The sequence below is a fragment of the Haematobia irritans genome, chromosome 2 (genome assembly GCF_050003625.1).
Source record: "Haematobia irritans isolate KBUSLIRL chromosome 2, ASM5000362v1, whole genome shotgun sequence".
Lineage (NCBI taxonomy): Eukaryota > Metazoa > Arthropoda > Insecta > Diptera > Muscidae > Haematobia > Haematobia irritans.
The window spans coordinates 229,573,524-229,815,744 of NC_134398.1; the positions used below are offsets into that span (position 1 = coordinate 229,573,524).

General features: G+C 33.9%; 10 protein-coding genes across 10 annotated transcripts; 4 read left to right on the top strand and 6 right to left on the bottom strand.

Moving 5' to 3' along the window:
- The first annotated feature begins 2,327 nt into the window (after positions 1-2,327).
- LOC142227312 (uncharacterized) lies at positions 2,328-3,264 on the top strand. Its single transcript, XM_075297776.1, has 2 exons — positions 2,328-2,565; positions 2,637-3,264. Exons 1-2 carry the CDS (start codon positions 2,454-2,456, stop codon positions 3,122-3,124), a joined length of 600 nt encoding a protein of 199 aa, XP_075153891.1. The 5' UTR covers positions 2,328-2,453; the 3' UTR covers positions 3,125-3,264.
- Positions 3,265-8,465: 5,201 nt separating this feature from the next.
- On the top strand, positions 8,466-11,787 carry LOC142225369 (uncharacterized). Its single transcript, XM_075295132.1, has 2 exons — positions 8,466-8,724; positions 11,294-11,787. The coding sequence occupies exons 1-2, from the start codon at positions 8,574-8,576 to the stop codon at positions 11,587-11,589; spliced, it is 447 nt and encodes a 148-aa protein (XP_075151247.1). The 5' UTR covers positions 8,466-8,573; the 3' UTR covers positions 11,590-11,787.
- A 313-nt stretch (positions 11,788-12,100) lies between these two features.
- Positions 12,101-12,645, bottom strand: LOC142225370 (kunitz-type serine protease inhibitor IX-like). The gene is made up of 2 exons (XM_075295133.1): positions 12,487-12,645; positions 12,101-12,396 (listed from the first exon to the last, which is right to left on the bottom strand). The coding sequence occupies exons 1-2, from the start codon at positions 12,551-12,553 to the stop codon at positions 12,194-12,196; spliced, it is 270 nt and encodes an 89-aa protein (XP_075151248.1). The 5' UTR covers positions 12,554-12,645; the 3' UTR covers positions 12,101-12,193.
- Positions 12,646-21,428: 8,783 nt separating this feature from the next.
- Positions 21,429-22,056, top strand: LOC142225371 (male accessory gland serine protease inhibitor-like). Its single transcript, XM_075295134.1, has 2 exons — positions 21,429-21,569; positions 21,635-22,056. The coding sequence occupies exons 1-2, from the start codon at positions 21,503-21,505 to the stop codon at positions 21,814-21,816; spliced, it is 249 nt and encodes an 82-aa protein (XP_075151249.1). The 5' UTR covers positions 21,429-21,502; the 3' UTR covers positions 21,817-22,056.
- A 2,964-nt stretch (positions 22,057-25,020) lies between these two features.
- On the bottom strand, positions 25,021-25,475 carry LOC142227320 (male accessory gland serine protease inhibitor-like). Its single transcript, XM_075297788.1, has 2 exons — positions 25,315-25,475; positions 25,021-25,254 (listed from the first exon to the last, which is right to left on the bottom strand). The coding sequence occupies exons 1-2, from the start codon at positions 25,382-25,384 to the stop codon at positions 25,073-25,075; spliced, it is 252 nt and encodes an 83-aa protein (XP_075153903.1). The 5' UTR covers positions 25,385-25,475; the 3' UTR covers positions 25,021-25,072.
- Positions 25,476-35,353: 9,878 nt separating this feature from the next.
- LOC142225372 (male accessory gland serine protease inhibitor-like) lies at positions 35,354-35,804 on the top strand. The gene is made up of 2 exons (XM_075295135.1): positions 35,354-35,488; positions 35,548-35,804. The coding sequence occupies exons 1-2, from the start codon at positions 35,422-35,424 to the stop codon at positions 35,727-35,729; spliced, it is 249 nt and encodes an 82-aa protein (XP_075151250.1). The 5' UTR covers positions 35,354-35,421; the 3' UTR covers positions 35,730-35,804.
- Positions 35,805-50,279: 14,475 nt separating this feature from the next.
- On the bottom strand, positions 50,280-52,058 carry LOC142225322 (uncharacterized). The gene has a single exon (XM_075295096.1). The coding sequence runs from the start codon at positions 52,056-52,058 to the stop codon at positions 50,280-50,282; it is 1,779 nt and encodes a 592-aa protein (XP_075151211.1).
- A 6,470-nt stretch (positions 52,059-58,528) lies between these two features.
- LOC142225323 (uncharacterized) lies at positions 58,529-60,313 on the bottom strand. Its single transcript, XM_075295097.1, has one exon. It carries the CDS (start codon positions 60,311-60,313, stop codon positions 58,529-58,531), a length of 1,785 nt encoding a protein of 594 aa, XP_075151212.1.
- Positions 60,314-73,511: 13,198 nt separating this feature from the next.
- Positions 73,512-73,993, bottom strand: LOC142225373 (kappaPI-actitoxin-Avd3b-like). The gene is made up of 2 exons (XM_075295136.1): positions 73,835-73,993; positions 73,512-73,752 (listed from the first exon to the last, which is right to left on the bottom strand). The coding sequence occupies exons 1-2, from the start codon at positions 73,899-73,901 to the stop codon at positions 73,583-73,585; spliced, it is 237 nt and encodes a 78-aa protein (XP_075151251.1). The 5' UTR covers positions 73,902-73,993; the 3' UTR covers positions 73,512-73,582.
- A 13,861-nt stretch (positions 73,994-87,854) lies between these two features.
- On the bottom strand, positions 87,855-219,274 carry Drgx (Dorsal root ganglia homeobox). The gene is made up of 8 exons (XM_075297779.1): positions 218,327-219,274; positions 180,752-180,875; positions 150,652-150,743; positions 150,414-150,515; positions 119,428-119,532; positions 116,653-117,134; positions 89,906-90,087; positions 87,855-89,137 (listed from the first exon to the last, which is right to left on the bottom strand). The coding sequence occupies exons 2-8, from the start codon at positions 180,846-180,848 to the stop codon at positions 88,440-88,442; spliced, it is 1,758 nt and encodes a 585-aa protein (XP_075153894.1). The 5' UTR covers positions 180,849-180,875; positions 218,327-219,274; the 3' UTR covers positions 87,855-88,439.
- Positions 219,275-242,221: the final 22,947 nt, after the last annotated feature.

Here is a 242,221-nt window from a genome sequence, read left to right on the forward strand (position 1 = left end):
ACAAATACCATTGGAGGTAATTACTTCTTTTTAGAAATATCGATAGTAAGCTGTAAGTACAAGGAAACAAAATCAAAAAAAAATAAGAATGAAGGGAAGTGTCGACTACTGCTATCCTAAAAGAATACCTTGTACCCGTTTATAAAGCGACCAGCTAATAATTAGGGAAATTGGAATGTATGAAAATCGAGCTATATATGTATACACTGTTAGAAAAATATGTTTTTCATATGTTCCGATATAAACAAAATGTGTTTCGGGCACAATTTTTAAACACAATACATTTAAGTACAAACATGTAATGTTCCTAAACTAACACAAAATGTTTGGGTTACATATGTTAATATGTTAGAATATATTATGTTTGGGGCATGAATATTTCATAAAAATAATATATGTGAATGTAAACATATATAAATTTACAAATTTCGAGTAAACATATATATGTTGGGATACTTTATTCAGAGAGCGACAGAGAGAGAGAGTTAGTATAGAAAAAGAAATAGAGATGGAAACCGGGAGGGTTGAATAAAAAGATATCAACATAACAGAGCGAGAGAATGAAATGAGAGCAATTTCTGGGAAACCGCTTGTTTGTTGTTTCGGAAAACTGTTTCATGATAAGGCCAAAAATTTAATATGCTTAAGTCTAAATATTATTTAATTTGAATATTAGAATGAATATTCGGAACCAAGAGAATAGACATTTGAAAAAAAAAACAGCATATTTGTATTACAGAAAAAGATGCGAAGAACTCAAAAATTTCGTGGAAGTGAAAATTACGTGAGGGAATGAGCACAATCTTCTTTGGGGAATTCTTCCAAGCATAAACTATTTTTGGACTCAAAATGCTTCCAAACATATAATATGCTCACATAAAACGAACATATTAATGTTTCGGCAGTATCCAATAATATATGTGCTTCCTGCAAAATATGTTTGGAACATATGTTAGAGAAGCGATTTTTTTTGAGGGTGTAGGTGTCAAGGATATACTAGAGTTAAACGAAGAGAACCATGAAAAAAGCTTACCCGGTTCCAACGATTTTTTCTTTACAATAATTATTTTGGTATTGATTACGAGCCAAAATGGAGAATTGCATTGAGAACCGATTCAAGACCCAATTAACTTTTAAATTTGAATACTAGATACTACGGAATACATTTGAATTTGTTGTTTTTTCTGTTTTTCTCTTCATGTGGAATGAAACCAAAATCCAAATTAACTCGATTTCGTGTACAAATAAAATGCACCTTTAAAATAATGTCTTGAAAGACATATCTTATTTCTAACTTTATATATAACTTAAAGAAATTTAGGATAATTTCAATATTCATTTGATGATTTGTTTCTAATTAACCTCAGTTCTATAAAATTTTCGTTTTAAGTCGAGTCTCCTCTCTGTAAGAACAGACAGGCTTAATTAACCCTTTCACTACCGATGTCCACTTAGAAGGACATTCGAAAAGGACACCAAATTCTATTTTCCCACTTAGTTTCGATTTATTTCTCGATGTTATTTTAAAGTAGACGCTTTAATCTAAATAAGCTATGTTATAAATATTTTCTATATTGGTGAGCACTAAAATACATTTTTATAAACTTCTTTAACAATGAACGAAAAATACGAACATTTGAGAAACATTTGCTACTATATGTTTCTAGTAAATGGTCATTCATACCAAAACTATAGCTGATATTGTTTCGCGTTCTTTTTTGTATTTTTGCTCACTCTTTGAAAGATATTATAGGTCAAATAGGCCATTTGGCCACAATTCAAGAAACAAGTTTTCAGAACAAGCTCATATAGCTCTTGAAGTAATTGAGGTAGGTTCTCAAAATGACAATTTTTGTTTTACATGCTGTTAGTGCAAGTAAAAACAGAAGAAAAATTAAAGTTTTTAACATTAGGTTTATTTCGGTAGTGAAAGGGTTAAAAACTATATCGATTTTTGGTTAAGGAGGAAAAAATTTTATATCAGAGAAAAGCTAAAAAAATTCGCATTCGTATATGAAGGACAAGAGAACTTTGTAAATACGATTTTGTTTTTACTGCGTGTAGAAGAAGACAAACAGATTTTTTTCCAGTGTAAATTAATATTTTGTTGTATGCCTCATATTTTTTTGTTGTCGTTTGCCCTTTTTGTGATTGTTTCCAGTACCTTTTTCCCAAAAATATATAATATATTTCCTAAAATTGTTAATATACCCCACATTATCAGTATACTAACACATGTAAATTAAATTTCATATTTTTGTGTTATCATCATGCTCATCATCTCATTCAGCCCACGTACCAATGGAATTGAGACACTTCTCCATTCTAATATGTGGCAGCAGTTAGTAGCTGTGATTACGAAAAGATTAGACAAACAATTCTGAGCGGAAGAAAAAATATTCGAGTGTTCTATAAAATATTTTGGAATATCTTGCGCAGTAGAATTCATTAGAATGTTTTCATCCAAAGGCTTGGTAATTTTCTTGATTGGCTGTATTTTCGGGCTTATGGCTATGGTCAGGGCTGATACCAAGGTTTTGCCGACCACCACAAAATTAGGCAAAGGTATGGGAACACCGTCTATTTTGAAAAATAATAAAAGTGGAGCTAAATTTTTCGTTGTTTTTTGTTTTCAGATCCCAAATGCCTTTTACCTATGGAACCTGGTCCTTGTCGTATGCGTTTGGCCCGTTTTTATTATAATGCTGAAACAGATAAATGTGAAGAGTTTATATTTGGTGGATGCCAGGGTAATGCAAATGCTTTTGGATTTGTGAAAACCTGTGAAGATGCCTGTAAGAATAAGAACACGGCCCAAATGGATGATGTAGTGCTAACAAAAAAACAATTAAAGCCATCTACCCTGAAATCATTGACTTCTGATTCTGGTATTACGGATAAGCCCGAGGTAACAACAAGTAAATCTATTGGAAATGCTGAAAAGATAATAGTTTCGACGGTGACAACTCCCAAGCCAGCTCAAAAGGCAGTAGTATCTTCCGTTACAACTCCTAAGCCTGCTCAAAAGGCAGTGCTGTCTTCTGTTATCACTCCCAAACCCGCTCAAAAGACAATGGTATCAACTGCTACAACTTCCAAGCCACAGGTTGCCGCAAAACACTAAATCGAAGTGAAGTTTTCATCATAAGTTGGACATATCAAACTGACATCAGTCTATTAGCCAAACAAACGAAAACAAAAAATGGGGGAAAAATGAAACTCACCGTGTTTTTATTTAAATAATAAAAATAAACAATTTTGTTATTTTATTTGTTTGCCATTCCCGAAAGCATCACCAAACCCATTATGAATCATAATTGTTTACTTTTTTCTCTCTGTCTCTCTCCACTGATTATTGCTTAACCAGGCAATATACCTGTCATGGGCTATGTTTGCGTATCTGGAATCACTAGAACTGGCGTGCGAATATTAACTCACGCTCAAGCCGAACTACGAAAAGTTGAGTGAACCAACGTAGGTTTTTTAGGTTGCCGGCATTGAATTGTTAATTTGTGGAGCGAAATTACTTATTTAAATAAAAGTGTAATCGACGATTATGGGTGACAGTGGCTTAGCCATAAAATGTTATATTTCACATAGTGTAGAGCGAAATCGATCGATAGTATCACCATTGATGAGAAAAGGCATTTTGTAAAGTGAATATAGTTTCTTAGATTATGGTTAAAACAGTTTCAAGCTGTGAGGAAATCACTCTCGAAAAAGTTTACTTCGAAAGATTTTGATTTTCCCACAAGGATTTTGTTATGGATCCAAAGATGTGGTTTATTTAAAATAAATACATATTTTGGACGCTAGGCCCTTTGAAATTAAAATTATGATATAGATCTCATTTATGGAAATTTTTTTCAGGTGCAAATACATATCAGCTTAAAAACCCTAATTATATCAGATACTTCAAAGTAATTTTTTTCACAAAAAAAAAAAAAAATTTAAAGCAATGATGCAACAACCTCAAAAGCCCACATGCAATAAATTATCCTTCGCTCTCAAACGAAATTTTAGACAAACAAATATCGTTTCTCATTTGCTTTCGCCGATATTTGTTTGGATGAAAAGTAAATACTTTTTGCCATAAATGGTTATACTTTTACAGAAAATAAAAACAATTTCATAAAGAATAACTGAAAAAATCTTTTCTAGCTAATTGCATCTTCCCTCACATCTTTTCCACTTCCACGAGGTTTTTTAGTTCTTAGCACCTTTTTCTGAAATACAAACAATGTAGAAGAAATTATTATATTTTATAGATTTTTTAAATTTTAACTTTCGCCAGGAAGGAGAATCTAACCGCGGACCATACAGTTTGTAAGCCAACACACTATCCACTGGGCTACGTAGCTGTTATTGTCATAAACAGACAACTAACATATTACTATAGCCATCAACCCACAAGAAGCCATCAACTCACCCACGAGTACACGGACGAAAAAGACTATTTTTTATATGTTTGGGTGTAAAAATTATATGTTTGGAACTCAAATTGTCTAACACAATATTTTTAAGTGCATATTTTTAAGCATATAATGTTCATAAGCTAGCATAACATGTTTGGGACATATATATTAATATGTTAGAACATATTATGTTTCGGACATAAAATGTTTGTAAATATAATATGCTTAGATGCATATATGTTTGCAATTTGGAAATAGCCTATAAACATATATGTGTTTAGAAAGAGAGACCTAGAGAGTATGCCGCAAGTAAAATAATGGAAGTAACCAATTGGCACCTATATCCATACAAAGAAAATTTCATTAAAATTTTTTACTACCAGTGTATGTCTTAATGTGAAGCATAATATATTTCATTAATACTAACAATATTTTGTTTGGGCCAATCCTGAAAGTATATATGCTTGAAGCAAAATGTGTTTGGGACTATATGTTACAGAAGCGATTTTTTTGAGGGTATAGGTGTAAACAAACTTTATTTGACAGAAACATACATACAGTTGGCCAACGTGGAGCAATGGTTAGTATGTCCGTCTTGCATACAAAGGGTCGTAGGAAAGGCAATATCGAACAAATTGGAATTAAAAGCAAAAATCCTACATTGCTTTGCACGGCAGTGGTCGGACCCATAATTTTGATGTTGAATTCCGGTGACCAGCACCAGCCCCTTACTGGGCGATAATAGAGTATTTCAGGTATTTACTAAGACATGTACGAATATTTTTTCTTAACGCTATTTTACATTTATTGGCGTTATATAAATTCGCCAAACAGTCAACTGCAAAAAGTAGCTATGTGAACTTTGCCCACGGAAATAATGCGTTAAGGTTAAAGTGGCAGGCCGATTTATTGTCAGGCTCCCTTAGACTATTCAGTCCATTGTGATACGTTGGTAATGCGTTGGTGCCAAAGACTCTTGTAATGTCCAGAAATTTTAAACACTAATCCCCATTTTCATAAAGCTCCGTTAGTATTCCGTTAACTAACCAACTTTTAAACCATATTCTAGACGAAGCTGTCATCCTGCCTTAATATTCTATAGGCCAGTTAGGAACTTAACTGACGAAAAAATTTCAGTTAAAGTTAACCGGAGAGAAGATATTTGCAATTTACTTTCTGTTAACTGGCAGTTAAAGCTACATGAAAATGGCCGTAAATCGATGTCTACTTAAAAGATTTAAATCATAACATCGTACAAAGTGTTCAATGTAGTGCTTTTTCAGACAAAAATATTAGAAATAAAGAGATGTCAAAATCTCTGAGATGTAATGGACCAAAAAATGCTCGCATTTGGATAGCCAACCTGTAATTAAGTCAATGGGGCCTAAGTTTCTCAATTCCAAAACCGGCATAAATAGCATACCTGAGCAGTGCAATTTCGATCTAATGTTGGTACTTGCATGAAAAGGCTACCATAATGGGGGAATGACTGACGAAATGATTACAGAGGGAGATATCACGGTATGGAGGGAAATAAGGACCTTTTTGGCAGTATTATGCTGTAGGACCCGGAAATTAGTTATGGATTTGGAGCAGTAAACTGAAAACTTGCCCTAACGAAATTTTGAAAGAACAACGAACACTACAGCACTGGGCCATGAAGCTCTTATTATCATCAACACTCAATTATCGCTATAACCATCAACGCATGCTGTCAAGCAGTTCTATTTATAGATCACATTTTTGGACACACACAAAGCGATGTAAAGAAACTTAACTTAAGGAAAACCAACCATTTTAGTAGGTCTCTTTCTAACAAACGATATACCAAATACAACGTTTGGAAATAATATAACTTAATATATCGATGTCCACATTCCAAAGTGCGCTAAGTCTAAAAAGTGAATTTTACAGGAAACAAGTTTTGTTTTTAGAAATTTCTCAAAACCCGTATAAAGGTAGGTACTATGTTCGGTTTTCGAGTTGAAAATCACTTTATTTTCGCGATTACTTTTCCAGAAATATTCAAAATTATAAATGAAAACAAGCATATTCCTATAAAGTCTTGTCGAAATCTAGAGGAACAAGGAACTGCATATCAATTGAGTTAATTTATCTGCTTTATATTGAACTGTTTTAATAAAGTAACCGCGAAAATTTCAACGCGAAAAGCGAACATAGTACTTACCTTAATATAGAAATTTTCTTACTTTGTTATATTTCATATTTTTTATATTTTTTTTAGTATGTACGAACTCAAAATAGTGAAAATAGAACATGGCTAAAAATGACTTAGACCACTTTAGCTTTTTTGCCCTTTTTGGGATTGGACATTTTTTAAAATTTTAAATACATGCTAAATACAATATTAACCATAACTTTTTATAGCAATGTCCAATAAATTCGAACTTTTGACAGGATGCAATTCACATCAATCCGAATAAAAAACAGCGAACTCCATCAAAACATGCTAAGTCGACTTAGCGTACTCTGGAATGAGGGCATCGATATGGTACATAAATAGTAAATTTTTTAACTATTATCCTTTTGACAGCACATCTGCAGTACGTTTCGTTTCACTGTCAAATATCTTAAGTCTATAATTTAACCATGAACTGTCTTACAAACGAAACAAATTATTGAATTTTAATTTTGATAATAAAATTCTATAATTGTGCTTTGTTAAGTTCAATTCAAAAGTGGCACAGTGTCACAAATAATCGCAGCAGTAAATATTTGTTTACTTACTGGAACATTTCATACATTAAAAATGCAAGATTTCACTTCTTTTCTGTGATTGTTTTTAAACAGATGATGACAGTGTTGCATAGTTTTGGAAATGTCCTGGATAAATGAGGACTCTGTTTTCTTTTAGTCCTTCACGGCTTAGGGTATCCAGTGCTAAAAGAAAACAGCCCTAATGAAGAGACAAGATCGGTAAACATTTTATTTCACGTTCGGCTTCGTTCAATTGTCCTCCTAGATTGTGCTATTTAACGCCTTCAGAGTTTTTTATGGGGCTATGTTGAAGCTCATGTCTACACAGAAAAGCCCGCTTCAAATGACGCATAGGAAAACAACAATGAAGCATTTATTCATGAGATGCCGGCCGAAATGTTGGAAAGAGTATGTAAAATTGGAGTAAGCGGATGGAATATTTAAGGCGCAGTCGCGGTCACACGCAAGTTTTTTTGGAAAGGGAAAATGTAATGTTTTTTGCAGCAAAAATGTTGTCTTCACGTCAAAAATAAAATGGTTGTCGAAATCAAATACATAATGTCCGAGAAAATAACAGGTTGCCACAAACATGTTACATGCTCACCGTTCAAAAACAACATTTTGCTTTAGGAAGTGATTGTATTCCTTTCTGGGTGCAACATTTGTATCGATTGAAATAAGTTTTTTTAATTTCTATATCTCGTAACAAACCACCCTTTATAATTTTTCCTTTTGACTTTGCCATGTATCTGTTCATCATCCCTTCCCTTTTTAGGGAGATTTCTTTTACGTTACGTACCATAGATAAAGTTTGACATTAGTACATTTGGAAGAATAATATTAAGGGGGTATTGAATTCTAAATTTACCCCCTTCAGGAAGTCAACTACGTCTCTGACTAGACAAATATCGTCTGTTTATCTTCTATCAAATATTAAAATCACAGAGAGTTGCCATTTGTTTTTAGCAAACTTAATTAAAAAAACTATTTCCACATATTAAAATTCTAATCACATTACTTCCCGTTTATGATGATTGGCTTCATTCACAATTCTATGTTGAACGTGATCAATATATATGTAGAATTGTGGGGGTTTCTCTAGGGGATTGCTTTTGTGTTTTTTTTTGTTTGTTAAGTTTGCCAACTAGAAATTATGCAAATTTTGCTCTCTTCAAAATTTGAATGATAAACAAATTAATCTCCCTACAAAATTATAAAGAAAAATCCCAAAAACCCATGAAGCTCGAGTATGAGAATGCTCATTGGCGATATCGATATCAACTCATTGGTGTTTGCTTAGTTCATTAACAATTTCTGACGATTTTAGTTCGATGCGAGTTAAATGGCTATTTATTCTGGCTTAAATAGCCCAATTGTACACACTTTACGTTAAACATTCAAAAGTGAAACTTCTCTTCCAAAAAAAAAAATCGGATAATAATGAAATCACATATTTGCGTTGTGTTGATAGCATGTTTTGTGGTCACTCTCCATGCGGCTGCTGTGGAACCCGTGGTGGAGGAAGTGAAAAGTGATATGAAGCCATCTAGTGATGCATCAACTTCAGACTCGGAATTAATTACCAATGAAGGTAAGTTGTCGAAAACGAGGGTTCTTATAATTGACGGAAAGGAATGAATAAAGTTGAGCGGGTGGGTCGTGTATTACTATATATGGACAAACACTCTCGTTTAATAAGCGATGCCATCCAAAGACTGTTAAATCTAAACTGACTTCGTCATATTTCAATCAATCTCTTCCCTCGATCCATAAAAACTTCTTCAAGTACATTAGAGTAAAATTGTGAAGTTGACTTATATTTATAATTTACCACAAAGGATAGATGTCGGCTAACTTCGAATGGCTCAGCACTTCACCCAGCTCCTGGATTTTTAAGGTTATAGTTGCGATTGCAGATCCATTTAGAAGAATGTATAACATACACGCAGAGGATTTTTTTTGATGGGAAACATGGAACGTTTGTGCCGTAAAAAGTTTGTTTTCATGCCAAACATAAAATGGTTGTCGAAATCAGATACATAATGTCCACACGTTCACCGTCAAAAAATAACATTTTGCTCTTGCTAAATTTAATAAATGGAACCATGGAAATGGTGGCAACCGGATCTACCCAATACAGTGACCTAAACTCTGACGAAATAAACCTTTAGTTATTTAGCTCATACTATGTCTTAAATTGTTAAGGACATATTTTTGGTGTAATGATTAGTATTCCAGCGTTTTATACAAAGCATCCTGTGTCTAATCCCAGTATCGGACACCAAAAAATTCTTCATTATTAAAAGGTTGGCTGATAAGTCCCCTAACAAAGAAAAACACATTTTTTTGTCAAAATTCGTTTTTATTATTCAACATAGTTCCCTTCAATAGTGATACAACGATTATAACGACCTTCCAATTTTTTGATACCATTTTGGTAGTACTCCTTCGGTTTTGCCTCAAAATAGGCCTCAGTTTCGGAGATCACCTCTTCATTGCAGCCAAATTTTTTCCCTGCGAGCATCCTTTTGAGGTCTGAGAACAAGAAAAAGTCACTGGGGGTCAGATCTGGAGAATACGTTGGGTGGGAAAGCAATTCAATGACTTGTGGCACGGTGCGTTGTCTTGGTGGAACAACACTTTTTTCTTCTTCATATGGGGCCGTTTTGCCGTGATTTCGACCTTCAAACGCTCCAATAACGCCATATAATAGTCACTGTTGATGGTTTTCCCCTTCTCAAGATAATTGATAAAAATTATTCCATGCGCATCCCAAAAAACAGAGGCCATTACTTTGCCAGCGGACTTTTGAGTCCTTCCACGCTTTGGAGACGATTCACCGGTCGCTGTCCACTCAGCCGACTGTCGATTGGACTCAGGAGTGTAGTGATGGAGCCATGTTTCATCGATTGTCACATATTGACGGAAAAACTCGGGTGTATTACGAGTTAACAGCTGCAAACACCGCTCAGAATCATCAACACGTTGTTTTTGGTCAAATGTGAGCTCGCGCGGCACCCATTTTGCACAGAGCTTCCGCATATCCAAATATTGATGAATGATATGACCAACACGTTCCTTTGATATTTTTAAGGCCTCTGCTATCTCGATCAACTTCATTTTACGGTCATTCAAAATCATTTTGTGGATTTTTTTATGTTTTCGTCGGTAACCACATCTTTCGGGCGTCCACTGCGTTCACCGTCCTCCGTGCTCATTTCACCACGCTTGAATTTTGCATACCAATCAATTATTGTTGATTTCCCTGGGGCAGAGCCCGGGAACTCATTATCAAGCCAAGTTTTTGCTTCCACCGTATTTTTCCCCTTCAGAAAACAGTATTTTATCAAAATACGAAATTTCTTTTTTTCCATTTTTTTAACAATAACAAAAGTTTCTTCACAAAAGACGCTCTTTCTCACAAACAATTGACTTATGGTGTTTTCTTTTCTGAAAAAAGTGCTTTGCCTTCATTTTGTCTGTACAGAATGCGCATTTTTAAAATGTTACCAGAAACCTAAAAAAATGCTATCATTTCAGCGGGCAGAAAAGAATTCAAAGAAGGAAACAGGGCAATCGCAGCACTCTCGTTTGTTGGCAGTGCTGAAAATGCCCGTAATTTGCCTCTATGCGTGGCGCTATTTTCACAACAGAATTCGAAGCCTTTTCGCCCTTTTGCCTGTTTTTTTAGAAAAGAACCTAAAGAGTACATTTTCCGGGCAAAATGCAAAAAAAGTGTGCATTTTTTACAAGAAAAGAAAACGCCATTACAGACCTCAAATTTTGACACGAATCATTTGAATGTTGGTACTATATAAAAATAATATGCATTTAATACTAACGATGCCATCTATGTGTCAGACCGGGGACTTATCAGGCAACCTGTTATTATCTCTTCTTAGTAATGGTGATGACATTTCCGAGTGTTTCAAACTGCTCTAAATGGTTTCACCGTAACGTGAAACGCCATTCGGACTCGGCTATAAAAAGCAGGTCACTTGTCAGTGACAAGAGAGAAGTTCGCCACTGTTGTATCGCAATGGACTGAATAGTCTAAGTGAGCCTGAAATAATGTGCAGCTCTATTCCTAACACACATATTTTGGAAATTTTCATAAATTAAACATTCTAAAACAATGTTTTCATTTTAATCGTTTGCAGATTGTCATCAACCTAAAGAAACTGGCCGTTGTTTCGCCTTATTCTATCGTTATGCCTTCGATGTGGAAAAACGCGAGTGTGTTGAATTCATCTATGGTGGTTGTGCTGGTAATTCCAATAATTTTGAATCCAAAGAAGATTGTGAAGTCAAATGCATGAAGAAATCTGATGGTATGGATATTGCTTCCGCTGACTCAAGTACCACTGTTATGCCAGCTATGACTGAAGAAGATGCAAAAGTTAGCTCTACAGTACAACCTTCGACAATCAGCGAAATGATGGAAGATTCTTCATAATATTCATTGTTAGCAGAAAGAATTACGTAGAAAGTATTAAATGGGTTGATGAAAACCGGGAATACTCCATAATGGAATACTATCCTGTTACTCAGTGTTCATCTTTATTGTTGTTTTTATTTTTTACAAAACGAAAATATTATTTTATAAGAATATAATCCATAAGAAAATATATGTATGTACCAATTGAAAATTTAACCACACAAAAAATTTTTTTTTTATTCAATCACGAAATTAATTGATCCAATTAATTTCTAATTGAAATGTCTTCAATCACAGAAATGATAGTATCAATTAAAAAGTTAACTGATCCAATTAAAAAATTAATTGATACTATTATTTTTGTGATTGATTTTTGTTTCAATTAAAAAATTTGTTGAATCAATTAAATTTTTAATTGAATATTTTTTAAAACTCAATTAAAATTTTAATTGGAAAAATTTTCGTGAAATTTTTTTGTGTGCAGAAACTTGTTTATTTTTTTATTGTACAACAAATCAAGAAAGGAAGGTTGTTGAAAATGTCTTCATATATTTCCATAAGTAGTTTGTTTATTTTTTGTTAGAGAATAAAGTAAAATTAGTCAGTTTATACACATATGTTACTAGTATCTAGAACGTCTATAATAATTTGATATAGGGTTTATTTTGCTACAGGTTTCTTTACACGATGTTTCAGTATTGAAGTTATTTCCGTTGCCACCACAACCTCCGTAGTTGAATAAAACACATTTTCTTTGAGTGACATCAAACCCATATCTGGGTATTAAAGCCTCGCATGGACCAGTTTCCAGAGATAGATTACAAACTATAATCAATATAATAGAAATATGTATTTAAATTAATTGCATATTGTCCTTTCCTGTAAAAAAAAACACATTGTATTGATTTAACTTACCACTTCTGATAAAGGCGTTAATGCCAACAACTAGACTCAAAATTAAAGAAATTGATAGTAACCTCATTTTGCAAGATAAGTTTGCTTTCCAATATTCAATGAAGTAAACTATACAAATTTTGTAAATCTTATTTTTCGCCTAGCTTATATATGTCCCTCTATATCTAAGTGTTCTAAGCTATTCTATCTTCATCACGTACTGTAAGTATATTCGTACCACAATATCACGTTCCTTAGAAATTTTTCTACTAATATCCGAGTTAATGTATCAAGCATTTGTTGTTGAAATTTGATTGTACAAAGGTTATATAAACATTTTTATTGATTTAAAACAAAATTAAGAGCACTATCGTAGCATTTGAGAATATTGGATGTACAAAGTAATAAAGCAGGATTGACAAGAGATGGCGTAGTTCGGAATATTAGCATCAGACAATACTGAAACTATATTCATGTTCCGATATTCGGAATTGCAAATCACAAGTATTCACTTTTCTTAAAGCTACAAAATTAAGATACTCGCGGACTATAATCTAATTCTACTTTTATCTTCTAATTACAGAGAACTATATTGCCAAATTGTAAGTTTATAAGTTTTAGTATTAAGAAAAATAGCCAAATGATAACTTTACGATTTGCGATTCCGAATATCGGAACATGGGGGTATATTCATGTCATTACATTATTCCATTGCTTTCGTTTTTAGTACACGCAAAGAAAAAAAACGTTTGGAAAACGTGTACCGAAAACGTTTTTCTTTTGTTAGAGTTTTTTGAATTTCTTGGAAAAATATACACCAAAAAAATTCATTTGTTACAAAAGGTTTATTTTTTTAATAAAAAAAGTTATTTTTGAACCAACAACACAGTCCATTTCCTTTATATCAAACACTGTTCTTTTCTGACTTTAGGTTTTAAATAAGACACATTTTACAGTTCATAGTAAAAATTTAATATAGTAGAATGTAATGTTGAACATTTTTTTGGAATCTTCGGTCCATATCTGGAATATATGTAAAAAAAAAAAAAAAACTTTGGTCGAAGCAGGGATCGAACCCACGACCCTTGGCATGCAAGTCGGACGTAGCAACCACTGCTTCACGGTCCCAACTAAATGTTTTTTTCTGTTAAATAAACTTTGTTTAATCGGCTCGTGGGCGCCGCAAGCTATGCTATATAAATATAACTTATATGGATAGTTAGCTATTGATGACAATAACGGCTACATAGCTCAGTGGATAGTGTGTTGGCTTACAAATTGCATGGTCCGCGGTTCGATTCTCCGTCCAGGCGAAAGGTAAAAAAAAAAAATTTTAATTTATAAAATCGTATAATTTCTTCTACATTGTTTGTATTACAAAAAAAGGTGTTAAGAAATAAAAATCTTCGTGGAAGTCAGAAAGATGTGAGGGAAAATGCAATTAGCCAGAGAAAAATTTTTTTGAAGTTAGTCTTTATGAAATTGTTTTTACATCCTGGAAAAGAATAAACATTTATCACAAAAAGTATATACTTTTCTTCCAAATACACTTCCTTTCAACGAAAAGCAAATGAGAAACGAACTTTGTTCGTCTAAAATTTCGTTTGTGAGGAAAGAATTATTTTTTTGCGTGTATGTGTCATGTCAGCGTTACCGTTGGCCGGTAGCATTTAACGAACTTTATGGCTCCATGCTACATTATAAAATATCCAAAATGTGGAAGTGTACGACAGGGTTGATAAAGTTGACACTGTTGTACTTTTTTTGATGCATTTCGATTGCCAAAAGCACCGTGGCACGACCGCGAGCCATTTGGTACTTTTTCATAAAATTTACTCTATATAAAGTTATTCTGCCCAAAATGTGAACGTTTCTCAGTTATAAACTCAACTCTAAAAATTATAAAAAGCGGACATTGAAGAAATAAGCATATTCCCAAATGAGGATATTTTAGTTTTTATTACAGGATCTCAACATTTTTTAGAGGAATATTGTATATATAACATTCTTTTGGTAGATTTTGCAAAGAGGTACTTCTTCATAAATTTTTTATTGAAATAAACTTTTGACAAAATTTTGTATAGAAATAAAATTTTGACGTTATTTTCTATGGAAATAAAATTTTGACAAAATTTTCTATAGAAATAAAATTTTGGCAAAATTTTCTATAGAAATAAAATTTTTGACAAAATCTTCTATGGAAATAAAATTTTGACAAAATTTTCTATGGAAATAAAATGTCGACAAAATCTTCTATAGAAATAAAATGTTGACAAAATGTTCGCAGAAATAAAATTTTGACAAAATTTTCGATAGAAATAAAATTTTGGCTAAATTTACTATAGAAATAATATTTTGAAAAAATGTCCTATTTTTTGTCAAATATTCTATAGAAATAAAATGTTGACAAAATTTTCGCAGAAATAACATTTTGACAAAATTTTCTATAGAAATAAAATTTTGACAAAATTTTCTATAGAAATAAAATTTTGAGAAAAAGTTTTCTATAGAAACAATATTTTGAAAAATGTCCTATAGAAATAAAATTTTGGCAAAATTTACTATAGAAATAAAATTTTGACAAAATTTTCTGTAGAAACAATATTTTGAAAAAATGTCCTATAGAAATAAAATTTTGACAAAATTTTCTATATAAATACAATTTTGACAAAATTTTATTTCTATAGAAAAAAAATTTTGACAAAATTTTCTATAGAAATAAAATTTTGACAAAATTTTCTATAGAAATAATATTTTGAGAAAATGTCCTATAGAAATAAAATTTTGACAAAATTTTCTATAGAAATAAAATTTTGACAACATTTTCGCAGAAATAAAATTATGACAAAATTTTCTGCAGAAAAAAAATTTTGATCTTTCTGTAGAAATAAATCTTTCTATAGAAATAAAATTTTGACAAAATTTCCTATAGAAATAAAATTTTGACAAAATTTTCTATATAAATAAAATTTTGACAAAATTTTCTATAGAAATAAGATTTTGACAAAATTTTCTATAGATATAAAATTTTGACAAAATTTTCTGCAGAAAAAAAAATTTGAAAGAATTTTCTATAGAAATAAAATTTTGCAAAATAAGTTTTTTTTAGAAAAAATAAGAAAAAATTGTCCAAATCGAGCTAGATTTACAATAGCCTTTAAATTTGATAGTACCTGTCGGCTTCGAAAAGTCCATTTTTAATACATTTTTAGTACTTTTTCATCAACGTCATTTATCATCCCTGGTGTACGAATTTGAATCGTTTTTCTGCAAATGGGAATAGGCCGTGCCTCTTACGCGGTATTTAGTGTTGATTTGTTTTTGCATATCATTTCAATCACTGTCAGCTAATCAGTTGTTGTCAATAATTTTTTTACAATACAAAATTCTTCCTTGATCTGAGAGCAAATCTAAAGACGATATAACCATATGCGTCTGCCTGTCTGTCTGTTGTAATCATGCTACTGCCTTCAATATATCATCAAGAAATTTGACACAGATTCCCTTTTTATATGCAGGCAGGTCAAGTTCGAAAATGATCTCCCGATTTGAACTCTTAGGCCCCTAGAAACATCAAGTTTTATCCGATTTGGCTGCCTGAAATTGGAAATGTTAATTTAGAACCGCAAATAGGTGTGCCTACCGGTCCATGCGTACCGGTCCATGCCTTGGTGTAGCCCCTATATAGATCCCCCGATTTGACTTCATGGGCTTCTAGAAACCGCAGTTTTTATCCAATTTGCCTGAAATTGGAAATGTAGAGTTAGTTTAGGACCACAAATCGGTATGCGAATTTGTCGGTCCATGCTTTGGTATAGACCCCATACACACCGGTCTCCCAATTTAACTTCTTGAGGGGATAGCAGGTGCACTGATAGAAGTAAGATTTCCCGATTTTTCTTCTCGTGCTCATTCGAAATTACTTTTCAAACCTTATGAAAGGCGTTGTTTCATCGTTTAGGTGAGATGTTTAAGATTCTTTTAAAACTCAAACAAACATGTTTTGATGCAAAAGAAATGATGGAGAAACTTTAAATTTAATTTCAGAAAGTATACCATTTGAACCGATCTTCTTGGGACAATATTTATGATCAAATCAATCTAATATTCTATATTTCATCGCTTCAAACTACGAACACCATTTTTGCGTAGCATAGTAGACACATTTCTCTGATAAAAGTATTTTAGTTAGAAATTATTACAATATTTATTCAAGTTTATTGGGCAGGAAGATTAAGGGAATTGATCTTATTAAGTTACTGAAAAGAAAATACCTGATGCCCATCTCGCAAGCTGATTATACATATGTTTCAGTGTTGGCCACTACACATTTCCATAGTCTTTAGCGAGATCTGGCCGGGTGAGGTCTTTTATGTTAGTTCCTTTTGAATTTTACATACGAGAATTATTCTTCCCAAATTTATTCAAAAGAAAAAAATATTTTGATTTGAGCAGAAGTCTATATACTATCCATTAATAGCCCATTCACTTTACGCTGAAAAAAATTGTCGTGAGGCAAAAGATTCCATGTCCTTAAAATACGAATATGAATTTTGCTTAGCATACAAGACGCATTTCTCTGATATAAAGTTTTTTCCTTGCCCAAAAGTCGATACATTTTTCAATCAAGTTGTTTTGTCCTTATAGTTAAGTGATTCGACTTGAAAATTGGTATCTTGAAACGAAAGAAAATATTGTTAAACTAAGGTCAACTTGGATTTAAAAATTCTTCAAAATTAATGAAATCGTCTTTAATTTGTTGACGTTCAGAAATAGGATATGTTTTTCAATCTTTTATTTTAAAGACTTTTTTACTTGATGTTCTGCTTGAAGTCGAGTCTGAATTTGGACTTTTAACGTTACTTAACTTTGATAGCATATGAAAAAAGCCTGAAAGATCCAATAATGTGTTTCCTAGAGTCGAGTACGCAAAACTCTAATTTAAAAGAGAATTGTGTCTCAAAATTATCCTTACTTGAATTCTCTTATTCGCTTCTTTGGCTCGCATTCAATACCCAAATTATTAGTGCACAGAAAAAAAACTACATTATGGAAAAAATGAACTATGTCGTGCGAAAATTTAACTAAATTGCATTCCAAATTTTGAGATTCATTAAATTAACAAAAATTTTCCGACATTTTTGGATTTTTAATTACTATTTACGAAATGCATCTTTCTCGAAAAGAAACAATGAACTAAAAATAAAGAAAAAATCTTAGGCGCTAGATCATTCCCATTTTAACCACGCTGTAGTTCATTCTTACTATTTTTGAGAAGTGTACGAAAAATTTCTTCTGTTTTAGTTAGAATTGAACCAATTTGTATGTCATTGAAATTTTACTGCCATTTAGTTCATAAAATTTTTGAGACATATTTGGAATAAAGAAAAAATCGTTGGACTGGGGGATATTACAAAATTTTAAAAATAAACTGAAACAAAATAATTAAAAATAAACTGAAACAATAAATATTAGTTCATTTTAGCATCAGTTGTACAACAGACTTTTTTTCTGTGTGCACCGACTAAATCTTTAAAACTGGACATACTTTTATTCTGTGTAGGCTCTACTAAAAAGAAATGTGTAACAGGCCAATACAACATCATACACATCATTTCATTTGTATATTACTTTTTCGTATTTATTCATTTTGCATCTACCAATTTATGTTAATTTGTTTCTAATGCTAAATTCCAATAACAGAGATCATTCATGTTAATAAAATAACTCATAACAGCGTTAAGTAGTCATTGCTATGCTAGTGATAAGTTACAACAACAAAAACATTAACTCTTGCTCTCATTAGTAATGTTATATCGCTTGTGGTAATCATTCATACAAATTATAACTGTTTTTCTTATTCTCAATTATATTTTTATATCACTCTCAAATACTCAGCTCATTTGACCAATCACTATGCAAGATACATTGAGTGATCCTTACATTAAAATACTCTAGATAAGATCAGGGCTGCCAATAAAATTTCAAGAAAAATCGTCACTTTTTTCCGAAAAAATCGTCATAATCGTCACTTCCATTTTAAAAATCGTCAAAAAATCTGCAGTGTAAATAATATTCAATCTAAACAATTTTTTTTGGTTAAAAACAAAAGTATTTATTTCATATAAAGAACAGAAAATTAATATATCCCACTATGCATTTCAACAACAACAATGAATTCGTCTTTGTATAAAAATAACTTAAAAAATGTATGCAATGCTATGCAATTAAAAAATAATATAATTTTTTTTTTTTTAAATATAATTACAAATTCAGTAAGATTTTTATTAAAAAATTTTCCACAATTTGAACATAAATCTCCAATTAAGAGGTACAATATTCTATTGAAATAAAATTTTAACAAAATCTTCTAAAGAAATAAAATTTTGACGAAATAGAAATAAAATTTTGCAAGAATTTACTATAGACAAAAAATTGCCAAAAATGTTCTATAGAAATAAATTTTTCAAGAACGTCCTATAAAAATATGCAAAAATTCTTTACAGATATAAGTACTCAGAAATTTTTCTATAGAAATAACATTTTTGACAAAAATTTCTATATAAATATAATTTTGACGACATTTTCTATAGAAATAAAATTTTGACAAAATTTTCTATAGAACTAAAATTTTGACAAAATTTTATATAAAAATAAAACTTGACAAAATTTTCTATAGAAATAAAATTTTGACAAAATTATCTATAGAAATATAATTTTGACAATATTTTCTATAAAACCAAAATTTTGACAAAATTTTATATAGAAATAAAATTTTGACGAACTTTTCTATAGAAATTAAATTTTGGCTACTTTTTCTGTAGAAATAAAATTTGGACAACGTTTTCTGTAAAAAATAATATTTTCTATCAATTCAATATAAAACATTTCTTTCGAATAAAAAAATTTTTTACCACAAAAATTTGATCAACAACTTAATTTTTTTTATTTGGTAGATTTTTGGTAAACATTTCTTCAAATTTTGGTGGAGTATTTTTGGCACGAGTGGCAACCGTGATACTAATACTGTAGGTGTAAAATGAGGTATAGCTCCAACATGTATGAAATTTCTAGCAAAAAATCGCAATTTCTCTAGCTGGCAACTGTCAAATGTATTCTTTCTTTTGTTGGCTCTGAGCGTGTAAACGAACAGCTTCTAGTCAAAATGTTTGAACTAATATCGTCATTTGAGCTAATATCGTCATTTTTGGGGCAAAAATCGGAAAATCGGCATTGGCTATTTTTTGAGTAAAAAATCGTCAAAATGCCGATAAATCGGCAAAATTGGCAGCCCTGGATAAGATACATAATTTGGAGAAAAGCTTAGTGGTAAGATGTAAACAAAATGTAAATTCATTCTGATCGAGAAAAAACAGAATAAAGACGCATTCAAAATGAAAGCGCTGAGTTTCATTTAAGAAGAAAAAATAAAAGCATTATTAAAATTTATAATAACGCTAAGACTCAGGAAGTTTAGCTACTGTAGCAAGCGATTCCTTAGACGGATACCGAGCCTTGTCGCCTTATCCCTGTCTAGGAAATAAAATACAAAATTGAATAAATATAAATAAAAAAAGGTGAAACCCTCTATAAGGATCTAGAGGATTTCTTCCTTACAAATGCATTTTTGAATATACATAAAATGGATTTTGGTAATGTAATGTGTCCTTAGTGTTAGGTGATTCGACTTTAAAATGGTTATCTTTAAACAAACGAAAATAGAATCAAGTGATTAAATAGGCCCTTCAATGCCACACATATTTATATTGTCCCACTTAACCCTTGTGTATGTGATAACACTGGAAGCGATACCAGCGTGATGAGGTCCGGTGGGACCTACAATAAAAAAGGATGGTAGAGAGGTTATCCCTACGATATTTTTCGATTATTTACTGTAGGTGGACTCTTCTATAATGCACAAATTGCATATATAAACATTTGGTTGTAAATATAGGGTTTTATTTAATTTTTAATAGGATACAGATAATGTTAAAATTTTTGATTAGTATACTAGTGGCACTGATGTTTGACGCAGGCGTGGTACCTATAAGTATCCTTATACGTACCAAGCAACAATATATTGTTTTTGTAGTTGAATGTTCTTAACAAATTGGATTTTTGAAGGAAAAAAATACGATTTTTTTAGTGGCGTTCGTTTTGCTCGCAGTATTATGTGCACAGTGGTTGTTTCAAGCTTGGTCCAAATTGAGGCACATCTTGCCAAATTCCAGGAGCCGATAGGTCTGGAAAATGTATAGAAATATAAAAACTTATTTCGACCACGATTTCCATGACGTTCAAATAACTTTTTTTGCACTTTTACTCTCACTATATTGGATATATCAACGGAAGACATAAAATTATGTACTACCAAGCAACGAAACCAATGGAAACTTCAAAAATGACAAATTCTTCCAAATAACGGTATTTTCTGAAAGGATGTTAGTGTTATTAATTGTTCCAAATACGAAAATCGCAATATCTTTACACTGCTTTTTAAACTGTGCTAAACCCACTAATGTAATTAATAATAGGTCCCATTGGACCTCATCACGCAGAATCGCACTAAACTTTTTCAAATACCTATAAAAACCGATTTAATGATTCAATCACATAAAAATTTTAAGTTTTCAACTTAAAACACTTCAGTACAAGAAGTCATAATCATCAAGCTGAAATTCATATAAAAGATAAAGTTATGTATGAATAAAAATCAAAAAGGTCCAGCGGGACCTCATCACGCACAGAAGGGTTAAACATAATGCCACTCAATCTAATTTACATTTTATTGCAATACTTATTTCATGTGCGTATTTTTTTTTGTTTGAATATTCTAATTTACCCCTACATTAAATATGATCTTGCTTATCGCTTTCAAATAATTGTGAACAAAAAAATAACATGAATTTAAATACTAAAACATATTCTTATACTTTGTATACAATTTTGTCTTATGTCTAAAATCAGTTCAAATTTCAACTTCACTAGAATAAGTTGTTTTAGATTTTCCGAAAGTTCATAAAAAAATAAAATAAAAATGAAATTATTTGCTTTTGTCTTGGCTATTTTTGCCGTAGTTTCCTATTGTGTGGCATTCAAAGATGGTAAATATGAATTAAATGAAAAAAATAAACCAAAAAAAAAAAAAATAATTTAATTGTTTTCGCAGAGGTTTGTGGTTTACCTCATTCCAAGAATGGCAATGGTGTTGTTTCATGTCTGGCCTATATTCCCGCATGGTCTTATAACGCTGAAGCAAATGAGTGCGTTGATTTCGTTTATGGTGGTTGTATGGGCAACGATAATCGTTTCCCTTCCAAGGAGGCATGTGAAGAGAAATGCAAGGAATAAAATTGTCCACATACGCTTTGAAATATATTCTCTAAATTAATTTAAGCAGTTATGTTAAATGAGTGGTCACAAAAGCACAACATATTTTTGCAATAACAAGAGAAATTCTCCCTGATCTATATAAATGAACTTAAAATATAAATAATGTCTTGTTACATTTAGAGCCCGACTGATTGCAACTATCCTTGTTTGTAGCCATGGCTGAATAAAGAGGTTGAATCACGATTACAAAAACAAAAATTTCAATATGTTGTTTACAATTTTAAGAAGTCAAAGTCAGCTGATAAAAGAATCGTATGGCATTGGTAAAAGTGGCAATTATTCATTCTTTCAAGTGTCCTGAAAAAAATAATTCAAATCCAGAGAAAAGTGAAGGTTCAAATTTAATTGCGTCACCTATGAGTGATTGTGAAGTGGATAATTCATCCGAGGAACGCCGATATGAGATAAATAAGAGTATAATATCCACCAAAGTTCAGAATGGAAGTCAGTCAAATGGCTCTTCGCCAACTATTAACAAAAACAGTTTATGATACAGTCTAAAACTAATGTGCGTAGTATTTTGGGACTGGAATAAGTTATCAAGTAGAGGTCTGCATCGAATAACTTTTCACTACATATATGAGATTCGCTGTCGAATATTGTACTTACACTGTCTTTCTCTCAGAGCTCAAGTAGTGAAGTGAAGAGAACACTTGCTTGTCAAATATCACCAAGTACATATCCGAAACAATATGTGTTCCGACAAAAAAGGAACAATAAAAATGTAAGTACTTGAGAAAAAGTACAACATGGATTTTCTTCACTTCACGTGGTACCACAAGTATTTCTCAGTTATGTGCGAAGCAAAACTTTCTATTATTATTAATCATAGATACGTATGTATGTCATATATTTCATATATTTATGTATGTCACACACTTACCTTAACGTTTGCCGTTCTTTAAAACAAACCGAAAACATATATTATGGAGAATAACTGTTTTTTTTGTATTTCTGAAACTACACGTGGTACATGGAGTACTCTATGAAGTTTTTTTCTCGCAACATACTCGACGTGATCACTCTGAGTACACTTCAATAAGAGAGAAAGAGGAATATGTGTTTGTTGGTAGTGAAGACATCAGAGTAACAACAAGAAGTTACTCGTGGCTTTTGGGTTCATCGAAATGTGTACCAATTGTTTTGCGACTCTCTCAAATCGATGTACTCATGTAGCAAGTACACGTGTACTCTGCATTTACAAATGGAATTGTGCAGATCTCTATTATCAAGATACTAAAGTCATCTTCGAATAATTCTCCAGCTATGAATGCGTGAGTTGGTTTTAGATGCATTTGCTATGCAGTGTCATTTGGAAAGCTGCAACCACCAAAATATATGATTTCGACATCTTAAAATTTTGTCGAAATAAAAAAAATGTAATCATATGGGCCCATGATTTAACTTTCTTGTTCAGCCATGTTTGTAGCTGAATTTATACTGAATAAGAGGTCGTATCCGAATTTGAAAATATTGCTATTTCCGATTTCTCTCAACTGACAAACTTACTACAGAAAATCTTAAAAAATTAACTAACTTTAACTAAGATTATGTTAAACTTCTTCGACGATTCAGGTTGCACGAGAAATTAAGACCAACATTCCAATAGCAGTTATATGAAAGTTTATTTTTATATTATCCATCTTAAGGATATGACATTACCCGAATTGTGCATTAATTATTTTTGTTCGAATTTTGAAATGTCGGTGGTATTTTTATCAGCGATCAAGATGAGAAGATTTAGTGAAGGTCTAACATAGTGTAATTTCTACTTGTAGCCGAGTTCGTTTGTTGTAAACATGATTTTAGAGGACTCTGATAGCACATGAAGAAAAAAACTGAAAAAATAAATAATTTTTTTTGTACCAAAATGTGTGCAATGATTTTTTTGTAAAGTCTAACACAATTAGGAATTAAATTCTTATAATAGTGGTGTTAGTGGTTCAATTAAAATTAGTGGTTTATTTAACATTTTTTTAATTAAAAATAAATTAAACTTTAATTTACAATTAATTATTATTCGAGCTTTATGGACAAAGAATATTAAAGAACTTGCTCAATAGAGTCATTGCATTACTGTAGTAACAAAAACGAAATTAAAATAAGATTAAGGGATTTTGAGCTATAACAGGTTGGCTGATAAGTCCCCGGTCTGACACATAGATGGCGTCGCTAGTATTAAATGCATATTATTTTTATATAGTACCAACCTTCAAATGATTCGTGTCAAAATTTGACGTCTGTAAGTCAATTAGTTTGTGAGATAGAGCGTCTTTTGTGAAGCAACTTTTGTTATTGTGAAAAAAATGGAAAAAAAGGAATTTTGTGTTTTGATAAAATACTATTTTCTGAAGGGGAAAAATACGGTGGAAGCAAAAACTTGGCTTGATAATGAGTTTCCGGACTCTGCCCCCAGGGAAATCAACAATAATTGATTGGTATGCAAAATTCAAGCATGGTGAAATGCCCGAAAGAGGTGGTTACCGACGAAAACATCAAAAAATCCACAAAATGATTTTGAATGACCGTAAAATGAAGTTGATCGAGATAGCAGAGGCCTTAAAGATATCAAAGGAACGTGTTGGTCATATCATTCATCAATATTTGGATATGCGGAAGCTCTGTGCAAAATGGGTGCTGCACGAGCTCACATTTGACCAAAAACAACAACGTGTTGATGATTCTGAGCGGTGTTTGCAGCTGTTAACTCGTAATACACCCGAGTTTTTCCGTCGATATGTGACAATGGATGAAACATTGTCACATATCGAGTTCAATCGACAGTCGGCTGAGTGGACAGCGACCGGTGAACCGTCTCCGAAGTGTGGAAAGACTCAAAAGTCCGCTGGCAAAGTCGGACCACTTAACTATAAGGACAAAACAACTTCATTGAAAAGTTTAACCTTTATATCGGAGAAATGCGTCTTCTATGTTAAGGAAAATTCGCATTCGTATTTTAAGGACACGAAATCTTTTTGGTTTGGCCGGAGCCTCCGACAGAAACTTCATGTTTTTCTTCGTAACATTATCCTCCCATTTATGATCATTAATACCCGTCGTGTGATTGCATTTCAATTCTTTAAATCAAGTTTTGAAGGTAGGACCGCATGTACTTACGACATTATTTTTCACTCTATTATGTAGAAAAAATATTCACTCGCATTTATTTTAATGCATCTTTATTTAGTACCATGATTATTTCCAATCCATTTCTCTACTCTTTGCATTTTTCTTCGCATTCCTCTTTGGTGCCGAAACGATTTGCATTTCCTCCGCAACCGCCATAAACAAAATCGACACATTCATTGGTATCAGCTTTATAGGACCAAGAGGGGAAAAACGCTAAGCATTTGGTCTGTCCTTCGCCATCCTTAGAGTGTTGCAAACCACAATCCTCTAAAAAGGGGAAATTAATCAATACAGAAGGGGAAGACTGATTATTAGCCTTGAACTTACCATGCTTCAAAGCCAAGGAGGAAGAGATAAGGGCAAATAAAGCCATAAGCAAAAAAGCAACGAATTTCATTGTGCTATTTTTAATTTTTCAATAGAATTTCAAATCACTGTAGACAAAGTTCCAACTTAAACTGAAATGAAAGTGAACAAATTGTTGTCTTTTATATATTAGATTACGAATTTTGTTGACATTTTCAGATTTGAATTTGAGATAACTGCTCTGTTGTTTTTAACAGATGCATGTTAGACTTGTCGATCCGACTCAAACCTGGTATGAGTTGCAATTTTTGCTGAAATTAATAGCTCAGCGCGTTAATGATTTAATCAAATTTTCACACAATAACTAATGGGGGATTCCAGGTAGATATTTTCCTTCTTTCCCTTTCACACTGGCGGTAATTAGAAATTGCAACAAAATCACTTCAGATGCTAAATGCAACCAACAACATTAATGAAATTACACAAAACTACAGAAGACGCTGAATACGGAGGATGTAGATCTAGGGTCATATTGGTCTTGTCCTTCTTATGTCTCCATTTGTAATAATCAAAAAATCCTTGATTATCTTAGAGTTAAAACTCCAGAACAGTTTCGTTTTATTTTCGTATTATATTCGAATGTAGTACCTCGAATTTGAAGTTTGGCAGTTAAATCGATTTAATACAAATTTCATTCCCAATAGAACAAAATTCAAATTAATTAAATTAAGTTAAATTAAAATTGATTTATTTATTTCTTTTATTTAATTATTTACTTGATCCTCCTGATACAAAACGATATATATCTTAACTACACTTCATAAAATGAATTGAAATTAATTCGAATAAAATGATGATAAATGAATGAAGATAAATTATTATTAAAATTTTAATTATTAAATTTAATATAATTGAACTAATATAAGGAAAACTAACTGAAGTCAAACTATTGTAAAACTGTGTGCTATTTAAATAATGCATACAATATTTCAGAATAAACAAACATAGGTGCGAAGGTAAAACAAACAACTTTACTATTCTAATATGTTAAGTAAATATATTTGCACTGTTTTTAATAAAACGGCGAGATTTTTAATGGTTGAGTAAGCTTAGTTAAAATGTCATAAAAAATTAAACCTTAAGCTTATGAGACCAAAATAAAGTTTTAGAAATTTTGAAAATTCAACATTGTAATACACAGCTAAAATGAACTAATATTTAAAAAAATTATTTTACTTTAGTTTATTTTTTTAAATGTTGTAAAAAATTTCACCCAGCCCAACGATTTTTTTCTTTATTCCAAATATGTCTCAAAAATTTTATGAACTAAATGTCAGTAAAATTTCAATGACATACAAATTAGTTCAATTCTAACTAAAACAGAATAGAAATAATGAACTACAGCGTTGTTAAAATGGGAATAATCTGGCACCTAAGATTTTTATTTTTAGCTCATTTTTACATTTCGTAAATAGTAGTTAAAAATCCAAAGGTGTCGGAAAAATTTCGTTAATTCAATGAATCTCAAAATTTGGAATACAATTTAGTACAATTATCGCACGAGATAGTTCATTGTTATCATAATGTAGTTTACTTTTTTTCTGTGTAGGTACGAAATTTTCTTAAATATCCCAGCAAAAAAAATTGGAAGTACTTCTTAGTGCACAACTTTAAAAGCACTTCCAAAACATGTCCTCCAAAGATGTTTTTTATTTTAACTACACAAAAAACAGTGAACAAACCAGGAAGAAAACTTTGGGTTAATTTTAGAAAATTTTGAATATTTGTAGAAAATTTTAACTAAACAGTATTACAAACGTTGGCATCACGTCGAAATCATACAAATAAGTAAATATTTGTCGACAAATTCAAGAAAATTTATTAGACATAACTAAGTTTTTTCACTTGTTAAGGAAAATTTTGTAGTTTGAAGGAAAAACGTGGAGTTCAAAATTGCAAGAATGTCTTTAGTGACATACGAAGTTCATGATGGACGCATTTTTGGTAAAGTTTACAAATTTAAAGAAATTCTGAACTATTTTGTGGAAGACAGGAATTTAGTTAATCGTTATGCTTTATTTGAGTATATTTTTTTCCTCGGTTATAGTTAATTTAACTAACGTGCACAAAAAATTATTAGAGTAAAGGAAACTTCCTCCAAACATAATAATTCCATGAACTAAAATAAAGTTAAATTGGCTTTAGTGAAATAGAGAGTTCACTTTTTTTGAGTGTACTCAGGAAGTTCTCTTAATTCAATTCACTTCACTTTTTTTTGAGTGTACTCAGGAAGTTCTCTTAATTCAATTTTGTATAACTCGTTTTTTTTCTTATTTGTATACCCTCCACCATGGGATGGGGGTATATTAACTTTGTCATTCCGTTTGTAACACATCGAAATATTGCTCTAAGACCCCATAAAGTATATATATTCTGGGTCGTGGTGAAATTCTCATGTCCGTCCGTCCGTCCGTCTGTTGAAATCACGCTAACTTCCGAACGAAACAAGCTATCGACTTGAAACTTGGCACAAGTAGTTGTTATTGATGTAGGTCGGATGGTATTGCAAATGGGCCATAAACGGACCCCCAAATTTGGCTTGCGAGACCTCTAAGAGAAGCAAATTTCATCCGATCCGGCTGAAATTTGGTACATGGTGTTAGTATATAGTCTCTAACAACCATGCAAAAATTGGTCCCCATGGATCCATTATTATATATAGCCCCCATATAAACCGATCACCCGCTTTGGCTTGCGAGGCCTCTAAGAGAAGCAAATTTCATCCGATCCGGCTGAAATTTGGTACGTGGTGTTAGTATATGGTCTCTAACAACCATGCTAAAATTGGTCCACATCGGTCCATAATTATATATAGGCCCCATATAAACTGATCACCAGATTTGACCTCCGGAGCCTCTTGGAAGACCAAAATTCATCTGATTCAGTTGAAATTTGGTACGTGGTGTTAATATATGGCCTCGAACTCCCATGCAAAAATTGGTCGAAATCGGCCCATAATCATATATAGGCCCCATATAAACCGATCCTCAGATTTGACCTCCAGAGCCCCTTGGAAGAGCAAAATTCTTCCCATTCGGTTGAAATTTGGTACGTGATATTAGTATATGGTATCCAACAACCATGCAGGAATTGGTTCCTATCAGCTCATAATTATATATAGCTCCCATATAAACCGATCCCCAGATTAGACCTCCGGTGCCTTTTGGAGAAGCAAAATTCATCCGATCTGCTTGAAATTTGGTACGTGGTGATCGTATATGGTATTTAACAACCATGCCGAAAGTGGTCCATATCAGTCCATAATCATATATAGCCCCATATAAACCGATCCCGAGATTTGGTTTTGGAGCCTCTTGGAGGAGCAAATTTCATCCGAGTGAGTTGAAATTGGGAACATTGTGCTAGTATATGGTCGTTAACAACCATGCCTAACTAGGTCCATATCGGTCTACAGTTATATATATATATATATATCCCTCAGATAAATCGATTTCCAATCACACAAAAATTGGTCCATATCAAGTTCATAATTCTATATAGCCCCGATATAAGCGACCCCCATATTTCAATTCTGGCTCTCTACGTACCGTGCAAAAGTCAACTGTCGATTCGTAATCATTTGTAGACTTACCTATACATAACTTTTTTGTCTAATACACTCAGAGAAGGAATATGATCACCTCAAACATATTCCAAGAGCAAAATGTTATTTTTGGATGGTGACAATGTAACATTTTTGTCGCAACCATGTTATTTTCTCGAAAATTATGTATCTGTTTTCGCAAACCATTTTATGTTTGGCGAGAACACAACATTTTTGCGATAAACATGTTACGTGGTCACCATCCAAAAACAACATTTTGCTCTTGAAACATAGTTGAGGTGATCATATTCCTTCTCTGCGTGTATATACCACGTATGGACTAACTCACAATTTAGAAAACGATGTTAAGAAGTTTTAAGATACCACAACCCAAGTATTTCGATTGTGAATGACAGTCTTTCGCAGAAGTTTCTACGCAATCCATGGTGGAGGGTACATAAGATTCGGCCTGGCCGAACTTACGGCCGTATATACTTGTTTTTGTGTCAAATAGGTTAAAAACAGAGTAAGAATTAATAAAATGCTACAAATCATTTAAATTTTGTCAAAAAAAAAAAACTTGAACCCATTCTAGAAAAATTGCGAATTTTTGGATATATTTGATGTCAAAAGTTCCGAACAAAGGTTTGAATGCATTAACGGCCATTTTCATGTAGCTCCGTTAGGCTTTAACTGCCAGTTAACAGAAAATAAATTGCAAATATCTTCTCCCCAGTTAACTTTAACAGAAAAATTTTCGGCAGTTAAGTTCCAAAATGACATATCGAATATACAGGCAAGATGACAATTCGTTAGTAAACGGAACACTAACGGAGCTTCATGAAAATGGGCTTAAAAATCATAAAAAAAATATAAAAAATTATTTATGTGGCAAAATATCACATTTTTTTTTTAATTTACATCCAAAACACTGAATTTGCATCACACCTTGAAAAGTTAAGCAAATTCAGTGCAACGGCTGTGGAAATGGTGTACATCTGTCCTATGACAAGCCCATGCACAGAAAAAAATTCAATAGTTAAACTAACGCTAAATTTAACTTATTTTTATTCGAAAAAATGTATTTGCTTGTAGTTAAATTTTATCGAAATTTTCCACAGCTTAATGAAATCTTACTTTTTTTTTTAATTATGTCTCAAAAATTTTATGAACTAAACATGAGTATAACGTTCAATGACCGTACACATATGTTCAATATGAACTAAAGCAAAAGAAGATTTTCGTACGATTCCCAAAAATAGTAAGAATGAACTACTGTATGGTTAAAATGGTCATGATTTGGGGACAATGATTTTCTTTTTTACTTTTAGTTAATTTTTTCTTCTATGAGATGATGTAATTTCGTGAACTGCAGTTAAAAAGTACAACAGGGCATTAAAATTTCCTGGTTTTAACAACGCTTTGTGGAAATCTTAAAATGTGGGGTAAAATTTAGTTAAATTTTCGTGCGAGGTAGTTCATTCTTCCTATAAAACAGTTCACTTTTTTGCGGTGTGTTAAATTTATCGCTTCTGCGCCAATTTTGCACCACTTCCGGATCCAAAAAGCACATTTTCGCTACTTTTTCTTTCGGAGAGAATACATAATTGAATTAAATTAGAACTAAAGAAAACAGAGTACTCGTTTATCCAGGACATGCCCAAAAATGCACAACACTTGCATCACCTTTTAAAAAACACTCAAAGAAAACAATTGAAATCATATATTTTTAATTTATGAAGTGCTCAAATAGTAATAATCACAATAAATTGGAATTGTGCATCTAGGAAATTCCACTTTATCGAAATACAATCTGGCAACACAGACGTGATTGCACTCAGAGAGTATTAAGAAAACAAGAGAACGAAACTGTCAAGCGAAACTGCGACAGTAGGTGGTAGTCATGAGGAAATTAATCTAATGTCGGCGCTTCTCTCAAATATCGTACAGTTTGCGTCCGCGTCACCCAGTTCAGTTCTCAGCCGGCCTTATGAAACGTAAGAAAAATAGGATTTAGAAATTACTTTGTAGTAACAAATGTTCTTTTATATAAATCTTTTCATTCTATTAAATTTTTTGGCAGACAATTTGAAATTATTACTGCCGATGTCTTAATAAAGAATTTATCAAAACAGCGCTTCGACTCACGGATGAAAAAGACTGTTTTTCATATGTTTGGCTATAAACATTATATGTTTGGAACACAAATTTTTAAACACAATATTTTTGAGTGCAAGCATATAATGTTCATAAACTACCATAACATGTTTGGGACATATATGTTAATATGTTAGAACATATTATGTTTGGGACATAAAATGTTTGTAAATATAATATTCTTGGATGCAAACATATATTAATTTAGAAATAGCCTATAAACATATATGTGTTTAGTAGCTTGGAGCGCTATTTAACAGGGAGCGATATTGAATTAAGTTGGTGGTTGCTTGTTATTACAAAATTAACATTTTATTTTTCCTTGGGCAATTGATCAGTTACTTCTTTGATAACCTAACCTAACCTAACCTTCTTTGATCCTTACAAAACTGTGTGGTCCGCTGTTCGAATCCCCGTCCGGCAAAAGGTAAAATTAAAATAAAATAAAAATCATAAAATTGAATAATTTCTTCTACAATGTTTGTATTACAGAAAAAGGTGCTAAGGACTAAAAAATCTCGTGGAAGTGAGAAAGATGTGGGGGAATATACAATTAGGCAGAAACAAAATTTTGAGCATTCAGGTCAAAAACCTATGTTGTTAGCACCTATATTACCTGTTTATTTTCATAATTCATTATGATTGTAAATATATAAATAAATAAATAAAATTTTGAGCACAATATTGTTTGGGAGATTTTGTTAAGCATATAATATTTTTGGGTGCAAAATGCTTCCAAACATATTATATGTTCACATAATAACATATTGTTTTTTAGAAGACAACATTATTGAATTTGGATGCAAAAATACAAAATGTTTGGAACTTAGACTACCCAAACATATATTGTTTAGACCAATATGCGTTCAAACATATTATATATTGGAAGAGATCAAACATATAAATGTTTGGGCAATACCCAAAAATGTATATGCTTGAAGCAAAATATGTTTGGGAGTATATGTTACAGAAGCGATTTTTTGTGAGGGTGCTGCAACGTCGGTTATACCAAAGCTGCAGGCATTGTGCGACATCTATACGGTTGACATTTGTTGTTTTTGTAGAAGAGAAATGTTCGTCCTCTTGTTTTCTTAATACTCTCTGTTGTACTGATAATATGTTCTGGATTTTTCTGCAATCATTTCGGGAGGACGGTGGCCTAATTTTCTATTACTTGAGCACTAAAGGTCTGCACAAGCATATTTGAATTTTCAAATTTCAAAATGTTCTGCAACATGAATAGAACCTTCAAAACATAGCTATAAGCAAAACATTCAAACATCAAATAAAACAAATATCAGAACATGACCTACCCATATTTGGTTGCAAACGAACGATGTTTTGAAGGTTCTATTCGAAACCAAGCATCAAAGTTGCAAGCATTATAGAACCTGTATGCATGTTCTGAAGTGTTTGCAACATTTTGTTATGCTTGAAACATCTTCTAAAAGAGCTGAAAGCAAAAAAATTAAATGCTGGGACAGTTGGTGCGTAGTCATTGAACTGTGTGTGTGTGTGTGTGCAAGGAAAATTTTGCAAGCAATGGATTCCCCGAACGTAAGTTTTTTTTCATTAAAGGCGGTACTAAGTTTACCATTTATTTTGTGATGCCATTTTCTTTCAAGCTATATTATATTTTCCAAATAAGTTCGTAAGTTTATATTATTTTTGCAGTTTTATTTGTGGTTTTGTGAAACAGAAGCATAGTACCGCCTGTTTATATATAAAATAAATTAAATAGATTAAAATTGAAAGTCAACGTAATTTATTTTCATTTTTAATCCTAAAAGTTCGACTCTAGAAATAAACAAAATTAAATCACACCAATGTGCTGTGCTGCTTGAGGTTCTGTAGAACATGCATAACCCACGCAAAACATTTATAACCCATGTAGCAACATGTTCTATGCAACATGTATTTGATATTTGTTATGCTTGCTTTGGTTTCAATTGCCTTTTGTTGTGCTTGTGTTTTCAAGCCATGCTGCCGTCGAACGATGTATTTGTTCGGTTTGTTTTGCGAAGCGCTGATGTTTTGAATGTTCTATAAAAATTCAAGCCATTTGAAATCGCTTTCAAGCATACTTGTGCAGACCTTTATTGAGCACTTACATCGACGAAAGAGACTGTTTTTCATATGTTTGGGTGTAAAAATTATATGTTTGGAACTCAAAATTGTTAACACAATATTTTTAAGTGCAATCATATAATGTTCATAAACTATTATAACATGTTTCGGACATGGTTAGGTGGCCAGGGTTGGCCTGTCACAAACTGTGACTTTTGCGACATCCGTTTGCGACGGTATAATACGTATGTCGCAAAAGTCGTAAACCTACTGTAGAAAACCAAATTTTGAATAGAAGAAATCCTGAACATTTTTTAATTTAGTTTGACAGCATTTGCTGTGAGTTTCTGCAGAAATTTGTGAAAGTTTTCACATGGTCAAGCCTATTTTCTTAGGTGGTATCGAAATTCCCGTTAGTGTGTGTGTAAAATACCTTGGAGTTATATTGGACAGGAGACTGAACTTAAAGCTAAGAAAGGACGAGGAAATCCACGGTTACCCTGTACTCGTGCAAAAAGCAATAGGGAAAATGTGGGGACTAAAACCGAAAATTGTGAACATTCCTAAGAATTGAAACTTCTTTGCACCTACCATCGTCTTGGATATCATCGAATTCGCTGCCTAGCCGACGCGACTAAAGTATTTTCAGTTAGCGACTTTTGTTACTTTTTCTACATATACGACGCGTATGTGACGTTTACGACGTTTACAACTTTGCGACAGTCGCAAACCTAAAAAAGTTTGATACAGACCATCTCTGTAGGTGGCAGCCCTATGTATCAGGCTCACTTAGACTATTCAGTCCATTGTGATACCACATGGGTGAACATCTCTCTTATCACTGAGTGCTGTTCGATTCCATGTTAAGCTCAATGACAAGGGACCTCCTTTTTATAGCCGAGTCCGAACGGCGTTCCACATTGCAGTGAAACCACTTAGAGAGGCTTTGAAACCCTCAGAAATGTCACCAGCATGTTTGGGACATATATGTTAATATGTTTGAGACATAAAAATTTTGTAAATATAATATGCTTTGATGCAAATATATATTAATTTAGAAATAGCATATAAAAATATGTGTGTTTAGAAAGAGAGACCTAGAGAGTATGGTGCAAGTAAAAGAATGGATGGTACCAAGAAAATTTCATTAACATTTTTGTTGTGTTTAAATTGGAGTCATTGACACATATTGAAACATATGAAAAACACTCTTTTTTGTCTGTGTAGAAAGCACCAATCCAACTGTGTTGTGGATCCATTAAGTTTTTGACCTGATCAAGAATATCTACACTGAAAAAAATATTGACCTAATATGGAAGATTATGCAACTTAAATTTTATGACTCGAAATTTACGCAATGCTAAGGACAAAATTCTTAAAATAATGAAATTTTAATTAAAAGAAAGTTTATAATCCTTGCTTCAAAAATTATTTCATTAAATTTAGGACCCAAATCTTGAAATTTTGCGTCCCTCTGTTGAAGTTGTAGCTCTTTGAAGTAAGGCCAATATTCCTTAAAATAAAGAAAAACATTTTTAATTTAAAGAAATCGTCTTTAACTCAACTGACATATTGAATATTTAAATTTAAGATAAAAATGCTTCAAATGTAGGCTGAGACTTATTTTAAGGATTTGCATCTTTGGTTTAATGTTTTTTTAGCATTAAGAAATGAGTTTTTACTTTGAAGTACTTGGCATAATTTGGATTTTGCAACTGGAGTTTGTTTGTACATGAATACCTTTATTAATATATCGCAAACAGAGAATAAAAATTCGATGAATGAGATCTGTATCAAATTTTAATTTCATCGATCCTAGATTTAAAGCCAGGGAGATCCCTAAAATTGTCTTTATTTAAAGAAGCCGCATCTTTGGCTCGGAATCAATACCAAAATCCTTAAAGGAAGGTCAAAATTTTTGGATCCAAGTAAACTTTTTTTGAGTGTACCTAAAAATCAATATTTCATAACTAATTGATACACTTATTGGTGTCTGTTGATGGAGGGTGTAAAAATTGAAATACAAAAAGAGAGTAACCAGTTTCTCAAGTTATCAATTAAACAACAAATTAAAAAAATCTAGCATGGATCTGGCATATCATTAAGTTTTGATGGTCTTCAAGTATTTCTTTTTTTTTTTAAAAAAAGCTGTGGCTAATTACAAAATAAAACATAAAATAAATGATTGTGAACTCTAATTTCATTGCAGTTAATTTGCATTAGAATAAATATTAGACGATTGCTTTGAATTATTTCAGTTTGCATTAAAACTTGGTGACAATTGTACATTGCCTATCAAAATGAAATATTTGATTTTAATAATGGCCATATTTGTTATGGTTGGTTCTGTCTTGACATTGAAGGATCGTAAGAAGTTTTATGAATATTTCGAGAGATTTGAAAATTTTAAAATCTATTTCCTTTAGCTATTTGTGGTTTACCCCATTCCAAGGATGGTGATGGACTCAGACAATGTCGTGCTCTTATACCCTCGTGGTCTTATGATCAAGACTCCAAAGAGTGTTTGTCTTTTGCTTATGGCGGTTGTGGAGGCAATGATAATCGTTTCAACAGCAAGGAAGAATGTGAATCCAAGTGCAAAGAATAAAAATCCCTAGTTTTCCCTATGTAAAATTTGATGTTTTTATGTCATCCTATTAAAAATATGTACACACAAAGAAAATTTCATTAAAAGTTTTTTTTTTTTCCACCTGGGCCTAAGGTGAAACATAATATGTTTGAATAATACAAACAATATTTTGTTTGGATCAATCCTGAAAATATATATACATGAAGCAGAATTTGTTTGGGAGTATATGTTACAGAAGTAATTTTGTTGCATTTTTCATATTCCTTTAAGACTGCGTCATTTATTAATCAGTCAATTGTCGACGAAGAAATGGCAAATAATATGGCTTTTCTCCGATCTTTTTTTCTATTTTCTCTCGCTCTCTCTCTCTCTCTCTCTGACGTTTCTAAATACATATATGTTTATACCAAATTTCTAAAATAATATATATTTGAATCCAGAGACATAACAGGTTGGCTTATAAGTCCCCGGTCTAACAAAGAAAAACACATTTTTTTGTCAAAATTCGTTTTCCCTTCAAGAGCGATACAACGATTACACGACCTTCCAATTTTTTGATACCAGTTTGGTAGTACTGCTTCGGTTTTTCCTCAAAATAGGCCTCAGTTTCGGCGATCACCTCTTCATTGCAGCCAAATTCTTTCCCTGCGAGCATCCTTTTGAGGTCTGAGAACAAGAAAAAGTCGCTCTGGAGAATACGGTGGGTGGGGAAGCAATTCGAAGCCCAATTCATGAATCTTTGCCATCGTTATCAATGACTTGTGGCACGGTGCGTTGTCTTGGTGGAACAACACTTTTTTCTTCTTCATATGGGGCCGTTTTGCCGCGATTTCGACCTTCAAATGCTCTAATAACGCCATATAATAGTCACTGTTGATGGTTTTCCCTTCTCAAGATAATCGATAAAAATTATTCCATGCGCATCCCAAAAAACAGAGGCCATTACTTTGCCAGCGGTTCACCGGTTCACCGGTCGCTGTCCACTCAGCCGACTGTCGATTGGACTCAGGAGTGAAGTGATGGAGCCATGTTTCATCCATTGTCACATATCGACGGAAAAACTCGGGTGTATTACGAGTCAACAGCTGCAAACACCGCTCAGAATCATCAACACGTTGTTGTTTTTGGTCAAATGTGAGTTCGCGCGGCACCCATATTGAATGATATGACCAACACGTTCCTTTGATATCTTTAAGGCCTCTGCTATCTCGATCAACTTAATTTTACGGCCATTCAAAATCATTTTGTGGATTTTTTCGTCGGTAACCACCTCTTTCGGGCGTCCACTGCGTTCACCGTCCAACGTGCTCATTTCACCACGCTTGAATTTTGCATACCAATCAATTATTGTTGATTTCCCTGGGGCAGAGTCCGGAAACTTATTATCAAGCCAAGTTTCTGCTTCAACCGTATTTTTTCCCTTCAGACGTCAAATTTTGACACGAATCATTTGAAGGTTGGTACTATATAAAAATAATATGCATTTAATACTAGCGACGCCATCTATGTGTCAGACCGGGGACTTATCAGCCAACCTGTTAACATGTTCTTACATATTAACATATATGTCCCAAAGAAGTTATACTAGTTTATGAACATTATATGCTTGCACTTAAACATATGTAACACGGTCTTTTTCGTCCGTGCGGACATTAATAAATATATGTTAAGTAGGATATGAAAATCAGCCGTTTTTGTAAAGACACTAAGGAACACTTTTTTCGAATAATAGAATCCTAAAGTAGTAACTGGAAATTTTAAAAAGTAGATTTTTATTCTAATTTATTTTTCTATCAAGAATGTTTTGTAAGATTTCGAAAGACTCAAATTATGATGTGAGGCATTGCTTAGTGCTGAAGTAAATTTTTATTGCAAATAAAAAGGACGGTTAAAAATACAATTAGTTGTAATAATTTTCTTTTTTTAAGTTGGAAGTTTGTATTTTTCGGAGAAACACATTTTTTTGTTTTTTTTTTCTACTAGTATGCGTTGTAAAAAGAAGGAAAATGTGATGACCTGGTATTTTTTTAACAACACCCGTGGAAGAAATACTGTCTTCAGGAAAAAAATTAGATAAACGAAATTCCCATTTCTTATAAGTATTTTTTTTTGAGAAAATAAACCCGATTTTATGAATTCAAAGATTGTCTCTAAACTTTCTTATTTGCTTTTAAAGAAAAAAAAATTGTTTCAATGGAACACTTTGGTGATCAGAAATTTCTTTCCTTTCTTACCATTTAAGAAATTATATCTGTCTTACTGTTCTTGGAAATCGTATAAACATGTTCGTCTGCTTTATTCGTCTTCGTTTATATTGAAATTATTTGTATATTATACCCAGCACCACTTTGTAGATCTAAATTTTCGATACCATATCACATCCGTCAAATGTGTTGGGGCCTATATATAAAGGTTTGTCCAAAATACATACATTTAAATATCACTCGATCTGGACAGAATTTGATAGTCTTCTACAAAATCTATAGACTCAAAATTTAAGTATAATGCACTAGGGTGGAACACAATGTTAGTAAAAAAAGTAAGGAAAGTCTAAAGTCGGGCGGGGCCGACTATATTATACCCTGCACCATTTTGTAGATCTAAATTTTCGATATCACATCCGTCAAATGTGTTGGGTGCTACACGGATGAAAAAGACTGTTTTTCATATGTTTGGCTATAAACATTATATGTTTGGAAAACAAATTTTTAAACACAATATTTTTGAGTGCAAGCATATAATGTTCATAAACTAGCATAACATGTTTGGGACATATATGTTAATATGTTAGAACATATTATGTTTGGGACATAAAATGTTTGTAAATATAATATGCTTGGATGCAAACATATATTAATTTAGAAATAGCCTGTAAACATATATGTGTTTAGTAGCTTGGAGCGCTATTTAACAGGGAGCGATATTGAATTAAGTTGGTGGTTGTTGCTTGTTATTACAAAATTAACATTTTATTTTTCCTTGGGCAATTGATCAGCTACTTCTTTAATCCTTACAAACTGTGTGGTCCGCTGTTCGAATCCCCGTCCGGCAAAAGGTAAAATTAAAATAAAAAAATCATAAAATTGAATAATTTCTTCTAAAATGTTTGTATTACAGAAAAAGGTGCTAATAACTAAAAAATCTCGTGGAAGTGAGAAAGATGTGGGGGAATATACAATTAGGCAGAAACAAGATTTTGAGCATTCAGTTCGAAAACCTATGTTGTTAGCACCTATATTACCTGTTTATTTTCATAATTCATTATGATTGTAAATATATAAATAAATAAATAAATAAAATTTTGAGCACAATATTGTTTGGGAGAAAGTGGTCCATATAATATTTTTGGGTGCAAAATGCTTCCAAACATATTATATGTTCACATAATAACATATTGTTTTTTAGAAGACAACATTATTGAATTTGGATGCAAAAATACAAAATGTTTGGAACTTAGACTACCCAAACATATATTGTTTAGACCAATATGCTTTCAAACATATTATATATTGGAAGAGATCAAACATATAAATGTTTGGGCAATATCCAAAAATGTATATGCTTGAAGCAAAATATGTTTGGGAGTATATGTTACAGAAGCGATTTTTTGTGAGCGTGTATATATAAAGGTTTGTCCCAAATACTTACATTTAAATATCACTCGATCTGGACAGAATTTGATAGACTTCTACAAAATCTATAGACTCAAAATTTAAGTCGGCTAATGCACTAGGGTGGAACACAATGTTAGTAAAAAAATATGGGAAACATTTAAATCTGAAGCAATTTTAAGGAAACTTCGCAAAAGTTTTTTTATGATTTATCGCTCGATATATATGTATTAGAAGTTTAGGAAAATTAGAGTCATTTTTACAACTTTTCGACTAAGCAGTGGCGATTTTACAAGAAAAATGTTGGTATTTTGACCATTTTTGTCGAAATCAGAGAAACATATATATGGGAGCTATATCTAAATCTGAACCGATTTCAACCAAATTTGGCAAGCTAGCTAAAATGCTAATTCTACTCCCTATGCAAAATTTCAACTAAATCGGTGTTAAAAATTGGCCTCTGTGGTCATATGAGTGTAAATCGGGCGAAAGCTATATATGGGAAATATAACTAAATCTGAACCGATTTCAACCAAATTTGGCACGCATAGCTACAATGCTAATTCTACTCCCTGTGCAAAATTTCAATTAAAGCGGAGTAAAAGATTGGCCACTGTGGTCATATGAGTGTAAATCGGGCGAACGATATATATGGGAGCTATATCTAAATCTGGACCGATTTCAATAAAATGTGGCACACTTGACTACACTACTAATTGTACTCCTAGTGCAAAATTTCAACCAAATTGGGATAAAACTCTGGCTTCTGGGTCCGTATTAGTCCATATCGGGCGAAAGATATATATGGGAGCTATATCTAAATCTGAACCGATTTCAATAAAATTTGGCACACGTGACTATGGTACTAATTGTTCTTCTTGTGCAAAATTTTAAGCAAATTATGGTAAAACTCTGGCTTTTGGGGTCATATAAGTCCATATCGGGCGAAATATATATATTGTAGCTATATCTAAATGTGAACCGATTTCTTCCAAAATCAATAGAGTTCTATTCTGAGCCAAAACACATACTTGTGCCAAATTTGAAGTCGATTGGACTAAAACTGCGACCTAGACTTTGATTACAAAAATGTGTTCATGGACAGACGGACATGGCTATATCGACTCAGGAGCCCACCCTGAGCATTTTTGCCAAAGACACCATGTGTCTATCTCGTCTCCTTCTGGGTGTTGCAAACATATGCACTAATTTTTAATACCATGTTCCACAGTGTGGTGCAGGAATAATACAATTAAAACCAAATATTTCCATAAGTTTTATTTTATGAATAAAAAAGGGTTTATAACATAAAAAGAGTTCAAGTCATAGTTTGTTTTTTTCCCCATGTTCTATGTCATTTGCCATGTTTATGTTGGTCATTTCTGCGTATGATTTAAAGTAGATTTAAAGATTACTTTTATTTTGCTTTAAATTTTAAAACTATTTCATTCTTTGCATTTCGCTTCACATTCTTTCTTAGAGGTGAAATTATTTTCATTTCCTTGGCAACCGCCATAAGTGAATCTGACACATTTATTGGTATCCGCATCATACGTAAATCGGGGCTTACTGGCACGACATTGTCCAATTTTTGTGGGTAATCCGCAAATAGCTGGAAAGGAAAAAACTTCTTCATTTAAAACACTTACAAAAAAATTTTTAGAGGAAACCATGAATTGGATACAATTATAAAATATATGATCTATCTTGATTTCATTTTAGACGATCTTAACTTACGATCCTTGAGACCCATTGAAGATACGACTAAAACAAAAATGATCAATAAAAATGAACAAACTTTCATTTTGAGCTCTATGTAGCCACTCTTACCAACGCTCAAACTTAAACAAAAGCTGATCTCCGAACTAACAGTGTATATTTATAGATGCTGTTTGTTCATCGAATTTTATAACATTTTAATGTAATTCATTAATATGCCCTCTTAAATTTAAAATTTTTTTAAATATTCAAAAATGTATTTGATACCAAATTTATTATATCCGGAAGAAAGCACATAAATGTCAGATTACATAGCGATGCGTAGCCATCAGAGAAAGTCATTTGAAAGAGTTTTAGGTGTTATGACTTAAAATTGTCAACAAAATTGTTTGATATTACACCCAAAGAAAAAAAATACTTTCCTCTGGGTCGAAATTTTAGACAATCGAATTTATACTTTATAAACCAATTTATGATAAACGATGCAGCATTTTTTTGTTTACTTAAAATAAACGTTTTATCGCCAAAATTCCTTTGTATAAAATCTCGTTCCTCTTAGAAGAAAATTCTTCTTTCGGTGTATGGTCCTGGTAACGGAAAATTTTAAATTAATTTACTAGCAATTTTTAGATGACTTTGACCATATCGATATGGATAAGTCCCCGGTCTAACAAAGAAAACACACATTTTTTGTCAAAATTCTTTTCTATACCCACCACCATAGAATGGTGATGGGGGTATAATAAGTTTGTCATTCCGTTTGTAACACATCGAAATATCGATTTCCGACTATATAAAGTATATATATTCTTGATCAGGGAGAAATTCTAAGACGATATAACGATGTCCGTCTGTCCGTCCGTCTGTCCGTCCGTCTGTCTGTCTGTTGTAATCACGCTACAGTCTTCAATAATGAAGCAATCGTGCTGAAATTTTGCACAAACTCGTCTTTTGTCTGCAGGCAGGTCAAGTTCGAAGATGGGCTATATCGGTCCAGATTTGTATATAGTCCCCATATATACCGACCTCCCGATTTGGGGTCTTGGGCTTATAGAAATCGTAGTTTTTATCCAATTTGCCTGAAATTAGAAATCTAGAGGTATTTTATGACCATAAAGAGGTGTGCCAAAAATGGTGAGTATCGGTCCATGTTTTGGTATAGCCCCCATATAGACCGATCTCCCGATTTTACTTCTTGGGCTTATAGAAACCGCAGTTTTTATTCAATTTACTTGAAATTGGAAATCTAGAGGTATTGTAGGACCACAAATACGTGTGCCAAAAATTGTGAGTATCGGTCCATGTTTTGGTATGGTCCCCATATAAAACGACCTCCCGATTTGGGGTCTTGGGCTTATAGAAATCGCAGTTTTTATCCAATTTGCCTGAAATTTGAAATCTAGAGGTATTTTCGGGTCATAAAGAGGTGTGCCGAAAATGGTGAGTATCGGTCCATATTTTGGTATAGCCCCCATATAGACCGATTTCCCGATTTTACTTCTTGGGCTTCTAGAATCCGAAGTTTTTATCCTATTTGCCTGAAATTGGAAATCTAGAGGTATTTTCGGGTGTGCCGAAAACGGTGAGTATCGGTCCATATTTTAGTATAGCCCCCATAAGAACGATCTCCCGATTTAACTCCTTGGGTTTCTAGAAACCGTAGTTTTTATCTGATTTGCCTGAATTTGTAAATATTCTGATATTTTAGGCTCACAAAAACGTGTATCGGATTAAGTTTTTATCGGTCCATTTGATAATGCCTCCATATAGACCGACTTCACTTCTTGACGGTGTAGAAGGCGCACTGATCATGAACATTGCTTGAAACTCAATGTAAAATTTCCAGATTTTACTTCCACAGATTTAAGATTTCAAATTAAGACGTTATTTTATAATTTTCTTGCACACTTACAAGAGATGTTAATGATTCCTCTAAAACTCAAACAAAAATGGTTCTTATAAATCCAGAATCTGATATAGTCCTCATAGGTGAAATCTTTAAATTTATCTTCGGGAAGTGTCCTCAAGTCCTCAAGCCCTCCTGAAATTTCGAAGGAAACCCTAATATTTGGTTCATGGTGGTGGGTATTTAAGATTCGGCCCGGCCGAACTTAGTGCTGTATATACTTGTTATTATTCAACATAGTTCCCTTCAAGAGCGATACAACGATTATAACGACCTTCCAATTTTTTGATACCATTTTGGTAGTACTCGTTCGGTTTTGTCTTAAAATAGGCCTCAGTTTCGGCGATCACATCTTCATTGCAGCCAAATTTTTTCCCTGCGAGCATCCATTTGAGGTCTGAGAACAAGAAAAAGTCGCTGGGGGCCAGATCTGGAGAATTCGGTGGGTGGGGAAGCAATTCGAAGCCCAATTCATGACTTTTTGCCATCGTTGTCAATGACTTGTGGCACGGTGCGTTGTCTTGGTGGAACAACACTTTTTTCTTCTTCATATGGGGCCGTTTTGACGCGATGTCGACCTTCAAACGCTCCAATAACGCCATATAATAGTCACTGTTGATGGTTTTTCCCTTCTCAAGATAATCGATAAAAATTATTCCATGAGCATCCCAAAAAACAGAGGCCATTACTTTGCCAGCGAACTTTTGAGTCTTTCCACGCTTCGAAGACGGTTCACCGGTCGCTGTTCACTCAGCCGACTGTCGATTGGACTCAGGAGTGTAGTGATGAAGCCATGTTTCATCCATTGTCGCATATCGACGGAAAAACTCGGGTGTATGAGTTAACAGCTGCAAACACCGCTCGGAATCAGAATCAACACGTTGTTGTTTTTGGTCAAATGTGAGCTCGCGCGGCACCCATTTTGCACAGAGTTTCCGTATATCCAAATATTGATGAATGATATGACCAACACGTTCCTTTGATATCTTTAAGGCCTCTGCACGCAAAGAAAAAAAACGTTTGGAAAACGTGTACCGAAAACGTTTTTCTTTTGTTAGAGTTTTTTGAATTGCTTCGAAAAGTATACACTTTTATCACCAAAAAAAATCTTTTGTTACAAAATTTTATATCAAACACTGTTCTTTTCTAAATTTAGGTCTTTAATAAGACACATTTTACAGTTCATAGTAAAAATTTAATATAGTAGAATGTAAAGTTGAAAATTTTTCGGAATCTTCCGATCATATCTGGAATATATGTAAAAAAAAAACTTTCGTCGAAGCAGGGATCGAACCCACGACCCTTGGCATGCAAGTCAGACGTAGCAACCACTGCTCCACGGTGCCCAACTAAATGTATTTTTCTGTTAAATAAACTTTGTTTAATCGGCTCGTGGGCGCCGCAAGCTATGCTATATAAATATAACTTAGTTATATGGGTAATTGTCTATTGATGACAATAATGGCTACATGGCTCAGTGGATAGTGTGTTGGCTTACAAATTGCATGGTCCGCGGTTCGATTCTCCGTCCAGGCGAAAGGTAAAAAAAAATTTTAAAATTTATAAAATCGTATAATTTCTTCTACATTGTTTGTGTTACAGAAAAAGGTGCTAAGAACTAAAAAACTTCGTGGAAGTGGGAAAGATGTGAGGGAAAATGCAATTAGCCAGAAAAAATTTTTTTTTGAGTTAGTCTTTATGAAATTGTTTTTACATCCTGGAAAAGAATAAACGTTTATCACAAAAAAAATATGCTTTTCTTCCAAATACACTTCCTTTCAACGAAAAGCAAATGAGAAACGAACCTTGTTTGTCTAAAATTTCGTTTGGGAGGAAAGAATTATTTTTTTGCGTGTGCTATCTCGATCAACTTCATTTTACGGTCATTCAAAATAATTTTGTGGATTTTTTTGATGTTTTCGTCGGTAACCACCTCTTTCGCGTTCACCGTCCAACGTGCTCCTTTCACCACGCTTGAATTTTGCATACCAATCAGTTATTGTTGATTTACCTGGGGCAGAGGCAGGAAACTCATTATCAAGCCAAGTTTTTGCTTCCATCGTATTTTTTTCCTTCAAAAAACAGTATTTTATCAAAACACGAAATTCCTTTTTCCCCATTTTTTTCACAATAACAAAAGTTGCTTCACAATAGACGCTCTATCTCACAAACTAATTGACTTACGTTCGTCAAATTTTGACACGAATCATTTGAAGGTTGGTACTATATAAAAATAATATAGTAATGCATTTAATACTAGCGACGCCATCTATATGTCAGACCGGGGACTTATCAGCCAACCATTATCTGCACACAAAGAAAAAACTGTTTTACAGTTTTTGAATTTTTTCAAACAGTTCAAACAAACATATTTTTCAGTTTAGTAAGCCAACACGGACCATTCGTTTTGTAAGCCAACACACTATCCACTAGACCATGTAGTTCTCATACTCTTCAACATACAAATATGTCTGTAGTCGTTGGCGCACAAGTAATGCATACAGCCAAACAGATGTATTTATAGACCAGTGTGTAATGCACTCATAAAGCGGATTTAAGGAAACTTCGTTTGAAGAAACAAACAATTTTAGTTTTCGCGCAGTAACCTATCTCATTTAATATCATAAGTTATTATGGTTTTAACTTCTGTAATAAATAAATAAATATCCTCAAGATAGTTGCAAGAAGCTTCCAGTAGTTTCAATTTCAATTAGTCCTCGTTGTTAAAACTTTTAATGAATATTTTTTATTGAAATGTGTTTTTTCTAATCTATTCTATTTGGCGCGATAACATTGGTTCTTGATATTTTCGAAAACTTCCGTTTCTGGTTTTGCGTCCACTGCTTTATACAATATCTTAAGAGAATTGATTAATTTTGACATAATTTTTCTCAAAAAAAAAAAACGGAAATGTTAGTACATTTTAATATCAGGTTCAAAGATATTTCTAAAATGATTATAAAACCAAATAACTAAAATTAACTCAATTCCGTTATAATTTATGTAAGCAGAGTGGATTGTTAAATCTATATCATACATTAATTTAAAATGTTAAATTCACTTGGCATATAGACATTCTGTATAACAACTTCTGGTAGAGCCATCACCACCAGGTTTTGAAGAATCAATTAGCCATTAATTTAACCAAATGACGTCTATATTAACGTAAGTTCCTATTCAATTGTTGAGTATTTGAAATTCTCACATCGAAGTTGAAGTAAAGAACTAAGTATGAAATTCATTGCATTGTTATTAATCTGTTTTGCTTTGGCTTCTTCGGTGTTGGCTCTGAAAGATGGTAAACTTCAATTATAATATTTTTGTAGTACTATTAATTTGAAATGGATCCCTTTTTTTAAAAATGTTTTTTATTCAGCTGTATGTGAATTTCCTCCTTCTGAAGCGGGCATATGTAGTGCACTTCATATGCGTTATTCCTATGTGGCTGATAGTAAAGAATGTGTTGAGTTCTATTATGGTGGATGTGGCGGTAATGAAAACAACTTCCAATCGAAGGATGAATGTGAGACAAAATGTAAGGAGTAGACATTTGTATTATTATCATGGAATAAAAATTTTGCAATACTGACTTTGAAAGGTTGAAAGGTTATGTGGTAAAGTTGGGAATTTAAAATGTATACAATATACAAAGGATAATGGCACCAATTAGAACTCCCAGAGAAGGAATATGATAACCTCACATGTGGCATGTTTAACGAACAAATTTTATTTTCCTGAAAATTATGTATCTGATATGTCGAGAAAAGAACAGTTTCCTGACAATGTTACCGTCCAGAAATAATACTTTGCTCTTGAAATATGTTTGGGGTTATCATATTTTTTCGCTTCGTGTAAAAAAGGAGTTGGTTTCCACATAGACCCTATTGGTCCATTGTGATTCCTCATAGATGTTTCTCTCTTCTTCATCATCTATCTTCCTCCGCCAGGATTGACCCCCTGATATTAGCGTTTTCAAGGTATTTCATCTGGATACCTTGATGAAGGCAAGTACATTTTTCAGATTACAGTCATGTACATCACTAATATCCTGAAAAAAATGAACCCAGTATCGCGATTCTTCTAAATGAAAATTTTGGACACTGGCACAGAAAACGAAGTCTTCCGTAGCTTTCGGGTCCAGATACCATTTACAAATATTATCAGTCATTAAGTCAATCCTTACCAAGTGTGTTATGTCCTGTTATGATTCCTATTAATGGCCTCAAATCCTCTCTATGCGTCGCCATTAGAAATCATGTCGTCCCATATCAATTGGGTTTGCTACATCCGGTGTCCATCTTCTATAACACCCCAGCAAAAAAAGCGTCGCCAAAAAAGTAGTGAAAATGTTCTTTTTGGATCCGGAAGTGGTGCTAAATTGGCGCAGAAGCGATGATTTTAACATGGGCTTGTCATAGGACGGATGTCCACCATTTCAACAGACGTTGCTCTGAATTTGCATCAATTCTTAAGGTGTAATGCGAATCCAGTGATTTGGTTGTGAATAAAGAAATTTGGTGATATTTTGACGAATAAATAATTTTTAAAATTTTTTATGATTTTTAATGCATTATAATGCTTATCTGGAACGTTTGGCATCAAACATTTTCAAAAATTCACAATTTTTCTAAAAAGGATTTAGCATTTTATTCGGCAAAATTTAAATAATTTGCACTATTTTATTAATTTTTAATGTGTTTTTAACCCATTTGAAACAATGTGTTTTTAACCCATTTGAAACAATGTGTTTTTAACCCATTTGAAAAAAGCGAGTTATAAAAAATTGACTGAAATGAACTTCCTGTGCAATTAAAATAAAGAACATCTTTGGGAGGACATTTTTGGAAGAGCTTTTAAAGTTTTGCCTTAAGAAGAACTTCTAATTTTTTTTACTGGGTCTCTAATCCCCAACTCTTCGCAATAATTCAGGAAGCAAAATGTTTATTCACGCTCGCTAACGCACGATACGTGTGATAGCCAATCCCACTCACGCACATTCACGAAATGAAAACCAGTTCTCACACACGCTCACGAACGAACTACTTTCAAAGACTCACGTGCACGCACGATTCACGAGAATTAACGCGATTCTCGACAAATTCACGAGACTCGTGACTCCAAACGGAAATCAGCAAAGGTAACAAATTTCAAAAATAGAATATAGTTCGAGAGCTAAATTAATTTCAGTTAACATACGAGTATGAATTAAATCTTGATTTTTTCGTGAGCGTGATTTTGCAGAAATTTTATTCAAGCACATTCACGAACTGATTTTATTTCTCACGCACACTCACGCACGACAAATTTATTTTAGACCCATTCACGCACATTCACGATTGTTGCTTTAGATTTTATTCACGACTCACGTGATTCACGCGTGTCACGAGAATTTCGTGTCACGCGCACACCTCTAATAAATACCAATGCTAGTGCTTTGCACCGTGGTGCAAAGGTTAGCATGACTGCCTTGCATACACAAGGTCGTGGGTTCGAACCCAGCTTCGACCAAACACCAACAAGTTTTCCAGCGGTAGATTATCCCATCTTAGTAATGCTGGTGATATTTCTCAGTGTTTCAAAGCTTCTCTAAGTGGTTTCACTGCAATGTGGAACGCCGTTCGGAGTCGGCTATAAAAATGAGGTCCCTTGTCATTGAGCTTAACATAGAATCGGGTAGCACTCAGTGATAAGAGAGAAATTCAACATTGTGGTATCACAATGGACTGAATTGTCTAAGTAAACCTGATATATCGGTCTACCACTATACCTCACCTCACCTAGTGCCTTCAACCATTTGCGAGAATTTATACGAATTTCCAGATCTCCAAAATATATACGACTTTCTTCCGAATCCTCTATGCTTGGTATAATCGATTTCAACTTGCTCTCATGTACATGTATAGTCTGTCGTCATATCTTACTTAACTGGTGCAACGAGTTCTGTGTGCCTACAATCCACGTTTCAAAGCGAGCCCAGGCTCCTAAGTATGGAAGATACTTAGTGTGCCTCCCACCCTTCCAGAGACGGCTCAGCTGTTCCTCCTATTAATAGCACCAGAGCCGTTGTTCTCATTGCATTGCAGTCATACAAATAAGTATCGTCATGTTCACTCTTTTGATACCAGTATGTGATACCGATGACTCACATTTGACTCACAAATGATTCTTCCAACTGATTAAATCAATCATATAAGATATCATTTTGGAGTCAAATATGAGTATTCTGTATAAAGAAAGTGTGTCCTCAAAACGATTTTCCTCAGTGAGTCTTTAAATAATCATTTTTGTGATTGCTTTGGCACTCCTTCCATATATACATTTAGAGTCAAATATGAGTATTCTGAATATAGAAAGTGTGCCCTCAAAATGATTTGTATATATGACTCTTTAAATAATCATTTTTGTGATTGATTTTGCATTTCGCAGAAAAATTCGTTTATAAGTCTTTACATGTAATATTTTCTTTTTTAGTTTTTTATATTATCTAATATTTTGTATTATTACATATGAATTAAGAAAAAAAAACTTAAAGAAAAATATGGTAAAAATGTATTATAAATTATATGGTCCTATTGTGTTAGCATATTTTATTCAACTGAAAAAATATGTATTCTATTTCTCAGACATACAAATTATCAAACCAAATAAACAACAAACGATGATTTTGATCAATTACATGTATGCTTGTTTGATGAGCGTTAGCTTTTTTCTACTGTCGTCGTATAAGTTAGTCATTAATGACTTCTATGTGTGCTTGTTTGACGATCGCTTTTTGCAAACTAACTCGGAAATAATATCAATCATAAATATGACTTTTTAATAATTCTTTTAAGCGTCGCGCATATGAAAATCAGCAAATTGAAATAAAAATGATTACAAATATACTCTTTAGTGAGTTTCATCCTACAATCTTGAGTGATTAAGAAAATTTTCTACAAAATGAGTTATAAAAATGAGAACGTCACGTTTTTGAATATCTAAAGAGTAAACAATTACTCATGATTATAATTAATCCATAATTGAACATCAGTCGGAGTCATAAAATAGTCATTCCAATGATCAATCATCCTAAGACTCTCAGAATGTTTGGAGGGATCGGATGTCTAAAGTGGTATCTGTAGTAGTATGATGATTTCTAGCATTTTTTCTTTCGTTCACAATTTTTACTTATTTTTTAGGGGGAGAGCTCCTCTCTCTTTTATCATTTCTAAACATAGAAATATTAACACGTAACATAAAAATACAAATCAACAACTTATACTTTAAGAATTTATTTCAATTTCAACTAAAACTAATTAACACATAAAAATTTACTAGGAATATTTCAAAGGATTAGCATTGAAATGCCTTAGCGAAATGATCGGAATTTCGAACTAAATTGTTTAAGCGGTCTCTTGGCGAAGTACTATTGTGGCAACAGAATAGCTGAGCAAAATTCAGAAAAAACATTTGTTGCCAAGATATCCCAGAAAATTTAGCTTTCCGAAATCCTTGCTGATCCTGCAGATAGGCCTGATAAGCTACATTGAAAGCTACCATATCCATTTCGACGGCTGCCATAGAGGGCCTCATCAAACCTTCTAGGACTTGATGGTAAATTACTTCGCTTATTATGAAACCCAACATAGACCATTTAAAGATTGGATCGTATGAGTAATGGTAAATTGGTGGCTGCAAAATATCCAAAGGAAAAATCATCATTTTTAGATTCTCATCATAAGAGGGTCTGGCAGTGTTCTGGCCTTGGTCATTGGTGGTGAATAATTTGTGGGTAAGGACTTTTAACTGGTTATCCCATTCCATTCGAGTGCGATGTTGAAAAAAATACAATTGGTTGCGATAGTAATTTTCCCCATCTAAATCTGGAATATCGTTGAAAAGTTTATTGATATGGGAACCATGTAACTTTCTGGGTATATTACCCATATTGAGAGTTATTTGATTTAAAAGAATTTTGGTTTCGTTCTGGACTGTCCTCATACGTTTTGAAGATCTTAGAGTAGGCCACATGTTATCACGTATTGTTTGGAAAAATTTAGGAATATCGGCATTATAATACATTTGCTGGGGCTTATAGATATTCTCGTAATAGAGTAAATTAACTGGTAGATCCATTTTATTTCTCAAGTCATTAATACAATGTAATTTTGAGAAGCCTCCAGCATTATCCTGTTGAAAATATTGCAGCATTCTTATCATAATATAATTGCAAATATTCCGTTTCTCCTCAGAACTGAAGTCGTAGCGATGTGGAAGCATTAAATCTTTTTCGATTTTAATTAGCATACCATCTGGAATTGGCTTATATGAGTTGGTCTTATCGATATAGTTGGCCAGATGGGGATATTCCTTTTGCAGATGATGATAAGTCTTAACCAGAAAACTCCTTGCAGCTATCTTTGAGGCATTGTAATCGGTGTGAATTCTTTGCAAGGTCTCCGAATAGTTCACAGATATTTCAGGGGAAACTCCCAATTCCTGTAGTATCGCTATAAAATTAGGGGATGGCTCCGTAATAGATGCTGAACCTAGGAAAAATATTTTCTTTCCTTTGTAATATGGCCTGGCATCGAGTAAGACATTGTTTAGCCCATAGCTGCGCAATTCACCCAAAAAAGAGAAGACATCGAAACGATCCTCTGACCATTTGTTGCCACTGTCTTGTCTATTGTTTTCGTTCCTTGCGTCTTCCAATAATGGCCATTCCAGACCTGTCCCAGGTTTAATCAAATTCAAATACTCTCTTATATTTGGTCTAAGACCTTGACTTTTAATACACGCTTGATAATAGACTAGAGATAGATTAAAGAATCGCATTAACGGTGGTGGTTCATGGGCCATGGCTTCCAATAGAGAGATAAGATTTAGATTGGTTTGATAATCCACCATCTTCTGAATGGAATCAAAACTTCCTGAATGGGTCATATTCCAATTGTTACATGCATAGCCATAGAAATTATTGCAAGGATCCACTTGATCATCCATTGAGGTAAAAATCTGTTGAAGTTTTTCACAAGTTGCTGAAGAATAATTGCGATCACAAAGCTCATAACTTTTTGTGGTGGTCAATAAAGGTAGGAATAATACGATTGTTGAAAAATAGCAAAACATTTTGTTTTCCTCTAGATTGACAAAAAATTTACTTTGCAGACTAAGAATATTTTATTGCAGATTCACTGGACACTTAAACACCAATTGATTCATTCATGTAGCCATGAATAATTCAAAATGCTTCGATTGCACTGTGTGTGATAACAAAGAACGAAATTCATGAGACATTGTGACAGGAGATTTGGTAGGCATGTATTTTCAAAAAGGGAAAAACAAAAAATAGACATCTTTTTATTTTGACGCAACGATGCTCCAAATTTTACATACATCAACATTTTTACATGCACACAGAAAAAAAGTGTCTCGTAAATTAAAGAAGATTTTTACAATAATTTATTACAAGAATTTTCCAGAATTTTAGTTCATTTTTCGTATCTTTAACGAAGATTAACTACTCGAAAGGAAATTTTACAAATTTTAAGTAGCAATCGTTTAGTTCATAGCCTACAAAATACGATGGAAATTTCATTAAAAATTTTCTTAACTGGTAGATAAAAATTCTTTCGTCATACTATAAAACTACTTATGAAATGTAAAATACTTTCTAAATAATAAGTGTAATTTACTATAAAGAGTTTTTGTATGAGAAAATATTTTTTTACGAAAATTGAACTTGAAAGCGGATAGCAATTTCTTACTGGCAATTCCTATAGTTAATAATAGTTGGTACAACATTTCTCAATGAAATATTTTTAGTTCACATGTAATTAAATTTATAGACATTTTCGCCAAAAATGGGTAGATATCATTTCATGACGTTTTTGCTAATTTTAAGTTAAACGTTTCATCGTTCTTATACTGATATGCATTTAAGAGTATTGTTTTTAGAGTAAATTGTGGACAGATGCGGTGAACTAATGCATAGTACAGAGATCTTTCTCGTCAAAGTGGAATATGCTTAATGTAAAGATGATGTTACTTGAAATTTTTTTGAGAGTGAGAGCATGCAATGCAATAATGAGAAATGGTAGCGAGTGATGGGGATGTTGTGTATATCTGAGCGTGGGGTTGTTTTTATTTTTGTTCTTTCAGTGGTTTGTATGTGTGTGTTTATTATTCGCGAATGGTTTATTTGTCTGGATGAGGTGGTCTTTTCAATGAAAGCACATGTGTTTTTGTTGTTGTAGGAATGTTTTGGTTTTGTTTGGCATGCTTCAGTTGTATAGTTGGCGTTGGGGTGGGCTATTGCACTTTTTTAGCAAGTATGTAACAAGGGAATATAAAGGTATGGAATATTTTAGTTTTTTGAGACATATATTGGTGTTTGTTTATTAAAACTTTTAAATGAAAGTTAATAATATTTTAGCGATGAGGTGTACAATGGCGAAGTGATGACCGGTAGCTTAGAAAAAAGTTGTTAAGAATGTTCAATATTTAGGAAAAAAGTGCTGAAATGGAAAGTATATTGAAATTGTTTTATCTAATTTAATTTTTATTATTCAATGTAAAAAATAATAATTCAATTTCAGAGTAACTCCAGATGAATTTGGAAAATTGTTTGTTACACCTCAGCGTATAGTTTAATCATAAATAGGTAAGTGTTCTTTTTTCAATGTGGTTTTCTTTTAGAAAATAATATCCTTTATGTATATTATTATTTGACAATTATTATTATTATTTTTATACCCTGAGCCACACTGTGGAACAGGGTATTATAAGTTAGTGCATATGTTTGCAACACCCAGAAGGAGACGAGATAGACACATGGTGTCTTTGGCAAAAATGCTCAGGGTGGGCTCCTGAGTCGATATAGCCATGTCCGTCTGTCCGTCTGTCCGTGAACACATTTTTGTAATCAAAGTCTAGGTCGCAGTTTTAGTCCAATCGACTTCAAATTTGGCACAAGTATGTGTTTTGGCTCAGAATAGATCCCTATTGATTTTGGAAGAAATCGGTTCAGATTTAAATATAGCTCCCATATATATATTTCGCCCGATATGGACTTATATGACCCCAGAAGCCAGAGTTTTACCCTAATTTGCTTAAAATTTTGCACAAGAAGAACAATTAGTACTATAGTCAAGTGTGCCAAATTTTATTGAAATCGGTTCAGATTTAGATATAGCTCCCATATATATCTATCGCCCCATATGGACTAATACGGTCCCAGAAGCCAGAGTTTTACCCCAATTTGGTTGAAATTTTGCACAGGGAGTAGAATTAGCATTGTAGCTATACGTGCCAAATTTGGTTGAAATCGGTTCAGATTTAGCACGCAAAGCTGGCAAAATCGCTAAAAGTTGTCAAATCAACCGTTACAAATGTAATTAAAGTGTTTGGGGAACGTTTGTTGACAGCCAGGAAGTCTGGATCGGGGGGAAATCGAAAACCGGAAGCCGCTGAGACGACAAAGAGAGTTGCCGGTAGTTTCAAGCGAAACCCTAACCTCTCTATCCGAGATGCCGCAAATAAGCTGGGTGTATCGTCTACAACCGTGCATCGAGGCAAAAAACGAGCCGGACTATCGACTTACAAGAAGGTAGTGACTCCAAATCACGATGATAAACAAAATACGACGGTCAAAGCGCGATCCCGGAGGCTGTACACGACTATGCTGATGAAATTTGACTGCGTGGTAATGGGCGACGAAACCTACGTCAAAGCCGACTACAAACAGCTTCCGGGACAGGAGTTTTATACGGCAAAAGGAAGGGGAAAGGTAGCAGATATTTTCAAGCACATAAAACTGTCAAAGTTCACAAAGAAATATCTGGTTTGGCAAGCCATCTGTACCTGTGGCTTGAAAAGCAGCATTTTCATAGCTTCCGGGACTGTCAACCAAGAAATTTACGTGAAAGAGTGTTTGAATAAACGTCTGCTGTCTTTCCTGAAGAAACACGGTTGTTCCGTACTGTTTTGGCCGGATTTGGCATCTTGCCATTACGGTAAAAAGGCCATGGAGTGGTACGCCGCCAACAACGTGCAGGTGGTTCCCAAGGACAAGAACCCTCCCAACACGCCAGAGCTCCGCCCAATTGAGAAATACTGGGCTATTGTCAAGCGGAACCTAAAGAAGACCAAAAAAACTGCTAAGGACGAGCAGCAGTTCAAGGCAATCTGGCTTTCTGCGGCGAAGAAGGTGGACAAGGTGGCTGTACAAAATATGATGGCAGGTGTCAAGCGTGAGGCCCGGCAATTCGGATTTGGAAAAGCGAAAGCCTAACTGAATATTTTTCCTGAATTTTATACTAATTGAACTTGAAAAAGAAATTTAATTTGATTTTTTAAATAAACGATTTCACCGATTTACACGCGTTTTCCCTTGACCAAATTTTGACCGTATCACCCTTTAGTTTCCAGTTTTTTAAACGACGATTAATTGAAATAAATTTTTAATTAATTTAAATTAATATATCTGATTGTGAACATATGTACTACATTGTTTAACAACATTTTCTTGACAGAAAAATGTTATATTCTCTAATCGAATTTAAATCCTTATTACTTGCTCATGTATAATTTTTATTATTATTACTATTATCGGTAATCAATAAATAAATAAAGTGAATTTAACTAAACTGGCTTCGTAGCGATCAGAATTATTTTGCTTTAAATAGTTTTTAGACAAAAGAATACCTTGCAATGTTTAATTTTCAAAGGCATTCCGAATTTTAGTTTTATTTATATTAATTGCTTTGAAATTTCTTTCTACATTGGAGACGGCCGGGAGCAAGCTACATATAAATTGTGATATTATTGAGATCCAAAATAACTTGTCTTCATTACATCTTATGAAAATCGTCAACTTATAACTACACCACGTTGAAAAATCGTCAAATCGACATAAAAACCCTTAAAAGGAAACACTTGAGTCGAGCATTTTAAAAAATCGTCATCTCATAACTAAGTTGTTTAAAATCGTCGTCAAATCGTCAGAGGCCAAATTTACCATCAAAAATCGTCAAAATGACGAAAAATCGTCAGAGTTGGCACCGCTGGTAGCGAGTGATGGGGATGTTGTGTATATCTGAGCGTGGGGTTGTTTTTATTTTTGTTCTTTCAGTGGTTTGTGTGTGTGTTTATTATTCGCGAATGGTTTATTTGTCTGGATGAGGTGTTGTTTTCAATGAAGACACATGTGTTTTTGTTGTTGTAGGAATGTTTTGGTTGGCATGCTTCAGTTGTATAGTTGGCGTTATGCGCTTTACAGACTATCAGTTATTCCGGACGACAGCGTTCGTGTCGAACATATCCCATATATTGTGCACATTATAAGTTAAGTCCGAAGGCATAATCGATGCTGCTTCATTTTTATGGGATCTATAACACATTTACCGATTATTTAGTCATCGCCGACATGTCGTATCGATCCGACACACTGTAAGTTATTAATATTTTAGCGATGAGGTGTACAATGGCGAGTGATGATCGGTAGTTTAGAAAAAAGTTATTAAGAATGTTCAATATTTAGGAAAAAATGCTGAAATGGAAAGTATATTGAAATTGTTTTATCTAATTTAATTTTTATTATTCAATGTAAAAAATAAATATTCAATTTCAGAGTAACTCCAGATGAATTTGGAAAATTGTTTGTTACACCTCAGCGTATAGTTTAATCATAAATAGGTAAGTGTTCTTTTTTCAATGTGGTTTTCTTTTAGAAAATAATATCCTTTATGTATATTATTATTTGCTATTTATTATTATTTTTTTAACCAGTTTCATGTTTTTCTTTGTTGTTAAAAAATATTTAATTTAAGAGCAACCCCAGATGGATTCGGGTAAATTTTTATATATCTCCTCAGCGTATAAAGTGGTAAGTTTTCTTTTAAAAATTGGCTTTCTTTTCACTAGAATATTTACGTTTTTATGACCTTTTTATTATCAAAATTACAGGTTTTTAATACCTTATTTTAGTATTACTTTAATCAAATATTTTTGGAAAATTTTTGTTACACCTCAGCATATAGTTTAATCATAAATTGGTAAGTATTCTTTTTAAAATGTGGTTTTCTTTTAAAAAGCATATTTTTTATTTATAACATTATTTGCTAATTATTATTATTATTATTTTTTTTTTGAAACCAGTTTAATGTTTTTCTTTGTTGTAAAAAAAATATTCAATTTCAGATTATTATTATTTGCTAATTATTATTATTATTTTTTTAACCAGTTTCATGTTTTTCTTTGTTGTTAAAAATATTTAATTTAAGAGCAACCCCAAGATGGATTCGGGCATATTTTTATATTCCTCCTCAGCGTATAATTTAATAGAGAAGTGGTAAGTTGTCTTTTAAAAATTGGCTTTCTTTTCACTAGAATATTTACATTTTTATGACCTTTTTATAATCAAAATTACAGGTTTTTAATACCTTATTTTAGTATTGCATTAATCAAATATTTTTGGAAACCAATTTAATATTTTTAATGTAAAAAATAAATATTTAATTTCAGAATAAAAATATGGAAACATTTTTATGAATTGGTAAGCTTTCTTTAACATTCTTTTAACCAGAATATTTAGATTTTTTATGCATATTATTTCTTTAATTAGATTTTTTTGAAACCAATTTAATGTTTTCAATTTAATGTAAAAAATAAATATTTAATTTCAGAGTAAACCCAAATGAATTTCGATAACTTTTTAACGTCAGCATACAATTTAATAGAGAATTGGTAAGTTTTATATTAAAACTTTGGCTTTCTTTTGACAAGAATATTTATTGTATTATGTCCTTCAAATCGATAACAACACAGTTTTATGAGTTAATATACTACTTAATTCATTATTTCTCTAATTGTTTCAGGTACAAACTTTATGAGGTACGTTTATCTAAGAAAAGTTGAATTCCTTACACCATTTAATAAAATGCCCCCAAATATAGTAAGTCATAAGCTAATTTAAAGAGCTAAAAAAAATATATTTTATTACATGTTAATTTTTAACAATTTTCATTATTCCTTCCATTTTTTTCAGCAAGATATGTGAAAAATATACTTACGATGAATAAAAAACTAAGGAAAAGTCAAAATGTCCAAAAAGCGAGTTAAAATAAACAACTTTCTTGTTCCACGTGGTCATAATTTTCATTCACAAAAACATTGTATTAAGAATTTTGATCATAAGTTTTTTTTAATAAAGTACTTTTGCTTAAAGAAAGTTTAATTTTATTGTATGAAAATTTTCATAATAGTAAAACGGTTTGTTGTTCCTTTAATTATTTAATTTCTCTGTACTGTGGAATGAGTGATTTAAAAATAGTTTAGTCGTCGACTTTTCAATGAGACTGTTAACCAATTTTTATTATCGGGTTTCCCAAAAAATAAGCAAGTAAACCAAAATAATACAGACTTTTTAACTTGGTAGGGGTATATAAATCTTATGGTGTTGTAAAAATGAACTAAAATACAATGTTATAGATTAACTAAAATTTAAGAGAATTATAAACTAGACAAGTGGAAAAAACTCTTAAGGGCTAAATCATGGTCAATATTACTACAGTTTAGTTTATTTTGCAATGGAAAAGGGTTCACTGTTTTTTCAGTGTGTTGAAACAATGAAAATGCATTCCAAAATACGACGAATTACGTACTAAAGCATTTAGACGGGACTTTGTTTCGTTGCCATAATGCGTACAAAAAAGTTGGGCTATATTTAGGAAAAATAATCGGTGTCGAGAAATCGAAGTGAAATTCAATTCTGTTTTAATCTCATGCAAATAGGATAAATAGGCTGCATCTACAGCCATTGCATCGGTTGCTAAGGACCAAGTGTACGCTTTGAGAACATCACGATAAATAATTTCACTTATTAAAAATCCCAACATGGACCATTTAAACAGGGGATCATAGGTGTAATGATAGATGGGCATTTGTAGAATATCCAAAGGTAAGATAATCATCTTTAGATTCTTATCATAAGTGGGTCTAGCCGTATTTTGGCCTTCATTATTTCTGACGAAGAGTTTATGAGTACGACATTTCCATATAGAATGGAACTCTATAGAGTTACGATATTGAAGCAAATGCAATTGATTGCTATAGTAATTGTGGACATCCAATTCTGGAATATCTCTGAAGAGATCATTAATGGATGATAGATGCATTTTTCGGGGAATATTGCCCATATTTAGGGTAAGATTTTGCAATTCCTTTTTGAATTTATCTATTAATGTCTCTTTCACAAATATGCTTTCGGAAATATAGTCGCGTGTCTTATTAAAAAATATGGGAATATCGGCATTATAGTGAAACTGATGGGGTTTGTAGACATTCTCGTAGTAGAGTAAATTAACTGGCAAATCCATTTTATTCCTCAGATCATTAATGCATACCAGTTTCGAAAAGTACTTCGGACTATCCCCTACCAAATAAGAGAGCATTCTTATCATTATATAATTGCAAAGTGTTCGTTTCTCCTCGGCATTGGCTTCGCTATACAGATTGCTTGGAAACAATAATTCTCCATCGACTATGATTTGGATATTGTTGCGTTTGTGTTTATAAGTTTCGATTTTGTCAATGAAGTTTGTGAGTTGCGGGTATTGCTGTGAGAAAAGCTGATAAGTTCCATACATTAACATCCTAGATCTGGGATATCTTGGTTTATATTTGAAGTGAATTTTTTGCAATTTCTCCGTGTATGTTAGAGCCATTTCCTTTGAGAATCCCAAGTCTGTGAGTAATTCTGTGCTATAGGCTAATGAATCGGTATGGGTTGGAAGACCCAGGTAAAATGTTTTATTTTCTCCATCAGTATGTTCTGCATTGCTATCTATCAAGACATGATTTAGTCCATAAGATCTTAATTTGGCCAAAAGTGGAAAAATATCAAAACTATCAGCATTCCATTTCCTCATATTGGACTCATCAGTAGTCAGTTCATTGGCTCTAAGCTCTTCCAACAAAGGCCATTCCAGACCTGGACCTGGTTTGATGAGATCCAAATATTTGTGCATATCGACACGACGACCTTGACCACTAACACATGCCTTATAGTAGACATAGGATAAATTGAAAAATCTCATTGATCTTGGTGGTGGGTCATTGGCCATGGCTTCGATTATGGAGATGAGTTTTAAATTTGTTCGATAATCCACCACATCCACGATGGAATCTTGTCTTGAGCCCCAATTTTTACAAGCATAGCTATAGAAATCATCACAGGGATCCAATTTTTCATCCATGGACATAATGATTTGATTAAGTTTTTGACATGTTGCTGAAGTGGAATAGATATCACAATGCTCTGAGGAGGATTTAGTTGGCCCTAGGCAAACTATAAAGCAGATGGTGATTATGATTTGCAGGAACATTTAACCGTTTTTTCACTTCACTTTACTTGATAGGCGAACGAGAATTTTTTCTCTGATTGATTGGACTAACCAAAATAAATTAAAGAAAAGTTGAACGACCACTGGGGATTATTAATCGTTGTTCGATAAGAAATCAGCGAAAGTAATTGATAAAGGAACATTTGCCTATTTCCTTTCTTTGATCTGAATGTAAACAAGATTTTATATACTCTGAAATTAAGTGCAATGCACAGAAAAAAAAAATTACAATATTTACGTAATGATGTAGTAAGTGTGGAGCTTGTATCACTTGCCTAAATAAAACCATGGGTTCAATCCCCAAAATTGAATATCAACGGCGCTCAAATTGGTCCGTAATACACTCAACTGAATCCTATATGGCGCTAAAACTAATTTAATTCTATTTTAGTAAATGAAATTATTATATTTTGAGAAAGTTTCCTTGAATAATTTTTAGTTAAATGAACTTTATACTCAAATGCAGTATAAAGATTTAGGAAATTCGTGAGTCCCACAAAATAGTTCAGAATTTCTCAAAATTTGTACATTTTGCTAATAATAAGACATTTTTGCAATTTTGAACTCCAATTTTTTTCTTCAAACTACGAAATTTTCTTTAATAAGAGAAAAGAATTAATTAAGTTTAATAAATTTTTGAATTAGTCGAACATATTTTTCTAGTAATAAAGGGTGGTTAAGATTTCAAGGGCCGATGTTGATTTTGAATAAAACACAAACTATTTAGGAAATTATTGTAATTTTATTATACCCTGCTCCACACTGTGGAACAGGGTATTATAAGTTAGTGCATATGTTTGCAACACCCAGAAGGAGGCGCGATAGACACATGGTGTCTTTGGCAAAAATACTCAGGGTGGGCTCCTGAGTCGATATAGCAATGTCCGTCTGTCCGTGAACACATTTTTGTAATCAAAGTCTAGGTCGCAGTTTTAGTCCAATCGACTTCAAATTTGGCACAAGTATGTGTGTTTGGCTCAGAATAGATCCCTATTGATTTTGGAAGAAATCGGTTCAGATTTAGATATAGCTCCCATATATATATTTCGCCCGATATGGACTTAAATGGCCACAGAAGCCAGAGTTTTACCCTAATTTGCTTAAAATTTTGCACAAGAAGAACAATTAGTACTATAGTCAAGTGTGCCAAATTTTATTGAAATCGGTTCAGATTTAGATATAGCTCCCATATATATCTTTCGCCCGATATGGACTAATACGGTCCCAGAAGCCTGAGTTTTACCCCAATTTGGTTGAAATTTTGCACAGGGAGTAGAATTAGCATTGTAGCTATGCGTGCCAAATTTGATTAAAATCGGTTCAGATTTAGATATAGCTTTCGGCCGATTTACACTCATATGACCACAGAGGCCAATTTTTTGCTCCGATTTAGTTGAAATTTTGCACAGGGTGTAGAATTAGCATTGTTGCTATGCGTGCCAAATTTGGTTGAAATCCGTTCAGATTTAGATATAGCTCCCATATATATGTTTTTCTGATTTCGACAAAAATGGTCAAAATACCAGCATTTTCCTTGTAAAATCGCCACTGCTTAGTCGAAAAGTTGTAAAAATGACTCTAATTTTCCTAAACTTCTAATACATATATATCGAGCGATAAATCATAAATAAACTTTTTTGAAGTTTCCTTAAAATTGCTTCAGATTTAAACGTTTCCCATATTTTTATACCCTGCTCCACACTGTGGAACAGGGTATTATAAGTTAGTGCATATGTTTGCAACACCCAGAAGGAGACGAGATAGACACATGGTGTCTTTGGCAAAAATGCTCAGGGTGGGTTCCTGAGTCGATATAGCGATGTCCGTCTGTCCGTGAACACATTTTTGTAATCAAAGTCTAGGTCGCAGTTTTAGTCCAATCGACTTCAAATTTGACACAAGTATGTGTGTTTGGCTCAGAATAGATCCCTATTGATTTTGGAAGAAATCGGTTCAGATTTAGATATAGCTCCCATATATATATTTCGCCCGATATGGACTTAAATGGCCACAGAAGCCAGAGTTTTACCCTAATTTGCTTAAAATTTTGCACAAGAAGAACTATTAGTACTATAGTCAAGTGTGCCAAATTTTATTGAAATCGGTTCAGATTAAGATATAGCTCCCATATATATCTTTCGCCCGATATGCACTAATATGGACCCAGCAGCCAGAGTTTTATACGGATTTGCTTGAAATTTTGTATTGGCATAACACTTGGTCGTATAGTCAAGTGTGCAAAATTTGATTGAAATCGGTTCAGATTTAGATATAGCTCCCATATATATCTTTCGCCCGATATGGACTTATATGGCCCCAGAAGCCAGTTTTTTGGCCGAATTTGGTTGAAATTTTGCACTAGGAGTACAATTAGTAGTATAGTCAAGTGTGCAAAATTTGATTGAAATCGGTTCAGATTTAGATATAGCTCCCATATATATCTTTCGCCCGATATGGACTAATATGGTCCTAAAAGCTAGAGTTTTGACCCAATTTGGTTGAAATTTTGCACAGGGAGTAGATTTAGCATTCTAGCTATGCGTGCCAAATTTGATTGAAATCGGTTCAGATTTATATATAGCTCCCATATATAGCTTTCGCCCGATTTACACTCATATGACCACAGAGGCCAATTTTTGCTCCGATTTAGTTGAAATTTTGCACAAGGAGTAGATTTAGCATTGTAGCTATGTGTGCCAAATTTGGTTGAAATCGATTCAGATTTAGATATAGCTCCCATATATATATCTTTCGCCCGATATGCACTTATATGGACCCAGAAGCCAGAGTTTTATCGTTTTTTATAGCTTGAAATTTTGCACAAGGAGCACAATTGGTAGTATAGTCATGTGTGCCAAATTTGATTGAAATCGGTTCAGATTTAGATATAGCTTCCATATATATTTTTCGCCCGATATGGACTTATATGGCCCCAGAAGCCCGAGTTTTGCCCAATTTGGTTGAAATTTTGCACAGGGAGTAGATTTAGCATTCTAGCCATGCGTGCCAAATTTGATTGAAATCGGTTCAGATTTATATATAGCTCCCATATATAGCTTTCGCCCGATTTACACTCATATGACCACAGAGGCCAATTTTTTGCTCCGATTTAGAAATTTTGCACATGGGTTAGAATTAGCATTGTAGCTATGTGTGCCAAATTTGGTTGAAATCGGTTAAGATTTAGATATAGCTCCCATATATATGTTTTTCTGATTTCGACAAAAATGGTCAAAATACCAACATTTTCCTTGTAAAATCGCCACTGCTTAGTCGAAAAGTTGTAAAACTGACTCTAATTTTCCTAAACTTGTAATACATATATATCGAGGGATAAATCATAAATAAACTTTTGCGAAGTTTCCTTAAAATTGCTTCAGATTTAAATGTTTCCCATATTTTTTTTTTACTAAAATTGTGTTTCACTCTAGTGCATTAGCCAACTTAAATTTTGAGTCTATAGATTTTGTAAAAGTCTATCAAATTCTGTCCAAATCGAGTGATATTTAAATGTATGTATTTGGGATAAACCTTTATATATAGCCCCCAACACATTTGACGGATGTGATATGGTATCGAAAATTTAGATCTACAAAGTGGTGCAGGGTATAATATAGTCGGCACCGCCCGACTTTAGACTTTCCTTACTTGTTTTATTATGATATATTGGTATTACTCAATTATGTATGGAACAAAATATCAGCCAAATGGGCGCCGCGACCTCGGTGGCACACCTTCATCCGATGGTCGAAATTTTCGATGACGCTGAGGCGTAATGGAGGTTCTATGCCGAATTATCTCATCCTTTAGCTCTTGAATTGTTGCTTGACGTACACCTTTTCTTTCAAATAACCCCAAAGAAAAAAGTCCAACGGTGTCAAATCACATGATCTTGGCGACCAATTGGCATCGCCATTACGTGAGATAAAACGGCCATTGAATTTGTTGCGCAAAAGAGCCATTGTTTCGTTAGCTGTGTGGCAAGTGGCACCGTCCTGCTGAAACCAAACAGTCACTCTTTGTGGGTGCATTGGTTTTTCGACAATCACTCTTGGATTCTCATTCTCCCAAATGCGGCAATTCTGTTTATTGACGAATCCACTGAGGTGAAAATGTGCCTCATCACTGAAGATGATTTTCTTCGAAAATTGATCATCCATTGTTGCCATTTCTTGGAACCATTTAACACGTTGTTGGATTGTGTATCTCTCCATAGTTCAAATTGAGTAAGTCTGAAATAGTGAAATGTCAAATAAAATTCGGAAAAAAAACTTGGCGTTTAGGTGTGGTTCACATTCAACATCGGCCCTTACAATTTCACCACCCTTTATTTAGTAATGCTATTGTATTGTAACTGTAACTGTCTTAGGGTCTGATCGACTGTCTTAGGGTCTGATGTTAAATTCATGCATGAAAAAATAAATATTTTCATGCAGAAAATATTTATTTTTGTGAAATCGGCGTGACATTTGCGTTTGTAATACAGTTTAGTTAAAATGTTCTAAAATCAATTAAAATTTTCCTACCCGGTGGGTTCACTGTTTATACCCTGCTCCACACTGTGGAACAGGGTATTATAAGTTAGTGCATATGTTTGCAACACCCAGAAGGAGACGAGATAGACACATGGTGTCTTTGGCAAAAATGCTCAGGGTGGGTTCCTGAGTCGATATAGCGATGTCCGTCTGTCCGTCTGTCCGTCTGTCCGTCTGTCCGTGAACACATTTTTGTAATCAAAGTCTAGGTCGCAGTTTTAGTCCAATCGACTTCAAATTTGGCACAAGTATGTGTTTTGGCTCAGAATAGATCCCTATTGATTTTGGAAGAAATCGGTTCAGATTTAGATATAGCTCCCATATATATATTTCGCCCGATATGGACTTATATGGCCCCAGAAGCCAGAGTTTTACCCTAATTTGCTTAAAATTTTGCACAAGAAGAACAATTAGTACTATAGTCAAGTGTGCAAAATTTAATTGAAATCGGTTCAGATTTAGATATAGCTCCCATATATATCTTTCGCCCGATATGGACTTACATGGCCCCAGAAGCCAGATTTTTGGCCGAATTTGGTTGAAATTTTGCACTAGGAGTACAATTAGTAGTATAGTCAAGTGTGCAAAATTTGATTGAAATCGGTTCAGATTTAGATATAGCTCCTATATATATCTTTCGCCCGATATGGACTAATATGGTCCTAAAAGCTAGATTTTTGACCCAATTTGGTTGAACTTTTGCACAGGGAGTGTATTTGGCATTCTAGCTATGCGTGCCAAATTTGATTGAAATCGGTTCAGATTTATATATAGCTCCCATATATAGCTTTCGCCCGATTTACACTCATATGACCACAGAGGCCAATTTTTTGCTCCGATTTAGTTGAAATTTTGCACAAGGAGTAGAGTTAGCATTGTAGCTATGTGTGCCAAATTTAGTTGAAATCGATTCAGATGTAGATATAGCTCCCATATATATCTTTCGCCCGATATGCACTTATATGGACCCAGAAGCCACAGTTTTATCCCGATTAGCTTGAAATTTTGCACAAGGAGTACAATTGGTAGTATAGTCATATGTGCCAAATTTGATTGAAATCGATTCAGATTTAGATATAGCTTCTATATATATTTTTCGCCCGATATGGACTTATATGGCCCCAAAAGCCAGAGTTTTGGCCCAATTTGGTTGAAATTTTGCACTAGGAGTACAATTAGTAATATATTCATGTGTGCCAAATTTGATTGAAATCGGTTCAGATTTAGATATAGCTTCCATATATATTTTTCGCCCGATATGGACTTATATGGCCCCAGAAGCCCGAATTTTTGGCCCAATTTGGTTGAAATTTTGCACAGGGAGTAGATTTAGCATTCTAGCTATGCGTGCCAAATTTGATTGAAATCGGTTCAGATTTATATATAGCTCCCATATATAGCTTTCGCCCGATTTACACTCATATGACCACAGAGGCCAATTTTTTGCTCCGATTTAGTTGAAATTTTGCACATGGAGTAGAATTAGCATTGTAGCTATGCCTGCCAAATTTGGTTGAAATCGGTTAAGATTTAGATATAGCTCCCATATATATGTTTTTCTGATTTCGACAAAAATGGTCAAAATACCAACATTTTCCTTGTAAAATCGCCACTGCTTAGTCGAAAAGTTGTAAAACTGACTCTAATTTTCCTAAACTTGTAATACATATATATCGAGGGATAAATCATAAATAAACTTTTGCGAAGTTTCCTTAAAATTGCTTCAGATTTAAATGTTTCCCATATTTTTTTTTACTAAAATTGTGTTCCACCCTAGTGCATTAGCCAACTTAATTTTGAGTCTATAGATTTTGTAGAAGTCTATCAAATTCTGTCCAAATCGAATGATATTTAAATGTATGTATTTGGGACAAATCCTTGTATATAGCACCCAACACATTTGACGGAAGAGATATGGTATCGAAAATTTAGATCTACAAAGTGGTGCAGGGTATAATATAGTCGGCCCCGCCCGACTTTAGACTTTCCTTACTTGTTTTTTACTGTACTGGCGAAATTTTTCTTTTTGCACATTCGGCTACAAGTGGGAAGTCCTCTATTACTTACACAAAAATATACACATCCAAGCAAAAAAGAGCTTCCAAAAAAGTAGTTTGGATCCCAAATTTGTGATCCGGAAGTAGTGCAAACTTGGATCATCTCCAATGAATTTTACATGGGCTTGTCCTAGGAAGGACGGTTTGTGATATGAACCTAATATGACACCACAGCATTATATTCTAACTACTTCCTGAATGAAAAAATAAAGAGCGCTGGTTCAAATCTCACCAGCGGATTTTTTTTTTAAATATTTTTCTAAAAAAATATTTTTTTATGTTATGCATCGTTTTTATTTCGTTTTTTTCGGCATATATTTTTGTATAAATATATTTTTTTCCATTAAGGTTAGGTGGCAGCCCGATGTATCAGGCTCACTTAGACTATTCAGTCCATTGTGATACCACATTGGTGAACTTCTCTCTTATCACTGAGTGCTGCCCGATTCCATGTTAAGCTCAATGACAAGGGACCTCCTTTTTATAGCCGAGTGCGAACGGCGTTCCACATTGCAGTGAAACCACTTAGAGAAGTTTTGAAACCCTCAGAAATGTCACCAGCATTACCAGCATTGTGTATGCAAGGCGGGCATGCTAACCATTACATCACGGTGGCTCCCTTTTTCCATTAAAGAACAACAAAAAATTAAAAATTATCGTAATTTGCAAAATCTTCTCAAAAGAACTTCCATGGAAGTGAAAAAGTCAAACGGCACAGGTTCAAATCCCAGCGGGAATGATTTCTTCTTATATTTTATATTTTTTACTTTTTTTTATTGATTTTCTATTCTTCTTTTAAGAAATTTAATTGTTCAAAACATAATTTTTCACTTAAAACGGCCTAATTCCGTACTTTCTAAGAATTGTGCAAAAGAACTGCATCGGAAGTGAAAACAATCGATCCCGGGATGCTCTTTAAAAAAAATGTTAGTGGGCTTGACTGCATCGGAAGTGGAAAAAATTTAATGGGGGATTCCGGGATGCGCTTTAAAAAAATGTTTGTGGAACAACTTCCAATTTTTTTGCTGGAGTATTAAAAACTAAACGTTGGCACAGCTTTAAAAACCTCGATATTTTAAATTTTAGGAAAATCACATAAAAATATAGGCGCCCAGATGCTCAAGAAGGCAAATCGAGGGGTCGGTTTAAATGGGGACTAATATAAAAGCTCACTTCATATATCAAAATTGGAATAGCTCTTTATATCCGAGAAATAGTCTAAATATCCGAGAAAATCCGATGAAGATATTGGCTTCCATGCCGTCAAAAATTCAAATCGGAATATCAGTCTATATGCACGGATGAAAAAGACTGTTTTTCATATGTTTGGCTATAAACATTATATGTTTGGAACACAAATTTTTAAACACAATATTTTTGAGTGCAAGCATATAATGTTCATAAACTAGCATAACATGTTTGGGACATATATGTTAATATGTTAGAACATATTATGTTTGGGACATAAAATGTTTGTAAATATAATATGCTTGGATGCAAACATATATTAATTTAGAAATAGCCTATAAACATATATGTGTTTAGTAGCTTGGAGCGCTATTTAACAGGGAGCGATATTTAATTAAGTTGGTGGTTGTTGCTTGTTATTAAAAAATTAACATTTTATTTTTCCTTGGGCAATTGATCAGCTACTTCTTTGATCCTTACAAACTGTGTGGTCCGCTGTTCTAATCCCCGTCCGGCAAAAGGTAAAATTAAAATAAAAAAAATCATACAATTGAATAATTTCTTCTACAATGTTTGTATTACAGAAAAAGGTGCTAAGAACTAAAAAATCTCGTGGAAGTGAGAAAGATGTGGGGGAATATACAATTGGGCAGAAACAAAATTTTGAGCATTCAGGTCGAAAACCTATGTTGTTAGCACCTATATTACCTGTTTATTTTCATAATTCATTATGATTGTAAATATATAAATAAATAAATAAAATTTTGAGCACAATATTGTTTGGGATAATTTTTTTTAAGCATATAATATTTTTGGGTGCAAAATGCTTCCAGACATATTATACAACAGACATATAACAACATTATTGAATTTGGATGCAAAAATACAAAATGTTTGGAACTTAGACTACCCAAACATATATTGTTTAGACCAATATGCTTTCAAACATATTATATATTTGAAGAGATCAAACATATAAATGTTTGGGCAATACCCAAAAATGTATATGCTTGAAGCAAAATATGTTTGGGAGTATATGTTACAGAAGCGATTTTTTGTGAGCGTGTGGGAGATATATGCAAACATGGAGCGATGTATACCAAGTTTGACACATCTCTTTATGGAAATCTAACGAAAGAAATCAGATGAAAATAACAGCCTCCATACCTTCAAGAAGTCCAATCGAAATGGAAAATATATCAAAACATGGACCGATATATATCAAGTGTGGCATAAATCTTTATAGGGTTAAAGTACATCTAGATTTCCAATTTTAAGGAAATCGGCCGAAAATTGCGGCTTCCATGTCTTCGAGAATTCAAATTGGAAGATCGAGACATAGAACGAAATATGTTTTTCATATGTTCCGATATAAACAAAATGTGTTTCGGGCACAATTTTAAAACACAATATATTTAAGTGCAAACATGTAATGTTCCTAAACTAACACTAAATGTTTGGGACATCTATGTTAATATGTTAGAATATATTATGTTTGGGGCATGAATGTTTCATAAAAATCATATGTGTGAATGCAAACATGTACAAATTTACAAATTTCGAGTAAACATACATATGTTGTGATATTTTATTCAAAGCGACAGAGAGAGTATAGAGAAAGAAATAGAGATGGAAACCGGAAGAGTTGACGAAAGATATCAACATAACACAGCGAAAGAATCAAAAGAGAACAATTTCTGTGAAACCGCTTGTATGTTGTTTCGGAAAACGGTTTTATGGTAATGCCAATAATTTGATATAAGTCTAAATATTATTTAATTTGAATAAAGAGAATAGACGTTCGGAACCAAGAGAATAGACATATGAAAAACAAACAGCATATGTTTTCGCCTTGAGAGCAGCATTTTATGTATGCGTGGACATGTGTTTTGGTTATCATTTTGGCATTATGGGCACAATTTTTTTCTTGGTTCGTTAAAAGAAATCAGGGGTCTTCATAAAAATAACGAAAGGGCACTATTCTCTTTTTTAGAGCTGGGACAGTAAAATGAAATAAGGAGGGAATAGTGAAAAACTACATAGTAAAATTTATAAAAACAAAGTTTAGTTCCTCTTTATTAATAAGTAGTCCACGAGGAGTTGACGGACACCTTCAAATGTAAAAGCGGGCATTAAGTTCGAGTTTTGCAGCTAAAACAATTTAAAAAGTTTATTTTCTTTAAAATGAATTATTAAAGAAAAATAAAAGGCATTTTAGAGCGATGGTGTTAAATGCTAGTAAAAAACTGTTCACCCCTAAACAAAAATTATTTATGTATGTTTATACTCGACTCGACGTTCTTCTTTTGTTAGAGTTTTTGAATTCCTTCCAAATTTTAAAGTTTTGTACCAAAAACAGTTTTTTGTTAAAAAATTGTTATTTTTGCAATAAAAAAATAATATTTTATCCAAAAATCAGTCAATTTCGTTTATATCAAGCACTGTTACTGACTATAAATCTTTAATAACCCACATTTCGAAGTTTTATTATAAACATGTAATATAGTATAAATATAAATGTGTAAATTAAAAAAAAGTGTACGGTCGGAGCAGGGATTGAACCCACGACCCTTTGTATGCAAGGCAGACATGCTAACCACTGCTCCACGTGGCCAACAAATGTATGTTTCTGTTAAATAATGTTATGTTTGCATGGGCTCGTGGGCGCTGCAAACTATGCTATATAAATGTAATTTATAACGATAATTGTCTACTGGTGACTATAACAGCTGCGTAGTCCAGTGGATAGTGTGTTGGCTTACAAACTGTATGGTCCTCGGTTCGATTCTCCGTCCAGGCGAAAGGTAAAATTTAAAAAATTTATAAAAGTGAATAATTTCTTCAACCTCATTTGTATTACAGAAAAAGGTGACAAGAACTAAAATATTTCGTGGAAGTGAAAATTACGAGTATGTTAGGCAATGAGCACAACGTCTTTGGGAAAAATTCTTCCAAGCATATAATATTTTTGGGCTCAAAATGCTTCCAAAAATATAATATGTTCACATAAAACAAACATATTAATGTTTTTTGGGCAGTATCCAATAATATATATGCTTCCTGCAAAATATGTTTGGAACATATGTTAAAGCGATTTTTTTTGAGGGTGTACCAAATTTGACGTAGCTTCTTATGGACTTAAAATTTCTCTAGATTTTTAATTTCAAGGAAATGGGATGAGAATTGTGACTTCCATGCTATCATGGAGCACAGTTGTGGATACATTAAAATATGGACTTTGCTTTTTTGAACTAATATACCTAGATTTTTAATTGTAGCAAATCGGAAAAAATGTATTTATATGCCCACGAAATCAAATCGGGATGTCGTTCGGTATGGGGGCTATACCAAAAACTCGGCCGATATAAAACAAATTTGATATAGGTTTTTGTGGTTATAAAATATCTCTCGATTTCTCATTTCAGGCAAATCAGATAAATTTATGCTCAAGACGTCAAATCGAGGAGTCAGTTTAGACCTGTATAGTCCATCTTCGAGCAGCCAAAACACGAGTTTGTGTGTGGAGGCTATAGCTTGAATGCAAACAGTCGGACGATTGCAGCTAGATCGTTTTCAAATTCCACCCTTATTTCCGATATTTCGATTTGAAATGAAATCCTATGGTGGTGTGTACAAAAACTAATTGCATAAATTAATTTGGTGATTGGTAGCAACAAAATTTTTTTTGAAATGAATTTCCAAGACACTTTATACTTTAAATTAAACAAGTACGGAAAGTCTAAAGTCGGGCGGTGCCGACTATATTATACCCTGCACCACTTTGTAGATCTAAATTTTCGATACCATATCACATCCGTCAAATGTGTTGGGGACTATATATAAAGGTTTGTCCCAAATGCATACATTTAAATATCACTCGATCTGGAAGAATTTGAGAGACTTCTACAAAATCTATAAACTTAAAATTTAAGTCGGCTAATGCACTAGGGTGGAACACAATGTTAGTAAAAAAAAATATGGGAAACGTTTAAATCTGAAGCAATTTTAAGGAAACTTCAAAAAAGTTTATTTATGATTTATCGCTCGATATATATGTATTAGAAGTTTAGGAAAATTAGAGTCATTTTTACAACTTTTCGACTAAGCAGTGGCGATTTTACAAGGAAAATGCTGGTATTTGGACCATTTTTGTCGAAATCAGAAAAACATATATATGGGAGCTATATCTAAATCTGAACCGATTTCAACCAAATTTGGCACGCATAGCAACAATGCTAATTCTACTCCCTGTGCAAAATTTCAACTAAATCGGAGCAAAAAATTGGCCTCTGTGGTCATATGAGTGTAAATCGGGCGAAAGCTATATATGGGAGATATATCTAAATCTGAACCGATTTCAACCAAATTTGGCACGCAAAGCTACAATGCTAATTCTACACCCTGTGCAAAATTTCAACTAAATCGGAGCAAAAAATTGGCCTCTGTGGTCATATGAGTGTAAATCGGCCGAAAGCTATATATTGGAGCTATATCTAAATCTGAACCGATTTTAACCAAATTTGGCACACATAGCTACAATGCTAATTCTACTCCCTGTGGAAAATTTCAACTAAATCGGAGCAAAAAATTGGCCTCTGTGGTCATATGAGTGTAAATCGGGCGAAAGCTATATATGGGAGATATATCTAAATCTAAACCGATTTCAACCAAATTTGGCACGCAAAGCTACAATGCTAATTCTACACCCTTTGCAAAATTTCAACTAAATCGGAGCAAAAAATTGGCCTCTGTGGTCATGTGAGTGTAAATCGGGCGAAAGCTATATGGGAGCTATATCTAAATCTGAACCGATTTCAACCAAATTTGGCACGCATAGCTGCAATGCTAATTCTACTCCCTGTGCATAATTTCAACCAAATTGGGGTAAAACTCTGGCTTCTGGGACCGTATTAGTCCATATCGGGCGAAAGATATATATGAGAGCTATATCTAAATCTGAACCGATTTCAATAAAATTTGGCACACTTGACTATAGTACTAATTGTTCTTCTTGTGCAAAATTTTAAGCAAATTAGGGTAAAACTCTGGCTTCTGGGGCCATATAAGTCCATATCGGGCGAAATATATATATATGGGAGCTATATCTAAATCTGAACCGATTTCTTCCAAAATCAATAGGGTTCTATTCTGAGCCAAAACACATACTTGTGCCAAATTTGAAGTCGATTGGACTAAAACTGCGACCTAGACTTTGATTACAAAAATGGACAGACGGACAGACGGACATTGCTATATCGACTCAGGAGCCCACCCTGAGTATTTTTGCCAAAGACACCATGTGTCTATCGCGCCTCCTTCTGGGTGTTGCAAACATATGCACTAACTTATAATACCCTGTTCCACAGTGTGGAGCAGGGTATAATAACAAATAAACATAAATAGTTTATCACAATAAATTTATTTTTGAGTATTCCTTTTTGTTGGTGTAGCTAATAGTCCTTTACATAAATTTACTCCTTGCATTTCTCTTCACATTCTTCAATGGTATGGAAATTATTTTCATTACCATCACATCCGCCATAGAAGAATTTGACACATTCATTTGATGAGGCTACATAGGTGTAACGGGGTAACATGGCTCGGCAAATACCAATCTCAGAGGAAGGTAAAGCACAAATGGCTGCAAGTTTAAACAAAAATTAGTAAAAAATGATATTAAATATTAAAAATGAATCGATGTTATATTTTTCGATTGAACTTACGATCCTTAAGAGCTAGAACCGAAGAGGCTAAAGCGAAAATAGCTAAAATTAAAGCGAACACTTTCATCTTGATAAGTACTTTAAACGAAATTGTATACGAAACTATGAGCAAAAATTATATTCAATTCCATATTTATAAGATTCTATTTGACTGTTAAAAAATTAAAAACTGAAATTTGTTTTCATTTCATTGTTTGTTGAAAACAAAAATCCCCCATAGATTTAAATAAACAACAAAACTACATTTGTTTTTAATGCTCAGAAAGACGAGCACAAGTGTTCAATATTTTGGAAAAGAGATAAGGCAGATGTTTTTTTTTTTTTTGCTTTATGTTATTTAGATTGAGCGGTCAAGGTCATGTTTTTTGTGAATGCAAATATACGAAAACCTTGTTGATTGTGAGTTCATAAACGCAACTATTACTATCATGACGATAAATTAGTTTCGCAATAATTGTGATTGACGAGGAAATTACAATTCCTACTTTCCCTTCATATACATTAAAAAATCATACTAATCTTTTTACGTGTATGTATGTATGTGTACACATGTAAAAAATGTTTTTCTACATTTTGCACCCAAAGAAGGAATATGATCACCTCAAACGTAATGAAAATGTTCTTTTTGGATTCGAAAGTGGTGCCAAATTGACGCAGAAGCGATGAATTTAACATGGGCTTGTCCTCCATTTCAACAGCCGGTGCACTGAATTTGCATCACTTCTTTAGGTGTGATCCGAATTCAATGTGTTGGATGTAAATTAAAAATTCTGTGATATTTTGGCAAATAAATAATTTTTATAATTTTTTATAGTTTTTAATGGATTTTAACTCTTGTCTTAAACGTTTGTCGTCAAATATTTTCAAAAATTCACAATTTTTTCAGATTGGATTTAGCATTTTTTTCGACAAAATTTAAATAATTTGTACCATTTTATGAATTCTTAAACTGTTTTTAACCAATTTAAAACAAAAAAAGTTAAAATTACCCATTAAAAATATGAAAGAAGCATCTTATAAAAAATTGAATGAAAAGAACTTCCTGGGTAGTTAAAATAAAGAACATCATTGGGAGTGCATCTTCTGGAAGTGCTTTTAAAGTTGTGCCTTTGGAAGAACTTCCAAATTTTTTTGCTGGGGTTTTAAGAGCAACATGTTATTTTTGGGTGGTGACCATGTAACATGGTTTTCGCAACCATATTATTTTCTAGGAAACCATATATCTGATTTCGGCAAGCAGGTTATATTTGACGAGAAAATAACATTTTAGTGACAAACATGTTACATGGTCACCCGGACAATCGATGTCACCAGAAATAAGTTTATAAATGAATATTAAAGACAAATAACAACGCCTATTAGCCAAAGTTTTCATTAGAATTAAACGACATTTCGCCTCATAAGTGGGATGCGGTATAGAAAAGTTAAGCGGGTAACAGGTTGGTTGATAAGCCCCCGGTCTGACACATAGATGGCGTCGCTAGTATTAAATGCATATTATTTTTATATAGTACCAACCTTCAAATGATTCGTGTCAAAATTTGACGTCTGTAAGTCAATTCGTTTGTGAAATAGAGCGTCTTTTGTGAAGCAACTTTTGTTATTGTGAAAAAAATGGAAAAAAGGAATTTCGTGTTTTGATAAAATACTGTTTTCTGAAGGAAAAAAATACGGTGGAAGCAAATACTTGGCTTGCTGAGTTTCCGGACTCTGCCCCAGGGAAATCAACAATAATCGATTGCTATGCAAAATTCAAGCGTGGTGAAATGAGCACGGAGGACGGTGAACCCAGTGGACACCCGAAAGAGGTGGTGAATATTAAAGACAAATAACAACGCCTATTAGCCAAAGTTTTCATTAGAATTAAACGACATTTCGCCTCATAAGTGGGATGCGGTATAGAAAAGTTAAGCGGGTAACAGGTTGGTTGATAAGCCCCCGGTCTGACACATAGATGGCGTCGCTAGTATTAAATGCATATTATTTTTATATAGTACCAACCTTCAAATGATTCGTGTCAAAATTTGACGTCTGTAAGTCAATTCGTTTGTGAAATAGAGCGTCTTTTGTGAAGCAACTTTTGTTATTGTGAAAAAAATGGAAAAAAGGAATTTCGTGTTTTGATAAAATACTGTTTTCTGAAGGAAAAAAATACGGTGGAAGCAAATACTTGGCTTGCTGAGTTTCCGGACTCTGCCCCAGGGAAATCAACAATAATCGATTGCTATGCAAAATTCAAGCGTGGTGAAATGAGCACGGAGGACGGTGAACCCAGTGGACACCCGAAAGAGGTGGTTACCGACGAAAACATCAAAAAAATCCACAAAATGATTTTGAATGACCATAAAATGAAGATGATCGAGATAGCAGAGGCCTTAAAGATATTAAAGGAACATGTTGGCATTAGCGTAGCTAGACAATTTCCCTAGGGGGGGGCTATAGCCCCCCTAGCTAAAACTTTATAGACTGAACTTATAGGTTCAACTAATGTTTTATTTCATAAAATTGAATAAAAAAATAGACATCAAAATAACTCGACAATCAATTTATAATAAAGCAACTAAAACTACCCTACGGGAAATTGGTGCAAATTGCCACAGACGGACCTATCACAGAACTAGTACCGGTGCTCCAGTTAGTTGCAATTTTCACATTTAGTGAAATAAAATTATCAGAATAACCTTTTGTTCGACATATTTCAAAAGTTTTTTTTGTTTCATTTCGGGTTCGATTAGGAGCCCAAATTGAAAGAGATTTCTAAGAGTTTGTCCGAGACTGGTTCCTGAGGACCTGTTTATGGGTTGCTCCTGCTAAATTGTCCCAGGACGTGTCCTTTGGGATGAGTCCAAGACGCGTCCTAAAATGTAAGTTTACTCCGTCAATGACAAACCCATGTTAAAGTGGACCGTCCCTTCCATCAGAACTGGGACTGGTCCATACACACCAGGGACTAGTCCTGTACCAGTTCTGTGGTTGATCCATTTCCTGTAGGGTAGTTCCACACCTTTCCCAGCAAAAAATTGGGAGTTGTTCTAAAGGCACAACTTTAAAAGCACTTCCAAAAATGTCTTCACAAAGAAGTTAACTATTTTAACTACACAGGAAGTTTTTTTACTTCATTTTTTTATATTTTAATGCGTCATTTTTTGTTTTCTTTTTTCAAATAGTTTAAAAAAAGAGTAAGAATAAATAAAATGGTACAAATTATTCAAATTTTGCCACAAAAATGCTAAATCCATTATAGAAAAATCGATATTTGAAAATATTCGAGGGAAAACGTTTCAAACAAGCGTTAGAATGCATTAAAAAACATAAAAAGTATAAAAATTATTTATTTGGGAAAATATCACACAATTTTTAATTCACATTCAAAACACTGAATTCGGATCACACCTTAAGAAGTGATGCAAATTCATTGCAACGCCTGTTGAAACAGTGGATATTCGTTCTATGACAAGTTCATATTACATTCATCGCTTCTCCGCCAATTTTGTACCACTTCCAGACCCATAAAGAACATTTTCACTTCTTTTTTGGCGACGCTTTTTTGCAGCATATTAATTTATGAAAGAATAGTCTTAATATCAATTACTATTTTTTATTCAACTAAATCATAAGTTCAACCACAGCTTTATTTCATAAATATCAGACTTCTACCACAACCCAAGTAATTCGATTGTGCATGGAAGTCTTTAGTGGAACTTTGTGCGTTGTACGAATATATACTTGTTTAATTTTTATAAAAATGTAAAATCGTAAATAGGTTTTCAAATTCTGGGGGGGGGCTAAAATTTTTCTGGGGGGGGTCTAAGCCCCCTCCCCAGAGGCCTTCCTACGCTTATGCATGTTGGTCATATCATTCATTAATATATGGATATGCGGAAGCTCTGTGCAAAATGGGTGCCACGCGAGCTCACATTTGACCAAAAATAGCAACGTGTTGATGATTCTGAGCGGTGTTTTCAGCAGTTAACTCGTAATATACCCGAGTTTTTCCGTCGATATGTGACATTGGATGAAACATGGCTCCATCACTACACTCCTGAGTCCAATCGACAGTCGGCTGAGTGGACAGCGATCGGTGAACCGTCTCCGAAGCGTGGAAAGACTCAAAAGTCCGCTGGCAAAGTAATGGCCTCTGTTTTTTTGGGATGCGCATGGAATAATTTTTATCGATTATCTTGAGAAGGGAAAAGCCATCAACAGTGACTAGTATATGGCGTTATTGGAGCGTTTGAAGGTCAAAATCGCGGCAAAACGGCCTCATATGAAGAAGAAAAAAGTGTTGTTCCACCAACACAACGCACCGTGCCACAAGTCATTGAGAACGATGGCAAAAATTCATGAATTGGCCTTCGAATTGCTTCCCCACCCACTGTATTCTCCAGATCTGGCCCCCAGCGACTTTTTCTTGTTCTCAGACCTTAAAAGGATGCTCACAGGGAAAAAATTTGGCTGCAATGAACACCCAGAAAAAAGTGTCTTCGAAACTAAAGGAAAAAATGTTCATCAATTTAGTTTAGCCATTTTATTTTCATTCAGTTAAATTTTTGTGTGAAATAATAAAATTTACTTGTTTCAGTAAAAAAATCCTAAACTGAAAGCAGTTAGGAATAGTTCATTAACTAGAATAAGGCATGGAATTTTACTAATACTGTTTTCTTCGCTGGGTATAAGAATTTTCTACTGAAGAAGAAAATTTTATTCACTGATAACAAAGCATTCGTTAAAATAAACAAAAACAGAACTAAAACCAAGTTTCCTAAAATTTAGTAAAATTTCTTATAAAATTATAATTCTGACTTCCTTTATTATAGAATGCTTATCATACATACGAATAACACTTGGCATAGAAAAATATTTTATTTCATTCGTACTAAGAAGTATTCAATCCTTTCAAAACTTAAGGAAACACACTTGTTAGAATATAGGAAAATTACCTTTATTTCTTTTATCTACCTGTAATCGATGCCTGTCATCGATGTAATCGATATGTTTGCGCATGGGTTGTTTTTTTAGTTGGAATCGCGTTGTTATACGGAGAGATTGTTAAAAAATAATATAGTAAAATAATATAATAAAAAACAAATAAAATATATAAAATATTTGTTATTTTAAATTAGTGAGAAAAATGTTCTTTTGAAAATTGGTTTATAAAAAAAAGAAAACACCAGCAGAATAACAACCCCTTCATTCGTCTTCATTTTGGAATCTTCAATTATCAGGTAATATTCAGTGACGCTAACCATTTGTGAAAAAAATGGTTTAGGATTTTTATACCCTGCTCCACACTGTGGAACAGGGTATTATAAGTTAGTGCATATGTTTGCAACACCCAGAAGGAGACGAGATAGACACATGGTGTCTTTGGCAAAAATGCTCAGGGTGGGCTCCTGAGTCGATATAGCGATGTCCGTCTGTCCGTCTGTCCGTGAACACATTTTTGTAATCAATGTCTAGGTCGCAGTTTTAGTCCAATCGACTTCAAATTTGGCACAAGTATGTGTTTTGGCTCAGAATAGATCCGTATTGATTTATATATTTCGCCCGATATGGACTTATATGGTCCCAGAAGCCAGAGTTTTACCCTAATTTGCTTAAAATTTTGTACAAGAAGAACAATTAGTACTATAGTCAAGTGTGCCAAATTTTATCGAAATCTGTTCAGATTTAGATATAGCTCCCATATATATCTTTCGCCCGATATGGACTAATACGGTCCCAGAAGCCAGAGTTTTACCCCAATTTGGTTGAAATTTTGCAAAGGGAGTAGAATTAGCATTGTAGCTATGCGTGCCAAATTTGGTTGAAATCGGTTCAGATTTAGATATAGCTCCCATATATAGCTTTCGCCCGATTTACACTCATATGACCACAGAGGCCAATTTTTTGCTCCGATTTAGTTGACATTTTGCACAGGGAGTAGAATTAGCATTGTAGCTATGCGTGCCAAATTTGGTTGAAATCGGTTCAGATTTAGATATAGCTCCAATATATAGCTTTCGGCCGATTTACACTCATATGACCACAGAGGCCAATTTTTAACTCCGATTTAGTTGAAATTTTGCACAGGGAGTAGAATTACCATTGTTGCTATGCGTGACAAATTTGGTTGAAATCGGTTCAGATTTAGATATAGCTCCCATATATATGTTTTTTTTAATTTCGACAAAAAAGGTCAAAATACCAACATTTTCCTTGTAAAATCGCCGCTGCTTAGCCGAAAAGTTGTAAAAATGACTCTAATTTTCTTAAACTTCTAATACATATATATCGATAAATCATAAATAAACTTTTTCGAAGTTTTCTTAAAATTGCTTCAGATTTAAACGTTTCCCATATTTATACCCTGCTCCACACTGTGGAACAGGGTATTATAAGTTAGTGCATATGTTTGCAACACCCAGAAGGAGACGAGATAGACACATGGTGTCTTTGGCAAAAATGCTCAGGGTGGGTTCCTGAGTCGATATAGCGATGTCCGTCTGTCCGTCTGTCCGTCTGTCCGTCTGTCCGTGAACACATTTTTGTAATCAAAGTCTAGGTCGCAGTTTTAGTCCAATCGACTTCAAATTTGGCACAAGTATGTGTTTTGGCTCAGAATAGATCCCTATTGATTTTGGAAGAAATCGGTTCAGATTTAGATATAGCTCCCATATATATATTTCGCCCGATATGGACTTATATGGCCCCAGAAGCCAGAGTTTTACCCTAATTTGCTTAAAATTTTGCACAAGAAGAACAATTAGTACTATAGTCAAGTGTGCAAAATTTAATTGAAATCGGTTCAGATTTAGATATAGCTCCCATATATATCTTTCGCCCGATATGGACTTACATGGCCCCAGAAGCCAGATTTTTGGCCGAATTTGGTTGAAATTTTGCACTAGGAGTACAATTAGTAGTATAGTCAAGTGTGCAAAATTTGATTGAAATCGGTTCAGATTTAGATATAGCTCCTATATATATCTTTCGCCCGATATGGACTAATATGGTCCTAAAAGCTAGATTTTTGACCCAATTTGGTTGAACTTTTGCACAGGGAGTGTATTTGGCATTCTAGCTATGCGTGCCAAATTTGATTGAAATCGGTTCAGATTTATATATAGCTCCCATATATAGCTTTCGCCCGATTTACACTCATATGACCACAGAGGCCAATTTTTTGCTCCGATTTAGTTGAAATTTTGCACAAGGAGTAGAGTTAGCATTGTAGCTATGTGTGCCAAATTTAGTTGAAATCGATTCAGATGTAGATATAGCTCCCATATATATCTTTCGCCCGATATGCACTTATATGGACCCAGAAGCCACAGTTTTATCCCGATTAGCTTGAAATTTTGCACAAGGAGTACAATTGGTAGTATAGTCATATGTGCCAAATTTGATTGAAATCGATTCAGATTTAGATATAGCTTCTATATATATTTTTCGCCCGATATGGACTTATATGGCCCCAAAAGCCAGAGTTTTGGCCCAATTTGGTTGAAATTTTGCACTAGGAGTACAATTAGTAATATATTCATGTGTGCCAAATTTGATTGAAATCGGTTCAGATTTAGATATAGCTTCCATATATATTTTTCGCCCGATATGGACTTATATGGCCCCAGAAGCCCGAATTTTTGGCCCAATTTGGTTGAAATTTTGCACAGGGAGTAGATTTAGCATTCTAGCTATGCGTGCCAAATTTGATTGAAATCGGTTCAGATTTATATATAGCTCCCATATATAGCTTTCGCCCGATTTACACTCATATGACCACAGAGGCCAATTTTTTGCTCCGATTTAGTTGAAATTTTGCACATGGAGTAGAATTAGCATTGTAGCTATGCCTGCCAAATTTGGTTGAAATCGGTTAAGATTTAGATATAGCTCCCATATATATGTTTTTCTGATTTCGACAAAAATGGTCAAAATACCAACATTTTCCTTGTAAAATCGCCACTGCTTAGTCGAAAAGTTGTAAAAATGACTCTAATTTTCCTAAACTTGTAATACATGTATATCGAGCGATAAATCATAAATAAACTTTTGCGAAGTTTCCTTAAAATTGCTTCAGATTTAAATGTTTCCCATATTTTTTTTTACTAAAATTGTGTTCCACCCTAGTGCATTAGCCAACTTAATTTTGAGTCTATAGATTTTGTAGAAGTCTATCAAATTCTGTCCAAATCGAATGATATTTAAATGTATGTATTTGGGACAAATCCTTGTATATAGCACCCAACACATTTGACGGAAGAGATATGGTATCGAAAATTTAGATCTACAAAGTGGTGCAGGGTATAATATAGTCGGCCCCGCCCGACTTTAGACTTTCCTTACTTGTTTTTTACTAACATTGTGTTCCACCCTAGTGCATTAGCCGACTTAAATTTTGAGTCTATAGATTTTGTAGAAGTCTATCAAATTCTTCCAGATCGAGTGGTATTTAAATGTAGGTATTTGTGACAAACCTTTATATATAGCCCCCCAACACATTTGACGGATGTGATATGGTATCGAAAATTTAGATCTACAAAGTGGTGCAGGGTATAATATAGTCGGCTCCGCCCGACTTTAGACTTTCCTTACTTGTTATACTCACCACCATAGAATGGTGACGGGGGTATAATAAGTTTGTCATTCCGTTTGTAACACATCGAAATATCGATTTCCGACTATATAAAGTATATATATTCTTGATCAGGGAGAAATTCTAAGACGATATAGCCATGTCCGTCTGTCCGTCTGTCTTTCTGTCTGTCTGTTGTAATCACGCTACAGTCTTCAATAATAAAGCAATCGTGCTGAAATTTCGCACAAACTCGTCTTTTGTATGCAGGCAGGTCAAGTTCGAAGATGGGCTATATCGGTACAATTTTTGATATAGCCCCCATATAAACCGACCTCCCGACTTGGGGTCTTGGGCTTATAAAAACCTTAGTTTTTATCCAATTTGCCTGAAATTGGAAATCTAGAGGTATTTTATGACAACAAAGAGGTGTGTCAAAAATGGTGAGAATCGGTCCATGTTTTGGTATAGCCCCCATATAGACCGATCTCCCGATTATGTTTCTAGGGCTTCTAGAATCTATAGTTTCTATCCAATTCGCCTGAAATTGGAAATCTAGAGGTATTTTAGCACCATAAAGAAGTGTGCCAAAAATGGTGACTATCGGTTGATGTTTAGGTATAGCCCCCATATAGACCGATTCCCGATTTTACTTCTTGGGCTTCTAGAATCCGTAGTTATTATCCAATTTGGTAGAAATTTGAAATCTAGAGGTATTTTAGGACCATAAAGAGGTGTGCTAAAAATGGTAAGTATCGGTCCAGGTTTTGGTATATCCCCCATATAGACAGATCTCCCGATATGGGGTCTTGGGCTTATAGAATCCGTAGTTTTTATCCAATTTGCCTGAAATTAGAAATCTAGAGGTATTTTAGAGCAATAAAGAGATGTGCCGAAAATGGTGAGTATCGGTCCATGTTTTGGTATAACCCCCATATAGACCGATCTCCAGTTTTTACTTCTTGGGCGTCTAAAATCTGTAATTTTTATCCAATTTGCCTGAAATTAGAAATCAAGAGGTATTTTAAAACCCTAAAGAAGTGTGCTGAAAATGATGAGTATCGGACCATGTTTTTATATAGCCCCCATATAGACCGATCTCAAGATTTTATTCTTGGGCTTATAGAAACCGTAGTTTTTATCCAACTTGCCTCAAATTGGAAATCTAGACGTATTTTAGGACCATAAAAAGGTATGCCGAAAATGGTGAGTATAGGTCCATGTTTTGATGTAGCCATCAGATAGACCGATCTCCCGATATTACTTTTTGGGCTTCTAGAAACCGTAATTGTTGTCCACTTTGCCTGAAATCGAAAATCTGGAGGTTTTTAGGAATATAAATAGCTGTGCAAGAAATGACTTTATTTTTTAGGCTTCTAGAATCCGTAGTTTTTATCTAACTTGCCTGAAATGAGAAATCTAGAGGTATTTTAGGACCTTAAATATGAGAGCCGAAAATGGCATGTAGTGGTCCATATTTTGGTTTATCTCCCAAATAGACCGATCTCACGATTTTACTTCTTGGGCTTTTAGAAACCATAGTTTTTTTCAAATTTGCATGAAATTTTAAATCTAGAAGTATTTTAGGAACATAAAGAGGTGTGCCGAAAATAGTGAATATCGGTCCATGTCCATGCACTGATAATGAAAATTGCTTGAAACTGAATTATAGTTTCCAGATTTTACTTCTGGTAATCATTTAAATAATGGGGGTAAAAATCTACAGATGTTAGATTTTAAATCAAGGCGTTACTTCATCGTTTTCTTGTACACGATGTTTATGATTCCTCTTAAACTCAAACAAATATGGTTCTTATAAATCCAGAATCTGATCTAGTCTTCATAGGTAAAATCTTTGAATTTATCTTCGGGAAGTGTACTGGTTGAACTGATCTGCTTGTCATCAAATCCCCCTGAAATTTTCACAGGAAACTATAATATTTGATTCATGGTGGTGGGTATTTAAAATTCGGCCCGGCCGAACTTACTGCTTTATATACTTGTTTTTTGTTTATATTTGTAGGTATTGAAATTGTAAAAGGTGGACAAAATTGCTAGGCAGCAACTTATTCAAAGTGAAAGGTACTAGAAGAGGAAAAAAATTTGTTTTAATATTTCAAGGCCATTGGAATGCATTCTACCTAATTTCTACGAAAATCATATCGTTCAAACAAATAAAAATGTCTTTGGCGCTATACGAAGTTAAACTTTTCTTCACAATGAGTTCATTTTAACTTAAAGAAGGGGTCACTTTTTTCTGGGTGAAGAGGTGATCGCCGAAACTGAGGCCTATTTTGAGGCAAAACCGAAGGAGTACTACCAAAATGCTATCAAAAACTTGGCAGGTCGTTAAAATCGTTGTATCACTCTTGAAGGGAACTATGTTGAATAATAAAAACGAATTTTGACAAAAAAATGTGTTTTTCTTTGTTAGACCGGGGACTTATCGGCCAAGCTGTTATCACAAAATATATTAATTGGAAAAATTTTAGTGCATTTTTTTTGTGAAGCTTAATAAAATACCACTTCTGGACCTTTCTGGCATACGAATTGGAAGATTGAATGAGGCATGTATCAGAAAATGGACTGATATAATGAATCTTCGATCTTGTTGTTCCTTGAAGACCCTTGAAAGCAATAAAACAGCACCCTCCCTCGTTTTTTCTCTCTCGAGTCATTTGAAACACAAATATTTTCTTTTAATTTTTATTGGATTTTCATTATGATTTTTTCCAGTATTAACTAATAATTACTTATATAGATTTCCTAGAATATTTACAATGAATACTTATTGATATACATTCGTTCATTTCTACGTATATAGATGTGTGTGTGTGTGTGTTGTTTTTTGAGATTTATTAATAATTGTATCATAATAATATTTGACAATGAATAATATTTATATTGCAATGAATTTATTTTATAATTAAAATACTTTCTATGTCACTGGTCTTTAATATTCATCAAGAATTTCCTATGTGTATGTGTCATAAATAAGTGAATAATAGAAGAAAATATTATGCAATGCTTTTTCTTGTTTTTCATAGAATTAAGCAAGTTATCTATGCACTTCAATTGGAAAGTCTAGTGGAATTGAAAAAAAATATATATATGTATATATATCTATATAATATGAATATGGATTATATTCAATAATCTAAGCAAATGGAGATATATTTTTATTTAATTAGTTTTTATTCAAGGCCTTACATATTTAAATATCTTCACCATAGCTATATATACAGTGTTTTGTATTTTAATTTAATATATAAATGTTTTCTATGTAGTATTTTCAAAGTATAATGAATGTATATACATTTGTATAAGAGAAAGAAATATAAATCTGGAAAGCAATGATTTTTTTCATTTTCTAGGAATTTTATTAAAAAATTCTTTGGGTGCAAGATTGTTACCATGGGAAACCAAAAATGGGAGATATATTTAATTTTTTTCCGATAATCATACAACCAAAAGTACTTTAGGGAAAAACTATCTTTCCAGTTTTTCAAATTTAAAAAAAAGGACTTTAATGTTTACTTTTTTCATTATTGACAGTGGAATGATATCAAAAAATAGAAAAAAATTGGTAAAGATAACTCATTGACATTTTAACCAGATGATTTGCGAAGTTAGAGCCTTAGGCTAGCCCTGGGGCTTATTGACAGTCCAAAGAAATAGGTAATCTGCAAATTGATTTGAGGCTTGATTTTAATTCCGTCTTGTGGTGATGAAATTAGCAAACATTTTGAGAAATCAGACCAGTCCGAATTAGTGATCCATAAGTGAAGCTTTGAAGCTTTTTTTTTTTGAGCGATATGAAAATGGTCCCCACACTGAAAAAAAGCATGCCCGGTTCCAAAGATTTTCTCTTTACTTTAAAAATTTTGGTATTGATTCCGAGCCATAGAAGCGGAGTATATAAGTAAGGATACTTTTATGACACAATTCTCTTTTAAATTTGGGTTTTGTGTACTTGCTTCTAGGCAGCAAATTTTAATTTTTCGCCTTTTCAGCTTTTTTTCTTCATATGCTATAAAAGTCCTTTAAAAACGAGTTAACGACAACTTTATTTTCCAAATTAAGACTCGACTTTGAGTAGAAAGTATGCTATGTTTCAAGTAAAAAACGTCTTTAAAATAAAATATTGAAAAACATGTCCTATATTTGAAAGATTTTTTTGCTTTATAGTCAAGATGCAAAAAGACAACAAATTTAAAGACAATTTCATTAACGGCGGGTTTCATGTTGCTCCGTTAGGCTTTAACTGCCAGTTAACAGAAAGTAAATTGCAAATATCTTCTCTCCGGTTAATTTTAACTGAAAAATTTTCTTCAGTTAAGTTCCTAACTGGCCTATTGAATATAAAGACAAGATTACAGCTTCGTCTATAATACAGTTTAAAAGTTGGTTAGTTAACGGAACACTAACGGAGCTTTTTTTTTTATCACAATGGACTAAATAGTCTAAGTGAGCCTGAAATTTTATCGGGCTGCCACTTTAACCTAACCTAACCTAACGGAGCTTTATGAAAATGGGGGTAAATGTAAAGAATTTTTCTGAATTATTAAAGTCAAGTTGACGTTAGGACAAACATTTTTTCTTCCATTTTACGATACCCATTTTTAAGTGAAATCACTTAAGGACAATGCGACTTCATTGAAAAATTTATCGACTTTTGGACAAGGAAAAAAACTTTATACTAGAGAAATGCGTTTTCTATGCTAAGCAAAATTTGCATTCGTATTTTGAAGACATGAAATCTTTGACCTCATGATAATATTTATTTCAGTGCAGGAAAATGAGCCCAAAATCAAAATAAAACAGTACCATAAATATGGGGCGATACTTCATAATAAATATGAGCCCCAATAATATGTAACTGAAATATGAAAATCGAACCCAAAATAAATTTCATTTTCCTTGTGATCTAAAATACCTTGTGAAAATGAACCCTAATTAAGTTTTAAGGAAAAACATAAATATTTGAGAATATTTTGGGAATCGCCTTAGCTCATTTTGGATCCTCTCGATAGGGGAATACCGGTCACTCAAGAAGCAAATCTGATGCGCTCCAATACTATTCAGAACAACAAAAGTGTGTGTAGTTGTCATTATTGTTAAATATCAGAATACGAAATAGACCCCACTTCAAAACGAAACATAATCCCAAAAAATGGGGTTTATTTTCGTAATAAAAATTAAAAGTTAATTTCCTACACAAAAATTAATTTATTTTAAATAATTTAAATCTTATCTATTGCTTTTCCACATTTATTCTTCTTTCATCGAAGACTCAAAATTCTCTGGCTGTTTAAAATTAATGGGAAAAATCTTACTTTCTACGATAATTACAGCAACTAAAATTTTGCATATAAAAATCTATATATAATCATTATTATTATTTATAAAAAATTTTATATTTTTTCTAAACTGGAATTTTAACTTATAATAATACTCTGCACAATAAAGTCGAACCAATGGGAATATATGGTAAAATATATAAATATATTCAAAATAATTGTTACGAATGGGAAAACTTTTATGTTGTGTTGTTTTTAAGCAAAATATAAATAATGCTTCTATTTGCTCACAATGCATACAAGAATGCTATAAAAAAATCGATTCTATACACTACTGGTAATCGATATGGTAATGTGTTGTGTTATTTTGTCCACCAATCCAGTCGTATATTCTTCGTATGTTTCCTTCGCAATCTTTTTGCTGTGTATTCCTGCTTTTTTGCAAGGAAAATGAATTTCGACCAGCATTATATGCATATATAAAATTAATATTGTCGCAAAGGCTTAATTAAAATTTATACAAACGGAATATTAGCGACAAACCAAAACTTAATAGCTGAGAAAATACGTTTTTTTTTGCCTTTTACGGACTTATTCAACACTTTTTCCACATTCGCCTCTTTGCTTGCAACTAACTGATGGCACTCATTTTCTCATCACTCTTAACTGCTTTTGTCTGTTGTTTTTCACCAGCGTAGTATTCACCACCGTTATGCTCACTCGTCACAATTTCGCTCACACAATTACCTTAGATGCCCTCTGTTTTGGTTATGATCGCACCATTCGTACAATTTAGAGGGCCTTCCTTCGATGATGAATTAGAAGAAATTTGGGTGGGAGTAGTAGGTGGTGAGAGTTGAGAGACGGAATGAAGTTGCTGTTGTTGCGATTGTTGGAGATGATGTAGCTGTTGTTGCTGCTGTTGATGCTGCAATTGTTGTTGATATGTGGGTGCAGATGGTGGCGTAGTAGCTGCTCGGCTTGAAGGTGGTGATGTTGAAGACGATTGATGATCCATTAGAGTGGGCATCATATTGGCCACCAGACCATTCATAGTACTCGCTGTCATATCTTGAGCTTCATTTTTCAAACGTACTCCTGCTGCAGCGGCCGCTGCTGCTGCTGCCGCCGAATGATGATGATGGGCATTACTCAATTGGCTATGATGGAAGGATAGTGGAGGTAAATGCAGACCCGGAAAGGCTAATCCAGCTGCGGCAGCCGCATGCAGGGATTGTAATAAGGCAGCAGAGTGTTCTTGGGCTTTGCGACGTAATTCGGCCACCGAAGAAGAGCGAGGATCACAGTTTCCATGGACCGAATGGGGTGGTGATTCAGGGGAGCTGGTATTCGAAGAACAAGATACATTGACCGATGACCCTCCCGAGCCGCCAATGGGTGGTTTCAGGGTACAGCATGAACAAAGTCCTGAGAAGGGGGAAACACCTGTGGCAAATGAAAATGTTAAAAGGACATAAAGGTAATTAGATTAAAATCCGAAAAAATCATATCTTTTAAAGTAACACAGTCCAAGCTTCCTTCCTTTCTAGACTTCCTAGTTGGTTATGAAATTCCATTAGCCTTATGGAATTTTGAACCACTAAATGACAAATCTACCCCACCCGTCTACGTTTTGGCAGGTAATTTAACTAAAAGCTTAAACATCAATGGTTGTCAATTAGAATTTTCATCCGACGAGGCTCCATCGCCATCCAGGCCATGCCCATATAGCAATTCCGTAAGGACGGAAGAGAGACTCCTGCCAATGCAAAAACAACAAAATCAATCGATAGAGCTTTTCTTTTAACGACATTAATTGCATTTGATGTCGTGGAAATTTATCTATCCTTGCTTTGATTGAGTGAATGAATCTCTACCCATGATGGGTAGCGTAAGCGGACTCGTCTGCTATTCAGCCTATCCGGCTGTCTGCTGTTGTGCATGCATAACTGATTGACAATTTTAAAAATCTGGGGTTTTCCATCATCCTGATGACGTTTCACTTCTGATGATGAAAATTTAATAACTCCATCATCATCGTCAATATTTTTCTTTTAGATCTCTCTGCTGCGTGAATGTATGCCATTATATTGCATAGCTGGATGCTGGTGGTATTGACATCCTCTAGCCTTCCTACGGTCTGTCTGCCTGTCTATCCGTCTATGTTTTTAGCAAAAATCAAAGCCATATCAAATTTCCATAGAAAACAATTACCTTTCAATCCCGGGAACAGAGGTTGCTGTGAAAATTGAGAGCTCAACGAGGCCAAATGTGGTGGCAAGAATAGCGAAGGTGTGTGATTTGCTCGAGCTGCCGCTGCGGCACCACTGTTGGCAAGGGAAGTTGGTGGTGGTGGCGGTGGTGCTTCATTTAAAACCGGTCGAAAGCCACAATTGCTGCAATGGATATAAAGAGAGAGGTAACAGAATTTTAGTCTAACTGGTAGGAAATAATTGTTTTACGATTTCTTTTTTAGAAAAATAAAAATTAATTATAAAATATATTATTATATTTCATGTTAGCCTGATACCGAAACAGGCAATTGACGTCCAAATGCATTATATCTAATTATACAATTATTTTCGGTAACCGAAACATGTACAGTCCAGGCGTGTATAGATTTGTATCTGGCGTTTTCTTTTCAATGGCTCTATTAACCATGGTCCTTAATCTATATCTGTCCATAAAAGCTCGAAAAATAATTGTATAATTAGATATAAAATATTTTATTTATTTGGAAATTTGAACCACTTTTTTTCAAGAAAAGCATCTTAATTTGTGTCTCTCCGGTTACATTTGAAAAATTTTAAGCAGTTATGTTCCTAACTGGCATACGAATATGTAGACCGTATGTCCATAGGGGGGCTTAGCATAGCACTAACGGAGCTTCATAGTAACTGAGATGACTTAAAATTAAATAAATTATAATAAAAAAACATTAAATTAAAACAAAGGTTAGGTTAGGTTATGTGGCAGCCCGATGTATCAGGCTCACTTAGACTATTCAGTCCATTGTGATACCACAGTGGTGAACTTCTCTCTTATCACTGAGTGCTGCCCGATTCCATGTTAAGCTCAATGACAAGGGACCTCCTTTTTATAGCCGAGTCCGAACGGCGTTCCACATTCCAGTGAAACCACTTAGAGAAGCTTTGAAACCCTCAGAAATGTCACCAGCATTACTGAGGTGGGATAATCCACCGCTGAAAAACTTTTTGGTGTTCGGTCGTAGCAGGAATCGAACCCACGACCTTGTGTATGCAAGGCGGGCATGCTAACCATTGCACCACAAACAAAAAAACTTAAAAAAAAACAATTAATAGTTTAATGGGGTTTTCTTCCACTTGTTGAGTTTTAATAATAAACTAATTTTCATATTAAGCTACATTAATATTTAAAATTAAATTTATTTATATTACATTATAGCAAAATGGATTTTTGCTATAGGCCATGTTTTTAATTGTTAAATAAATTAAGAAAAATCTTATATGACATAATTAATAGTTTAATTGGATTGTCGTCCTCATTTTGTATTTAACAATAAAATAATTTTAGTATTAATCTATATTAATATCTAGTTTAAATTATAAAAATAAGAATAAATAAAATTTTCCTATAAAATTATTATTGCTATTATCTTTAAAGTTGCAATTAATTTAAAATTAAAATCAACACTCAAATTAAATTTATTTACATTAAATGATTACGAGTACATACCTAAATGTTCATAAATGATAAATTAGAATAAATTAAAAAAAAATTAATATAAATTAAAAAACCTAAGTAAAACAATTAACAGTTTAATTGAATTTTCCTCCAAGTAATAAACCAAAGTTCATATTAAGCTACATAAATATTTAATTAAAATTAAAAACAAAATAAACAAAATTATTATTGTGATTGAATTATAATAAGACACATTGAAAATTAAATTAATTTTTTCATATTAAGCTACATTAATATTTAATGCAAATTATAAAATAAATAAGCTTATTATTGTTAATAACCTCAAAATTAAATTTATATACAATTAATTATGGTAAAATGTGTAATTGTTTTTATTCGTCAATCGTTTGGTTTCTAGTAATAAACTAATTGTCATATTAACAAAAAAAAAAATAAGTAAAATGATCACTGGTAGTGAATTATAAGAAAATTGTTTAAAAATTAAATAAAAAAAGAATAATAAACTAACTTTAAACTAGATTTAAATTTATATTGATAGATAGCATTGTTATTGAATTATAATACTTTAAGAATAAATTTTAAAATATCCGTAAATAAAATAAATTTAAATAAATTAAATTAATAGTTTAATTGGATTCTCTTCTATATTTTGGTTTCAAGTAATAAACTAATTTTCGTATTAAGCCACATTAATATTTAATTTAAATAAAAAACATAACTAATAAAATTATTATTGTTGTTAACATCAAATTTGAAATTAAAATCGACATTAAAATGAAATATATTTACATTAAATTATAGAAAATATAATCGTTTTTTTTCCTCAATTTTTTTTGTTCATTTCATGCCATCTGCCATCATAATCTGTTCTCGATAAAAAAACACACACAAATAAAAAAAACTAGTGAACAACCTCCTTATAAGAAGGTCTGCAAAAGTAAGATACCCTTTTAATCCAAAGAAAAAAAGCAAACGCTTCCATCACTTCACACCCGCATGAATATTTACATCTTTTTTTTAAACATCATTCAGCCTTTAGTTTTTTATTCTTAATGTAAAAAAATCCAAATCGCTTCAATTATAATGTTTCCAATTAAACAATTAAAAACACCCGTTTCATGAATTAATTGAAAAAAAAAACAATAATAAATTGTCAAACAAGAGGAGCAATTTTATAGAATTACAACTATAAGAAGGTTTGGCATGCAACCCATTCATTATGAAATTTAATAAAAGCAAATAGAAAGCAAAGGCAATGATCTCTACTGCCATTCTGATGGTTGAACATTGTTATGGTAATCCCTTCATCTCTTCGGTTTTTTTCCTTATCTCACAATATTTCATAATGTATCACCCTTCCCAATGTAATGATATTGGATGTTGTATTGGAATGCCTCCCATAAATATCATCATCACCATTTATCGTTTTCTGGACTGGGAATGCATGAGACCGACCATTTACGAAATGCTGTTGTTATCTGGCCTATGTGTCTCCTTAATTAATTCTTAATTGAAGAAAATTAAAATATTTTTACTGTCTAATTGTATTTATTCATAAACATATCGTTCTTTGGGCATGCATAATCATATTGAATAATCTTTGGCCCCTCTCCCCCTATCGAAATAGTAGATGTGGAAATTATAAAAAACGTAGTTGAGCATCTATGTGCACTCAAGTGAAGGAAGGGTTTTTGTCTATAAAAATCTAAATTGACGTAATTTTTATATCGAAAAGAAAGTGCCAGAAAAAAAACAATTTTTTATAAATAGTTTTTTTATAAGGATTACCAGTTTTTAAGGTATGCATAAAATTATTTGAAGATTTTCAGCGTGAGTTGATCATATTTCTTCTGTGGGTGTACAGGTTCAAAGGGCCTGGCACTTCACTTCTCCCATAAACTCTGAACCCTTATATAGAACAACAATTAGTATATCGATTTTAGCAAACGTTTATATTCTAACCCCCATTTTCAGGAAGCTCCGTTAGTGCTACGTTAGCTAACTAACTTCTAAACCGTACTATGGACATGTCTGTCATCTTGTCTATATATTTCATATGCCAGTTAAGAACTTAACTGCTAAAAAAATTTTTAGTTAAAGTTAACCGGAGAGAAGATATTTCGATTTTACTTTCTGCTAACTGGGAGTTAAAGTCTAACGGAGATACATGAAAATGGCCATAAGACATACTTTTCAAAATTTTTAGTTAGATCGTTCAACGATTTCTGAGACTCTCCTCCAAACATATGATATTATATAAAATAATAAAATTCAATTCATCAAATCTATTTTTCTCACTAAAAACTATTTTAAGTTAATTACATAACTGGCAAACTATCACCCCATTCCATTTGGCCCTTAGCGTAAACGCATTAGTATGTTATATCCATCATAATGGTCATTGTACTTAGACTTAGACTTGTACTTGTTCTACAATATCAAGTGTATGTTTTTATTTTTTATTTTTTTGATTGTGTAAAAGGGGTGATGACTGTGAATTAATTGAAAAGTTGTTCTGTTTCGTCTCTCATTTCGCTTTGTTATTACCATTCATTAAATAATTGTAAAAATTAAATTAATTTGTGTTTGTATATCAATTAAAAACTATGCTCGTATATGTAAACATATTTTGTCATTGAAGTTTTCTACATTTGTATATGAAAATTGGATTATGTTTCCACATTGATGGAGATAAGCCATTGGCATATTTATTGGTTAATTAAATAAGTGAATATATGATCATTATGGTATTTATACTATGAGAACATTTATTTTTGTTTATAATTTGATGACATTCCATGATAGACAATAGGTTCTGTACATAATTTTGAGAAAATGTTACACAACTTATTTAAGATTAGAAGCTTTTTATTATATCAATATTGATGACAATCATTGTCTGTAAAATTTAAATAACAAAGAATTTTTAATTTTGTTGAGTAACCTATTGCTATAATAAATTTAAATTTTCTTAAAATAAAATTATAATAAAATTAATTCGGCTCGAGGATATGGAAATAAAACAGATGCTATTTGGGTGTTGTTATTTTATTCAAATATGTCCAATATTTCGAAACATTTTCGATGTTCGTCGTCAGGGAATTAATTAATTATCCCCAGGGAAATTATTAATTACAAAAAAAAGAGAATTAACAAGTAATTACAATGGCTCAACCTAATATCTATGGCTTGAGGCTAATCTTAGTTTGACTTAAAATTGCTTCGCCTAAAAGTATGCTCCAAAATTTGTAGTACAAAGATTCTAAACTAATACTTGTACTTGCATGGGGCTTGTATAGAGGGCTTTTAAAACATAAAAACAAAACTGCAAATACAAAAATTGATGGATAAATTCAAGCTGTTGGGACAATCTTCGTAAGTTAATCGTATATAAACATTGTCTACTAAGAAGGAACAATTAAAAAGAATTAGCAAAATAATCAAGAAATCGTGCAACGATTCCATGAATAATTATTATCAAAGCAGCTTAATAGGTTTTCAAAATGATCCTAAGAAAACATGGAGGTTTCTCAATGGTATACTTGGCAGGACTTTCAACCGTCAATTATTGGTAAGAGATACTAAGGGAGATATAATTGATGATGATCGTGAAAAAGCTGAACGATTGAATTTACAATTTTCTCAGTCAGTACAGGATCTTAAGAATACTATTGACGCTTCGCTGTCGGAAAATTTCGATTCTATGAGAACCATGCGCAGGTACACAAATCAATTTAGAATATCTCCCACATCAATTGATGAAGTAACAGCCATAATATCGTCACTTCCAATCGGGAAAAGTTGTGGATATGACAAAATTTCTACAAAAGTAATAAAGGAATGTAGTGAGTTTATAGTCCCTCATTTAGTTGACATCTTTAGTAGTATGATACGCTTCGGTGAATATCCTGACGTTTTGAAGATACACAAAGTAATACCAGTTCCAAAGGGGAACACATCAACAATGGCACATAATTTTCGTCCTATATCAGTTCTGCCAGTCATCAACAACATATTTGAAAAAGTTATTCATACACTGTTAGAAAAATATGTTTTTCATATGTTCCGATATAAACAAAATGTGTTTCGGACACAATTTTTAAACACAATATATTTAAGTGCCAACATGTAATGTTCCTAAACTAACACTAAATGTTTGGGACACATATGTTAATATGTTAAAATATATTATGTTTGGGGTATGAATGTTTCATAAAAATAATATGTGTGAATGTAAACATATATAAATTTACAAATTTCGAGCAAACATATATATGTTTACAATTTCTGTGAAACGGTTGTATGTTGTTTCGAAAAACTGATTTATGATAAGGCCAAAAATTATATATGCTTAAGTCTAAATATTATTTAATTTGAATATTAGAATAAGTATTCGGTGTAAAGAGAATAGACATTCGGAACCAAGAGCATAGAGATTTGAAAAAAAAAACAGCATGTGTTTTCACCTTGAGAGGAGAATTTTATGTATGTGGGGACTGTAAATTTTTAATAACCCACATTTCGAAGTTTCATTATAAAAATTTAATATAGTATAAATGACTAAATTGCAAAAAAAAAATTGGTTCGGAGCAGGAATTGAACCCACGACCCTTTGCATGCAAGGCAGACATGCTAACCACTGCTCCACGTGGCCAACAAATGTATGTTTCTTTTAAATAATGTTATGTTTGCATGGGCTCGTGGGCGCTGCAAAGTATGCTATATAAATGTAACTTGTAACGATAATTGTCTACTGGTGACTATAACTACTACATAGCCCAGTGAATAGTGTGTTGGCTTACAAACGTATGGGCCTCGGTTCGATTCTCCGTCCAGGCGAAAGGTAAAATTAAAAAAAAAATTATAAAATTGAATAATTTCTTCAACATTATTTGTATTTCAGAAACAGGTGCCAAGAACTAAAAATTTCGTGGAAGTGAAAATTATTTGAGGGAATGATCACAATCTTGACTAAAGCCTTTGACATGAACGATCATAGCGTTATGGCAAGTAAACTTTATTTTTACGGCATTTGTGGTCGTGAACTCGAGTTATTTAGGTCATACTTGATGAATCGTAGACAATTTGTCCAGATTAAGGAAATCAAGAGTGAGCTGATTCCAGTTGCACACGGAGTACCCCAAGGAAGTGTACTTGGTCCTCTACTATTTCTTCTATATGTTAACGATCTGGCAAATCTGGAACTATCGGGAAAGTTGTTTATGTACGCGGACGACATTTGTGTTTTTTTATCCATACAAGTCTGAAACTTCATTAAAATGTTATATGGAAAGAGATGCCTCTCTTGTACTGGAATACATGCGAGTAAATAAATTATTTGTAAATGAGTCAAAAACCAAAGTTATGCGCTTTCGACCTCTTGGAAGATTTACTTCCCAATTCAGCCTGAATGTTGGAGGTGCCGAAATCGAGGAAGTCCATTCAACAAAATATCTAGGTCTACATTTGCAATCGAATCTTTCATGGGATGCACATATTCACCACTTGAAGACTAAGATATCACCTGCAATAGGATTGTTGTATAAATTTAAATATAAGTTTAATCAGCAGACCAAGTTTCTTCTCCATCAAAGTTTAATTCAAAGTCATTTAAACTATCTGGCAATTATATACGCCCATAGGAACAGTACAGCTTTAAAATCCTTACAACGTCTTCAAAATAGATCCCTTAAAATAGTTGCAAACTTAGAAATGACGCATAATACATTGAATCTATTCGAGAATATTTTTCCATCTGAGCTTCCAGTGCATGGGACGTACACACTACAATTACTACTTTATGTCTATAAATGTTTGTATGATATCGGATACCATACAATAGTTTTTTTCTAGGAATCAAAACTCTTTTAATACCCGGAATAATCGTCAACTAAGAATTGTATTATGCCGCACAGAGACAACCAAACAACGTATTGAATTTTCTGGTAGTCGTGAATTTAATAACCTTCCGCAGACTATACAAGAGTCTAGAAGTCTTACTGTTTTCAAACATAGCCTAAAGAATTATCTAAACTCTCTTACTGAAGACTTTCTAAGATAGTATCTACAGACGAATTGCTTCCAAATATACTCTTGCAATATTAATTATATGTAGTATATTCTCAAATACTTTATATTCAGTGTATTAATATGCCAGCAAGCCTCTATAATGCCTATCGGCGCTGAGGCGTGAATATATCAATGAATTGTATATGTATAAGTATTATGTTTTAATAAAAAAAAAGTTAGTGATTTGGAGAATAAATAATTTATCAAATTAATTTTTATTTGAAATTTCTTCAATCACCAATGTCAAATTAACAAATAATCGATTCAATTAAAAAATTGTTTGATAGATTTAAATTTTTGTGTTTGGTTTTTATTTTAATTCAAAAATTTGTTGTATCAATTAAAGCTTGTTTTAGAATTGAATGAAAATTTTAATTGGAAAAAAGTTGGTAATAAGTTTTAACTGTGAACAACTGAGAATCTTGCTGCTCTAGCAATGAAAAACTCCGGAGTTTTCTATTGCTTGCATTTATTAGGAATTAGACACACGCCATTACACCGTCTTTTGACATGGGTATTGACTTATACAGTTCAGTTAATACAAGAACTCAAGCCAACTGATCATTAATAAGGTAGTGTATTTGCTGATTGGGCCCCTGAGTTGTATGTATGATGATCCGAATTTTCATAGAAAATTCATTTTTAGTACACGCAGAGAAGGAATATTATCACCTCCTAGAACAAAATGTTAATTTTGGATGGGCGCAAAACACAACCAAAAAATTTTGTTTTTTCGTCAAAAATAAAATTGTAACATACTCCTCGTCAAAAATAATATTTTGTTCTAGGAGATGATCATAATCCTTCCCCAGCAAAAAAGTAATGAAAATGTTCTTTTTGGATCCGGAAGTGGTGCAAAATTGACGCAGAAGCGATGAATTTAACATGGGCTTGTCATAGGACGAAAGTCCTTCATTTCAATAGCCGATGCACTGAGTTTGCATCACTTCTTTAGGTGTGATCCGAATTCAATGTTTTGGATGTAAATTAAAAAATTCTGTGATATTTTGTCAAATAAATAATTTTTATAATTTGTAATGGATTCTAAAGCTTGTCGGAAACGTTTGACCTCAAATATTTTCAAAAATTCACAATTTTTTCAGATTGGACTTTTTCGACAAAATTTAAATGATTTGTACCATTTTATGAATTCTTATTCTGTTTTTAACCTATTTGAAACAAAAAAAATTTAAATTACCCATTAAAAGTATGAAAAACCAATGTTATAAAAAATTGAATTAAAAGAACTTCCTGAGTAGTTAAAATAAAGAACATCGTTGGGAGTGCATTTTCAGGAAGTGCTTTTAAAGTTGTGCCTTTGGAAGAACTTCCAAATTTTTTTGCGGGGTCTCTAAGGCGCATTTCCAGCTTGGTGGTTACGTCAACCAGCAATATTATCGACTTTAGGGTTCGAACAACACCTCAACGTGTGACTGTTTGGTGCTGTTAATGATCCGGCTGGGTCATTAAACTAGACATTTATGAAAATGAGATTATATTTTTTTACGATTGGAATAGGGAGCCGTTGATCTGGTCAACGTTTAACAAGACGGCGCTACATGCCAAAAAAGCAGTGAAACCATGGTTCTTATATCGGTAAAGTTTCCAGACAATGTTATTTTTGAAGGAAGTTATCATAATTTGCCTCCGAGATGTTGTGATTTAACATATATCGGCTTATTCCTTTAAGTTAAGGTCTAAACAAACAGCTCATTGTTGGAATTCTTGAGGCAATCGAGGGCAGCCATTTTGCAAAATTTTAAAACTGTTATTTTTCTTTGCATACCATAATTACAACTCTTAAGGTGGGTATTAAGTTCGAGTTTAGCCGCTAAAAACGTCATTTTTTCACGATTACTTTTCTTTAATAATCCATTTTAAGGAATACAAACTTTGTGAAAATTTGCTTTGGTCTTTTCCCCATCAAGTTATAATAAAATTTGCAACAAATACGTATAATTTCATGCATTTTTCTTACTGATTTAGTTTTCACTTTAGCGATTTTAGCGGCTAAACTCGAACTTAATACCCACCTTTATTGAAAAAACGTTATAATATAAAATACGATCGCCTAAAAGTATGCTTTAAAAATTCAAATACGTAACAAGTATATACGGCCGTAAGTTCGGCCAGGCCGAAGCTTATGTACCCTCCATCATGGATTGCGTAGAAACATCTAAACACTGCCATCCACAATCGAATTACTTAAGTTGCGGTAACGCTTGCCGATGGCAAGGTATCTTAAAACCTCCTAACGCCATCTTCTAAATTGTATGTAAGTCCATACGTGGTATATATTAAATCAAAAAAGATCGATCCAATACGTATATAATTCAGTTTGACAAAGTAGACATCAAATTTTGACAAAATTTTCTACAGAAATAAAATTTTAACAAAATTTTCTATAGAAATAAAAATTTTGACAAAATTTTCTATAGAAATAAAAATTTTGACAAAATTTTCTATAGAAAGAAAATTTTGACAAAAATTTCTACAGAAATAAAATTTTAACAAAATTTTCTAAAGAAATAAACTTTTGACAAAATTTTCTATAGAAATAAAATCTTGGTAGATTATTTTTGGCTCGAGTGGCAACCATGATTATGAACCGAATAAAATTTGAACAAAATTTTCTATAGAAATAAAATTTAGACAAAATTTTCTATAGAAATAAAAAAACAATGATGAAAATTTTATTATGAACCGAATAAAATTTTAACAAAATTTTCTCTAGAAATAAAATTTTGGTAGATTGTTTTTGGCTCTAGTGGCAACCATGATTATGAACCGATATGGACCAATTTTTGTGTGATTGGACCAATTTTGGTATGGTTTTTAGCGATCATATACTAACACCACGTTCCTAATTTGAACCGGATCGGATGAATTTTGCTCCTCCAAGAGGCTCCGGAGGTCAAATCTGGAGAATATTTTATATGGGGGCTATATAGAATTATGGACCGATATGGACCAATTCTGGCACGGTTGTTAAAGATCATATACTAATACCATGTTCCAAATTACAACCGGATTGGATGAAATTTGCTTCTCTTGGAGACTTCGCAAGCCAAATCTGGAGATCGGTTTATATGGGGGCTATATATATAGTTATGAACCGATGTGGACCAATTTTTGCATGGTTGTTAGAGACCATATACCAACATCATGTACCAAATTTCAGCCGGATCGGATGAAATTTGCTTCTCTTTGAGGCTCCGCAAGCCAAATCTGGGGATCGGTTTATATGGGGGCTATATATAATTATGGACCGATGTGGACCAATTTTTGCATGATTGTTAGAGACCATATACCAACACCATGTTCCAAATTTCAGCCGGATCGGATGAAATATGCTTCTCTTAGAGGCTCCACAATCCAAATCTGGGGATCGGTTTATATGGGGGCTATATATAATTAAGGACCGATAGGGACCAATTTTTGCATGGTTGTTAGAGACCATATACCAAAACCATGTACCAAATTTCAGCCGGATCGGATGAAATTTACTTCTCTTTTAGGCTCTGCAAGCCAAATCTGGGGATCGGTTTATATGGGGGCTATATATAATTATGGACCGATGTGGACCAATGTAAGAGACCATATGCCAACACCATATACCAAATTTCAGCCGGATCGGATGAAATATGCTTCTGTTAGAGGCTCCACAAGCCAAATCTGAGGGTCCCTTTATATGGGGGCTATACGTAAAAGTGGACCGATTGGCCCATTTTCAATACAATCCGACCTACATCGATAACAACTACTTGTGCCAAGTTTCAAGTCGATAGCTTGTTTCGTTCGGAAGTTAGCGTGATTTCAACAGACGGACGGACGGACGGACGGACATGCTTAGATCGACTCAGAATTTCACCACGACCCAGAATATATATATACTTTATGGGGTCTTAGAGCAATATTTCGACGTGTTACAAACGGAATGGCAAAGTTAATATACCCCCATCCTATGATGGAGGGTATAATAAGGCACCCTAAAGGAAATAAAACTATTTATAAATCTTTAGAAAACACCCATTTGAGGTTGTTGGGATAATCATACTCTATGTAAATAATTAGGACACTACATTATAGTCTTAAGAATTTCCTGCTAACCTTTGATTACATAAAAAAAAGACTCAATAAATACAAATTACTAATTAGAAAAAAAAAAATAATAATAATTTCTCCATTTATATTGTAATTTTCAAATGTAATCCCATATACGTTTTGTAAATAATCTTTTCTTAAACCACTGCGGTATTTTCGCGGATTTTTAAATAACGCGACATTTATGTTTTTTCCATAAAACCACAAAAGTAAATCAACCACTAAAATCTTTGGTTTTATTCATACCAAAATCTGGTTTCTGTCTTATTTTGAGAATTTCCATTTTTGCATATTTAAATTCCCGGGCATTTTGATTTTTTCCCGAAAAGTTTATATGGGACCTTTTTTTTATAACATTTGTTGAAGTTGGCTCTTCCACGACTTCATTTCCATCATTTCTCATTCGTATACATTTTTTTATTTAAAATGAAATTATAATACCGCCGTTTGGATTTTGGGTTTTGTGGACATTTTCTCTTTTTACTTTGCCGTTGATTCGTTTGTTTAAAAGAAAAAGAGAATTGGAAATGAAGAACCAACGTTTAGTCTGACAGTATGCGTAATACGTTGCTATCATTATTGGCTCAACGGTGGTCGAGATGCTTAGTTAGCCCCAACTGGGGTAAAGACTATAATAATTGTCTGGAGGCTATTTAATTACTCGCTTGCACTACCATAAGTGACATCATAGAGAAAAGATTTAGATGTTTAATTAAGAGATTTTTCCAAGGTGGATCATAGAATCCACATTTGTTGTTTTCGTAAAGTGAATATCTTGATTGGACTTTTGGTAAGTCCAATCAATATACTAACCTTCTGAAAACAATAAATGTGGATTCTATGATCCACCTTGGAAAAATCTATGTTAAGTTTTTATGTGCACACGCAAAGAAAAAAAACGTTTGGAAAACGTGTACCGAAAACGTTTTTCTTTTGTTAGAGTTTTTTGAATTGCTTCGAAAAGTATACACTTTTATCACCAAAAAAATTCGTTTCTTACACAATTTTTATTTTTTCAATAAAAAGAGTTATTTTTGAACCAACAACACAGTCCATTTCGTTTATATCAAACACTGTTCTTTTCTGACTTTAGGTCTTTAATAAGACACATTTTACAGTTCATAGTAAAAATTTAATATAGTAGAATGTAATGTTGAAATTTTTTCCGACCATATCTGGAATATATGTACAAAAAAAAAAAAAAAGCAGGGATCGAACCCACGACCCTTGGCATGCAAGTCCGACGTAGCAACCACTGCTCCCCGGTCCCAAACTAAATGTATTTTTCTGTTAAATAAACTTTGTTTAATCGGCTCGTGGGCGCCGCAAGCTATGCTATATTAATATAACTTATATGGATAATTATCTATTGATGACAATAACAGCTACGTAGCTCAGTGGATAGTGTGCTGCCTTACAAATTGCATGGTCCGCGGTTCGATTCTCAGTCCAGGCGAAAGGTAAAAAAAAATTAAAAATTTATAAAATCATATAATTTCTTCTACATTGTTTGTATTGCAGGAAAAGGTGCTAAGAACTAAAAAACTTCGTGGAAGTGAGAAAGATGTGAGGGAAAATGTAATTAGCCAGAAAAAAAAATTTTTGAGTTAGTCTTTATGAAATTGCTTTTACATCCTGGAAAAGAATAAACGTTTATCACAAAAAGTATATACTTTTCTTCCAAATACACTTCCTTTCAACGAAAAGCAAATGAGAAACGAACTTTGTTTGTCTAATATTTCGTTTGGGAGGAAAGAATTATTTTTTTGCGTGCACTTTTCAAACTTATATACATTTGACTAAAGGTTTACAAGCCCTTTTTCCATCTTTGAGCACATTTTGAAATGTGAAATCTTCATCATGTATATTTCTGCCCTTCTAGTTTGAAGTTTCAGTGGCAAATTCAAACATAGTATCCACCTTAAATCTACAATGGAATTAAGCTTATGCTATCTGGTGTGCTATAATTCTGCTCACATCTGTTTGCTAATTGCATTTGAAAATAATTTAGATTGGTCTAATTGGACAAATCTTTATTCAACTTTGTGCATAGCTCTAACTCTGTCTCCCTTGCAAAAATGTTTTCTCGTTTATTCGTTTTTTTGCATTGCATTCTTAATTGCTTCAGATTCAATTGTAGAAAGGTAGCAAGGAAGCGGAGAAGGAGCTAAGCCACTCAGCTATGACTATAGTTTGGGGCAGTAACAGAATTTCATTTGCTTGCAACTTGAGAGCAAAAATTAAAAAAAAAAGAAGAAACAAAAATGGAAAATGTTGTTTGCGTGTAATTAAGCACTCATCCTTTGGTCGTAATTAAATTTTCCCATGTGCACATTCAGGCTTGGAGCAGCGGAGGAGAGCCCTGGTATCCTTGTCGGCATCAACACCATCGTCATCATCATCATCATCATCGTTTCTACAACAATAAGTACGGGTATTTCAAAGCAGGTTGTTGTTGGGCATGACTAAATTCTCTTTTTGGGCAAGGGCAATACAACAACAAAAGCTCTATGGAAGATGATTGCCTTTGGGCTCAAAGTCAGTTCCACTTAACTCTCGAGTACATACGAATATTTTGCCATCTAACATATGTTATTGTTGTTGCTACTTTTGTCTTTCAACATCCTTGCCATATACTTTGGCACGCACATCTTTATATGTATTTGCCTTGATTTCGTTTTTCTTTTTTGAGGAATTATGCAGTTAGGGTAAATATATTGGCCAATATGGAAGATTGATAATTTAAGTAGAAGACAGATGCAATTATGTGCAAGTTTTGTTGTACTTTATTTTATTTTATTCAATTTACTTTAATTTAATTTAATTTACTTTATTCTTTTTTTTTTGGTTAATTAAATTAAATTTGTTGTATTTTATTTTAATTTAATTTCGAGCTATGTTACACTTCTGGTCAATTGTGTATATTTTTGCTCTTCATTTACGAAATTAATTAATCCCTTTAATTTGTAAATGAATTTTCTTAAGTCACAGAAATGATATCAATCGCCAACGCCATTTAAAGTTAATTAAGAAATTAATTCATAGAATAAATTTCTTTTTTTTTGGAAACGTTTTGGTGATAATTTCCTCTGTGTGTAATAGGCCAATTAACCATTCAAAGCTAGTGTCCGCTTCTCGTTATAAAAAAATAACTTTTAAACATCCAAAAACATATTTTCTTGCCTTCACTTGTTTTTGAGTGCACATCATCTAAAAGCAAACTTCTAGCATTGCTAAGAAAAATGCCAACGAGTGTTTTTGAAGTGTAGTAATAATTTTACTGTGTACATTTTGTTGTGAAATTTTCAATATAATTGCAATACGAGAAATGAGATACATTATTTTTATCTCATTTTCCTTATTTGATGCAGAAAAGTTCCTCTCGTTTTTTTTTGTAATTAATAAACAAAATTAAAAAATTTTCACACAAAAACTTTTTTAAATAGAAAACTTTGGCCAAAGATTTTTGTTCTCAAAAAAAAAAAAAAAAAAAAAGAGGAAGAACAACAACAGCAAAGAAAAGTGCTAATAATATGAAACTTTGAAAATTAAGATGCTACATCGTAACACAAACTGTATGGGAGTCAGTGTAGTAGGGAAAAAGAAGTTAAAAAAATCAACGCCTTTAGGCCAAACACATGGTTAATCAACGAAATGAATTCAAAGGAACAACTTTTATAGCGAACCATAATTATACATACTCTGATACACACATATATATGTATACATATAACAATTTGTTTTACGTGTGTGTGTGTGTGTGTGTGTGTGTGTGTGAGGAAGTTAAATTTAATTTCCGTTTGCTGAAATCCATGGAAAATTCATGGCAAATATATTTGCCATGAATTTTGTGGGTGTATAATACAGACATTGGTTTTTATAAAAACCAATGTCTGTATTATACACCCACAAACATACACACACACAAATATACCAAAATTCAGTTACTCTCTTGTGTGCGCTCTCTCTCTCTCTCTCTCTGTTGTTCTTTCATATCAACCCACTCTAAGAAGACTAGGTTATGAAAGCAAACATTTGTATCTGGAGGGTTTGTAGTGTTTGTGTTAGAGGTGTGCACGTGACACGAAATGTTCGTGACTCACGAAAATTTTCGTGACTCACGCGTGAGCCGTGAGTCACGATGGAGTCAATCTCGTGAGCGTGCGTGAGCGTGATCAAGCTGAAAATTTTCGTGCGTGAGCGTGAGTCACGAAAAAAATTTCTTCGTGTATGTGCGTCAGTAAAAATGTTTGATAATTACACTCACGAAAACAAAATCACCCTCACGATTTGAATCACGATAACTACTTTAATCACGCTCACGATTTAAATCACGCTCACGATTTTAATCACGCTCACGATTTGAATCACGCTCACGACTTGTATCACGCTCACGATTTGAATCACGCTCACGAGTTGATTCACGATCTCGATTTGAATCACGATCACGATGCCAGTCACGCCCACGATTTTAATCACGCTCACGACATTGGTCACACTCACGACTTTGGTCACACTAAACCTTCCAATGTATGGATTGTGTAATAGTTTTTTTTTCTCATTTAAAATTAATTGATTAAAAAAGTAATGTTGATGCGCTGGTTTTCGGTGCAAAAACCGAGTATAGTGCCGTTCCTTAAACAATAAAACCTTTTATAAAATATTGCTTTGTTTTTTTTTTTTTTTTTCTAACGAAAATGAGAAATATTGTCGAAAAACTGTTCCATAAAAAATTGGTAGATTAAATAAAATTCGAATTAACGAGTAAAGTAGAAAGTCGGGCCGGGCCGACTACATCATACCCCAAATCACCCCTACTGAATTAGTGAACATTGGTTGTAGGGTATGATATAGGTTTGGGGAAAACCACATTTCCAGATTTAATAACATTTCTGGGTACATGGGAGTTTTATCATAATCTGAACAGAAATGTCTGATATTAACATACGAGTGTAGTTGATTCTGAACCTACAGAGTTATTTAGTATGCTACTAATATTGAGTCCTTTATTAAAAAAACTGGAAATCGCTCAATTAGTGTGGGTAATAAATTCAAATTTCTGAAAATAGGGTAATTGATTTATGTAATAGCTACATACAAGTCTCAATACGATCGGCTAATACATGTTTATTTCAAATTTGAGCAACATAGGTTAATAAATAAGAGTATTATGGTCAAATTTGGGAAAATCGATCGACGCATTTATATGGGAGCTATATCCATATATTGGTTGATACCACAGATGGTTGCCTTGTGCTAAATTAGAGTAAGATCGGGTATTAGATAAGGCTACTATGGTTAGAAATAAAGTTACAAGGGTACATTTTTCAAAAACGGGCGAAAAATATATATAAGAGCTATATCTAAATATGACCCGATTTGGATTATATTTTGCAGGTTTTGTTGATTTTACAGGAGATTACCTTGGGCTAACCTTGAGTAAGATCGGTTAATAAATGAGGCCACAATGGTCAACAATAAGGTTATAAGGGGCAAATTTTGAAAATTGGGCGCTACATATATATGGCAGCTATATCCAAATCTGCACCGATTTGGATGATATTATGCACATAGAGTCAGTGGATTACATTGTGACAAATTTGACGCCGATCGGTTAGTAAATGAGCGCAATCTGACCCCATTTATCGAAATCGGGCGATACATATACATATTTGGGAGCTATATCTAAATTCAATAGCGTTCGTCCTTGTGCCAATAAAGAGCCACATACCAAATTTAATCAATATCGGTTAATAATTGCGACCGGAATCCTGCGAACAACAAATACATTGACGGACGGACACCAAGGGCTACATCAACTCAGGAGGTGATTCTGAGTCGAACGGTATATATGTATTTTAATTTCCATTAAGTTAACATAGAAACATATTTTAGTTCATTCGTACTAAGAAGTATTCAACCTTTCAATTAAGCCAACTGCCTAAACATTTGAGAATAACAATTCGAAAATTACCAAGAAGTATTTATTTTTGTCATTACAAATAAGTCATTATAACTCACCGCAATGTAATGCAACGTGTAATGACAGCTTTACTCCTGGTAATGCCAATTCTAATGAGATGTGGTTGCCTAGTTTTTGCTGGGTATATATATTATTTATCGTCAAATTAGCATTTCTACAGTTGTGAATGTGCGTATATTCTTCACAAAATTTTTCGTGCATTTGTAACAATTCTCTGTCGCGAGTGTGAGCGTCAAGAACAATTTTCGTGCGTGAGTTTTGGAAAATAAATTCCTTCGTGAGTGTGCGTGAGCGCCTTTGAAATTTTTTCGTGCGTGAGTGTGCGTGAGCAAAAAATTTCTTTCGTGAGTGTGCGTGAGCGTGATTTTTTAAAATAAATCCATTCGTGAGTGTGCGTGAGTGTGAGCGGCTCGAATATTTTTCGTGCGTGAGCGTGCGTGAGCAAAAATTTTCTTTCGTGAGTGTGCGTGAGCGTGAATGCCTCGAATTTTTTTCGTGCGTGAGTGTGCGTGAGTAGAATTTTTCTATCGTGAGTGTGCGTGAGCGTGATTTTTTAAAATAAATTCATTCGTGAGTGTTCGTGAGCGTGAGCGGTTCGAAAATTTTTCGTGCGTGAGTGTGCGTGAGTAAGATGTTTCCGTCGTGAGTGTGCGTGAGCGTGAGTAAAATATTACTCACGTGCACACCTCTAGTTTGTGTGTGTCTGTGTGGGCTTTAATCAGTTTGAGAGTGGAGGTTCTGTAAAAAAGTTCCTACATATAACGAACCACACAGAGAGTGTTGAGAGAGCTGCTGAGTTCTTTTTCTGTTAATTACTTAATGAATAATTAAATATTGGCTTAATTTGGTTATTAAAAATTTTCGAATTTCATCGGTATCCTCGGAATCAGACCAAACCAAATGTAATATGACTGACTACAGCGGATGTTGTTTACCATGGCATGTGCTATATGATGACTATGAACACTGAGGCTCCGGAGATAATGTGCAGATTTATTATTTCATTTGTTTACTCATTTGTTTGTACGGTGGCGTTTGGTTCATTTTTGGTTCGAGCTTTCTGTTAATTGCAAATTTAATAAACCTAAAATTTTTGTAATGAGTAAATGAAGCAACATGGCCAGAGACAGTACAAAATGCCAATGGTAAAATGATAAAGGCTCTGAAGAAGTTGATGTAATTAATATACAGGGCTTTGGTATGTTAAATCAACCAGATGGGGATTTAAAAGCATATACATATATGAAGGGATTTCTTTTTTGTCTTTTAATTATTGTTAATTTAAATATGTTGCAGATTACAATTAAAACTATCAATAATAAAAAATAATAGGTATGTGTTTTACATTTTATTTAGCCTGAAAAACAGGGATGTACTTCCAAAGTTCGTATATGAGGATGGTTCTAAACCAAAATTTTATGCAAAAATTGCAATTCATTTCTGAATATACACTGATGAAATGAAAAGGAAAGAAAATGTTTAAGTAAACTATGGCCAATGTTCCTACATTCAGAATTGCAAAATTTTCAATTGACGACATTATGTTAAAACTTGGCAACATAGCTCTCTTCAATAAGAAGTTCAAATTGAAATTGTTTTGGGGTCCGAGAGTTGAAATACTTTCTTCCTTATAATTAAAATAAATTCTTGCGATTTGCTATTCCAAATATCCGAACATGGAGGTATATCCCCAATGCCAATATGGTAGAAAGATTTTTTCGACAAATTAAAATAAATTTCCTAGACATAATTAATTTTGTTCACTTGTTAATAAAAATTTTGTTTTTATGAAGAAAAATGTCCTTAGCCATTTAAATTTAAGATGGACGCATTTGTGGTAAAACTTAAAAATTTTTATTTTGTGGAAAATACATATTTAGTAAAATTTGAGTTTTTATATTTTTCTCTTATACCCAGAGATGGAATACAGGGAGGAATTTAGTTTGGGGAACATGTAACATGCTTGCAAAATTGTACCACATTCACCATTCAAAAATAATATTTTGCTCATGAAAATCTTTCTTTGCGTGTGTTTAGTTAATTTTCCTAATTCTTATATTAGGGAAAGTTTAACTAAATTAAATAATTTTTTAGTTTTTATTTGATTTTTGGTCGACCTTTTGTTAGAATTATAAATTAATGTTTCTTCAAGCTCGAGGTCTTGTTTTTAAATAGTTTATTTATTGTTCCCAATATTTCGCGATTTCGATTTTGAATCGCTTCTTCAGGGGTTTACAATAGATTTATAGAAATTACATTTCATAAATATCACAATATTAAACGTTTTATAATTTGAATAAGTGTACATACTAATAACATTTAGTTATTAATTTAAAATAGTATTATAAAGTAATATAATTGTACAAAAATCGGACAGACATATCTTAATCTTATTTTACAAGTACCAACCAATGACTTACATAAAAAAATACAATATTTAAAAACAAGACCTCGAGCTTGAAGAAACATTAATTTATAATAAATAATTTCTATAAACAAAATTGCGGTTAAACTGGTTTTAGTGACTATTTTTTTTAGTATTGCGAAAAAAGTTGGAGGTGCAGACCTTACCCCGGTGTATGGCCCTTATATAGACAACCTACTCTGTGTATCGCAGAAGACTGTGGTCAGTATTTTCCCTTCCAATGGGAACGTTTTCGCCTATTTCACAGTCGTCCACCGTTTCGGCTATGTCTTAGTTCCTGGTGTGTATCCGTGGATCCATATTTCGTAATTACGAAACTCCTTCGGATTGCCGCTAAAAAAGGTAAACCCTGCTCTAATATGGTCGCGGTTGTGCCTGTCATTCATAGTGCACAGTACTGGGACACACATCTCGCTAACATATTTATATTGTCGTTCAGGTTATGACCCACACTCTGTGTTAACGTTGCGTCACATTAATTTGCCACTTTTTCAAACTTTGTTTTTCGTACATTACTTTTTATATTTTTGTGCCACCCTTTTCTCAAGTTGTGAAACTATTTAATTAATTCATTTTATGATGTAGCATATTTTTGGAATTTTCATCGAAATTCTGTTAAGATTACGGATGAGATCGGTGAAATAATGCAGATTATATTCATGATCAAATGGACACCGTCTAAAACTATGAACATAAAGCTATCTGTAGTAGGGAAATCTTGTTACTCTTCTGAACTGTCAGATCCAAATGGAGACTTTTGGTGAAATCGAGGTAAATAATTGAAATTTAATTTTAATAGAGCGATATCGCAATTCTATTAAGAAAAACTGATATAATTGCATTCAATTTGTAGTTTATTATGAAAAAATTTTGGGGTTTTTAGTTAGTACTTCGCTAGCCTTAAGCCCAAAGTTAAAAAAAAAAAAAACAAATCGAATATAGAAAATGTATGCATTTGGTTTTAAAACCTTGATCCCAGTTCTAGAGTGTAAGTTCTTGGCCGCCCCTGCCAATCATATTCCCATTCAAACAGCTAATGGAAGAAAGTGTATTCCACAGGAAATCGTTATATCGTAACAATCTAGCACAGCCCATTTGAGATGCGAATTAAATTGTCCGTGGCTAAATATGTGCATATGTATTAAACAATTCATTAATGATAAATAAACATAGAGATAGAGTGTGACACACTCACAAACACACAACAGCAAAACGGATGTGATGCGTATGGTTTCTGTTGTACAACAAAAAATTGCCAACTTAACGCCTTTTGGCAGCACAGTGGGGAATCATAAACTCAGACAGAATGGCATCATCATCGTCATTGACAAAGAGCAGGGAAACTATAACAGAAGCCACTAAAAAGTGACAGAAAAAAACCCAAAACACGGCAGGACATTTGAAAAGGACCCCCATATTGGTCAGGCGTTAGGCACACACCAAAAACCAAGTCAACCACCAGAATCCAAAAAGATATATAGCCAAAAGGCATATAATTCTCTGATAAAAAAAAATCAACAAACCACCCATGGTCCATTGTTGGTATTGTATAACGACTTTGGGAATGCTAATGGGGTGTGGGGAGTCAGAACAACAATTCCAACATTCAATCATGACAAAATGATTGTGCTAAATTTAATGACTCTCAACACGACGCAAAAGCTATTCCTGCGAATACAACAGAAAAAAAAACAAAACCACAAACACTCAATGAAAGCATCAAACACGGAAGGATAACACACACACACTACAGATGATGAGGATGATGTTGATCCCCTTTTGGGCTTAACAGATGCATTGATTTTCCATTTTTTTGTTGTTGTTTGCTCTCTTCTGTGACAACAGGATAATTTATCAAATTTCATATCGTGTGACAGAATAGCCTTCCTCTTCGTCTCACCATTAGCAGTAAATTTCGACCAACTCCCAGCATTTTTCATAATCTGTGGGTGTTGTCGACAAAATCATTCCAATTTGGTTTTTTTTTGTCTGCAATTATGTATAAGTTTTTGTAATTCAAATTTATATTCGTATTTTATGTAAAAATTGTTTCCTGAATGATGTCATAGTTTTTGTATCCACTTTAATCAGACAAATAATCAACTGATGATGATGTTGGATAATATTATTATTAATTGATATAGTTTTGTAAGAGTTTTTACATAAAAAACATTTATCCAATACAAATAAGAAAGCAAAAGATGAAGCTTTCAATTATGAATTAATAAAAATGATTGTAATTTTATATTATAAATAAAAAATACATTTCTAAATATTTTACGGTTTCAAAATAAGATAAAACAAATAATCTTTTTGAAAGCAAACATAATTATGTTTGAAAATAGCCTTTAAAAATATTATATGCTAAGAAATATAAAAGAGAGAGATATAGAGTTTCTAAACAGAAACTGCCCCCGTTCACTTATGAAGATTCATAAGTGATTAGGCCCCGAACTTTCCAAGTTTTTCAAAAATTTGCAGAAAATTTGAAGTCAATAACTTCAATTATCATAATTCGAAATGCGGGGATAAGATTAACGCCATTTTGAGCTCAGGGATTCCCACATATGTCACTAAAAAGTTAAAATAAATTGTTTCATTACATTATTTTAAAAATTGGGAACCGAAATCCCTTTTAGTTGTCTTTCAGAAATACTCTCTTTGGATTCTGTTATTTCGATTCAATAAAAAGTGATAATTATTAAGTAAAGTAGTACACAATTTTATTAAGGATCTCCTTTTAGTCATCCAGAAAAATTGTAATAAAGTGGAGACCAGTGTTGGGCGTTATTCAATAAATTTTTATTCAAATAACAAATAACAAATAATTTTTTATTCGTTAGTTTTCATTTGGAATTTTTTGAAATCAAATTTCAACTGTTATCTGTTTATTTGTGTCACAAATAATTATTCGTCATTCGTTAGTTGTTATTTGTCATACAAATAATAATTTTTTTGAATCGAAAAAAATAAATTGAATTTATTGAATTCTAGGAATGGAACCGGAAGGTACAACATCCAAAAATAGTGATTCAAGTGAATCTGGTTTTTCCATTTTTGATGGAAAATTCTACAGAATTTTAGAAGACAGAGTAAAGAATATCAGTGCTGTGTGCGTGAAATGTGAGCCTGATTTTGTTAAGATAAAAGGAGAGAAAAATTCAATATCAAACTTCATATCTCACCTTAAGAGGCGACATGGTAAGGATGCGTTTGAAGAGTACCAGAGCTATAAATGCCTAAAACGTTCTCAAGCGAAGGAGGTAATGAGAAACAAGTGTGCAAGAGACAAACAAGGCAAGCATCTGAGTCTCTTTGAGTTGAACGAAGAAGTTACAAAATTCGTAATTGATTCGTTGGTGCCTCTTAGAGTAGTAGAAATATGTGAAGGATGTCGTGAAATAGATAAAAAATTTCAGAGCCATGTGGTGGAAACTAAGGTAAAACTTAAAGAGAGCAAGTTTGTTTGTACAACTGCTGATATTTGGTCATCACATGAGCGAAGTTTCTTTGGAGTTACTGCTCACTGGATACATTTAGGCGACCTGAAAAGGGAATCAGCGGCGCTTTCATGCAGACGTTTTAAAGGTGTGCATTCGTATGATAAAGTGGCTGAAATCCTGAATGAAATACATTTTTGAGAACTTTTTTTTTCACATACGTATATTATTTGAATCTTTCGAATAACAAAAAAAAAGATAACAAATACATTGAAGTTATTTGTTTTCACAAATAAACGAATAAAAAAATATTTGTTATTCCAAATAAAAACTAAATCGAATTTATTCGTTATCTTTTTATTCGTTATTTAGAATAAATTTTGACCAACACTGGTGGAGACCTTAATGATTTTTATAAAATAAATGATTTTTTATGAAGATAGGGGTATGTGGGTATGGGGAAGTGACCCCGTGCTTTCGACAACCAAAAGTAAAAACGCGGACAATCAATTATCATTCACTCATTATATCATTCGCCTTTAATTTTCCGGTTAATTCACTTTAATTAGCCTAGGATACTTCTATTCTAGGAAGAATCCTATATAAACTCACATAGGCACCAAAGTAGTAAGCTTCCATTTTTCAACAGTTTGTATAAACACAAAACCTGGTTATCCTACTTTGATTTCGTAAATAACTATAATTTTGGTTCCCATCAATGTAAGACGAACTCAATTTCCTTTAGACAAAGACTACAAAATTATTTTTATTGCCCAAGTACCAACTTCACATAATGAACTTTATCCTTTTTCTGTTTGAAGAGCATAAACGAGTTGTAATGAATTTTCAACAGTTAGTTAAACAAGCATACCAATATCATTTCTCCCCCTCATTCATCGTTGAAGTACCGTAGGTCGACAGTAGCAAATAAATTTGCAATAATGACCATTTTTAAGGATCAAAAACAATCCATGTTGGGGGGTGAAATACCATCTGCCTTATGACTGAACATTGGTTGGGTATCAAACAGATTCCGACATTAACAACTGCTAATTGTCGCATGTATCATTAGGCCACTTTAGAATATCGTTAAACGAGGGGAATAAGTGAACAGGCTATAACACCCAAACATTAAACCACCCATTGAGAGGCCAAGAAGAGCTCTACCAAATATGCACCAGACTCATGAAGTGATTCAATGAAAAAAACCTAAAAGTATGCAATGCCTTTGCTTGTTTGTAAACATTCGCACAAAGTCTCAATGTTTATTCTGTTAATTGTTACCAAAGCACTTGTGATTGCATTTGTGTATGAGTGTTTAGTAAATCATCATGGCCCATCAATGTCAACCCCCTTTAGTTCATGTGTGTGGATGGGTGTGTTTGTGTCATACAGTAGTCAACTTAACAGTGAGTGATTAACTCTCTATGCTGGAGAAAAAATATGGTTGGAGAGAGAGAGTAAGTGATGGTATATAACGGCAATTACGGTTAAGAGTTTTTAATCACAATTTTAATATTCAATAGCTGGGTTGTTTATTGATTCACTGAACTGTTTCGCTTTTTTTTTTTTGTTTGATACCGATGGAGGGTGTAAAATTTAAATTTACTTTTAATTGCTTTGAAATTTTGAAAAGGAATTTAGTGAAGTACTTGGTAATTGCTACAAAAAGGTCATTGTGTGACTTAAAACAAAGTGGCTTTCTAAAAAAAGGTAAGGAGAACAACGGTTCTTGGACATATAAGAGATACTGAAAATAGCTATCGATTTCAAATTTATGACCAAGTTTAAAGATATTTTAAAGAAGTATTTGAATAACATTGTAAACCAATGTCATTATTAGATCGAATGCTGCCATGATGCTGGAAGGGAAACTATTATGAAGGCAAGAACCTGTGTTGCCAGTATTGGGAATCTTTCTCCAAATTGGGGATGTTTTTCGTGGAGGGGGACGAAGTTTTTAAGATGGGGATTTGGAAATTACCATACATTTGGAGATTTTCTTGGGCTGTTTTCAAAATCGGTTTAGTATAATAAATCAGGTTTACAATAATGGTTCACATGAAATTGTTTTCTAAATTATTAAGAATTATTTATTCCACTTGGGCAGCCAAGCGGTAATTTATAATTTTACACAGCTAGGCTAAGATATTGTTCTACAATTATGATAATAATGTCGTAAAGACTCGGGCTTAAATGTTGCTCACAACAGTGCTTATGGACGATGTACTCGTATCCCACAAATATAGAAATTATGAAGATGGCTCACTTTCATATTGATCTACCACCCGATTTTGCTGCTTGAGTATTTAAAAGTAAATTTTCGTTCGTTGAGCATTTGAAAGATGATCACCGCTCTCCTGGTTTTGTGTTTCGAAATCTTGATCTTATTGCAGCCCGCAAACTGGTATGATACACATTTTATATATATATTTTTTTTATAAAAATGTGTCCAAAATGCATAGGGGATTTTTGTGAGAAATTTAAGATCAGGAAAATTACTGGTAACACTGCCTAGAAATGCAAGAAGCACAGTGGTATCAGATATCTTACCATTATTAAATTGATTGGAGTACAATTCGCTATGGTTCAATGGTGAAAAAAGGAAAAATGTGAGATTTTTAATACAAAAAAAAAATAATAATAAAAATTAATTGCTGATGAAAGAACATATTCTATACACTGAACAAGAACTTGTAATTCATTTCAAATTACCCCATTTCAAATTATACCATTACACCACTGTTCATTGAAGCCATTTTAGTTAGCATCAGCCCCACCAAAAACATTTTGTTTAGCAAGTTCTTGTGAAAATTTGCAGGATGCCAACGAAGAGCAGCTCAGCAGTCACTGCTGCATTGCTATTCATTCAATGGGCACACACGTTTATTGTATTCTTTGTTTCCTCCTTTGTGATGGGACAATAACGAAAGGGAAACAACCTCATCTATAGTCCAAAAGTGTTTAACCACTTTCAGTGGTGGTCGTGTGCGTCTACACCAATGTTTTGCCAACAAAGTCAGTCAGCCAGTGTTAATCTTAAACGGATAAAGGTCTTCTGGTATGGCGGAAACATCACGCTCACCGGAAACATTAAGCTTTTTGCTAGACTTTTGTTTAGACCTAATGAGGCTTGAATACTTGAGATTGGCACGTGTCCTACATTAGAGCTGATAATGATTTTATTGATCCTCTCCGGAGGTTGGTTTAAATTTCGTTTTGTTTTTCATTGATTTAATTTCTTTGTACTTACGTTTCATTATTATTGCCTCCATTTCCAGTAGTAGATCCTGCTATTCCTCCACCAGATGATGAATTATTATTACTACTGCCAAATGTTCCAAAGATATGTGTGCCAAAATGATTTGCTGTGGCTGTATTCAATGTCGTTGTGGGCATTGTAGATGGGCCACTTGATCTGGTGGCCAATGATATGGGTCCTCCCACTTCAATTGGTGAATCGGTGTTACGTGAATTCGATGGGCTGTTTGTAGGATTACGTGGAGTTCTTGAACCAGGCGATGGAGACCCGGCACTTATAGATCCCACAGATTGTGACCCAGAATGACCACTATTCATGTGGTTGGAGGAGAGCGGTCGTTCATTATCTGAGTCACCACCCATGCCATGGGGACTATGAGATGATCCTGGTCCCGGACTGTGGGATCTTGGATGTGGTTCATCATCGTCCATTTCGCCTGTTATATCCGGGGATGATTCTCGGCTATCGTGAAGCTAAAAATGGGAAGATAATAATAATAAAGGTTTATAAGGAGAAGTTCAAGTAATAAAATAAAAACTAAGTAACATTTAATTGAATCTCTTTGCATTTTTATATGTCTTTAATTTTTTTATACAAAATTATATTTGAAGAGTATTAAAAAAATATTTGTTTAAAAACTCATTCACATTACACTTCCAAAATCCACTTTAACTAGATTTCAACTGTCATTTGCCCTATAAATAAAAGATTTCAAATCCACTTTTAGTAGATTTCGAGCCTAATGTGAATGAGCTATAAGAGAAATTAACGTCGAATATTTGTATAGGTTGTGGCCATACAAATTTCGCCATATTCTTAGTCGTGGTGAAATTCTGAGTAGATTAGTAGATTAGATCTGATATAAGAAGTAGTTAAATTAAAAATATTATAAAAAAATATTTCTAGTGATCTTTAAAAAAAATCTGTAAAAATTTTAATTTTGTTTTGTTTTTTCTTTAAGTTTTTTTTTTTTATACAAAATTATATTTGAAGAGTATTGAATCACGTGAGTCGTGAACAAAATCTGAAGAAACTCTCATGAATGTGCATGAAAGGGACTGAAACGAATATGTCGTGCGTGAGCAATAAATTCGGTTCGTGAATGTGCGTGAATAAAATTTCTGAAAAATCACGCTCACGGAAAAATTCAAGATTTAATTCTTACTCATGTCTTAACTGAAATTAATTTAGCTGTCGGACTATATTCTATTCATGAATTTTGTTACCTTTGCCCATTCCCGGTTGGAAAATTTTGTGAGTCTTGTGATTTTGTCGTAAGTGAATTGTCGTGAATTGTGCGCGAGTACCGGTCTTGATTTTGTGAAAGTGCGTGAGTGTTAGTAGCTACCACACATATCGTGCGGGAGCTTGCCATTGTGAATGTGCGCTAAATGTCACTCACGCGCACACCTCTAGTGTAGTTACTTCATTCACAGAAAAAGTTTAATAAATATTTGCAATTAAAAAGTTTATTGAAAGATCAATTAGAAAATTAACTGGAACAATAAACTTTTTAATTCAATTAAAAAATAAAGACATGTATCAAAATTAATTTTTAATTAATTTTTAATTATCCGAATTAAAAAATCAAATCGAATACACATTTGAAAATTTATATTCGTTGGCTCATAAAATTTGTAATCAAATCCAATGAACAAATTATATTTAAATTACAATCGAAAAACCTATACAAAAATGCTAAATCATATTATTTTTTTAAAGAAATCAATCCCAAAATTAATGGCAAAAGGAAGTGATCTAAATAATTGTTTATATCCATTAAAAAAATTAAATAAGTTTTGCGATCAAAATCAATTTAAGTTTTATTTAACTGATTTAAAAAATTAATTGTAAGTGTCGAAAATATTAATTAAATTCTCAATCAAGTATGTCCAATCATTTGTGTGATTGATACCATCATTTTCGTGGTTGAGGTAATAAGTATTTGGATAAATTAATTTCGTAGTTGTTTCAGAATTTGTTTTTCTGTTTAATAGTTTCCGAAAATGTTTTAAAATTTCAAGAATAAAACTTTGTAAGAGTCGAAAGTAAATTTTAAATATATGTACGTGGAAAGATTCAAGAGTCCAAAATTCCCAGGATCGTTGTTATGATGCCTTTCCTCTTATTATTTAGGAGCCACCGTAGTGCAATGGCTAGCATGCCAACCTTGCATACACAAGGTAGTGGGTTCGATTCCTGCTTCGACCGAACACCAAAAAGTTTTTCAGTGGTGGATTATCCCACCTCAGTAATGCTGGTGACATTTCTGAGGGTTTCAAAGCTTTTCTAAGTGGTTCCACTGCATTGTGGAACGCCGTTCGGACTCGGCTATAAAAAGGAGGTCCCGTGTCATTGAGCTTAACATGGAATCGGGCAGCACTCACTGATAAGAGAGAAGTTCACCAATGTGGTATCACAATGGACTGAATAGTCAAAGTGAGCCTGATACATCGGGCTGCCACCTAACCTAACCTTCCTCTTATTTGACTTTTTCAATTAAATATTTGATAACTAAGTTCGCCTAAAGTCATAAAAATTTTCTATTTTTTTATATTCTTATACAAATATGGCAAATAATAGTTTTCTGTCTCACGCATGAATAAATATATCCTATTCTAATTTATTTATGCTTATTACTATCTGAATAGTATTGTTTGTTTTCTTCTCCTTTGTGTGTGGAAGCTTCCGTTTCCTCTCTGTCATTTTTTTATTGCTGGGTTATTGTTATTCAAGTGGTAGTTGGTTGCGGTATATTGGGTTTACCTTATCCAATGAAACACCACTACAGTCGCCATTTTCACGCTTGCGTTGTTCATCCTTAAGGCGTTCCGCTTTTCGCCATTTGGCTCGACGATTCTGGAACCAGACCTAAAATTAGACAAAAGAATTTCAATTAATAAAAACCAAAAAACCAAATAATAACAATCAAGGGGATGTCAATATAATTTTGTTACTTTTGTGTATGGTGATACAAAAATACAAAAAAGAGGAAAGAAACCACTCTCCTGAGGTCAAAAAGTAATATTTACATTTGTTTAAATAGAATAGAAGAGAATATCTATATAGTATTCCATATGTTTATTTTATAATGGTCCTCCGCAAAGGATAATAGCAAAGAGGAACGAACAATGAGGAATATTACAAATGTTTTCATTTCGATTGCCCATGGGCAAATAATTTTTATGTCGACACAAAATTGGAAAAGTTTTACAAACTACGGTAATATGACAGCGTGAGATATACTGCATAGAGAGAGAGAGGGATTGGGAGAGTGGGCAAGGGAATCGGAAGTATACTAAGACAACAATACATTTCACGCTTAAATAAAGTTTTAATAATTTTGTTGATTTTTTTTTCTTCAACTGTTTCCACTTCAATACTATCTAGCTCTAAACCTCCTCTTCGAAAAGTTAGAAAACCTTGTAGACATAAGGAATGGGAGAGGGATATGGAGATGTAGGATGAATATTTCCAGGATCCTTCTAACTCTAGTTATTATCGTAAAACAATGAAACAATTCCATTATGCACTTTTCTACCAATTTGCCCATAATAATACCGGAAACTGGGGAGATGCTTGGATGTATATGAATAAATGGGTGTGTGTGTGCATGTAAGAGATGAGGTTGCTTAGTAGTATGTTGGTGCTAAAAGAAAATTGAATTTCTTTTTGTGATTTGTAAAGTTTTCCATTTTGTTGTAGATTAAGGGCAATTTCTAGTTAGTTCGAATACATCTCTCCTCCCACTCGCTCGCTCTCTCTCTCTCCCACTCCATGAAAACTTCCTATATTATCATGTGTTATGGCTGCATAGTTTGTTTTCCTTTCCTCCTGACTAATGAGACAATTAGCTTTACGATTTTCTTCTATGCATGACAATATGATATATTAGCATTTTTCCTTTGGATACCATCACAATTTTCTAACAAATCTTGGGTTCTTGTCATGTGCTCGTCGTATATCCTGTTTTCTTTGTCGATGCTTTTGTTGTTGTTGTTTCCGTTTCCTGTAGACATGATTTGTATATCGGATGGTAAGACGTGAGGGTTTCGTCTGTGATTCTTCACTATGGCAAGAGTTGAGAAACAAATAAATGTGATCGTATTTGCTTAAATATTTAGGGAATAGGATTTAGAAAATATTGTGGAAATTCTAATGTTCTTGTGCACTTTAATAAATATAGCTTTTATACGGAAAAACATATTTATTTAAATTTACAGATGTTCCAAACTATATTTTTTTTTAATATTGGGTAGTCGGAGAAGGGAACAGTCCACCATGAAATAAAATATTGGCAAATTTTAAAAATGTTTAACTAAATTGTATTACAATCGTCAATATCACAAAAATAATAAAGTAAATATTTTTCGACAAATCTAAGAAAATTTTTAGACATTTTTTTTTCATTTGATAAAAAAATGTTGTAGTTTGAAGGAAATAATTGGAGTTCGAGATTGCAAATATGTCTTTGCCATACGAATTCAAGGGTACATTTGGGTTTAAATTTACAAATTTCAAGAAATTCTTAACTATTTTGTGGACCTATTTGTGGTCGTGAACTATTCCGTAAACTAATGCTAAATTTAATTTATTTTTATTGGAAAAAAAATGATTATTTTTTTTATTATTTTTTGGAAATTTTCCAGAGTCTTACTCCTCTTACTGTTCCAGAATCTTACTCTTTTTAAGTATGTCTCAAATATTTTATGTACTAAACGTGGGTATAAAGTTCAATGACCGCACACATAAGTTCAATATGAACTAAAGAAAATTTTCGTACAATTCCCAGAAATAGAAAGAATGATTTTCTTCTTTACTTTCAGTTCATATTAATGAACTGCAGTTAAAATGTATAACAGGGCATTAAATTTTCTTGTGAAGTAGAATTTAGTTAAATTTTCATACGACTTAGTTCAATCTTCCTATAGAACAGATAAGTTTTTGTTGGTGTAGTAAATCTCTATGCTTCATTTGCGTATAATTTTACCCCTTTTTGGTTCATTTAACTAACGTATACAAAAAATTGTTATATTAAACGAAACTTTGATAAAAAACGATTAACAAAAATATAGATAAATTGGCTTTAGTGTCCTAGAGGGTTCACTTTTTTTGAGTATATTTCCAATTAAACTTTAAATCATTTGCTATATTTATAATGAAATTTGTTAGAGTTTTTTTTGAATTTCTTCGAAAATTTTAAACTTTTATCACAAAAAAAAATCGTTTGTTACAAAAGTTTTATTCTTTCTATAAAAAAATTAATTGTGAACCAACAACACAGTCCATTTGGTTTATATCAAGTACAGTTCTTTTTTTTTTGCGTGTAGGCATATATTTCTATCAGTGTCAAATGTTGTGTTTTCTCGGCAACTGCTATAGATAATTTTGACTGACTTTAGTCCATTAAGGGGATTCGGCAGTAACTGAATGAAATGGTGGTACGATTATCAGAGTTATGTTGTGGATTCATCAAAATTTTTCGAGCCAAGCTTTGCCGAATCACCCGATGTATCAGGATCACTTAGACTATTCAGTCCATTGTGATACCACATTGGTGAACTTCTCTCTTATCACTGAGTGCTGCCCAATGACAAGGGACCTCCTTTTTATAGCCGAGTCCGAACGGCGTTCCACATTGCAGTGAAACCACTTAGAGAAGCTTTGAAACCCTCAGAAATGACACCAGCATTACTGAGGTGGGATAATCCACCGCTGAAAAACTTTTTGGTGTTCGGTCGAAGCAGGAATCGAACCCTCGATCTTGTGTATGCAAGGCGGGCATGCTAACCATTGCACCACGGTGGCTCCGGTGGATGTATGTGGTCCCGTATTGTCCGGATGGAACACCAAGTCCATTCTGTTGATCTGTTCATTTCGCTTGAATTTCATAAGTTGTTAAATTAATTGTTGGAGCTCTTTAGGGTGTGTTATCCCCTTTCAGTAATGCTGGTGATATTTCTGAGTGTTTTAAAATTTTTCTAAGTGCCTTCTTTGTAATATGGATCACCGTTCGAACTCGGCTATGAAAGGAATTCCATTGTCATTGAGCTAAAAATCAAATAGGTCAGATCTCTAAGTGAGCTGACGGGCTGGCACTATACACAGAAAAAAGTTCAGTTGTAAAACTGATGCTAAAATTAAATTATATTTATTGCAAAAAAAATTATTTAGTTTTATTTTATTTTTAAAATGTTGTAAGAAATTTTCCCCAGCGCAACGATTTTTTCTTTATTCCAAGTACTATGTCTCTCTCAATTTTCTGAACTAACTGGCAAACAAATAAGTTCAATTCTAACTAAAACAAAAGATGTTTATCGTACACTTCTCACAAATGGTAATAATGAACTACAGAGTGGTTAAAATGGAAATGATTTGGCGCCTAAGATTTTTTCTTTATTTTTAGTTCATTTTTGCTTTTCGAGAAGGACCCATTTCGTAAATGGTATTTAAAAATCAAGAAATGTCAGAAAATGTTCGTTAATTTAATGAATCTCAAAATTTGGAATACAATTTAGTTCAATTTTCGCACGAGATAATTCATTTTTCCAATAACATAGTTTACTTTTTTTTTCTGTGTACCTAAACTAATCTTCGTTCGAGCAAACCTTTCCAATACCACCAAACCATATTTGCATCATGCTACCCAAACATCTAACTTCGTTTTATAGGGACCATTAGGTCCCTGTGGACTTTTTGGATTTTTATTCAACAACTTTTCGCTAGCATAAACCCGGTAAGGTGAATTTGATCAAAAACTATTTAAAAAAAAAAAAAAAAACAAAAATCAATATAAAAAATATGAATCTGGAAGGATTTGTCTAAAAAATAATAAAACTAAAAACAAATCGCTTTAAAAATGGAGTTGCGGCAGCATTCGAACCTGGGTCTCAAGTTATGATGTGTTTCTTATGCGCTTTCCAGACTATCAGTTATTCCGGACGGCAGTGCTCGCGTCGATCATATTCCATATATCGTGCACATTATAAGTTAAGTCCGAAGGCATAATCGATACTGCTCCATGTTTATGAGATCGATAACACATTTACCGATTATTTAGTCATCGCCGACAAGTCGTATCGATCCGACACACTGTAAGATTCTTTACAAACACCGTCATTCCGTCCGGAATAACTGATAGTCTGTAAAGCGCATTAGGTGGCCACTGGTAACCGATGATCGTTTTTCAATTTAATACAGTGATGTAAGATACTGATTACTGGTAATGCTAAAGGAATCAGTTATTGGTGATTATGAATACGTAACTCCATATTATTACTGTTAAGTAATTTGCGCGTGACATGAAATTGTCATGCCAGATGTGACTCACGCTCGACTCACGTGAGTCGTGAACAAACTTGATGTGCTTGAATGGGACTGAAACAAAATTTGTCTTGAGTGAATATGAGTCAAACTAGAAGCTTACGCAGCAACACGCAACATATTCGCGGTGTAATACAAGTTAATGGTTCCATAGTGACTTATGAAAAGTTGTGAATGGGACTTTTCGTGAATCGATATGTCACGGGAATTTTTGTGATGAAAGTTGTGTGAACCACGAAAATTGTCTTGAATAACGAAAATGGTGGTGAATTGTGCGTGAGCGTAAACACAAACAATTTTTTTCTGATTCAATCACGAAATTAATTGATCCAATTAATTTTTTAATTGAAATGTCTTCAATAACAGAAATGATAGTATAAATTAAAAAAAAATTATTGAAGGTCAATTAAAAAATTAATTGAAAGTCGATTAAAAAATTAATTGATCCAAATAAAAAATTAATTGTTACTATCAATTTTTGTGATTGATTTTTGTTTCACTTAGAAAATTTGTTGAGCCAATTAAATTTTTAATTCAATATTTTTAAAGCTCAATTAAGACTTTAATTGGAAAAATTTTCGTGAAAATTTTTTCTGTGTATTTAAACTAGAGGTGTGCACGTGAGTAATATTTTACTCACGCGCACCCACGACGGAAAAATCTTACTCACGCACACTCACGAAAAGAAAATTTGTACTCACGCACACTTACGCACGATAATGTCATGACTCACGAAAAGTACCGTGACTCACGAAAAATGTCGTAACTCACAAACAGTTTTTTGAGTAATTTACTTTAGCAACGTGTCTGAAAAAATGAGCATTATTAAAATCGAGAGCGTTATTACACTCTTAACATCCCAGGTGTCACTAAAATTGTAAAAGAATTTAATTCTTAAGCGTTTTATGTTGGTGAGCGGGATTATTTTCGTGAGCCTAAATCTTTACTCACGTACACTCACGAAGATAATACTTTCGTGACTCACGCTCACGCACGACATTTTAGTTTGTTAATCACGCTCACTCACGCCGTTTCCATGAGCGTGACTCACGACTCACGTGTGAGTCACGAAAATGATCGTGAGTGAATTTCACTCACTCTGTTAAGTTGTGTGTGTCTAGTTTAATTCGGACTTGTGTAAAAATATTTCAATTCAATTGTTAGCCTTAAGCAGAAAATATTTGGGCATCTCACATCCTTTCAAAAAGAAACACACAATTACACAATCATGACATCACAACAATTACAACTACATATAAAAGGACTCTTTATAATATTCTCCTTTATGGAATAATGCAATCAAATTGAGAATATCTACTGACATTGTACACTTCGTTCCCCTACCGTCACTCGTCTCTAGTTTTGGGTAGACTTGTGATAGTAACCGTTACCTACGGAGCAAATGGTCTCTACAAAACTCCCTACACCCACCATTAGCATTTTCCAATTTTGAGTTTTCTCTGTAACACTCAGATATACCAACATTCCATTGTTTCATGTTATGCTTGTAGACTTGTATTTTTTTTTTTTTGTTCTCCTTCGGAGAGACCCTTTTTTAAGTATCTCCCCCAAGTCAAGCCATAGTCAATTTATTCATTTTTATATTGGGTATTTTTTCCATTACTTTTTTTTTATGTTGTTGTTGTGTCTGTCTCTACTGATAGCTGTGGTAGTATAAGTGAGAACTCCTGCTGTAACGCCCACCTTGTTTTTATGCCATGCCATGGAATATCCTTTTTGTATTTTGAATAATAGATGTAGTCTATTTGAGTGTGTGTGAGTATTTTATACATATACACCCACACTTGTTTTTTGGGGGTTGTTTGCCCTTTGTGCCGCGCATGATTTCCCCATAATTTTGAGAGTGAGTTGGTTTTTTTGTTGCTGTTTTTTGGTTTACCCCCAAAGGCTCCATTGATGTTGTTTTTTTTTTCATTTTTGGGTGTTTTTAATGGCATTTTCTCTACTCCTATCTCTCTGTCTATTTTAAGCTTTTGCTAGGGGGGATTTTTCATGGCATGGTCTTCTTGATATTTCAATGGAATTTTTGCCATTGCCTTTGGGAGTCATCGATTTCAATTTGGTTAGTTTGTTACTTCCAAAATGAAATAATCTTATAAATTACGTTCATTCATTCTTTCTCATTTCTCCTTTTTATCTCGATTAGCTACATATACTTTGCCTCTTCATCTTGTCTTTTGGCCATTGAAGCCACAAACTCTTGGTCCTTTTGCTCTCTTTTGTTCAATTTGGGTTGGTGTTTTTTTTTCTCTCGTAGGAGGAATGTTCTACATCTCGTTATTAATTTTGTGGTAAAGTTGATTGGGTAATTTTGTTTAAGTTTTAATGGCAGTAATTTGGTTTTCTTTTGTTGAACTTGTTATCGTTTTTGGCCTTGTGTATAGACGTGGATGTTAACGAAAGGATACATAATTGAAAGGATAACCAATGAAATATGAAAGAAATTGAACGAAAGATCATAAAAATGATGATTATGATGATGGTGACTACGACTACTACGAATATAAGGAAATAACTTGGTTTGTTTGAGGGAAGCCTAAGATAGGAAAAATGTATTTTTGTACATAATATAACTTTTTTTTATAGGAGATAAATCTGTATAAGATCAATTTCTGAATCTAAACAATTATTTTTTTCCACAAGAACTGATCGAACTAGGTGCTTTGGTTACGTTTTGTGTACAAAAGATATCAAAGAAAGAAAAAAATGTATCTTGAGGCTTTCTTAAATTTTGGACATTGGCTTAAATTTAAACTTTTGAGACTTACAAAGGTCGATGTTTCAATCTTTCAGCTTTATCAAAGAACGAAAAACATCTCAAAGGCTTTCTTAAATTTTGGACTTTGTTGTTATTTAAAAACTCAACACTAAAAAAACTAAAGCCAATTTAACTTTATTTCCCCAGCAAAAAATTTGGAAGTTCTTCTAACGACACGACTTTAAAAGCAGTTCCAAAAATGTTCTCCCAAAAATGTTCTTTATTTTAACTGCAAAGGAAGTTCATTTGAGTTAAGTTTTTATAACTTGCATTTTTCATATTTTTCAAAAAAAGATTAGGAATTAATAAAATAGTGCAAATTATTTAAATTTTGCCGAAAAAAGTTTAAATCCATTCTAGAAAAATTGCGAATTTTTGAAAATGTTTGATGTCGAAGGTTCCGGACAAGCGTTATAATGCATTAAAAATCATAAAAAAATTTAAAAATATTTATTTGTCAAACTATCAAAAAAAATCTTAATTCATATCCAAAACACTGGATTCGCATCACACCTTGAGAAATGATGCAAATTCAGTGCACCGGCCGTTGAAATGATGGACATCCATCCTATGACAAGCCCATGTTAAATTCATCGTCAATTGTCAATTGTGCACCACTTCCGTATCCAAAAAGAACATTTTCACTACTTGTTTGGCGACGCTTTTTTTGCTGGGTTAGTTCATGGAATTATTATATTTTTAGAAAGTTTCCTTCACTTTAATAATTTTTTGCGTATGTTAGTTAAATTAACTAAAAATCGAGGTACAAAAATGAAGCATAAATATTTACTAAATTCGTAATTCCTATACATTTAAAATTTGTAAATTTTATCACAAATGCGCCCATCTTGCCCCATGCCACCTAAGAAATTTTTATTAAAAAATATTAATTAAAATAATTTTTTTTTAAATTGTCGATGTAGAATAGGCTGAAATCCAATTAATCAAATATGATAAGTCGAACTTGAATATTACAAAAGGTCTACACTGAAAGAAGGGTTTTCTTATCTAAGGAACAAAAATTTTGATAAACGAAGGTGTATTATTTTGTTTTATAAAAATTAAAATGATGCGAGGTGTGCATTATCATGGCCAAAGATCATGGTTTTCTTTGTCAAGTATACCGTCGGTAACGGTCGTACAATTCGTCATGGTACACCCCTCTGATCATTTTATTCGTCCTAATCTTCCGATATTGATCATACCTTTTGAATGGTAACACCTTTCCATCTTGCGACAGTCTTCACCTCCTGTAAGTTATTCTAAAGGCACAACTTTAAAAGCACTTCCAAAAACTACCTACCAAAGATATTATTTACTTTAACTAAACCGGATGTTCTTTTAATACAATTTTTATAACTCAATTTTTTCACATTTTTAGTAGGTAATTTTAACATTCACTGTTTCAAAAAAGGTTAAGAACAGAGTAATGATAAAATGGCACAAATTATTTACAAAAAATGTCAAATCGAAATGTGTTAAAAATCATAAAAAATATAAAAAATTTTGTAATTCACATCCACAACACTGAATTCGGACCACACTTTAAGAAGTCATACAGCAACGACTGTTGAAATGGTAAACATCCACCCTAAGACAAGCCCATGTTAAATTCATCGCTTCTGCGCCAATTTTGCACCACTTTCGGATCCAAAAAGAACATTTTCACTACTTTTTTGATTATGCCTTTTTTGGCTGGGTTATTACCATTGTTCCTAAGAAGGCGAATTTTGGTGTTTTCGATTTTTTAAAAATTTGGAAAAATCAACTTTTTAACATGTCGACTTTTTTTGCGAAAGTCGACTAATCGAATTTTTGACACCTTAAAAATTTTGAACTACTGTTAAAACAGCTAATTTAAAAATTATTGTTTACTTACTCTCAGAGTTGCCATAGAAATAATTTCGTCGAATAGTAGTTGTTTGCCAATATTAAAAGTCGATTAGAGTCGATTTACAATATTAGCAAAAACCGAGTTGTCGAAATTAGGTATTACACACTGTCGAATATCAATTACCCTATTTTCGAATTTTGTCCTAATATGATTCATTGACTATGTAAAGTACGTATTAAATGGTATTGTGACCAGGTCAACAGTTGTATACACGGGCATTCAATTATCAATCGGAAACCGAATAATTTTAAAATATTGATATTTAATCTTATAGATATGCAGAATAATAGGGTCTGTTTATTCGCTACGGGAAATTGGTACAAATTGCCACTGACGGACCTATCACAGAACTGGTACCTGTGCTCCAGTTAGTTGCAATTTTTAAATAGTCGTAATTTATTTATTTCCGTACTCGCTTAGATCCATTAAGATTTTAATATCAGGCATTTTCACATTTTGTGAAATAAAATTATCACATTGTTCGACATATTTCAAAAGTTTTTTTTTCATATCGGGTTCGATTGGGATGCCCAAATTGAAGCAGATTTCTAAGAGTTTGTCCGAGACTTGTTCCTGAGAACCTGTCTATGGGGTGCTCCTGCTAAACTGTTCCAGGACGTGTCCTTTGGGATGAGTCCAAGACGCGTCCTAAAATGTAAATTTATCCCGTCAATGACAAATCCATGTTAAAGTGACCGGTCTCTTCCATACGTTTTGACCAGAACTGGGACTGGTCCATACACACCAGGGTCTGGTCCTGTACCGGTTCTGTGGTTGATCCATTTCCCGTAGGGTTGTTAAATATTAACACTTATGTTATGTTGGTTGTAGATTTATTCTTCCGAGTGGTCACAATTCAAGTGGTTTATATAAGTCCACAATCTCCGTATTGTTCTGCATCACTTTACGTATACAGTAAATATATTTTACTTAAGAGCAAACTTCAATCTAGAAAAGCAATATCAAGGAGTTTGAATCTACATTTCTATCTACGACCTTATTTTACTACAAATTACAGTTTACATACTCGTAGGAAGGATGAAACTTCATAATCGTGTGTGTAATCTATTAATCCTTTTAACCGATTATGATGGATTTCCAATATAAACTAGCGAATGATAAATATGTATAGACCAAGTCGATTTTGGTTTCTCGAATATGAACCAGTGGTAGTTATTTTCCCATCTGTTGGAATTCATATAAAACTCATTCACCATTTCCATTTAATCATTGAGTGGCTACCAATTAAGTCCAAAGATCAAAATATTCAATTTCTTAAGAGAACATATAATTTGCCGCATCTATCCAAGAGAAACCCTTCTATATAATTCAAATTCACCACATCCACCCACTTGCCCATTGGCATTATTGGCGATTTCCGTTTCCTGACATTTGCTGAGTCGTTAAAATATCATCTAACACCCATAATTCATGATAATTCCTTAATAAACAAACGGATGATTAAATAATTTGTCAAATAAATTCTTTGTTGTAATCAACCATGACTCTTAGGAAATTTTATGTAGGATGTTCCCTTTTGAGAACGAATAAAAGCATGGTCTTGGTCTCTCTCTTTCTTTCACATGCTTATATCTATAGGCAGGCTAGAATTCCTTGAGGCTTTTATTTCAAGGATATCATAAAAATAGCAAGTCCTTATGGTACTAAGTGAAAAAATAATAGTTATGTGCTTTGGTGGAATTTAATATTCATGAAACCAATATTAGAGCCTCGGGCCAAATGGTAAAAAGGGGTTGTTTTGTGCGGCTGGTTGATTTTTATTCTTTGGGCTACGAAAAGTACATTAGGTGTATTTTTATACTATAACCTAGTAGAGGTGTGCACGTGAAACGAAATTGTTGCCATGCACGTATAAGTCGTGAGTGTAAGTCACACTGAGGGGAACAATGTGATTATGCCTAAGCGTGAGTCACCGAGGTAATCTGTTCGTGAGGGTGCGTGTGTAGTATATTTCGCCAAAATACGCTCACCAACATAAACAGCCCAAATCGCCAATAATTTTAGTCACACCTATGATATTAAGAGTTTATTAATGCTCTCGATTTTAATCGTGTTCACGTGTTCAGTCAGGTTTACCAGGTAAATTACTCAAACAATCGACGAAGGTTTTCAACTCTTATTCGCATCTACATACTCTCAAAAAATAAATTTTGAACGTAACACACGACTCAATGGTGAGTCATGGTAATTTCTCTGAGAGGCGATTTTTCGTGAGTTACGCATCTCAGTCTCCAAAGTTTTTGTGAGTCACGAATTTGTAATTGTGAGTATGGGCGAATAAAAATGTTTTACTACACCCTCAAAAAAAAATCGCTTCTGTAACATATACCCCAAACCCATTTTGCTTCAAGCATATATATTTTCAGGATTGGTCCAAATAAAATATTGTTTGTATTGTTCAAACATATTATGTTTCACCTTAGGGCACCGGTAGAAAAAATTTTAATGAAATTTTCTTTGTGTGGATATATTTTTAAGGCGTCAATTGGTTCCTTCCATTATTTAACTTGCAGCATACTCTCCAGGTCTCTCTTTCTAAATTAATATATGTTTGCATCTAAGCATATTATATTTACAAACATTTTATGTCCCAAACATAAAATGCTCTAACATATTAATATATGTTATGCTAGTTTATGAACATTATATGCTTGCACTTAAAAATATTCTGTTAAAAATTTTGAGTTCCAAACATATAATTTTTACACCCAAACATATGAAAAACAGTCTTTTTCGTGCGTGTACGTGCGCGTGATTACGGATTTTCATTTCGTGAGTCTGCATGAGTCCTAGCAAAAATATCGTGTGTGCGTCTGAATAAGTAGAGAGTAGACTTCTGTGACTGCAATCATTGGCACACATCCATCCTCTGCCTGAATGGTTGGTTAGCATGATAATGTTTCATATTCAGTATTACCTTCACTTTTTTCAAGCGGTGAATCTTTTGTGTCACTTGTTTTTTTGTGCCACTAAATGTTCCACATATTTGTGCCAACATTTCGCCACATTGTGCCACTGTTTAATTACGTTTATATTTGCCACTTTTTTAAAATGAGTGAGATTTTAAAATGGACAGAAGTTCTCAACGGCAAATTTCCTCTTCCACTAGAAGTGTTCAGGGACCAAAAGTAAATTGGGGCGAGATTCTAGATTTTGCTGTGAGCGTAAAATGGTGGAAAATTGCAGGGATTTTTAGGCAATTTCTTTTAACGACTTTAGGGGCAAAAATTCTTCTAGAAGATGGGACAACTTTCGCCTTCTTCGGAGAATGTTCACTGGGTGCAGTCCACCCGACTGTTTCTTGGTCTTCGGTATGCGCTAATAAATCCATGTTTCATCAACTATTGAAAAAGAAACATTTCCGAATTGGGCTTAGGAAGTCTCAAAGTAGTGACTCAGATATGGTCTTAATATGTAACAGGTTGGCTGATAAGTCCCCGGTCTAACAAAGAAAAACACTTTTTTTGTCAAAATTTGTTTTTATTATTCAACATAGTTCCCTTCAAGAGCGATACAACGATTATAACGACCTTCCAAGTTTTTAATACCATTTTGGTAGTACTCCTTCGGTTTTGCCTCAAAGTAGGCCTCAGTTTCGGCGATCACCTCTTCATTGCAGCCAAATTTTTTCCCTGCGGGCATCCTTTTGAGGTATGAGAACAAGAAAAAGTCACTGGAGGCCACATCTGGAGAATACGGTGGGTGGGGAAGCAATTCGAAGCCCAATTCATGAATTTTTGCCATCGTTCTCAATGACTTGTGGCACGGTGCGTTGTCTTGGTGAAACAACCCTATATGGGGCCGTTTTGCCGCGATTTCGACCTTCAAACGCTCCAATAACGCCATATAATAGTCGCTGTTGATGGTTTTTCCCTTCGCAAGATAATCGATAAAAATTATTCCATGCGCATCCCAAAAAACAGAGGCCATTACTTTGCCAGCGGACTTTTGAGTCTTTCCACCCTTCGGAGATGGTTCACCGGTCGCTGTCCACTCAGCCGACTGTCGATTGGACTCAGGAGTGTAGTGATGGAGCCATGTTTCATCCATTGTCACATATGGACGGAAAAACTCGGGTGTATTACGAGTTAACAGCTGCAAACACCGCTCAGAATCATCAACACGTTGTTGATTTTGGTCAAATGTGAGCTCGCGTGGCACCCATTTTGCACAGATCTTCCGCATATACATATATTGATGAATGATATGACCAACACGTTCCTTTGATATCTTTAAGGCCTCTGCTATCTCGATCAACTTCATTTTACGGTCATTCAAAATCATTTTGTGGATTTTTTTGATGTTTTCGTCGGTAACCACCTCTTTCGGACGTCCACTGCGTTCACCGTCCTCCGTGCTCATTTCACCACGCTTGAATTTTGCATACCAATCAATTATTGTTGATTTCCCTGGTGCAGAGTCCGGAAACTCATTATCAAGCCAAGTTTTTGCTTCCACCGTATTTTTCCCTTCTTCTGAAGTATTTTATCAAAACATTTTTTCACAATAACAAAAGTTGCTTCACAAAAGACGCTCTATCTCACAAACTAATTGACTTACAGACGTCAAATTTTGACACGAATCATTTGAATGTTGGTACTATATAAAAGTAATATGCATTTAATACTAGCGACGTCATCTATGTATCAGACCGGGGACTTATCAGCCAACCTGTTATGTGTTGTCCGGAGTTGGAGCCCACATCCAAATTTTCGTGATGGATCTGGCCAACGCGATTCTTTGAAATGTCTACTGATTCAGCTATCCAACGCCACTTCGTCTGTCTGCGGAGAGTCGTCAATTTTTGTAAATGTATCCTCTTTTATTGCAAGGATCATCATAGATCTACCATGTTAGGTTAGGATATTACGAAAATGATGTCCGATTCTATACTATCACTTTTATAGCCGTGTACAATACGTGGAAGTGCGGATCTGTGTGGAGAAACCTTAAAATTCTAACAAACCACCGCACCATGGCCACTACCTTTCACGTTGAAAGAATTTCTTTACGGCAGCCACTGTAATTACTATCCGAAAGTTCTTTGCTTTTACTGCGCGATTTACCTATCAAAAGGAAAACACATCCATTATTCACTATACTGGTACTTCTGTTGGTTGCAAAGATTTGGATAATTGCATTTGGTGGAGTGTAATCCTTTAATGCTTCTGCTACTGTGCACCAAACAGGTTAGAGAAACTTACTGGTTCGGATGATGATGATTATGATGTTTCGTTTTTCAACTCTCGACTCATTCACCCTAGAAAATGTTCTTTTTTTTTACAGAAAACAGCAATAGCAAAAAGGGTGTTTTGTGGTTACCCTCACTCTTATTTCGTGGTCTAGCTAATCGCCTAAAGGGGGAAAAGTGGGCAGGAAGGGTAATAGAACAAACTGAAGAGTTTGTTGGCCGAAAATAAGCTTAGCATTAACACATCTGTTCATTGATTCTCTCCTGCCATAAACCCACTTTGTTTTCACCAACACACCAAAAATGCAGGACCCCATTGAGTGTGCTCTTTATATGCATTCAGCGATTTTATTCTATGATCTGTGAAGTGTTTGTTTTTTTAAACGTTTTTGTTTTTTAACACAATCCCTAACAAGGCTTGAAACCTCAAATATGTGTTTGTTTATCCTGCAATAATATTACACTCTTCTAGGTATCACCAGAGTATGCCCGTTGATATCTTTGTTGAAATTACCATCCAAATACTCGATATCCTGCTTTAACATAATGGGGTTGTGATTGTGTGATTTTACATGATTTGAAGGATTTGTGTATTTTGCTACAGCTACGAAATTTTGTTACAAATTGTGAACAATAAAACCAGAGTTTATTTTTCTCCCCGTTGCGCTTGAATTCACGAGTAGCTCATTTTGCTGGAGGTAATATAGCCGGCCTCTTTGTTTACTTCCATATGCCAGAAGTATTGAGAGCTAGCTCTACATGTGTTCTATGATGGAAGGTGCAGCCCTAATATTTGGGAAATTAGGTGTTCGCAAAAAATGTATATGGGAGTTATGGAGAGATATGTTTTGTTGAAAATATTTGCTTCCAAGTTCCATGAAACGCAGAGGGATATAATATTGTGAAAATATGATAAGGTTCACTTTTCATAACTTTTTTGATTTTCTTCCATTTTGTCAATAACATTGAAAGATGCTTATGCCGAAAAAGTACACTACCTGACTTTTTGATATCTGGGAGCAGTTGTTTTCCCAAATTAAAACCAAGAACACATACAAACTAATTTAGTATATTGGATTTTCTAGCATTCTATATGAGACGTTTAGGTGAGACTCTGAATTTAGATTGTGGGAGGTAGTGTTTCCCTTTCCCATTTTTTTTTTGAGTCAACCTAATCGATTTATTTAATATCGTCAGTGGATACGGTAGCAGATTACTTTTTGTTTTATAACACCGAAAAAAGTGAACTGTTTTATAGGAAGAATGAACTACCACGCACGAAAATTGAACTAAATTTTACTCCACATTTTATGATTTCCACAAAGCGTTGTTAAAACCAGGAAATTTTAATGCCCTGTTGTACTTTTTAACTGCAGTTCACGAAATTACACCATCTCATAGAAGAAAAAATTAAATAAAAGTAAAGAAGAAAATCATTGGTGCCAAATCATGACCATTTTAACCATTCTTACTATTTTTGGGAATCGTACGAAAAATTTGTTTTTTGTTCATATTGAACTTATGTGTATGGTCATTGAACTTTATACTCACGTTTAGTTCATAAAATGTTTAAGACATACTTAGAAAAAGTAAGATTTCATTAAGCTGTGGAAATTTACGATAAAAATAATAAAATTTAACTACAAGCAAATAATTTTTTTCCAATAAAAATAAGTTAAATTTAGCGTTAGTTTAACTACGGATTTTTTTTTTTCTGTGTAGGACGGAGGATAGGGCCTTCCCTCTTTGAAATATTTTAATTGATACAATTGAACTGTAATACATTCACGAATGACGTTCCAGGACTGAAATTGGAGGACGCATTTGCCTTCCATTCACATTTTATAAATCAAACTAAATCGTTTTTTTTTTATTTTCTGAGCATTTAAAGAGACTGATCCAATTTATGGATCATGAATGGTGGAAAGTAGAAATAGATTTTATCGGCGTGTCATCCATTCAAAGTAATTGAAGTGATCTTCTTGCACGGAATACTCCTTGAGTGATGCGAAAGAAACTGAGTTTTTTATATGCTCATCAGATTTACTTGTCCCAGAATTCTCATTCTATATACTTATCACATCTGAATCACTTCCTTAGTAGATTTAGATCCGTCTTTCCATCTGTCTGTGTGTTCACCTGTTTCCAAAATATCGGACATCACAAGTGAATTTTTAAGGTTAAGTGCGAAAGTTCGGAGACCATTTCGGGCGATGTAACTTGGTGAGATGAGAAGTGTGAGTCAGAACATTTTCATCGGCCAATTTTGGGTTATTTTTCAATTCAGCAACGAGTTGACCTAATAATTCGGCATAGTAATCTCAGAAAACTGTGACCATCACAACCTTTCCAGCCGACTCGAGAGTTCTTGCCTTCTTCGGGGAGGGAAAATCCACTCTTTGCTTGGTCTCTGGTCTCAGAGGACCTATAGGTTAGGTTAGGTTAGGTGGCAGCCCGACATATCAGGCTCACTTAGACTATTCAGTCCATTGTGATACTACATTGGTGAACTTCTCCCTTATCACTGAGTACTGCCCGCTTCCATGTTAAGCTCAATCCGAACGGCGTTCCACATTGCAGTGAAACCACTTAGAGAAGCTCAGAAATATCACCAGCATTACTGAGGTGGGATAATCCACCGCTGAAAAACTTTTTGGTGTTCGATCGAAGCAGGAATCGAACCCACGACCTTGTGTATGCAAGGCGGGCATGTTAACCGTTGCACCACGATGGCTTAGAGGACCCTTATTTTGACGAATGCTCAAAAACTCCCTTCATTTGCACTTAGGTTAGGTTAGGTTAGGTGGCAGCCCGATGTATCAGGCTCACTTAGACTATTCAGTCCATTGTGTTACCACATTGGTGGACTTCTCTCTTATCACTGAGTGCTGTCCGATTCCATGTTAAGCTCAATGACAAGGGACCTCCTTTTTATAGCCGAGTCCGAACGGCGTTCCACATTGCAGTGAAACCACTTAGAGAAACTTTGAAACCCTCAGTAATGTCACCAGCATTACTGAGGTGGGATAATCCACCGCTGAAAAACTTTATGGTGTTCGGTCGAAGCAGGAATCGAACCCACGGCCTTGTGTATGCAAGGCGGGCATGCTAACCGTTGCACCACGATGGCTCAGAGGACCCTTATTTTGACGAATGCTCAAAAACTCCCTTTATTTGCAATTGAACAAAGTAAAAACCTTTTCGTCTCTCAGTTACGTTTAGTATGGCGCTATCTCGTGAAATAACTGTTGCAAAACAAATTTTGTTGGATGCAAAAATTTTAATCTTCCCATAAGGATTTTGATATTGATTCCGAGGCAAAGATCCTGCTTCTTTAAAATAAAGAAATTTTTTTAGCGACCTATCTGGCTTCAAATTAGGATACAGATCTCATTTATCAAATATTCATTCTCTTTTCCCGGTATATTAACAATGCTATTCACGTACAAACAAATGCCACTTAAAATATCCAAATTATAATGGATACTTCAAAGTAACAAATGTTTTCTTAATTTCAAAAAAAAAAAAAAAAAACGTATACCTAAGATGCAAAATTCACAAAATAAGTCTTAGTCTATATGTGAAGCATTTTTATCTTAAATCTAAAGATTCGATATTTCAGTTACTTAAAGGGTGATTTTTTAATTCAAACCTGTGTTGCTCTACGTTAAGGAAAATTGGCCTTAGTTCAATGACATACGACTTTAACGGAGGAACGCAAATTTCCAAAAATGTGTGTCCGAAATTTATTGACAAAATTAATAAAAAAAATAATATTATGTACATTCTAAAATTTAGGTTTCGTAATTTTTAAAACCACGTAAATAGTTTTTTTTCAATATGCCTTAGCAGCCCAGTGTGCGATCTGCACCCAGAGAAGGAATATGATCACCTCAAACATGTTTTAAGAGCAAAATGTTATTTTTGGGTGGTGACCATGTAACATGGTTTTCGCAACCATGTTATTTTCTCGGAAATCATGTATCTGATTTCGACAAGCAGGTTATATTTGACGAGAAAATAACATTTTATAGACAAACATGTTACATGGTCACCATACAAAAATAACATTTTGCTCTTGAAACATGTTTGAGGTGATCATATTCCTTCTCTGCGTGTGTAAAGAAAAGATCAATGCCTCGATTATAGCATTGACGTCATCCAAGCCCAACATCCGACCGCATTGGGACTTTTTAAACCAATTTCGTGGATGCGCGAAGTAGCCTCCGGAAACAAACATCGAATTACTGACCAATATATATTTTTTTTTTTGTTTTAATTTTTTTTTTGGAAAAGTGTGTCAAGGGCGGTTGAAATCTATTTACAAAGAATTTTATGACAATCTCCAATTCATTAATTTATAAAATTAAATTTTTAAATTGATAAAAAAACCGGAGTGCCGCATACACTTGTTAAACGGCCACGCATTTTAATATCCACCGTTAAAACACGGAAACCTGTAACGCGATTTGAAACCACAAAATAAATGTTTTCAGGCGTAAGGCAAATATAATTGTAGGCAAAAAAAATTGCCATTTGAAAAAATGAAAGCACGAAGAGAAACACATGATACCACAGTCAGTATCAAATGTCAGGCAGACGTTTGGCCATAAATTTCATTACAAAATTTCTACTCCTTCCGGTATATCCTTTTGTGCAAATCCTGTTTGACATAGAAGAGGCATTTAAGCAATTTTCATTTTTTCCATAGTCATACAAGCAGGGTTGTTATAAATTATATAGCCATAACTAGGCTATTATTTGTTATTTTATTTTATTAAGTAAAAAAACATCTCTAAGAAGGGCGGGAATTTTATTTTGGCCATAACCTGTCTTGTTACTCTCTTATTTTTGGTCATCGCTGGTATAAAAACCCTTGTCAATCTTACCAAAAGTCTACAAAAAAACCAACAATTTGGCATTTATGTCATTTTTAGGAAAAGTCCACACTCACTTTATGTCATGTAAATGACAGAAACAGGACCAAACGCCATAGCATAAGTCAAGGCGCTTTATTTGGTCAAACCCATTGTGGATGGCTGGGGACAATAAAACCTTGCCAAAACTGAGTTTTCCTCATGTAATTTAGTTAATTTTTGATGTAAAATAATTTCATAAAGGCTACAAATGAAAGCAACATTTTTCTCTATCCACTTAAGTCCCCGGTGGTTATGATGAAAAATTCCATTGGAGGTAATTGCTTTATTAGGCTGAAGATACCCATTTCAGGGGAAAATGTCTATACAGGTGTTTTTTTCTAAGAATAACCGGGGTCTGTTTGCAGAAGAGCCAACAAAAATTCCTTAAAAATGAAAGACACGGAGAAATCTCACAACTACAACTTGACTTACACACACACAGACATTAAGGAATACACTGCTTGTATTCAATTTGTACAAGGACTTTTGACATTGGCCGTGACAGCAACACGTGCCCACCCTTGAGTCTATTCATGTATTTGGTAAATTGACATGTATGGAATTTTCCGTTAAATCTAAATTAAATTCAAAGTATCAAGTGTCAAAATTATTGTTAACAATTACATTAAAGTTTTATATTCCCCACTGAAATAATGGCTAAGGATGGAGGGCAACAATGTGAGTGGCAAGACCTTGCCTTTCGATTTATATTCCCACGAAGAAATGTGATAGCAAAGCAAATGGCCTGTATAAGGATATCCATACTAAAGGATATGGTATTCGGTCTTAGATCTCTGTGTGTATGTGTGTGCGAAAAATATTTTAAGAAATTGTATTTTTATCAAATCTCAAAGGATTTGAGCTTAGTTTCATGTCAAACACACACACTCTCAATTTTTTTTTGACAACGGTGGCCCGGGTTTCTTGGGGATCATCGGTGAAGTGAATTGCTTCTGATGCGACATTTAACATAATCTGGGAATGTAAATTTTTAAGAAAATATAATCTAATAAAATATGAGAAGGGAACAAAGGAAACTGAAATTTATCCCTATTGCGGGGAAAGTGAAAGCAAAGGGAAAGCCAATATGATGGTGTATACGAAATTCATAATATTTCTACACAACTCTACAATTAAAGAGTTTCTGGTATTCATAGAAAAATTTTTGGAGATAAATGATCAGATATTTATTTGTTAATAAATATACTCAACAAAAAGTGAACTTGGATCCAAAGATTTTGACCTTCCCTTAAGGATTTTGGCGTCAATTCCGAGCAAAAGATGCGGCTTCTATTTTTTAAAGATATTTTTAACGACCTTTCTGGCTTTAAATCTAGGATCCATAAAATTAGAATTAAGATCTCAGATCTCATTTATCGAATTTCCATTCTCTTTTCGCGATATATTAATAAAGCTATTCACGCACAAACAAATGCCACTTTAAAAAAATGAAATTATAACGGAAACTTCAAAGTAAAAAAATATTTTCTTTATTTAAAAAAAAAAAATTAAACCAAAGATGCTAAATCCTCAAAATAAGTGTTAGCCTATATCTGAAGCATTTATATCTTAAATCTAAAGATTCAATATTTCAGTTAATTTAAGGATGATTATTTAAATCAAACATTTTTTACTTTAAAGAAAAAGACATACGGCTTGAACGGAGGGACTCGAATTGTCAAACTTTATGCCCTAAATTTGGAAGCCACCGTGGTGCCATGGTTAGCATACCCACCTTGTGTACACAAGGTTGTGGGTTCGATTCCTGCTTCGACCGAAAACCAAAAAGTTTTTCAGCGGTGGATTATCCCACCTCAGTAATGCTGGTGACATTTCTGAGTGTTTCAAAGCTTCTCTAAGTGATTTCACTGCAATGTGGGACGCCGTTCTGACTCGACTAAAAAAAAAGAGAAGTTCACCACTGTGGTATCACAATGGGCTGAATGGTTAAGTGAGCCTGATATATCGGGCTGCCATCTAACCTAGCCTAACCTATGTCCTAAGGGAGCTACCGTTAACATGGAATCGGGCAGCACTCAGTGATAAGAGAGAAGTTCACCAATGTGGAATCAAAATGGACTGAATAGTCTAAGTGAGCCTGATACGTCGGGCTCACTTAGACTGTTTACCTAGCTATGTCCTAAATTAAAAAAAAAAAAAAAATTGATGCAAAGATTATACATTTTATCTTAATTAAATTGTAATTATTTTAAAGTATTTAGTATTTTTTTAAATTGTGCGTCCTAAAATTTAATCTTTGATATCACCATTTTTTTTCAATGTAGGAAGGTATGTTGTTAATATTGGAAAGCAATATCAGGCAAATAGCCACAAGGACCATGGTTTAGGGATCATATCCTTTTGATGAAACTTTACTCTATAGCATCACGAATTCTCCCTTTATGGTCTTGAATACTTGGCCTCACGACAATTTTATTTTTCAGTGTTGACTTACAACTAAGATCTGTTTTTGTACCCACCACCATTGAATAGTGAGGGGGGTATAATAAGTTTGTCATTCCGTTAGTAACACATCGAAATATCGATTTCCGATTATATAAAGTATATATATTCTTGATCAGGGAGAAATTCTAAGACGATATTACCATGTCTGTCCGTCTGTCTGACTATCTGTTGTAATCACGCTACAGTCTTTAATAATGGAGCTATCATCCTGAAATTTGGCACAGATTCGTTTTGTGTTTGCAGTAGAGGTGTGCACGAGACACGAAATCACGTGAATCACGTGAGTCGTGAACAAAATTTGAAGGAACTCTCGTGAATGTGCGCGAATGGGACTAAAATGAATATGTTGTGCGTGAGCGTGCGTGAGAAATAAAATCGTTTCGTGAGTGAGCGTGAAAAAAATTTCTGCAAAATCACGCTCACGAAAAAAATCAATATTTAATTCATACTCGTATGTAAATTGAAATTAATTTAGCTCTCGAACTATATTCTATTTTTGAATTTTGTTACCTTTGCTGATTTTCGTTTGGAAAATGTCGTGAGTCTCGCGAATTTGTCGTGAATCACGTGAATTGTCGTGAATCGTGCGTGAGTGTGAGTCTTTAAAAGTAGTTCGTGCGTGAGCGTGCGTGAGTACTGGTTTTCATTTCGTGAATGTGTGTGAGTGGGATTGGCTACCACACATATCGTGCGTGAGCGTGCGTGTATAAACATTTTGCTTCGTGAATGTGCGTGAGTGAAATTTCAGTCACGCGCACACCTCTAGTTTGCAGGCAGGTCAAGTTTGAAGAACACCCGATTTGGGGTCTTGGGCTTCTAGAAACCTTATTTTCTATCCGATTTGACTGAAAATGGAAATGTAGGGGAACTCTAGTAACACAAATAGGTGTGCCGAATATGCCATATTTTAGTATAGCCCCCAAATAGACCGATCTCCTCATTTTACTTCTTGAGCTTCTAGAAACCGTAGTTTTTATCAAATTTGCCTGAAATTTGAAATCTAGAGGTATTTTAGGATCACAAATAGGTGTGCCGAAAATGCTGCCTATTGGTCCATATTTTGGCATAGCCCCCATATAGACCGATCTCCCGATTTTACTTCTTGGGCTTCTAGAAACCATAGTTTCTATCCGATTTCCTTGAAATTGGAAATCTAGAGGTATTTTAGGACCGTAAATATGAGTGCCGAATATGGTGTGCATCGGTCTACGGTTTGCTATAGGCCCCATATATACCGATTTTCCGGGTTTACTTCTTGAGCTTAGAAATCTTAGTTTTTATCCAATTTGGCTAAATTTGAAATCTAGAGGATTTTAGGACCATAAATAGGTTTTTAGAAAATGGTGTGCATCGACCGATCTTCCGAATTTCCTTCCGTAATTTTGATCCAATTTGCCTGAAATGTGAAATCTAGAGGTTTTTTAGGGTCATAAAATCGGGCTGTTACTTTAACCTAACCATCTTCGGGAAGCGTACTGGTTCAAATGATCTGCTTGGGAGAATATCTGTCATTAAACAGCCTGAAATTCTATATATTATCAACTTACTACGACTACGAGTTTTCAAAGGAAACTATTATATTTAATTCATGGTGGTGGATATTTAAGATTCGGCCCGGCTGTATATACTTGTTTTTTTATAGAGATGTCACGTAATGATGATTTAGATATTTTTTTCTAATCTTAGGACTCTTACCACAAATTCTAAAGTGGAAAAATTATTATTGCACGGTTGGCCACAAACCCGGCATTATTATTATAAAATAAACTAAAGAAAAAATATTTCTTGTAGCTTTTAGCCAAACGGCCACTCACATCCACAAAGGATTTGCCCCCGATGAGGGTGTGTGCGCGCTAACAACACAAGTACAGATAATTGCGCCGGAAATAGACTTAAAATCTACCACTAGAGATACCTTAATAGCTTTATGACACAGGGCAAAGCGAAATATCCCCTCAAGAATGAGAACTTCTTAACGTTATTTCTAACACGGATGTTTTTTCTTTGTTGAGTATGCCTGCTCTCATGGAATACCAACACACACTCACAAAGATTAAATTGAAGATGAAGCTGATGGAGGAAGATGTTAATGCGACTACTAAGGATAATGCTTGAAACGAGCTAGGCCAAAGAATTTTTGCTCGTTAACACGACAATGTTGGCAATTAAATGTAACATTTGTGTAAATATTGTTGGCGTTTTTTTCTTTACGTTTCTTTCATTTATATTCGTCGTTTGTTATATGTATTAGAGTACAACACCAAAGACACTGGAAGTAAGATGCTAAGTTAGGGATTATAATCATAATCAAAACATTTTTCGAAGGCCTCGAAAATATTTTTTTTTTCAGTGTGGCACTTGGAATTTCCTTGTTTAAAGTGGGAATTTTCCTGATTGATATAATCGAACTCCAACTATGACCAATCCTTAATATCCTCTCGATAGGCCTTTTCGAAGGCCTCGAAAAATTTTTTTTCAGTGTGGCACGTGGAACCCCTTGTTTAAAGTGGGAATATTCCTGATTGATATAATCGAACTCCAACTATGACCAATCCTTAATATCCTCTGGATAGCACAATCTATTCAACACAATCCATTGTAATTATTATTCAAAAAAGTACGATTCCGCCAGCCAATAAACCGTACGACTCCGCCAGCCTCTAAACCGTTTGGGAAGGACGAATCACATTTTTGCTAGAATCAGAAATTTGATGGGACTTGGAATATATGAAACCTCAGTTATCAAAGGATCAAACAAGTATATACGGCCGTAAGTTCGGCCAGGCCTCCACCATGGATTGCGTAGAAACTTCTACTGTCATCCACAATCGAATTACTTGGGTTGCGGTAACTTTTGCCGATGACAAGGTACCTTAAAACTTCCTAATACCGTAATATATACCACGTAGTCCATACGTGGTATATATTAAACTTAAAATGGCCGATTAAATACGTATATAATTAAGTTTGACAAAATTTTTCTATAGAAATAAAATTTTGACAAAATAAAATTTTGACAACATTTTCTATAGAAGTAAAATTTGGACAAAATTTTCTATAGAAATACGATTTTAACAAAATTTTCTATAGAAATAACATTTTGACAAAATTTTCTATAGAAATAAAATTTTTACTAAATTTTCAAAAGATTTAAAATTTTGACAACATTCTCTATAGAATTAAAATTTTGACAACATTTTCTACAGAAATAAAATTTTGCCAAAATTTTCTATAGAAATAAAATTTGACAAAATTTTCTATAGGAATAAAATTTCGACAAATTTTGCTAGATTATTTTTGTTCGAGTGGCAAGCATGATTATGAATCGATATGGACCAATTTTTGTGTGATTGGGGATCGGCTATATATAACTTTAGACCGATATGGACCAATTTTGGCATGGTTATTAGCGGCCATATATTAACGCCATGTTGCAAATTTCAACCGGATCGGATATATAATTATGGACCGATATGGACCAATTTTTACATGGTTGTTAGAGACCATATACTAACATCACGTACCAAATTTCAACCGGATCGGATGAATTTTGCTCCTCTAAGAGTCTCCGGAGTTCAAATCTGGGGACCGGTTTATATGGGGGCTATATATAATTATGGACCGATATGGACCAATTTTTGCATGGTTGTTAGAGACCATATACTAACACCATGTACCAAATTTCAGACGGATCGGATGAAATTTGCTTCTCTTAGAGCAATCGCAAGCCAAATTTGGGGATCCGTTTATATGGGGGCTATACGTAAAAGTGGACGGATATGGCCCATTTGCAATACCATCCGACCTACATCAATAACAACTACTTGTGCCAAGTTTCAAGTCGATAGCTTGTTTCGTTCGGAAGTTAGCGTGATTTCAACAGACGGACGGACGGACATGCTCAGATCGACTCAGAATTTCACCACGACCCAGAATATATATACTTTATGGGGTCTTAGAGCAATATTTCGATGTGTTACAAACGGAATGACAAAGTTAATATACCCTCATCCTATGGTGGAGGGTATAAAAATCAAAATCAATAAGAACAGAGTTATGGACATTGGCTATGCCTAGAAAATTAAAAAAATAAAATTAAATTTAAACTTAAACTTAAAACCACTGTACATCTTCGATGTAGTTGTAACATAGTCACGACAAGGATAATTTGTTTTGATAATTTGCTATTGTATATCTAACTAAACAACCGCTAATGAACGTTTTATGCTATTTTGTAATGTGCAGAGGAAATAACGTGCTAGAGAGCTTTCCGGCAAACACACTTATAGACACACACACACATGCGAATGCCTTTAAGGACAAGAAAGGACATCCTACTTGTAATTGGAGTCGGTATAACTGTAGCATTTGTAGTTGTGGCGGTTCTCTAGTACCCTCTGTAATGGCAAGGATATTAGCACGAAATGCTGCTTCAAATGTTCATTGTGCTAATTGCATTTCTACTTTAGCTTCACTTATCTCTGGAAATAGAATAGGAAAAATTATATGAACAAAATTTCCATTTGCTTCTTTCTGATCTGGTATGACGTTATGGCAAACCTTGAGTTTAGTTTTCTTTTTTACGAATTAGGTTCTGGTTTTTTTTTACCTCATTGTCATGATTTGTGGGGGCTTTACAGTACACAGTCGCTACTAGTCGCATCATCACAAAATTGGCAGAGTTAGTCGCCACTTGGATAATTTTGCATATGACCAATAAATTTTAATAAGTATCATTTTACGAAAATGTTATTCGCGTAATAAACAAATTAGCCATCGCACTGAAATTAATGCTAGTGAGCTCAGATTTCGAAAAGACCCCAAATGAGCCTCATTCACTTAGTCTCTCTCTCTCTTATTTTGTGAGGAAAAATGAAATTTTCATGTGTTTTTTTGTGGTTTTGGTTATTTTCTTGAAATAAAAGAATAAATCTTGGTTTTATTTGTGTGTGAGAGATTAATTGAAGATGGTTCAGCATAAGCTGAAGGGAGAAAGAAGATTTCATACTACATTGAGTTAAGTACTCATGGTGTATGTAAAAATAGCCACAATTGACGTAAAAGTTTTGAATTTGAATATGTCTTAATAATTGGTTGCAATTGCCCATTAAAATCAGGTGAGTAGGATGATGATATTGACTATATTAAATGGTCTAGAACATGACATCCAGTCTTAGCAGCCAGTTTGCTCCTATGACCGACCTTCGACAAATGGCAACTTGAAACTTTGTTAAATGCAAATACAAATCCTTCAATTTTTTTTTCTTCCAAATGCATTGGTTACCCAGGATTGTAAGGGAGAGAGGCAGTACCAACTGCTTACAAAACAACAGAAACAGCGCTGATTTTTGTGGGCGATGTCCCGATTTAGAGCAGCTACTTCATAGCGCTGATATGATTGCTCATTTCAATAGAAATATTGCTCAGAAGTGATATATAATCTTGAGTTTCCTATTTCATAGCATTGTTGGTATGAAGAAAATCAGCACTACTTGTCATGCATCTGTACGTAAACGAATGATCATAAACCAGTTTGGTTACTCGTTTACGTTATTGCCACCGATACATGCAATGTGGATGCACTGCCTACTTTATTGTATATAAAAAAGCGCAACTAAACTCTTACTGCTGAAGTATTTTTTGCTGGGTATTTAACATACAAATCCAGGAAATTGTAGCAAATTGATGGATCAAAATCACCACGGTCTCAATTATAACGGGGCTTCCAATATACCACCCCTTTTAAGCGATTGACATAAGATAATTGTTTTTTAATTCGAGGCCTGTAAAAAGACGTCAGAAAGTCGCCTACTTCAACATATATGTATATTTGTTAATCTTCGGAAAAAATATAAAGTCCCATGGAGCCCAATGAGGAGAAAACCGCGGTTCGTTACCCAATTCGAGCAAGTTGACTGTGGCGAGGTGGGAGGAAAGGTGTTGTGTTATTTTCCAAATGTAACCATTTACTCTTTAATTGAGTGTCGAATAGATCTAATAATTCCGCACTGAAAAAAACCATGTCCAGTTTGTCTTGACACTAATGATTTTGGTATTGATTCCAAGCCAAAAAACGGGGAATGAAGTAACATATGGATACATTTAAGACAAAATTCACTTTTAAATTTGACTTTTTTTAGGAAACAAACTTTAATTTATCAATTTTTACGTTTTTTATGTAAGACCTTAGGTTAGGTGAGGTGATAGCCCGATGTATCAGACTCACTTAGACTATTCAGTCCATTGTGATACCACAGTGGTGAACTTCCCTCTTAGCACTGAGTGCTGCCCGATTCCATGTTAAGCTCAATGACAAGGGACCTCCTTTTTACAGCCGAGTCTGAACGGCATTCCACATTGCAGTGAAACCAATTAGAGAAGCTTTGAAACACTCAGAAATGTAACCAGCATTACTAAGGTGGGATAATCCACCGCTGAAAAACTTTTTGGTGCTCGGTTGAAGCAGGAATCGAACCCCCGACCTTGTGTATGCAAGGCGGGCATGCTAACCATAGCACCACGGTGGCTCCCAATGTCAAATACCTTAAAAAGTATACTGGTTAGGTAATCTTTTCGTGATTTTCCCAGTCCCAGATATTTGGAATATAATCCAAAATCCACTTGTCTATCCAATTTGGAGCAATCAGTCTAGAAATCTTTGTAACCCGCCTCACTGTTGGCAATTAGAGTCTAAAATTTCTTTTCGAAAAGGGATTTCATCAGAATGCACTCCACTGCTTTTAGCGCATCTGGTATTAAATTGGGAACCGAACTGTGACCGTACTTTTTTTTCCGACCGATAGCTATAGTTCGTGCTACCGTACAACCATTTTTGAAGCTTGTTTGGTCAATAGGTCTAAAGGCAATAAATGCAACTTGCCATTAAGGGAATATGTTCCTGTCTTACTGAATGCGTCTGAGATACACCAACAAACCGTTTGCCCGAAATTTATCTAAACTTTTCGACTTCTGAAGAGGACAAAACTATTTAGCATTATAGGCCTGACCACTGCCGTATACAGCCAATGCACTATTTTCGGTTTAGACCCCAATTTTCCCTATTCCAGTACAAGACTATCGTTTCTTTTCTTGCCCTCTCTCCAATAATAAGCTTAATATTCAGCCGCTGTTCCAATATTACTCTAAGGTATTGGCCACATTCATCAAAGGGACTTTCAATGTCACCTAAAGAGAAGGGCTTAACTGTGAGAATTTTGCGTTCTTTGCCGTATATGGCAAATTCTGTCTTTTCTGGATTTTTCCCTAAACCATTCTCCTTCGCCCATTTCTCAATCATCTGGGAGACTATCTCTTTAATATTTGCACTTCTAGAAGGGGGTTTCCCCCTGTAGATGTCGCAACTTTTATTTTTTTTTCTAAGGAAAACCAAAAGGTTGTTTATAGCAACATTCCAAAGAAGGTTTGAAAGAACTCTTCCTTGGAGAGTATTCCTGTTTTCATATGTGTTCAATGTTTGGTTGCCCTACAGAGGCTAAAATACGTCTCTTCGTTAAAAGTTCGTCTTTCAGCCTCAGTACTCCTTGATCAACATTCAGAGTTAACAATGCATTTACTATTGAACTCAGAAGGACATTATTGAATCTCCTCGAGGTCCATAAAAGTCGAAATTCTATATCCATTGAAAGATAGCGAGCTATCAATAAAACTGATGAGTTCATGCAATGTGGTCTCAATATATCTGGCCTCCGAGTAAGCATGTTGTCATTTCGAGGTCAATCTCGAATCGATGCAAATTCTAAGATAAATGTCTATCAGCCTCTCTTCTCTGATTGGTCGGAAACCCTTCGCACCCTGGTAAAAGGATTTTGTCGCTTTAGGAAAAATCCTTTACTTTTGCCTCCTCCCACTTTCCAGGAATATATGTTGATGTAGGTTAGGTTAGTTATTATGGCAGCCCGATGTTTCACGCTCACTTAGAATATTCAGTGCATTGTGATACTCTTATCACTGAGTGCGGCCTATCTTAAACAATGGACCTCCTATTTATAGCGAAGTTGGAACGGCGTTCCACATTGTGGTGAAACCACTTAGTGAAGCTGTGAAACGCTCAGAAATGTCAAGCATTATCCACGTCAGAAAAACTTTTGATACAGTCTTTATAAAAAAAATCGTACTCTTTTAGGATATATTGCGGGAAAAATTGTCTTGCTTTTATATATTGGTAGTAAAAGAAAGTTGCTCTTAAAAGGTTCCACGGTACGGTCTTTCCAATGGTCCTATCGCCACAAAATCCCTAGGGATATTATAGAGTATTGTAAAGTTGTATGAGCTCAACTCATTCATTCTTTCTCATTCTGTCTGTGAAATGAATTTATTCATATTCCTTCGATTTATTTAATAACAAATGTCAGCTCTCTGTCGAAGCTTAAAAGTATACCATTGTTTGAATAATAAATAAAATTGCATAAAATTTCCCAAAAACAATAAAGAATTTTACGAACGAAAAACTTGCATAAATCATTACAACATTCATAATGGAAGAGTTGAAAAGTAGCCGAACACAAGTGGCCCAAGACGAAACATTAGCCAAATTGAATATTCTTGCCAAAAACAAGGTGGGAAGGGGAGAATAAAAGAAAACATAAAAAAACAACTAAAAATCCTTTTGATCACAATGCATGACATATTTTAAAAAGTAGCAACAAGAATAACAACTACACAGCACACAATAACAAAAATACAATCCACTTATAAGTCCTGGCAAAGGACATGTCTGTGTACCATTATAGGTGTAGATGGGGTAATAGTCGCAAATAAAGCAAACACAAGAAGGGTCGTTATGCTTGAAAGAAATGTGAAAGTGTAAGCAACATAGATTTGAAATTTGATACAATTTAAAAAATTTTAAATAAATAACTGTTACAAATACACTTGCATTGTTATTCGTGCGTATAGTCTTCTTTCTCTCTCTGAAAGAGCTTTACTTGTATACATCCCCTTAGTAAAACAAAAAAAAAAATAATCCTTAAAATGAATAATACTGAGTCACTTTAAGGTGCATTAGATGTTTGGCTTTATACAGAATTATAATTTTTACAGGACTTCTCATATCACAACTTCTTGTTCTCTTCTCTCTCCCTCTCTCTCTCGTTTTTTCTTACTTCTCGTAAAAAAAAATTCCTTAAGCTCTATTCTCACCTGAACTCGGGCTTCCGTTAGATTAATTTTCATCGCCAGATCTTCACGTGTGAAAACATCCGGATAATGAGTTTGAGCGAATGCAGTCTCAAGTTCTTCCAACTGTTGTAAAACAAAAACATACAAAAAAAAACGAAAAAATATAAATTCCCCATGAGTATTTGGGTAGTTTCTATTGGATGTCAAGGAAGCATGTGAATGATTACGAGTAGTTTCGTTTTAGATGAGACTTTTTTACCTGTTGCAACGTAAATGTGGTGCGATTACGTCTTTGTTTACGGCGTACAAAAGTTTCATCGTGAATGGCAGGATGGTATGAGTAGCTGGTATCTGTAACGGAAAGAGAAATCATTTATTTATTTATGAGAAAGTGTGTGTGTGTATGTGTGGGAATATTCGAGAAACTTTACGGAAGTTTGAAATTGTTAAGTGTTTTAGATTTAGAACAAACACATCTGCACTCATACATAAACATATATGTACACATGAATCGGTGTGTATGTGATATAATTCAATCGTCTTGAACGAGATTTTATAACTGTAGATTTTGTAGGAATACAATTAATGACTTAAATTTCTGTAAATTATTGAATTTTACTATGATTTCTTGTAGCAAAAAAAATTATTTTAAACTATTTAAAATAATTGCGAATTTATTTATTAGTTCAAACCAATTAACTGAAAATAATATAAATATTTCACCTTAATTTATTTGCACTAAAAAAATTAAATGAAAATTATATAATTTATTCCGATTTAAATACACACAGAGAACAATTTGGTTGGAAATCGGTTCTGATAATGAAAATTCTACATTTAGAATTATATATTAGGTGTGTCAACCTATTTTCTTTAATTCAATCATCTTTTCATGCTTACTATCATTTGGCAATCATTTCAATAGAATTTCGTCTGTGATACAAGACAAATGGTTGAAGCAACAAAATCTATATATTTTGAAGCATTTGTTTCATAAGCATAAAGTTGGCGCAACCAACTTTAAATAAATTTCGTAACTGCCATTTAGCAATCAGCACTGACATACAGTATTCACAACCGAATCCTATTTGAAATATTTTTAAATGTCACTTCAATTTTTGTTAGAGGGGTTTTAGATGATGCAATTTCGTTGCGTGCAATTTTATGTATTCTCTTTTAAAGTTGCTTCTTAACACATCAGCATTTATACGTTGCAATTTTACATGCAATACACTTAAATTTTTTTGACGTTTATTCGCTCAATCTTCTTTAATTGGTAATTCGTAACAATAAAATACATTATCATTCGTAACAATAAAATACATATCATCATAGAGAAAAAAAATTATTTAAGCAATTGCAAACATAAAAATGGAAGATGACAACGAAAAAATGATGGAATCATTGTGTGACATTACATATTTTATAAGTAAAAGCTCCACCAGTTCTCTATTCCACATATTTTATTTTTTCTTTTTGGAAATGTTTTGACAACACCACAACACGTATATTTTTAAATTTTTAAAACACATCAACACGTTGAAAGCCGAATACAAATAAAGCAAATGAACAAGAGTACAAACGACAGTAAAGAGAAATGTCAAAAAATTGCAAGAGGAACGGAAAACATGAAATTTTTTCTACCCCCTTTGCTTCTCTACCCCGTTTGCCTACAAACAAGAATTGCTTGCAATTATTGCATGCAATTATTGCATCGTCTAAAACCCTTCTTAATTATTTGGTGCTCAAAGAAGATATATTTAATTCAATTAAACGTCACGATTTTTAAACCGCTACAAAGTGGCATCCACAATAATGTTCAAAGCATGATGACCGGCTGTAACTAAAGGACATAAGTAAAAGATATGTCACGATATAGGAGTGGATCATTTATGATGGGTATATTATAGGGCATAAATAATCATACGTACCACACCCCAATCGGATTTAATGATGCTTTGTGTACTTGGAACCTCACAGAGATGTCGTTGTGAATAAAGTGGTAGGTTCTGAACTGTTTTTATAAACATGAGTTCACCAAAATCTAACTAATCTTATTTGATTTATTTTTAAACAATGGATACAAAGGGCCATGGGCCAGATTCGGCCGAACACTCAAAAGTTATTTATTTTTCATAATGCCTAACACGCTATCGGGACGCACTCAGCAATAAGAAGAAGTTAATCACTTGTGGTTTCAAAATTGGCTTGCTTATCCAAACGTGTCTGTAGGTACAGACCAAAATAACTTATAGCGACCAAAAATAACTTATATGTACAAACTAGTAATACGGGTCCATTTTTATGCATTTTAATATTTAAAAAAAAAGTCGACTTTCAAAGGTCATAATGTGTGTATTAAATTTTGTGTGCCCAACCGCTAAAACATTTTAAGGACATTAATTGTTATCATACATTGTATATATAGTCTTTAAAATACGAATTTTTTTGCTTAGCATAGAAGACGGATTTCTCTAATAAATATAAAGTTTTTTTCCTTGTCCAAAAGTCGATAAACTTTTCAATGAAGTCGTATTATCCTTATAATTAAGTGATTTCACTTAAAAATGGGTATCATAACATGAAAGAAAAAATGTTTGAGCTAAGGTCAACTTGACTTTAATAATTCAGAAAAATTCTTTAAATTTAATGAAATTGTCTTTAAATTAGTTGTCTTTTTGTATCTTGACTACAAAGCAAAAAATCGTTCAAATATAGGACATGTTTTTCAATACTTTGTTTTAAAGACGTTTTTTACTTGAAACATAGCATAATTTCTACTAGAAGTCGAGTCTTAATTTAGAAAATAAAGTTGTCGTTAACTCGCTTTTAAAGGACTTTCATAGCATATGAAGAAAAAAAGCTGAAAAAGCTAAAAATTAAAATTTGCTTCCTAGAAGCAAGTACACAAAACCCAAATTTAAAAGAGAATTGTGTTTTAAAAGTATCCTTACTAATATTCTCCGCTTCTTTGGTCCGGAATCAATACCAAAATTTTTAAAGTAAAGACAAAATCTTTGGAACGGGGCATGCTTTTTTTCAGTGTAAGGATGGTGATATTAATGATAACCTTATTCGCTGCAAGATTGTCTATATTTCAATAGAAACATGTCGAAAATAAAATGGGAAAAAAACCTCTAAAAAGGCCATGAGATGATTTTTCCCCGCTAATTTAACTTTATATCAGTTCAAGGAATTGTTATATTTGGAGAAAGTTTCCTTTAGTCTAATAATTGTTTGCATATAGTAGTTAAATGAACTAAAAAGCGAACAAAATATACACAAATGAAGCATAAAGATTTAATTAGAAATTTTGATTTTATTCCATCTTTCTATTGAATAAAGATTTCATAAATTCGTACTTCTCACGAAATAGTTCATTATTTGTAAATTTTACTACAAATGCGCCAGTCTTAAACTTCGCATGACACAAAAAACATTCTTGCAATTTTGAACTCCGGTTTTTTCCTTCAAACAACAAAATTTTCTTTAACAAGTGAAAGAAATTAACTATGTCTAGTAAGGGTTCTTGAATTTGTCAGCGTTTGTAATACTCTTTAGTTAAAATTTTCTAAGATTAACCAACTTTTTCTTCCTGATGAACCCAACTGTTTTTTTTTTCAGTGTAGAAAGAAAATTTCGTTTGACTTGGTCAACTTGGCTTTAAAAATCCTGGAATTCTTCTTTGAGGTGGATGATTTTTTGTGTCTTACCTACAAAGCAAAAAAGCGTTTAAAAAAATAAGAGATTTTTGTCACTACTATATTTTAAAGATATATTTTAATTCAAACATACACAGAAAAAATGAAATAAAAATCAATCACACAAATTAATAGCATCAATTAATTTTTTAATTGGATCAATTAATTTTATTAATTGACTGTTAATTAATTTTTTAATTGATACTATCATTTCTGTGATTGAAGACATTTAAACCAAAAAATTAATTGGATCAATTAATTTCGTGCTTGAATCAGAAAATTTTTTTTTTGTGTGTTGCATAATTTCTATTTGAAGACGAGTCTGAATTTTGAAATTGAAGTTATCGTTATCACATTTTTAAAGGACTTTGATAGCACACACAAGAAAAAAAAACTTAAAAACGAATAAACGATTCTTGATTCCTAGAATCAAGAACGCAAAACTCAAATTTGAAAGAAAATTGTCTCTTAAATATATTCTTAATTCAGATCCCCGTGTCTTTGGCCCGGAAGAAATGCCAAAATCATCAGTGTAAACACTAATAGAAAGAATTGCATTTCACAATCGTGAATGGACGTTGTCAAAATGAAATGGAAACGTTCACAAAAAATCGAAACGGAATATTCACGATTTCATCCACGGGCATTCACGATTTCATGAACGGTATTCGTTTTTCTTTGGCCATGAAAAGTCTTAAAATAATCGTTAGACGTTATTATGGAAACTCTGCCATTGGTGCAATTTGCTAAGGCGACTGTTAACGCGTATCGTGCAGACAGCACATGTTCGAGTCACGGTAGCGGAAATCTTTTTTTTTTTTAATTTTGTTTATAAATTCGTAACCATTACGTTTTCAGATCATGAACGCTGGTTGTTGTTTTGACAACGTATGTTGTCATTTTTACGTTGTCACACATGTGTTGTCAAACTGTTCTCAGTTTGACAACACATGTGTGTTGATTCACTCATAAACGGATCGTTTCGAAATGACCACACCGTTCATGATTTTTTCTAAGATCAATGAAATGAAAATAAATTTAGATTATACATATTAATTTTTAATATAAAAATTTTCCCTGTGCCTCATTGCATATTCGTTGAAAATATTTAACCTAGAGAGAAAAGAATGCTTAAGGCCAAATAAGTTATCCATTTACCCTAGAATTGATATAATTCAAAAAAGGAAATTTTTTTGCTTTAACTTTTTAATTATAACAATATTATTTAAGTGGCATCGTCATTCATATATTTACAAATAATTAAATCATATTCACTCTGAGCCACGCACTCTTTTTATCCTCGATGCCTGATGATGATCCTTGCTTATTTACTTACTTGTTATGCATAAATTTGTAAAGTACGAAGAGAAGATGGGTGGGCAAATAAGCATCTGCATAAGCTACGGCGTAATGTGATGAGTGTGTCCGGTAAACAATCTCATGAGCACTTCTGCCCACGGATGATGCCGATGATATCCATTTCGACTGACCTTAGGCTGTCATTACCAACCTTAAACATGATTAAAAATGTATACTTTATACATTTCATTCCAAATGTTCGCCCACTTTATTTGGAACACCTGTTCCTCATAGAGTGGAGCAGTGGGTAAGCATTTCACTTGGCCCCCCAAAAGATGGACCCCATGGTCAGATAACGCCTAACGCCCAAGAGGAGGAAATTATCAACCAGCCAACCAGAGGATAAGCTACCAAAAAGAGAGTGTTGTTAACATTTATATTTCATCACCATTATCATCGTTATACTTTTATGTAGCCAGGGTATCCTTTCATCCATTCGGGTCATTTTTGCCACTCCAATTCTGGACTCTATGCGAAATTAATTTTCAATTTGTTTTAAATAAATAATGACTTACAAATTGCAAAATTTAATTTTAATTTTCTCCTGCTGCCAGTGCGAATGGATGGATGATGATGCCCCAGGATGATGGTGGTGGTGATGATGATGATAATGTTTCCAATATGGCCAACATTCTTTCGTACTGGTGGGCAAAACGTGGTTATGGTATGGTCCATAAGTCAAGCATAAATGAGTTGAGCCCAATAGTAAAGTATCTGTGTTTTATTACTTGTTCCTTTGAGAACCTGTGTAATTCTCCTCATTCTCTCTCTCTCTCCTTGGCTTGTCCTGTTTAAGGTCCTGTCCTTATTACAATGGAGCTAATGTTGTTTGTGTTCTTTTGTAATTTTCTGTTAAACATAATCCGATTAGAGCTTTTATACATTTACAAAATTTACACACAAACACATACTCAAAGCGAACAAGTGGTGAACTGTTGATATCCTTTTTATGTATTAGTATGCGTTGTTTATGTGTATGCGAAGAATAAGTTCAAGTTGTTGGCCTACTTAGTGAGCCATATTTGGAGTTGATGTATGGTGGACTTCCATTAGAATAGACCATTTTAACTCCTTCCTTGCCTATTTCGCCAAAAAGGGGACCCTATGTTATGTTCCCAGACTCTTGTTCCATCTGATGGGCTGTTCATCTGGCCCTTTATCAGTCCGTCTATGTCTCTGGGGAATCCTTAATGCGCAGTAATACTGTTAGCTGCCAACAGCTACTTGCTTTTTCTCGATGTCTTGTTTTTCTTTCCATCCTTTCCAAAGGCCTTGTATGAGATGCTAACTAAATGTTGGTTGGAGTTGATGTGTGTGTGTGTGCATGTCCTTGTTTTTGTGAGCCCATGTTCTTGTATACGCTTCAATTTGTGTATAAGAAAATGCCTACTAGGTTGCTAGTTTTCCTTTTTTCTGTCATATCTATCAACTTTTATTTTTTCTAAAATTTTCTTTTTAACCTCCCTTGAATTCTCATCTTAGGGAAATTATGTTTTAAGTTGAAAATGAGTTTCTATTTCATACAGTCTCATTCCCATCTCTTATATTGTTTATTTATTATTTAAATAAACAATTAATATTTCAGAGTATCAACATGAGTTTATAGTTTTAATTGATTTTTCTATACAGCACTTGTCTTTTCGATGGTCCTGAAATGGGCCATTGGAATTCCCCAACCTGTGGTGCCTAGTATTAAACCGATACATTGTATTGAGGATATTGAATTAACATTTCAATTTCACATTATTGGACTTCAACGAATTTGAAACTAAGCAGCACATTAAATATTTTAATTTGTACTAAAAATTAACTCAATTCAATTTAACATTTCATTTAGATTTTATTACATTGCATTTTTTTATAATTAATTTTGGATGAATTTTATTATTTAAATTTCTGAGTCGTGGCATTTGTGCCACACCCCCAGCAATGCCGAATGCTTGGGAATAAGCAACAATATTTCAAATTTTCATTACTATTACCAACAAGTGATATGTAATGCAAGCAAGAAAATAGATTTTTTTAATTTAAATTTTTAATTTATTAAAAAAAATGTGAGAAATAACATCAAATTTCAGAATCAGTCTATATTTATTCGAATTGGTTACATTTGGCAAGAATTATGCCCTTCAAACAGCCAATAAAGCCACATTCCCAAATGACATATTCACGGTAGAGGTGTGCACGTGTCACGAAATTGTCGTGAATCACGAAAAATTTCGTGACTTACGCGTGAGTCACGCTGATGGAACCGGCGTGAGTGTGCGTAATTAACAAACCAAAAGTCGTACGTGAGCGTGAGTCACGAAAATAATTTTTTCGTGAGTGTGCGTGAGTAACGAATTTCGGAAAAACCCGCTCACGAAAAAATCATGCCAACGGACATAAAACGCTTACGAGATGAATTCATTTACAATTTTATTGACACCTGGGATGTTAAGAGTTTAATAACGCTCTCGATTTTAATCATGCTCATGTTTTCAAACACGTCGCTAAAGTAAATTGGTCATAAAATTATTCGTGAGTCACGATATTTTTCGTAAGTCACGGTATTTTCGTGGGTCACGACTTTTCGTGCGTGAGTGTGCGTGAGTCCAACCAAACAATATCGTACGTGAGTGTGCGTAAGATTTTTCCGTCGTGAGTGTCTGTGAGCATGAGTAAAATATTACTCACGTACACACCTCTAATTCACGGTAAAGCACTGTCTTGAAATGATCGACACTTTGGTTTTTTTAGTCCCAACTTTATTCTCCAAATGCTACAATCCAAGGGGTTGAGAGCACGGTTGCCATTAGAGCCAAAAAAAATTTTACCAAATCTACCATCAAACAAAAAAAACTTAATTTGCAAAATTTCTACAGAAATGAAATTATGTCAAAATTTTATTTCTATAGAAAATTTTGCTAAACTTTCATTTCTTTAAAACATTTCGCCAAACTTTCATTTCTATAAAAAATTTTGTCAAAATTTTATTTCTATAGAAAATTTATGAAGTACCGCTTAATTGGAGACGAATATCTACAAAAAGATCAAAATCCATAATTTTTGGTAGAATGCTACCAACAGTGGCAAACGTGATTGAGAGTCGGAGATTTCAGTGACATTTTGCGGAATAAATGCAGAGAGGAATCTCTTTTTTAAGTCATTATTGGTTCATACATTGTGAGTACGATGGTGCTGAGTCTCGTTGAAATGTCCTTGATCTGCAGGGATTCAATATTGTCATTAGGAAATTTCTCTAAAAATGTTTGACATTTGTTTTGTTCCTAAGGTCGAGGAATACGAGCGGGGAGCGACCATCGGTCCTTACGTCGGCTCACATCTACACCATCGACGACACTTGAGCTCTGATGGTCAATCGAATCTGAGTACAATTTCAGCTGACCTCTTTGGTCAGCGATCATTCTATTTGTTCACAAACTACACGCAGAGAAGGAAAATGATCACCTCAAACATGTTTCAAGAGCAAAATGTTATTTTTGTATGGTGACCATGTAACATGTTTGTCACTAAAATGTTATTTTCTCGTCAAATATAACCTGCTTGCCGAAATCAGATACATGATTTCCGAGAAAATAACATGGTTGCGAAAACCATGATACATGGTCACCACCCAAAAATAACATTTTGCTCTTAAAACATGTTTGAGGTGATCATATTCCTTCTCTGGGTGTACTTAATTCGGAATGACTCTCACCGGAGAAAACCGAATTCGATAATTGACCATTTTCTTGCAAGCGAAGCATCTCGTTGGTCTTTCCAGTCTAACTTTTGTGTATCGCTGATCTGTGGCACTTTTTGGAATTTCAATACCTTGCGTCCTAGCTAAATTTTCAACATGTGTTGCATCTTTTCTCCCGATATGTTCAATTCACGAGCAAGTTTTATATCAGTGTGGCTTGGATTTCGATCAAATCTGGCCTTAATTTCGGGATCATTTCTGGTGTTGTTACAATTTTTTTTTTTCGTACACTTTTTGGATGTTATGCCACACTGTCAGTATTCCGGTTACTAGTTTAATCGCTTTATCCATGATTCATGACCTGTCACGATGTCATAGGCGTGTTTCGAAGCAGAGTTGACAAAGGCAGTCTCAGTCTCATGATAGGTCATATGAAGATCTTCCAATATCTCTTGGCGCCCAGAAACAATGATTTCCGGAACAACAACTAATTGTTTTTTTGGACGACCTTCAAGAAATTCGTCTTGAAGTGAACGTTGACATTGGTTGAATTCACCATACCATCGATAAACACTGATCCTTGGCGGAGCTTCATCGTAAAAAATCGACGTAAGTTCATTGATGTACTCTTGTTGAGTTAAACCATGTTGAAAGTTGTAAAAACTAACCGCTCAAAATGTTCACGATTTAATTCCATTTCTTGGGCGAGATGAATTTTTTAAGATGTAGTAAAAAGCACAAATACCGCATGTATGTCAACACGTCCTGACCATGTATAATTTCAAATATGTGAAGCTTGGCCAACTGACAGTTCTGGCAGATCGCAATACTAGTAAAGGGCAAATTTGGTATCTTCAAATTTGACTAATCCACTTTTTTTTCTCGAAATCCAATACTCGACCACTTTTATTATTAGATTCAAATATCTATTTGTACTTTTAACATTAAATTTGTGAATCGCTTTAAAAATCTTTAAGCAATGTCTTTTATCGGTCCCCTATTTTCCTATATGACTGAATATTTGGCTTCTCTCTCCAAGATTCACAAAATTGAACCAAAAACCAAATTCACCATTCAATTTTAAAAGGGGCGGGAAGGCGGGCTTTGTTGTTGCAACCAAAATTGACCAGACGTTAAAAAAGTAATCCTCTTAACGAATTCTATTTTCTGTGATTCAATAAATGTGTTTTCATTTGGAGTTGTCGCCGAGTTGAGTTGTTTTTTGTTTTCAGTCTGCGAAGTGAGGGCAACAGATAAAAACCGAAAGGCAAAAAAGAGAACAAAATGAAATATTTTCCACATCCTTCTTTTAGTAAATTTTCACAACCTCTTTAGTTATCTTATTTATAACAGGGAATGACTTGAATTCTCCAAAGAATTGAAAATAGATTTCATTTATTCTACGAATATATTATCCTCAATGGATCATCTAATCATGCTACTTAATCACTATCAAACATTAATTGAATTTCACATACTTCTTGATATTCATGAACTTGTTTCCTGTATTTTGTTGTAGACTACCACTTCAGACCATTAAATCATTATCATGTTCCAGCTAATGAGAATTTATACTGTAATACATCCATCTAACACCAATGATACTGTGATAGAGAATCATGTTAATGTATTACAACAGAGAGGGAGAGGCAGAGAGAGTAATTAATATATTGAGACTATCAATATTTATTTATGCTGATTTAGTTAACTAATCATCTGAAATTTTTAAGGGTTGTTCGTATTTATTTAGCGATATGGGGAAGATGTTTCACCCTTGTCACATTCTTGCAAGGATTTTGAAATGAGTCAAGTGTTATTACAACCCACTGTCAACTGGGTAATTATAACAAATTAAGTTGTACAACATGCAAATCCCAATGTACACAACATTATAGCGGAGGTTGTGCTAATACCAGTTACACCAACAACAATAACTGACATTTGTTGTAGTTGATGATGATGATGGAGATAATGGTGACGATGACAATGACAATGATGTTGACACGGATGATACTACAACAGGTCAAAAACATCCCTTAACATTTTGGGCTCGCAAGATAAACGAGAATTTACTGAAGTGGCATTGGCAGACAAACAGATACTTATATATATGCACAATAGGGGCATAATAATAGAATTTGATAATATTTTGGGTGGACTGTATAAGAACCCACAAAAATGTCCCTTTCAAAAAAAAAAGTACATGTTTTGACTATTTAAATTTTATTAAGATTTTTTTTCCTTTAAGCTGAATACTATGTTCAGTTTTCAAGCTGAAAACCAGCTTGTTTTCACGGTTACTTTTTCTAATTAACTAATTTAGAAATACAAAATTATTTGCAATCAATTCCTTGGACCTTTTCTATCCATTATGTAATAAGACTCGATCAAAATATAATAGTCTTCATAAATATATTTGTAGTTTTAATATAGTGTTTTGGTGAAAAACTCGAACATAGTACTCACCTTTAGTTAGAAAAGTTTAAATAGAATGCCATCATATTTTTAAAATTTTAATACGAGCTTATTGAACATGAAAATTGGGATTTTTTAGTTATTGAAAAGAAAATGTCAGGTACCAATCTTCACAAGCCTAACTAGACATAGGATTCATTTTTGATTAAGGCAAATTTCCAGGCTGCCAATTTTTTTCGTGTAAGGTTAGGTAACATACATGCTAGAGGGCTTCCTCAAGGTTGAATTACACACAATGCGTCAATACGTGCGTTGATGGAAGGGTTGATTTTGTTTCTGTTTGAGGCAGACTAATCGAGCTTTTGATTTCCAAAAGAAATTTCAACTCTTCAATCATCGGATTCTAGCTTCAGTCTCGTTCTGCTCCGAGCTGTGATAGGGAAGAACTCCGAACCAGGGTTTTGTTCCGTCTGCCGTATCCATGGATGTCGGTATATTTTCCTATTGACTACTTACTGGATTCCAACGATATGAGCAGTGGGTCTTGGAAATACGCTACTCTTGCGAATTCACCTGGGCATCAATGGCAACTACCGTAGCATCTTATTCTAAATGTTGTATCAATTCCGGGAGGTTTTGCAATTCAATTGCAACTGCCTTCCAGAAAAGATGAATAAGATCGTAGATTTTTCGAAAAAGCACCAAGTTTGAGTCGATCCATGAAACCGAGCTAAATGCCACATGTACCATGGATTTGGACTGGAGGAGGGGCAGGTCAATGCCATTCCGTACGGTATACAGCAATCCCGACTTTATATACGTATACATGGAATATATGGAGATTGCAATCAAATCTGGAGTTGATTAAAAAGAGCTATACAATCACGGTTAACACATTTGGTAGTACCAAAAATGGTCAATTTATTACTGGTTAGTAGATTATTAATGTGTTGGTAGAATTTGAAAACTATTCCTTTCCAACGAAAGGGCTGTTTTCTTTTTGCACTGGATGCAACATTTGTAAGGGCTATCCAGAACATCGTTGCACTGGTGTTCTATCCAGAACATCTCATCAGTGCAAGTCGCGCCGATGTTGCCAGATTGTATTTGGATAAAGTGACGCTTCTTCGATTCACAATAGCAATTTATTGTGACTATTTTATCGAAAAACATGAAATTCAAAGTGATACAGTGTCATAAATAATCGCAGCAGTAAACATTTATTACTAATTGGAGCATTTCATACATTAAAAAGGCAAGATTTCACTTCTTTTCTGTGTTTTTAAACAGCTGATGACAGTGTTGCATATTTTTCGAGATGTCCTGGATAAACGAGTACTCTGTTTTCTTTTAGGCCTTAACGGCTTAGCATATCCAGTGCTAAAAGGAAACAGCCCTAAAGATGTACTGTACAAATATAAAAATTTTCTATATAATAAAATTTTGACAAATTTTCTGAAGAAATAAAATTCAAGATATATTTATACACCCGAAAAATGTTTTCTGCACTAGGAGAGATCATAACGTATAATATTGCAAATACTGAAATAATCTTATAAAATAAAATAATAAAACATTTCTTAAAAAACAAAAAAAAATTTTGACTATGAAAAAAAATCAAATTTATTTCACTTCAAAGTAAGTTTTTTAAATTTGGTAAATTTTTAGTAAAACTTTCTTCAAAGTTTGGTAGATTATTTCTGGCACGAGTGGCAACCGTGTATAAAATGCGTAGCAGAGAACTGCAACCGGTAGCTTTTTTTCGTATTGCAATCTTACCCACAATATGCCGGTGGCAGTGAGTAAGACACCAATTACCATGCGATCTTTTACATTGATACAAATGTGAGAATAAAAACACCACTAGTATATAACAATGTTCGTATGCAGTGTCTTGCAATCTTAAACCAATCGACATCGTAACAACGCTCGGTAAAAAAAAACGTGTGTGGCACTTAAGTGTGATTGCACTCAACAACAACAATTACCAGCAGTTGGCATTAGCTCAAGACAATTGAGAAAGTACCAAATAAGAGAATACCAAACTGCTGAGATATGGGTAACCAATTTGTGTGATTGCTTTACTACGGTGTTTTCGAGAGACCAACACTCATACTAACAAACACCGACAGTCGTCGCTTGCATTGGATATTGGTGCTTGAATTTTTTTTTACCAATTGGTGTTTTAAGATTGCAAATATTGGTGTTTACTAAATACACTGGTCGGTTGCGGTAGATCGCAACCGTTCTCTGATGCGTAAATTTCGCAGGTTTGGAGTCTGATAGTCCGTGTAGATCGCTTGATACCAGAATGCTTTAATATCCACAACGAGCTTTGGTATTCCCTCTTAGGTTAGGTTAGGTTAGGTTGGGTGGCAGCCCGATATATCAGGCTCACTTAGACTATTCAGTCCGTTGTGATACCACATTGGTGAACTTCTCTCTTATCACTGAGTGCTGCCCGATTCCATGTTACGCTCAATGACAAGGGACCTCCTTTTTATAGCCGATTCCCTCTTAAGTAACGACCAGATTAGTATAGCCCTCCCTTACCAGAATTATGAGTAACTGTAGTCAGACCCACTCCATATAATTGCCCTCCTTGACCCAACTTCCCACATCAAAAACTCTGATTGCGGGAATTTATCAATCAAATGAAAGAGAATTGAATCGACTTTGGAGAATATAGAAATCTCCGCTTGAATGAATCACCGCATGTGCTACCAAGAGGAAGTTCCGGGATTCCGCCACTGCTTGAATTATTAAGGTGAAATGTCGAACTTCACAGCGGATGCAACTCGACTTGCAGATGAACGTAAAGAGCATTTTCATACTCTGAACATCTGAACCTAGAAGTGTAGGGATAATAGACGACTAGAGGTTCTAAAATAATAATGGGGTCACTTTATTGTAGTCCTCTAAAATTCCACTATAACATAAGGCAAGATGAGATGATCTTTAAAGCTGACAATTTACAGACTATCCAGAGTGTAATAAAACGACATAACTACCCGTTGTCCATGCAGAATATCTTGGGTTCTTGTACCAATAATCATACAAATCACCATCTTGTGGATAGACAACTACTTCCTCACAATAAATCTTCAGTATTTTAAGCGCGAGATCTAGCGTTCAGGTACTATATCAGGCAGTTTCATGAGAATACTATAAGCGGTGGCAGATACACGTTTAATCCTGCTCTAGGAGCGAAGCATAACTGATGTATATCCCACCTGTAACCAAGGATCGAATAATCTGTTCTAAAATCACTGGACTGATCTTCAGATCACTCTGGGCAATCTTCATTACAGAATTTCGCTCTAGTGGGAACCAATCTTGAGAATTTAGAAATGAACATTTACCTAAAATTCTTCACCATCGATTTTTTTTTCATTATTCTTTTTTGATAATACATTAATTTATTATATAATTTAATTTATATAATAGAAAACAACAATGATAGGTTTTCGCCCCCCACTGTGCAATCCTTAGTCAATTATTTAACAATGGATTAAATAGGCAAGGCAAATACCAGAAATCAGACAACAGCATCATACCAATATAGGCTGAAATGCTTCATCCATCCGTTTGCTCTAACAAAGATGATTTCAAACAAACCGCACTTGTCAGGAAGACACAAAGTTTAACAAATGCATATTTGCAAATTGAATCAAACCGACTTGTTTCGTGAGCTCCACTTCCACCACTTGCCACATAGCCAGAAAGGAAAGAACCATTTCGAAAATCTTATGTCGGCCAAATAAAGGGGAGAGAGTGGAAAAGTAAGAAGGAAAGCGAGGAATTTTGCCATGAATGAATCTTGCTCAGTGGCTGATGGATTCACGTATGCCATGAAGTCAAGAACGATATAGATTTGGTGATGATGATGATGAACAACCCTTAAAAATCAAATAATCAAAAACTCGAGGAAGAGCAAAAATCAACCTTCAGTTCCTGTGCAGTATTTTCCAATGGTATTTCTCCTGTTTCCTTTTCCACCAACCTCAAACTGAAAGATTTTTTTGTACTTCTTTGGCAGAGCGGGGTGTTTTGTTCGTTAGATGCACAGGAAGCACATAATTCACAGATAATTCAATTTTCAGACAGTTGGTTTAATGGTAAAACCATCATTAAAGGATTTCTCCAATTTTACTCTAGCAAACTTGAGTTTCCTTTACCCACAAATAGGGGGTGGGGGGTGGGGGGTTACTAGCAATCCTTCCGCCAGTCACCCTCCTATTCGTTACTACTAGTACTGCAGCCTATACTGGTATGCTATCAATGATAATCACTGAGAAATCATTGGCTTCATTATCGGTAAAACATCATCGTCTTTATTTGATGGGAGGGCGAAGGGGATTTTTTTTTTGCCAAAACAACTACCAGACAATGATAACTCCATTAGCCTCTAAAGTATCCTGATGTAGAAATGTGTTCTTTGGTCTTTGTCGTGTTAAGCCTAAGTAAATCTCCGGTTATTGATGGTGATAATGATGATGATGACTATGATGGTAATAACGACCATTATAAGGATCCTTAGGTGATAGAGATGGTGATTTTTGTGGGATTTTCCCAATGGTTATGATGATGGTAATATATGCCTTTTGTTTCACTTATTTCATGATTACTTCTATGCAAGTGAATGGTAATATTTTGTAATCTTGGATTTTTGTCATAATAGATTTTATTTCAAATAGAGTTAGAGATAGGAAAAGAATAGAAGAATGACTTTATCGATATAGTCTAATAATTGAAATGAATAGATCGTCCAATTTTGTGTACGACAATTGTATGTATACACACACATTTTTTTTCTTATTCAATCACGAAATTAATTGATCCAATGTCTTCCAAAATGTCTTCAATCACAGAAATGATAGTATCAATTAAAAAATTAATTAACAGTCAATTGAAAAATTAATTCATCCAATAAAAAAAATTAATTGATACTACTAATTTTTGTGATTGATTTTTGTTTAAATTAAAAAAATTATTGAATCAATTAAATTTTCAATTGAATATTTTTAAAACTCAATTAAGAATTTAATTGGAAAAATTTTCATGATTTGTTTTCTGTGTATATTTCATCAATCGGTTTCCCCTTTATTTTCCAATAGCTATTTTCAAAGCATACATCTTTGGGTAAAATCGCATTAGCCCAGTTTTTGTATTTAAGTCACTGTGCTAATTTGTTGAATTACCAAAGTAATTATGCTAGTGTTAATGTAAGTAAAATTATAAAATCTTAATTTTTAACACTTTCTAGACACATTAACATCAATGCAGGCATCTTTGATTTTGATTCACAAGAACTTCACTTGCTCCATCATAACTCGTAAACATCTTTCTCTCTCGCATTAGGTTAACATATGTGCGACTGTATGTGCTGCGGAGAGTGTGTAATAATCTAAGGATATTCTTAATAGATTTTATTCACTAATAGACGGATGATAATAATAATACGATTACAGACAGTATAGTATGGTATGGTATGTCCTTCGTAGAACACTTTTCGACCAAGCACAAGGATTGGGTTACCACACATAGCCATGTCTCAAATTCCTTTTAATGGAGTCTAACCAAGCATTCTCGAAAATATTAACTCTGACACAATCCTGTAAGATGCTAACCACACGTACACTCACAAGCATCTTCGTCCACATTCTGGCATATTAGTTTAGTATTTACTACTATATGTATTTAGAGATGTGTGTGTATGTTAGTGGATGTGTATGAGTGTTTGGATTTGTATTTGTGTTCATATCAAAGTAAAACTATTCGTTGAGATTAAATTACATTAAAGGTGTTTTAGTTTGCAAAATCTTATAGCATACTTTCGAGAGGGCATATTACGGACAGACAGATGCTTGTCTCATACATTCACTTACACACTTGTCATTGTGAATTATTTATGAATTTGTAAATTCATAAAATAAAGTCGAATATTTATTCTTACGTTACAATTAATGCGATTTAATTCAAGCAAATGCAACATTGAAGCCATAATCATGAAGGACAATTATTTCATGTATTCATTTGATGGAGGCGAATAATTTTCATGGTAAAAATCTTGTATAATCATAACATAGGAAAATATAATTTTGTTTAACCCTTAAATAAACAAGATCACCGATTCCTACGAAAAAATATATAATATGGAAAATGGTAAAAATGAACATCAGCATCCCAGCAAAAAATGGAGCACTATTTCAGCAAGGATTGTAAGGAAGAGAGGCAGTACCAAAGATTATAAATTGTAGGAGGATAGGAAATTAGCTACTGAGGAGATCGAACCATTTACCAGATTAGTTTAATGCTCGAACCAAACGCGTATACGACAAGTATTGACATAGCATTAAAATGCAAATAAAGGGTGATTTGTTAAGAGCTTGATAACTTTTTTAAAAAAAAAAACGCCTAAAATTTGCAAAATCTCATCGGTTCTTTATTTGAAACGTTAGATTGGTCCATGACATTTACTTTTTGAAGATAATTTCATTTAAATGTTGACCGCGGCTGCGTCTTAGGTGGTCCATTCGGAAAGTCCAATTTTGGGCAACTTTTTCGAGCATTTCGGCCGGAATAGCCCGAATTTCTTCGGAAATGTTGTCTTCCAAAGCTGGAATAGTTGCTGGCTTATTTCTGTAGACTTTAGACTTGACGTAGCCCCACAAAAAATAGTCTAAAGGCGTCAAATCGCATGATCTTGGTGGCCAACTTACCGGTCCATTTCTTGAGATGAATTGTTCTCCGAAGTTTTCCCTCAAAATGGCCATAGAATCGCGAGCTGTGTGGCATGTAGCGCCATCTTGTTGAAACCACATGTCAACCAAGTTCAGTTCTTCCATTTTTGGCAACAAAAAGTTTGTTAGCATCGAACGATAGCGATCGCCATTCACCGTAACGTTGCGTCCAACAGCATCTTTGAAAAAATACGGTCCAATGATTCCACCAGCGTACAAACCACACCAAACAGTGCATTTTTCGGGATGCATGGGCAGTTCTTGAACGGCTTCTGGTTGCTCTTCACTCCAAATGCGGCAATTTTGCTTATTTACGTAGCCATTCAACCAGAAATGAGCCTCATCGCTGAACAAAATTTGTCGATAAAAAAGCGGATTTTCTGCCAACTTTTCTAGGTAATAAAATTCAATGATTTGCAAGCGTTGCTCGTTAGTAAGTCTATTCATGATGAAATGTCAAAGCATACTGAGCATCTTTCTCTTTGACACCATGTCTGAAATCCCACGTGATCTGTCAAATACTAATGCATGAAAATCCTAACCTCAAAAGAATCACCCTTTACAAAGAAATTAAGTGCACGAAATAAAATTCCATAAAGGGGAAAATGTAATTTTTTTGTTGTTGCATAAAATTTAACATTTTTTCTATAAGAAAATTAAATGTTTCATTTAAAAAATAAAAACGAAAAACAATTAAAAGATTACAAACATGTTTTGAACTAACTTGGTAAACGCAACATTTGGTATGACGCAAGCCAATTTCCTATCTTCCTCAAATCTATAATCTTTGGGCAGTACCAACTGATTACAAAACAACCGAATCAGCGTTGATTTTTGTGGGCGATGTCCCGATTTAGAGCAGCTTCTACATAGCGCTGATATAAATATTCATTTTAATATAAATATTGCTGAGAAGTATAATCTTGAGTATAGCATTGTTGGCGTGAAGGAAAACAGCACTACCTTTCATGCATCTATACTGCATGAATTGGTTGCAATAACATTAACGAATGATCATAAACTAGTTTGATTACTCGTTTACGTTATTGCCATCGATTCATGAAGTGTGGATGCACTGCATACTTTATTGTATACCAAAAAGCGCTACTAAACTCTTATTGCTGAAGTATTGTTTGCTGTTTGTTTTTAAATAGTAACTGTATCTTAAAAAAATAAACTACATCAATTTTACGTTTTTATTTACAAATACACAATTTGAGTTTAGTAGATAATATATATATACATTTTTAAACTACACATGATTTTACCAACATTACTTTCATCTCTGGTAAATATTATTCAACTTTTAATTGTTATTTTTTTGAATTTCATCAAAGCATATTTTTATAAATAGCGCTTTGATGTATTAAAACGTAAACTAGTTTGATTACTCGTTTACGTTATTGCCACCGATTCATGCAGTGTGGAAACAGCGCAACTAAACTCTTACTGCTGAAGTATTGTTTGCTGGGATACCACGTTTTTTTTTTTTCAAAACAAAATTTTATATATATTTTTTAAATAGTAGCTGTATCTTACAAAATACAGGGCGCATTAAACTACATTAATTTTACGTTTTTATTTACAAATACACAATTTGATTTTAGTAGAGAATAGATATATTTTTATACTACACATTTTTTTACCAACATTACTTTCATCTCTGGTAAATATTATTCAACTTTCAATTGTTATTTTTTTTAATTTTTGGTCAAAATTGGATTTTTAATTTTGACTGCAGATGACTCAGAAGTACATCAAAGCATATTTTTATAAATAGTGCGTTGATGTATTAAACATAACAAACTTAATTTCATAGAATTTGGTCAACATTTTAAAACGTAAGAATTTTTTTTCTGGTGGTATCTTAACAGATACGGTGCGCATTTAAGGGTTAAAATATAATTTTGATATCTTTTGAGCTAATTACCGGTTGTCTTTTATATTTCGGAATTGGAAAACAAAAACAAATTTTGATCATACGCTGAAAAAATATTTTCGTGAGGCCAAAGATTTTATATCGTTAAAATACAAATGCAAATTTTGCTTAGCATACAAGACACATTTCTTTGGTATAAAATTTGTTTCCTTCCCCAAAATTTTCATTGAAATAAAATGTGGGTATCTTGTCATAAATGCACATTTTGTTGACTTGACATTAATAATTCTGAAAAATTCCGCCAATTTAATGAAATTGTCTTTAAATTTGTGCCTTGACTACAAAGCAAACAAGCGTTAAAAAATAGGAGATGTTATTCAATACTTTACTTTAAACATGGCTTTTTAGCTTGAAATATAGCATAATTTCTACTTGAAGTCTAGTCTGAATATTGAAAGTTAAGTTGATGTTAACACATTTTTAAATGACTGAAAAAAACTCAAATTTAAAAGGGATTTTTTTTTAAAGCTATACTTGCTTCTATTCCCCGCCTTTTTGGCTCGGAACAGATACCAAAATTATTAGTGTAAAGACAATATCTTTGTAACCGAGCATGCTTTTTTAGTGTTCAAACTCCCCAGCAAAAAATACTTCAGCAGTAAGAGTTTAGTTGCGCTTTTTGGTATACAATAAAATAGTCAGTGCATCCACACTACATGAATCGGTGGCAATAACGTATAGGAGTAATCAAACTATTTTATGATCACTCGTTTACTTTATTGCAACCAATTCATGCAGTATAGATGCGTGAAAGGTAGTGCGGTTTTCCTTCACGCCAACAATGCTATACTCAAGATTATATATCACTTCTGAGCAATATTTCTATTAAAATGAGCATTTATATCAGCGCTATGTAGAAGCTGCTGTAAATTGGGACATCGCCCTCAAAAATCAGCGCTTATTCGGTTGTTTTGTAAGCAATCCTGCTGAAATAGTGCTCCATTTGTTGCTGGGTCGCTTTCAAAGTACTTTCCTTTGCAAGCGTTTGAAACAATTGTCGAAGCACTTTTGCTACTCTGATTGAAGTATCTTCAAATAATGCATTCTGAATGCATCAACCGCTTCTTCAGGTGTTGGAAAGTGTTGACCTCTCACTTTACGTAAGTGATAAAAAAACCGATGTGTGAGAGCTCACATTGTCGTGGTGAAGTGATCCATCTTCGGCGGTGTGTTTTCCTGATTTCTTGGATGGCAACTAGCAAAGAAACATTCACGATTTCGACATGTCCAGTTTTTCGGAAAAATAAGACGGTATGAAAATAGGCGCCAGGAATATGAGCCCCAAAATCCAAATGAAACATGGTCAAAAATGTGGAACGACGCTTTATAATGAATATGAGCCCCAACAAAATATAACTGAAGCATGGAAATCAATCCTAAAATGAAATTAGGGCTCATTTTCACTTTTGAATTAAAGGGCCATGTGAAAACGAACCATAACTGATGAAAAATATGAAGAGCCCCAAAAACAAAATGAAGTTACTCCAACATAAAAATTTGGTGTTGTTGTTTTCCATATATTTTTTGGGTTCCTACTTTATGTAGATTTTGGGGCTAATTTATGTGGCCTATATTACAGCGCCAAAAATCAGAGGATCATTTGTTTGAAAGTGCTTCGTCCTAGACCACCTATTGTTGGATTGTTGAAATACCCATACAGTCGACTACTGTTTACTTTCGGGCTCATGCGCGTAAATCCACGATTCATCAATAGATGTGTTTCGAAGCATTTACTTCGATCAATTGACACTAGCTTTTGTTTGAATAACTGATAAATTGTGTGGAATCCAATGCGAACAAATTTTTTGACGGCCAAATATTCATCCAATATTGAATGTATACTGGTCCAACTAATGCCTAAAGTTGTCTCAATCTCACGATAGATCATATGCCGATTTTGCAATATCAGTTGTCAGCACGGCATCAATGGTTTCCAGAACAACAACTGATTTTGGACAACCTTCACGAAATTCATCTTGGAGTGAACTACGACATCGATTGAATACACAATACTATCATTAAACACTGCTCCTTGACGGAGCTTCATCGTCAAAAATCGACTTAAGATCATCGATGTATTATTGTTGAGTTAATCCAAGTCGAAAGTTGTAAAAAATAATCGCACAAAAATGTTGACGATTTAATTCCATTTTTTGGACGAGGCATACTCGAAAAACTATGCATTAGTTTTTTTCAATCTCACTTCCTAGACATATTTGTTTGAAAGATTCCTAAACGAAATTATTTTGAAACAAAGTTACATACAATTACACTATAACTGCCAATGATTATGAGTAACTGTAACATTTTAAAATAAAAAGGAACCGCAAACATTTTGCATATTACGGAAATTTATCAAACTACCAAAAATGCACACAAAATTTCCATAACAAAGTCTTTGAGGCCGGCCGACAAACTTCCTTTCCAAAACACAACCAACATAAATTCAAATGGCATTACTTATTATTCGTTTTGTTGTGAAAATTTCGGCAAATTTTGGCATCTATTGAAAGCAAAACTAAATGAAATCATTTTAACTGCAAATAAACTAAAATCACAAACGATTTGTTGTACTTGCTAGATAGTGTTAATACCAAAAGGAACAGCACATATTGGCTATTGGCAATTGCTATGCTAAGTTAACATATTAATGGAAATTTAATAATCACCTCTACAATATTCGTTCAAAATTTTATTTGAGAGACACCTGAGCCATGGGCAAGGTATGAGAGTAAATCGTTTCATATATGGAATGCGCTATTGACTTGCCGAAAGTCATCATTGAAATCGATTAAGGACTCCTCTGTAGCTGATGTGGCAGCCAGACTTCATCAATATTACATCCATCATTGATTATATATTTCAACACTTTGATGCATTTAAATGTACAACATGACAATCTAGCGGCACCAAAATCAATCTCTGTACCAATCACTCCACTTCCACTCTACTCTACTTTAGATATTGTACGTGCTAATTTACTACATTCCTCCAGTGCAGCTACACTCACATTGGCAAATGCAGAAAAAAATGTGAGGAGTTGTAAAGTTACGAGGGTCGATAAGGTAAAACTTTGATGGAAAATAAAGTGGAAAACACTAACATACATGAGTGGTTCGTGAAGTGCTTAACCTGCAAAAACAGAATACTCTACAGATATTCCAGATTTTCCATGGGATAAAAGCAAAAATAAGAAGATAAAAAACAAAAATAAAAATCTTTTATAGATTGTAAATTGCTCTTGAATCAGACCGTAAAGCTAAGTAGTAGTCGCATCTCCGATAGGTTAGGTATAGTGGGAGCCCATTATTTTTCAGGCTCAGTTCGACTATTCAGTCCATTGTGATATCACAGTGCTGAACTTCACTTTTATCAAAGAGTGCTGTCCCATTCCATGTTTAGCACAATCCCCCTCCTTTTTATTGCCGAGTATCAACGGCATTTCTTATTGAGGTGATACCACTCAGAAAAGCTTTGAGACACTCAGAGAGAGGGGAGCATGCTAGCCGTTGCATCAGTGTTACCGCTGAGAATTACAAAAAAGTGACACCAAAAAGTGTCACTCGCAATAAAAGGTGGTACACTCATTTTAAAAACTGACCAAAGAACAAATATGAATTAATTGACTGATATTATTTTTTATAAAGGGTGATACGGTCAAAATTTTATCAATATAAACTTGACGTATTTCTTTCAATTTTGCATTTAAAAAACCTGAACACCCCTCATTTTGAAGGTGTGTGTGTGTGTAGAATATTGCTCCTGTTTTGATTTTGGAATTCACTCTTCAGTTGTCAAAATGCCGTCCAAGCAAGAAGAGCAGCGTATCAAAATTTTGCTCGCGCATCGCGAAAATCCGAGCTACTCGCACGCAAAGCTGGCAAAATCGCTAAAAGTTGCCAAATCAACCGTTACAAATGTAATTAAAGTGTTTGGGGAACGTTTGTCGACAGCCAGGAAGTCTGGATCGGGGGGAAATCGAAAACCGGAAGCCGCTGAGACGACAAAGAGAGTTGCCGGTAGTTTCAAGTGAAACCCTAATCTCTCTCTCCGAGATGCCGCAAATAAGCTGGGTGTAACCGTGCATCGAGCCAAAAAACGAGCCGGACTATCGACTTACAAGAAGGTAGTGACTCCAAATCGCGATGATAAACAAAATACGACGGCCAAAGCGCGATCCCGGAGGCTGTACACGACGATGCCGACGAAGTTTGACTGCGTGGTAATGGACGACGAAACCTACGTCAAAGCCGACTACAAGCAGCTTCCGGGACAGGAGTTTTATACGGCAAAAGGAAGGGGAAAGGTAGCAGATATTTTCAAGCACATAAAACTGTCAAAGTTCGCAAAGAAATATCTGGTTTGGCAAGCCATCTGTATCTGTGGCTTGAAAAGCAGCATTTTCATAGCTTCCGGAACCAAGAAATTTACGTGAAAGAGTGTTTGAATAAACGTCTGCTGCCTTTCCTGAAGAAACACGGTTGTTCCGTACTGTTTTGGCCGGATTTGGCATCTTGGCACAGATGCTGTGCCACTCGGAAGAGTGGCACAGCCATTACGGTAAAATGGTAATGGCACAGCCATTACGGTAAAAAGGTCATGGAGTGGTACGCCGCCAACAACGTGCAGGTGGTTCCCAAGGACAAGAACTCTCCCAACACGCCAGAGCTCCGCCCAATTGAGAAATACTGGGCTATTGTCAAGCGGAACCTAAAGAAGACCAAAAAACTGCTAAGGACAAGCAGCAGTTCAAGGCAAACTGGCTTTCTGCGGCGAAGAAGGTGGACAAGGTGGCTGTACAAAATCTGATGGCAGGTGTCAAGCGTGAGGCCCGGCAATTCGGATTTGGAAAAGCGAAAGTCTAACTGAATATTTTTCCTGAATTTTATACTAATTGACCTTGAAAAAGAAATTTAATTTGATTTTTTAAATAAACGATTTCACCGATTTACACGCGTTTTCCCTTGACCAAATTTTGACCGTATCACTCTTTACAGTACTATATAATTTATTAAAATCAGATAAATAAAATTATTTAACAATAATTTTATCACAATTATATCGAAAATCACTCCTTCAAATTGACACACACTTCGGAAGAGTGGCACAGTTTAACCCTCTAATGCCCTAACCCACCTTTAGGCGGTCTTCGATAAAACGAGAAGCTTATAGTAAAACACACCTAAAGACATTTTTAATTATGTAAAACAAAAACAAAACTTAGTCAAATCCCTACAAGAGACTTGCAGCACATACTGGATTTTAGCATATTGAGTTTCCATGTTTCGTTTTCTTACATTTGTGTGCTAAACCTGGACTATTTTATCAGCTGGTAGAAAAAATGGGGCATTAGAGGGTTAACTACTATGGAATATTTTCTTTGCATACTTTTAGGCAGTTCAAGTGTCCGTTTGAAAAAATTATATACAAGGGGGAAAAGGTATTAACAACTATTGGGCTGTTTTCTTTTAGAACTGGATACCCTAAACCGTGAAGGACTAAAAGAAAACAGAGTACTCGTTTTATTATTCGAAATCAATTATTTGTTAAGACTTCAATCGCATCTGTAATCTTAACAGATTTAGGATCAAATTGTACAAAGAATAATGCGTTAAAAAAGGAATCAAATAAAGAGTGACACAACATGATAAAAAAGTGGCACAAAATTGTACTTTTTAACTTTAGTGTCAGATTAAAAAAGTGACACAAAAGTATCAACGCTTGGAAAAAATAAAATAAATCCGTCATCGAATTTTTATCTTATCCAAATCGCCTTCTAAATGCTCGAGAAATAAAATCGGGAGTCAGGTCAGCATGTATTTATGAATCAATATTTACTTTTGAATACTCATGAAATCAATGATCGATCAATACACTAATAGAAACAATTGCGTTTCACAATCGTGAACGGACATTGTCAAAATGAAACGGAAACGTTCACAAAAAATTAAAACGGAATGTTCTCGATTTCGTCCACGGGCGTTCACGATTTCATGAATGGCAATCGTTTTTCTTTGGCCATGAAAAATCTTAAAATAACCGTTATGGCAACTCCGTCGTTGGTTCAATGTGCTAAGGCGACTGTTAATGTGTATCGTGCAGGCACACAGGTTCGAGTCACGGTAGCGGAAGTCTTTTTTTAATTTTGTTTATAAATTCGTAACCATTACGTTTTCAGATCATGAACGCCGGTTGTTGTTTTGACAACGTATGGTGTCATTTTTACGTTGTCAGATTGACCCCATCTGTTCTCAGTTTGACCACACATGTGTGTTGATTCACTTTCATGAACGGATCGTTTTGAAATGACCACGCCGTTCATGATTTTTTCTATGGGTGTATGAAGGCGGTGATAAAAATGGTTCGAGTACATTAAAAGGGCTTCAAATACTCCAAAATCTTTCCAACCACCCTCGTACATAGACAACTACATATAAAATATATATTCCGCCACATTAAGAATCCCATAAAAAAGTGACACTCCTGTACCGGACGATTTTAATCCAAGTCATAGCAAAATCTCTCAATATATACAGATTTGAATAGAGGTGCTATGTGTCATCGATAATGACGATGATGATGATGATGATGGAATTCACAAAAACACAACACAATTCCACGTACAACTACTAAGTGAAAACATTGAATAAGCCATCCTCCGTAGAGGAGATATGCAATGGATGCTGTATCGATGACTCCAACATCCATGGTACTTTTAAATTGAATCAAATCGAATCCCATTCAATCAAATTGTTGGCAAATTGTATTCAATAGCCCCCGTTGCAGATCGCCTCGTCTCCATTCCAAATTTCCACGAATGTTCTACTCTGAGAATAATTTTCGTGTTTTTTTTTTTAGTTGAGTTGTGATTTTTTTTCTTTATTTTTATTTGGTTGTTTAGTTGATACTTTTATGTCAAGCACTGCTTTGGAATCGATTTTTTGTCATCATGGTTGGGGATTTAATCCAAAATTGAAATGACAATTTCATTACAGCCACAACCAATTTTACTTCAATTTATCCATTTTTTTGTTGTTCTTCTTGTTTTAGTTGGAGCAAATTGAATTTTAGAAATATTGACTTTCATTTTGTTGGTTGGATCTTATTCATTGGCATGTTCTTGCCACATGAGGTAACCTCACAGAGAGTATGAAGTTTTTTTTTTTTTTTAATTTGAGGTTGAAATAAATCTAGCAATGAGCATTACCTTATAACCCCTCTTAGGATAACTTTTATTTCAGAGTAAACTTTGTAGTTGATGATGTCTACCATTTTATTTGAAATTAATTATTATCACTTCATGTTATCTTTATTATTTAATCGAATCAAAATATGTTGCTTACAAATATTAGATGACAATCACAAAATTTATTAAAACCCATGATGAACAAAAAAGAAATACAACAGAAAATAGTAGAGGAAAAAATGCGAGTTCGAAAAAAATTTTAACATCAAACAACCCTTAATCAATTAACCCTGCATAGCAAATCCCAAAAGGACTAGCAGTCACAACATCATAGCTAGCAAAGTGAACATAAAAGAGGCTAGGACCACTTCAGTAGCTGCAAAACAAAAACCAGAAACCTCTTCATCGAAAACAAAAGGACGTCAGTTATCTCCGATAATGGTAATCGGATATTTTACGCATAAATTTTCACATTTGGTTATTGGCAGATAAAATGAAAATTTCTTCCAACATATGCCCCTTTTATGTGGGACGTATATTTCGAGTGCTTAGATCAGGATTTACTCATTGCGAAGCCTTATTCTGCATCTGTTAGCAACACCATTAGCACGAGAATGAAACTTATCTAAGGCTTTTAATCTACAATTTGGCAAGATTTTTATTAAAGATTGTTGACTGATGTTCATTTCACTTTCCGTTGAGGCTGGTCGTCATATGACCAGGACATTCACTATGGAAAAAGAACGAATGAATTTTGATTTTTCTAAAAAAGAAATAGCTAGTTTTTGGCCCCAAAATAAGACATATGACTTGGGAGTAATCGTGGTGCAATGGTTAGCATGAACCCACAGGGTTGTGGGTTCAAACCCAGTTTTGACCAAACACCAAAAAGTTTTTCAGTGGTGGATTATCCCACCTTAGTAATGCTGGTGACATTTCTGAGTGTTTGAACCGTTCGGATTCGGCTATAAAAAGGAGGTCCCTTGTCCTTGAGCATAACATGGAATCGGGCAGCACTCAGTGATAAGAGAGAAGTTCACCAATGTGGTATCACAATGGACTGAATAGTCTAAGTGAGCCTGATACATCGGGCTGCCACCTAACCTAACCATTTCTGAGTGTTTCAAAGCTTCTCTAAGTGGTTTCATTTAAATGTGGAACGCCGTTCGGACTCGGGTATAAAATAGAGGTCCCTTGTCATTGAGCATCGGGCAGCACTCAGTGATAAGAGAGAAGTTCACCACTGTGGTATCACAATGGACTGAATAGTCTAAGTGAGCCGGAAATATCGGGCTACCAATATACCTAACCTAAGATATACGACTTTAATGGGGCAACGCAAATTTTAAAAATTCGTGTTCTCAATTTACCAGTTATACCGGTATGAATTGAGCGCCTAGATACAAATGTCGCGATAGGGAACGTTTGTTGTGAACGAGCCCTTATTTTTGTATTTGTTTGCTATGGCACCTGTGAAAAATATGTAGTATACATCATACCATTGATGTATACTATATACGTACTTGTGTTAAAAATGTCGAATTTTGTACCAAAAAGTGATGATTTTCGGAAAAAAATTAATTTTTTGTTTTCATTTGAACAAAAGTGCTGCAAAGTCGCATCGAATGCTTGTCGAGACATATGGCGTTCATGCTCTATCAGAAGCAATATGCAAAAGATGTTTTCAACCGTTCAGAAATATTGTGAGAAATGAAGAACGTAGAAGACCACCAAAAATATTGAAGACGCCGAATTGGATGGAAATGACACTTTGAGTCAATAGCAAATGCCAGCAATGTTGAACAACAAATAATTTCTAACAGTTTAAAAGCTATGGGAAAGATCAAAAGGTATAGAAAATGGGTGCCACATGAATAAAAAAACGCTCATTTCATACTGGTAAATAAAATCATTTTTAAAGCAAATGATAAGAACTTTCATTTAAAAAAAATTGCCTGGTCTCTATAACAAAAGCTCGTTATTATAATAAAACAAGTAAGGAAAATCTAAAGTCGGACGGGGCCGTCTATACTATACCCTGCACCACTTTGTAGATCTAAATTTTCGATACCATATCACATCCGTCAAATGTGTTGGGGGCTATATATAAAGGTTTGTCCCAAATACATACATTTAAATGTCACTCGATCTGGACGGAATTTGATAGACTTCTACAAAATCTATAGACTCAAAATTTAAGTCGGCTAATGCACTAGGGCGGAACACAATGTTAGTAAAAAAATATATGGGAAACATTTAAATCTGAAGCAATTTTAAGGAAACTTGGCAAAAGTTTATTTATGATTTATCGCTCGATATATATGTATTAGAAGTTTAGGAAAATTAGTGTCATTTTTACAACTTTTCGACTAAGCTGTGGCGATTTTACAAGGAAAATGTTAGTATTTTGAACATTTTTGTCGAAATCAGAAAAAACATTTATATGGGAGCTATATCTAAATCTGAACCAATTTCAACCAAATTTGACACACATGACTATATTACTAATTGTACTCCTAGTGCAAAGTTTCAACCAAATTGGGCCAAAACTCTGGCTTCTGGGGCCTTATAAGTTCATATCGGGCGAAAAATATATAAGGAAGCTATATCTAAATCTAAACCGATTTCAATCAAATTTGGCACACCTGACTATACTACCAATTGTACTCCTTGTGCAAAATTTCAAGCTAATCGGGATAAAACTCTGGCTTCTGGGTCCATATAAGTGCATATCGGGCGAAAGATATATATATATATGGGAGCTATATCTAAATCTGAACCGATTTCAATCAAATTTTGCACACTTGACTATACGACTAAATGTTATGTACAATGTTATGTACAAAATTTCAAGGAAATCGGTATAAAACTCTGGCTGCTGGGTCCATATTAGTGCATATCGGGCAAAAGATATATGTGGGAGCTATATCTAAATCTGAACCGATTTCTTCCAAAATCAATAGGGCTCTCTTCTGACCCAAATTAGGAACATTCGCCAAATTTGAAGGCGATTGGACTTAAATTGCGACATAGACTTTGATCACAAAAATGTGTTCACAGACAGACGGACGGACGGACAGACGGACATGGTTATATCGACTCAGGGACCCACCCTGAGCATTTTTCCCAAACACACCATGTGTCTATCTCGTCTCCTTCTGGGTGTTGCAAACATATGTACTAACTTATAATACCCTGTTCCACAGTGTGGCGCAGCGTATAAACAATCTTAACTAAATTTGAATGAAATTTTCTTTCTGTGTAGGGAAATCTTGGCAAGCAATAAAAAAAAAGTTGCTATGTCATAATAAATATTTTTTCCGCTACTTACATGGATGTGTGGCTGCAAAAGGATATTCCAAAGTAGGCAAACGTGGTGGATGGGGACCACATGGATGTAAGGCAGGCGGACATTGATAGCAAAACATGCCTCTTCCCGCGGCAGCAGGACCCAGCTGAAATATGAAAAATAGCAAAAGAAAAATTAAGATAAATTTCTTATAAATCACTGTTTAAAATCATTCTCATTTCCAAGCACACAATAATTTAGTATAAAAATGCTGGAAAATCACGCTTCTAACATTTTCTACGGAATCAATAATTTGTATTCAATTCAATTGATACTCAATTATTGTGCGACTTTACAAGCTTTTTGAGACAACGACGATGACTGCAATTGGCCATGCGGCACTTTATTCAAGATACTCGTTCATATAAGCGGGAGAGAGAGAGAAGAGAAAATTACATCAATGAAAATGTGACTGAAAGCCGATATTGATGAAGATGCTGATGCAGTCAATGATATTGCATTAGAAGACGAAGAACGAACACACATCAAACACAAAAACAGGGGCCAAGATGATGTAGAAAAATATACGGGTGGTTCTAAGACTATCACCCCATATATGAACAAAGTGTACGGGTGGTTCTATAGTAGTTGGCCCCAAAAGCACTTGCACAATGGGTTGAATGAACCTTTTTGCAAACAAAAATGTAACATATTTAAAAAGTTTTCGGTTATGTTTGGACAAAATTAATTCCATAATATTTAATTCTGAGTATGAGCATATCCGTCCGTCGGACCATCTTCAAAATAATTTCCGAAAAAACAAAATTAAAATTAATATTTGTGTAATTTCGTGAGTTGTAGTTAAAAAGTACATTAGAGCATTAAATTTTCCTCAGTTTAAAAACGCTTTGTGGAAATCTCAAAATGTGAAATACAATTTAGTTTAATTTTTGCATGAAATAGTTTATTCTTCATATAAAACAGTTTAATTTTTTCTGTGTAGTTAGGCATACATGTCTGGCATTTTCATGCATTTTCTTTTCAACGACTCAATTCATCAAGTTCCTCGATCTCGATCTTTGTCCATAAGGCTCTAATAATGACAATTGATGAACAAATCTTTTTCCTATAGTGAAAATAAAAGATCATAAATATTTCAATTGCTTATATATATTTTTTTTTGTTTTGCAATTACAACCCACTGTGTTATTGGCGGCTGTATAAACAAATGCATTGCATTCGACTTTTTATCATCGTCTCAGTGAGTTAATATTGTCAATTGCACCTTTAATTCGATTCAATTAGAATCAATTATGGTCTCTTCTCCTTTGTTGAGTCATTTGTTAAGGCTCATTGCCATGCGGGAGAGTAAGGCCCAGCCATAAAATTCCCCCCAGAGGCTTCCCCGTGCTAAGCGACACAAAAATTGGCATCAAATAAAATAAACTGATATTGTAACAAAATTATGACTGTCAGTGTATGCTTCAATCATTTACCCCCTTGCTGTAGTCATTGCCTTTGCTAGCTAGCTACATCGTTATTATTGAGATAAATGTTGAAAATTCAATAGATGAAGTAGGGAGTAGGAAACGTTATATGAAATACTCAAAGATATTGGAAGGGGAAAACTGGAAGGGGGTGCTTCCTTCATTGCATTTTATTCCTATATTCCGTACATCTTTACACTTGCATTCATTAAATTTGATATTGCTGCTGCAGTTGTTGTTGTTGTCTGGAGTAGTTATTGTTGTCATTCATTTATTACCAGGCTTCTTTTGTTGTTATTGTTGCTATTGTCCAATGAATTGATTAAATTGTCCTCAAACAAAGCAATTGCTTTAAATTAATTTCATTTCTTTTCAATTTTTTTTTCTCCTTTAGTTGGTGATGATGGTGTAAAATGCATGTGTACGAAATGCAGAATAGATTTTTCTTTTGAATATTGTAGAATTGCAAATATTGTCGTATTTTTTTAATAAGGAATCTTTCGACATTAACCAAAAAAAGAATTTATTTTGAACTCTTAATGAAAATTCCATTAAATTTAAACATCTAAAGCATTCTATAGAAATAATGAAATATGTTCATAAAGTCTATGAACAGTTTCGTTAATGAAGCTTTTGCTCTCGCCCCTTTCATGGAACAAGCTGCAATCTAATGGCGATTTCGATTGGGAAAAAAGGTGCAACATTCTCGAAATTGATTGCCAAATATAAAGGACACTGTCATAGATTTTGGACCCTGTATCCCTCACAATATTATGAATTAACAATAACTTTGGAATGACACTATTATTTGAGCGAAAATACAATGAGGGAAAAAGTAGTGTAACACCAGGGCAACATATTTTTTGCGAAACGAAAACGACCTAAGTCTGTCCATATAAGAAGAGCTAAGCTATGCGAAACATAAACAAATATATTTTAAGAAAATTTTAGTCATTTTAGAAAAATATGAAATATTACCGAAATCAGATAGAAAACAAAAATAATATTATGCTTTTCAAGCAAAAAAAAGCGTCGCCAAAAAAGTAATGAAAATGTTCTCTTTGGATCGGGAAGTGGTGCAAAATTGACGCAGAAGCGATGAATTTACCATGGGCTTGTCATAGGACGGAAGTCCTCCATTTCAACAGCCGTTGCACTGAATTTGCATCACTTCTTTAGGAGTGATCCGAATTCAATGGTTTGGATGTAAATTAAAAAATTCTGTGATATATTGTCAAATAAATAATTATAATTTTTTTTTTAAATTTTTAATGGATTCTAAAGCTTATCAGAAACGTTTGACCTCAAATATTTTCAAAAATGCACCATTTTTTCAGATTGGATTTAGCATTTTTTTCGACAAAATTTAAATGATTTGCACCATTTTATGAATTCTTACTCTGTTTTAACCTATTTGAAACAAAAAAAGTTAAAATTACCCATTAAAAGTATGAAAAAAACGAGATATAAAAAATTGAATTAAAAGAACTACCTGGGTAGTTAAAATAAAGAACATCATTGGGAGTGCATCTTCTGGAAGTGCTTTTAAACTTGTGCCTTTGGAAGAACTTCCAAATTTTTTTGCTGGGCATTTATTATACTCTCCACCATAGGATGGGTTGTCTTTGCCATTCCGTTTGTAACACATCGAAATATTGCTCTATGACCCTATAAAGTATGTATATTCTGGATCGTGGTGAAATTCCGAGTTGATCAAAGAATGTCCGTCCGTCCGTCTGTTGAAATCACGCTAACTTCCGAACGAAACAAGCTATCCACTTGAAACTTGGCACAAGCAGTTGTTATGGATGTAGGTCGGATGGTATTGCAAATGGGCCATATCGGTCAACTTTTACGTATAGCCCCCAAATAAACGGACCCCCAGATTTGGCTGCGGAGCCTCATCCGATCCGGTTGAAATTTGGTACGTGGTGTTAGTATATGGTCTCTAACAATCATGAAAAATTGGTCCACATTGGTCCATAATTATATATAGCCCCCATATAAACCGATCCCAAGATTTGGCTTACGGAGCCTCAAAGAGAAGCAAATTTCATCCGATCCGGTTGAAATTTGGTACGTGGTGTTAGTATATGGTCTCTAACAACCGTGCCAGAATTGGTTCATATCGGTCCATAATTTTATATAGCCCTTATATATACCGATCCCAAGATTTGGCTTACGGAGCCTCAAAGAGAAGCAAATTTCATCCGATCCGGTTGAAATTTGGCACGTGGTGTTAGTATATGGTCTCTAACAACCGTGCCAGAATTGGTCCATATCGGTTCATAATTATATATAGCCCCCATATAAACCGATCCCCAGATTTGACCTCCGGAGCCTCTTGAAGGAGCAAAATTCATCCGATCCGGTTGAAATTTGGTACATTTCGCTAGTGTATAGCCGATAGCAACTATGTTTTTAAAGGACTTTGATAGCATATGAAGAAAAAAAGCTGAAAAACGAAAAAATAAAATTTGCTTCCTAGAAGCAAGTACACAAAACCTAAATTTAAAAGAGAATTGTGTCTTAAAAGTATCCATACTTGTATTCTCTGCTTCTTTGGCTCGGAATAAATACCAAAATTGTTAAAGTAAAGACAAAATCTTTGGAACCGGGCATGCTTTTTTTTCAGTGTATATCCCGCATGGACTAACTTACAATTTAGAAGATGATGTTAAGAAATTTAAAGATGGCTTGCCATCGGCCAGCCAGAGCATAGTCACATTTGACAAATATTTGCCAAAAGTATTGTCGAACGTTTTTTTTTCAGGAACATTTTCGAAAAAAGTGGATATTATTTATGCAAATATTTCTACACTAAAAAAAAAATATTTACGTGATATTAAAGATTACACAACCCAAATTTTAGGTTGCGCAATTTACAAAATACACACAAAGAAAATGTCATTAAAAGTCAGGCAACGAAAAATTTTCATTGATATAACGTAACATTTTCATTAGTACAACAAAAATATTCGTTAATAGCACGAAATGTTACGTTGATTTGCAGAAAATTCGTTATATTAACGAAAAAAATCGTTGTATTGACAAATTTGTTTCATTGACTGACTTTTAAAGACACATTTCGTTAATGTAACGAAACTTTTTCTATTGGTGTAATAAGGACAAATTTCTTTAAAATAATGAAATTTTAATTAAAATAAAGTTTATAATCTTTGCATCCAAAAATGTCTTTTTTATTAAATTTAGGACACAAATTTTCCCTTAAAGTCGTATTTTTCAAATTTTGCAAATTTTCCTTAAAGTACAGAAACACATTTTAGATTTAAAGAAATTGTTCTTGAATTATCTAAAATATAAAATCCCTAGATTTAAGATAAAAACGCTTCAAATATAGGCTAAGACTTATTTTGAGGATTTACCATCTTTGGTTTAAAGTTTTTTTTTGAAATTAAGAAAACATTTTTTACATTGCAGCATCCGTTACAATTTGGGTTTATAAATTGGCATTTGTTTTTACTTGAATAGCTTATACCGCAAAAAGAGAATGAAAATTCGATAAACGATATCTGTATGCTAATTTTAATTTTATTGATCCCAGATTTAAATCCAGATAGGTCGCTAAAAAATTTCTTTATTTTAAAGAAGCAGCATCTTTCGCTCGGACTCAATACCGAAACCCTTAAGGGAAAGTCAAATTCTTTGGATCCAAGTAAACTTTTTTTGAGTGTAATATGATCTAATAAAGTTTTCTAATAGAGTTTGGGTATGCCGACGAATCGCTCTCCTTGGACAAAAAAATTAAAAAACAATATTTCTAAATTATTTAGTGACAAACTATACCAGCCATTCTATGGTGTAAATTACAAATATGGATGCATATGATAATCGCTCAAAAAAAAATCAAGTCCATCAAATTGTTACAATATTTGAGAATTACATGTCTATTCATTCGAATAATGGACCATAAATTATGTATACGAAATTAATTCAGATGATACATTCCGGATACAGATGATGGTTGTCCTCAACATCATCATCAGTGCTATTATCAATATCACAGGTCCTTATTTTTATTTTCAAATTTCATCAACACAACTAGGACCATTATGGATACAAAATTACTATGCATTATATATTTGGTACCCCCACCCTACTGCCACCAAAACCACCATTCAGTTAATGGGCCAGAAAGAAAGACATGGTCTCTGGAGCTATGTTCGATAGCAAAAGAGAGGGGGAGAGAGGGGGAGCATGGTACTAACTCTAAATGAATATTATGAAATTTTCATTTTGCAACAAATTAAACTCGGTTCATGTTCATTCATTTGTTTAATGAATTTTTCGAATTTTATCCATTTGCCCGAAAACCACCAACAACAGATACACCACAAGCCATGAAACGCTCTCTCTCTCTATCTCTCTCTATATGCCCAGTCCATTCCACCCATCTGGGAATGCATGGAGACCACCATTGGATTTTCTGCTAAACTACTCTGCTACTCTGCTTATTGTAGTTGCACAAAATTATGCAAAATTTACACATGACACTTTAACTCTAATGGAATTTTATATCCGTTGTTCAGAGGCACTAACTAACACTCTGCCACCAATTGGTCTTACACACACACAGAGCCAAATAGAAACAGATTCAAATACTCTAACACTGTTAGTCAAAACATCAACGAGAACATAGAGAAAAGAGCTTTACGGTAATAAGCTATGGACCTCAGGTGCTCTGGGTAATATGAAACCAAAATAAATGTTCTCTATGTGCTAGTGATGATGGTGGTGGTGCTGGTGCTGGTGCTGGTGCTAGCTCAACACCAGATCCTGCTATAGGATTTATGTTTGTGTTTTTTTTTATACTCTTCCTGCAAGCTTTGAATTTTATGGGTTTTTGTTATGGCGTGTGACCACAATACTTGACTGTTGCTGTTGGGCTTTAATAGAGGGAAACTACAACACATAACCAGACGGACAGGCGAACGGAGTGCCAAAGTGATAAAGTGGCATTCATCGTTGTCCCCACCCGCGACCTTCTAAAAGACTCAGCTGTGTGAAAAAACAACCGCTCTAAAAATGTTTCCCAGGATAATGGTACTGCATGCTAGCTCCAAACCAAGCCCAGAGTTTCCCATTGTGTGGTTGTATTAAATGTTACCAGGTGTCCACAACGTGATGTTGGCTAGATTACTTCTCATCCCATGGACTGCCAAACAGTCAGGCGGACACTAGGACGGTTGGACGGAGGTGTTAAACAATTAGTTTTTAGTTGATTCCAAATGAATAGATGATGTCCATTTACATACATTTCTATTAGCGCAACACCAAATTTCAATTGAGCGAAAATGTAATGCCAATTTATTCTACATTAGATGATACATTCCACTTTAACCAATGGCATCTAAGGGCCCAAATACCATTTAAATATTCAGGAATTTGATTTTGATTTTCCATATCCATGGGGAGGGGGGAGACGAGTGATTCTGTTCGGATCAGAGTGGAAATATTTAGTAATGAAAATAGAGTTTTGTGAGGTGATTTAAATTTACAAAATTAACAACAAACTTATCGAATTGTAAGATAAACTCTTAAAGTTTAAGGGAATTTAATGACAAATAGCCACAAACTGTGTCAAAAGATATTGGAACCACATACGCAAAGAAAACCTACACTCAAAAATAAGTTTATTTTGATCCAAAGATTTTGACCTTCCCTTAAGGATTTAGGTATTGATTCCGACCCACAGATGCGGCTTTTTTAAAATAAAGAAAATTTTTAGCGACCTATCTGGATTTAAATCTGCGATCAATAACATTAAAATTAGCATACAGATCTCATTTATCGAATTTTCATTCTCATTCTTTGGTGTAAGCTATTCAAGTAAAAACAAATGCCATTAGGACCAATAAAATTTAAATTATGATACAGATCTCATTTTTCAAATTCAATTTTCATTCTCTTTTCGCGGTTTATTAATAAAAGTAGTCACGTACAAACAAATGCCAGTTTAAAAATCCAATTTACTTCAAAGTAAACAATGTTTCTTAATTCCAAAAAAAAAAAAAAAACATTAAACCAAAGACGCTAAATCCTCCAAATAAGTTTTAGCCTATATTTGAAGCGTTTTTATCTTAAATAAACAGTTTCAATATTTCAGTTAATTTAAGGACAATTCCTTTAAATCAAGAATGCGTTTCTTTACTTTAAGGAAAATTAGCCTTAGTTTAAAGACATGTGACTTTAAGGGAGGAACCCACCACCATAGAGTGGTGACGGGGGTATGATAAGTTTGTCATTCCGTTTGTAACACATCGAAATATCGATTTCCGACTATATAAAGTATATATGTTCTTGATCAGTGAGAAATTCTAATTCGAAGATGGGCTATGTCGGCCCAGGTTTTGATATAGTCCCCATATAAATCGACCTCCCGATTTGGGGGTCTTGGGCTTATAGAAATCGTAGTTTTTATCCAATTTGCCTGAAAATTTTAATCTAGAGGTATTTTATGACCATAAAGAGGTGTGCCAAAAATCGTGAGTATCGGTCCATGTTTTGGTATAGCCCCATATAGACCGATCTCCCGATTTTACTTCTTGGGCTTATAGAAACCGAAGTTTTTATTCAATTTTCCTGAAATTGGAAATCTAGAGGTATTGTAGGACCACAAATACGTGTGCGAAAAACTGTGAGTATCGGTCCATATTTTGGTATATCCCCCATATAAACCGTCCTCCCGATTTGGGGTCTTGGTTTGGTTTTTATCCAATTTGCCTGAAATTGAAAAATCTAGAGGTACTTGAGGACCAGTAAAAGGTGTGCCGAAAATGGTCCGTATCGTTCCATGTTTTGGTATAGCCCCCATATAGACCGATCTCCCGATTTTACATCTTGGGTTTATAGAAACCGTAGTTTTTATTTGGTTGAAAAATCTACAGATTTAAGATTTCAAATCAAGACGGTATTTTATAATTTTCTTGCACACTTACAAGAGATGTTAATGATTCCTCTAAAACTCAAACAAAAATGGTGCTTATAAATCGAGAATCTGATATAGTCCTCATAGGTGAAATCTTTAAATTTATCTTCGGGAAGTGTCCTCAAGCCCTCCTGAAATTTCAAAGGAAACCCTAATATTTGGTTCATGGTGGTGGGTATTTAAGATTCGGCCCGGCCGAACTTACTGCTTTATATACTTGTTTTTAGTTCGTTTAATTGACGTACACAAAAAAAAATTATTAGAGTAAAGTTAAATAGACTTTAGTGAAATAGAGGTCTCACTTTTTTTAGAGTGTATGGAAATTTACCTTAGCAAGCAATGAAACATATGTCTAGTTAGGTTTGTGGAGATTGGTATCTGGTATTTGCTTTTCAATAACTTAATAATGTAGATTCTTCAATTTTCATGACCAATATGCTTGTATTAAAATTGTAATAATATCTCAACAAAAAAGCGTCACCAAAAAATTAATGAAAATGTGCTTTTTGGATCCAGAATTGGCGCAGAAGAGATGAATTTCACATGGGGGTGTCATAGGGTGGATGTTCTCCATTTCAACAGCCGTTGCACTGAATCACCGAATTCAGGTTTTTGGAATGTGAATTAAAAAATGCTGTGATATTTTGACAAATAAATAAGTTTTTATATTTTTTATGATTTTTAATGTATTCTAAATTTGGTCTGAATCGTTTGACCTCAAAGATTTTCAAAAATTAGTAGTTTTTCTAGAATGGATTTAGCATTTTTTCGAGAAAATTTAAATAGTTTGTACAATTTTATTAACACTTAATTAATTAATTCTGTTACCCTATTAGTAACAAAAAATTAAATTAATAGACCTTCCTGTGTATTTAAAATCAAGAATATATTTGGGAGCATATTTTTGAAAGTGCTTTTTAAAGTTGTGCTTTTAGAACAACATTAAAGTTTGTTTGCTGGAATAAAAAAAAATTTAATGTCAAAAGGAAAATTTCATTTGTATTTCATTCATAACAAAAAGACTTTTCTTTTAATAAAAACATTTGATCGTAAACGTATTGAGATGTTTTGTTTTCACAAAAATTATCTTCAAAAGCAATCAAAGCATATTTGCCAAATGCCTATAGAGCTCCAGCGATTTGTCCAACTTTGGCAAAATCTAAAATAATCCCTGTCATCAGTTGGCAAAATATGGCTATGCGGCTTGTGAAAGACAATAGCACGCGTACGCGTACGTACCATAATGTATGGGGACACGTTACTTTGCCATCTCATCACTCCTTAGTGATGATGATTATAATGATGGTGGTAGTATTGTTGTTGTTGTTGCTGCTGCTGATGATGCTATTGCCGTGGTTGAAACGCCGTCCATTAACAAAATAAATGCAATTATCCAATTGTGATGCATTTCCGAGACCACAGTCATTCAGCCAGAAACACGGACAACAACCGGCACTGAGATGAAGACAATGCGCACACGCGAAACTCAATTATGTGAGTGATTGTTTTGTAGTTGTTGTTGTTGCCGTTGCCTCCGACATACTCACACACACTCGCCACCATTGGCACGACTAATGCAAAAAAAAATCTCCAAAAATCATTGCATTTCGCAATTGTGCCGTTACTATTGCCACTGTCATTGTCGAAAAATCTGCGATAAAAATTATCACAGCTTAAAGGGACTTGAGTAGCAGCGACAACGAAGGTTGGCAGAACCAATACAACAGTGATCGCTTAAAGACATTATTGTGGGCAAAATTCAGCTTTCAGCTCAAAATTCCTTAGAGTGTATATACACAGGCGTTTCCAATAACAGGTTCTAGTTTTGATATCCAAAAGATGTATTTTTTTTAGATAAATTGCACTAGTTTACAAAATAATTATTTTTATGTACATTTGATGGGAGGTGAATTTTCTTATGTACTTTGATCTGCTGAATTAAAAAATGAAGGTTAAAAATGTTTATGGAATGTTTTTTCACTAAACAAATTATATCTTGAGGTAACAGGTTGTCTGATAAGTCCCCGGTCTGACACATAGATGGCGTCGCTAGTATTAAATGCATATTATTTTTATATAGTACCAACCTTCAAATGATTCGTGTCAAAATTTGACGTCTGTAAGTCAATTAGTTTGTGAGATAGAGCGTGAAGCAACTTTTGTTATTATAAAACAAATGGAAAAAAAGGAATTTCGTGTTTTGATAAAATACTGTTTTCTGAAGGGAAAAAATACGGTGGAAGCAAAAACTTGGCTTCATAATGAGTTTCCAGACTCTGCCCCAGGGAAATCAACAATAATTGATTGGTATGCAAAATTCAAGCGTGGTGAAATGAGCACGGAGGACGGTGAACGCAGTGGACGCCCGAAAGAGGTGGTTACCGACGAAAACATCAAAAAAAAATCCACAAAATGATTTTGAATAACCGTAAAATGAAGTTGATCGAGATAGCCGAGGCCTTAAAGATATCAATGGAACGTGTTGGTTATATCATTCATCAATATTGGGATATGCGGAAGCTCTGTGCAAAATGGTTGCCGCGCGAGCTCACATTTGACCAAAAACAACAACGTGTTGATGATTCTGAGCGGTGTTTGCAGCTGTTAACTCGTAATACACACGAGTTTTTCGTCGATATGCGACAATGGATGAAACATGGCTCCATCACTATACTCCTGAGTTCAATCGACAGTCGGCTGAGTGGACAGCGACCGGTGTACCGTCTCCGAAGCGTGGAAAGACTCAAAAGTCCGCTGGCAATGTAATGGCCTCTCTTTTTTGGGATGCGCATGGAATAATTTTTATATTTTATCTTAAGAAGGGAAAAACCATCAACAGTGACTATTGTATGGCGTTATTGGAGCGTTTGAATTTGAAAAAATTGGAAGGTCGTTATAATCGTTTTATCGCTCTTGAAGGGAACTATGTTGAATAATAAAAACGAATTTTGACAAAAAAAATGTGTTTTTCTTTGTTATACTGGGGACTTATCAGCCAACCTGTTAGAAATGTCCGATTATATCGTTGTTGGTACTTGAGTGCAAGGTATTGATATGGCAAATAAACGCGTATAATTGGATCTGTGATAATTTAAGTGCTTAAAAATATATCGATTAAAAAAGGGCGAATTTTCAACAACAAAAAAATCGACCGAAAAAAGTTAAAAGCAATTGAGTGAATAAATGAAAAATGTACATTTTCAGTGTAAACTGGTGTCATCACAAGTTTGTTTCATAATAACAGTTAATAATGTAAAACTACTCGTATATGAACCAAAGGCCTCTCACTACAACAGAAAGAAGACGAACGGAATCAAATCATGAGATTACGCTTGATGGGCGAGCAGATCGTTACCCAAATTAGGTTGGCAAGGCAGGAAGTGCACTTCTTTCTTCGATAAGTAGGCATTTTCTTCACATTATCAGCAAGAAAAACCTACATCCATAGAAAAAATCGTGAACGCCGTGCACGTTTCAAAACGATCTGTTCATGAAAGTGAATCAACACACATGTCAAATGGAGAACAGTCGGGGTATATAAAATGACACCATGTGTTGTCAAACCAACAACTAGCCTTCATGATCTGAAAATGTTATGGTTACCAAATTATATAAAAAAATCCGCTACCGTTACTCGAGCCTGGATTGTCTGCTCCATACGCGTTAACAGTCGCCTTAGCGCATTGCACCAACGACGTTGTTACCATAAGCACGTCTAACGAATATTTTAAGACTTTTCGTGGCCATGGACGAAACCGTGAACATTCCGTAACGTTTCCGTTTTATTTTGTTACCGTCCGTTCACGATTTTGGAACGTCATTTTTTATTAGTGCAGTAACATGGAATAGTACAAAACTGTGTCAATTTTATCCTTCAACAGGTAGTCACCTCCCAGACAACGGTAGTAATCACTTTCTTTTAGGCTTCCTCTTCGGTGAACACTGTTCCTTAGGTTAGGTTAGGTATAGTGACAGCACGTTACTTTAGACTCACTTAGACTATACAGCCCATTGTGATGTTACAAGTGGTAAACTTTTCTCATAACAATGAGTGCTGCCCGATTCTATGTTTATCTCAATGACAAGGACTCATATAGCCGATTCTGAAACCTCTTAGAGAAGCTTTGAAATACCCAGAAATGTTACCAGCATTAATAAGAGGGGATCGAAATTGATCGAAACTGGGATTGGTTCCATTATCCTCTTTATGCGAACATGCTGATCATTGCAACACGTTGGTTCCACTGCTCCTTGGTATTCGGTGTGTATCAGTGGAACCATGTCCCATTGCTTGTCCCGCGATGGTCTCGGTGTTGATATTGTTGTCAGGAGGGAGCAAACGAGGTTATGATATCCAAGCGATCTTTCGAAAATCCTGCTGGCTCAGCTATGTGGAGTGCCTTCAGTTGGAGAACACAAATTCGTGGAAAATATTATACATATTTTCGGTGCCCTGAAAGTCATTATTTAAAACGCGACATGCAATCACGTTGAAATTCGTTAAGCCAATGAAAGAGAATAGACACAAATCCACCTTCTATATTCAAAAAAGTTTACTTGGACCAAAGATTTTGACCTTCCCTTAAGGTATTGATTGCGAGTCAAAATTGCAGCTTCTTTTAAATAAATGCATAAGCCTTAGGCTATATTTGAAGCGTTTTTATCTTAAATCTAAAGATTCAATATTTCTCTTAATTTAAGGAGCACCAATGGTTAGCATGCCCGCCTTGCATACACAAGGTCGTGGGTTCGATTCCTGCTTCGACCGAACACCAAAAAGTTTTTCAACGGTGGATTATCCCACCTCAGTATTTCTGCTGACATTTCTGAGGGTTTCAAAGCTACTCTAAGTGGTTTCACTGCAATGTGGAACGCTGTTCGGACTCGGCTATAAAATGGAAGTCCCTTGTCATTGAGCTTAACATGGAATCGGGCAGATACCAATGTGGTATCACAGTGAACTGAATAGTCTAAGTGAGCCTGATACATCGGGCTGCCACCTAACCTAACCAAACCTAAGGACGACGTCTTTTCTATAAATCAAAAATAGGTTTCTTTATTTAAAGGTAATAAAATCAACCTTGCTGGTTGTTACACCACAGTGACAATAATTGCTAACTGCACCCAGAAAAAAGAGACTCTAATGCCAACTGAACTTTATTTTAGTTCATGAAGATTAATTGATTTTAGTTAAATTTTGCACAATATGAGTAAATGTTCCTTATTTGAATAATTTTTTTCTACCTTTAATGGCGTGAACTAAAAATAAGAAAAAAAGTTGTATACAAATATAGTGTACAATTTTACTAAAAAATAAAATAGTTCATATTTTCCTAAAATGGCAGAAGTTTGCTTAAATTGAGTTCATACGTCTCTCAAATGAGTAAATTTTACTAAAATTGTACCTGTCATGAACTTCGTATAGCGCTAAAGATATTTTAACAATTTTTAAATCCAATTTTTTCTTTCAACATATGAAATTTTCTTAAACAAGAGAAAAAACATTAATTATTTTTAATAAATTTTCTTCAATTTTACAAAAAGTATTAACTTATTTGTAACATGTTGCAATTAGAAAAATATTTTAGTTAAAATTTTCTAACATAAACCTACATTTTCTTCCACGGTGGGTTCACTTTTTTTTTGGGTGTGGATACCCTTACACTTGAAAATTTTCTCCACCACTAAAATCGCTCTTCTTCTTGAAATTCAAATATTCGTTTGACAACAATTTGAGGCGTTCATTATCATGATGTATCTCCCAGATTCCCTAAATGATAGCTAACACAGTTTTTGGGCAAGATTCAATTTTGTGGTATACTTTAGACACACTTTGCATAAAATTGATGAAACGATGAAATGGACACAGGACTTGCACCTTTTTGCGTCCACACGATGTCCATCAAAAAGCCGTGGTAACAACAATGACAGAGTGTTATCATCATCTGGCCCCTTAGCTAATTCAAATGCAAATTCAATCAAAACATCTCCATCACAGCTACTAACTATCAGAAGCAACAAAAACCAAAATAAGTAACGGAAGGCAGGGGGTCGGCCAATAACATTACCATACTTTTGGGGAATTTGGTGGCTATCATAACACCAAAAATACAATCATCACACATTAGCTGTTGAGTAGGATCTTCACTAAGAGAGCGTGGGTATATGTGTGTGTGTGGAGTTTAACTGTGAATTTTTAAGAGACCCCCGCATTCATCAATGGCAATGAATATGAGTATGCCTCGTCGAGAGGAGAGTATATTTATGCAAATGTCCAATTGAGAGTATGTATTTGTATCAGTGTGTGTAAGACTAACTTCCTGTTGTTCGTTGTGAGAGATTCATCAAAATTCAAATTCAAATTACATTTAGAGTTTAGAAATGTCCACAGAAACCCACCTACACACACACAAAGTTAACTACCTTGACGACTTAGCATTTGTAATGCCTACCAACTCTCATCCTTAATGTGTGAACATGCAATTAAAAGCGGTCAACATATAGGCCTACAACTATTTGAAATTGCACACACCTACACACAACCAAACGAATCCATGAAATATTCAAAATCGTTTGTACACTGAATAAACAACGAGACAACGAGATACTAATACGGTTTAAATAAATTCTAAACATTAAGCGTTTAGTGTATGTTTTTTGTTTTTCTTTTTTTTTTGATTCTAACTAGAATTTCCATACAAATTTCTGCAACTAATCCCAAAATGGCTCAATTGATGTTTATTCCTGTTTGATATTTTTTTAAACTTTATTCACAAATATTTTTCTTTTTTTATGTTATCACAAATTGAATTTATTTCAATTTTTCATTTTTAAACGGATAATCATAGTCTTTAGAGCTTTGGAAATCATTGAAACAAAGCTGAATATTGTAGTTATTTGAGGAAGTAGGTGGGGGCTGAAAATGTTTGAGAGAATTGGCAGACAAGCTAAATTACGAATATTGTCGCTTTATCCATTTGAGATATTGTTAATTGAATTTGTTTCATTTCTAGAGCTTGCATAGCAAAACAATTCAATTAATTGAAGGCCTTGTACAAACTCTCTAAATCATAAAAAATAGACCATGTTTAATGGACATGCCAACATATGAGAACGACGTTTGTATATGGGGCCATTATGCATCTATCCATTCCCCTAGGCTCTTGTACATGAATATTTATGTTTTTGTGAACTGCACGCATGATACACTCAGAGCTAAATATAGAACTTACTACACTGAAAAGTTATTAAAGATTTTTTGTCTTTGAAATGGAGATTATTTTTTACTTTTTGAAACTTTTTGTATAGTGACCATGTAACATGTTTGTCACTAAAATGTCATTTTCTCGTCAAATATAACCTGCTTGCCGAAGTCAAATACATGATTTGCAAGAAAATAACATGGTTGCGAAAAACATGTTACATGGTCACCACCCAAAAATAACATTTTGCTCTTAAAACATGTTTGAGGGTAGCATATTCCTTCTCTGGGTGCACATGTACATGCACTGATGTATTGAGTGAAAGCTTTTTTCCTTCATATTTTATGCTAAGAGTTATGTTGTTCTACTTTAAAACGGTTAACTTTGGAACAAAGATAATTCTGTTGATTCAAACTGAAATTAGCATCAATCAATCAATCTTACTTAAGACCAAAATAAAACATTTTTCAAAATACATATGGATTTTTTTTTTCAAAATAGGATTAAGCCCCAAGGTAAGCTTTGTGAAGTTATTCCAAATAATTAATATAGATTTTCCATAACACTTTTTGGTAAGACAATGGTCTAAATCGATTCAAACTATGGTATGGCCATGCAAAATGTAGATATGCTGCTTATGAATTGGGCATGAATGTTTCAATTCATATCAATGTTCGTTCTCCAAATGAATTCAAATATTTCTTTTTTTTTCTTGTTGCATTGTTTTATCTAAGAACAATTTTTACCAATTTCTACTTGAAATTTATTTGCCATCTCGAGCTGAATATAACGATTTATTTTGTCCTCAACTGTTGATTGTTCTATAGAGTCCCAAATTAAAATTAACGACTCAATGCCTGGAAGTCACTCATTCTTTTCAGTTGCATTTTCGTTGTCATGTTGGTTGTAGCTCTGGTGGCGTTATGGACACATTCGTTCGCATACTTTCCCATTCAAGTTCTATTCATAATGAAATGCAATTTCATTTGATAAATTTGAATTAACCGAATTAAAAAAAGAGTGCAACAGTTTTACTCATACACACACACGCAACACAGTAGAAGCAACATTGCTGTAAGATCAAATAACAATGCATGATAAAAGGGGTAGACTACACTGAAATTTTCGTGAGGCCAAAGATTTCATGTCCTTAAAATACGAATGCAAATTTTGCTTAGCATAGAAGACGCATTTCTCTAATTTTCCTTGTCCAAAAGCCAATAAACTTTTCAATGAAGTCGTATTGTCTTTATAATTAAGTGATTTGACTTAAAAATGGATATGCTAACATGAAAGAAACAATTTTTGGGCTAAGGTTAACTTGACTTTAATAATTCATAAAAATTCTTTAAAATTATTGAAATTGTCTTTAAATTTGTTGTCTTTTTGCATAGGACATATTTTTCAACACTTTATTTTAAAGATGTTTTTTACTGGAAACGTAGGATAATTTCTACTGGAAGTCGAATCTGAATTTGTAGAAAATAAAGTAGTCGTTAACTCGTTTTAAAAGGTCTTTAATAGCATATGAAGAAAAAGCTGAAAACAAGAAAAAATAAAATGAGAATGGAACTGTGATAAATTAGGTCTAATTTTAGTTTTATTGATCCTAAATTTAAAGTGAGAGAGGTCGCTTAAAAATGTCTTTATTTTAAAGAAGCCGCATCTTGTGCTCGGAATCAATACCAAAATCCTTAATAAAAATATTTAGATCCAAGTAAACATTTACGCTTAACCAACACCAATATAAATTGCGTCCTATTGTCATTTCGAAAGTATTAATTTTCGTATTTGTCAAATTACACAGAAAATTAAAGCGTCACTTGCAAACTTTCCCTAAATCTAAATCGTGAGTGTAAATAAGGAAAACTACAGCACAAATCTTAACAATGGGTTCATTTAAAAATACTCACAGGACTTCCAAACGAAGGGATTTCTTTGAAATATTTCTCTTACGACCCCATAGCACAAGGATATTTGGAAAGTTTTAATTGTTGTTATATTTTGCTTAGATTTTTTGGTTTATGTCAAGGACGTAGCCAATGGTATACAGTATATTGACATCTTTTGTCGAATTGTATAGAATGGTGTCTTATCTTGGTAAAAAAGTGCTCTATTCCTCACCATTAGTGTCTATTTCCATTTAATTCTGGATCAAATTTAACCACCAATTCGACACAGTAGCCCTGAGTTCGCTTTACTCTTCCCCAGGTGGTTAATGTGAGACCCGTACTGTTAATCCCAGAATCCGACGTCCGTCATTATTCCGTCTACGACGTGGGCCCTCCGACATGGGTCCTCCTCTCTTTCGACTATTCGTTTATCCTGTGAGTCCAAGTGATTCTATTTTTCTGGTTCTACACTGCTCCCAAAATGCTTTCAAGTTTACTCTTGTTGTCCGAAGCAGCAAAACAAAGGCCCATCGATCTCATACTCAAAATTCGGTGAAAGGTATGACCCACGCGATCTTTCGATATTCCTATTGTTTAATCTATCTTTCGCACTTTCATTTGGCGCACTTTCTCTGGTACACAGAAAAAAATCACTTGTAAAACTGATGCTAAAATGAACTTTTATTTATTGGAAAAAATGTATTTTGTTTTAGTTTATTTTTGTAAGACATTTTCCCCAGCCCAACGAAATTTTCTTTGTTACAAGTATGTCTCAAAAATTTTATGAACAAATGAGTTCAATGCTAACTAAAGCAGAAAATGTTTTTCATACACTTTTCAAAAAAATTAAGAATGAACTACAGCGATTTTTCTTTATTTTTAGTTTATTATTTTTAGAAAATGTTCGTTAATTTAATTAATCTTATTATTTAGAAAATGTTCGTTAATTTAATTAATCTCAAAATTTGGTATACAATTTAGTTCAATTTTCATTTTTCCCATAACATAGTTTAATTTTTTTTTTCTGTGTAGTTTTTAAGGCAACTGGATGTGGTTCATCAAGAACCGACGTGCTTTTTCCATTTTCAAACCTCTATTCCCGCTTCTATGCATATTAAAAATAAAAGTCTGATCTGGAAGATATATACAAAAGAGCCCTTTACTTAATTCTTTCTAAGATACTCTTATATCAGAAGAAGCCCTTAAATCGATGTTTTGATAAATTGATATTAAGCTCACATTTTTAATATTTCTGGTGCTGTTTCCATACGTCTCATTTTTAAGGCTTTTTTATTCACTCTATATATTATTATCAAATATTGTTTTTGCAGCAGAGTATAACGAAGAAATTCCCTATAATAAATCTGAGAGCTTTAGCCCTGCTGGATTCAGTGCGATTTGTATTCAGGTTTCATTTATTTGTATTTTGAATATAATTTTCAACAAAACTCCCTAGAGAGTTCTGTGCTACGCTCATGCTCTACCCTCTATTGTTTATTGCTAGTGTCATTGTCAACGTGTGCTTTGAATGTTGAATTAGCTTGCAACGTTCTTTCGTAGGTGTGTGTGCTTGTGTGTCAGCTTCATTCTAGTTTTTTTTTAGTAAGATTGTGCGAGAGTATGAGTGACTGGTTTTTAAAAGTGATGCCAACGATAATTGAATTTACAAAACAATTGCTCTAAATGTGAATCGTGATCTTTGCTAAATTTGTGTGTCTTGATTTGTTTTGTTTTTTTTTTTTATATTCCACTTTTTGTTTGATTTCTGTTTTTTTAAATCACAGTAAGTAAGGCATTTTGCAATGACAATGGTTTGAGTATGGTGGTGATGATGGTTATTATGAGACCATTTAGCACACTTATCGCTCACTCAGTCATTCGAACACCACAATTGTAACTGCAAGCGTTGACAATCAAATTTATGTGAATTTATTTTTTTGTTTAAATGCGAAAATCATCTGTCTGTCCATCAGCATTTTCAAGTCTGATGACATTTTGTAATGCTATAAGCAACGGAAAAGTTTTAACCCCCCACCAGAAAATCTGTGCCTCTCTCTCTCTCCCGTGCTGTCTATCCCATGTATTAGCATCGCCTCAAATGTATGTCAAAATGTAGTGGTGGGTGGTATTTGTTGAGCTGCAGTGAGCTTAGTTTAGTTCTTCACAATTGCATCCGTTCAATTTGGATATCACTTTGAATTTTGTCGCAAATTTTCAAGTGATATCATCACACCACCGCCACATCACACGGCTATATGACCACTTTCTAATTCGGTTGCAACTGTAATCGTTGCTTCAAAGACGGACGGTGTCTATATACACACACACACATGTATGTGGGTGTGGATGATGTAGGTGAGCCAACAGGCATAGTGCAAAGTGATAATTAGGTCTGAAAATTGCATTTACTCGGCAACAGGCGTATTGCATAGCAAGATGGCCCCTGTGACTAGTAGCGAGGCAGGGAGGAGGGACTAGACAGATAGACTAGGCTGATTTTTCATAGCTTACATATTGGACAGACGAATGGTCAGACAGACGGACAGAGTGTAATCATATCGTTATTTCTAAATTAAGTGTAGCGTTGATTTCATTACGTCCATCTAAATTCAAATAACGAAAAAAGTGCCTACATCCGCAAATGCTAAATAGATTTAGCACGTGTTAAAGAGACTGATACTTGATGCTCTCTCCGTCTCTATCTCTCTCACCACCCTCATGGATCTTGTGGATAGTTAAGAATTTGCATTACATGCAATGATGATGTTCTTTCTCTAAATTTAATTTCAAATTCAGGGTTAAACTCAAGGAAGAATATTGGAAGGCATATACAGGTGAAATTTTCTACTAAAGACAATTTTTGTACACAAAATGATTGTGACATTATTTATGGGTAATTGAGAATATTTATATAAATGCGCCCTAGATATAAGATCCAATGAGATTACTAGATATTGTTACATTGTTACATGATCTTGGTCAATATATGGGAATGTAAAACCAAATTATTTGAAAAAGGTATTAATTAGACATAACTATGAAAACATTTAATCAAAGAATCTTTATAATATTCTTTTAATTAAAGAATAATTAATTAAAACAAAGTTTATTCACTATTTTGTTCAGTGTAATTAAAACAAAAATGTAGGTGTAGGTGAAGAATATTTTTTGCAACTATATTTACCCTAAATTAAGGACAGTTGGAATTATGTTGGAATTTTACTTGAATAAAAGTCCAATAATCTTAGGAAGCGTATAATTCTTGAAATTTTGCTACTTTCGTTAACGTCTAATAATGTCGCTCTAAGACTAAATAGTAATAAAAAACTTTACCCTAGAAATGAACAAACGATTTGAAAGTGAAGACTTATTTTTTCAATTCTAAAATTGAATTTGTACAGTGCAGGTGCGTTTTCAGGATTAAAAATCATTATTTTCTATATCTGAGCCCTTCTCCAGATGAATCTTAAAAAATTATGGTCATCATCTTTCCAGTCGATGGACAGTTCTTGCATACGAAGTTCGCCAGATGCAACGCAATGTTTGACCATTACCATTACGAAGCCATAACTCCGCTGCTCCGTTGCTATTATCCCCACACGGACGAAAAAGACTGTTTTTCATATTTTTGTGTGTAAAAATTATATGCTTGGAACTCAAATTTTTTAACACAATATTTTTGAGTGCATATAATACAACACAATACACAATATTTTTGAGCATATAATGTTCATAAAATAGCATAACATGTTTGGGACATATTGTAACGAAGCTTTCGTTACATGTATTTATTTAGGTATTATTTAGATATATTGAAGTTGTATGAATTATAATTATTTGAATTCAATAGTATGTTATTCTATTTCATATTTCTTTCTTTATTTTTACAACAAAACACAACAGCCTACAATTTGTTACACTCATCACTCTCAAATCTTGCTCCAGAAAGTTCTATTCAATTCTCTTATACAACGCAAACGCTCTTATACTGAATTACCTCATCACTACAAATATGCTTTTCTTCATACTCTCTCGTCACAGATACACCTACTCATAGTCATACTCATACATCACAGATACCCATGATCCAGTGATAGCATATTTACCCATCAGTTGATCACCTACTCTTCAGTTGGGCGTAGGCTGTCATCGTGTGTGGACAGTCACTGCAAGTATGCGACAGCTTCGGTGGCAGCCACACTAGCATAGCCTAGCACGACTCAAGTAGTGGTGTACAGGGCGCTACTGGTTTTTACAGCCATAGTACCCAGACACTGGTTGGCATAGGGATGCTACTGGTTCCAACGGCCATAGATCCCAGGCACCATAGTTGTATTGTACGGGGAAACTACTGGTATTATACAGCCATAGATCCCAGACATTTGATGAACTAATACACTAACTATTAAAATTCTATCCACATAAAAATATTTTTATCCCTTGACAGATCAATTCGATTCTGGTTCTCAAGCTTTCTGGTTGTCTCGCGGCCGTTGTGTTCTGTTTCCTACGATTTGCTGAGTTATTGAAATTTCTTTTATTGTAAACAAATTATTGAATAAAATATTAATTTATTTGAATTCACTAAGAAATTTCTGCTTGTCTTTTGAATCCTGGAACGGCTGAGTTTTATCCTGGCGAAGTAATTATAAATGGCGCCCGAGCAGATTTAAAGAGGACGAATAAACACGAAAGAAAAAAAATATTTTTTGTTATCAATTCTACCTGCTGATTTTAAAAATTTTAATAAAATGAGTCGCTCGTTTATAAATCACATTAAAAAAGAGGATTTATGCGAAGCCTTAAAGGAGTTGAAATTGGAAGCTGATGGTACAGTTGATGAATTGAGAGCTCGTCTAAGGAAATATTTGGACAGAGATGATTTACCTCCGGATCATGTGCTTTTTATCGATTGCTTGAGAACAAAATACGACAACGGAAGTAAAGAGTTGAAAGTTCCGACACCACGTGCATCTCGTGCTTCATCGCCTATTCTGGACCCCGACATAAACATGGGTAATGCCGATACGTGCGATAAAGTTAGAAAATGGGGCGTAAAATATGACGGAGGTAAAGATCCTTTGGGCTTCTTAGAACGTATTCAAGAATTGGCCGATTGTTACTCTATTTCACGAAATAGCTTATTGAGTTATATGCCCGAGCTTTTAAAGGGCGATGCTTTGCTGTGGTACAGGAATAATAGACAGAATTGGGGTTGTTACAAGGATTTCGTAGAGGATTTCAAGTTGTTCTATTTACCAGTAAGGTATTTCGAAACCCTCGACGATCAAATAAGGAACCGCACACAACGTGCATCAGAGTGTTTTGTCGATTATGTAACATCATTACAATCTCTAATGCGCTGGGCAGACATCTCTACTGAAGATCAACTGGAAAGAATATTTCGTAATTGTCGACCAGAATATAAACTGTACATTAGGAGGCGTTCATTCACAAAACTACGAGAGCTAATTATGTTGGCCCAAGAATACGAAAGTATTAGGGCGGAGGAAAAATCTTTTACTAATACTATGAATTATATCCAGACAGTGGCAGCACCTACACGAGAGGATTATATTTGTTTCCGATGCGGCGAAAAGGGTCATTACCGTTCCAAGTGTAAGAATCCACAAAAGATTTTCTGTTGGGTTTGTGGTAACACTGGTGTGAAAACAGTAGACTGTTGCAAGACCGCTACGGGAAACTTGCAAAGAGATCCTACGGTAAGGGAAGAGAGGGGGGATCTCTAAAAAAGAAAACCTTCCCAATTATTTTATACCATGATGACGACCATAGATTACGAACCAGGCTAACGATTAAAAACAATACTTTTCCGGCTATTATTGATACAGGAGCTACACACTCCTGTATACATTTGGATGTAGTACAGGACCTTCAACTACCTATGACAGTACCTGAATTCCATACGTTATTTTTGGCAGACAAATCAAAAGTTGTTGTTGAAGGGTCTGTCAACGTTTGGTTCGTCCTTGATGGGGTCGTATATAGACACAACTTCCTGGTTTTGAAATCGTCGTTAGATCCTATAATAATTGGCATGAATTTCATCAAAGAAAGTGGTAGCGAAATACGCATAATACCAAAGTATCCAACGAATGATCCAAGTACATCAATCAATATTTACTCAGCTCAAATTAGTTCATTACAGGTTCTTCCATTGGCCAACATCGAAGACGACTCAATGACGAGCAGAAAGATACAGGAGTTTTTAGGAAAAGAACTTCCAAGATTTGATGAAATTAAAAGCCCTTCAAATGTATCTGAACACGTAATTGTAATGAAACACTCAAGGCCTCTACGGCAACGTTATTATCCCCGGAACCCGGCCATGCAAGAAGTTATTAACAAGCAGATTGACGAATTATTGGAAGAAGGTAGGATCGAACCCTCTAGAAGCCCATACAGCTCCCCAATCGTGCTGGCACGCAAAAAAAACAATGAGTGGCGTTTGTGTGTAGATTTTAGGCAGATAAATGAAAATTCCATACGCGATGCATATCCAATACCACACATAAATGCGATATTGGAAAAACTAAGAAACAGTAAATTCTTCAGTACTATTGATCTCCGAAACGGGTACTGGCAAGTACCCATGCAAACCGAGAGTAAACAATATACAGCCTTTACTGTCCCTGGACGTGGTCTCTTTCAGTGGTGTGTGATGCCGTTTGGGCTCCATTCGGCGCCGGCAACATTCCAGAGAACCTTAGATGCAGTAATTGGTCCGGATTTAGATCATTGTGCATTTGCGTACTTAGATGACATTGTTGTACTTGGGAAATCTATTGATGATCATCTGAATAACTTAAAAATTGTTTTCGACAGACTAATAGAAGCGAGACTAAAAATTAATATCGAAAAGTGTGCGTTTGCTAAGAAGAAAATTAAATATCTCGGTCACTTAGTTAGTGAAGAAGGGATACATACTGATCCAGAAAAAGTAAATGCTGTGGTTGCTATTCCGCCGCCAACTACACTCAGAGAGCTGAGATCGTTTTTAAATACAGCGTCCTGGTACCGACGGTTTGTACCTAACTTTTCGACGTTGACGAGTCCATTAAATAAGCTGTTGCAAAAAAATCAAAAGTGGTATTGGGGTCCAGAGCAAGTGAAATCTTTCGAGGAGGTGAAACAGAAATTAATTGAAGCACCAGCTTTATCATGCCCCGATTTCAGCAGACAATTTATATTGCAAACAGACGCCAGTGACGTTGGTTTGGGAGTCGTATTGACGCAGGAATTTGAAGATGGTGAGAAAATTATATCGTACGCAAGTCGCACCCTCTCATTATCTGAGAAGAATTACACCGTAACAGAAAAAGAATGCCTCGCCATAGTTTGGGGCATTCAAAAGATGAGGCACTACATCGAAGGTTATCATTTTGTAATAGTTACGGATCATCAGTCCCTCAAGTGGCTTAATTCTATTCAGTCGCCATCAGGGAGAATAGCCCGATGGGCTCTGGAATTAATGCAGTACGACTACGAGATCCTGTATAGAAAAGGTAAATACAACGTCATAGCCGATTGTCTTTCCAGGTCCCCCTTGACAACGGATGAAAATGATAGTCCGATTTTGCAAGCAGTTTCCACAATAGATTTTACAGACGACCCGTGGTATTCAAATAAGTTGACGGCTGTTCGGAAAAATCCCCAAGATCTGCCAGATTACCAAATTGACGAAAATGGAAACCTTCGGCGACATATTTATGACTCAACTGCTTTTAACGAAGAAGATCCAGTTCCTTGGAAGCTTGTAGTTCCGAAATCTGACCGACAGCGAGTACTTCAAGAATGTCACGACGACATTACATCAGGTCATTTGGGTATTAATAAAACAATTTCACGGGTCACAAAGCTTTATTACTGGCCAGGCGTATTCAGAGATATAGCTGCTTATGTGAGAAGCTGCGAAATTTGTCAACGATTCAAACCATTACAACAGGCCCCAGCAGGAAAAATGCATTCATCGATTGCGCCCCAACCTTGGCATACTGTGTGTGCAGACTTTGTAGGCCCTTTACCAAGGTCACTACACGGCAATACAACATTAATTGTTTTCCACGACAAGTTTAGTAAATGGTCCGAATTCATTCCGGCTCGAAAAGCAACAACTAAAGCCTTTATCAAAGCTTTTAGAGAAAAGATTTTGTCGTCCTTTGGTGTGCCATACGTTTTACTCACAGACAATGGCGCACAATTTACAAGTCGGGAGTGCCAAAAATATTTCAAAACACTAGGAGTGAAACAAATATTTACTGCCCCGTACTCACCCCATGAAAATCCGACTGAGAGGACTAACCGTACCATAAAAACCATGATTTCCCAATACACGAATAAAAACCAAAGAAAATGGGACGATTTCTTGCCAGAAATGTCGCTGGCTATTAATTCAAGCAAGCAAACCTCAACTAAGTTTAGCCCAGCATTTTTGACACAGGGTCGAGAGCTACGGCTCCCAAATACTTTATTCGACGAGAGAGTACAATTAGAAAACTATTCTAGTATTTTGGAACCTGATGAAAAATCGCAACAACTTCAAGAAATTTTCGATTTGGTAAGAAGAAACATGCATGCTGCTAATGTTACACAAGCAAACCACTACAATCTCAGACGACGTCAATGGTCACCAAGAAAAGGTGATTTGGTGTTGGTGAGAAAGAGAGTACAATCTAAAGCGGTTGACCACTTTGCAGCTAAGTTGGCTCCAAAGTTTGAGGGACCCTATACAGTCAACAAGTTTATCTCGCCTGTAATTGTTCAGCTGGTAGATGTTATAACTAAGAAACCCAAAGGGACTGCACACCTAAAGGATTTGAAACCATATCATAACTAATTCTGCATGATATATGGTATTTTGTATGAGCATGGCAGACACAAAATTTATTCAAAGCTGCGAAAAATTTAAGCGTTCCATGGAACAAGAAGATGCCAAAAGGAAAAGAATTAGACGGATAGAACCACAACCTCTCATCAAAATAACATCGGTTGAGTCAAATTTACCGAGATTGAATATACAAGACATAATAGATAACGAATCCAGGCATGCGGATAAGCTAGAAAAGCTGGTAAAAGAGCTGGGCCTTGATACCAATGAAGAAGAGAATTTTGACAACTCGCTCATCCAGGAGGTACTGCCACAAATCGAACCAATCAAAACCGGAAAACGAACACGTTTTGTAAAACACACATCTTTTGGCACGGTTGAAATTTATATTCGACGATCCCTTGATGTCTGGATAGTTAAAGAAAAGGAAAAGTGGATTTTCCCAAAGCCAAGAAATGACAATGCAGTGGATGCCGAAGTTCCTTAAAAAAAAAAACCCAAACAAGGGGGAGATGTAACGAAGCTTTCGTTACATGTATTTATTTAGGTATTATTTAGATATATTGAAGTTGTATGAATTATAATTATTTGAATTCAATAGTATGTTATTCTATTTCATATTTCTTTCTTTATTTTTACAACAAAACACAACAGCCTACAATTTGTTACACTCATCACTCTCAAATCTTGCTCCAGAAAGTTCTATTCAATTCTCTTATACAACGCAAACGCTCTTATACTGAATTACCTCATCACTACAAATATGCTTTTCTTCATACTCTCTCGTCACAGATACACCTACTCATAGTCATACTCATACATCACAGATACCCATGATCCAGTGATAGCATATTTACCCATCAGTTGATCACCTACTCTTCAGTTGGGCGTAGGCTGTCATCGTGTGTGGACAGTCACTGCAAGTATGCGACAGCTTCGGTGGCAGCCACACTAGCATAGCCTAGCACGACTCAAGTAGTGGTGTACAGGGCGCTACTGGTTTTTACAGCCATAGTACCCAGACACTGGTTGGCATAGGGATGCTACTGGTTCCAACGGCCATAGATCCCAGGCACCATAGTTGTATTGTACGGGGAAACTACTGGTATTATACAGCCATAGATCCCAGACATTTGATGAACTAATACACTAACTATTAAAATTCTATCCACATAAAAATATTTTTATCCCTTGACAGATCAATTCGATTCTGGTTCTCAAGCTTTCTGGTTGTCTCGCGGCCGTTGTGTTCTGTTTCCTACGATTTGCTGAGTTATTGAAATTTCTTTTATTGTAAACAAATTATTGAATAAAATATTAATTTATTTGAATTCACTAAGAAATTTCTGCTTGTCTTTTGAATCCTGGAACGGCTGAGTTTTAACCTGGCGAAGTAATTATAATATATGTTAATATGTTACAACATGTTATGTTTGGGACATAAAATGCTTGGATGCAAACATATATTAATTTAGAAATAGCCTATAAACATATATGTGTTTAAAAAGAGAGATCTACAGAGTATGATGTAAGTTAAAGAATGGGAGTAAACGATTGGCGCCTTAAAAATATATGTTCACAAAGAAAATTTCATTAAATTTTTTTTCTACCAGTGTATGCCTAAGTTGAAACATAATATGTTTGAACAATACAACCATATATTTTGTTTGGACCAATCCTGAAAATATATATGCTTGAAGCAAAATGTGTTTGGGGCATATGCTACAGAAGCGATTTTTTTGAGGGTGCAGTGAACAACGCTGTCACATTTTTGGGACTAAATAAAATTAATTAGAGATTAACATACCAGGTACCATAAACAAAACAATGTTTGCCTTCGTTGATCTAAAAGTTTATCTCGGGGGAAATAATTATTTTTTGTGTGAAACTGAAGTATACACATCTGAGATGGTCTGTATCAAACTTTTTTAGGTTTGCGACTGTCGCAAAGTTGTAAACGTCGTAAACGTCACATACGCGTCGTAGATGTAGAAAAAGTAACAAAAGTCGCAAACTGAAAATACTTTTGTCGCGTGAGCTAGGCAGCGAATTCGATGATATCCAAGACGATGGTATGTACGAAGAAGTTTCAATTCTCAGGAATGTTCACAATTTTCGGTTTTAGTCCCCACATTTTCCCTATTGCCTTTTGCACGAGTACAGGGTAACCGTGGATTTTCTCGTCCTTTCTTAGCTTTAAGTTCAGTCTCCAGTGCACACTCACCAACGGGAATTTCGATACCACCTAAGAAAATAAGCTTGACCATGGGAAAACTTTCACAAATTTTTGCAGAAACTCACAGCGAATGCTGTCAAACTAAATTAAAAAATGTTCAGGATTTCTTCTATTCAAAATATGGTTTTCTACAGTAGGTTTACGACTTTTGCGACATACGTATTATACCGTCGCAAATGTATGTCGCAAAAGTCACAGTTTGTGACAGGCCAACCCTGATACACATATATATCCACGAATACGTACTGCAAACCCATCTCACCGACTGATTTCTTGCTAAAAATATCATACAGGACAACTTGCCATAATGCGCAAAACTTCAGTCGTCTATCCACACCAAATCGAGAAGTTTTGTCAACCTATCGTTAACCATTTTCGTGGTGTCTGGTGATAGCTCATAAAAAACTGATATACAAGCACTTTGGAACTAGTTAAGAGAATAGTCACCCAACACGTTAAACGCTCTTCAAATAGATCCACCGATCTGTCTTGCCTTTTCCATTTTTCTAGAATCTGTACACCTGTACAACCTCTTCCACTCGCGGTAAGAAATACTAATCCGATTGAAATTTCGACCCCAACTGTTTACGAGAATGTGCTATACGATAGTAAACTCGCACCAGATAGAATGGTTCTACAGCCTACATTTTGTTTACTGATCAACTCAGGAACTCGGTCGGTCCTACTATTTGTTGTTCTGAAGATACACATACAAGTACAATAGATTATGAATAGAATTATTTTCCGTTTTGGAGACATCTTTTTGCCCTATTATGCCACCTTTTTAAGGATTCATTTTACTAGACAATATTTTTGGTAAATATTAATCCGAAACTCCAGAAAGATTAGGGATTTCAGACAGACTTGTGTACCGCCTGGGAGTGTACAAATATTACAAAGATAAGGAAGACTGGTGTATTCTACTAAACAGCCAATCGCGTGAAATGACTTTTCGTAAAATGAAAAAATCATATTTTCATGCACGAATTTTATTAAGAATGACACTTTTCTTGCCATCTTTTAGAAATTCTTTATATTGTTGATTGGACTAAAAATAAGTGAGACGGTAATCGTTTAATCGACTCAGGTTTTGACTATCAGGGATACTTCCCTTTCTCCTTAAATTGCAGAACATTCCATCATAACAGTGATCCTAAAGATTTCTTGGCGATAAGAGTTCTTTAGTCTCTTACGCCTCTATTCATTTGAGTTTAGCATACACACTGAAGTGTGTGAATTGTGTGTGAAATTAAACACGATTAAATTTAAATTTAATGAAATTTCAGAATATAAGAACTCTTGAGTGTGAAGCCACTTAAAACGTAAAAAAGGACTTCCTTTTGGTAATCACTAAAACAAAAACAAATAAAATAAATGCAAAACACAGCCAACTGTTATTTGCCTTGTAAATTAACCAAATAGGTTTTCATATCAAAATCCAACCCTAATTTATGATGTGAAGGGCAAAAAATAAAAAAAAGACCTTTGGTGGACAACTGATTCCATATTCAAACCACAAATGCAAAACCTATTAATTAATTTGCAAATTTACGTAATTGATATTAATTAAAACTTTATAAACATTTTTATCCCTATTTGAGCTAATTGGTAAATCAACCTCTGAAACTCCCCCTGCCTCTTTCGAATCGGAACTCCAGTTTTGTCGCCCTAGTTGTTTTACCAGAAAGCATTGGAATTGAAAAACCGCCATTAATTTTGTACGGCGAGATCAAGTCTCCATCATCAACAACATCGGCAGCCTTGGAGCCGCAATATCCAATGGCCGGAATCAATATTGAATTATTTGCAATCAAACGTTTGTGTTATTCACTTTTTTGCCGACACAACCCCATTTTTATATGGTTTGTTGGTGGAGCAAGGGAAGTGGGGGTAAACTGCAAAGCTCGGCTGGAGCCCAACCCATAGACATTTGCTCGATAGAAACGATAGTGATGCTATTGCATCCAATGCAAATGTACAAAAATGGAGGAAGCTGGAATGAATCTATAAGTGTCCCCTCCATATCCATGATGATGGCGATGACGATGGACAAAAACGTAAATTAAATTGATAAACCACAAATTAATTGAGAGAGGAGCTCTAATGGAGTGTATTCAATTTATTGTATATCGAGTCAATGGTTGGCCAATTGTTGTTGTTGTCGTCGACGTCGACGTCGTCTTCGGGCATTGATGGTAGTGGTAGCCAATATTGATGCAACATGTGTGGCTCGAATTCATTTGTTCTGTGTGTGTATGCGTGTGCTTTTTTCCGCTGCCTCAGTAAATAAATGCGGTTCGATTAAATCTTTCAAAGGGAAAAATGCCATTGGAAGAAGAGAATAAAGTTAAGATTTCATTAAATCAACAACTTGGTGGGTCCAAATATCAAATATATTTGTATTAACGAAATGGTCAGAGATGCCATTGTGGGATATATTTGGAATTTTATTAAATAATACCTAAATTAGCTACATATTTTTTTTATATATATCTAACAATAAGAAGATAATGATAACGAATTGCTAATTGATAGTACAAACTCCATATATATTTTTAAAAACTGTGTTTAAATATAATGTGTGCGAAAATAATAAAGAGTATATGAAGTTTCTGTTAATGTCATATTAGTTTTTCTATTCAATAACTATCGTTATGTAAAATTTAAATTTAAAGCATAATACGAATTGATTTTGTAAACATAATACTTGATGTAAATACCTAAGTATATGGGCTTTCAAGCAAAGTCCTCAAGGTTCAAGTGTGCAAAACTTATAATATGTAAATACAATTATCAATGAGTTAACACTCAGCGGTGTTTGTTATATTATAAACTATAGCTAATTTAAATCTTATTTTTTCCTTAACAACAATTGCTAAAGCAAAACTAATAAATGACGTAGATACTTAAGAAATGACATTCCACAAAACATTTCACTGCCTGTATGTGTGCAAAACCATTCTTAAGTATAGTGAAATCTTTTAGGCATATACATTGTAAGTATTGTTCTTGAAAGCGAATACCTTCCACACATTAAATCACTCATACTCTACTTTCCATATCAATAAGTTATTTATATTAACAATGATATCATACCAATATCTGCTATGGTAGAAGTTCTAAGTCCTTACAATTTAAACCCTTGTAATATCAGTGTATAAATGAATCTTTAGCAAAAGACTGCCATTTAATCTAACCACCAATGTTATAAAGGATGCAAATTTATTTGTGTAATTTTTCTTCACAGTATAACACATACGATGAACAGACATATTTATGTTATTAACCAATCGTTTCTCCTTGCTTTGTGTGGTCTGATAAATAATGAATTCCCAGAAAATAAAAGGTATTGCCAAATAATCTTGGAGGTAACGCAGTACAAAATTGGTAAGTAATTACAATTAAATGGAAATCTTGATTACTTTCGCACGGACATTTCCTATAAGGAAAGTACTTCACTTCAGCATTTCCAAGAGCTAGGGTTAGGTTAGGTGGCAGCCCGGTGTATCAGACTCACTTAGACTATTCAGTCCATTGTTATACCACTTTGGTGAACTCCAAGAGCTAAATTGTAAGCGTGGACGAGATATGAGCAAAAAATATAGTGTAAGAAAAATAAACAACAAATATAATGGCTATGTGGTATTTGATGTGTATGAAACTATCTGCTGATAGTAAGTCGTTATTCTCAAGCATGTGGTATTGATGAGGGTATGGTACAGATGGTTTTTGTAAGCAACTGCATTCCCAGGTTTTGCTAGATATAGCGCCAAGTGCTGAAGTGTTAGGATTTTTACATTTAGTAAAAACAAACCAAAAATTTTGGTCGTGGCGATTTGACGCGTTATATTTCGAGAAGTGGTTGGAATGAAAAAAACTAATTCTTCTCTGAAACGACAATTTAGATTAACCAAGTTTTTTTCTATTAGTAAAGTTGTAATTTCTTGTAGGAGAGCAGAATTATTTTTGTATACACACTGAAAAAAATATTGTCGTGATGCCAAAGATTTCATGTCCTTAAAATACGAATGCAAATTTTACTTAGCATAGAAGACGCATTTCTCTAATATAACGTTTTTTTTTTCATTGTCCAAAAGCCGATAAACTTTTCAATGAAGTCGTAGTGTCCTTATAATTAAGTGATTTGACTTAAAAATTCGTATCATAACATGAAAGAAAAAATGTTTGGGCTAAGGTCAACTTGACTTTAATAATTCAGAAAAATTTTTTAAAATTAATGAAATTGTCTTTAAATTTGTTGTCTTTTTGCATCTTGACTACAAAGCAAAAAATCATTCAAAAATAGGACATGTTTTTCAACACTTTATTTTAAAGACTTTTTTTGCTTGAAACATAGCATAAATTCTACTGGAAGTCGAGTCAGAATTTGTAAAATAAAGTTGTCGTTAACTCGTTTTTAATGGACTTTGATGGCATAAGAAGAAAATAAGCTGAAAAACGAAAAATTAAAATTTGCTTCCTAGAAGCAAGTACACAAAACCCAAATTTAAAAGAGAATTGTGCCTTAAAAGTATCCTTACTTGTATTCTCCGCTTCTTTGGCTCGGAATCAATACCAAAATTGTTAATGTAAAGACAAAATCTTTGGAACCGGGCATGCTTTTTTTCAGTGCATATAGTTGTTATAGGAGTATTAGGTTCTATCTAATATTTTGATATCATCACATAGAAAAAAATTTTCACCAAAATATTTCCAATTAAAATTTTAATTGAATTTGCAAAACTATTCAATTAAAAATTTAATTGATTCGACAAATTATTCAATTAAAACAAAAATCAATCTCAACAATTTATAATATCAATAATTTTTTTAATTGGATCAATTAATTTTTAATTGACTTCGGTGATTGATACTATAATTTCTGTGATTGAAGACATTTCTATTAAAAATTAATTGGATCAATTAATTCGTAATTGAATTCGAAAATTATGGTTTGTGCGCGTGATTCACAGAGTTTATGGCTCACCATGCTAAAGATTTACGAGGGTCAGGTTACAGTAAACATCACACGCAGAGAAGGAATGTGATCACCTCAAACATATTTGAAGAGCAAAATGTTATTTTTGGATGGGGACAATGGAACATTTTTGCCGCAAAAACTTTGTTTCCTCGCCAAACATAGAATGATAGCCGAGATCAGGTACATAATGTCCGAGTTTGAGGTGATCATATTCATTCTCAGGGTGTACTAACTTATGTATCAAATTTTAAGAAATTCTAGTAATTTAGTAGATCTAACACTTCCACGAAATATTTCGCCATAACCTAGGCTTAAATATATTCCACCTTCTCAGCAAAAACTGGGTAAATAGTTTTCGTGAAAAACTGCTTACTAAACGCATTTGCTCTATACCCCAAGCCATACCCTATGCTTGAGAATAATGACTTACTACACACGATATTGGTTACCTTACATAAGATTGTCATGAGTACCACCACGTAGTACATGACTTTTGTCGTTAATTTCTCGCAAACTACATTGGGTGCTCACATCTTATACACGCTCACAATTTGTCTCTTGATAATACTACAGTGATGTACTTCCCTCATACGACATAATCATACAAAAGTAAATAAATAACCATACCAAAGTAAATAAATTTTCCATTTAATAATATGTATCTACACTGAAAAATAAAAATTCACATGGTTTTAAAGATTACGCAAACTAAATTTTAGGACGCACAATTTACATAATATTAAGGACAAATTTCTTTAAAATAATGAAACTTTAATAAAAAAAAATATAATTATTGCTTTAAATTTGTTATTAACTTTTGGAAATATCCCCTCCAATAAAGTCATATGTCTTTGAAATAAGGAAGACTTTCCTTAAAGTAAATAAAAACATTTTTGATTTAAAGAAATCGGCCTTAAATTAACTAAAATATTGAAACTTTAGGTTTAAGATAAAAACGCTTCATATATTAACCAAAACTTATTCTCAGGATTTTGTATCTTTGATTTAATTTTTTTTGGAATTAACCCTCTAATGCCCAAGCCCGCCTTTAGGCGCTCTTCATTTAATAAGGAAGCTTTTAGTAAAAACACCTTAAGACAACAAAAAGGGGCAAAATAAAAAGAAAACTTATTTCAAACTATTCAAGAGGCTTTGCAGAATATGCTGAATTTTACCGTATAATTTTTTCTTGCTTAGTTCTCTTGCTTTTGTTTCGTTAACATTGAAAATTTAATAAGCTGACAAAAAAATTGGGGCATTAGAGGGTTAAGAAAACATTTTTTACTTTGGAGTATCTGTTACACTGTGGATTTCCACACTGTGGAACAGGGTATTATAAGTTAGTGCATATGTTTGCAACACCCAGAAGGAGACGAGATAGACACATGGTGTCTTTGGCAAAAATGCTCAGGGTGGGCTCTTGAGTCGATATAACGATGTCCGTCTGTCCGTGAACACATTTTTGTAATCAAAGTCTAGGTCGCAGTTTCAGTCCAATCGACTTCAAATTTGGCACAAGTATGTGTTTTGGATCAGAATAGATCCCTATTGATTTTGGAAGAAATCGGTTCAGATTTAGATATAGCTCCCATATATATATTTCGCCCGATATAGACTTATATGGCCCCAGAAGCCAGAGTTTTACCCTAATTTGCTTAAAATTTTGCACAAAAAAAACAATTAGTACTATAGTCAAGTGTGCCAAATTTTATTGAAATCGGTTGAGATTTAGATATAGCTCCCATATATATCTTTCGCCCGATATGGACTAATACGCTCCCAGAAGCTAGAGTTTTACCCCAATTTGGTTGAAATTTTGCACAGGTAGAAGAATTAGCATTGTAGCTATGCATGCCAAATTTGTTTGAAATCGGTTCAGATTTAGATATAGCTCCCATATATAGCTTTCGCCCGATTTACACTCATATGACCACAGAGGCCAACCTTTTTGCTCTGATTTAGTTGAAATTTTGCACAGAGAGTAGAACTAGCATTGTTGCTATGTGTGCCAAATTTGGTTGAAATCGGTTCAGATTTAGATATAGCTCCCATATATAGCTTTCGTCCGATTTACACTCATATGACCGCAGAGGCCAATTTTTAACTCCGATTTAGTTGAAATTATGCACAGGGAGTAGAATTAGCATTGTTGCTATGCGTGCCAAATTTGGTTGAAATCGGTTCAGATTTAGATATAGCTCCCATATATATGTTTTTCTGATTTGACAAAAATGGTCAAAATACCAACATTTTCCTTGTAAAATCGCCACTGCTTAGTCGAAAAGTTGTAAAAATGACTCTAATTTTCCTAAACTTCTAATACATATATATCGAGCGATAAATCATAAATAAACTTTTGCGAAGTTTCCTTAAAATTGCTTCAGATTTAAATGTTTCCCATATTTTTTTACTAACATTGTGTTCCACCCTAGTGCATTAGCCATCTTAAATTTTGAGTCTATAGATTTTGTAAAAGTCTATCAAATTCTGTCCAAATCGAGTGATATTTAAATGTATGTATTTGGGACAAACCTTTATATATAGTCCCCAACACATTTGACGGATGTGATATGGTATCGAAAATTTAGATCTACAAAGTGGTGCAGGGTATAATATAGTCGGCACCGCCCGACTTTAGACTTTTCTTACTTGTTAAACAGGTATTTGTTTGTACGTGAATACCTCTTTAATATATCGCAAAAAGAGAATGAAAACTCCATAAACGAGATCTGTATCCTAATTTTAATTTTATTGGTCCTAAATTTAAAGCCGCATACCAAAATCCTTAAGGGAAGGTCAAAAGTAAACTTCTTTTGAATGTAATTAAAGTTACCAATGTTTAACTCCAAGATTATTTGGTTTGCTGGGTTGTGTCTGGAAAACAATTTTTCTTAAAGTCTACAATATAGGCTTCTGTGGCAGCGATTGACCTTCATCCTATATTTGCTCCGAGCGAATATTCTTTCAAAGTTTGAAAACAAAAAGTCAAGTCATTTTCTAGCTCTCCTTGACCGTGGCGAGAACACATTTTCTTCGTCAAATGGGAAAGTTTTCCTTCAATTCGGCATCGAATCGACAGACCCTGGAGTGGTTTAATTTTTTTGCTAGTCCTTGTCTGTCAAACCTTGTGAAAAAAGTGATGGACACTCTTCCGGCCAATAGAACAGTCTCCTACTTTGGAGTATGTTCGCCAGGTGTAGTCCCTTATCGTGACTGTTATAGGGTATGAATTTCCCACCAGCAGTTCCGTAATTCGTCGACTATCACAAAACAATGCAAAAACTATCTTGGATAGCTCTTAAACACTGCCCTGAAATAGTCTTACGGACAGGGTTGCAATTTTGGTCCGATTTTCGTTAAATCGGTATTTTAAAAAAAAAATCTGTTAGAATACAATTTTTACAAAAATTTCTATAGAAATAAAATTTTAACAATATTTTCTATAGAAATAAAATTTTCCCAAAATTTTGTAAGTTAAAGTTTAATTTTAAATGAACAATTTTTTTCATTAGAAGCGATAACTATCTATAGAAATAAAAGTTAGACAAATTTTCTGTAGAAATAATATTTTTACAAAATTTTCTATAGAAATAAAATTTGACAAAAATTTCTATAGAAATAAAATTTTGTGAAAAATTTCTATAGAAATAAAAATTTTAAATGATATTAATTTAATTTGGAAAAATGGTCCGCTGGTACGACTTTTGGTCCAATTTTGGAAAAATTTTGGTCCAAAATAAAAATTCATTGTAGCAATGCTGCTTACGGGTCCTACGGTTGTGCTTATTGTCCAGAGTGAGCAAAGTTTCGTGTAATCTTTTAAATGATTCAAGATTGTGGATTTTTATTTATATATTTATTTATATATTTATAAAAAGTGAATTTTATATCAAAGCCAATTTTCAAATATAATTTTTAACATTGAATAGCTAAAACCTCGTACATAACGCATGTATAATTTTCTTAATAAGAAATAATCAAATATTTGAAACCCCATAAATAAACAAATCTATAATTCTTACCTTGTTCCCGTCTGTGAAAATTTTGGTGGTAATTGTTTGGCGAGTTTCGTCAAGAAACCCGGCCGTCGCTGGAATAAAAATCTAAACTTGTCCCTTAATAATTTAGGAATACAACACACGTTTCACTTGTATATCAAATGGTGGGCGGAAGGGTAAACTTTCTTTAGTTTTTCGATTCTTTTGTACACCTACTGGAAAACTTTTGGGTGAAACACTTGAAAGAGTTTTGAAGTTTCTTCAAAGATTTTTTTCTTAAATTTCTTTTCACAGATACACACGCGTGAGTACAAAGTTTTTCGTTTTCTCTCCGTTTTTCTATTATAGAAATTTTGGGTTTAATTATCCTTAAAAATGGATGTGATATGCTGAGTAAAGCAACAGTCCTCTTTTTTAGTGTTGTTCTCGTTGTTGTTGAGACACACAACGAACAGGTAGGTTCAAATTGAGTGTGGCAGAGTTTAATGAGGTTAAAAACTTTTTTATTTGTTTGTTAAGTTGTGAGTAAAAATAGCAACGCATCAAAGGATTTGATGTAGATAACACACGCGAGAACTCACACTCACACTTGGGTATAAAAATAAATTGTGAATCCTTTTCAAAGTTTTGATTTAGCGGAGAAACCAACTATTATTAATATTTTTTGATTTTGTAATTTTTTTCTCAATCTCAATTAGCTTAACTAATTGTATTGTTTTATCAATAACCTCACTTTGCTAAATTGTGGGTATTTAATGTCAATTAAGAGACGGTTCTACAGGATTTAATTCGAGTCAACACGTTTGGCACTATTGTTTTGTTTGTATGGGGATTTTCCTCTTTTGTTCTTTTTTTCTTTCTCTCAAAATATTCTCAGTTATTAAGTCTCGCGCGAGTCGCGTGCACTTCGTAGCAAAGCTAAACAGCGAATGATCTAACGCTGGTATTTTGTAGCATGCAACACAATGCGTCCGTCCATCGATGGTTGGTCGCGTGTACGGATAAAGTGTGATGAAAATCGAAGCTCACAGCATAAACACAGTTGGCACACACTCACACACATTTAGCTGGCTTTACCACAGCACCACTATGCTGGACTTGTGGGAAAAACAATGGCGGCAATGTTTGCTAAAGCATCCCATTCAACCATCCATCATCATCATACTCCCCAAATACATTAGCCATGCAAAACCCGCCCTCTTTTGCTTGGGTAGAGAGAGAGAGAAAATTAAAAAAAGTGAGTAAATTTCCCATTATTTCTCTTGACAAAACGATATGCGCCATATATTCTCCCATAGTCATGGTTTTATCATCACATGTGTGTGTGTGCGATTGTGTCTCCCTTAAGTGATAGATTCAATTTAATCGTTTGTGTGAATTGCCATCCTTCGTTACACTCCACCTTTTCGGCCATACACAGATACCGTTAGCAGCAAACCTTCATTCGAATACTACGAACTCCTGTAAATGCAAGGAGTGTGTGTGTGTGTGTCTGCATGTGTATGCCAATGTATGCTTGTGTAAAAGGTCGTTTCCTTCATTAAAAGACAATTTTCTCATTTTGTGTGAATTTTCTTCACGTTTCGTTGGGAAAATTGAATTTCATTTCTCCTTAAACTTAATGATGTTGAAGGTGAAGTTGGTCTTGGTCTCGTTATTAACTTTGTCGCTCTCTGTCTATGTGTCTTGCTGCTCTCTCTCTCGCTCTCCCCCTTTGTTTATTGTCCCTTTGGATCATACGGTTAGTTTTTATTAGAGCTAAAGCTCTATACTTTATTTTATTACACACTCTTCTATGGAAGGAAGAAAGTAGGGAGTATGATATTAGACCCTTCTGTGGGAAGGGAGATTGGAAATTCCGTGCAAAAATGCTTGTTATACGATTTTCCTTAACTTGTGTAAAAGCAAATTGAAAGAGTGCTGATACAGCAGCGTTGCCATTTGAAAAAAACTAGAATCGGAGCATTTTTGGTACAGAATATTAATCATTGGCAAGAGGGGAAAGGCCGATCGCAGAATAGTATTTTTCTGAAAAAGCACGACTAGGCGTTTTTTGCATTGGGCGTAAATTGACTGAAAACTGGTTAATTCAGAGACTTTAGATACCGAATTTAAGGCTGATTTTAAGAAATAAGGTAAAGAAGTCCAGATGTTCAAGTTGTATAATGGACTTATTAATTCACACCGAGAAATATTGTAGCTACACTGAAAAAAATATTGACCTAATATAACAAATAATGCAAGCTTAATTTTAGGACACGCAATTTACAAACAAAAAACACAACATTTTTTTTCTGATTCAATCACGAAATCATTTGATTCAATTAATTTTTTAATTGAAATGTCTTCAATGAATTATAGTATCAATTAAAAAATCAATCTTAATTAAAAATTTAATTGATCCAATTAAAAAATTAATTGATACTATTAATTGTTGTGATTGATTTGTGTTTCAATTAAAAACTTTGTTGAATCAATTAAATGTTTAATAGAATATTTTTTTAAAACTCAATTAAGACTTTAATTCGACAAATTTTCGTGAATTTTTTCTGTGTTCCAAGAAAAAAATTCTTTCAAGAAATTAAAGAAAATTTAATAAAAACAAATGCATAATCATTGCTCTAAAAGAGTTTTCCTTTAAACTTAGAACAAAGTTATATGTGTTTGGAAAAAAAAATAAAATTTATTCTTTAAAGAAATAATCTTTAAATTAACTGAAATATTGAATATTATTTGAATAAAAAAAGCTTCATTTATAGGCTGAGACTTAGTTTGAGCCTATTTAGTTTAAAGTTTTTTTTTTTTTTTATGAAAATAAGACAATTTTCACATTGAAGTATCTGTTATACACCAAATAAATAGTAAACCCACCAGGATGACAAATATTGGTTAACTTTAGAAAAAATATCTTAATTAAAAAAAAAAATTAACTAAACTAAATTACATACCACATCATGCCGATTTCATAAAAAATTAAATATTTTTTTTGTGTGTATAATTTTCCCTTAACAAATGTACACACAAAAAATAATACATTTATTTTATGAATAGAGTTCACAAAAATTTTCCAAACACGGGATTCATAAATTATATGAAAACAATTCATAAAATAAAAAATACAGGTTTTCGTTGGCTACAAATGTATACTTAATATGAATGGAGTTTTTAATATTATAAATGAAGTATACATATTTTTCGTCATTGAAAAATATGTACTTTTCCATAATATATATTAAAAACGTCATGCAATACATGTAACTTTTCCTTTAGATTTTTCCCCTGATTCTTAATGCCTGCATAATTGGTCAAAATGTATGAACCCATTTACTAAAAACCGCATTATAGTCCAACCAGTAAAGAACATAATTTTATAATATTTTATATTACTTATGAGCACCAACGCTTCCATTTAATATTGTTTTTTGTAAATTTTTTACAGCAATAAAAATTCTTCGAATCGCAACGGCGACTCAAACTGTACTGAAAATCAAAAACACACGTGTTGCCTTCAAAACGTTATGTTTCGTTTTTTTTTGTCTCATATTATATGCTTGTATTGCTACATATGAGAGTAACTCTATGTTGTGGTTCTATCACGCTAACAGAAAACCAGTATTTTTTGATATATTAAGTAAAGTTTCATTGATTTTATGAAACCGTCCATATATATTATTAAAAAAATTCATAATTTCACAACAAGTATTTACGAAAACAATATATTATGTAAGTGTACACTTTTTTATGGAAACGTCCATAAATTTATAAAAATGTACAAATTCATATTTTATTTTTTTGTGTGTACGCAAAAAATTATTAGAGTCAAGAAAACTTTCTCAAAACATAATAATTCCATGAACTAAAATATAATTAAATTGGCTAGAGGGTAACTTGGATTTTTATACTTACAATTATTTATACATTAATAGGCTATGTTAATATATCGCAAGTTTAGTTTTATAAAGCCTTTAAATATAGGCCACAGAGGTCCATACAAAACGTATTTATTTTAAAGAAGCAGCATCTTTGGCTCGGAATCAATACCAAAATCTTTAAATCTTTGGATATAAGTAAACGCCACAGGAGAATTTTATGTTGTGCTGAGCCAATGTTATCGTTGAAAATTTCTAAACGGGGCACAAAAAGTGCCTTTCTTAATAAAAAATTTCACATACATTTTAAAAATTAAATCATTTAATTAGATCGAAAATGAAATTATTTTTTATGAAAACATAAGTATAATTTTATCTAAAATAAATTAATAAAATTTTCTACTTGCGTTAGAATTGTTTTATATTTTTAGCGACACACAATCATACCGCGATCCAACATCCAAATTAACAAGAAAAACCCTATTTTGCAATGAAAAATTCCCTTCTGGTGGCAACTCGATGGCATACCTCAACACTTACTGAAATATAAACGGCAGTTGAGGCAGAATAAAAATTGGATTTTCAAAGAACAGGGCATTTATATTTAGTTGCATAAAAGGAAATGAACCTTTATGTGTATAACAGTTGGGGCAAAGTAGGTGAGTCACTGAGAACATTGCTAGAATCCTGTGAGTATACAAAATACATGGTCCTGTGTTTCATATTGGATGGCCCAAAATACATATGAGTTTGTGTGGGTATGTTGGAGTCTATGGCCCTGTCTGTTGTTGAGCGTGTGTATTTTGCCATTGAAGCTCGTTTGGTGCTCGAAACGATTACTCACCGAGGAATTTATTTCGAATATCATTTTTGACAACTCAATTTATTTTTATTAATTTTCCTCTCCTCGTCCAGCTACAATAAGCTAAAGAAAAAAAAAAAAGACCTGAAGTAAGACCGCTCTCTTTATCTCTCCCTTTCTCTCTCGCTCTCTTTGCGGTGGCTTTCTCTTTCTTCTTCTGTTTAAACCCCCGTTTAACAATCCTACAACATTTGTTTTCCGTTAGCAAAGCTGGGTGGGGTCTCTGCCGACGTAGCCGTTTTTCCCATTGGCGTTCCACTGGTGTTTGTTGGATGTTTTTGGGGTTTTAATGCCACTCTTCGTAAGTGAATTCAGTTAATTTATTATCGGGTATTATTGCCTTTATTGATATTGTTTTTATTTTGTTGGTATCCCCAACTCTTGTATACATCCCGGTTTACCAGCAATCATTTATTTCACTCTTCTTCTTATTATCCTGTTCGTCATTCATTCTCGTTGAATGATTCGCCCCCACTTGCGAGTAGGATTGCATTTCATTTGGAATAGAAAATGATTACAGGGATATGGTGCAGGCCTCGAAAACATTTGAGTACAAAATTGCAATGTCGAAGGAAAGTAAATAAGTGGAAAAACATATTTGCATCTTATTAGGATTGTTATTAAGTTTTAATGGAGACAGAGACTTACATCGAAAACATTGTTTCCGTCGCAAATACATTTTAAATCAACGTAATTTCCTTTCGTTGTTAAAATTGCTTCTTTGAAGGGAAATACCAAATATTGGGTGTGCGTCGGTAGATTTGTCAAGACTTGATGTTAAGTAATTGATTTTCATTGACACTAAAACAATTTCTTTTTTATTGTATATATTCCGAAACGTGCGTCCGTCCAACCATCTTGTAGTCTATAGGGCTTTGCCCAAATAAATTTGACAAACCTTCTTTTCCTCTGTTGGTTAAGCTACACTTGTAGTTTAGTCAATGCATGGTTTTAAGCCAGCGATGGGCAAAGAGACTACGCGGCGTTTTTCTCTTGCTCACCCAAATATTCTCTCGCTCAGTTAACTCTCAAAACAGGTTTTTTACACACGACGAAATGAATTTGTATTTTGAAAACACATTTCAGTCTCGCTTGAGCAACCGATCGAGCTAGGTGTGTTGTCGCATGTTGTTCAGCGATTTGAAATAAATGAGTACTTGCAATATAATTTTTTGTTTCCAGAATTCATAACTATCAATTAAATAATAACCAGATGTAATAAAAAAAATATTTTTTTAATAATTATTGAATTTTTTGTACTGTGCGTATTTGAAAACCTAAAAATATTATTTATTTTACTATTTCGAATCAAAGGAAAATACACAACAAACAAAAAACACTTAATATTTAATATGGTAATTTTTTAGTACAGTGCGTCTTTGGACATCCAAATAATGTTTCGTTTCGTTAAAAAGTTAATTACATTAAAATTCTGTATCAATGACAGAAATACGTCTTTAAAGTCTTTCATAAAAATCTCATAAAAAAACTAACTTAATATAATTATTAAGTATCATTTCTGGAAGTGCATAAAGAGAGCGATCAATTGAAAACGCACACAAACACAAATCCTCTCTGCCCATCCCTGTTTTAAGCTGAAATCAAAAACAACAACAAAGGAAAAAACCTACAATAACAAAACAAAACGAATTATATATATTTTTTATAACTCCGAGCGCCAGTGGTGCACTAATACGATAAGTTTCGATATTTCGAAATGTTTCGTTATTAAATATAACGAACTTTCTGTTAATCAACGCAAAGTTTTCTACTATTAACGAATATTTTCATTGTATTAATAAAAATGTTTCGTTATATAAATGAAAATTTTTCATTGGCTCAATTTTAATGAATGGTAAATACAGGGTGGATGATATGCATTACAATCAATTTACTAAACCTCTAGCCTGACAGCTAACAAATTTATTCCAGTGACAATTCAAAATTATTTTGATCTATTGCATTAAAAAAGTTATTCGTAATGAAATTCAAGCGTGATTAATTTATAATTAGCTTGAAAACAACAAGTGGCTATCGTTAGAGCTATCCAGTATTAAAATCGTCTATTTCCCGTACCATAGCCCATTACCGTGATGCAAAACTTGGACGAAATAAAACGGTAACAACACCAGAAATTATCCAAAAAGTCAAGGCCAGATTAGATCAAAATCCACGCCGCAGTGATGAAAGCTTGCTCCTGAGCTGAACATATCGCGAGAACGGATGCAACTCATATTGAAAAACAACCTTGGACTAAAGCCCTTGAATTTCCAAAAAGTGCAAGAGCTCTGCGATACCCAAAAAGTTAGACTGGAAACAGCCAAGGAATTGCAAAAAGTGGCGAGTTCGATTCTATTCCACATAGATTGGATTTACTTACCACAGATGTCTGCAGAAAATTTACTTAACTTACTTCTATTGCCCACCAGAACTCAAGCCCTGCCGATGGTCCAAATAAATGTTGAATGTTATCGGTTAAATGTTCTAGAGACCGTAATAAAAAACCTGGGTAGACAAATATTTAGGCCGCAAATCGTTTGGTCTGGTACATGTAAAAAAATAATTCATTCGTCCCAAACGAAATTTTAGACAAACAGAGTTCGTTTCTCATTTGCTTTAAAGAAGTTTATTTGGAACAAAAGCATATACTTTTTGTGCTAAACGTTTATTCTTTTCCAGGATGTAAAAACAATTCCACAAAAACTTACCCAAAAAAAAAAAAAAACAAGTAAGGAAAGTCTAAAGTCGGGCGGGGCCGACTATATTATACCCTGCACCACTTTATAGATCTAAATTTTCGATACCATATCATATCTGTCAAATGTGTTGGGTGCTATATATAAAGGTTTGTCCCAAATACATACATTTAAATATCACTCGATTTGGACAGAATTTGATAGACTTTTACAAAATCTATAGACTCAAAATTTAAGTCGGCTAATGGACTAGGGTGGAACACAATGTTAGTAAAAAAATATGGGACACATTTAAATCTGAAGCAATCTTAAGGAAACTTCGCAAAAGTTTATTTATGATTTATCGCTCGATATATATGTATTAGAAGTTTAAGAAAACTAGGGCATTTTTTCAACTATTCGACTAAGCAGTGGCGATTTTACAAGGAAAATGTTGGTATTTTGACCATTTTTGTCGAAATCAGAAAAACATATATATGGGAGCTATATCTAAATCTGAACCGATTTCAACCAAATTTGGCACGCATAGCAACAATGCTAATTCTACTCCCTGTGTAAAATTTCAACTAAATCGGAGCAAAAAATTGGCCTCTGTGGACAAAGGAGTGTAATCGGGCGAAAGCTATATATGGGAGCTATATCTAAATCTGAACCGATTTGGATGATATTTTGCAAGTTTTTCGAGACTCATAAAATATTGGGATGTACGGAATTTGAGGAAGATCGGTTGATATACACGCCAATTATGACCAGATCGGTGAAAAATATATATGGCAGCTATATCTAAATCTGAACCGATTTTTTCCAAAATCAATAGGGATCGTCTTTGAGCCGAAACAGGACCCCATACCAAATTTTAGGACAATCGGACTAAAACTGCGACTTGTACTTTGCACACAAAAATACATCAACAGACAGACAGACAGACGGACAGACAGACAGACATCGCTAAATCGACTCAGAATTTAATTCTAAGACGATCGGTATACTAAACGATGGGTCTCAGACTTTTCCTTCTTGGCGTTACATACAAATGCACAAACTTATTATACCCTGTACCACAGTAGTGGTGACGGGTATAAAAAACAACATTTTCTGGCTAATTTCATTTTCCCTCACATCTTCTCACTTCCACGAGGTTTTTTAGTTTTTAGCACCTTTTTCTATAATACAATGTAGAAGAAATTATTCGATTTTATAAATTTTTTAAATTTTACCTTCTGCCTGACCGGAGAATCGAACTGCGGACCCTGCAATTCGTAAGCCAACACACTATCCACTGGGCTACGTAGCTGTTATTGTCACCAATAGACAATTATCCATATAAGTTATATTTATATAGCATAGCTTGCGGCGCCCACGAACCGATTAAACAAACTTTATTTAACAGGTTCGATCCCTGCTTCGGCCGAACACCAAAATGTTTTTTTTTTGTTTTTTTTTTTTTACATATATTCCAGATATGTTCGGAAAATTCCGAACATATGAAACTGTAAAATGTGTCTTATTAAAGACTTAAAGTCAGAAAAGAACTGTGCTTGATATCAACGAAATGGACTGTGTTATTGGTTCAAAAATAATTTTTTTGATTGAGAAAACAAAAATTTTGTAACAAACGATTTTTTGTTTTTTTGGTGATAAAAGGTTAAATTTTTCGAAGCAATTCAAAAAACTCTAACAAAAGAAAAACGTTTTCGGTACACGTTTTCCATACATTGCAACTAAAAATACCAAAGTTTCGATTATACACGCAGAGAAGAAACATGATTGTCACAATCATATTCGAAGAGCAAAATAATATGATAGCAGCTATTTTTGCGGCGACCATGTAACATTTTAACCTGCAACCATGTTGGCTCAGTGAACATGGTTCTAAGAAAAATACTATTGTCCTCATCTAAAATGTTATTATATTGATAAAAAGAATTTTGTTTCCATTAAAAGACAATGGTCACGATCTAAAATGTTATGTTATTCGTCAAAAATGTTTTTCTTCTAGTTAAAAGAACATGGTCACAACCTAAAATGTTTTGATCTTTATGAAAAAACTTTTTTCATCGTTGAAAAAAGGACGCCACTTGAGAAAAGAAAACACAAAATTAACTTTATTTATTTGTTTTTATTTATTTATAAACTAATTCATTGTTTATTTGTATTTATAATGCCGTTCAAGCAAACATCATATATTTTTACACACTCTAGTTTGGTTCAATTTCAACAATAAGTAATCATTCCATATTTACTTCGTGCCCATCAAATGTACAAACGCAGACATCATGTAACTGCAAATAAAAATAAATTATACCATATATCAAAATGCAGAACAAAAACCAGGTACATTTTTTTCAATTACACTTTCCTTTTTTGTATTCACATAAAACCACGTGCCATTTCTGAATAAATAAATTAACACAAAACACAATAATTCCGTATTCTCCGTCCATTCCAAGAAACAATCAACACACGACTGACGCGCAAAATGAAAATCGTGTGTACCTGCTCAATGTTTTTATAAAATTCTTGTCGCTGCAAAAAAATTAAACAATTAAATGGTCACGAAAACAATGTACATGGTCTTTATGGCCATGTAATGGTTGTAGACATGTCTATACGTAAACTATAAAAATACTTTTTTCTCTGCAAAAAAGTAAAAAAAAATTGAATGGTCAGGTACATGATTTTCCTGACCATATAATGGTCTCAAATTCTATCATTTAAATAATAGAACATGTTTGCGGCATTTGAGAACCATTTAAATGCTTATTGCCAACATATATTTTTCTCCGCTCGAAAATTATTTTTACAAAGACAAAATACATGGTTTTCGCGACCATTACATACTCTAAATAAGCATTAAATGGATGCGGCAACCATGTCCAAACATGTTTTTTCTGTGCGTGTATCAAGACATATCATCTACTCTGCATAATGAAGCATTTTTATCCATCACTATTCATTGCATATATATTATGTGGTTAGAATGTGCCTATTGATTACCAATGTCTAAGGCAATTTTTCCCATTTCTAAATATATTTTCCACTGTGTACTCAAGATAAATAAGAATAGCGAACATTTCATTGAAGATTCGTAAAGTTATATTAAAAACATACTTATGTTTACGACTGTATTCTCCCAGAATAAAAAAGACTCTGGGAATCCTTTCTTTGGTAACACACCTTAAAATCATCTCATTGGCTCTCATAGAAGAGCTAGTGTACAATTCTACATTATTTTATAGAGGCAATTAGGAAATGAAATTTTGGTTATTGTAAACTGTGAGTATGAAATACAAACGAAACTAATAAATTAAGCAATGCACTCAACATTAGGTTGCTCACAATTGAAGGAAACTATTCAAGTTTAAGGCGAATAAAATCTGCTGAGTTATATCTATTTGTTTCCAATTTTTGAGGACAAATTGACTCCGATTCAAGAGAAGTTTCATATTAAAATTAATTGCATCGAACATATATAAAGATCCAAATAACAAATACTGCATAACGTATACGGAATTCATGTTCACTCTAATAACCATTGTGGAATTTTGTGTTATTGTTTCCAAGCATTTCGTTGGCATTTTATATGTGGGGGGGATTTAACAATTCCATCAACACACTAAAGCTTGTTTAGTCGAGCAATCCTTCCCTTTTGATACTTGTGTATCGTCGTCTTCACCATTTTGTGATGCTTTTTGGTAACATTATGAAACGGAATCTTGGTTTCTGCACAGCAGGATGAGATGTTAGGGATACGAGGGAGATGTTTTGTGTAAATTAATGTTTAGTGATTCTCATTTTCAGTTTACTACATAGAGAAGCAAGTTGTTGTTGTTGTGGTTGTTGTTCTACTTCTACTTCTCTTTCTTTGCTCCTTGAGAGAAACTCCATTTGGTAAATAGGGATTTAGTTTAGATAAATGGATAGGATCATGGAAAATTAAATGCATTTAATGTTATAAATGCTTTTCGGTTAGCTAGCTAGCAGCAACACAGCCACCCAACTCTACGGTCATTGGTATAGTGAGAGATAGTTGAAGGATGGAATGTAATTAGGCCAATGGAATAGCCAACTACTACACATAGTTAAGTGTAGGATTTTAGGAAGCTATTACTACAAATTAATATGAAGTGAATTTCAAGTAAAGGTAAAGATGTGGTCAGACGATCAGTTAATTTCGAGAAAAATTAAATTGTAATCAAATACGGCTAAAAGTGCTGAACCTTGACTGAAGGATACTTCACCAAGAATACTTTACCTTAATAGAAAAAGTGGAGGCTTATTAACATTTCAATATTTTGCAAGATCATTTGAAGAGCAATGTAAAATAATGTGATTTATTCGGAGATACTAAGTAACAATTTAAGTTTTATCAGGATAATGATCCTAACGATAAGGCTCTTATAGAAAAGATTTTGCTTCATTCTTATAGTGAAGATTTGCTAGGAAACACAGCACAACTCCATCAATAACTGCCTATATTTCTACCAGAGTAATTGATAAGAGGTTCTGTAACTGATGCCCAATATATTTAGTATCAAATTGAATTCTCTTGGATTTCTATTTTAAGAAGCGGTTGTGAAATAAAGTTCCAATTGTTTCTTACTTCGTGAGCACGGAAATGGCAAATCCATTTCCACGACAAGGTATTAAGTCTGCAAACCCAAATTATTCATTATAAAAAATAAATTCTTGCAAAATACGACTTGGAGTTCCAGCAAAATAGTTGGAAGTTCTTCCAGTGATGGAGAATTCCGATATGATTCTCCATCAATTTTGTTTCAGTTCCGATGAAGTTCTTTTGGGCAAGATTTGGGAAATATGCTATTTGGTCATTTAAAGTAAAAATTCGAATATTACATTTAAATAGAAAATCAATAAAAAGCAAAAAAAAATAATGAAAAAAATCAAAATGTCAGACTCGCGGAGATTTGAACCTGTACCTTTGACTTTTTCACTTCCATGGAAGTTCTTATGAAAAGGTTTCGCAAATTATGAGAATTTTCAATATTTTTTGAGCTTGAAAGGAAAACACATTGATACACAAATATTTGCCGAAAATAACAAAATACCCTGCCAACATTTTTTGAATTTAACGGCACTAATGAGAATCCCCACCACGTCGAAAACAACCGTACACGACATCAAAAACTCGTCGGAAAAGCGCCATCACTATTGGGAAGTTGTACCACGCCAAGTTACTGCAAAAAGTTTCTCATCAGTGCAATTATTAGGGCATTTTTGGTTCAATTTAGAACGACGTCAATAAGAGCCCCTTCAAACAATCAGAAAAAGTGCATTTTAAGATAGTTGTAAAAGAATCATTATCAAGTCAAGTAAAAGACGATTGTGTAGATGTTTATTGAGTTGATTAAACATTTATAAATTCTTTTAAATATAACATTTTTCGTTTATCTCATCACATTTAACAAAACTTTTTATACCCTGCGCCACACTATGGAACAGGGTATTATAGTTTAGTGCATATGTTTGCAACACCCAGAAGGAAACGAGATAGACACATGGCGTCTTTGCCAAAAATGCTCAGGGTGGGCTCCTGAGTCGATATAGCCATGTCCGTCTGTCCGTGAACACATTTTTGTAATCAAAGTCTAGGTCGCAGTTTTAGTCCAATCGACTTCAAATTTGGCACAAGAATGTGTTTTGGCTCAGAATAGATACCTATTGATTTTGGAAGAAATCGGCTCAGATTTAGATATAGCTCCCATATATATATTTCGCCCGATATGGACTTATATGGCCCCAGAAGCCAGAGTTTTACCCTAATTTGCTTAAAATTTTTCACAAGAAGAACAATTAGTAGTGTAGTCAAGTGTGCCAAATTTTATTGAAATCGGTTCAGATTTAGATATAGCTCCCATATATATCTTTCGCCCGATATGGACTAATACGGTCCCAGATGCCAGAGTTTTACCCTAATTTGCTTAAAATTTTGCACAAGAAGAACAATTAGTGTAGTCAAGTGTGGCAAATTTTATTGAAATCGGTTCAGATTTATATATAGCTCCCATATATAGCTTTAGGCCGATTTACACAAATATGACCACAGAGGCCAATTTTTTGCTCCGATTTAGTTGAAATTTTGCACAGAGAGTAGAATTAGCATTGTAGCTATGCGTGCCAAATTTGGTAGAAATCGGTTCAGATTTAGATATAGCTCCCATATATATGTTTTTCCGATTTCGACAAAAATGGTCAAAATACCAACATTTTCCTTGTAAAATCGCCACTGCTTAGTCGAAAAGTTGTAAAAATGACTCTAATTTTCCTAAACTTTTAATACATATATATCGAGCGATAAATCATAAATAAACTTTTGTGAAGTTTCCTTAAAATTGCTTCAGATTTAAATGTTTCCCATATTTTTTTACTAACCCTAGTGCATTAGCCGACTTAAATTTTAAGTCTATAGATTTTGTAGAAGTCTATCAAATTCTGTCCAGATCGAGTGATATTTAAATGTATGTATTTGGGACAAACCTCTATATATTCAACACCCAACACATTTGACGGATGTGATATAGTATCGAAAATTTAGATCTACAAAGTGGTGCAGGGTATAATATAGTCGGCCCCGCCCGACTTTAAACTTTCGTTACTTGTTTCATTAATAAAAGAATGATGTTGATTTACACGTAGCAAGTTACATGTTACATCGTCTATCAGCCATTTGTTTATTCTCGTGTCTGGAAAAATATCTGAAAAAAAAACAATCACTTTATTCCATTTGGAACGTCGAAAATTGTTCACCATATACCTTTCACAATTTTAAGCATAATGTTTTCAGCACTTTATTTTCGTCTTTTTTTAAATAAATTATAATAAGCTGGTTGCGCTTGGCGTTTCACAAAATATAAAATGGCTCTTCTAACAATAGTGATGGCAAAATACTTTCATGTACATTTTGTACTTTTTGATAGGCTTCCCCCATCACAGTTGGCGATTGTTGTAGTGACAATTACGAGTCTGTGGTAGCGATGATGATGAAATGTAACTGTGAACTACTGGCATGGTAAAAACGATGATCAACATAAAAACAATTTTTATTTGAAAAAAAAAGTTTAAGCTGATGAGGCTTGAACCTAAGTTTTTTTTTGTATTTCTATTCATAGTAATAAAGAACATCCGGAGACTTAGTTAAAATGTTATGCTTTGGTCGATCATATTACGATCATATCACAAACATTACAATTGACGTTTCGACGCTTGATGTTTAATGCCGTTTGTGGATGGGGGTGCTAAGGTGTTCTGTTACGATGCCAATAAACCCAGGTTCAACACCTGGTCGGATCGAAAAAAATTTTCAAATTGAAAATTTTAATAAAAAAAGTGTAATAAAAATATTGTTTTTCCTTCAAATGAACTTCCATGGCGCAACAACAACTAAAGCAATGCAGATGATCCAAAGACGGATTACTTCCGTCCTATTACGGAGTACTTCCGTCCTATTACGAACCCATGTAAAACTTATTGAAGATGATCCAAATTTGCACTACTTCCACATCACAAATTAGAGATCTAAAATACTATTTTGGAAGCTCTTTTTGCTCTGCGAAAGTATGCCTACAGTCGGAAATACAACACAAGAATATATACATTTTTATACCCACCACCATAGAATGGTGACGGGGTATAATAAGTTTGTCATTCCGTTTGTAACGCATCGAAATATCGATTTCCGACTATATAAAGTATATATATTCTTGATCAGGGAGAAATTCTAAGACGATATAAGCATGTCCGTCTGTCCGTCTGTCCGTCTGTCTGTCTGTCTGTCTGTCTGGCTGTCTGTTGTAATCACGCTACAGCATTCAATAATGGAGCTATCGTTCTGAAATTTGGCACAGAATCGTCTTTTGTCTGCGCGCAGGTCAAGTTCGAAGATGGGCTATATCGGGCCATGTTTTGGTATAGCCCCCATATAAACCGACCTCCCGATTTGGGGTCTTTCGCTTATAGAAACCGTAGTTTTCATCCAATTTGCGCGAAATTGAAAATCTAGAGGTATTTTGGGACCTTGAAGAGGTGTGCCGAAAATGGTGAGTGTCGGTCCATGGTTTGGTATAGCCCCCATATAAACCGACCTCCCGTTTTGGGTTCTTTCGCTTATAGAAACCGTAGTTTTCATCCAATTTGCGCGAAATTGAAAATCTAGAGATATTTTGGGACCTTGAAGAGGTGTGCCAAAAATGGTGAGTGTCGGTCCATGTTTTGGTATAGCCCCCATATAAACCGACCTAACAATTTGGGGTCTTTCGCTTATAGAAACCGTAGTTTTCATCCAATTTGCGCGAAATTGAAAATCCAGAGGTATTTTAGGACCATAAAGAGGTGTGCCGAAAATGGTGAGTTTCGGTCCATATTTTCGTATAGCCTCCATATAGACCGATTTCCCGATTTTACTTCTTGGGCTTCTAGAATCCGAAGTTTTTATCCTATTTGCCTGAAATTGGAAATCTAGAGATATTTTCGGGTCATAAAGAGGTATGCCGAAAACGGTGAGTATCGGTCCATATTTTAGTATAGCCCCCATAAGAACGATCTCCCGATTTAACTCCTTGGGTTTCTAGAAACCGTAGTTTTTATCTGATTTGCCTTAAATTGTAAATATTCTGGTATTTTAAGCTCACAAAAACGTGTATCGGATTAAGTTTTTATCGGTCCATTTGGTAATGCCATATATAGTAATGCTACATATAGACCGACTTCACTTCTTGAGGGTGTAGAAAGCGCACTTATCATGAAAATTGCTTGAAACTCAATGTAAAATTTCCAGATTTTACTTCTACAGATTTAAGATTTCAAATCAAGACGTTATTTTATAATTTTCTTGCACACTTACAAGAGATGTTAATGATTCCTCTAAAACTCAAACAAAAATGGTTCTTATAAATCCAGAATCTGATATAGTCCTCATAGGTGAAATCTTTAAATTTATCTTCGGGAAGTGTCCTCAAGTCCTCAAGCCCTCCTGAAATTTCAAAGGAACCCCTAATATTTGGTTCATGGTGGTGGGTATTTAAGATTCGGCCCGGCCGAACTTACTGCTGTATATACTTGTTTTAAACTTTGGCGATCTTTCAAGAAAGGTGAAACAAATAGGTTTTACATATTTTTAATCTCAACAAAAAATATTCATCAATCGTCCACTTTTTAGTTTACATTGACATGATTGATATTAAATTCTGTGATTAAAAATAATGTTGTGTTGAATTCAAGTATAAATACAACTGCCTGTATAAGAAACAGCTCAGGCTACAAATTTATTTGTATGATATTGTCATCAAGGACGGATCAGCTTTGGGAGGATATTTTCCGATTTTATTTACCCATAGTCTGCTAACATCAGTTTTAGGAGAAGAATAATAATGGCAAAGAGATATTACTTTGAATTAATAAATCTGAAGTCCTCTTGGCCAATTAAGATCGATGGTGAAGTTATACTTGCCACGATGTATATATAGATTCTTTGACATAGTGAAGGATATCATGTCATGTTATAGTTCACCAAGCGGGGAAAAACAAACTTAATGATGGAAGTCCCAAGTTTACAAGCACACCTTGAAACATAATGCAGTAGATCGGAACTAATTGCTTTCGCCAGAATTTATATCCCTTTCCCTTTAAGCATAGACACAATGTTTGTAAACACCAATCGAATAAAACAATTTCTTATATTCCATGCATTTACTACCGCAATTATAAATGAAATGTTGCCTATGGAAAATGTAATAAATTTTATTGTCTACGGTTTTTATTGTCCCTGGGCCCTGCTATAACTTACTCATATGGAGCTAAGTGGATAGGAATGATTGAGTGGGACGTGGGGCAGGGGAGGCAATAATATTTATGCTTTAATCCTTTTTACCTATTGCGCTAATATCATAAATATTGCAAAACCTAATTGAAACTCATCTGAGCTGAAGTGAACGCCATAAAAAGGATATCAACCAGCAAATACAATGAGCCAGCGAAACAAGCATGCAAGGAGCCAAGTTTCCATCGTGGGCCAAACACCAACATTATTACCAATGCATTCTTACAATTTTTGTTGAACAAGTCCTACTCTAAATGGCTGCTCAAAATACTTCTTTCGAATAAATTGTCAGTCATAAATAACATGGAAATTGTAAAACGAATGTTTTATTTGTACACATGTGTGTGTGTGTGTGTTGGCCACCATTTAACTTGAATCAAGTTACCAACCAGTCCAATCCATAGTGTAGTCTCATGCATTTCAATATCAGCTAACGCTCTATAGAACATTTCGCCCTCAATGATGATCCTACTCTTTCCTCCCACTGTGGGGTTCAGTTTCTTCGTTATGGCAACGGTTCGTTGCTTGGCAATACGTCTGTGAATTGCAGAGTGGTTAAAGCCACCTCCATCCCCCACAGACATTTTGAATGAAGAACCCACAAAAAGGCTCCGTAAAGATGAACAAAAAGGAGATGGCGACCGCAATAAAATTTAAACGAACATAAACGTTTTACCAACAAAGCCCGTACCAAACGACCAAGCCAACATACTTATGGACCCATACACAGGAGCTACCACACACACACACTAACGTATGGGTTTGTGCGCACACGTAAGTGATGCAAAATTATTATCATCGGCCTCGTATCATGACCCAAATGCCGTAAAAGCTGTGCATTTTAGATTTGTATACTGAAGATTGGCACCCCAAAAAAGAGAAAAACAGAAATATTTCTATTACTCAGCATCAATGCTATATATTTTGGTAGATTTGTTCCTAAGAACAACAATTTTATTAGCGAGGTGGGGTTATTGATGATGAGTAAGATAGGATAAGGATAGGATAGGATAGGATAGGATAAGCATAAGATAAGGATAAGATAAGGATAGGATAGGGATATGATAAGGATAAGGATAGGATAAGGATAGGATAAGGATAGGATAAGGATAGGATAAGGATAGGATAATGATAGGATAAGGATACGATAAGGATAGGATAAGGATAGGATAAGGATAGGATAAGGATAGGATAAGGATAGGATAAGGATACGATAAGGATAGGATAAGGATAGGATAAGGATAGGATAAGGATAGGATAAGGATAGGATAAGGATAGGATAAGGATAAGGATAAGGATAAGGATAAGGATAAGGATAAGGATAAGGATAAGGATAAGGATAAGGATAAGGATAAGGATAAGGATAAGGATAAGGATAAGGATAAGGATAAGGATAAGGATAAGGATAAGGATAAGGATAAGGATAAGGAGAGGATAGGATAGGGATATGATAAGGATAAGGATAGGATAAGGATAGGATAAGGATAGGATAATGATAGGATAAGGATACGATAAGGATAGGATAAGGATAGGATAAGGATAGGATAAGGATAGGATAAGGATAGGATAAGGATAGGATAAGGATAAGGATAAGGATAAGGATAAGGATAAGGATAAGGATAAGGATAAGGATAAGGATAAGGATAAGGATAAGGATAAGGATAAGGATAAGGATAAGGATAAGGATAAGGATAAGGATAAGGATAAGGATAAGGATAAGGATAAGGATAAGGATAAGGATAAGGATAAGGATAAGGATAAGGATAAGGATAAGGATAAGGATAAGGATAAGGATAAGGATAAGGATAAGGATAAGGATAAGGATAAGGATAAGGATAGGATAGGATAGGATAGGATAGGATATGGATAAGGATAGGATAAGGGATAAGGATAAGGATAAGGATAAGGATAAGGATAAGGATAAGGATAAGGATAAGGATAAGGATAAGGATAAGGATAAGGATAAGGATAAGGATAAGGATAAGGATAGGATAAGGATAGGATAAGGATAGGATAAGGATAGGATAAGAATAGGATAAGGAGAGGATAAGGATAGGATAAGGATAGGGTAGGATAGGATAGGATAGGATAGGATAACGATAGGATAAGGATAGGATAGGATAAGGATAAGGATATGATAAGGATAGGATAAGGATAGGATAAGGATAAGGATAAGAATATGATAGGATAGGATAGGATAAGGATAGGATAAGGATGGGATACGGATAAGGATAGGATAAGGATAGGATAAGGATAGGATAAGGATAGGATAAGGATAGGATAAGGATAAGGATAGGATAAGGATAGGATAAGGATAGGATAAGGATAAGGATAGGATAAGGATAGGATAGGATAGGATAGGATAGGATACGGATAGGATAAGGATAGGATAAGGATAGGATAAGGATAGGATAAGGATAGGATAAGGATAAGGATAGGATAAGGATAGGTAAGGATAAGGATAAGGATAAGGATAAGGATAAGGATAAGGATAAGGATAAGGATAGGATAGGATAAGGATAGGATAAGGATAGGATAAGGATATGGATAGGATAGGATAGGATAGGATAGGATAGGATAAGAATAGGATTAGGATAGGATTAGGATAAGGATAAGGATAAGGATAGGATAAGGATAAGGATAGGATAAGGATAGGATAAGGATAGGATAAGGATAGGATAAGGATAGGATAAGGATAGGATAAGGATAGGATAAGGATAGGATTAGGATAAGGATAAGGATAAGGATAGGATAAGGATAGGATAAGGATAGGATAAGGATAGGATAAGGATAGGATAAGGATAGGATAAGGATAGGATAAGGATAGGATAAGGATAGGATAAGGATAGGATAAGGATAGGATAAGGATAGGATAGGATAAGGATAGGATAAGGATAGGATAAGGATATGATAAGGATAGGATAAGAATAGGATAAGAATAGGGTAGGATAGGATAGGATAGTATAGGATAACGATAGGATAAGGATAGGATAAGGATAAGGATAAGGATAAGGATAAGGATAAGGATAAGGATAAGGATAAGGATAAGGATAAGGATAAGGATAAGGATAAGGATAAGGATAAGGATAAGGATAAGGATAAGGATAAGGATAAGGATAAGGATAAGGATAAGGATAAGGATAAGGATAAGGATAAGGATAAGGATAAGGATAAGGAAGGATAGGATAGGATAGGATAAGGATAGGATAGGATAGGATAGGATAAGGATAGGATAGGGTAGGATAGGATAGGATAGGATAAGGATAAGGATAAGGATAAGGATAAGGATAAGGATAAGGATAAGGATAAGGATAAGGATAAGGATAAGGATAAGGATAAGGATAAGGATAAGGATAGGATAGGATAAGGATAAGGATAGGATAGGATAGGATAGGATAGGATAGGATAGGATAGGATAGGATAAGGATAGGGTAGGATAGGATAGGATAAGGATAAGGATAAGGATAAGGATAAGGATAAGGATAAGGATAAGGATAAGGATAAGGATAAGGATAAGGATAAGGATAAGGATAAGGATAAGGATAAGGATAAGGATAAGGATAAGGATAGGATAGGATAGGATAGGATAGGATAGGATAGGATAAGGATAAGGATAAGGATATGATAAGGATAGGATAAGGATAGGATAAGGATAAGGATAAGGATAAGGATAAGGATAAGGATAAGGATAAGGATAAGGATAAGGATAAGGATAAGGATAAGGATAAGGATAAGGATAAGGATAAGGATAAGGATAAGGATAGGATAGGATAGGATAGGATAGGATAAGGATAGGATAAGGATAGGATAAGGATAAGGATAGGATAAGGATAGGATAAGGATAGGATAAGGATAAGGATAAGCATAGGATAAGGATAGGATAGGATAGGATAAGGATAGGATAAGGATAGGATAAGGATAGGATAAGGATAGGATAAGGATAGGATAAGGATAGGATAAGGATAGGATAAGGATAGGATAAGGATAGGATAAGGATAGGATAAGGATAGGATAAGGATAGGATAAGGATAGGATAAGGATAGGATAAGGATAGGATAAGGATAGGATAAGTATAAGGATAAGTATAAGGATAGGATAGGATAAGGATAGGATAAGGATAGGATAAGGATAGGATAAGTATAAGGATAAGGATAAGGATAAGGATAAGGATAAGGATAAGGATAAGGATAAGGATAAGGATAAGGATAAGGATAAGGATAAGGATAGGATAGGATAAGGATATGCTAAGGATATGCTAAGGATAGGATAAGGATAGGATAAGGATAGGATAAGGATAGGATAGGATAGGATAGGATAGGATAAGGATAAGGATAAGGATAAGGATAAGGATAAGGATAAGGATAAGGATAAGGATAGGATAGGATAAGGATAAGGATAAGGATAGGATAAGGATAGGATAAGGATAGGATAAGGATAGGATAAGGATAGGATAAGGATAGGATAAGGATAGGATAAGGATAGGATAAGGATAGGATAAGGATAGGATAAGGATAGGATAAGGATAGGATACGGATAGGATAAGGATAGGATAAGGATAGGATAAGGATAGGATAAGGATAGGATAAGGATAAGGATAGGATAAGGATAGGATAAGGATAGGATAAGGATAGGATAAGGATAGGATAAGGATAGGATAAGGATAGGATAAGGATAGGATAGGATAGGATAAGGATAGGATAAGGATAGGATAAGGATAGGATAAGGATAGGATAAGGATAGGATAAGGATAGGATAAGGATAGGATAAGGATAGGATAAGGATAGGATAGGATAAGGATAGGATAAGGATAGGATAAGGATAGGATAAGAATAGGATAAGGATAGGATAAGGATAGGATAAGGATAGGATAAGGATAGGATAAGGATAGGATAAGGATAGGATAAGGATAGGATAGGATAGGGATAGGATAAGGATAGGATAAGGATAGGATAATGATAGGATAAGGATAGGATAAGTATAAGGATAAGGATAAGGATAGGATAAGGATATGCTAAGGATAGGATAAGAAATTGATAGAAATTTGAAACCGAAGAGTGATTTTTGTATAACTATTTCGTTGCAGTCTTGGTCTTGGACAATAATTTTCATACCACTGCTATCCCATGTGCACCGGATAATGATGATGAAAAGCGGAAAATAAAAATGTGAATAAAATTTTCATAATGATAGGCTCTCATTAAGCGCCAAATGTAATACATCTTTATTTTTTGTGGGACCACTTCAGTCATTCGAAGCTGTAGCATAAAAGGCAGACCAAAATTTACTAACAGAAATGATGACAGGGACGGCGACAGTGGCGCAATCGTAAAATGCATTAAAGAAGCCAGCATTTTTTGCCTACTGGTTTGATTGTGGGTCTGGCCATGAACACCACCAACTCATACAACGTCCAAAAGCAATTTTAAAACAATTTGCTAAATTGAAAGCAAAATATGCCATGGCAAAGATGTATGCACGATCATAAGAAGGCGTTCGTAGTGGCTAGGTTCAAGGGGCACCTGGCCACTCATTGGTCCTATGGGTGGGAGGTGGTCTTGCTTAGATAACAGCCACAAAAGGAATACGAACATGCATGGATTCTGGGATTGGGTTTGGTCTCATTTCAAACAATTTTTAATTTAATGCACGGCAAGTAGCTTCTGGGCCAGAGCTATTGGTTGTGGGGGGAACGAATGGAGAAGCCATTTGCCATAATTCATTGGCCATTGGTGGCTATGATGGCCGAAAAGCATCCATAAGATGGGCTGCTGGAACACGCGTGTACCCAAAACTGAAAATCCATACTCAATGGTAATGATGATTGCCATCGAAGTCATCAGGCAAATTCACATTATTTTTATTATTATCTTCCACGGAGGTTGCCTGGCGAATATGGTGGTCCTTCTTCTTTTGCCGAATGTTGGCTTTCCATTGGAGGCACTAGGAAATTAATTATTTTCCATTAAAGCCAAGTTAAGGCAAAAGAAAACTTCCATGAAAGGCAATTTAGCGCGTCAAGTGCTCATATAAATAACATCAATTTCATTTTCCCCATTTATTTTATGCTTCGCATGATGAAGGAACACCACACCTCCCCCTTCTCCCCTTCACCATGGAACACATCACCTCTAGAGGGCACCATACCAAAGAGAGCTCCGGTTTTCTTGCAAGGAATCTTGAAACATGAGAACCCATTTCATTTGGTATTCAGAGAAAGCCCAGCTGCCTGAGAAGTATGGCCAGCATGGAGCATGGAGGAGAAGGTAACTAAAACATATTAAACGGCAACCGGAAATGGCGAAAAAAAATAAAGTGAATTCACACAATCAACCCGTCCGTGTGGCCATCCGCCTGCTCGTTGCTATGGTCCAGCCCATAATGGAAAAACCAGCTAGACATATACATACATATTGGGAGAAGAGGCAGTGAAGCAAGCATTTACTATCCATTTATACAGTCATCCTTCGTCCATTTTATGGTTTTGCTACCACGCCACCCCCTCCCCGCATCGCATAAAGGAACAAAATAAATTTATGGAGACTCAGAAATTGTATACACACGCAAACTAAATAAATGTAATAACGTGAAGGAGACATCAGGAGAGAGAGAAGAAACAAATATAAAAAGCTGGCCACCCTCATTCACTAATGCCCTTAC

Bases quoted from the DNA above. Each gene is read 5' to 3' on its own strand.
- LOC142227312 (XM_075297776.1), top strand. From the start codon at position 2,454: ATGTTTTCATCCAAAGGCTTGGTAATTTTCTTGATTGGCTGTATTTTC. The intron at 2,566-2,636 runs GTATGGGAACAC...TTTTGTTTTCAG, and splicing joins CACCACAAAATTAGGCAAAG to ATCCCAAATGCCTTTTACCT.
- LOC142225369 (XM_075295132.1), top strand. From the start codon at position 8,574: ATGAAATCACATATTTGCGTTGTGTTGATAGCATGTTTTGTGGTCACT. The intron at 8,725-11,293 runs GTAAGTTGTCGA...AATCGTTTGCAG, and splicing joins GGAATTAATTACCAATGAAG to ATTGTCATCAACCTAAAGAA.
- LOC142225370 (XM_075295133.1), bottom strand. From the start codon at position 12,553: ATGAGGTTACTATCAATTTCTTTAATTTTGAGTCTAGTTGTTGGCATT. The intron at 12,397-12,486 runs GTAAGTTAAATC...TATTGATTATAG, and splicing joins TAACGCCTTTATCAGAAGTG to TTTGTAATCTATCTCTGGAA.
- LOC142225371 (XM_075295134.1), top strand. From the start codon at position 21,503: ATGAAATTATTTGCTTTTGTCTTGGCTATTTTTGCCGTAGTTTCCTAT. The intron at 21,570-21,634 runs GTAAATATGAAT...TTGTTTTCGCAG, and splicing joins TTGTGTGGCATTCAAAGATG to AGGTTTGTGGTTTACCTCAT.
- LOC142227320 (XM_075297788.1), bottom strand. From the start codon at position 25,384: ATGAAATTCGTTGCTTTTTTGCTTATGGCTTTATTTGCCCTTATCTCT. The intron at 25,255-25,314 runs GTAAGTTCAAGG...TCCCCTTTTTAG, and splicing joins CTCCTTGGCTTTGAAGCATG to AGGATTGTGGTTTGCAACAC.
- LOC142225372 (XM_075295135.1), top strand. From the start codon at position 35,422: ATGAAATATTTGATTTTAATAATGGCCATATTTGTTATGGTTGGTTCT. The intron at 35,489-35,547 runs GTAAGAAGTTTT...TATTTCCTTTAG, and splicing joins TGTCTTGACATTGAAGGATC to CTATTTGTGGTTTACCCCAT.
- LOC142225322 (XM_075295096.1), bottom strand. From the start codon at position 52,058: ATGTTTTGCTATTTTTCAACAATCGTATTATTCCTACCTTTATTGACC.
- LOC142225323 (XM_075295097.1), bottom strand. From the start codon at position 60,313: ATGTTCCTGCAAATCATAATCACCATCTGCTTTATAGTTTGCCTAGGG.
- LOC142225373 (XM_075295136.1), bottom strand. From the start codon at position 73,901: ATGAAAGTGTTCGCTTTAATTTTAGCTATTTTCGCTTTAGCCTCTTCG. The intron at 73,753-73,834 runs GTAAGTTCAATC...TTAAACTTGCAG, and splicing joins GGTTCTAGCTCTTAAGGATC to CCATTTGTGCTTTACCTTCC.
- Drgx (XM_075297779.1), bottom strand. From the start codon at position 180,848: ATGTTTTGCTATCAATGTCCGCCTGCCTTACATCCATGTGGTCCCCAT. The intron at 150,744-180,751 runs GTAAGTAGCGGA...TTTCCGTTACAG, and splicing joins TTTTGCAGCCACACATCCAT to ATACCAGCTACTCATACCAT. The intron at 89,138-89,905 runs GTAATTGTTTTC...CATTTGCCACAG, and splicing joins TCTGTTCCCGGGATTGAAAG to GTGTTTCCCCCTTCTCAGGA.